Source organism: Camelus dromedarius, chromosome 1 (assembly GCF_036321535.1).
Source record: "Camelus dromedarius isolate mCamDro1 chromosome 1, mCamDro1.pat, whole genome shotgun sequence".
Classification (NCBI taxonomy): Eukaryota; Metazoa; Chordata; class Mammalia; order Artiodactyla; family Camelidae; genus Camelus; species Camelus dromedarius.
Window position 1 is genome coordinate 87,970,985 of NC_087436.1, and position 288,358 is coordinate 88,259,342.

The 288,358-nt window shown below is 37.2% G+C and overlaps 4 protein-coding genes, 1 long non-coding RNA gene, 1 other non-coding gene and 1 pseudogene across 10 annotated transcripts in view; 2 read left to right on the forward strand and 5 right to left on the reverse strand.

Moving 5' to 3' along the window:
* Nucleotides 1–34,989: 34,989 nt before the first annotated feature.
* On the reverse strand, nucleotides 34,990–42,666 carry LOC105099950 (fatty acid-binding protein 5-like; annotated as a pseudogene).
* A 42,996-nt stretch (nucleotides 42,667–85,662) lies between these two features.
* FRYL (FRY like transcription coactivator) lies at nucleotides 85,663–226,541 on the forward strand. 4 transcript variants are annotated; one of them, XM_064486813.1, is made up of 63 exons: nucleotides 85,663–86,009; nucleotides 97,307–97,506; nucleotides 103,457–103,510; nucleotides 106,541–106,680; nucleotides 107,664–107,760; nucleotides 116,734–116,813; nucleotides 117,202–117,282; nucleotides 119,960–120,128; nucleotides 120,421–120,513; nucleotides 127,373–127,471; nucleotides 128,957–129,058; nucleotides 132,219–132,263; nucleotides 134,608–134,711; nucleotides 134,909–135,017; nucleotides 137,258–137,344; nucleotides 139,548–139,719; nucleotides 140,230–140,362; nucleotides 142,539–142,646; nucleotides 145,642–145,879; nucleotides 146,782–146,967; nucleotides 147,426–147,512; nucleotides 148,935–149,203; nucleotides 151,470–151,665; nucleotides 152,297–152,421; nucleotides 153,954–154,011; nucleotides 156,241–156,332; nucleotides 158,237–158,409; nucleotides 160,065–160,225; nucleotides 160,768–160,878; nucleotides 161,725–161,879; nucleotides 162,148–162,247; nucleotides 163,402–163,570; nucleotides 166,295–166,554; nucleotides 166,909–167,049; nucleotides 170,058–170,226; nucleotides 172,210–172,294; nucleotides 172,842–172,954; nucleotides 173,914–174,064; nucleotides 174,736–174,839; nucleotides 176,432–176,617; nucleotides 177,966–178,167; nucleotides 179,336–179,457; nucleotides 180,410–180,600; nucleotides 181,896–181,990; nucleotides 183,072–183,679; nucleotides 183,973–184,070; nucleotides 188,079–188,249; nucleotides 190,124–190,264; nucleotides 192,830–193,027; nucleotides 195,713–195,874; nucleotides 195,985–196,059; nucleotides 196,382–196,558; nucleotides 200,160–200,363; nucleotides 202,444–202,611; nucleotides 208,416–208,666; nucleotides 210,906–211,113; nucleotides 212,820–212,969; nucleotides 213,663–213,761; nucleotides 219,061–219,129; nucleotides 221,950–221,967; nucleotides 222,769–222,879; nucleotides 223,867–224,057; nucleotides 224,384–226,541. In XM_064486813.1, exons 1-63 carry the CDS (start codon nucleotides 85,970–85,972, stop codon nucleotides 224,640–224,642), a joined length of 9,210 nt encoding a protein of 3,069 aa, XP_064342883.1. In that variant the 5' UTR covers nucleotides 85,663–85,969; the 3' UTR covers nucleotides 224,643–226,541. The 4 variants fall into 4 exon arrangements, with proteins under 4 accessions (XP_064342883.1, XP_064342887.1, XP_064342891.1 ...); XM_064486817.1 differs by lacking the exon at nucleotides 132,219–132,263 and having other exon boundaries at nucleotides 85,804–86,009; nucleotides 177,963–178,167; XM_064486821.1 differs by lacking the exons at nucleotides 132,219–132,263; nucleotides 221,950–221,967 and having other exon boundaries at nucleotides 85,805–86,009.
* A 3,147-nt stretch (nucleotides 226,542–229,688) lies between these two features.
* On the reverse strand, nucleotides 229,689–233,779 carry ZAR1 (zygote arrest 1). The gene is made up of 4 exons (XM_031463361.2): nucleotides 232,916–233,779; nucleotides 231,376–231,468; nucleotides 231,217–231,291; nucleotides 229,689–229,993 (listed from the first exon to the last, which is right to left on the reverse strand). The coding sequence occupies exons 1-4, from the start codon at nucleotides 233,777–233,779 to the stop codon at nucleotides 229,850–229,852; spliced, it is 1,176 nt and encodes a 391-aa protein (XP_031319221.2). The 3' UTR covers nucleotides 229,689–229,849.
* Nucleotides 233,780–234,627: 848 nt separating this feature from the next.
* SLC10A4 (solute carrier family 10 member 4) lies at nucleotides 234,628–240,257 on the reverse strand. Its single transcript, XM_010992855.3, has 3 exons — nucleotides 239,590–240,257; nucleotides 238,639–238,849; nucleotides 234,628–235,625 (listed from the first exon to the last, which is right to left on the reverse strand). The coding sequence occupies exons 1-3, from the start codon at nucleotides 240,183–240,185 to the stop codon at nucleotides 235,113–235,115; spliced, it is 1,320 nt and encodes a 439-aa protein (XP_010991157.2). The 5' UTR covers nucleotides 240,186–240,257; the 3' UTR covers nucleotides 234,628–235,112.
* A 12,850-nt stretch (nucleotides 240,258–253,107) lies between these two features.
* LOC116149015 (small nucleolar RNA SNORA27) lies at nucleotides 253,108–253,234 on the forward strand. Its single transcript, XR_004132658.1, has one exon. It is a non-coding gene; the product is annotated as a small nucleolar RNA SNORA27 (small nucleolar RNA).
* A 4,888-nt stretch (nucleotides 253,235–258,122) lies between these two features.
* On the reverse strand, nucleotides 258,123–262,183 carry LOC135322172 (uncharacterized). The gene is made up of 3 exons (XR_010382539.1): nucleotides 261,804–262,183; nucleotides 258,484–258,541; nucleotides 258,123–258,156 (listed from the first exon to the last, which is right to left on the reverse strand). It is a non-coding gene; the product is annotated as an uncharacterized LOC135322172 (long non-coding RNA).
* A 23,510-nt stretch (nucleotides 262,184–285,693) lies between these two features.
* SLAIN2 (SLAIN motif family member 2) overlaps nucleotides 285,694–288,358 on the reverse strand; it is a 60,728-nt gene continuing 58,063 nt past the window's right edge. For both annotated transcript variants that reach the window (XM_031435020.2, XM_010992856.3), the window contains 2 exons: nucleotides 287,818–288,136; nucleotides 285,694–286,208 (listed from right to left, as the gene is read on the reverse strand). In XM_031435020.2, coding sequence (XP_031290880.1) covers nucleotides 286,142–286,208; nucleotides 287,818–288,136 — 386 coding nt within the window. In that variant the 3' untranslated portion in view covers nucleotides 285,694–286,141. The remainder of the gene's footprint in view (nucleotides 286,209–287,817; nucleotides 288,137–288,358) is intronic.

Here is a 288,358-nt window from a genome sequence, read left to right on the forward strand (position 1 = left end):
CTTGGGGCCCGAGGGCGGGGACCGGCGGCGCCTGAGGAGCGAGGCAGCTGCACTTGGACTGGGGACGGGTAGGTGTTGCCTGGGGAAAGGCGCTTCATTTCACTTTTTCTTCCAGCCCTAGAGGCAGGCGCCGGGATGCCCGCCGACCGGCGGCCGCAGCCCTGGCGGGAGAAGAGGTCGCCGGCCCTCGCCCGGCTGCCCTTCCTGATGGGAGCCGAGGGGGAGGCGGGCTAGAATGGCTGGCAAGCTGCGCCGCCCGGGCCAAGACTCATAACGGACACCAAACCGTGGCGCAGCCCCCGCCTCAACCGAAAACCCGCTGGAGCGGCAGTGGGTCCTCGGGGAGCGCCGCGCGCCCCGCTCCCCCGCGCGCCCGGCTCTCCGCGCGCGCGCTGCTTCCTTGCGCGCCCCCTTCCTCTCGCGCGCCCCATTCTGCTCGCGCACGCCGCGTCCTCGCGGACCCGCGGGAGCCGCCCCGCGGGTAGGAAGACGGCGGCGGGGCGGAGGGAGGTCCGCGGCCACTGCTTCGCCGCCCGCGTCGTGAAGGGAGGGCTGAAGAGCAAACTTAGCGCCGCAGCTGGCGGCCCCAGGGTGGGAAGGGGCGCTGGGGACCCGCAGAGCGGGCGGAGTCACCAGCCTGGCCCAGCATTGTCCGTCTTTTCCTTTACTCTCGTCTCTCCGCCCACTGCTCGCGGTCGTGGGGAGGGGTGCGGACGCGGGCACCGTGCCCGCACCGCTCCGGGCCGGCCGCGCACCCCCAGACCCCAAAGCGTGCCGGAGCCGGCCCCACGGACGCGGTAGCCGCCGCCCGCGGGCCGTCGGGGCCTGTGAATGCCTTTGCTGCTCTCAGTCTCTGCACCGGCGCAGGCTGCCTGTGTGCTGAGCTCTTCCTTGCAACTTTTCTTTGCCGATTGATGGAAGTTGTGGCTTCCGGGCGGCAGGTTCTTTGGGCATAACCTCGTTTCCTGAGTTCTGGAGAGAGTGATTTCTAGGGCGGAATGGTTCTTGATCGCTATCGGTCTTTTCCTCCCATCCCAGTTTTCCTCGGCGCCTAAAATCGCTTCGCTCATGGATTTGCGATTGTAGGGGAGCATTAACCTCTCTTAGGTCAGGATACTTTAAAAATGAAAAAAGAAGGGAGGGGTACTGATGAGCAAGAGCTCTACGTAGAACCGAATTTGCCTTAACCTTTGAACTGTGGAAAGTATTACTTCGAGTTGACTGGCAGAGCTTCTTTTGAAAGGAAAAACAATTGCAAAACAAAACAAAAAGCCCCAGGTTGCTAAGTTCTATAGGATTAGGGGGGGAAAAGATTTTTGATAGAAATAAATTTAGTGTTGTAATTGTTCTTCCCAGCCGATTCCATGAAGTTAATTTCTGCTACCTAACCCATAGGTATTATAATTAGTAACAGCAACTTTTACTATTGATAAAACAAATGGTTTTTTTCATCTTGAGCATTATAGCTATGCTATACCTGTCAATACTTGCTAAAGAAAATATATTTAGAAACAGCAGAGCCTTGTTAGAGACCTTACTTAGGAAAGGAATGTTTTCATGAGCATTCATTTTTGACAGTTTCTTCTTGTGCAATACTTTGTAGAGTACTTGCGTGTGCAGGTTACAACCCTATAAACAAAGTAGCAGTGGGTGTGTTATTCTGTAGTCTTTTTTTTTGGCTACTCATTATCAAAGAGAGCATTCCACCCGGTCTTTTCTTCCATTCTGAGTTATTTTGTAAAATTATTTCTCTAGGATAGTGAATTTTGTTGGAACCTCTGGCCCAGTGGTTTTTGTTTTGTTTTCAGTAAAGCAGTACTAACAACTTCCCAAAATGTTCATTGATTAACTGTTTAGTAACTTTATGAGTTATGTGGAGCATTATAACAAGTTTACAGGCTCAGCAATAACAGAGGAGGAATTATACTTGGGAGACGAAAAGTCAATTTCACATAATAATGTTTGGGAGACACTTTACTTTTCCCACAGAGTTTAGGAAGTGTAGACACACAAAAACATGATCTTTTGTAATCTTGATGGTATCTGGTGTTGTTACACCTAATACTGCCCTTCCTCCTCCTCTCTTTGATCCTGATCTTTGATAAGGATGTCAGGCAAGCTTGTAGGCATAACTTCCTCTCCATCTCATAATAGAAAGTAGAAGATTAAAACAAGTTTCCAAGGTTCATTCTTTCTCTCTCTCTCTTTCTTTCTTTCTTTCTTTCTCTCTCTCTCTCTCTCTCTCTCTTTCTTTCTTTCTTTCTTTCTTTCTTTCTTTCTTTCTTTCTTTCTTTCTTTCTTTCTCTTTGTTTCTTCCTTTCTTTCCTTCTTTTTACTTACCACTTATTTAAACAATAGAGCAGAGAATTCCTGAACCTTTAAAAAATCACATATAAAGAAAACATTCAGAAAGAATTATCTTTGAAATATCTAGGCTTTGTTTCCTGGAAAACATTTTTTTTTTCCTGTGTGCTTTTCAATTGTTTTAAACACATTGTCTTAAATATACACATTGCCCAGGCATTTCTTGAATTGTGAACTGTCCCTTGAGATCTCTGGGAACTAGGACTGCCCTCTATTTTGGTGCAAATTCACTGCATCACCTAGTACATTTCTAGTGCCCAATAAATGTGTTGACTTAGGTCTTTGTGACAGAAAAAGACAATGTTCTATAGAGGCCACTTGAGAGGCTTATTTATTTATTTTTAAAATAAACCCTTTCTGAACAAGTTACACCAAAGAATAGCAGTTGGTTCAGCATCTGGAGAAAGATATACTAATCTATGTGCTTTTTGTTCTGTGTACAAAAATGTGATCTAATTATTTATAATATCTTTTCCACAGACATCTTTTGTGGTAGTGATTGCTTGTTGTCCCAGTTATTAGAGCTAGGTTTAATCTGTCAGCATCATCTTTACTTAAAGAAGATTATGGGAATATACAGTAGAAAAGGATGACAATCATTGCTGTCAAAGTTATGGAGTGTAATGGGAAGATGCAAAATCATCATTCATAGAGAAAAGATAATGTGGATCTCAGTGCAGTAACAGGTGCAAGGTAACAGTGACACAGGATTCATGCCAAAATGGTAAAGGAATAATGGAATGCTAGCAGAAACTTAGGTGATGTGGGGAAGTTCTCCTTTATATAGCAACTGTTGTATTTTTTTAAAAATTAAAAAATAAAGTATGTTTGGGGTGTATGTTCTCCACTTGAACTATTTTTATCTATAAAATATAGGGGGCGGGGGGTGGGGGTGCAGAGCATGTACTCTAAATTTCAACTGTTGTTACCTCACCAGAGGGATCACCATCTAACCCAGCTCAAATCTCACCTTGTCTGCAAGCTCTCCTGATCCTAAATCATGGCTATTTTCTGTTGCTCCAGTAAAGTCCTTATATAGCACAAGCCATGCTCTGACTTACACTATAGTTATGTGTGTATTTCTTCATTGGATTGTGGATTTTGGTAAAAAAATCATTAACAAAAGTTTTGCCCCCCCCCCCCCCCTTCTTTTTTACTGCTGCGTAAAGTACTTGATCGGTCTTATTAGCCTGCTAGTATTCTGTAAAACCATCAACTGTAAAGTTCAAATTGTTTTATTTGGGGACGATGTGTATGTGTTTTTAAAGGAAAAATCATTTTTTTCCCCTTATCAACAGTTTTACATGCTCATTGTAAAATACTGATATGAAAGAAGTGTATAATTTAGAAATTAAAAGTCCCTCATAACACTGCCTTTATCATAACTATTGGTAGTTGTTTGACTTTTTCTTCCAGTTCCCCCCTCCCTGCCCTTTTTTTTTTTTAAATTACCTTCAGATACTACTGACTTAAGCTATCATATTTGAAAATTTTAATTAGTAAGTTGTGTTTACTGTGAATGGAGAGAGGTAATTAATTTTTATATATTCATTTGTTTGTTTTTTACTCTTTTAACAAATATATTATTAACTGTAAGCACAATATTGTACAGCAGGTCTCTAGAGCTCTTCCACCTTGCATGACTGAAGCTCTATGCCCATTGAACAGCATCTCCCCCATTTCCACTTCCCATGAGCCCCTGGCAACCATGAATTTGACTGTTTTAAATGCCTCATATATGAGTGGAATTATGCAGTATTTATTCTTCTGTGAGTGGCTTATTTCACTTAGCATAATGTTCTCCAGGTACATCCATGTTGTTGCAAATGGCAGGATTTCCTTTTTTATGGCTGAATAATATTCCGTTGTATGTATATACCACATTGTCCTTATCCATTTCTCCTTCAGTGAACAGTTGGGTTGTTTCCATCTGTTGGTTACTGTGGAATATACTTATTTATTTATTATTAATTTCTCCAGTAATTTCTGAGTAATTATGGCTCTTTTACCTTTTCTTGCGATGCAAGGCTCCCACCAGTAGTTTTGCATTCAAGATGTAGTCTATAATCATTAGAATCATAATCATTTTAAAAATTGGTCAAAACCAGTGTCCCTGAACATTTTAGGTATCTCTAGCCAAAAATGTTTTTGGAGTATATACTGTAAGCTTAATCTCTTCTCATTTCTTGATTCTTCTCATCTCTAGAGAGCATTAAAAATTGCTTTGAGACTGCCAACAGGCACTGTTCATAATAGTTGCCCCAAGAGGAATGTAGGAAGATGTCTGTTCCTGATCAGTTCACATGTAGAGGTTTCCCTCCACCCATCTGCTGCTCATTATAAAAAGGGAGCTACAATGTAGGCTGATGAAATAGGTGAAAAGATTCTGTTGTTCTAGGTGCATCTTTAAGCCAGCCCAGAGGGGGGAAAAGGTTTCTCACAGGTTTCTAAGTAGAAAACCCAGCTGCAAGTAGCCAGTAAGCCTAATGAGGCGTGAAATCTCCATTTATTCAGCAAGTTTTTATTGAGAACTGCACCTAAATTGCGCACCATGTAGTCACTGAGGATAAGATGGTGAAGCCTGTCTGTACCACAAACAATGAGCTCCTTTGAGTAGGGTCTTTACTTCAAGAGACAGAGTGGTCCATACGGATTAAAGGTAGTGTACACAAAGTGCACTCTTGAGTGACTTATTATTCACTCTTGTTTATTATTATTTGCAGCTTCATTTGAGGTATCCTAGCAAACAAAGCTGGCTTCCATAGGAGGTGGGTTGGAGTCCATGGTGCCTTTTAAAGGAAATCTGTGAGTGCTAGAATTTTTTTTTCCTCTAAATTTCAAACACTGCTATTCCTATGGGCAGAATTTTTCTGAAATTCTGCAAATGTTGATGTGTCTTTCCTTATACCATAATGGGATTGTCCATTTCAAAGACCACCATTATTACACTACATTTGTGTCCTAGTAGGAAATTCATATTTTGCTGATGGAATAGTAACACATTCTTTTAAACTCAATGCTATAATTAATAGAGACCTTTATCAGGATTTTTTATGTTATAAAACTAATTGCTTTGAAAAATCATTTGTATTAAAATACAGTGTAAAGTATTCCTAAGTTTTACAAGATGAACCACCACCACCACCATCCCCGCCCCAGCCCTCCCAAGCCTGTTGCTCCATCTTTGTATTGTGGGGCAAGAATCAGCTTGTTAAGAAAGAGGCCTTGTAGGACTGTCAGTGATGGAGTCGACCAGGCCAGGAAGAATATCTGATCAAGGATACAGCCTATGGGGTTTGACCATAATGCAGCAGTTGTGATTTATCAAGTTTTGTGAAGAGTTAAAAATTTAAAATAACAGTTTTGGAGAGATACAATTTCCATACCATACAGTTTACTTTTTTAAAGTGTACAATTCAATGTTCTTAGTATATTATAGTGTTGTACGCCTCATCATAGCCAGTTTTAGAACTTTTTCATCTCCTCATCACCTTCCCTACCTCCCTCCTAAGCCCTGCACTCCATCTCTATACATTTGCCTACTCTGGATATTTCATGTAAATGGAGCATAGCATTTTAATAAAAGTGCTCTCCTGTATAAATCCATCCCTCTAATGTGCATAAATCCTAGGAGTACAGAGAGGGTCCTTTTGTGATGTTTGTCACTCCAAGTTTAGAAAGATTTTCCTTAAGAGGGAATTTATCTAAATCCGTGTTCTACTTAAGCCTGGAGAGAAATGGGAAAAGAGATTTTTTTTTTCCCTCCCTGTAAATCATAAGACTCATTTTGGTGACACTTTTTAATATTAATTTAATCATTTGATGACTGTACAAGTAAATAATTTATGTCTCAAATTCTGCATACTGGGCTTAAATAAAGGCCAGTACTTTGAAAGAAGTTGAAAGTACTTGGTAAGTTCTAATCATTGCTGAGTGTATAGTCATGTTTACCTTATTGGTTAAAAATGGTGAGCTTGTATTGTGCAACTTGTCATTTATTTGATAAGAAATAGTGCTGCATACATAGATTGATTTTGAGGCACTCATATTGCCCTGCATAGTGCTCGAGAGCTTGCAGGCACTTAAGTGTTTATTGGTTGCCTGACCACTATAATCCTAGATATTTTCATCAGCTCTACTGGTCTTCATTTTCCATCTTGTAATAATAATTGTAGCTAAGTTTATTGAATGTTTACTAAGTAATGTGATAAGTACTTTACTTTTAAAATGACAAGATCTTTTAAAATAAAAGGATGCAATTTTTTGTGTGTGTTTGGAGAATTTTCTGTAACTATCTCCATTGATTACAGTTTTACAGGCTTCTGATCATTTCTTTGTTTTTGTTTTTAAGATTGTTTTGAGTGACCATTTTTGATCAAACCTAAGATATTTTGATGCTAGCATTGTTGCATTCTTGATCTTTCCAGGAAATGTCAACATAAAGTTTTTACCAACTAAATCCTGCTGTTGGATGACAGCAGTTGTAACCTACATCTCTCTTCTAGAACAGCCATACTTCAGAGAGGTTAAAGTGTTGTTGATTTTTTTTTTTTTTTTAAGGGCATCTGGGAATTGAAGAAGGGGTCATTAGTTTGTTCACTTACCTCAGTGCTGCCTTATTTTTTAGGTTGTAAAATATTCACATGTATGCCTTGCTGCCTGAATTGATTTCAGCTTCTCAGGATTTCTTGTTCTGTTTTGTTCTCTTTTGTTTTTTGGTTTGTCTGTATTTCATGGTAACATTCAGATGTGATGCAATTTAATTCAGTACTAAAGAATACTGGAAAGATAATTTAAATGCAGCTTTCAGTTTTTTTCCTCCATTAAACAATTTAAGATGGATAATACTGTCTATAATACTAGTTAAAAAAATAGTACTTTGGTGGTTCTATTCATGTGTCTTGGATGTCAGTGAACTCATAACAATGTATTTGCAGAGCGTCCAGCCATTAGTCTCCTCAGTAAGCAATACACAGAGCACCATATTTTGTTCTTTTGTTGGTGGAACTGTTCCTTTCTAGATCATGTCTGGTTTGGGGGGGTTGATTTGCTTATTAGTTTACTGTTAGCTGTGTCTTTGTTGCTGTCATTACACCCACCTGTAGTGGTTTCCTCACCTTTCAGATTTGTTATTTTCCATGTGATATGAGAATAGAACCCATAACCGTGCTTGTTGAATGGTGGATAAAAATGATAGAAAGTTCTGGGTGAGAGACCAAAGAACTTCCTGTGCATGGAGTGTTATTGCTAGGACCTTGTTACGTTGGTTTTTACTGCTTAGAGGACTCTTGCTTCTTTCCTAGTTTTGGGCCGTTTCAGGTAGGTGATGTTTCTGGATAGCAGAAGGTGGTGTAGCGGGGTGGTATAATTACTTTGTAGATATTTAACTTCCCTTGAATAATGGATCTCTTAAAGTTCTGTCTTATTAAGTCTAACTCAGGTGGATGGAGAATAATTAACTAAGTGGATGGAAATAATTCTTTTTTGGATGTCTTGATAGTCTACTTGCGAGAACCCAACACCCAAGCTTGTACCCCAGGATACTTGTATACATTGGTATTTTGTTTGCTGCAAATTCAGCAACCTAATTCTATGAGCAGAAATTAGAGGCTTTACAGAACTGTGAGGCTGTATGTAAAATAGCCACACCTGCCTGTTATCTAGATATTTTTATTTAAACCAGATCTTCTGGTAATTATTTTCTTGGAGCTAAAATTATCTTAGTAGATGCCCTTTTCTGGTTTTGTGCTGATGATAACTTAGCCTGTGTCTTGTAGTTACTATTCCTGGCAATATTGAACCCATAGTATACTTTCGGTAAATACTGGTTAGGGTTTAGTCATACATTTCTTTATGGTTGTTTCACTTTTTCCTGCTGTAAAACTCATATAGAGTCATAATGTTTTCAGAGCTGGACTGTCCTTGGGAATGATCCAATAGAACGCCTTCATTTTGTAGACAAGAATGAGATTGTGACTTCTTTAACCTATGGATAGAATTGAATTCTTTTTGATAATCTAGTGTTTTCCCTCTTCCAGCATATGCTTCCCCAAGTAAAAAATTTAAAAGATAGCATCTTAGATTATTGTGGCCTCTGTAACAGGTCTGCAGAAATTTTATGTCACACTCCAGCAGTAGAAGAAAATGTATCTGAACCCACAATATGTGTATGTTTGTTGTAAACTGTATACTATATTATATACATAATAAGACATTAACAAAAATAAGGAGCTAAAGACGAAAAATATTTTAGAACAGTTTAAAGTTATTTTTATGTTTTTGATTCTACTTAAAATATTAATTTAAAAAATAAGATAAGCATGGTTGAATGTCATCACTTAAACTTTTTTTTTTTTTGAAATAATTATAAACTCATGAGATATTGCAAAAATAGTACAGGGAGTCCGATGTAACCTTCATTGTGTTCCCCGGTTGTAGTATCTTACATAACACATGTATTTATAACAACATTAAACCAGGAAACTGACATTAATGCAGTACTGTTAAGTAGCCATAGTCAGATTTCATGGTTTTTAATGCACTCATTCATGTGTGTGTGTGTGTATAGTTCTATGCAATTTGATAACATTTTGTGCCTAGATTCATTTAACCAGCTCCACAATCAAGATACAGTACTATTCCATCCCTGCCAAGAAACGCCTTCATGCAGCTCAAGGTTTCCTCCTTCCTCACCCTCCCCATCTCTGTTTACTGGCAACCAGTAATTTGTTCTCCATCTCTATAATTGCATCATTTCGAGAATGTAACATAAATGGAATCATGCTGCATGTAACCTTTTGAGATCAACTTCTTTTCATCCAGCCCAATTCCTTGGCGAACCATCCACATTGTCGTATGTATCAGTACAGTGGTTCATTTCTTTTTATTGCTGAGTTGCGTTCAGTGTATGGATATATCACAGTGCACAGTTTGTTCATTCACTTGTTGAAGGGCGGATGAGTTGTCTCCAGGTTTTGGCTGTTACAAATAAAGCTGCTGTGCACCTTTGTGTATAGGTTTTTTGTGTGAACATAAGTTTTCATTTCTCTGGTGTAAATGTAAATGTCCAAGAGTGTAATTGCTGGGTTGTATTATAAGTGATGTTTAGTTTTACAAGAAACTGCCAGACTGTTTTTCAGGGTGGCTGTTTTTTCCCAACAGCAATGTATGAAAGCTCTAGCTTCTCCATATGCTTGCCAGAATTTGATTATTTTCACTATTTAAAAAAAATTAGTCATTTTTGTGTAGTGATATCTCATTGTGGTTTTAATTTGCCTTTACCTAGTGGACAAATTAACTGTTTCCCTAATGAGCAAATTGAATTTTTTTTTTCATTGTTGAGTTTTGAGGGTTCTTTATGTATTGTCAGTGTAAGTCTTTTACTAGATAAGTGGTTGGCACAGTTTTTCTTCCCATCAGTAACTTGTCTTCATCCTCTTAACAGGGTCTTTTACAGAGCAAAAAAGTTTTAAATTTTCAGGTAGTGTATTTAATCGTTGTTTTTTTCTTTTCTGATTGTACTTTTGGTGTCATGTCTCTGGACTCTTCACCTGGCCCTAGGTGTCAAAGATTTTTTTTTCCTGTGTTTTCTTCTAAAAGTTTTATAGTGTATGTTTTACAAGATAAGCACATCTTTACCTTAACAGGTTTTGATAAAGCACTGGTATTGGTAACAGGCAGTTGTTAGCTCGACCATTTTCTTATCGCTTGCTTGTATCTTGCTGTATTAACATTATGCTTAATCTGCATTTCTTTGCAAAAATCTTAAAAATCCATTCGCGAGTGGTATCATACTTCTCAAGAGATCTGCAGATCTGCTTACTTGGGTCCATGCGGGCCACAGCATGTTGTGATCTGCTGCAAGTGAACAGGTGAGGACATCACAAACAACCCCTCTAGGGTGGGAAACAGCTACCTTTCCCTTCAGGGATTTTTTACCCCCTGCGATACTGTGTGGGGAGTCAGAGTCACAAACAGAAACCCTTCTGATTATTTTAAGCTAGAAGAGGTTTAATACAATGCATTAGGTGCTTACAGAGTTGTTAGAAGGGCCTAACAGCGGGTTTTAGGGCAGTAGTTCAGAGGCAACCCACCAGGGCACCTCACAGGGCACTCCAGGACCTAAGCTGGAGTCTGGACCTTGTGCCACCCCTGTTGCTGCTGCATTCACCTCCAGACACTCTGGAAACCACAGGACAGCCCCCTAGCTGCCATCCAGGATTAAGAAGTCAGATCAAGACGCCTCTGCTGCTGCTGCTTCTGGTCACCCAGGAAGCTGGGGGATGGATGCTGGAATGACGCTGTGGAGAAATCTCATATTTCCACAGCTGTGCTCGCCCCCCTGACTTAAAAGGCGCCTTTCTAATTGTCTGTGGGTAGACGAAAGTCAAGTGAGCTGAGTAGTGTATGCAGCAGACTCCACGTAAATGCCACAAGACCAAAGCAGCCTGACCAAGACCAAGAGAGGGTGATGGTGTCAGTCTCACACAGTGAATATTAGTAAAGCTGAAATTCAGATGTGAGATAACACATATATACAATCTTCCTGGTATTTTCTTCTTACTTTATTGGCTTGATCTCCTTTCCTTCGAGGAGTGCATGTACTCCACTTTGAACTTAATACATTTTGCATGTCTAAGTAGTAGGAACATCCCAGGCCTGGTGGTTTTTCCCTAAATATTTAAATTTATCTTAGTATCTTCTAATTTATGATACCACATCCTTCCTTTTTTATAAGTACATACAAGTAGAAAATGTTACTGCTTTGGGAAACACTCATTAAATTCAGTCAACGTTGTTCTTCCTTGACTGTCGGCACCTGAGATCTCTCTCTCTCACACCTGTGTTTCCCCGGCTCTCTCTGGAGGACACTGTAAAAGGGGTGGGTTTTCTCTTGAAATTGTGCTTTGGTATCAGAGGCACCACAGCCAGCAGCCAGCAGCACTCTGTATCTGTTTGTTGAAAATAATTAAAATTTGGTTTGTTTTATTGCATACTTTGGATTTTGTTCCTGGGTGTAACAAAACTTGGCACAAAACTGAAAATGAGACATACAATATCTTTGCATAGACTGGTTTCATATGGTCTCTAATGGCAGTCAATTTAAAATGCAATAAAATAAGTTGTATGAAAAATTTTGAGTATGTGTTCATGTGCATTTTTCTAGTGAGAGGTCCGCAGATTCTCAAAACAGAGGCCATGACCCAGGAAAGATTAAAAATGGGTGCATTAGAGGTAAAAGTTCAGTCAAGACCTTTGATAACCATTTGACACTGAGGCTTCTGCCATCAGTCACAGATCCCTTCCCTGATCTCCATCCTGTATTTGCAGATTATTTTCAGGATATAAAAAGAAAATTATTGTTAACCAGGTGTTTAGGGAAGGGTCAGGGAATGTCATAAGAGTTCATTATTAGATGAGAAGGGACACCTGGAAGTCAATTATCAAGATACGTTCCCATATGGCTGATGGTACCCTGAAAAATAATGGGTTATTTGTGTCAAGACATATTAAACTGTTGATAATGTGTAATCCAATATATTACACCTTGGGAGATTTATCTGAATGCTTGAAGTAGTTACAAAAATAATTTATATGTTCAAATCAAGACCCTAAAGAGGGGTGGGTATAGCTCAAGTCGTAGAGTGCATGCGCATGCACAAGGTCCTGGATTCAAATTCCAGTACTTCCTCTAAAAGTAAATAAATAAATAAACCTAATCCTCTCCCCCACACCAAGAGCACACCCCACCCCAAATTAAAAGAAATCTGGACCCTAGAATTGTACAATTTTGGAAGGAATCGACAAATTTAAACTATGATATTCATTTAAAATAGGTAAGAGGTGATTCAGGTATACATAAATGTGTTGGATTTTCACATCTGACATGTCACCTTTTCACATAATTTTAGCCTTGTTTCTTAACTTTTGACATCATATACCAAGGCCTAAATGGAATGTAGCATGGTGTATAGAGATTTAAAAACCTTTTCTTTCTTTTTTTTTTAAACAAAATCATACACAGAGATCTCAAATATAAAGTGATGAGAGATGGTTTTGGTGAAAGTAGGGGGCAAGAAAAACCTTTCTTTTTGTACATTCCTCTTCACTCCCAAACACACACAGAGACACACATGCACACACGCACACACAGAAAGAGAGTTAGTGAGAGCTTTAGAAACAGGCCACTGTAGGCCGTGATATCTGAATCCTGATTCTCCTGGTTGAGTTCCACAAACATTTCTAAAAGTATCTCCAGTACGCCTGGCAGTTTGGGTTAAGTTATTTAAAATCTCTAAAAGTGCCATGGGTAACTTCATATTCCTCATGTATAAAATGAATAGAAGGGGATTTCCCTCATAGAGTTGTTGTAGGGATTAAGTAAAAAGATAAAAATTAAACACACAGCATAGTGCTCGTGGTGGGCAGAAATAATGGCCTCCCCAAAGATGTCCACATCGTAATCCTTGGAACCTGTGAATGTTGTGTTACGGGGCAGAAGGGAATTTAGGTTTCAGATGAATTAAGTTTGCTAATCAGCTAATTTTAAAATAGGGAGAGTATCCTAGGTTACCAGGTAGGCCTAATGTAATCACAAGGGTCTTTAAGAGCAGAAGCAGGAGGCGGAAGAGTCAGAACCAGAGAGATGGCATCGTGAGAGGGAACTGAGCAGCCGTTGCTGGCTTTGAAGATAGAAAGGGGGGGAGTTGGGGCAGCTTCTAGAAACTGATAAAGGCAAGAAGTTGGATTCTCCTGAGAGCTTCTGGACAGGAATGCAGCTTGCTGACACTTTGATTTTAGCCCCTTGAGACCTATTTTGGATACGTCTGTTACCACCACAACAATAGGAAACTGGTACAGTGCTTACTTAATACATATTAGGAGTTAAATAAATATTCCTTCTCTCTTAACACAACCTACTGAATTTTACTCATGTCATTTTCAACATCTCTTTCTCTGTACCTAGTTTTCCCTTTTTAGAAAGGGAAAAACCAGAGGATTCCAAGATGTCTTCAGATTTATCAGACAATTTCACTTTAATTCTTTATAGGTTTATAATATGCAATATAAATGAAAAGAATTTGAGTGCTTACCTTTTCTATGTCAGTTGTGATGACGTTAGAAAAGAATGTGTCAGGATCATCTTATAGATAATATTTATCAGTTAACAATAACTACCAAGCATCAGATGACTGAGTGGTGAAGTGAGTGGTAGAGATAGTGGTAGGCATCATGAAAGGGCAGAGAGAGGCTGTTTTAGACTGGAACCATCTCTGAAGGCTTTGTAAAAGATTTTTGAGCTAGGAATGTGCTCTTAAAAGAACTGGGGAAATTGGTTTCAATAAAATAATCTATGTTATTAGAAACACAAAATTTAAGGTTTACTAGTTTATTATCTTATTACTTATTATTTTTTGTGAGCATGTTGAAAAGATATATTTTTTTCCCTCTTGACCTTTTTATGGTTGAGGAGAGACTCTTGTAGAATTTTAAAGACAAAAATGTAAATTACAGTAAGTTGACAACATATTTGTCTTGATAATGTGAAGTATAACACATGAGATGTCTTTATTCCCTGGATTGCCTTAAGTGATACATATTGCTTTTTCATTGTATTATATTTTAATGTGTTAAATCTCAAAATATGAATGGAAACCTAGTATGATCTAATTTGAGTTCATTGTGTTATAAGTACTAAACACACTGACCATGATCATATTTTTAAAGGAAGATATTACATGGGTTTTGTAAGGACAATTATGTTAGACTAAGCTTACTTCTTTTTAGATAGGATTATTTGACTGTGGGTCGAGAGAATACAGTATAATTGGATTTTAGCAAGCCATTTTATAACATTTCTCTCTGTTGACATGGGGAGACTGGGCTGGTGACCATAAAATTAGGTGGAAATGTGATTGGGTAGCACCTCTAAAAATTAATAAATGAATTGATGACACCTGGAGAAAAATTTCTGGTGACATGCTGAAGGTCACTGCCCATGTTTTTATAATGATGTGAGTGAAAACATTGATACCATGCCTACCAAGTTTTTGGATGAAATGAAATTTTTAGGGTTCACTTTTGAAAATTGTATTTCTGAGTGAAACAGTGGGCCGCATTTGGCATGATATCTTAATGGAGCTTGATGTAAAGCCCTGGATATGTGCTCAGAAAACAGCTGCATAATTGTAGGCATGAAGGAGTTGTAGTTGATTACAAACAACTTAGATATTTTAATTACTATTAATGAACATGGTATGGATATAAAATGTACTCTGACTACAAGAAAGGATTCAAAGAATCATCATCAGGACTGCTGGGGGAGGAGAGTCAGAAGAGGAAAGATGTTAGTCTTGCTTCATTCTGTACTGTCCGGACTACGTGTGGCGTATTGTGCTGAGTTCTGGATGTGACATTAGAAAATGAGTCAGAAAACAGAAAAGAATTAAGTGTTGACGAGGATGTGGAGAAATTGGAACACTTGTTCATTGTTGGTAGGAGTTTAGAATGGTACAGCTACTGTGGAAAACAGTTTGACTCAAACAATTAAACCTAAATTTATGACCGAGATATTCCATTCCTGTGTATATACCTCCCAAAATTGAAAACAGGTATTCAAAGAAATACTTGTACATGAATGTTCATAGTGGTACTTACATAGCAGTTTACATTAGCTAAAAGGTAGGTAGAAACAACCAAATATAATCAATTGATGAATGGATAACCAAAGTTTGGTATATGTGTACAGTGGAATATTATTCAGCCATAAAATGAAGTACTGATAAGTGCTTCAAAGTGCAGGAACCTCAAACATTATGCTTAGTGAATGAAGTTGGACACAAAAGATCACATATTTTATGATTCCATTGATATGAACTCTCCAGGACAAGTAAGTCCATAGAGACATAAATCAGTTTCGTGGTTACCAGGGGCATGGGGAATGTGGAGTGACTGCCTAATGGGTATGGGTTTCCTCTTGGGGTGGTGAAAATACTTCGGAACTAGATAGAGGTGTTGTTGCTTGCAAAACATTGTGAATGTATTAAATGCCATTGAAGTGTCCACTTTAAATGGCTAATTTTGTATTATGTAGCTTTTACCTTAATTTAAAAAAATGTCAGTACTTATAAATCAATTGAATAGTATTGAGAGTTCAGAAATAAACTCTATGATCAGCTAATATTTTTTATTTGATAAAGGTACCAAGACAATTCAACAGGTAATGCATAGCCTTTTCAGCAAATGGTGCTGAGGCATCTGGAGCTCCACATGCAAAAGAAGTAGTTTAAACCTCTTCCTCACACCATACACAAAAATTAACTAAAAATGCATTATAGACCTAAATGTAATGGCTAAAATTACAACATTCTTAGGAGAAAATATGAATTAATCTTAGTGATCTTAGGTCTGGCAAAACCTTCTTACATATAACACTAAAAGCACAATCAACAAAAGATAAAGTAAGAAAGTTGGACTTCATCAAAATTAAGAACTTTTTTTTTTTTGAGGGGAGAGGTAATTAGGTTTATTCATTTATTTATATTTAGAGGAGGTACTGGGGATTGAACCCAGGACCTCGTGCATGCTAAGCATGCAGTCTACCCCTTGAGCTATACCCTCCCCCCAAAATTAAAAACTTTTGTTCCTCAAAGGATACCATCAAGAAAGTGAAGAGACAACCTACAAAATGGGAGAAAATATTTGCAAGTCGTATCTAGTAAGGGACTTGTATCAAGGTTGCATAAAGAACTCTTACAGTTCAGTAAAGACAAAGATCCTAATTAAAAGTGAATAAATTGGTGAATTTTATGGTATGTGAACTATCTCAATAAAAAGCTGGAAAAAATGAGTCAAGTGGAATATGTTTAGAGATTTCTAGCCTTATGGGATTCAAAATTGAAATTGTGCTTTTTTACTGCTTCTTTTGCCCTCTCCCACTCCATCTCCCCACTTCCATCAGCTGTACCTTTTATACTGACAAGGTTGAAAATATTTATATTCTGTGCTGTAACATTAATGAGATCTTTGTGCTTTGTTTTTATGTTGGTCCTACCGCTTTTAATTAAAATGCAAATATTAATTGCAGAGCGAAGAGGGAGTCATGGTTACATTTCTTTTTCTCCAGGCCAGTGTCGTGACCCCATGCCAATGGAAGGTTGATGTTCCTAGAGTCAAAGATAAATGCGTTCTCTTTTCCTCTAATCTATCAGTTCCTCAAAATCGTGTCATATGTATGTGTTTTTACACTTGAATTATTACTTCCTTGAATAGCTTTTTTGTTTTTCCTGGTGTGTCATTTTGGTTGTTTTTGGCAGCATTTGACAGAGTATCCGACCACAGGTGGCATATCTGATGGTCCTGCCCCTTCTCTCGCTGCCAGTGGCTGCTGTGTATCTTTTTTTCACTTACTAAAAGACAGGAGAAAGGGGATAGGATGGGTGCTTCTTTTGGATCTTCTCCCCTTTTAAAATGTATTTTTGAAAAATTTTAAAACAAAACAGTTGGGAGACTAGTAATATGAACTGTCTTAACTTTCACCTGGATTCATCAGTTACAAACATTTACCTATATTTGCCTTTATCTTTGTCTTTGTCTCTATAGATCTAGATCCAGTTGTTTTTATTTTGGTGAATCTTTTGAGAGAAACTTGCAGAGATCATGATTCTTTACCCTAAAATGTTTTACCGCATATTGCCTAAGGAGAGGTACGATCACGTAACAATGATTGAATTCAGGAAATTTAATTGTCACGGGTTGAGGTCTCTGGGAAGCAGATGCTGAGCCAGAATTAGTACTGCACAGAAGTAAACACGGGACTGGGATTGGGCAGGTGGAGCTGTCAGGTGTGATGACACCCTGTCTGGCAGCACAAGGAGCAGATCTGGGGTCAAGACTGTCCACTAGGTGAGTTCCCTGTTGGGCAGAGATTGCTTGTCCTGTACCTTGCCTTGCTCAGTTATGGGCTGAGAACCATCTGTTGAACAGCGAGACCTTCTTGAAGGCTGAAGCCCACTCTGATAAAGCTAACCGCTTAACCACACTTCTCACACCTGGTAGTGAGTCTTTTGGATGTGAGTGGTGTATTTCCATGCCTATCATGATATACTACTATTATCGAATATACAGTCCATATTCAAATTCACCAGTTGCTCAATAATGCTCTTCATAGCAAATATCCTCCCCTCCCCCTATCAGATCTCTCTTTATCTTGGAGGAAAGCCTTTCTGAGAAGCTCCCCAGGTGACTTTCCTGTAAGTCTCATTGGCCTAAACTGAGTTATTTGTTCACCTCAATTGCTCTGGCCAATTGCTGGCAGAGGAGAATGGGATTTCCAGGGCTAGTTTAGACCTGAAGTGATTCATCCCATGGGTCTGGGGGCAGGGCTACCTTTCCTAATCCTGTGCTTCTCACCTGCTGTCTTAAAAAAAAAAAAAATAAAGACAAAATTATGTTCCTTTAGCAAGGAATGAGGGAGGAAAAGCTGTGGGTAGACAGCTTGGAATTTTCTGTTGCTTATCTTTTTTTTTTTTTTTCTTCTGTTGAGAAAAGAAACACATTCCTGTCATTAAGCCAGCTTCTTAGTTATTCTGTCTTTTGAACAGAATCCATTCCTCTTTCCCTTCATGGAGTTCACTAATTTTCTGTCTTAATAGGATGAATTATTGTCTAGTTGTGCTGCACAGCTGCCATTCTGGGATTTCTTTTTCAATTCACTTTTGGATCATTTCCACTGTTTCTTGCGTTCTCATGTCTACTTTATTGGTTATCTTTCTTGTTTGCTAGAGAATACCCTCAATGTCCTTACCTGTCTGAAAATGTCTTTATTCTGCCCTCTCACTTGATCATTTGGACGTAAAAGTCTAGGTCAAAATTATTTCACTCTGAAAGTTTTCCAGACATTGCTCTGTCTTCTACAGTTGAGAGTTTGATTTTAGTCGGATTCTTAATTCTTGGTTTTCCCTCAAATCATTTAGAATAATTTCTTGGTTATGAAGTTTCTCCGGATTTGTCTGGATGTCTTTCTTATGGAACAGAGGGTAGGTCACTTCTTTTATTCATTCATCACCTTGCTCCCTGTTTTACTTTGTACCTATACTTTATTGCTGATCTTCTTTTATTCTGGGTAATCTTAACATCAATGTGGGTGGTTCATTCAAAACCCTTGATGATATCTTTGACAGACACTGCACCTATTATTCATTCTTCTCTTTCCTTGCTGAAAGAAGCCCAGTTTTACTCATTTGCTTCATGGGCTCCCCTCCAACCCTGAGGGGCAGTTTGTAAATGTTGCTCAGCCTAAAGTCAATCGTGTTAGTTTCCTTCTCCCAGCCACTGATTGGCTTAGGCATGGTGACATATAATGGAAGTCCTCTGGGAGTCAGGTTTCCTTTAGTTTATGAAGGCACACCCCTTCTGGATGTGGTTATGTGAGCTCATGATATGTGGAGCTGCTGCAGCCATTTGGGGTCATTGAGAAGAAAGTGAGATGATGAATGACCCTCAACTCAAAATTAACTTGTCTAAAATTGAACTCCTGTTCTCCAGTCCTCCCTCCCCAAGATTTTTCACTTCATCTTTCTAGTTGCTTGCCATTATCCCTAACTTTATTCTTTCTCACACATCCCTCACTTTATTCATTAGAAGATCCTATAAGCTCTCCCTTCAAGTTATATATCCAATCTTACTATTTTTTCCTAATTATTCCACTACCATCGTGGTCCAAGTCACTGCCTTTCTTGCCTGGGTTACTGCAACAGAGCAATGCCTGTCCAGGGAATTGTCTTAGACTCAGACAGATGTATGGATTGCCATAGGCCACATTGGACAACAGATTCACTTAATAGGATATGGAACAGGAAACACAGCTTACCAGCAGTGAAGCATCAGATATTCTCTTTGGTAGGAGTCCTTGTAGCAATCCACAGAACAGCCAGAACCATTCTCTGTGCCTCTCCCCTCTTCCACGTGAAGCTTAGGTATGTAACTAACTTTGCTTAGGAGCCCCATGTTCCCTAAGAGCCATTATCTTTTGTAACAACCCATAAGCATCGCTTCCAGGGTCCCTACAAGGTATGTGCCCAATTACAGGAGCCATCGCACTAAGAGAAGTCCAAAGTTACAGCTGCTCACCTGGTATTTATAGTTCTTCCATCGCAAGCAATTTACCAATGGTCATCAATGTTGCCTAGCAACACAGCTGACATTCTGCCTGTATGGTTTCCAGGGGAACAGAGCTAGAAGGTGAACTGAAATCCAGGAGCAACTTCTCCTGCTGAAAGACAAGAGTTTTGCTAACACTTCAGTCACAAATAGCCTCCCACTGAGAGTTCCCCTGCGTCAGTGCTTCTCCCCTGTCCTCTGTTCTCAGCACAGTAGCCAGAATGATCCTTTTAAATGTATGACAATCGTGTTCCTCTTCTGCAAATCCTGCTGTGGCTCCCCAGAGCACAGCTGCCTGCAGCCCTACCTAAGCTGGTCCCTCGTTAACCTCTCTCATCTTTTTTTTTCCTTGGGACTCTTTCCCTCACCCATTTGCTCTAATCATCCTTGTTCTTACTCTAATGTGCCAGGCATGTTCCCACTTCAGGGCCTTTGTGATGACTCTTCCCATGGCTGGAACATGCTTATTCCTGATATCTACCTGGCTGAGTCTGCAGATCTTTGTTCACATGTCACCTTTTTAACAAGAAGTGTTCTCACTGTTCAAAAATTGCAACCTCTGCCACCCCCGGCACTTGCCTTCGCTCTGCGATTCTTCTCTACTTTTTCTTCCGTAGCTTCTCTCACCTTTTCATGCCCCATAATTTACCTATTTTATCTACTGTTCCTTGTTAGCATATAAGCTATGAGAAGGGCAGGAATCTTCTCTTTTGTTCATTGATGTAACCTAACTGCCTAGGACAGTGCCTGACACATAATTAATGCTTAGTGTGTTTAAGTGAGCTTACAGAGGGCTGCTTGTGTGCTGAGTGTTTTAACATATTTAATCTTTATGAAACACTCTTGAAATAGGCACTTTTATTATCCCTTTTAAAAATAAGTGTGGAAACAGGTTGAGTGACTTGCCTCACGTTGCACAGCTCATGAGTCAATCCTAGCAGGCTGGCTCTGGAGCCTGTGTTCCTAACTGTGCAGTGAAGCATCCTTCTGCATATATATGTATTTTAGACCTGCTTTTGGAGTATTTCTTTTTGGTAAATGTCCCTTTATTGAGTTAAAAGCTGTGGACATTTTAATGTCCTGACACATGGACCCTGAATTATTTTCCAGGATTCCATCAACCATATGTGAATGTATCCTTTTAAAAAAAAAAGAAAAAGATTACTGGGGTGATTTAATTGACTTCCTATTGTCGTCTTTCATCTAATAATGGATTCTTATGGTATTCTCTAGTACTTCCCTAAGTACTTGGATGACAATAAATTATTTTCTTTTTATGTCTTTGGAAAGGAGAACAGATATAGGATGGAGGTCAGATAGGGTTTCATGATTAATCATAGTGGAAGCCTCAGTGTTGAATAGTGGGTGAATGTCTTGATTTAACTGAGACCTAAAAACTTGCCATTCTCAGTCTTATCTGAGTGATGGCCCCTTTTGAGAATCTAATGAAAACTACGGATTTCTCACTTTAAAAATGCCTATACACACACCCTTAAAAATTTCTACACAACTTGTCATATTGTAAATTGGTTTTCATCACAGACCACATAAAAGCAGTCTCTGCAAAGATTTCTGTAAGTTTCATTTTCATGTAAAATTATTTGCTGCACCCAGGAATAAAATCCAAATATTTGCTAAAACAAAATGAACTTTATAATTATTTTCAAAAATTAATTTTCAAAAATTAATTTTAATGGAAAGACTGGTCTATAATAAGTCAAAATTGTGGTATTGTCTTTGGTACAGCAATACATGTCATTTAAAACTTTCCAAATAATTTTTATTTTAGTGGCAACCAAAGCTGAAAATCTGACTTTTAAGAAAAGTAGAAATAATTGGAATTAGAGCCAGATCACAGAAGGCAAGGTTTTCTTTTTTTTATTTAAAAAAACCTAATAGACTTTATTTTTTATTTTTTTAAGAGAGCAGTTTTAGTTTCAGAGCCAAATTGAGAGGAATTAGGCTGTGATTTCCCATACACTCCTTCTCCCATTCATGCATAGACTCTCCAACATCCCCCATTAGGACGGTGTATTCATTACAGTTGATGAACCTGTATTATTGACATCATTAATCACCCAGAGTCCCTAGTTTACATTGTGACTCACTCTTGGTGTTGTACATTGTATTTAGTCAGATGTGTAATGACATATATCCGCCATTATAATATCATACAGAATGTTTTCCCTGCCCTAAAAGTCATCTGTGCTCTGCCTGTTCATCCCACCCCCCCACCCCACCCCTTGCTGGCTGGCAATCACTGATCTTTTTACTGTCACCATAGTTTTGTCTTTTCCTGAATGTCATATATTTGGAATCATACAGTATGTAACTTTTTCAGATTGGCTTTCCTTAACATTATGCATTTAAGATTCCTCCATGTTTTCTCTTGGCTTGATAGCTCATTTCTTTTTAGTGTTGAGTAATTTTCCATTGTTTGGTTGTACCACAGTTTATCCATTCACCTGCTGAAGAACATCTTGGTTGGCAGTTATGAATAAAGCTGCTAAAAACAAACATCCATGTGCAGGTTTTTGCATAGACATGTTTTCAACTTGGGTGAATACCAAAGAACACAACTGCTGAGTTGTACGGTAAAAGCGTGTTTAGTTTTGTAAGAAACTGCCAAACTGTTTTCCAAAGTGGCTGTGCCACTTTGCATTTTCACCAGCAACATATGAGAGTTCCTGTTTCTTTACATCCTGTCCAGTATTTGGTATCATCATTGTTCTGAAATTGGCCATTCTAATAGGTATGCAGTAGTATCTCATTGTTGTTTAAATTTGCATTTATCTAATGACATATGTGGTGGAACATTTTTTCTATGCTTATTTTCTATCTGAATACCTGTTTTGGTGAGATGTCTGTTAAGGTCTTTGGCCCATTTTTTGATTGGGTTGTTTGTTTTCTCTTTGTTGAGTTTTAAGAGTTCTTTGTATTTTTTTTTTTTTTTAGAACAACCCTTTATTAGATGTGTATTTTGCAAATATTTCCTCCCAGTCTGTAGCTTGTCTTCTTATTCTCTTGATACTGTCTTTTGCAGAGCAGAAGTTTTTAATTTTACTGATGTCCAGCTTATCAATATCCTTATCTATTTCTTTCATGGATTGTGCTTTTGGTGCTACATTCAAAACATCATTGCCATTCCCAAGGTCATCTAGGTTTTCTACTGTTTTATCTATTAAGAGTTTTATAGTTTTTCATTTCACATTTAGGTCTATGATACATTTTAAGTTAATTTTTGTGAAGGGCCTGGTGCTTTCTGTTTTGGAATGTTGATTATTGTTTCAATTTCTTTAATAGGTATAAGCCTAGTCAGATTGTCTATTTCTTCCTGTGTGAGTTCTTGCAGATTATGTCTTTCAAAGTATTGATCCATTTCCACTAGGTTATCAAATTCGTGAATATAGGGTTGTTTGCAGTATTCCTTCGTCCTTTTAAATATTCACGGAATCTGTAGTGATGTCCCTTTTTCATTTCTGATATTAGTGATTTGTGTCTTTTCTCTTTTTTCCTTAATTAGCCTGGCTAGTGGTTTATTGATTTTACCGATTTTTGTGTTTTCAAAGAACCAGCTTTTGGTTTAGTTGATTTTCTCCATTAATTTCACGTTTTCAATTTCATTAATTTCTGCCCTAATTATTATTATTTCTTTTCTTCTCGTTACTTTGCATTCATTACTCTTATTAGTATTTTTTAAAGTGAAACTTAGCTTATTGATTTTAGATCTCTTCTTCTAAAATAAAACTTCCCTTCTAAGGATTACTTTTGCTGTGTCCCACAAATTTTACTAATTATGTTTTCATTTTCATTTAGGCAAAATATTTTAAAACTTCTCTTGAGATTTCTTCTTTGACCCATGTGTTATTTAGAAGTATGTTGTTTAATCTCCATGTATTTTAGGATTTTCTAATTATCTTTTTGCCATTGATTTCTAGTTTAATTTCATTGTAGTTTGTTGTGTAATTTCTGTTCTTTTAAATTTGGTGACTAATCTATGTGAGCTCTTAGAATGTGTATTCTGCTGTTGTTGAATGAACTGGTCTATAGATGTCAATTATATCCAGTTGACTGATGGTATTGTTGAGTTCAGCTATGTCCTTACTGATTTTCTGATTGCTGTACCTGTCCATTTCTGAAGGAGGGGTGTTGAGTTCTCCAACTGTAATAGTGGATTCATCTGTTTCTCCTTGTAGTTTTATCAATTTTTGCTTCATGTACTTTGATGCTCTCATGTTAGGTAGATATACATTGAAGATTGTTATGCCTTCTTGGAGAATTGACCCCTTTATCATTCTGTGATGCCTTTCTTTATCCCTCATAACTTTCTTTGCTTTTAAATCTGCTCCGTATGAAATTAGAATAAATACTCTGTCTTTCCTTTTATTAGTGTTAGGATGGCATATCTTTCTTCATCCATTACTTTTGATCTGTGTGTCTTTATATTTAAAGTGGGTTTCTGGAATGTATAGTTGGTCTTGGTTTTCAATCCACTTTGACAATCTCTGTTTTTTTAATTTATTCATTTAGACCATTGATGTTCAAAGTGATTATTGATACAGTTGAATTAATTTCTATCATATTTGTTTCCCTTGTTTTTGTTTCTTTTTTTCCCTGCTTTTTATGGTTTTGAGTATTTTATCTAATTGTTTTTTCTTTTTTTAGCATATCAATTACACTTCTTTTTAAACTGTTTTTAATCATTTCCCTATAGTTTCCAATATACATTTACAACTAATCCAAGTCTACTTTCAAATAATACTACCGTGCTTCGTGAGTAGAGTGAGTACCTAATAATAAAATAATTCTAATTCTTTCTCCTTTCCTCTTTATATCAGTGCTGTCCTTCATTTCACTTACAAGCATACATAACTGAATACATTGTCACTGTTATTTTGAACAAATTGTTTTCTGTTAGATCAATTAAGAATAAGAACAGTAAAAGTTTATATTTTACCTTCTTTTATTCTTTCTTCAATGGTCTTCCTTTCTTTATGTAGATCTGAGTTTCTGATCTATATTATTTTTCTTTTCTCTAAAGATCTTTTAACATTTCTTGCAAGGCAGGTCTACTGACAACAAATTCTCTCAACTTTTGTTTGAAGTGGTCTTTATTCTGTTTCACTTTTGAAAGACAATTTCACTGGGTACAAAATTCTAGGTGTTTTTTTTTTTTTCCTGTCAATGTTTGAAATATTTCATTCCACTCTCTTCTTGCCTGCATGGTTTCTCAGAAGAAGGTGGCTGAAATTCTTATCTTTGTTCCTCTATAGGTAAGGTTTTTTTTTCCTCCCCTCTGGCTTTGTTCAGGATTTTTTATTTCCCTTTGATTTTGAATATGATATCCTGGGTATGTGTGTATATATATATATTTTGCATTTATGCCACTTGGTGTTTTCTGACCTTCCTGGGCCTGTGGTTTTGGTATCTGATATTAATTTGGGGAAATTCTGAGTCATTTTTGTTTCAAATAATACTTGTACTTCTTCTGTTTCTTTTTCTCTTCTCCTATTCTCATTACATGTATGTTAGATCATTTGTAGTTGTCCCACAGTTCTTAGATATTGTTTTTTTGTTTGTTTGTTTTCTTAGTCTTTTTTTCTCTTTGCTTTCAGTATTCTATTTTATTTCTTTTCAAGTTTCCATTGATATATCCTCAAGCTCAGATATTCTTTCCTTAGCCCGTCAGTGGCTCTCTTTAATTCAGTTACAGTGTTTTTTTGATCACTAGTGTTTCTTTTTGATTCTTAGAGTTTCCGTCTGTCTGCTGACATTGCCCATCTTTTCTTGCATGCTTTCTACTTTATCCATTAGAACTCTTAGCTTATTACTCCTGGTTGCTTTGGATTCCCAGTCTGGTAACTCCAGCATCCTGCCATATCTGAGTTTGGCTCTCATGCTTGTGCTGTCTCTTCAACTGCTTCCGTTTTTGTTTTGTTTTGTTTTTTGCCTTTTAGTATGCCTTGTAATATTTTCTTGGTAGTTGAACATGGACTACAGTACCAAGTAAAAGAGCTTGATTTAAGTAGGCCTTCAGGAATGTGGTGAGGGTCGGGGAAGATGTGTGGGGGGAGAGCAGGCATTCTATAACCCCATGATTAGACTGCAGTCTTTTATTAGTCAGCCTGTGCCTCCAGGCTGAATTTCACAAGTGCTTCTCAGTTTTTCCCCCACCTCAGGTGGAACAGAATAACCAGAGAGCACTGGAGTTGGGTATTTCCCTTTTCTTAGGTCAGTTAGGCTCAGGTTAAATAGTGTCTTAGTTTGTCTTGAGGGCAGACTTTGTTAAGAATGCTTTGGAGTATTTCAAAATGTTTTTGTCCTCTCCCTGCCAGAATCCTGAGGGGATTTTTCTTTGATCTTGACTGTGAGCACCTGGTGAAACTCTTGGAGATAAAATTACAAAAGTATGGGGTTTCCTCTATTACTGGCCCCCTTGGAGTTTTTAATTCTCAGAGTTGTCCACACTAAGCCTCTAGCAATTTGTCAAAGTGCAGGTTTTCTTATCCTGGCACTGGTTCCCACGGAAGTGTTTGCTCATGGGTTTCTGTTCCCGAAAGTTGTGATTTTCTGCATCTGCCTGTCTCCAATTTTGGGAGTAGTGGTTTGCCCTGTGACCTCACTTCTCTTATGGGTCTAAGAAGTTGTTGCTTTTTCAGTTTGCTTGTCTTTTTACTTTTTTTTTTTTTTTTAAAGACCTAGTGGTGTCTTTAATGACAGACTGAAAATTGGAAGTCTCTCCTCACTTTTTCTATTACTATACAGTTTCCTTTCTTGGAGGCAACCAGTATTAGTAGTTTCTTATGCATCCTTTCAGAGATAGCCTACTATTCTTTAAAATAATTTAATTAAGATGAAATTACTGATTTTTGAAGGGATATTACATTAATCCTCTATTTCTGTGGTTACAAATCATTCCTCATTATGAGATCATTTTTATGGTTTTCTATCTACCTCTGAAATGTCTTTCCCCTTGTCTAATTTTCTGGATTTGGCAAACTTTAATTAATTTTATTGGAATTTTAAAATAATCAAATTAGGTTAGCTTATCCTCTAATAAAAACAATCCTCAAATTACCAGTGCTTAAAACACAAAAATTTATTTCTCATTCATCCTAAGTCTGTGCCTTCTAGACAAGCTGTCTTCTCTCTACAGGTTTGGCATTGCAATTCCATATTAACACCTGCCAACGTGATTACAGAGACAGTGGGAGGAGAAGTACAAAGCCCAGTGCCAACAGTTAAATGCTTCCATTGGAAGTTTACGTCTCAATTCTACTCACATTTCATCGGCCAACACAAGTCACATGACTATGCCTGACTTCAGAAGGGGAAGGAAAGTACAATCCTCCTTTAAGCCTAGGAGAGGGAAAGTGGATAATGTTGTTAATATCCTCTATATTATTATTATTATTATTATTATTATTATTATTATTATTATTATTATTATTATTATATTTTACTGATTGATTTGTTTTTTGAGGGAAGGTACTCCTCAAGTCCCTAATCCTGATTATAGACAATCTCTTGGTAACCCTGACAATCACTCCATCCCCACCGAAGAGTAAGTATCTGAGAAAAGCCAGTGGTTTTGCCTCCCACCCCTTCGTTTAGAATTCTGCCAGGATCATTATCCTCAGAATTCAGAAAATTTTGATCAGTCCTGTCTCTGCCAGTTCTCTTCTGTAGACCTGTGATGTTTTTCATACACACACTATTCCGTGTTGAATAGTCACAGCCTACATGAGATTTCATTCTCTCTTCTCTTAAAGGATAGTCAGTGTTTTGAAGGCTGCAGTTAGTATTTAGCCCAGTGAGTCTGATGGAGGGCGATATCGCACATTTTCTCCTGAGGTGCACCCCAGTGGAGTAGACTTGCAAGCCGGCTGTCAGAGCACAGCGCTAATGGCTACTGTAAGGGCAGGTTGCTTCTCCTTCCCCATTGTTTTTACCTTAAAATAGCAACATTTCAGGGGTGGGGTGCTACCCCTTTCAAATTTCTAACATTGCTTGAGCTCCCCCCTTTGTATGTTGATTAGGTTATCTCAGGGAATATTGGAACAAGGAGCTAGTCGAATATGTATCCTGGGTTATCACCTGAGTTTTGTTCCTCCTTTTAAGCTAACTGTTTGCATACAGGTTGGTTCAGCTGTTTAACAAGAAGAAAGGAAAACAGCTCAAAACCTGCTATTTTCTGGAAGCATTACGTTACATCTCAAAATGCATGTAAGATAGGGTGTGCAAATACATTGGATTTGTGTGTTGAAAACAAGAAGGTCACCTCTTCCTCTGTCATTCTGTGCTACTCATCTCCTCTTAAAGGCTGTAAAATGGAAACGTACTGTGTTCATTAAATTGTTTGAAAGTCTATGTATTGTTTTTTTGGGTTTTTTTGTGTGTGTGGTGCATATCATGTGTTATCTTTCACATCCTTTATTTAATCCACAGATGTTTATTTCATACCTGTGACTTGAAAGATGGTGCTGGGGATTATAAATGCAAACAAGGCAGTCTCTGCCCTCCTGGAGCTTGGTTTTTGGTCGGGCAGGCAAATAGTAAACAAATATTAGGTGATAAACTCTGTGATGAAAAATTATTTGGCTAGAGTTTGATGGGTATCAGTTATTTCAGATAAGGTGGTGGGGAAGGCCTCTTTGGGGGAGGTAGCATTTGCGGCCATCTGGTGGAAGGGAGGGGGCAAGTCATACTCACAGGAAAGAACTTTCCAGGCGGGGGGATTAGCTAGTGCATAGGCCCTGATGTGGAAATAAGCTTCTTGAACTTCAGGACTAGCAGGAAAGCTAGTGTAGCTAAAATAGAGGAAAGGAAATGTGAGGCAGACCATGGGTATTTTTCTGCATTTGATGGGAAACCAGTGAAGGATTTTTGAGCAAAAGTAGAGTGAATAAATTCTTGTTCTAAAAAGATCACTCTGGTGACTGGGGAATTAGGAGGTGAATTAGGGGAGAATTAGGGGGTGATGCAGAAATATCAATTAAGAGGCTGCTTGAAATTGTTTGGGGGCAGAGATGATGACGGCTCTGACTAGGTTGGTAGCAGTGGATGGGAGACATGGTCAGATTTAGGATACATAGTATTTTGCAAGTAGAGCTGGCAGAACTTGTTAATGGATTAGATGTGAAGGTGTGAAGTAAAGAAAGGAATAAAAGTTACTGAGCGACTGGAAGAAAGGTGGTACTATTTACTGCAGTGCAGTGCTGGGAGTAGGCGAAGTTTAGGGGGCTGTATTAAGAGTTGTGTTTGACATCCCTTTAGATGTGCAGACAGGTGTTTGAATTTGCAAGGTTAGTGCCAGTAGAGAGAGGTCTGGGCTAGAGACACCATCCATGTGCTGACAAATTCCAGATTTGAATGTGAGGCCTTTAGGCCCCGAGGTGAGTGTCGGTGGAGAAGAGGGCCAAGGACTGACCCTGGGCTCTCCAACAACGTCTTGAGTAGGGAAAGAGGCAGAGGAAAAGCAGTTCTTGAGGAAGAGGAGGAGCACAGTGTGTGGCATCTTGCCATCCTTGTGACAAAAGTGTTTCAAAAAGGAGGGAGAGGATGCAGCTCTGGAATCACTGAGATGAGGGCTGATGATTGACCTGAATTTCACAAGGTGTGGAGGTCATCCGTGACCCCAACCCGTGGTCCTGGGCAGCAGTGGAGGTGGAGAGCCCCTGAGTAGACAGAGAGAGAGGAGAGAATGAGGCGAAGAAGGGAAGCTAGTGAAATACTGAATAGAGACAATCGTGTGGAGGACTTTTGTTATAAAGGGGAGCAGAGAAACGGGGCAGTTGTGACTGGGGTTTTGTGGTCGGGGGGGCTCCCCACTTTTTTCTCTTTAAGGTGAGTGATCATTATGGTATGTTTGTATCCTGATGAGGCATGATCCCTTAGGAATGGAGGAAAAAAGACGTGATATTTTTGTCACCTTGAAATTGATATTCTCAGCTTTAAGAAGTCGTATGGGAATGGTTGGTGTTGGGTTGAAAGTTTTCTCGACCCCACCCTTTTAAAGGGAGCCTTTGTAATTTTCTTCTGTTTTTCTCCTTTTGGCTTGCTTAGCCTTACTGTGTATCTTGATATAGATTTTTATCTTTCTTGTTTCTGGTAAATGCTGATTATTAGGAAGTCAAACCAATTGTGTGTAAAAAAAAATAATGTGAAAGACATTTAACAGGGAATGTTTCCCAAGGCCCATTGTTTACCACAAAAAGGAAACCACTGACTTGTTGTTACACCAGTGAAGATAAAATTATTTTATGATTACAGTACTCGTTTTGTGAGTAACATTTTTCATACTGAGATCAAAAGAAATTATTTTATGAAAACAAGCTAATGGGAAATGTAGACTTTTGTTACAAGTGGGGATTTATTTAGTGGAAGCCCTTTTTTATTTCTCTTCAGAACATTTAAAATTCTTCTAATTGTGGACCTATTTGTTGTTTAAATTATGAAAAAAATAGAGCTTAAGCAATTTAGAAGTTGGGTATATAGTTCTTAATTTCTTGAGATGTAATACAAAGTTTTAACTGATTTTAAGGGAGAAGATGTGACAATACAGGGTAGTGGGAATATTGTCACTCTGAAGCAGAAGAAAATCCATTGTACTGTAAATATAGCTAATATTATAGTAAGAACATATTCAAGGAGTAAGTAAACCATCTAACACAACCTAATATCTTCCTTCCCGGTGTAAATTCATGCTTAGTAGAGAAGTCCTCAGATGCAGTTTGATTTAAAATAACAAAATGCATAGAAGATAAGGATGTTATAATAGTAGATCTGGGCTTACTGGAGACCAGCGTTCTTGAACCTTTGTACTTTTCAGTTGGAATTTATCCCCTACCCCTGCACTCCAGTGCCCCCTGCCTCCCATCCTTGCTTCAAAATAGAAACAAAAACAAAAACCTCTAAATATATATTTGGCAGTAATAAAGTCTCCTAATTTCTGAGTATCTAAGAAATGCATCCATGGATGAACATAAAAGCTAGAGACTATAAAATGTTCAGATTCTAAGCTATGTTGTGTTATAGATACAGCTTTGTTGAATAAGTGATTCTCAAACATTTTTTTGGTCTACATATGATTTGCACATGCAGAAATAAATGTATATAATTATATGTATGTCCGGTAGTGATAAATTCTATGATGAAAACAAAATGGAAATAGACATTAGAAATAGTGACATGGGAGGTCCTCTGAACTTCCTTTTTCTCATTTACCGGCTGGGAATAATAATAACCTACCTCTTTAGAGCTGTGTGGACTTAATTGTGTGTGAAATGCACCTAGTGTGATACCTGGTATCATGCCAAATTACTGAGTACATGTGATTCTACTTTCCCTTTCTTTCTGTAATTTGAGTCCTCCAAATCTGCCACCTAGTGCCATATAATATAGACTGTGTTAAAATCATAAGTTTAAACTAGAGTACTTTTCAACCATGTCCTTGGTGTGGTTTTGAAGTTCTTGTTGAAAAAGTCAATGGTAACACAAAGGACCCTTGAGGGGCATCATGTTTAATGAAATAAGCCAGTCACAAATGGACAGATGCTGTATGATTCCACTTAAATAAGGTACCTAGAGTAGTCAAACTCATAGAAACAGAGAATAGAATGCTTGTTGCCAGGGACAGGGAGGAGGAGGGGTGGGGGAATGGGGAGTTACTGTTTAGTGAGGACAGAGTTTCAGTTTTGCAAGATGAAAAGAGTTCTGGAGATGGATGGTGATGATGTTTGTACAACAACGTGAATGTAGTTGTGCCACTAAACTGTACACTTAAAAATAGTTAAGATGGCGAATTAAATATTGTGTGTATTTTACCACAGTTTAAAAAAAAGTAAATGATGAAACTATTTTGGTAAATCTTGCCCTCCCTGCCCTTTTTTGGTAGATATTAGTGAATTAAGGTTTTTATTTTTCTTTCCGTTTTACTGAGATATAATTGACCTGCAGCACTGCAAAAGTTGAAGGTGTACAACATGATGACTTGACTTATGTATATTGTGAAGTGATCATAAATTGTTATTCTTGACTAAATCATGAAATGGAGGGTTGCTGTTCTTATGTCATAAATCTGTGTGAGAGTCCCATAAACTGAAAGCTATTGCTTATCAGAAATTTTCATCATCTTAACTCTCAGAGATGTCAGGCCTTAAACTGTTGCTTTTAGAGCAAAGAGTATAGTATGGCTGGAAAAGAATTTTTTGTTTTGTTTTGTTTTGCCTGTCAGTTTAAAAAATATTGAGCCCTCATTGTGCTGAATGAACAACAGTAACAGCATTTGTTGAGTAATAGCTGCTGGCTATTGTTCTAAGTTTACACTTAATAATACTTATAATACTTCTAACATTTTATGATCATTATAAAAAGCCCTTGAAGGTCCTATAGTTGAGAAACCCAAAGCTTTGAAAGAAAAAGTGATTTTCTAGGGGAAGTTATAGATCAGTGGTAGAGTGAATGTTTAGCATGCACAAGGTCCTGGGTTCAAACCCTCGTACCTCTATTAAAAAAAAAATTTAAAAAACCTAATCACTTCCTTTCCGCCCCAGCCCCCCCCCAAAAAAAAACAGGAAAAAAAGGAATTTAATGCATAGAAACAAAGGGAGGGCATTATAGATGGAAGAAAGATCTGGGCGTAGGAATGAATGGGACGTGTTTGCACAGAGCAGGGTTCAACCTGACTAGTCTAGAGAACATTAGAGAGATGGGCTACCAGTTTATTCTCTTCCATTAGTTCCTTGACTCCAAGTTTAAGGAATTCTTGGACTTTATTCTGTAGACATTGGGAGTAGCACTGAATTACCAAGGCAGGGAGTTTTGTGATCAGAGTTGTGCATCAGAGTAGTGAGAGGAGAGGTGAGAGACCACTGAGAATTCTTTTGATGGAAGAGTATTTTAGTATTGCAGTGGTTGGGGTCAGAGTGCAAATGATAAGAGATGAGAAAGTAGAGGCCCAAATGTATGGTAAGAGGAAATAAAAAAGGAGTTTATGATGTGTGAGTGTAAGATATATGTATATATATTTAGCTTAATGGTCGTCTGAATATACAGGTCACATGTAGATTTGGCTTTGAAAAGAGAGGTTTTGAAGATCCCAATAGCACAGGAAGACTGACTGTAGCAGTCTTGAACTGGATTTGAAGAGTTTACACGGGGCATCCTTTTCAGTTTGAGATGAGGGTTTCTGAAGAGATTACAGGACTGTGGTGGGACTAGGAACTTGAAGGGTAGAAAGATTTCAGTCTCTTTAAGAGGCAACTCAGCAGGGTCAACCATCACTCTTTAGACCATGAGATAGAGTAATAGTAATAGTGTACTTCTGTTAGTGTTTCATACAAATAACTTACATAGAGTAGAATCTCTTATACAATATTGATTGTATAGTCAACCAGTAGTCGGGATGGTTAAACAAACATTGTTTAAAATGAAGAATCATAAGTAAGTTACATGCCTTAAATATTTTATAATTGGTTAAGGATATAAATGCTTGTATATCATCAATCTTTTGATGTATAGCTGAGGCCTTCTTTTTAGGATATTTTAGGTGACTTGCCTTTTTCAAATCATACAGCTTAGTTTTCAGAGACAAAGCACTTTCTTTTTGTACTCATATTTTTGATACAATATTTAACTAAATATATAATTATAGTAAATACAACTGGTATAAACAGATTTTGGAACAATTCTTGGTAGGTCTGCAACTCAATTGTTGGGAGAAAAATGAGAATGGGCACCAGAGAGGATTCCCCACTCCCACAAAAGGAAACTGAAACCTGCAGATTGTGGTTTGTCCATGGTTTCAGGATTGGCAACAGCCTGATTTTATCTTGAATCCAATGATGAGAATATTATGTGAAATATTGGTTAGTGCTGAAGAAATCTTTTATATATATAAGATTAATGTCATAGCTTTATTGAGATATAATTCACATACCATACAAATCACCAATAAAGAAAAGTGTACAATTTGAGGTTTTTGCCTATTGACAGAGATATGCAACCATCACCACAATCGATTTTAGAATATTTTCATCATCCCCAAAAGAAACCCCATATCCATTTAGCCCCCTATCTCCTCCCTCCGGCACAAGTCAGCTGCTAATCTATTTTCTCTCTCTGTAGATTTGTCTATTCATATTAATGGAATCATGTGATATGTAGCCTTTTGTGACTGGCTTCTTTCACTTAGCATAACAAGCTTCAGATTCATCTGTGTTGTAGGATGTATGAATATTTTTTATGGCAGAATTCGTTCGGTGGATGTACCACAGTTTATTTATCCATTCATCAGTTGATGACATTTGTATTTTTTTTGCCCTTTGGCTATTACAAAAATGCTATATATATATGTATATATAGCATTTAATATATATATATGTATATATATATATATATACACACACACACACATATATATATATATATATATATATACACATATATACACACACATATATATATATATAGAACATTTGTACACATATTTTTACCTGGATGTATTTTTTCATTTCTCTTGGTATATACCTGTACCAAGGGAGAGGAATTGTTGGGTCATGTTTAACTTTTGAGAAACTGCCAGACTGTTTTCCAAAGTGGCTGCACCATTTTATATTCCTACCAGCAGTGTGTGAGGGTTCCAACCATATACTTGTCAACACTTGTTATTATCTGTCTTTTTGATTATAGCCATCCTAGTGGGTACATGTATGTTTTTAAAGTGATTTTATTTTTCTGACTATAACAGTAATAGCTCTTTGTAGATATTTTGGAAAATATAGAAAAGCATAAAAGAAAAAAGTCACTTATTTTAAATCACTGTTTAGGAATAATATTGAGTGGGTTTTTTGCCCTGTGTTTTAATGTAATTTTAAAAGTATGACTGAAATTATGTACAATTTTTGAGTCCTGCCTTTTATTGTTATTTAACGCATTTCCCCACGTTTTTTGAAATTGTATTTTAATTTTATCCTATCAAGAAAGAATACCTCTTCTGTTCTCTCTGGCTTTTGTGTTCTTATTTTTTATTTAATTTTTCAAATTGTACAATTATTTCAGAGGACCCCAGGGATGGAGTGGGAAAAAATATTTGTGGTTAATATACCATATTTAACTAGAAATTACTTCCAGATTAACTGCAGCATAATATTCCATCTGCTGAGTAAATTCTGTGTGCTCAGTAAATATTCCAATCTGCTGAGTTAGTCAACTGTTTCCCTACTTTGGACATTTATATTTCTTACAATTTTTCTTCATACATAATGTAAAAAATTTATATATGAAATTCTGTCTGCATTTTGAGTTCTCAGGAATGTAACAGTTGCTAGGTCAATAGCTAAGAACGTATTAAAGCTTCTCATTACATATTGACACAGTGTTTTTCAGAATGTTTGTCAAATTTACATTTCATCTAGCAATGTATATTTATGCTTTTCTTTTTTTTTAATAGCACAAACAGATTTATTTACTAACGAAAGGGATAATCCCAATTAAACCAACACTGTGAAATAGTTGAAGTAAAATGTTTGTGATAAAGATAATTGAACACCGTAAAGCAGCATGGAGCTTTGCTCATTGGACTGAGCTCGTTCATCCTCGCAGCTAATTCCTGTCCAAAACGATGATGGCATTTTCACTCTGCTTTTTCATAGACCCGTGTACTAGTGACATTGTTCAGGACTCATTCCACCACTAATTTCCCATCTTGCAATCTTCTTGTTACTGTGCTTTCCTTCCCATACCGTTCCTGAGGTTGAACCCATGTGCTGTATGTAAAGTTGCAGGCAGTCTGAGATGTTCTGCCATTGGCTGTAGTCTCTTCAGACTTCTCTCTCAGGTTACAGGAGAACTGTGTTTTCGAAGTGCTCTCAGTTTTTACGGTGAGATTTTTGGTGTCAGAAGTGATGATACCATCTGATTTGGCCATTGCACCACTTTTTGCAGAGCATTCCCACTCCTACTTCCTTCATGTGTTTGTCAAGGCCTTTGCTCTCCACCAGGCACCCTCTTCCTGCCAGCAGCCGACCGGAGGCCACGGTGGGCGCCTTTATGCCTTTCTTACTCTGCCTTCACCAGCAATCAGTAAAAGGGTAACAACTGAGTTTAAGGTCACTCGAGCAGGGATTTTCTGATTTTGTTCACGGATATGTGTAGTGCTAGCAGATAGGAGGCACTGAATATATGTTGAATTGCTATCAGTAGAAAGAGAAGGGTTTTTCTGAAGGACAAGAAAATAATTTGCCATTTGATTTTCCAGGAAAGTAACCATATTATACTGATCATATAACAGCTCATGTTTTTATGAAAAAGGGATGAAAGAATAAAAAATTAAGCTTATTTGGGCAGCTTGTTTTAAATTTAATTTTGTTGGAACATTTACATGTTTTGGAAGTCAAAGTGACACACTGAGAAGTCTTCACTCCCATCCCTGTTTTCTTACTGTCCTTTATAATTAACCCGTTTTTGCCAATTTCTTATGTATCTTACAGTACTTCATAATAAATATTAACAAATAAGAATAGATGATCTTACTTCCCTCTTTCCCTCCCCTTTTGGAAAGCAGAATATAACAACATATATATACCATACCTTGCTTTTCTGTACCTTGTTTATTTAACTTATTCTGGTGATGTTTGCATAGAACTGCACAGAGTGCTTCTTTATTCATTTCTACAGCTGCATTATATTCCTTCTTATGGATGTGTCATAAATGATTTTACCAGTTCTCTTAGGTTTTCAGTGTGTTTCAGTTTTACAAAAAATCCCACAATAGTCTTCTGTATACTTTATTTTGTGAATGTGCAGTTATACCTATAGGAGAATGCCCCAGAAGGAGGGTTGTTGAATAAATGCATTCTTAATTTTGTAGATATTGACACTACCACCAGCAGTAGAGAGTACTCATTTCTTGGGATGCCTGAGGGTACCTTTTGGAAAAAGGTAGTTCTAAGGTCATTACCCCAAGTCCCATAGTGTATGTATTCTCCAGTACTATGGAAAAACTCTTACAGTGATGTACCTTGTGTCACCAAGAAACAGATAATTATGTTTAGATGGTGAGGAAATTCATAATATACTTGAGAAAGATGGTATGGGTGGTGAAAAAAAATTTAAATTAGAACCTTTAAAAGACAAATTGTCATTTTCTTGTTTTTTTCTCTCCAGATAGAGTCTTTTCCTATATAGCTGAGATTTCTTTCTTCCTTCCTTTCTTTTTAAGGTTTATTTATTTATTTTTAGTGGAGATACTGGAGATTGAACCCACGAACTCTTGTATGCTAAGCACGTGCTGTGCCACTGAGCTATACCCTCCCCCCAGTTGAGATTTCTTTATAAGTAAGTTCTTCTTGGCCAAATTCTCAATTATAAAAACTAATTTCAGTGATGATATGTTACATAAAAACTGCTAAAATGTTACAACTTTTGTTTCAAAGGTGGCTGTTACTAATAACCAACCATGTTTCTTTTCTCTCTGTCTTTTTTTGTCTTCCAGCCTTTAACACTCCATATTCTGCTTTGTACATGGTGTGAGTCACTACTGCTTTGCCCCAGTGTGCCCACTTGCGTGCCTATAAAGTACAAGCTCCAGATTGAAAGAGCTTTTAGATGGATCCTTTCCAAATTTGGTGTCTTTTCTACAAACTCTGTGCCTCAACAACTCTTTCTAAGTGGTAAGTGATACGTACTTTTTAAAAAGAATGATAGAAATTTGGAAGACAATTTGTATTTGGATTGCCTTCCCCCCTTTTTTTGTACTGCCTTCTCTTTTTACAAGGAAGTAATACCTACTCTTTTTTTTTTTTTTTTTGGTGGTAATTTAAAAAAATACATCCAAGAATAGCAGTAACATCATGTTTTTGGAGGCTTCAAAACATTTTTCCATATTATATTCTGGGTATAGCATAATATATAATATTTATAAAGAATAAATATAAAAATGTGTAAACACCTTTATGTGTGTGTACTTTATGTGCTCTGTATTCTATATTCATACTTTACAAATAATTTCATTTTCATTTTGAATGAGATACAGGTGGCCTTTATTGATGTCACAAGATTATAGTTCATATTTATTTCATAATTAGAGATTTTTTTACTCTAAATTTTCTAATAATGATTTAAAGATGTGTATTTATTTACTGCTATAGGTGATTACCACTTTGGTGGTTATTACAGTAAGTGAACTTATAAAATTGGGCTTACTGAAAGTGGTTTGACTTGAGAAGAAAACTGTTTTGTGGAATGATAAAATTTTGGATTTAAAAAAATTTTGGATTTAAGAAATGAAAGAGCTATGAAAATAAATATAGAAGAGTAATTTCACTGCTAAATAAACCTTGCATGGTAACTGAGTTGTAAATGTTAGTATTTTATGATTTGTTATTGGGTCTGTTTTCGTCTTGCCAGAGGCACAGTTTCCAACGTTAGGTCTGTAGTCTAGAATCCCTTATTGTGAGGCTGAGACAGTTTATTCTGATACTGTCTTTTCCTACCTGTTTAGGTATTTTGAGTCCATTGGGTCAAGAGCATCTTCTTCCTAGCAAGTGTAAATTATGTGCACACTTAGGGAGTTGATAAGAGAGGTGTGTAATGCCAGCTCTTCTTTTTGATAGCACAGCACTTTTCATATTCTAACATTTTTTTGGAAGCATAGGTGCCAGTTAGCCAACACATTTTTTGAACATCTCTGAGGTTTACTCAGAACACATTTTTTTGGAAGGGTGCAGAGGAGTAATGTTGAGCAGAACAAGTTGCTGAAATGGGAAACCTTTACAATAAAACTATTGAAATAAAATATTGAAGACTCATTTTGAGTGTCAGTCAACAAATAGTTACCAAATGCCTGCTATTTATGAATGAGAATATATAAGGACATTTAGCATCATAAAGAAGTAAGTCACCAAATGGAAACCATGGCGTTAGATGAGGATACAAGACAGGGAGGCCAGGTGACCATGGAATACGTTTTAGCTCTAATCCTTAATTGCATAGTGTTCTTAAGCACAAGTTAATTAGTCTTAGTAGACCTTGGTTTTCTCATCTATGAAATGAGTGAACTGACTAAATGATTTATAGGGTTTTTTGGTGCTTTCATACAGCTAACACTTTATGACCATAGTGAATAAATTGATAGATTCTTGTTTTTTTGAGGATACTTTTTTTCCCCCTAACCTATCTGATAGAGATATTTCTAGACTACTTTCTTTGAATTGTGGCGTTAGACTAAGGTCCTCACTATCAGAATATTTTTCAGTTAATCATTTTTCTTTTGAAGGTAATATCTTTCTTTTATTCATTTCCCTTCATTTATTCTTACCCTTCTCTTGACCCTAGGATTGCCCTTCATTTGACTCAGATGTTCCCTTTTTGTCTTTTATATCTTATTAGTGTCTCTCATCATGTTTCCTTGACCTGTCTAGCATCCATTGTAGTAATATTCCAGGGTCACTATATCTTAGACCAGTGATTCTAATCACTGGGACACTTATTAAAAAATACAGATTCTAAAATGAACTTGGGAGAATGGCATGCTTGTTTGGCAGGTAGCTGAAACCAACTAGTCAACCAGCATTATTAGTTCTCCAGGACTGGAGCCTCCAAGTTTCACACCCCATCATGTCTTGCCTTATACCTCATCATCACTTAGAAAAGTTACATTTCTGAGGACTTGGAAAGTCTCTTCTCATGACTGTACATGTCACACTTTTTGAATCTGTTCTTTGTCTTTATTATGACTTGTAGTTTCTTGGCATTTTCTTGTTTTTATAATTAAGTTAGCTTTTTCCTAGCTTCATTGGCTTTCTACTCACCCAAACCCCATGATCATATTTGCAGCAGTATCTTATGTTCTGTTGCCTTTTTAACATTCTGAGGAACCTGCCCAAATCTCAAGCCTAAGTTAATTTGCCATGTATATATATACTTCCTAGTTCTAGCTGCTTGGTGCAGTTGGAAAAGGTCACGTAACTAAGATTGGATCTACTAAGTAGTCATTTACTTGATCTCTAAACTGGTTCTTCCCTTTTTTTTTTTTTTTTAAATAACATTGCCATATTCTCTCATTTCTAGGCCTTTGCTCTAGAATTTCTTTTTCTTTCACTTACCTAAATCTTACTCATTCATTTTTTTTAAATGAACATTTCATTCTCTCTCTCTCTCTCTCTCTTTTAATGGAAGTACTAGGGGTTGAACCTAGGACCTCATGCATGTTAATTTAAGCATGCACTCTACTTCAGTTAAAAAAGAAAAGAAAAAAGCATGCAGTCTACCACTGAGTTACTACCCACCCCCCTAAACTGGTTCTTTTCAAAGTTGGCTTCTTACCCTTCCTTTGGAAGACTTTGTGACAGTCAACTTGCCTTTTTGGGGACTCCCTAACATACTCCCTGACCTATTCTTCTTCAGATTTTTTCTGTGTCTGAAGAAGAAATGTTGTACCTTATTTTAAAATTTTTATGGTGGAAAATTTAAGACATATACAAAAGTAAACAGACTAGTGTAATGAATCCTCTTCTGTTCATCACTCAGGTTCAGTATTTATCATGTCATGGCCAAATTGTTTATCTCCCACTGACCTCCTTCCCAGTCCAGTATTATTTTAAAGAAAATCCTAGACATCATATAATTTATTTGTATTTCAATATGTACCCTTAAGTATAAGACCCTTTAAAAAATAAAATCACAATACCTTTATTTGCCTCAAGAAAACAATTCCAGTATAATCAACTCTCCAGTCAGTGTTAATTCTAATTCTCTCATGCATTTTAAAAACAGCTGACTTCATTAGATCAGGATCTAAATAAGCCCTACCCTCGTTGCAATAGGCTGATTTTTTTTTTCCTCTCTTAAAATTTCGACCTCCCCTCCCTTTTTTGTCCTTGAAATTTATTTGTTGAACAAATTGGGTCTTTGTCTTGTAGATGCAGATGTTCCTAATTACATCCCTGTGAAGTGATTAAACATACTCTTTTGACCGTTGTATTTCCTGTTCATTGGTAGTTGGATCCAGAGACTTGTTCAGATTCAGGTTCAAATTCTCTTGGCAAGTCTTTGTCTTTTGGCAAGTGTCCGTCTGGTGCACACGATGCCTAGTTGTCTATCTGCTGATTAGTTGCTGTTTGTGCTTAATGCTTTAGATCAGGGGTTGGTGAAATTTTTCCTGTAAGGAGGCTGGTGTTGTATGTTTTAGGCCTTGTGGGCCATCTGATAGCCTCTGCTGCAACTGCTAAACACTGCTGTTCTCATGGGAAAGCTGCCATAGACAAAATGTAGATTAATGGCCATGTCTGTGTTCCAGTAAAACTTTATTTACAAAAGTTGGTGATGGACACCCTATTTGAGGTCTGTTAAATCGTTATGGTTTGCAAAATGGTGATATTTTAATATTATAGCTTTACTGTTCATTTATTAGGTGGAATGCTCTATGAAGAGAAGCTGTCCTCGTGCACTGTTTGTTATGTCGCAGTACAGTTATAGGGAAGGTTGGACAAAAGCTTGATCGTTTCCCTTGGCTTACCAGTTTCAAAATAATGACTTGATTATATTAGCTTTCTCTGACAGTGCTAATTAGGGTCTTGCCTTCTCCAGATTCATTATAGACTCTTAGATTTTAACACGTTGGATTAAAAAAAAAATCATTATGGTAATTATCCTCATTGATGCTTAGATTATGTAATCTTTGGCCAGTGGGAGACTTTTAAAGTTGCTTCCTGAGTTATTTTGACAAGACTCTGGCACTTTTTGATAGTGTCTTGATTATCTAGTGTGACAGGAGTTCCAGGCTCATCATATACTTTGCCTCCCCACACCTCATGCCAGCGGATTCTCCAAGGAGCCCTGATTCCTTTATAGGGGAATGGAATTTCAAGACCACAGTTTGGGCCCTAGGGGCTCTCATTGCTGGTGGACTGACCATTGTTTCTAGGCCTTTTCAGTAGTCAGAACTTGGGAAAAAAACTTTTTTTAGAGAGAGCACCTCATGAATTCTTATTGATACTTCCAACTCAGTTTAAATACTATAAGATTTTTGCTTAATCTTTTTTATCTTACATCTGTATCTTTGGCTCACCTGAGAGTCCTGGTGCTCAGTGATACTAAGAATAATACAATGAGAATATTTCATGCATACTCATTTACAGTACCCCCGTTATATACGACAGTCTCAGAAGAGCGATACTAGTGTTAAAGTTTTATTTCTGCCTTCTTTTGCCTCACATTATGTCTCTGAGATTTGTCCATGTTGTTGTATGAAACAGTAGTCCCCGCTGCCCCCCACTGCTGTGTAGTAAGTATTCCATTGTGTGAAATACCACAGTTTATTTATTTTTTCTCCAGTTAATGGATAGTTGAGTTGCTTCTAGTTTGGGGCTATTGGGAATCAAGTTGCTATGAACACTCTTTTAAGTGTCTTTTGGTCAGCATATGCACTTTTTTTCTCTTGGCTGTCTACCCAAAGATGGAATTGGCAATTCTTTTTTGGACTTAGGGCACATTTCCCTAGGAATGTTTATTCAAAGTTCTGTATGTATGAGTTATATATTGCTGTGTTATAAATCACCCCAAAACTCAGTGGCTTAAATAACAAATATTATTATCTCATTTATTGTCACTGTCTGTGGGGGGCAGCTTAACTGGGTGCCTCTAGCTCAAGGTCCCTCCTAAAGCTGCAGTCAAGTATTAGCTGGGGCCGTATACATCCCAAGGCTCAACTGGAGACTTACACCAGTAGCACACCACCCTCCCTGCCAACTCCATCCCCTTTTGGCCTCAGACTAAGAGTTATACCATCAGCTCCCCTGGCTGTCAGGCCTTTAGCCTCATACTGAATTTTATCACTGGTTTTCCTGGTTCTCCAGCTTGCAGATGGCATGTCGTGGGACTTCGCAGCCTCTGTAACTGTGTGAACCAATTCCCATAGTAAATCTTATATATCTATTTTTATCCAATTGGTTTTGTTTTTCTGTAGTTGTTGAACCCTCACACACTCCCTCATTGTAGAAAAATGAAAACCCACCTGAAATTGAAGCCTTTATCATTTTCTTTAAGCTTCAAGGTCTGCTCCTGTGACACTGTTTTTCTTTCGGCAGCCAAAACTGATACTTCTCCACCTCTTTTCTTTAACTCATCTTCATCTTCTGTCATGACATCTCTGCCTCTTGAACACTTTCTCCCTCTCTTTTTTTTCCCTTTTCCCTAAATTCTCCATTCAAATCCTAACTATTCTCCTAATCTTCTTAAATACCGTCAGTCAGATTGACTTTTAATCTTTGCTTCTGTTTTTTTTTAAATGGAGGTACTGGTGATTGAAACTGAATGCTTAGCATGTATTCTGCCACTGAGCCATACCCTCCCCACCACCTAACCTTTGTCGATCTGTCAGTTCTGAGATTCATCATAGTCTGCGTTGTATTAGAAATATTCTTGTATTTATTTGGAGTGCAAAGAATTGTGTATATTTCATTTTTGTAACTGACAAGAACTCAACAGATGTTTATTGAATTGAATTGTATGAGATTAAGGAGCATTCCATATGCTAGATCCCTCACCGAAATCTTTTGTAAAGGAGACAGGTCTCAAGTACAAGTTTATTAATATCTTGTGTTGAACCTTCAGGGAGAGACCTCATTCAGAGACAGTAAAATCTGACTTGCCTTTTGAAACAGTCTTTATTTTACAGTTCAGTGAACATTAGATGATACTTAAGCTTTCTACACTAGTTTGACAAAAATATGCTTATATGACAATATCAAGAGAGTTCTTAGGACTTACTGGGGATAGTGGCATATTTGGAGCATTAATATTCAATTTCCATGGTGGCAGAGAGTGGCCAATAAAATCATGACTATGTAGCATATCTAAATGTACCTCTGCTTTTACCTGTGTTATCTTGCGGACTAATTGTCCACTTGGCCGTCTTCTGACCGGATATCTGGCTAGGTTAAAGGTAGTGGTCTGCATGTTGACTAAGTTTAATATACTTGATCCTCATATGTGATTCTCTTTGTGTATTGGGCCAGCCAGCATGTTTCTTTTGTGAAGAGAAGGATACTATCATTACTGCCTATACACTTGCAAAATGATTTTTATGTACTCCATCTTTTAAAATTCTAACAGGTTTTCTTCTCTCTTCTCTAATTTTCTCCCTCCTTCCCTTGCTCCCTTTCTTCTATAAATGAAGTTAAGTCACTTTGACTAAGTTAATATAGCTTAGTATTGTGTACCTGTACTGCATACATTGTGCTGCCTTCTTAAATCAGGTCATTTCTCTGAAATTATCATGGAAATGGGGTTTATACAGATTTGTCTTACATGTGACTTTTTGGATATTAATCTAACTGTTAAGTCTCTTTGGATCACCTCTTGAATCAAATGACTCTTTTTTGTCTTCTAATACATATTGAGGCAATAAAAGGGTTGGAAGATTATACTAATTTTGGTTCCATACTAAATGGGATTCAATTTTGTCATTGGAAATGCAGTAGAAACTAAATCTTTTAAACCTATTTTTAAATTAAATTTCCTAAAGTCACATTTCAAATTTTTGGTGTTTCAGCAATATTAACTAATGAGAAGTATTTTGGTTGTATTATTTTAAGGTAAAAATATCTTAATGGAAATTTTAAATGAGCTTGCTTAAGATTGAATTAGGACATTAAGCCTTAGTTTCTGGAATATGATATTTTTTGAAATCACTTTGAACTATTAACTAGGGCAGGTGCTTATAGATAAGAATCAAATGATCATTTTGGTACTGTGATCTTCAATCATAATGCATTTAGTTCTATGTGATAAAAGCTTTTATTTTTAAAACTGAGTACCTATAAAACAAAAAATGTTTCATGTAGCTCATGGTTTGACAGGTTTATGAAAGGCTTGAAAGACAAAATTGTCCTAAGTGAAATATTGCATTCCATGTAGGATTTATGTAACTAGTAAGTGAGGGTGAAAAACCTGATGAGGTGGGAGAAATGACTCAATTCCTTACTTTGCATTCTCCACATCTTATTTCCTCTCGTTTTAAATCCTACACGAATATTACAGCTTTAAATATAATCACATCATTAATTCAAAATTCTGATATATTAAAAGATAAGATTGTTTTGCGATAGATCCATTTGTACATATTGGAACTTTATAGAAAACTGTCCCCTGTGACAGTTTAGGGATGGCCCAAGTGCTGGATGAGTCACATCACACTACAGATTCCATAAGGTTTATGTCTTATTCAGTGTTTGTGTCCGTCACTACCTAGTTTGATATACAGGTGGGCTCAGTGAAGGTGGTAGAATTACGTCTGTTTTCATATATTATACTGTATCTGGTGTTAGGTTTCTAGAAAGGTTAAATTTTTTTTTCTTTTTTGCCTGTTTGCTTTACTCTGATACATCTTCTAGTTAGTATTTACATCTAGCCTTAATATGGTTTTAACATATATCAAAATTCTTAATAATAAGAACATAACCTGAATTGGGAAGTTGGTCTAGAGTTCACTTTCAAAAGGCACAATTCCAATGACCCTGAGTCTACTAAACTGAGCCAGGGATCAAAAATTTTCTCAACATAAAGCAAGAATAAAGGAAAAGAGGCATGCAGAGATCCAGGAGAAAAGGAATGATTTAAGTGGAATGGAGGAAAGTTTCAATTAAACCACGGATATGGCAACTGATACTTGCATACTTGGTCAGATTTTTCCCCATATTGTAAAAACTGCAGTCACAGAATTTTGCAGCTGATTGAATTATCACTGTTTAAACTGAGAGCATGCATCTTTGGGAAACATATTTTAGATGAAAGATTAAGAATTCTAGCTGAAATGGGGGAATATCACTTTATAAAATTGTTCTTGGACTTTTAACAGTGAGAACAGAAGAGGATTGAATTAGTCTAAAATAAGCATCTTTATGATTTGTTAGCCATAATATGATTTTTCTTTTTTCCCTCCTATTTTTTTACTTTTGATAAGGCAAATTTATCCTTTCTTCACGAAATACTTAAGTTGTGCGTTAATTATGCTTAGTTACCCTTTTTTGAGAGGTCTCTTGCTTTTGTTCTGAGGTTCAAAATCAATATAAAAACATTAAAATCATAATTGCATTTTAATTTGAGAACTTTATCTTGTAACTCTGTATAACAGCTTACTCTTTTAAAATATAAAAATCCAGATGTGTAGTATTTCTCAGTTTATTTACTAGCCTTGTCAGTTTCCACAGCTGCAAAGTTGAACACTTACAGAAATTATGGTTGGTTTGGGTTAAAATGAAGTCACGTGTGTAAAGCACCTAACCTAGTTTTTCACACATAGTAGGCCCTCAGTACTTAGTAGTGGTTGTTTTTATTCTTATTGGGCACTTAATTTGGATTTCTAGGGCCCCATTTCGTAGGGTGCAATGAATCAGTTCTGAATTCTACCCTCCCATATTTGTACTTTGTTTAGACTGACTTAGCCATTGTGAAGAATAAAGCCTGTTGGTGGGGTGGGGCTTTTTGACTTTTGTGTGCGAGTCCTTTTAGAATTACTGGATGTACTGGAATGTGAAGGATTAAGCTTTGTGGCATGTTCTATATGGTCATCCATTGTGACCAAACTGATTTGGAATGTTGTTTTGTTACTAACTTTGAAATGTGTTATTTTCTTTACAGAGAATGTTGATCTGAATAAATTGCTGATTCTTGATAAATATCTAGAGTGAGAGGAACTGTCAATCAGTGTAAACCTTATCCCACACAATACGTTCTTTCATAAACATGGGGAGGAGGCGATCACAGGATAACCACTTGCGGGCTAAAGCCAGGCGCTGCTGTGCAATTAAGAGGGTCTGTGATAGCATCCAACTTTGGAGCCTGTCACAATGAGGAGTCATGGCCCAGAGGTCTGCAGTGAAACCATCATATTTTCTGAGCCTTAATATGTTACTTAAATGGGTCTTTTATCAACAGCGAGCCAGCTCCTCAAAGAAAGGCAAAAGCCATTCATGTAGTTGTGGGTTATAGAGCCAGTTAGTCCCTGGCAATGGAGGCTAAGAGCACAGCTTCTTTGGAGAGGTCTTTCCTATCCCTTCCTCCCTTGTACTCACTCAGTTGTAGCTTGAACGTATTAAGGTAACTTCCCTCAAAGTATCTAAAAAAGGGTTGTCCCATGTGTCTTTCTTGCAGCTGGTCTATAAGCTCCTGGTTGGTGGTGTTAATGCCACTTTGTACGGATTCCGGGAGTTCAGGGTTGATTCTCAGTCCGTGTTAAGTGTGTGTCTCCCTGTGGCTTGTGAAGGCTCCTCAACATTAGCTGGCCCAGTTGTATTGTTCCGACGTCATCGCTAATTCTTTTCCTGGAAAACCTGTAGGGAGGCTAATTCTACCCTGAATTCTGTATTCCTAGTCTTATTTCTTTCTCCTCTGCCAATGCAAATTCTCAATTTCCTTTATTTCTTTCAAGGAACAATTCAAGTCCTTTTCCATGAAGCTTTTTAAAGTCATGTTTAATTTTAGTTAGTAGTTAAAATTCAGAAATCCAAGAAAAAGTGAGAAATGTCAACTAAAACTGGAAATTTGGAATTTGCTTGTTAAAATACATTATTCTTTAACAAAAACTTATTTGTAAACATTTTTCTCTTGAAAATCAGAAGTTATGTTAATTTGGGTAAAATTTTAGATTTTTTTCCAGATTTAATTAAAAACCTCAGAGAAATAGGAATTTTGGGTAAAGCTTATGGAAAGAGACTTGTGTTATAATTTTCAGGGTGTCGTGAGAATGATGTATTTTATTGCATCATATGGCATCGTATAACATTACATAAACGGTAGAAGGATTGACCTTACTGTTCTTGTTTATAAAAGGTTTTATTGTGGTTGAAAATTGGGAGTCTTTTACATAGACTCTTTTTTCATCTTCTTCCCACTTCAGTTAAACTGTAATCGTTTATTGAAAACTAATGTATATAGGAAAAATCTTCAATATAATTGAATTTTTTTTTTTTTTTGGAGAAAACTATTCCTTCAAGGCAAAAGCAAAGAAGACTGAGCCAAGAACTAATAGACTTTAGAGTACTAAAAATCATGGTTGAGTTATGGAAGTTTTACATTGTTATTGTTATTTTTCTTTTATACTGGGCCCATATTTTGCTCATTTCTTTGCTCAGTAATACTGTCATTAAGCAAATAGGAAAAAAAGGTATTATTGAGACAAAGTAATTTAATTTATGAGCTTTAATTTTAAGTGAATTGTTTTTATGCTTTTTGTGCACAAAACTAACATGAAAAGTACTTGTTTTGTGACACATATTAATATATATACAGGTATATACATATAAGATACATATATATTTTAACATTTTTATGTATATGAATTTTCAAATAATATACAATAGCATTGATTTTACATTTAATAGAGTGTGAAAAACATACATTTAAAGGACAGAAACCTTTACACTTGTGCTTATTTTGCATATTATTAGTTGAATTTAATCTTTATTTAGTGTCTTATTATTTTTGTGAAAGCCAGCTTGCTAGACACTGTAAGAGATGTAACAATGAATTTCTTGCTTCCTAGGGACTCATAATCTTAGAACTAACTCTTGGATCCACAGAATTTTAGAACAGGAGGAGACTGAAGAGGTCCTCCTCTGTTAGGGGGTATGCGTGTGTGTTTAAGCAGCAGTGCTTTGATTCCTACCCACTTCAGTGTCTCCTGTCCCCTGCTCCCCATCCTCCCAGACATGTTATAATGTCATTTTCTATGCAGGGGAGAGAGGAATTCATCTCATTTGTTTGGTAAGCAGGAGGAAATCGAGGCCATTTTTTCCCCCAGGCCAATTTCTTAGTTCAGGTATTTAAAACTTATGAAGTCAAGAAATCATGTTAGTGGATAGTGACTAGAATATAACACTTTTTAAAAATAGGTTGGAAACTATCAAAGTGTACTGAAGATTATTTCAAATGTATCATGTGGGTGTAGATATACCAGGTTGTTACATAAGTTGTATTATAAGTTCATTTCTATAAAATGCATTTTTTTTAGTGCAGTGACCAGAGTTTAGAAAACATGTCTCCAATCTTTCCATTTCCTCCTTGCTTTAAACCTGGGGAACAGCCATTAATCCCTTTATCTCTAGATATATTACTTATTCTTTTTGTTATGCTCTCTTGTCATCATGACCTGACTCCAAGGTAAAGTGTTTTCTACAGTTAGAAATATACATGGGTGATATTTTCTCACAGTACATAAAGATGTGCAGCGAGGTAGAATTTCCGTTACACTGTTCTTGCTTGCATGCCTCTGGGTACAAATAAACACTTTGGTGGAGCTAACTGTTAATCTGTAAGTATTGTTTATGATGTGCCTAACTTGGTACCAAGATGTGATTTAAGCACCAAGAAAATTTGGATTATTTAATACTAGTGCATAACAAAACTACTTATCAAATATTCATGTGGGCACATACAGAGGCATAATTGTCTTCTTGTAATGCACAATATAAATACTAATATTGTTTTGGAGAATCAGCATGGTATGCTGAAGCCATGGTTTGGAGAAAGGCATTGTAGTATGTTTTTATCTGTGGGAATTACTGGCAAGTGTAACTGAGAGATTATAAATACTGTAGTTGTTTTGAATTTGGCTTAAATAGTTTTGGTCTTTTTTTTTATAACCATTGAATTATTATGGTAGAAGTTTAATAATTATTTTGTGGATTTTAATAATTGTATCTTTTAAAGATTTATTTTAAGAATTTTCCCCCCACTAAAGAATTTAACATTTATATTTAATATTTAAATATTTATAGAGAAATACATTCATATGAACATATGTATAGATTACATTTATATTATACATTTATATAAATATTAAGTATTTAAATTCAGTACTTAAATATTTGACAATAAATATTTAAACAGAATAGTAGAATGAATGTTCATGTACTCATTCCTCAGCTTCAACATTGATCAACTCTTTGTTATCTCTGCCCATTCCGTTCGCCAGTTCCCACTTATTTTGATACAGTTCCTCTGTCATAACACATCATCTATAAATATTTCAGGATGTATTTCTGAAAGAGAAGGACTTCTATTTTTAGATATACAAAATAGAATCTTAAGAATCTTTTTGAGGGATATAGCGAAGTTATGAATGGTCAGATTGTGTTTGGGATGTTAGAATGGTATAAGGGGAAAGTGAGCTCCTTTAAATAGAATAAATGGAAAAAGAGAAATACCTGATAAGCAGTTGCACCAAAAAACAATAGAAAAGTTCCAATGAAAAAGCCATTTAATAGCTTATAAGTACCCATGGAGAAAGGGGAGGAACTGGCATTATGGACAACTGAGTATGTGTCTACAGTCTGTACAGGTCAGTAGGGGAGTCAGGCCAAGTGCATTTCATACCATTTGAGATAGAAATTCTGTTTCTAGACGTTTTCTTGAGGGAAAAATCAAAGATGTGTACAGAGACCTCCAATCAACATATTCACTGCAATATTATTTAGAGTGAAGAACTGAGTCTAATGTTCAATAATAGTGATGATGAAATCTGCACGATATATTTCTAAAATACTGCAATGTTTTGTAACTGGTAGAAATGGTAAAACATGATACCAATTGTATAAAATGTTGAATGCATATTAAAAGACCTGAAAGAAAACAACATTAATTAATAATGGTTATCTTTAGTTATTAGAATCATGAGTGATTTTTATTTCTTCATTTCTTATTTTTTGAAAGTGTTGCAAATTTTGTCTATCAGCATATATGATATGAGTTAATAAATAATAATAAACATTTGAGTACGTACTATGTGTCAAGCACTGTTCAAGCACTTTTCATCTTTTACACTTAATTCTCATAGTAGCCCTGAGAGGTTCTATTATCCTTATTTTACAGACGAGGAAATGGGCATAGAGAGATTGAATACCTTAACAATTTGAGTCTATCCTTCTAAGTTTATTCTTTGCTTCGAAATGTAGTTTTATCTCAATAATTGGGAAGATACTATAAATATTGCTTTGTTTTTCTACTTTTACTTAAAAATATGGTGAATATTATGGCATATTAACAAAAAATATGATTTTTTAATTGAAGGGTAACATTTCATCTAATGAATATACCATGATTATTTTTCAACTGGTCCTTTGTTTTTGTTCTGTGCCTCCCTGCAGTATTCTGCTCATAGGAATAATGGTACAATGATATTTTTATAAATAAATCTGTATGTGTGTTTCTGATGATTTTCTTAGAAAAAGCTCTTAGAAGGGGAATTACTGGTTCAGAGTGTAAACATTTGAAAGGCTTTTGATTCAGCTTATGAGACTGCAGGTAACAAATGATCATTCTTCCTTAAACTTAGAGAAATTGTTTTGGTGCTATAAATTTGAGAGAAATAGGTCATCTAAACATCAGTGGGAATTTGTGCTTTCATAGTTGCTCTTAGAAAAGTGAGGCTTCTCTAAACTTGCTGGAGACGATAAACTCAAAGGAAAAGAGAAAAGAGAAACTTTGGAGGTTAAATTGTGGCCATTTACTTGCTTTGTGACCTTGCACAGCTACTTCTTCATTTTTCTGATTAACTTAAAATTTGGATTAACCCCAAAACCTTTTTATCACAAACTGTTTTATAGAAACATATAAAATATGCATATCAAATTTTCATGACTTTTCTTTGATGTTTGATCGTATAAGACCTTAGGATCATAATTAGGTAGAGCAATTTCCAATGTATAATTTTTTTAAATTATAGGTATAAAAGACTTAAGACATTAATTAGAGACAGTAATAACCCTAAAAGTATTTTAGAAGTTGTATTTTTAAATAAAAAAGCTTTTAATAAGGGGTCACTTACACTTGTTTTGTGAAAAGCAAGAACAAAAATTTGGGGACAATTGATACTTCTGTTAAGGTTAGGGAGTTTCCCTAGGAAGCTACCGAAGAGGTTAGGATCAATATTTTTCTGGAAAGACCAAGATTAATAAAGGGTAATCTGATAGTCTAGAAATTTGTGAGAGGTACAGATAGAATAAATAGAAAACATTCCGTTGAAATTTGAAGGCTTTAAGTATTTTAATGAAAAAAAAAATTACAGTCAGCCCTTTGTATCTGAGGCTTCTTCATCCATAGAGTCAACCAACCTCGGCTCGAAAATATTAATGAAAAAAATTCCAGAAAGTTCCAAAAGCAAAACTTGAATTTGCTGCTCACCATAGCATTAACATTGTATTTACAACTATTATGTAACATTTGCATTGTATTAGGTATTATAAGTAATCTAGAGAGGATTTAAAGTGTGTGGGAAAATTTGTGAATCCTGTGCAATTTTGTATGAGGGACTTGAGCACCAGATGATTTTGGTTTCCACAAGGGGTCCTAGAACCAAGACCCCCTAGTTACTGAGAGATGACTGTACTGCATCCTTATACCATGAATAGTAAGATTATGAAACTGTCAACTATCAACGGTAGTAATAGAAAATAAGCACAAGGAGGATTTTTATCAGGGGTTCTTAATCTGTAGTTAATGATTGGGTTGTGAAGGTTCATAACCCTGTAAAATTAGGTATATGTGCATGTTGGAAGGAGAGCCTTCCAACACTTTTTTTAGATTCTCGAAGGAATGGCTCCAAAAAACTCCAGCTCCTACTAGAATGTAAGCTCCACGAGGCTAGGGATTTTTTTGTCTTTTCTCGTCACTCCTCTGTCCCTGGCTCTTGGTACATAGTTCTGCTCAGTAAATATTTGTTGAAAGTATGGTTTTTGTAAATTTATGTATGGCAGGGTTAACAGTACTGGATTTTTAGAAGTTAGGGATGGGAGTACATTCCAGATTTCGTGAGATTGTTGTCTTACTGAGCTGTTTCTACATTTGACCAAAATGTTTCTCTTGTTAAGTCTAGATGAATACATAGAGCATTTCTATGATAATTTTGGGGTTGAATTCCTTTTTTTTTTCTTCTGTGCCAGTAGAAATGCTGTAGAATGGGTTAGAAATGCTGTAGAAATGTAATAGGAAAATGATTCTAAACAATGCATATTCATTCATCAGTCTATTAGAAAATGTGCTTTGGTGCTATTTTCATTTGATTCAATGAATGAAAGTGTTATAGAAAACTTTCCTGAAATTTGTGAATGGAAAATTTTGCTAATTGTTTTCATTAGACCAAATAGTAGTATGGCAGCAACTGCTATTGTGGCTAAAAATGTAAAATCAACAAAATGTTCATAAATTTACCTGCAGAGAACATTGCATTATCAGCAGGAGGTTTAGGTTTTTGCAATGAAGTCCAGTTATTCTAGCTCAGTACCATTACACAGCATTTTTAGCAGGTGATATAGTGTAATCTGTGATTACGTTAGTCAGCATAAGTTTCCATACTCCTTAAAGTTAAAATTTGGTAGAAGGTTAAAAAGAATGACAGAAAATTAAAATGCAGGTCTGTTTTAAAAATTGTAAAAATTTCATTTCTAAAATAAGAGAAAAAGTGAATTTCTAAAAATTGAACTGTGATAGAACCAGTGTTTATTTTATATATTTTTTCTTTCTTAAAGGGATGACTGTAAATTCTTCATTTTAATGTTTTTTGCCAGCCAGACAGAAAAGATATTTGAATAATTATTTGCTGCCAAGTAGATTTTTCTCATTTTACATAATCTTTGGTAGATTAACAAGTTACTGCATTGTGTATTTTCCACACTTATTTTGCCACTACAGATAGGAGCTATGGTTATTCTAATTTATTTGAAAGCCATTGCATCCTTACTCTAAAAGGCTGTCAGAACATTTGCATCATTTTTGTCTTTTGAATCATTTTAAGAGGCCTTGCAATATTCCCAGAATGATTGTAATATAAGGGCAGAAATTTTCCCTTACAGATTTCATATCTTACAATGTGGTTTCTTTAAAGTATGATTGAATCTTTAGGTCACAGCACATTCCAGTATAAGTACAAAATACATTTTGAAGTGAAATTCAGAGTTGCAAGTTGGAATCTTTGAAGTAATTCAGCCTAATCCTTTACCCAGTGGGGTAACCCTTCCTATAGCATTTCTAACAATCTTTGCCTATAAACTCAGTGAGCAGGAACTCCATTTCTTTATGAAGCACCTTTTAAATTAATTACATAATGAGTAAGTTATTCTTTTTTTAATTATGTTGAATTTAAATCTACCTTGTGCTAGGCACCCTAACTTCCTTGTCCTCTTTTTCGAATTATGAAGTATTCCAAGTCTAGAGGTATTGAGAATACTTACAGTGATCATCACTGAGATTCATTTATTCTTAATGTTTGCCCTATTTGCTCAAGATTATTGTTTTCTGAATCAGTGTATATCAGACACTTATATGTCAGGTATCTTACTATAATTAAGATACATTAAATTTGTGGCATTTCTGTTCTTTATTATTCGAGTAATTCTATTCAGAAAGGAAATGAGGTTAATATGTTATCTGAGCAACCATTCAACTTTCTCTTTTACTTTCTAAACTGAAATGAAGCAAGGTTGTCCCTGAAGGACCTCATTTGATCTGAGAATCCTCTCAAGTACCATAGCAGGGCCACTGTTCTCTTTGTTTATTACACATAGAAGCTTCCACATCATTAGTCTTGCTGCAGGTTTAAAGCCTCGGCCCTTTACAGCTTGTGCTATTTTACTACTTACAGTCTTCTCTTCAGTGTTGTCAAATGCCAACTGACCTCCTCAAGTCACTGGTTTTTATGACCTTTTTCTTTTAAAGTAAGAAACAACAGCCATGGTCATCTGTATACCATGGCCATCTCAAAAGCAGTAGTATAAAAGTAGTAATAAAGATTACTCTTCTTGGAGAGAAAATATTCTCAAGTTAATCAAATGAAATGAAAATAAAAATGAGTTCCACGTTAGATAATATGTACGGAGACAAGACGAAAATGTAGTGGATGTGCAGGGAAAAAAACCCAAACCACACCTAAACGAAACAAAACAAAAAGCAAAAAAACTCATCCCTGATTATAACCTGTAAAGAAAGCCAGAGAAGTATATACCAAATATTTTCCAGGGTAACTAAAGACATATGTTTGTTTATTTTATCAAAAGAGAAAGTGGAAAATACAGAAGTTGTATCTCTACTGGAGAGGTACTGAAAATTCTGGACAAACATTGGGAAGTCTTAAAATGCCACAGTGCTCTGACAGCATGGTCACAGGAAAAGAAAACACATATGAAAAGCATGGCATTGGCTCTTGCTGTGTCTGAACAGAAAAAATATTTAAAAATGAAGCAAAACAAAAGACCTAGACATGGTGGTACAAATCAATCCTAGATGAAATTTTTGCAGTATTTCTAAAACTGCTTTGTCCTCCAGGAGTACTTGGTTTGTGATCTGTCCTAGAAGACAAAGTGAAAAACAGTTTAAGTTTCATTAAATATAGACCAGTAAATGACTGTGTCCTGCCCACTATCTACAAGAAATGGTAGGTCATTTGTCACATAAGCCTTAGACTCATTGAGGGAGGAATGATTCCACGAACCTGAGATAAAGTATCAAAAATTGTGGCAGAATTGTAGATATCATGTTGTTAATAGATTCAGAAATATTTAGTGGGGCAGTCAAAAATTCCGTTAAGTCTGAATGATATTGATTACGAACAGGTGCTTCTGAATTCGTATTTTGTTCATATTTACCAGTTTTGGGGCTTTAAGATTTGATTTCAGTCATGATTTTGTTGATTATGCCTATGAATAAATGAAATATTGTATTTTTCTAACTTGGCTAAAGGAATTTCAAATTAAGAAGTTTAAGTACAAAATTAATATTTCAGATAGTAGTTCTTTCTGTTGGATTGGGGATTAAATTCATTAAACAGAAAAAATAGTAAGAAACTAGTTATAATTTACAATGTAGTTGATTAGAATTTCAATTACAAATTAAAAATGTGACTATTTAACTGTTGAAAAATGTGCAGACCTTTCGTAGTAATAAAAACACGAATGTGCCTGATTACATGTGAGGCCTTATATATGGGAAAAGAAAGGATAATGACCCTATGGTCATTTGTTTCATTCTTAGTAGCCATCCAATTATTACATATAAGGTATAGTAATTCACAGTCCATGACCCCCTCAAAAGTGTTATCATAGGTTTTTGAAAAATATGCATCCTAAACATTGTCCGTAGATGGGATAAATGTTAGGCCTAGTGGATACATGAACTGCTTTGCAAATCTGATTATTTTAGTGAATAAAATACAAATGGATTCAATATATTATTGAACAGTTAAGGTATTGATGAATTCATTCAATCATTGGCTAGTAAAAGCATTGCTTGTCACTGCAGAGAGAAGAGAGGAAGGGAAAAAGCTATCAATTAAAAGGGATTTAGGAGACAAACAACAATTGCCTGTATGGATTTTGTTTAGATCTGGATTAGAACAAACTGATCTAAAAAAAACACTTAAGAAACAGTTGGGGAAATTGGAGCACTGATTGGTAGTTGATGTTATGAAGAAATTATTATGAATTTATTGTAGATATTATAATTATATTGCCTTATGTTTAAAAAAGAAATTTTTGTCTTAGATACATGCAGAATTATCTATAGGTGAAGTGACTTAATGCCTGGAATTTGCCTCAGAATAAGCCAGAGTGGTGGGACAGGGGCTGGGGGTGGGTGGAGATAAGAATGCAACATGATTTGTTGTGAGTTAATAATGGTGGATTCATTATACTAGTCTCAATAATTCTGCATTAGTTTGAAATTGTTCATAATAAAAACTTAGGAAAAATGTAATGCAACATTAATTGAAAAAGGATAACTAGCGCCACGTGACACTGCAATATAATATATTCAGAAGTAAAGGTGGATATGAGTCACACACAGATGTGCTTATTAAAAACATATCTAATGTGTCAATCTCATATTTTGTTTTTCTTCAGAGCTGAAGTCATTTATTTGAATCTCGGATGATTAACACCTAAATGCTTAATTCTCAAAACTACTCAAGAGTCCCAATAGCCAGGATTAGATGAAACAACTTACCACCAAGAAATTATTCTCTTGAAATTCTACGGTAAGATTAAAATAAATATTCTAATGGCTAAATAGTGACTGTGAGGACTAAAAAAGATTTTTAAATTCTGTCTTTGAGTGACCAGCCTCTGTTACAATTTCTTAATCCTATTTATACCGGGAGTTCAAGGTTGTAATAATCAACCAAAGATCTTAGAATCAGCATGCAAACAAGGCTTTATGGCATTTCCCCATCATCGATTCAGCTAGTAATGGATAGCTTTGTCACTGGAATGTCATGCTTTCCCCTTTGCTGTATGTCGCGGGGTGAGTCCTCCACAAGTAGATGCTGTAAAGGAGTTTGGCTTCCAGGATGTTTATTAGAGATCAACACCCATATAAAGAGGGTTATTAGAGGAAATGAAGTGTAATGTAGGGTCAGCAATGCCTTGGCCAACCAAGACGGGGGTCTTGTGGTTGAGATTTTTTCCCCTTCATAAATAGTAAGTTTCTTGAGGGTAGGCGTATATCTTTACTGCTTTTGTATCGTGCACAGGCCATGAAAGAAGCTGCTCAGTGAGTATTTGTTGAATGAAGGAAATCTGAGAAAAATCTTGTGGTCTCTCCCACAGCATCTAATCCCCGCCCTTCCTTTCCCCAGTTGAAAGTGCAGTTTAGAACAGTGAGGTTAGCAGTGACACAGGTGGTAGGACTGTGCTTCTGGGCTCCACAGATAAGGAAGACCTGCAGGGGGACCTGAGGAAGGCCACACACACACAAGTTTTAAAGAACACGAGATCTTATCCATAAAGAGGAAACAAAGGGAAAAAACAACATAGACCTAGAGGGTAGTATACTAAGTGAAGTAAGTCAGAGAAAGACAAATACCGTATGATTTCACTTATATGTGGAATTTAAAAAACAAAACAAAGAAACACACATACAGGAACAGACTCATAGATACAGGGAACAAACGGGTGCTTGTCAGAGGGCGGGGAATGGGGGTGTGGGTAAGATAGGTGAGGGAGATTAAGAAGTACAGACTTTCAGTTATGAAATAAATAAGTTATGAGGTTGTGATGTACAGCATAGAGAATATACTCAATAATATCGTAACAACTTTGTATGGTAACTAGACTCATCATGGTGATCTTTTCATAATGTATAAAAACTGACTCACTATGTTGTACACCTGAAACTAATATAATGTTGTAAGTCAGTTATACTTCAATTTTTAAAAAATGAATGAATGAAGTTAAGATGGAAAAAACAGAAACCAAAAACCCTGGAAGACACAGTGATAACTTCTAGGCTATTAAGGGATATAGATTATGGTTCTAGCCTGTTGTTTTTTCTGTGTGTAGAGAATAGGTTGTTCAGATATGAATTTTTATCCTTTTATGCTCCAGGGTTAAGAGAGAATCTAGCTTCTGAGAAGGATTTTTTAAAAGTCAATTTTTTTTTTTTTCCCTAATTGGTACAGACTTGCTTTAGGGCAAAAAATGTAAGTCCTTTACCTGACTTCCTTGTTTTTTCCCCTTTTTACTGTAGGACTCCCTCAGACAGAATTTGCATTAATAAATCCTCTAAATTTTCTCTGAACCTTCATACCATATTAATGCTTTCCATGTAGAGGACCATCACGTTAACATCTTTTAAATGAGTGAAATAAAGAATAATTGACTTCTTTATTAATGTGGCAGAAGAATAAGGATTAAAAACTCAGCAATTCAGACCAGAATTTACTTGTTTTTACATTACAACAGTTTCCCCTGATGTCTGTATAGACAATTAGGTGCGTCATCTTTTAAAATATGTAAATCACTTTCTTTGAGTATTGGAAGAATGAGATTATGTTTGTGTTTCACTAAGTGAATCGGATTTTTTAAATCATTAAAATGTATATCCGTCAAAGTTATCAGTTTGATTACTTAGGAAAATTGATGCCTTATCCATTCCTTTATTTTGTTTTTTCCATGTCTGTCTTGGTCACTTTGTACCCCCACCAGAGGGCAGGCAAAGGAAAGGAGAGAAGATATTAATTTCAGCTCATAAAGTGTTATGTGGGCATCTTTGACTGGCCTATTTTGTCATGCTTCTGGGTTATATTAAGGCAGTAGGATCAGCTACTTTTGCTACTTTAAAATATTTAATAGAATATTCAGTTATTTGGAAATAAACTATGTAAGGCTAATTACTGGGTTTTCTGAATTAAATATTTACACTTTAAATTCTTCAACTTTTTTTTTAGATTAATTTATTTTAAATTACCAGTTTTAGGGGGGTAATTCATGCCAAGGTTTCTATTGCTACTGTTAATACTTACGATTGATTATAATGAGTTTTTGTGTGTGTGTGTGTCTAAAAGTACATTGAGCTGTTCATAATACAGAATATTTTAAATTATTCCATTTCATGTCTTATAAAACTTGATCTTTCTGAGGTCTGTTACTGAGTTTTCAGATGATAGGAATTATCTTTTGAATACAAGTTACTATTTCATACTTAAGCTGTTAAGTGTATTTAAAAGTAAGACACACCTCCGACCAAAGTAAATTTGTTTTAGCATTATCACAGTGTAGGTTTTCAAAGTCTAAATGTGAAACTAGATGGATACATTTTATAGTCTCCATATTGCTGTTAACACCCACTGTACATGTACATGTGTATGAATACGTGAAGTACACTTCCACCGTCTGTAGCTGTTTGGCTCGTTATCAGTATGAACAGCAAATGTCTTAAAAATCAGCTTCAAAACAGCTGGCAGTCAACCCATGATTAGCACCACCTAAATCTACATGACGTTTCTTTGCTCTTTGACACGAATAGTTGTACCTTACCTTCCCACCAAAGAAGTTGGTACAGGCACCTTCCTGTGCGCTCATGGGTCTAATAATGTAGAAGAACCTTAAAATGGATTTTTTGAAGAGAGTTGTTCCTCCCGTTCTTTCGGGGGATGTGGTCTTGGACACTGGAGACAGCTTTCAGGAAAGGTTTCCAAGATTACTGAAGATGAAACGTCTTAGTTTGCTCTCATCAGAGAAGACTGTAGACCAGGAAGGCGGAATCAATTTCTATCACAGTCATTATGACAAACACCAACATCAACAACTAGGTAAAGTAAAATGTATTTTCAATCCTTTAAAAAGTATTTTAGGAAAGTAAAATTATTTTTACAAATATGAATTCTAGTGAGCATAGATCTTTATTTTGAAAATCAAGTTTAAATATTTAAATGTTTAATACAGTAAAAATATAATTGGCCTAAATTGTTTTAGTATCAAAATTTTTGCTTTGAGTTTGGATGGAGAAATATGGATTGCTATAAATCAAGATAAAGACATTAATAAAAGTTAACAGTTTGGTGATCTTGGTGAAAATATTTTTGTGATGAAGGGTTATATTTATTGGAAAAAATGTTACTGCTGCAACCTATAGGGTATGTAAGTGAAAAATAAGATAGTGAGTTTTATCTATCACCATAGAAATCACTTAAACTAAAAAAAAAAGTCCCATTCTTTTTTTCTAAAGATAGTGGATATATGGGGTGAAATATAAGAAAGTCACATTTTTTTAATGTAATGATTATTTTTGTGTACTAGTACCTTTATTTCATATAATCCTGCAAAGTTGAATATAATGTCTTTTAAAGTTTGAAAAGGTGATATTCATTATGTGTTCAGAGGAAAATTAGGTTTGCATATAGTAACTAGCAAATGTTAAAAGAAAAGAAAATCCTTTAGGAAGAAGATGGAAGAATGCCTAAGTTTAAAAATTTTGACTAAAGCACTTTAAAATGTTCTGTACAATAATGAATTTTTTTTATTTTGGGGAATATATAACTGCTCACATAAATTAATACAATATTTAGTAGAAAGAAGAGATTTTCTATAAACCCTCTGAATCTGATATACATTTCTGTGAATATCTTAATATGTTCATAAACATTTTTATTTATAGAATTTTAAAGTGAGACTTACTATCTGATACTTTTTCGTTTAGCACATCATAAACATCTTTCTGTCTTATTTAAAAAGCATTCCATTGTCTGGATGTAATAATTTATTCAATCACTCCCTTCTCGATGAATATTTAGAGTGACTTTAATCTTTAGTTATTAAAATAATTATGTAATTATACTCATTTATATATTAGTTTATACCTTTGTGTGATTGCTTCTTAGTATAAATTTCTATGTTCACTTAAAATTTTGATAGACAATGTTAAGTTACCTTTCAAAAACTTCTCAATTTAAGCTCCCCAGGGCTACGTGTGAGTACCTCTATTTCTTTGTATTCTCCCTAATACTATTTCTTGTCTGTTTAAAGAATAGGGTTATATTTAGGAGAAACCATACTTTCTGTTTTAAAAAATTATGTAAAAGAGAGAAGAAGGCACTTTTAAGTTTTAAAAAGAAATATATATTGATATCTAGAATATACTAGTATTAGAAGTCATTTTTTATACTCTTATTTGGATGGATGAAGTGGAGATGAGGCCATTGATGGATTAGTGCTTCTTAATTTCAGTTAAAAATCTCTAAATCATTTAGTGTTTCATTTTGTGTTTAACAGTGTATATATACATAAGTGAAAAATATGAATATATTAATACATGCAGTTATTTGTTATTAAAAATTTACTTTCTTTAACTTTCAGTCTTGAACCATTTGATTGTTTTCTTCACTATACCACAGCATATATAAGCGGACCTGGTGTTTAAATGTAATATGCTATGCCCATTAGTTTAATATGACTCTCTTTTTTTTTGACTATCTTACACATTTTAACACAGCATATATGTTATAAAGTGTAATAAGATTTTGTAACTTATATTAATTTGCAAATAAGCACTCAGTTTAATGATTAAGGATTTTCTACACTGTATATCTTTTTACCAATCACAGTCAAAATAAAGAAAAATCATAGAATACTGAAGAACCTGTTGTTTGAAATTTCAGCAGCTATGTCCTCTGGAATAGCTCTCTTCAGTTTTTCTCTTCAAACATAAAATTTAACTTTAGGGGATGACTATTAAAATTAACTTAAAGGACTTCTTTGGGAATATCTGTAGAGAGATTTGTTTTCTTAAATTTCAATCTGCTGATAAGGCCCTTTTCTTGAGTCTCAAGATTTGATACTAAATTTGTAGTCTACATAAGAAAAAAACCCACATGGTTTGCAACAGTCTGTACATAGGTTACTTGCGACTGAGCATGAATGAATTTTACTTCCTGTTTACTGGTGGTTCTGGAATAGTTATAATGCAGTAGTTTATCCAGAAATCATACAAAGAACTGGCACAGCTCTCCTAAGGGGTATTACAGTTTTGCTCATTTAATGAGAAATCAAGAGTATGAAGAGATTTCATATCAATAATGCAAAGAAGGAAGTATTCTTTTAGAGAAAAACTGGTATATAATCTCATAGCTTTATACTTGTTACCAACTTCTTTCATTATTAATTCAAAAATTTAAAAGTTATTTCTAAGAGATGTTAGACAAGATTGTAATATGGATTGATAATTACACTTTGTGAGAGGATCAATTGAGAATAAGTTAGTTTGCAATATATATAAATTTTCCTGCTACTTTTAGCTCCAGAAATATTTATAGATGCTTATGGTTTCTTTAACAAAAATTCTTTAGTTAAAAGAATATAGTTATTTTTATAACACTGGTTAGATAAGCTGATTAAGTGAATAGCTGTTTCACATGATTTTTACAAAAACAATTAAGACTCACATTAAGATACTGTTTTCATTCTATTACCCAGTGTTAATGACTCCATGGGACATAAACATTTAAATAGTATACTAGTATACCTCTCTTGAGATATTCAGCACAATTCACTACTAGGGACAAACCAAAACGTAGCATTTGTTATGTAAAATTCCAAATGCCTTTTAATTGAGTTTTAAAGGCTGCTATCTGTATTTGACTAGCGAAGAAGGGGGGATGCTAACTATTACTAACTGGATTTCCTTAATATGTGATCTTTTCAGTTTAATTTTTGCAGAACCATTGCTCTCAGTGGTTAGATTTTGTATCTCCAAAACAGCTCATTTTTGTTTGATACATACATCCCGTATTGGGTAGAGAAATAACAGGGCAGGCTAGTTTCTTTTTAGAAAGGAATGAGATGAGTAGAGAATGATTTTGTATGTGTGTCTATGTTATTTATTTTTTAAATTGAAGTATAATTGATTTACAATGTTATATTAGTTTCTGGTGTACAACAAAGTGAGATACACACACACACACACACACACACACATATTATGTGTTCTTTTTCATATGCTTTTCCATTAGTTTATTTCAGGATATTGAATATAGTTCCCTGTGCTATAGGGTAGGACCTTGTTCATTATCTATTTCATATATAGTAGTTTGTATCTGCTAATCCCAAACTCCTAATTTATCCCTCCCCAAGCCCCTTTCCCCTTTGGTAACCATAAGTTTATTTTCTATGTAAGTCTGTTTCTGTTTTGCAAATAAGTTCATTTGCCTCATTTTTTTAGATTCTACATATAAGTGATATGTGATATTTGTCCTTCTCTGACTCACTTCGCTTAATATGATAATCTTAAGGTCCATCCATGTTGCTGCAAATGACATTATTTTATTCTTTCTATAGCTGAGTGGTATTTCACTGTATATATATTTACACATACACACATACACACATCACATCTTCTTTATCCAGTCATCTGTTGATGGACATTTAGGTTGCTTCCATGTCTTGGTTGTTGTAAATAGTGCTGCTGTGAACATTAGGGTGCATGTATCTTTTTGAATTAGAGTTTTCTCCAGATAAATGCCCAGGAGTGGGATTGCTGGATCATATGGCAACTCTATTTTTAGTTTTTAAGGAATCTCCATAGTGTTTTCCACAGTGGCGGCACCAATTTACATTTCCACAACAGTGTAGGATGGTTCCCTTTTCTCTACACCCTCTCCAACATTTGTTATTTGTAGACTTTTTGATGATGACCATTCTAACTGGTGTGAGGTGGTACCTCATTGTAGTTTTGATTTGCATTTCTCTAATAATTAGCGATGTTGAGCATCGAGTAAAGAATAACTTAAGTGTTTAGAGACTGGACTATTAATAGGGAGTTTAGAGAAGGTCCTGGGAGAAAATTGAGATGAGGTTTTCTTCTGTCACTTCAAATGCTTATACTGATTACAGACTAAAGGAGATAAAATAATCATTTGGAATTAAAAGTTTGCTGGGTAGGGCAATGTCATGGAAGAACTTGAGCTCCAAATAATAATCCGTCTGCTATGGAATTTCTGGCTTGACCTTGTTCTCATTGTGTAAGTATGTGAAGGAGTTCAGGAATTCTTGCTTATACAAATGGGATTTGGAAGTGTTGGGCTTTGCTTTCATAGTGTCTGAAATCAAGTAAGATCTCTTACTTAAGAGAACCTTTGGAGTACTTTTCAAGCTGAACTCATGGGAGGATATAGGAGAAGCCTTATGGGTGATTATTATATTCATGCCTTGTCTGAGTCTGTAAGAATTTTCATGATAGAGGAAAAATATTGGGAAGACCTACAGGCACGATGAGTGCGAGGCAATGAAGTATTGAGAACGGAGTGGAGTGAGGCCTTGATCCAAACTGACCTGAGCTCCACTGGTGACTGGCTGTGTGTCCTTGAAGAGGTTACTTAACCTCTCTAGGCCAGTTGACCTCACTTATCAATTGGAATGATACCTTTTTTGTACCATTGTTTTCAAGACTACCAAAAATGGCAATAAAATTCATACATGGTTCAATTCATGGTGGTTATTATTATTTTCAAAAACTTTTGGATTTTTGACTTGGAGGTAGAATTTAACTTAGAATTTGTCTTTGGAGCGTTCTATCATAGAAAACATTCTAGGAATTTGGATCTAGGTCTTTCATTGTGTCTAATTCCAAACCATTTTAGCATGTGATTTATAGCTACATGACAGTTCATGGGAGCTTGAGTTGCAACACTTTCTCCCCTGCTTTCCTTCTTTTTCCCAGTATGTGCTTTTCCAAATACCTACTGCCAAATGATTGTGTGATTCAGATACAAAGGCTTTTAGAAGTGAGTGCAACAGTATTGCTTCTCTAATAGTTTCTCTAGGCTGTTCTTAAAGTTAGCCTAACACTTCTTAAGAAGGGTCATTTTAGACTGTCTCCTAAGTTACATGGTTGTATATTTTAAATAACTGGGGCAGTTAAGTATGGCTAGAATTAGGGTCAGGGTCTTCTTCCATGGCTTTTAGAGTGGACTTGCAAGAAACTTAACTGAAATAAAGTTGCATCTGTCTCCTTTTTTAAGAGGCCTGGAATAGCTTCCTCTCTATCCCGCTTACTCTGCTGTTTCCTCATCACAAAACTGCTATTTATCCAGTCTGTACTGGTTTGGTGATACTGGTAAAATATTTTGGTTTCTCATATCTGTTGATCTGTAGCTCCTGCTACATCCCTTCCACAAGTGCTTGGGCTGCTTTAGCCATCCTGCCCTACCCCAGGACCCTCTTTGACCGCTCCAGGTTTCATCAACTAAAGGGTGAGTCCTAGGCACACCAGGGCCCTCAGGCCACACCTCTACTCTGAGGCTGGGTTTGTAAACTGTCACTTACCATACTTTCCTAGTGGCTGACTATTTTGATGATCACCCTTCCTTATTCTCACTTAGAGAAGCAAAAGGAAGGAGGTATTATGTCTAAGATAAAGCAATTGAAACAAAAGGGGGATAAGAAAAATATAAAATATTAGGCAAAAATACTGAAATAATGTGTACAAAGATGCATAAAAATGTTAAAAAAAACAGTATCAATATCAGAAGATTCTAAAAAAATAACAGGTTAAAAAAATGCACAGTAAAATAGGTTAAGATGACTAAGGCTCAATGTGAATTTAAAATGTAACTAAAAGACTATACCAGAAAGGTTAAACAAAAATAAAGTGTGCTATAAAAGGAAGTCAGGAAGCAACTGTACAGTCCAAAGGTTAACTCCATCCACCTACAAATAGTGGCCTTTGGGTTGAGGCAACTATACATAGTTATAAGCTTCCAATCCTGGTTACTTCCTGAAACTGGAACTCCGCAGGGGGGATAGAAGGCTCTGTGTGACTGTCCTTGGGGTTGAATAGTTTCCCTCACCCCCAACCTCAGTTACTTATTCTCTGTCATTGTAGCCTCTATTATTACATTTAATACACAAGGATTCTTTCTTTCACCAGATAGTGAGTTCTTTGAGAACTGAGTTGGTCTTATTAATGTGGGTACCCCAGAGCTTAGCCCAATGGCAGGCAACTTGGTAAGCGGTTATTAAATGTTTGTTGAGTGTTAGTCTTCTGGCTTTTGGTTCTTGTCCTTTATGTTCTAGAGCAAGTTTTTACTTGTTACCGAGAGCTGCTGTCAGTTGCCATATTTAGCCCACTGACTTTTTCCTTCAAAACCATCTAGCACATTGCTCAGTGGGCAGTAGTTCCTAAGGCAAAACCTGCCTTCCATTAGTTTGAAAATGAAAAGAGAGAGAGAGAGAGAGAGGAAAAAAACACCCTTCAAAGCAAGCAAAAGATAATCTAGAAGAGAGATTGGCAAACTTTTTCTGTAAAGGGCCAGACAGTAAATATTTTAGGATTTACAGGCCATATGTCTCTGTCACAAGTACTCAGCTCTGACTTCATAGAGCAAAAAGAGTCAGATGAAATGTGAATGAATATGTGTGGCTATGTCCCAGTATACCTCTATTTACAAAAACAGGTGATGAACCAGATTTGGCCTGTGGGGCAAAGTGTTCCAGCCCCTAAGCTAGGATATGGAAAGGCTATTGCTACCATCAGAGAGCTACATGCGGATAATTTACCTGGGAAATAGAGAATGGAACCTTTGAAGAAGGGATCCACTATTATACTTATTTCCTTGGAGTAGTGTTTTATCTGTAGTAGGTGTTCAGTAAATACTTACTAATTTGATTTGGGATCCAACTATGCCACTTGTCCTCCCTGGGCTTCCATTGTCTCATCTGAAGTTTAAGGGATTATGCTACGTGATCTTTAAGGCTCTCCAGTTAAAAAAAATCTGTGATTCTTTGACTGTTTGAGAAAGGCCAGGTGGTTTATTCTTTAAAGATAACAATTGTTGGCTTAACACACTTCCTTTATGGCCTTAGTATCCTGATGTGGAGTTCTGAAATCGTTGCTTTTTATTAGTCATTTTGTTTTATGGTCCTTTCCACAATGGAACTCATTGTCCACTTGGCTATACCTGTACCTTCCACCCACTTCTGTCACCCCATACTGCCACATACATGGATAGAGTACACACTTTGTATAAGCTGGTATATATTTCTAGTTTGCATGATGTGGAAACTTAAAAAAAAAAAAACTCTGAAAAATTCTTCATAAGGAATGCAGAAAAATTATCTTTATTAGTTCTTAGGATTCTGAATTTTCCCAGTCTCTATTTTTAAACAAGTATAGATGTGTGCTAAAAATGACATAAGCAAGATAATGATGTTTTTATATTAGTATAATTTAAAGTAGCTCTTCTTAAGCTTTGATGTGCTTAAGAATGACCTAGGGGATCTTATAAAGAAGTAGGTTCTGATTTACCAGGTTTAGAGAGATTTTAAAGAATGTTAAGATTATACAGGTAGGTTCTTCCAAATCAGTGTTAATATAGTGCATAATGAATAAGCTTGACCACGCATAAACATTTTCCTGTGTTTTGAGCTTGCCCATTTAATTGCACTGGACAATCTCTTCATCCTTTCTTCCTCATACTGCTGCTACTCCCCTTCCTAAGTGTAATTATTTTCTTCATATGTGGTTGACTCTGCAGTTTGACACTTCTTTTCCTTTCCTCATTCTGACTCTTCTTCTTATACCTTATTACAGCTTTGCCAACTCACCCCTTTGTTTCAAAACTAAGAGTGATATAAAAGGTGGCCCTAACAATAAAACCCTCTAATTGATTGAAAACTTATTATGCTACTGACAATGTAGGAAAAATTCAGAAAGACAAGTGTTGGCAGGAAGTAGTGAGCCTTTACTTTGCAATAGTGCTTCATGGGTAAGGTGACCATTGATCTCCATTGACCTTGGACAGTTAATTGTTGACATCTCTATTCTGGCATGTTGTTAATAGTTAGTGCCTATTTTCATACTCAAAAAAGTTCTGCTTTGGACAATACATTTTATGTTCAGCCTTATTCATGGTTCATAGAATTTTACCTATTCTTTCCCAGTAGGAGGGACCAATTGTAACACATATACTCTTTTCTTCTCAATACATCTGTATACCATATAATGAAAGTTTCTTAGTATTCATACTTCTAGTTTCTTTTGGGGCAGTGAATATACACTGTGTGTGTTGTAAAAATAGATATCCAGTAACTAGCCATTTTAAAAAAATCATTTGCTATTTTTTTTTAAGTTGTTTTTTTCCTTTTAGGGGGTGGGGAGGTAATTCAGTTTTTAAAATTTATTTATTTATTTATTTATTTATTTATTTGGAGCTACTGGGGATTGAACCCAAAACCTCTTGCACACTAAGCATGCACTCTACCACTTGAGCTGTACCCTCCCACCCCAGTAACTAGCCTTTTGAATAGAAAATTTATATCTGGTTTTTTATTACCAGTATCTTCAAAAATTATTACAGGCAATTAAAAATAATTTCTGATGTCTAGAGTTCTTAAGATTTCAAGGATCAATTTTAAGTATATTCAGAAATAGATTTTTTTCATTCAAGAAATAATAATATCTTAGCCCTGGGCCAAATGATAGCAAATTGGTATGGTTTGTGAGGGCAGAGAAGGAAGTATGATTACAGGGTCTGGACTGCTTCATTTTAAGCAGAGGAAGCAATTTTTTTGTTTTACGTGTGAAATATATAAAAAGAACTTAAATCAAAAGCTAGGAATAAGTTGGCTATTAATAAATTATCCTGTGTCAAGAAGGTAACAGTAATGGTATCTTATGGCATACCCAAGTAATATAATTGCTGCGTAGGTAACCACTCCCCAGATTACTGAGCTCAGTTAACATGTTTCTTCATTGGTTTTATGTTGCTAATTTGTGAATATACTGATGCATTAATCCAATCTATGACATTTGTATAAAACTTATTTTTGTTAGACACTCTTTTATAGCTATTACCATTAATTTAGAAACTTGATTTATACTTTTAAAATAAGCAGTTAATTTGGACATGACCCAAAACCTTTCTCTCCAGAAATCTAGATGGAATTCTGGTCCTTGTGTGTCAGGAACAAAATTCCCCTCATTATTTACTTGATTATTCCATTTGCTCTTTCACAGTGCTGTATTTGAATCATTGTTCTTTTTTGTTTGTTTGCTTTTATTTTCCATTTCAGCTGAATTCATTAATTCGCAGTTATTGTTGGCTAGCATGTACTTGAAAATAATGAATTCAGTACCCACCCCTCTTCCATAAATGGAGAAGACGTTGGAGAGCTTGTGGGATTAGCTGTCTGTTTTCCTCTTCCGTCTCTGTGTTCTCCTGACATCCCTTTTGTCCTTTAGACTTATGTTGCCAAAACCCTTCTTGATGTGACCTACCTGGCTACTCTGTTTAGTACCACTGTCTACCCATTCACCTAAGCCTAGGTGTCACTTTTGAGTATTTCAGCTTTACTTTTTTTTAAAAAAACACTATCAGTCACCAAATATATCAAGAAGTATCTATTCCGGGAAAACATGGAATCTGTCTTTTTATTCCCATCTTTATTGCTCTTTTCTCAATTATTCTCAGTATGTATACTATTTATCGTTTTAGTCCTTATCTCTCACCTCCACAATTTAGATAGCCCACTGACTTTCACTGTGTCCCCCTCAAGCCCTTTCTCCACCCAACCTGTCAGGTTGGTCTGTCTGACTTTGTTCCTGCTCAGAACTTATCTATAGTATCCGATTATTGACCTCAGTATTTCTTGGAGCCCTATGGGTATTTCAGGGATTCTGTGAGAGTCTCCTCAGGCAAGTGGGTAGGACTCTGGTGCTCTAACCTGGGTCAGCCAGAGTTTAATTTTAATCTGTTTTCCTTTTGGGAGTTAGGCATATTCATTCTTCAGAAGAAGTACCACTGCTGAACAGATTTAAGATTTGATACTTTCCCTCAGAGTGGCCATCTCTGATCATGCTATCCCAGCAGGTCCTCCTCTGTTTTCCCTTTATTGCCTTCATAGCAACTTTATCACAACTATTTATTTTATATTTGGATCTGTGTATGTGGGGACACATACCCACACATAGCACACACTGTCTCCACCATTGGATCCTAATCTTCCCAAGGGCACAAAAATTTATTTTATTTACTAAGCTATCCTTTTAGCATCTGGCATGATGCTTCCACACAGTGTTTAGATCATTTATATTTAATGTAATTAGTGACAGGGTTGGGTTTAAATCTGTTTTGCTTTTGTTTCCTATTTGTCCCATCTGTTATGTTTTCTTTTTTCCTCTCCTCCCTTGCCTTCTTCTGGATTAACTGTATATTTTTTAGTATTCTAATTTATTCTACTGTTGGGTTATTATCTCTCTTTTTTAAAAAAATTAGTTGCTGTGAGGCTTACAAAAGGAATTTCAACATACAGTCTACTTTCAAATAATAGCATAACATTTTATGTAGAATGTAAGACTTGAAACTTATACTTCTTTTTCTCCCCTCCATCCTTTGGGCTGTTGTAGTCAAATATTTTATTTCTATATATATTATAAACCTGATAGTATGTTGTTAACCACTTTTGCTTTAAGCAGTCAATTAACATAAAGAAATTTAAGGGGAGAAGAGAATAGCTCAGTGGTGGAGCACATGCTTAGCATGTACAAGGTTCTGGGTTCAATCCTCAGTACCTCCATTTAAAAACATTAATTAAAAAAATTTTTTAAAGGAGAAATAAAAAGTTATCTCCTTATCTGTAAATGTACCATTTTTAACACTTTTCATCATTTGTTTTCAACAATATTGTTTGGATGCAGGTTTCATCCTCTATAATTTTATTTCTGCCTTAAGAACTTTAACATTTTTTTGTTTGCAGATCTGTTGGTGACAAATTCTTTCAGTTCTTGTCTGTCTTAGAAAAGTTTTTGCTTGATCTTTGCAAGATTTTTCACTGAATATAGAATTGTAGGTCATTAGTTTTATGCTTTCAACTTTTCGGTTATATCATTCCAACTTCTGCTTTGTATACTTTCAGATTAAACATTTGTGTTCATTTTTATCTTTGTTCCTCTGTATGTAATTTATCATTTTCTTCAACTGCTTTAAAGATTTTCTTTTTCATTGGTTTTCAGCAGTTTGCTTATTGTGTACCTTGGCGTGTGTTTTTGGTATGTGTATTTATTCTTGCTTGAAGTTTGATGAGAGTTTTGGATTTGAAAGTTTATAGTCTTCATCAATTTTAGAAAGTGTTTTATCATTATTTCTTCAAATAGTGTTTCCTCTTTACTCCTCTGAAATTCCAACTACACATATGTTAGACTATTTGATGTTGTTCCAAAAGTCACTGAGGCTTTGTTCTTTTTTTTTTTTTTCTCTTATTTTGTTATCTGGGCTTCACCTTGGAGAGTTATTTCCATTTCTCCAAGTTTACTGATCTTTCTTACATAGAATCTAATTTTCTCTTGGTCTCACCCATTCAATTTATTGTTTTAGATATTGCACATTTTATCTCTCAAAGTCCTCTTTGTGTCTATTTTTAGATCTTCTATTTTCTCATTGTGTTTATTTTTCCTTTAAGTCTTTAAGCTGTTTGTTATGGCTTTTTAAAAAGTCCATATGCAAACTTTATCATTTCTATTGACTGATTTTATGGGCCTCATTTTTTTTTATCTCTTGACACATTATTTTCTACTTCTTGACAGATAATTTGGACATTGTAAATGTGACATTGTTGAGAGCTGGATTTTGTAACATTCTTTTAAAGAGTATTGTTCTTTGTCTGGAAGGCAGTTACTTGCAGGTAGCTCAATACTTTTAGGCTTGTTTTGGATCTGTTGAAGCTATGTTAAGGAGGGTTTAAAGTATCCATTAGCCCCATTAGTAAGGCCATGACCCTTCTGGAGTATCTACAGAATGCCCTGGGTTTCTCAGCTTTTCTTTGTTTTTGATGACATTGATAATGTTGAAGAGTATTAGTTAGGTGTTTTGTAGACTGTTCAATTCAGGTTTATTTGATGTTTTTTCATGGTTAGACTAGGATTATGGGTTTTGGGGGGGAAGAACATGAGGTAAAGTGCCATCTCCATCATATCATATCAAGAATGTGTACTCTTGACTTTATCACTGATGATTGAACCCTTTGGAAGGAAGTCACTAAGTATAGCCCACACTTTTAAGGGTTGGGGAGTAATTCTCCTTGAGGGTGACATATCTATATAAATTATTTGGAATTTATGAACATGCGTTAGAGGTCCCCAAGACCATCTCAGATTTAATGACCTGCTGGAAGGACTCAGAACACAGAATATAGTTGTACTCACAGCTATGATTTATTATACCATAAGGATACTAAGCAAAGTCAGCAAAATGAAAAGGTACATGGGCTGAAATCCAGGGGACCCAGGCACAGGCTTCTAGAGAATCTCCCAGTAGCATCGTAGAGTTGGCAACTGATTCCCTAGAATTGAGCTGCAACACCACAGGTGGACTTCCCAATCAGGAAAACTCTGCCCAGGACTTTTATTGGAGCTGATTACATGGCACATACCCAATTTTAGACTCCCTGAAGGAAGAAGTTGTTCAGCATAAACTATATTGTTTGTATCAATAATTTAGGCATAATGAGCCAGTCTTATCAGTTCTGGGAATGGTGGGCCCGTCTTAAAATTTAAGTTCTTTGATGCTAGCCAAGGGCCAATTTTGTAAGCAGGCCTTTCAGAGAATATCAGTCAAGCCTGTTAGGTTAACTCTTCTGTACAATGTGAGATTTGTCTTTTCTTCTTTATTTATTTCATCCTTTATTTATTTAAGTATAGACTCTTGGATATTTACTTTATACTTTGGGGTATATTCCAAAACTATGTTGTTTATTTTGTTGCTGAAAGTGTTAGCTTTGTCTCTTGGCAGCTCTTTCAGTTGGCTCCCATATCTCTTTGACATACCCACATTATCCTGTTTTGAGCCCTTTCCTATTTTCTGGCCTTACAAGATGTTCCAGGCTCTAGCCCTAGAATTAGCCATTTCTCCCAAGGAGCTCTGCTTTCTTTTTGTTAATGAAGTTTTAAAATTTTTAAACAGATTCATTGTGGAAAATTTGGGAAATACAGAGAGACGAAAGTAGAAGTAAATGCACTAAAAAGTAAATATTAACTACTGATATAATTATAGATATTTACTGTTAATGTTTTGTTGTATTGTTTGATGAGGTTTCAAAGCAAAATATGAAGTGATCTTTACAGCCTTTTTTGTTTTTTCTTTTTTACATTTCATGTGTGATGCTAATTATCTAGTAGACCTTAGAGTATCTTTCCTTCCATAGCTAAAGCTGTCTTTTCTCTTTTCAATGAGGCTGAAATCTGTGGGGGCTCTAGAAGGCTCTAGGAGCCATAGGATATTTGACATTTTACATAGAATAACTTGCCAAGTTTCTATTCTTTCCATACTATGGTTGTTTTGTATACCAGTTTAATTATCTCTGAGATATTTTAAAAGGTGTTAATATAAGAAATAATCCATATGTTTTCACTTTTCCTAAGAATGTTGGTAATTGAAGATGTCTATTTCCTTTTGGGTAGGTGGAACATTAAATTCTGTGGAATTGTATGATATTTTCAGTTAAATCCAAATTTCATTATTTATTGAGGAACATTTTGTTTGGATTCTAAATCCAAATGGGAATATTTTTGTAGGATTTACTGAGAATTTTTCGTAGTACACGTTCTTTTGGTTTATTAGGAGGTACCTTTATCTACCTTCTGCTTAGAAATGTGAAGCAAGTAACCAATTCCATGAATCATTAAAATGCCAGTGAAAAGGGCATAGCATCAAATGGTTGATTAAAAGAAAGACACCTACTTTCTAATTTCCTTGGGAACAAAAGAACTGGCACAGTCATCTTTTGTACCCAGTGCTTTACAGTATCTGGCCCATGCCAAGGGGACCTCAGCAAAGGCTGATAATATTGAAATTGTGAGTATCTTTTAAATGTTCTAAAGCTTATCATTTACAAAGCATTCTTTAATATCATAATCTAAAAGGCAGAGAGGAGTTGTTGAAGGAAATTATCCAAAATAGATTTTTCTGCTTTGCCAAGGATGTGCCATCGAGAAATGATTTCTGCGTCTATCTTTTTATGGTGATGAGACAAAAAAAATATGTATGTATGATACACCTTGGAAAATCCTGAATTTATAGGAAGAATAAAATAGAGGACTGACATTTTGACTGGTCTTTTGTCAAGCTTGCAATAAGCTTTTGGCTGTGTGTGTGTTTCCGTGATTGATAGGTTGAGGATAGAAAATTCAGTTGAAGAATGATAGGAGTATTACTATTTGTATAATTTAAAAATTTGATTAGTACTTGAGGAATTGAGAAAGCATATGGAATACATTGGGACTCTACCCTAGTCTTCTAAAAGGATTGTTGAGCGCATACATATTTCTACTGGTTAATACTTCAGCGATTTGGGTAATGAATGTTTGGGAAGGATTAGGAAGGAGATACTTAATCCATAATGTTTGCTGAAGTTGTGATTAACAGTTGGAATAATTAACACTACTTATTTATTTTTCACACTTCAGAATAAAGCTCAGAACCCAGGGTCTGCCCACATGCGCCTGTTGAATTATTCTCCCTGTGAATGTCAAGTGCACATTTTCACTCACCCTCTGTCTACAAAGAAGTCCTAGTGTAAAGTGGAACTTCCAAAATAAGCCCTGAAATTAATTTTTATGCATCTGTGTTTCAGAGAAACTGTTGATTTGCTTTGGCTGTATATACATAGTAACAGATTGACTAGATATAATATATAATATAATATATATATAATATAACTTCAGGTTCTGATTTATTGTTTTAGATCCATGTACACAAAACTTAAGCAGAAGAAAATCCTTTTTTTAAAGATTGTGAAAAAAATCACCTACTATTTAACCCCCACCCCCTAAAAAAGTTATCCTGCTCTGACATTCTGTATGACAGTTTTGCTTGTTTATACAGTTTTACTAAGAATGAACCCTGATTACTTTGGTGGGATATTATAGTCAAATAGTATTAAGTAGCTTTTAAGATTTCTGTGAGACTAATAGGCTTAGCAAAAATAAGGTAAGATATCTGTGTGTGTGTCTCCTAACTTGTCTGCTTTCTGACATGGTTCGGTTCTGAGTCTTGGCGTTTACTGATGTAGTTTGGGTCTAGATCAGCATAGTCCATGAATCTGTTAGCAGCTGTTTGATGAAAAGAGGATGGTATTGTCAAATCACTTTGGGGAATACTTTAATTAAAAACAAAAATTAAACCAGTTTGTGTATAACCAAGAGCCTTTTGTTTGTTGACAGAAATTGTTGATGTACAAGAATGGGTATAGAAGACGTTGTTTTTGGACCATGGAATATCCTTTATTCAGGCAACCCCTTGAGGCAGTTTTATGCCATTGGAGCAGGGGAAAACTTGCTCTTGTCTGATCCTGAGATGTCACTGATCAAGAAGGTGTGCCCAAACAATAGTATTGTGGTACTGAAGTTCTGTGTGGTTAGCCTTTGTAGCTGTGGTTTGAATTTAGATTTTGGACCTGTTCAGGAGTGGGAATGGACCCAATCTTATTCTAAATTTCTTGGACTACTCTGAAGAAATACAAGCTTTAAATGACACTCTCATTTAAATACTCTCATTAAATACTGTTGCCACTGAATATGTCTTAATGAATATGATTATTTTTTCCCTTAGTCTATGATACTTGTGCATAGAAGGGTATTCTCCTAGCTTTTAATACAGTGCCTAGCCATTTAGCTATGAATAAATCTATTCCATTATGGCTTTGATCACTGATTTTACTTATTCTTTGTGGTATTTAAAGGATACAATAATACAGATGAATCACTACAAATGTATTGCCACCTATGGAAAAACACATGCCCCACCACCACCCCGCCACTGACCTTCAGAGTCACAGTAAATTAATTGTGAGGTCAAGACATTTTTCTTCTAGTATTAACAAAGTATTGTTTGTCAGGTTTGATTGTGGAATATTTCTACTCTTTTGAAGAGTAGTCAGCCTTGTAATAGTGTCAGTTTTCCATTTTAAAATAGCTTCTGTAGAAAATAAAGTTTTTAAAATGTGCATTTTATTTGACCAGAGGATTTCCCTCTATTCATGGATATTCTAACTATAAGATTTTCAGGGGGATTATGTACTATATTAAGAATGGTAGACCCTATGTTTTAAAATAATCCCATTATTACAATGGAGTTCTCTCTTTTGAATAAGTTGCCTGCAGGAGAGGAAACTTTGTCCTGAGCTGAGCAGTTTTAGAGGGATGATCGCAGCTCAGCCACGGTGTTCATTACATCATCCTTTCATGCCGATAGCCGGCGTTCTCTCCGGTGGGTTAAGTGAGGCAGTGGACTCTGCATCATCAAAGCGTGCTGAGAAAGTCACTGCTTGCTGCCTGCGTATGTGTAGGGGAGTGGAGAGAATTTACTACTCAAATCACTTAGAGAAAACTGATATTGGAGTAAGATAAATACCACCGATTTTGGGGGCAAGGAGGAAGGTCAGCTATTACAGGAAGAGACTTAAAGATCTTATGTTAGATCTGAATTCATTTTTATCTCTAAGGCTCTCAGCTAGTGAGAAAAGTTGGTATCCAAGGGCAGAGCTCTACCCTTGCCTGTTTACCAGCAGTAGTGACTACCCTGAAAGCAGCTGGAGACACAGCTCATCCAAACTGATAACAGGGGCATAAACAGAGACGAGCATTGCGGCCACGTGTATATCCACAGAAAGAAAGGTGAGGGTGTCCTTCAGGGCACTCGCGATGAACTTGTAAGCTTTCATTCGACTGGATAGTTCATCTGCATTCAGCAGCGTTTCCACTATAGTTGTGCGTCACTGCGAGACTGCATGGTAATGAAGCCGAGGCACTGTGGGCCAAAACTCCGCTGCCTGTGAGAGGAGAAGGGACAGCGGCTTGGAGAGAGAGAGATCAACACATCCGCTGCCGCTGCCGCTGCCGCCGCCGCTGCTGCTGCTGCTGCTGCTGCTGCTGCTACTGCTGCTACTGCTGCTACTGCTGCTGCTGCTGCAGCCAGTTGGGGCACAATGTTGAGTCTACAGGATTCTGTGTTTTTCGAAATTAGCATAAAGTCTTTGTTAAAGTCCTGGAGCAGCAGCTGTAAGTATATTTGCCTTAACAGGAGAAATGCTGAGGTATGATCATTGCCATTCCTTGCATGCTAATAATTCCTTAGACCAATCCAAATAGAATTAAAGCTGTTGAAAATAACATAAAGAATATTTTCTCAAACGATGATCAGCAAGATAGATGGAAAATCTAGACATGCACACTCTGGGCAATTGTAATATTGGTAGTTAAATGTTCTTTGAGCAGCTTTGGTTTTTCTTGTTAATTTGTGTTATTCTGGCAAAGTTTCTCTCCACTGGTCAAAAATGGGGGAACAAGATGACAAATCGACTCTGCTCTCTGTCTGCAGGGTTATCAGATACCAGTACTATTCCATGGTTCTGTTAGCACAAAATATTTGTTTGAAGCAACATCAGCTATCTTAAGGCATTAAACATAATACAATGATCGTACCTTTCCCTTAGTCCTGTAATTGAAGTTACATTGAGTAATTTTTATATGTAGTAAAATTTCTGATAAAGAACATTCAGGGAGGTATATTTGTATTTCAAAGTTCAGGTAAGTCAATAAAACTAATGCCACTGAGCTCTTATTTTAACTCCTTTTCTCATAGTGATTTTGTTCAGTCTTTCCAGTAATTTCCAATGACACTTTTCTCTGAAGATCTCAAAGCACTTCTGGAAATTATTTATCACTAAAGTCTGTTTTTCTTTTCTTTCTTTCTTTCTTTCTTCTTCTTCTTTTTTTTTTTTTGTAAAAATTATCTTAATAAAATGATACCAGACTAATGAAGTAAGCAAGCAAAGATTCTGCTACGAAGTGTGTTTTACCCCAAGAAAATTGAAGTGTAGAAAAACTATGACTTTTCCAAGGTCATATGGTGGTAAAGAACTGGAATTAGAACCCAGTAGTTCTTACTCCCAACGGTGCTGCCGGGGTCTGAGTGAACTAATGAATAAAATATGAGAGACTAAATTTATTTTTTTTCCAGTTAACTCTCTAACCAAAATATTTAGTGTAGTCTTGTTTTGTAATCAAATAATATAAAAGAGCAAGTGTTGATATGGGGGGACCTCTTAAGATAAAACCTTACAGGATATAATTTGAGGAGATTTGTATTGTGCCAAGTATACTGCATTTACAATCTCTGTATTTCTTTTATTTTTGATCTGTAAGTAATGCTTCCATATGGAGATATTGTTGTGCCAGATGGCAGAAAATTATCTTAGTATGAGGAAAGTTTCTGAGTGAATATACACAGTTAAAATATTGAGAGAATTACAATTACTGACTAATTTAAATTAAATACTTTTACTACTTAAAAGGGTACTATAGAATACATTTTTACTAAAATAAACTAGACTCTGGTTTCTAATTATTTTTTCCCCTCTCTCTTTCCCTCTCCCTTCTTCCCTATCCTCACCATGTACTTTTTTAAAAATAGTAAGACAGTTTTATAGTGAGAATGAAGCTATAAATGGGTTCTTATAGAGGAACAGTGTATTCGATTATATCACAGCAGTTTGGCCTGTAAAAACCTAGTTTGCTTAGATACTTGGGAACTAGCTGGTGATTTTGTTTTGTGACCATTTCAGCAGTTCTACATGTCATTGCCTGAACCCTGTAACCAGCCACAGCCAAATCTCATGCAGTCATATTCCCTGAATCCAAGAGGGAACCAAAAACAGATGTTTGTAAAGCCTTTGTTGTTAGCTGTTAGTAATATAGTGATTCAGTTTGTCGGCATCCCATTGCCCTTGGGCATTCATAGTACAAATCTCTTGAAGGTGTTTTTACAGTTGTAAAGCAGTAGGGTAATATGGAAAAGAAATGACAAGTCTTAACTATTCAATAAGGCCCTAAACATGTCTGCCCTAGCTCTGGGAAGTGGGAGAATGTTTTTATTTCATCAGCATCTGTGGATGTCTTTTTTTGGTCTTCCCTTAGCCCTATTGTATTTAAAAAGAGAGAGAGGACTAGAAGATTTTTAAGATGCTAGAAAAGGACAGTAGTTATCTGACTCTTCCTAGGGATGTTTTCATAATACCAACACTTGAATCAGTCAGTGTTTATTGAGCATATACTGCTCTGTAACAAATAGATGTGATGTTTGATCATAAGGAACTTCTAGTTTAATCAGAGAGAGTACATATACATGAAAAGTTCACAGAAAGGAAGTTAAATGAAGATGTTGCATATGCATTATGACTTACCAAATACCTGTTATGCACGACAGGAACAAGGAGTGCAGGGTTGGAGGAATCATACTGACCCACAGGGGACAGAGAAGACTTAGCAGAAAGGGAGTTTACTGGAGTTTAGTTTTGAATGATAGGATGTTCTGCACAGTGGTAGGCAGTACAGCCATCCACGGTCTCCCTGAGCCATAAACCAGGGGTGAGTCAACACCCCTCCCTCACTCCTTTCAGTTATTCACCAAGACCTGTCATTCTACCTTCTAAAATGTCCTCAGTCTCTCCTGCCTTCTGTTGCTATAGCCACTTAACCTGCCTTAGTTCAGGCCTCTGTCTTCTTTATCACCTGGATTATTGCCCCAGCTTCCTTTTTGTTCTCTCTGCATGCTCCATGTTGCTGCCAAGGGTTCCTTTTAAATGTCTGCTCCTAGAGTCTCTCCCCTCCTTCCTCCACAGTCTTCCCACCCAACCCATGTCACAAAGCCTTCTGTCTTCTAGCCCTCCTCATTTCATTGGTCTCCTCTCTGGCTGTATTTACCCACTTCCTGGAGCACGCCGTGCCTTCATATTTGCAGCCACCTTTGCCTAGAATGCACTCCAGCACCTTACCACTTGGTCTGCGAGTTCTTATTCATGTTTGAAGACCGATCCTTTCTTAAGTCAGCCAGATAGTAAATGCTTCATCTGTTCTGCATTACACTTACCACGCTGTTCATGTCTTTCACTGCTACTTGAGTGTAAGCTCCTGGAGGACATAGATTGATTGTGGTTTTGTTCTTCTTTTTACACTGAATGCTTAGTTAACTTCTGGTAAATGTGTAGGCAACTAAAGAGAAATCTTAGAAAGTAATTTTGGTTGGACTGGATAATTAATAGGAAAGAAGGTAGGAGGATAAATATACAAACTCTCTTCTGTAATCATTATTTTACTAGTGATGTCTCTCAGGGGAACAATTCCTCAAGTAGGAATGCATAATACAATACCGTAGTGATTAAAAAAATTAACATTTTAATATATTCTATTTAGTGAATTTCTTGGGGAAAATGAGAAAAACTATTAATAGCCTTTAGAAAGAAAAAAAACATAGAAAATAATTTTTCCATTAAATAAATTATATATTTCAAATATTGCCCCATCCTCCCAAAGAAAAAAGGAAAAAGAAAAATCTGATTTTTGTCATTGAGCATAACTCAATAGCAGTCTATAATTCTTTATCATTAAGTATAATAGTTTCCTGTTTATAAGATGCATTTGCCATGATTTGTTTTAATGTTAAATACTACATTTTGTATTGTTAGAGGCCCTCTGATTTTGAGGCCTGCTTAGCTGGCAGAATGCTGATGCCATGCTGCTGAAGTTTGATTATAGTTGAGCTTATTTCTTTCAGTAACAACAATGAAGTGACATTCATATGGCCTAAATTCAGGATTTTGTCTTTGTGCCAACAGTTTTAGGCATTATTTCTTTTAAAAACTGAATCAGGAACATTCTGTTAAATCAGCTGTGTAGTGAGGATGTTATCATTTTAAAGATTGGTTTAGTTCCCTAAAATTGATAAGACAAGGTAATAAGATTCAGTACCGAGATCTGCCTAGTTACATATCTGCCACGTAAGGTCACAGATGCATTTATGATCAATATACTACCTCTCGTAAATATATTAATTTCAGAATTTATTTTGCATACATTATTTTATGACAGCTAGTATTTCAAAGAATTCAGTTTTTATCATAGGCATAGAAGAAATAAATTGACTTATTTTAACTACAATTTTATAAAATAAAATGTGAATCAGATATGATGTGTTAAGAAACTAAATTTGCATAATTTACTTGGATTTTTGCACAGTGAAAAGAAATTCATAAAGAGAGTTTTTAATGCTCAGATGTTTTTCCTGGATTGCAAAAATAGTAAAAGCCAAACCCCAAAAGCACAATTATGCATTCATCTAAATTTCAGTTAAAATCTGTATTATTTGCTTAAAATAATACTTACCATTTAATGAAGTACTTATGGGTGTGGTATTGTGTTAAGTACGTATTGTAAATGTATATATATGTATATATGTATATATGTATACAATCACATATGTACATAGTTTTATTAAATCTCATATAATACTGATAATCTGAAAAGAACTGTTACTATTGCTGTTTAAAAAAATAACAGCTTTAATGTGACATAATTCACACACCATAAAATTAGTTCTTTTAAAGTGTATCATTCAGTAGTTTTTAGTGCATTCACAGAGTTGTACAACCATCACTACTTTCTAATTGTCAAACATTTTCATCACCTTAAAAGGAAACCTTATACCCATAATCTAACTTCTTTTTCTATGGATTTGCCTCTTCTGGACATTTCATATAAATGGAATCATACTACAGGTGTTCTTTTGTGACTGTCTTCTTTCACTTACTGTATTTCCAGGGTTCATCCTTTTGTAGCATGTGTTGGTACTTCATTACTTTTTGTGGCTGAATGATACTCCGTTGTATGGATATACCACATTTGGTTTATCCATTCATCAGTTGATAAATTGCCATTTTTATAGAAAAGTAAATTGGGGCTCAGATAAGTTAAAGTGCACTAAGAGTGCCCCCCCCAAAAAAAAACCCCACATACCCATACACATACCCAAACTTATCTAACTTGTTTTAATCCTTCATATTTCAATTTAAAGATTTCCCTGATCTCGTGAGACTTTAGCAAAAGGTGGAGGAAGAAATAGTTAACAGTTTGAGGGAAGAGTGGGTAGGCAGAAAGGGTAGAATTTGCTAGAAATGGGAGAAAATATGGCCAGTTTGGCTGGAGCAGAGAGGTCTCGGGTGTGATGGGAATTAACTGGAAAGGTAGGCAGGGACTAGACCACATGGAATCTTGAGGACCTTATTATAGATTTTGGTCTTAAACCTAAAACAAGAGGGTTGCCATTGATGGACTTTGTGACAGTGTTAGGGTGATTTTATTAGACTTCCATTTTTCATCAGATGGGGACAGAAAATTGGGTGGAAAGAGGGGTGCAGCATGTGTAGGGAGATGCGTTAGGATGCAGTAGACCAGATGTGAGATGAAGGTTGAACAAATGAACAAATGTTATTTCTTTATTTAGCAAACGTGTATATAGTGCCTAACACATGGGTGGGTGGGTACTCTTCTAAGTGCTTTACAAGATACTAACTCATTTAATCATGGATGTGGAACTATTTAAAAGGTAGGAACAATATGTCTTGGGTTAGATATGGAAGGTAAAGGAGATTTTTAACTAAGCTTTTATAAAATGAACTTGGTAGGGTAATTTATGTTCTCATTGACATTAACTTCAGTGATGTATCCATTGAGAGTTAATGTTGGTGCTAGTGGAGAAGAATCACCTATTGCTTATTGCCCAAATACTTCTCATCCCTCGCAGAAATCTGTCTTCTTTTAAAAATGAAGCCTAGAAAAGGAATCCAACTCATTTGCTGTTAAGGAAACAGTGTGAACTCTGTGATGGTCCCTGAATTTGGAGTTCCTAGCTACAGATATCATTGAATTTAGGAATCATAAGCCTGCTTTCTTCAATTTTATTTTAAATATTCTAACTCTTTAAGCTAGGTTTATTTCATTTGACAAAGGAGAATTTTTATCTTCAAGACTAAACTTTTGTGTTGTGAGAAGTGCACCTGATTATCTGACTCATTAAGTATTTGGTTTCATGATTTGTTTTGAATCTTTTCATTGGTAAATATTAGAATAAAAGATACATAGTCTAATAATTACATAGAAAATTTGAAATCAAGAAACTCTAACACAGATGGTCACAGTATTCATAGGTATCTGAGAGGATTTGTAAAGGTCAGTGTATTGTCTATGGTAAGTTTCAGGCCCACTATTCCATAAACCTTGATGTCACAACCTTTCTTCCTTTGTATCTTCTGTTGTAGTCACATGTAGACTCTATCTTATGTAAGGTCCTGGCTCCAATCCTATGCTACAGTCGGGAGTTAGTTTGGGAGAACCCTAGCTCACTAGTCTTTACAACTCAGTGTCGGTCTAATCTCACTAAGTGAGTATGGGCCTGATTTTTTTTTCCATCAGTTCCAGTGTCTGGGCTGCTACCCATCCTTGTATCAAAGCCTCCACATTTAATAATTGGTGTATCTTCCTTCCTGAGCCTTGCCTTGTCAAACTCTTTGGTATTCCATTCTCTCCAAATACAGGACCCTGCTTTGCCCTCCAAGACAATGAAGTTCTCATCCAAAAATAAAAACAACAAGAATCAAGTTCTGCTAATAGAACCTTTTAATGATTAAACCCACCTCTCCAGGTGCATGGCTGCATATTTCTTGTTCTTAGACTTTGCATTATCCACCTGTTTGCTACCATATCAGATGTTCTTTCTTGGACCTCCCTGGTGCGTTTCACCTGTTATCAAACTTGAGATACCACATTCTGCCCCAGTGCTGATACTTAGCTATCATGCATCCTTATGGCTGTACTGGTATTTACAGCTAGAAGCTGTCCTGACTGTCCCTCTGAACTGATTGCTAAATATTTTAAATACGACATCTCATAGGTATCTGGCCTGTTACAGTGTTTAGATCCCAGATCATTTGGTTCTGGGCTGTTCCACTACTGGCCAATGTCTTAGACTTCTTTTCTGGAGGTAACCATGTTTTCACTCCTATTACCACATTGAAAAGACACAGTTTGCTAACCTTTTGCAGGATGGAATGGGCTGTGTTCTCTTGATTATTCCTCCTCCTAATCTGTTAATGCAGGATGTCACAGGACACTGCCTGTTCAGTGGAATTTCTGACAATTTTATTTTGTGTCTACTAGCTGGTTTTTATTAAGCACGCTATTTCCCAGTTTTCAAAAAGTTTGCTAAAATGAGTGAAGTTTTAAGGGTTTTTACAAAAAGAGAACCCCCTTTCAATGGAGAAGGCTATGGAAACCAAATTCCAAATTCTCAGACCCATTTCTACTAGAAGATAATGAATTTTAAATATGATGGTAGTTCACAGCAGAATATCATCTGAATTGTTTTAAGAGCTATTTTTCTAGTTATATTTATTGAACCATGTGATACAGAAAGTAGTTAGCAAAGGCATTCATTAAAAATGAAGAATGAATTAATATCCATTTACATGCAGTATAGTAGCAATGTAACATAATCAAATACAGATTACATTAGATGCATTAAATGGATCTTTTTTGTTTAAAATAAGTTTCACTGGTGTTTATAGAGCTTTAGTCATAATTGCCAAAACTTGGAAGCAACCAAGATGTCCTTCAGTAGGTAAATGGACAAATAAACTGTGATACATCCAGACAATGGAATATTATCCAGTCCTAAAATGAAATGAGTTATCAGATCATGAAAAGACATGGAAGAAACTTAATTGCCTATTACTAAGTGAAACAAGCCAGTCTGAAAAGGTTACATGCTGTATGATTCCAATCATATGACTTTCTGGAAAGGGAAAACTATGGAGACAGTAAAAAGATGAGTGATTGCTGGGGGTTGGGGAGGAGGAGGGATGAATAGCTGGAGCATAGAGGATTTTTAGGGCAGGGAAACTACCCTGTATAATACTATAGTAATGAATACATTTGTTCAGACCTATAGAATTTACAACACAAAGAGTGAACCCTAATGTAAACTGCGGACATTGGGTGATAAAGATGTGTTGCTGTGGATTGATGAATTGTAACAGATATACTAGGGGATGTTAATAATGGAAGAGGCTATGCATGTGTGGGAGCAGGAGGTATTTGGGAAATCTCGGTACCTTCCTCTCAATTTGGCTGTGAGCCTAAAATTGCTCTTAAAGTGTTTTGCAAAAAAAGATGAAAAAAATTCACATAAAATTTTGGAGCAGTATATGAATGAGTCATTCTTATTGCAGGGAGACTGTGGAAGAAAAGAAAATGATGGTTCCAATAAAATGGCCTTAGTGTAATATTCTTGAAGATAAGTATAGTGATGCTTTTTTATGCAGATTACAGAGGCAGTGGATTGCCATGGTTTGATATATAGGTCCTCGAATGGTTCATGGATAAAGTATTCCATTGGCTGCTTGTGAAGTCGGTATTTCATCTGCTAAGAGGCAGGGATAACTGGAAGGAAGATTTTTTAGGAGTCTACATAGACTGCTTTTAGGACCTGAACTTAAAATTTAGCTATGCAGAAAAAGGAAGTGAGGGTAACTTCTAGTAGTGATGGGTTTTGATGGCTAGACTAGATATGGAATATAGAGCAGAGGAAGGAATCGATAGCTCTAAAGTTTAGATCATTGAAATTTCACCCTTTGAAATCACTGATGATGAAAGGCAGAGAATTGATAGGGCACCAAGATATGTGGTTTGGGTCATGGACAGTGAGTAAAGTGAAGTGGCTGAAACCCTGAGAGAGAAATAGCTCATCAAGATATCTAATATGAATTGGGAGAACTATATATGACTTTTTAAAAATTAGGCTTTTGAATTATCTTATTGATCCTTCACTCTGCTTCCTAGAGCTTTGTACCTGACACTCATTTAACTCTCTCTGAATTGCTTGATGGATATTACTTGTGGTATTAAATAAATAGGTTTTCTTGTTTATGGTGTTTTTGAAACTTTTTAATCATCAAAATTAGGTTTAAGTAAAATCATTGTGTAGAACCAACTGTTATGCTTTAGAAGAATAGTGGAAGTCAGCAGTGCTCCACCCTAGCTGCACAACAGAGTCACGTTGGGGAGTTTTCAAAGACATACAGATGCTCGGGCCTCCCTCCAAAGATTTTGATTCTGATTTAAGAAATTGCCAGAGAAGGCCAGCAAAGACCAACATCAAGTCAGAAAACTTGACTTTGCCAGAATACTGAGAGTGGATATGAAATCTTTTTCAGGGGATGGAATCATAAACAGTCTGACAGAGACAAGTTTTTATGTTTGCCAATTTACTACTTTACGGTGAGAAATAACGCCAAGTGAATGAACGTTAATGCTGGAGCTGGCAGACCATTCTTTGCTCTCCTTGTGGGGTAGGTCATACAAAGCTAAATTGTAATCAGGAAGTTGTATGGAGATCAAAAAATTTTATATTTGTGATGCTCTGCTATAGGGGCTAGAACATTCATCCTTTTGCCCACCCTACTGAACTTTACATACATGGACATTACATTTCCATCAGTAATGTGTTAAGTGTCAGTTTCCCTATACCTTGCCAGCAAGATCCAATTATTCTTTTTAATATTTGCCACAATTTAATATTTGTGTATAGAATGAAAGTTCACTGCTAGTTTAATTTGCATTTTCTGGGCATTACAAACTTTTAGTATTTTTTTCACATGTTTCTTGTCTTTTTAGATTGGTTCTTGTGTGAATTGTCTAATTATATCTTTTGCCAATTTTTCTCTGTTTTTTTTTTTTTGTTAACTTATAAGAGCTCTTTGAATATTTTATATTTTTGTTATCTACATTTTATTCTTTCCCTCCGACTTTGTCCTTTCTTATTTATGGTATCATTTGCCTTATAAATATTTAAAATTTTTATATGGTTGAATGCATTCGCCTTTTTTTTATAACTTTGGGCTTTCTGTCTTAGCTAAAGGTCTCCTCTCCTGGATTATACATGTTGACTTTGAATTTTTTTCTAAAACTTTAAAAACATTTTAACTTCATATCCATCTGTAATTTGTTTTTTGATATATTATATTTATTTTCCTCTAGGTGATTAGTGACATATTTCAGCATTATTACTAAATAAATCATCCCTTTCCTATGTTGAATTCTTATTCTTGGATTTTGGGGGGGTTCTCTAATTTTTTACATTAATCTTACATTCACTGAGTTGATTACTTTTACATTATGTTCTGATATAGTCATTTTATATTTTATATATATATTTTAACCCATTTTACTAAGAGTTTTTTTTTAATTGATGTATAGTTGATGTACAATATTATATAAGCTACAGGTATACAATATAGTGATTCACAATTTTTAAAGGTTATGCTCCATTTATAGTTATTATAGACTACTGGATATATTCCCTGTATTGTACAATATATCCTTGTAGCTTATTTTATACATAATAGTTTGCACCTCTTAATTTCCTACCCCTATATTGTCCCTTCCTCTTCTTTCTCCCCACTGGTTACCACTGCTTTGTTCTCGGTATATCTGTGAGTCTTTTTTATTATATTCACTGGTTTCTTTTATTTTTTAGATTCCACATATAAGTGATATCATATAATATTTATCTTTCTCTGCCTGACTTATTTTTAGCCTAATACCCTCCAAGTCTGTCCATGTTGTTGCAAATGGCAAAATTTCATTTTTAATGGCTGAGTAGTATTCCATTGTATATATGTATACCACATCTTCTTTATCCACTCATCTGTTGATTGACACTTAGGTTACTTCCATATCTTGGCAATTGTAAATAATGCTGCTATGAACATTGGGGTGTATGTGTCTTTTCAAATTAGTGTTTTTGTTTTTGTTTTTGTTTTGGATATATACCCAGGGGTGGAATTTCTGGGTCATATGGTAGTTCTATTTTTAGTTTTTTTGAGAAACCTCTGTACTGTTTTTCACAGTAGCTATACCAGTTTACATCCCACCAAGAGTTTACAAGAGTTCCCTTTTTTCCACATCCTCCCCAGCATAAGTTATTTTTGTTTGATGATAATCATTCCAACAGGTTTGAAGTGATACCTCATTGTGGTTTTGATTTGCATTTCCCTGATGATTAGCAATATTGAGCATTTTATATTACATTTTTATGTAATGTTTTGATTATAATTATAATCTGTTCTGATTATAATTCTCTTCTGATTTAGAAAATATTATTTCTATTCTTTTTAAATAATTCTTTGAGCTGTTCTTGTATATTTATTCCTCCAAGTATACTCTAAGATAATTTTATCCAATACAACCTAAAAAAATAGTATTGAAGTCTTGATTAGAATTATACTAATATATTAATTTTTTGAAAACTGACACTTGACAACAAGTGCCTCTTTTCTACAAATGTGTTCTTCTCTTTGTTCTGATCTTTTTTTATGTTCTTTAAAAAGTTCTTGTAGTTTCTTCTATATAAGTTCTATGCTTTTTAATTAAATTTATCTCAACCAATTTTATATTTGGGAATAGATTTTTATCCATTTTCATTTCTATGTGGTAAATCCTAGTTAGCATGGAAATTTCATGTCATCTTTTTCAATATTTGTAACAATGATCTCATTTTCTTGTATTATTGTATTTACTTATATTACCCCATAACCTTGACGGTGTGGAATGATAAGCAAGAATCAGCATCTTCATTTAGTTTCTGTTTTAATTGAAATAGGTTTGATGTTTTGAAACCTATAAAATTTTTGCTGCTGGTGTTTGGTAAGTATTTTACTTGTTTCCTTTGTCTCTGGCTGCTGGATACCAGTAGATGTGCAGTTACATTTCTTTGTTGACTAATTGTGGGCCATACAATACTACTTTAAAATGTAGTCCCACGTGTGATGGAAGAGAAAGCAGTCTGAGTCGCTGTAAGCCTCTCTTAATTAGCGACCAGTTAAGAAATTAAGAGGAAACCCCTTTGTTCTTGGTCTTCTCATATTGTCTCAGCCTAAGAGGTGTGGGGGACTCAGCCCACCTATTTTTAGACTCTGCTCGCCTTCTTAGCAGCCAAAGAAAAATGACCACATAACCATATGCACCTGTTACCTCCGCCAGATGCTGGGTCTAGGTATGTTTGATGGATGAAACAACTGGGTATGTTTGCTGGAGGATTCTAGTGTTCATGTGTTCACTTTAGGGCTATCCTGTGCTGATACCCTGGCTCAAGTCTGGCCAGAGGAGAAGTTTGCCACAATAGATTTTTCATTGGCAGTGAATTTTTTATGGGCGGAAGAGTGGGGAATGAAAAAGAAAACAACTTTTTTATTGCTTCTGATACCATACGCATGGTTGAGATATAACTCAACTTGTTTATTTTCTGGAGAGGAAGCAAAAGTTTAGAGAGGTTATATAATTTAACTAAGATTATAATGATACCAAGTAGCCAAGTCAAGTCAAGGCCTCTTCTGACTCCTAGGTCCATGCATATTTTAAAAATACCACATTATTTTGAAATTTTTAGAATAGTTTCTCAGCTGAACTTCTGAAGGTTCAAAAGAGTACAGGAAAATAATAATCTCAGGGAGACTCTGGCTGAGTGAATGATGGATTATTTAAATGATGGGTCATTTTTCTTCAGCTTTATAATAAGTGGTATTTCTGTAGCAGATTTTAAGTAAAAGACATTGGAAATATGCCAAATAGGTCATAGGACTTCTATGTTTAGAAACTCTTTTCAATGGGAATAATTTAGACTAGGATAAATAAACATTTTAAGGGCAGCTGTACAAAGAACAAGCAACTCTTAAGTTTTCTGTCCATTGAAATTCATCCAGAAGCAAAAAGTTGGACTGAGTAGTGAGGAAGGTGATTTCATTCACACAGAATAGACACTTAAAGTATTTAGGAATAGAATTAATAAGAATTAGGTAAATTCTTCTAGAAAGAAATGATATGTTTTTCTTTGGGTACGTGAAAGAAGACAAACTGGTGAGGGAATGCCAGGTTCTAGATGAGAAGTCTTAATTAAGATGTCAGTTTTCTTCTAATTATTTTGTGAAGGTATGCATAAGCTTGGAAGTATAAGTGAATGACAATAGATGAGAAATTATTGAAGATAATGAGTAAACCAGGAGTATTTGTGCCAGCAGATAATAAAGCGTATTACCAAGCTACAATAATTTAAAGAGTGGTGCTGATACAGAAACTGATTGTTAATGAGCAGGATAGAAAGCATATTTGAGTATGAATTTAGTTTGTGATAGTGAATAAAATCAGTGACAAAATTAAACTAAAGGTACCCAGAAGAATTGATTAAATAGTGGGGAAAAATAATGAAGTCTTTATTGTGTAACACCTGCAATAAATCCTAGTTGGACAGATTTAAGTGAAATAAATAAAACTAACTTAAAGAGTTATAAGAAAATATAAGTAAATATATACGTGATCAAAATGGGGAAGCCTTTTCTTTTTAGCCCATTTTATGTAAATGAATTTGAAGATGCAACCAAAATATTCTATTTGGGAAATAGTTATTCTCAGCAAAGAGTATGTTTAATAATATAGAGTTTTAAGAAGGAAAAAAACAAAAGGATATGTCTGGCATAAAAGAATAATATCTGGCAGTTCTGGAGGAAACAGTCACTGATCTGAAAGTTCTTAAACTGAGGACCAGAGTTCACATTCCATTCAAATGTGACAACTGACTTTAATTAGAAGTCAATTTCCTTATCATAAATGAACAATAACTTGAAGTAGTGTTTTGGATCTAGTTCCTGCCAGGAATTTTACCAGCTGGTTGTTAAATTATTGGTGACTTGAAATCAGCCATGATGGGAGATTTCCACAATGGAAATTAGCAAGTGGTGCAAACCAAGGACACTTTTTAATTTCTTTTTTTTTAAAGAGAGCCATTTACCAGCTTGTCAGTTGCAATAAGATTTGATTTGTTAGTATAAAAATATGCAAAATACCTTAATAAGTATTAAGTAATGCTTTGATTCCATCAGAAGTAAACAGTATCTGGTAAGAGATTCCTTCATTTTTGAAGGAATTTTGAGGTATACCTTGCCTTATACAGCAAATTGTGTTTGTGCACTGAGGCCATCAAATGATGCTTTCATATTGTACCTCTCAACACGTACAACACACACATTACTTACATTTTCTTTATTCCTCTTAAGAAATAGTTGCTTTCAGATGCACAGTTTTCCTTTTGGTAGTTGAAAGGTACACCCATCCAACTGGCCTCCCCAGAAGTTGAAGTTTTCTATTATTCCCGAATACTGATTTTGCTATCTTTATTTTTACTTTGAATTTGTCTACTGTATAACCTGATTTGTGTTTTTGACATTTTCTTTCTCTGAGGTTGAGCCAAGTACATTATTGTTTTAAGCTTTAGCTTGAGCTGTTGTTTATTGTGACTCTTCCTTTTGGTTCTGGCTGATAAGAATAGAATAGACTTTTCTTTCTTTTTAAAAAAATTAATAGACTTTTGTAAAGAGCAGTGTCAAGTTTACAGAAGTTTGAGAAGGAAGTGCAGAGACTTCCCATGTACTCCCTTCTCCTGTCCTCCCTGAACCCCCCACCTCCCACCCTGGCTCCTGCTCCCCTACTGTTGACATTTTACATTAGTGTCGAACATTGGTTACAATTGATGAATGTACATAAATACAACATAATCACCCCAATCCATAATTTACAACATGGTCACTTTTGATGTGCATTCTATGGGTTTTAGCAAATATAAAATAACATATATCCATCATTACAATATCATTCTGAGTACCATCATGCCCCTAAAAATCCTCTTTGCTCCACCTATTTCTCCTTCCTTTCCTTCAAACCCTGGCAATCACTGATCTTTCTTTTTTTTTTGAATGGAGGTACTGTGGACTGAACTCAGGACCTGGACGATGCTAAGCACGCACTCTACCACAGAGCTACACCTACACCCCTATACACTCATCTTTTTATTGTCTCCATAGTTTTGCCTTTTCTAGAATGTCAGACAGTTGGAATCATACAGTATATGACTTTTTCAGACTGGCTTCTTTCACTTAGTAATATGCAATTAGGTTTCCTTCAAGTCTTTTCATGGCTAGATAATTCATTTCATTTTAGCACTGAATAATATTTCAGTGTCTGGATGTACCACAGTTTGTTTATCCATTCACCTACTGAAGGACATGTTAGTTGCTTCCAAGTTTTGGCAATTATGAATAAAGCTGCTGTAAACATCTGTGTGCAGGTTTTTGTGTGGATGTTTTCATTTCCTTTGGATAAATACCAAAGAGCACAGTTGCTGTCTTGTGTGGTAAGAATATATTTAGTTTTGTAAGAAACCTTCAAACTGTCTTCCCTTTTACATACCCACCAGTGATGACTAAGAATTCCTGTTGTTCCACGTTCTCACCAGCACTTATTGTTGTCAGTGTTATGGGTTTTGGTTGTTCTAATAGCTGTAATGGTATTTTATTGTTGTCTTAATTTGCATTTTTCTGTAGACATATGATGTGGAGCATCTTTTCATATGCGTATTTGTCACCAATATGCCTTCTTTGGTGAAGAATGTAGTCAAATATTTTGCCCATTTTAAAATTAGATTGTTTATTTGCTTATTGAGTTTTAAGAATTATTTATATATATTGGATAACAGTTCTTTATCATATATGTGTTTTGGAAAGATTTTCTCCCAGTCCGTCTTTTCATGCTCTTAACTGTCTTTTGCAGAGCTGAAGTTACTAAATTTTTTTGTTTTTACTTTATTTATTTTTTTATTGACGTATAGTCAGTTACAATGTGTAAATTTCTGGTGTACTGTGCAATGTCCTGGTCATGCATATACATACATATGTATTCATTTTCATATTCTTTTTCATTAAAGGTTATTATAAGGTACTGAATATAGTTCCCTGTGCTATGCAGAAGAAATTTGTTTTTTCAAATATGTTTTAATATATAGTGGCTAACATGTACAAATCTGAAGTTATTAATTTTAATAAAGCTCAGTTTATCAATTTTTCTTTCATGGATTTTGATTTTGGTGTTGGATCTATAAAGTCCTTGGCAAACCCAAGAACTCTTTGATTTTCTCCTTCTTATAGTGTGGAAATTTGTAGTTTTGCATTTTACATTTAGATCTATTGATTTATTTTGAGTTAGTTTTTATAAAAGATGTAAGCTCTGTGCCTAGATTCTTATTTATTTGTGAGTTAATTTATGATTTATTTTGAATTAGTTTTTGTAAAAGGTATAGGTTGTTTCTAGATTTTTTTTTTTTTTTTTGCAATCATTTTTTTTCAGTCATTCCAGCACTGTTTTTTGAAAAGTCTCCTTTTTCTATGGATTGCCTTTGCTCCCCCGTCACAGATCATTTTCAGTTGACTGCATTTGTGCGGGTCTATTCCTGGGTTCTCTGTTCTGTTCCACTGATCTATTTATGGATTCTTTAACCAGTACCACACTGTCTTGATTACTGTAGCTTTAAAGTAAGTCTTGAAGTTGGGTAGTGTAAGTCCTCCAACTTTGTTCTCCTCCTTCAATGTTGTGTTGGCTATTCCAGGTCATTTGCCTCTTCACATAAACTTCAGAAGCAGTTTGTTGATAGCCACAAGTAACTTGCTAGGATAGGCTTGCTTTTTAAACTAAGAATTTTGCTTTTGCTTTTAAAATTCAGAGATATTTTTGACTTTTTTTCTTATTCAAAGACCATTTACCTTATACCTTTTCTTTCCTAGGTCATCATCAACATGTTTATTATTAGCCAATATAAGTAATAGTTATTATAATAGTAAGCAATTGTGTGGTATTTTGTTACCTTTCTGTATTATATAAATCTCTACATAAATGTGTGTGTGTAATACGCATGTCCATATATAAAGTTGTGACTACAGTGTAGTAACTTTTATCCCTAAAGACCTGTCCTTGGGGGTGAGGGTGCTGCAGGCAGCTTTCACAGACTCCACTGGGGTCTTTTTAAACTACATCCACCCACCCTTATCCTTCCCATCCATCATCTGAAACACCTCGGTCATTGAGAGTCACTGTGTATTTTGAGGGATGTTATGTTTAGAGTGTGGTGTGTAAGAATATAGTAGAGGCAGAAAAAGCTGAGACATATTGCTATAAAGTAGTGAAACCAAACATAAATCAGTTTAGGGGTTCTGTGTCTCTTCTCACTTGTCTGCTCCCTTTGATTGAATTTAAATTTATCCTGTAAGGGTGTAAGAGTCTTACAAGCATGAAAAAGATCATTGTTTTATGAAATATGCTAAGTATAGTACTATAGAGAGAGTCAGCCGTCTAAAAATAACTTATTTATTTTTCATTTGCATCTTATCGAAGAGAAAGAGTAGACATGCTCACTTTTAATTTTTTAATTTTATTTTAATTTTATATGTTGTTTGTTCAGGTCTTGATTTACTCTTTTTATTATCAGTTAGAGTTTAATAGATTTATATTCCAAGGATGTTTACTATGACACTGGTTTTTCTACAAGTTGTAATTCAGTGCCTGAATTGTGTTCTTAAGAATTACACTCAACAACTATGTCTTTATTCTGTCATGGGCTTACATAAAATTTTCAAAAGATTTTAATAGCGTGTAGAGAAATAGTAATACTTAACCTGATAAAATATTTAACTCAAGCAGTCAAGTGACATCAAGTTAATCTAGTTATGTGGAAACTAGCCTTCTCACCTTGCTTAGAGTAACCATTCCTTTTTCTTAACTATTAGCAGAATATGAGAAAAATTCACATATCTTTACCAAAGGCGAACATTATAGTGAAATATATAATTGGAGGAAACTGCTTTGATAAGTGAAAATGTTATCTAATTTTTATTTATTTTTAAAATGTTAGTAAGGTTAAATATTATTTTCATAGTTATTGGCTTCTTCTGTTTTATCTTTTGTAGCTTGTTTCTTCATGTCCTATGTCCAGTTTTCAGTTTGGGGGTGTGGGTCTTTTTCTAATGGATTTTATTAGAGCTTTGTGGATGGAGGTAAAAGAGATTAACTCTGAAAAAGTAACTTTCATAAAAATTTGATGTTTTTAAACTTGAAGTATTTTTATTTTGGAAGACAATATAGATTATTTGGAAGATAAATCTTCATTTGGAAGATGAGTACAGATTTCCCTAAAACTTTGGGCTTTATTGGCAAATTTCTTAAAATACGCAATTTTGATACCTAGGAATATTTGTTTATGCTTAATTTATGTTTATGCTTTTTAGGAAGTAGAAGACAGTAAGGGTGAGTTATTTGAGAGATCGTTTGAACTAAAATTTCTTCCTTTCTTTATTTCTTTGAGGAGACTTTAAAGGCTAAAATGTCATTAAGTTTATACCTCATCAAAGTCTAGAATTCAAGTACCAAGGTCTAATATAGGCTTCTTGTTTAAAACATTTATTGTAAAGTTAAAGCCAAAGAAACTTTGTAACTCTCTTATGATCTTATGAAACTTAATTAAAGGAAAAGATATGTTTTGTATCTACCATGACAAATCAAAATCTTAAAAATGTTTCATCTTCATTTTTGTCTCTAAAATGTAAATTAAAATTCTAGAAACTATCTGAGTAGCTTTTTTTTTTTTTTTTTTTTTACTGTTTTATGATTCCTTAGGGTTATCCAACATGATGTGGATATAAAATATAGAGTATTCTTAATGATCCAAAATAAATTTTTTAAATTTAAGATCTGCTTTTCCCACAATGACATTTGTTAACACATTCTCTCCTTTATAATACACAATGTTGGATCATGAAACAGAGTAAACAAACAAGTCATTGTTTAAAATAAATAGTGTGTACTGTGTTCAAAGGACTGTGAATTTTTGTTTTGAATTGTTCTTATATAATTTTCATTCTAGAATACAATACATACTGTATTTTAATTTTATGGGATACAAAGATTTATTTTAGATGCAATATTAACAGTTTATAATTTTCTTTATTATTGCTTTAAATATATAAGCATCACATGTGACTAATTTTTAATCTTAACCTTGGAGGAAAATATTCTGTGCAAAAATAAGTAAATAAACGAAGATAATGAGTAGGACATGAAAGGAAGCCATTCTTTGGTATTTGGAAGTTCTGTCTTTCAAAGATATTTATTTTTTTTAATTTGTAGATTATTTTTCTGAAGTGACTGCTATAACGTGACTTTGTATTACTTTCTAGAATTTTCTTTTGGAGTTACCACAGTCACCTTTAGATATCTTGACATATACTATGTTTGGTATGTAGGCTTTTTTATTACTGTGGTTGTTGATAGAACAATTCCTTATATGTGAGAATGTTTGAGAATGTGTTTATTTAGAATAAATTTCTTGTCCTATGGTTACATACACACATGCACATGGACAGAAATTTCAGTGTTTGAAAAATTGTGTTCTGCTTCCTGTTTCAAGGAGGGCGTTGTTGATAGGACAGCGTATTGGAAGGACAGTGTCTGGAGTTGATGTTGAGGAAGAGAAGTACATTCTGGAGGGTTCTCTGTGAATATTCTAGGCCAAAGGGGATGTTAAAAGTTGAAGTTAAAGAATGGGAAGTTCTGTATTATACAACAGCCTGGAGGATCGGGTGACTGGACTAAACTATAGATAAAACCCAGGCAGTCAAGAGAACAGAGCAGGTGAAGATAAACAGCAAGCACTGATGTGAGTTCTTTTTGGGCCACACTTGGTGCAATGTACTGTTTGCCAGGCTCAAAGTCATCCCTGTCTCTCCTTAGAGTGATTCCAAGAAAAGCCATATGAGTCATCATAAATTCCTTCCCCTCACCTCAATGTCAGGTCCACTAACATCTGACAAATCTCGAGTCCTCCTCCTCTGCTGTGCAGATTCCATTCTCTTAGCCCAAGCTGGGACCATCTCCCCTGGGTTCCCTCATGCTTCCCCAATTCTGCATTTGCCCCCTTCCAGTCCATTCTCCAGAGCAGCCAAGAGGGTCTTTTAAAGAGAAGCCACATCCTGTCCCTCTCCAAGTTAATACTTATCATGAATTTTAATTACATTGAGAATAGAATCTGATTTCCTTACAAACTTCTGAAACTTTGATCCTCACTAAGAGTTCTGACCTCATGTCACATTGCTCTCACCCCTGCTCCCTCTCTTGAGCTCTGGCTGCATGGGTCCTCCTTTTGTTTCTCATTCACACTCAACTTTGCACTTTCTTTGCCGGTGCTTTGCCTTGTTTCCTCTTTCTTCATCATTTAAATCTGAGTTCAAATGCAGTTTCTTCAGAGGAAGCCTTTCCTGAGCCTCTCCAGAGTAGTGTATTTCAACCTCTTAACTCCATTTGTGTTTCATTTATTCACGTTTTATTTCCTTCCTTGCACAGAACTTTGTTTAGAATTCATCCATTCAGTATCTGTTTTTTGTACGCCTAGTATATGCCAGGCATTGTTCTAGGCACTTGGGATTCATCAGTGAACAAAATAGACAAGAGAGAACCTCTATTCTTAAAGAATTCACAATAGTAGGGTAAAGAGAAAAACAGCACGTAATAAACATAGTATGTAACTAAATAATAGTTATGTTGGGCAGTGTGTTAGAAGGCAGTAAGTGTAGTAGAAAAAAAAAACAGAGTATGGTAATACAGATTGGGAAATCTGGATGGGGTTTAGGGGCAAGATGCACATTAAATAGGGTGGTTATGGTTGGCTTTAACTGAGCTGATTTTTGAAGTAGACTTCTTTTGTTTCTTTTACTTTTAGCTTCAGCACCAGTCAGCAAAGTGAGTAAGTACTGTGCTTCTTCCAACTTTCATTCCACTTTGGGGAAAAAGAATATCATCATGTCAAGCATTACGATTGACCCAGATGTCAAGCCTGGTGAATATGTCATCAAAAGCCTCTTTGCAGAATTTGCTGTTCAAGCTGAAAAGAAAATTGAAGTTGTAATGGCCGAACCCTTGGTGAGTAGAGCTGACCTATAAATCTGAAATATTTTCTTGACTTGTGTTAACCAATATAATACAAGTTTTCCAAAGGAAATAATATACTTGAAAAAAATATTAAAGGAAGCCAATCTAAAAAAGCTACATAATGTATAATTCCAACTATATGACATTCTGGAAAAGGCAAAACTATGGAGACAGTGAAAGATCAGTGGTTGCTAGGGGTTGGGTGGGAGTAGAGGTGGGGTGAATAGGCAGACACAGAAGATTTTTAAGGCAGTGGAAATATCCTGTATGATACTACAGTGATGGATACATGTCATTATACATCTGTCCAAATCCATGGAATATACAAGGCCAGTTGTGAATCACAGTGCAGTCTGTAGACCGGGAGATTAGGATGTGTCAGTGTAGGTTCAGCAGTTACAACAAATGCACCCCTCTGGTGCAGAATGTTAATAATGGGGGACACTGTGCATGTGTGGGCACAGGGGTATATGGCAAGTCTGCCTTCTGCTCATTTTTGCCATGAACCTAAAACTGTTCCAAAAAATAATCTTAAAAAAAGTAAGGGCTAGACCAGTAGTAAAGTTGTGATCTAAAAAAGCTGTAATGACTCTGGAATTTGATAAGTTACTGCAGGTCACCAAAGAACAAAAATGGATTTCACCAATGGGAATTGTTGAGTCAGATAAAACATAATAGAAAATAAAGAAAAATCTAGAATATTCTGTGAGTAGATGGTATGACAGTGGCCAAATTTATAATAAACAAGTAAACAGCTTTGAACTTGTAGTACATGGGGATACTTAAGGAATGTGGGTGCTCTATGTGATTTGAGCTTATGGCAAGGAAGAAGGAAGAGGAATACTGAAAACAAATGTTTGGGTTAGATTGGGTTAGAACAAATGATCGGGTTAGAAGTGTGAAGGCTATTAGGATAGATTATACAGTGGTTGAACAGTAAGAGGGAGAACAGATTAAAGGCAGAGACTTTAGCTATTGTATATAATTCAGGCTGGAATGGAAAGAGTCTCAAACTAGGGCATTAATGGTGCAAGTGGCTGCAGAAAAAATGAGATAAATAACAGAAACAAAATAAGTAGAAGCTGACACAAAGTTAAATAGGAGCAGGTGTTTTGAGTGAAAGTGAAGGGTTAAAGATTTACCACTAGAAAAGATGGTAGTGTGTTCATTTAGGTAAAGAACACAGAGATACTACTGGGGTAGTAAAGGTGAGTAAGATAATTTTTCCTTTGTGTATGTTAAGCTGGAGCTACTACTGATCTAAACCCTGTGGAAATATTTGATTGGTAGCTGGGGATTCTTTTTGGGAACTCACAAGAGATGGTAAACAGAAATAGAGATTTTTACATCATGTACATGAGGGCGATAATTAAAGTCAAAAGAGCAGACAGTGATATCAAGGGAAAGAGAATAGTATTATGATTGTCCTATAATAGAGAAAGGCAGAGTACAGTGAACTGAGGAAAGGAGATTAATCAGCCTGAGAACAGTTTTAGCAGGATGATATAACTTCAGGGAGTAACTCTTTGGATTTGAAGGGAATGGATATGTGATTTACCAAGATCACATTGTAGGTTAGAAGTGGGATGATAATAGTGAAGGTAGAAGTCGAGGATGTAACAGCTGAAGCTTATTTATTCCTTAACACAACTAGGCCATTTTGAGCCTCAAAGGGTTTGTTACTTATCTGAAGCCAAAAGCCAAGAAGTGACAGAAATGAAGCATTAGGCTCACTCAGCCTGCTGTCCTTCCTCAGAAAGAAGGGAGGAAAGGAACAGAGGAGAGAATAATGATGACCTAAGAAAGGAGGGAAGTCGAAGTATTATTATGTGTTCTTAATTTTCTTAGCAGCGTAGAATTTAACATTGCTAATGTGATGGTGTGTAAGTGGGTACATGCATGCCTGTGAGTTTCTTTCTGATCATTAAAGGAAACTACTCTGAGAAAAGCATCTATGAAATAATGTATCTGAGGTTTAATAAATAGTAACAGGTAAACAATCACTAGCCAAAATGTGTATTTCAAAACTGTGCATCTTAACGATATTCAATTTAAATTATTTCACGATTGCTTTCTGCATATCAAATTAATGGGGTTTTTTAAAAAAAAAACTTTTTTTTCCTTTATTACATTTTGCAGTGAGGAGGTAATTAGGTTTTTTTACTTTTTAATGGTGGCACTGGGGATTGAACCCAGGACCTTGTGCATGCTAAGCACACACTGTACCCCTGAGCTATACGCCTCCCCCTAATGTTTGTTTTTATACCAGTGTATGTATATTCTATAGCATGCATATAAGATAAAGGTCTGCTTTAGAATTCAGGATTACAAGAGCTTGTAGATATGAATTAATGACTATAAGGTTTAGTTGGAAATGTAGTTAATCTATAAAATGTTATTTTCTTCATCAGGGTCTGTGAATTACATAATAGATTGCTAGCATGCAGGTCTCATGGTCAAGTGGACAGTAGGTTACATAAAAACCTAGACGCACAAATATGAATGGCTTTTGCTAAAAGAATTTAATCTACCACAAAAATGAGGGAACTGGCCTTTTCATTCTCATATTAGAAGCCATAATTAAAGAAGATTAAGGAAGCCAAAAGATTTGAAGATCAGCTGAGCTTGACTTCAGCCTCAATTTCATTTTCATCTTAGAAGGAAGTTTCAAGAAGGAAGGGCAACCATTGATTAAAATTGCAGCTTGCAAACTATGCAATCCAATACCTTAGGTTTCTTTCTTCCTAAAAGGAGGCTGATCAGTCCTGGATAATGATACAGGCACATCCAAGCTTACCTGTTAATCTTATCTTTAGATTGCCAGTGACCAGAAGAGAAGATAGGAAAAAAGACTAACCAATCATCTACCGGCCTAGACTTTATGTATTTTGGTTAGGCCCAGCATTTTCACAACTCTGCAGTGTCCACTACTTTTTCATATTAAATATTACATATGTATGTAGTTTTAAAAGAGTTTCCTCCAAATTGCATTTTCTATTAGCTTCTCCTTCTCCTCACATGTTTATTATAACTTGTTATATATTATTTATTATGATTGAGGCACTAGACAGCTGATTGGAAGCCCAGTGTACATGCTTTTTTTTCAGATGTAATCATCTGAACCATCAATGTCAGATCTTTTGCTGGGGGCTGGTTAGTCTCCTGAGGGGGTTCCTTCAGCAGCCCACACGGAAAGGTCTGAGCTTGGCTGCTAGCATCCTGAGATCTAGAGGCAGGAGGTAACTGGGGTTTTTGGTATCTGGTATGTACATTTTCACCTAAGCTCCCTGTTGAAGACATGATACCTTCAGTATGATACCTCGTCTTCAACTGTAGTACCCCCCAGTCGGCATGTCTGGGTTTTGCCCATTCCCAGGAAGGGCAGTTCCTTTGTAAGTAGGGTGAAGGGAATGAGAAGGAAGGTCTACACCTTTCCTAAACAATCATTCAGCCCACCCTCTTACTTTTAACTTCACCTTCACCCACACTTTCGTAGCACTGAAGTTCTCTGATTCCTCAGCCCTTTGGGAGTGCCAGGGTACTGACTGGATTATCTTTCCTTCAGTCTGCGTAGCAAGCTTATTCACTTCCCTCTGATTGTGACTCAAATGTCATCTTCCCCATGGTCAATATAAAATCTTGAGGTTGCTCTGTTGCAACTTCCTATCCTAAAGTCAGTGTAAGGTGTAGTATGTATTTTCTTTGCTCTGCCATTAGACTTTTAGCTCTGTGAGGACAAGGATTGTTTAGGAGAGAATGCCATCTGCAGTTGCAAATTATTGAAATATTTCAGCATCATTGTTATGCCATCAGAATCTTCAATAAACTCCCTTGCTTTTGCTGGAAGCTCCATGCTGCTATTAGTGCCTCCATACATAGATACTACTTAAAAAATCAAATTAGAATATAAAGGATTATTAGCTTTAGAATCATTATTAATCTAATGACATTATAAAAAGTAGAAATAGTTTTAAAGGTTATATAATAAAAACAATGACCCTTGCTTCCATTCTGGATCAAATCACGGTCCATACTTTTTCATCTGCCATTTTTCATGTCTACTATTTATCAATCTCTGTAGCAGCTTCCACCTTTTTTGGGAGGGGAACACAAATGAGAGGTTTTATATGTATATTTTTTCTGTAACTATTTTTATTTTAACAATGTAAATCAGAGAATGTTCTATTATCAGCCCATATAAATTTGTTTCATCCTTTCAAACAGTTGAATATTATTTCAATAAAAGAAAGAACTATAAACTTTTTTTTTTTTAACCTGTCTCTGTGGATAGACAATCTGGGACTTACACCAATTTGGGGCTGTTATGAAAAAAATGCTACAGTAAATATTCTTGTACCTATGTCTTTGCATTCATCTTTATATGAATATAGACAATAATCTGTATTCTTTTTTAGTTGTTGTGATTGTGGGTTACATTTACTATAAACATATTTTTAAGTGGTTTATCTTTTCAAAATCTCATATTGCAAGTACATCTGTTTGACAATGATTGGGTCATCCTCAACCGTAGGTTAATTTAAAGTCCTTGATGAGGTGCTTTTATTTAGTGCAGTACTCTTATTTCACGTCTTTGTATGTATGGTAATGTGAGTGTTCTTCTGCATTCAAAAATCATTTCTGAGTTTTTATTATGGAAAAAATAGCTCACCCCCACTGTTTGGTTTAGGGAAAGCTCCTTGAAGATGTCAAATCTTCAGAAATCTTTGAGGAAGCATGAGTTTGTTGAGAAATGACAAGTGTTAAATATAGGAAAACAGCATAAGTGTTTCTGAAAAGGTTACTGCTCTCTTCTGTTCTTCTTGGCCATTACTTTACTATATAAACACGGTATATGAATAATAAACTACTTAGAACAACCTTCCTCAAAGCATGACTGAAGACCTGTAAATTTAATATTATAGTGGAAAGGGGGCATCAAGAGGAGGGGATCAAGTAAGTCAGATAAGTTGGGAAGAAACTGCTTATCATCTCCCCTAGCACTACCCCCCGCCCAGGTTTTAAATACACAATTCACATTAGGATAGCTCAGTATTTTTCAAACTTTTAGGTACTCTTAGAAACAATGTTCTGTTGGACTTACGATGAGATGTCCCGTTCTACTTAAATTTTGGAGCTAGTTACTTGGGTGTACATGTTATTGGACAGGATCATTATTGTGTTGGGTGTCGATAGGGTATAATAGTTGCTTTTAGAGGTAGAAGACCTGTCTATGAGATCATTGCCAAAGTGTGCTTAGCCTAGCAGGGCTCAAGTGCCAAGGACGTGCCAAAAACCTGTCCTTATCAAGAAAGTCAAGTGCCATGAAGTTCAGGCATTTTACTGACCCCAGTTAAATTAGTTTAAAACACAATTCTCTGATAGTTGGATAAAGAATTTTACAGTTCAGAGGCAAGTACATTTGTGAGCATATTTTCATGGAGATTAGTCATAAATGAGAGAAGGAAATTGGGACTCTATTGGATAGACAAACTTTAAAATATGTGTATTTCTGAATTCTAGTTTTTCTCATAGAATGGCATTTGTTTTTTCTGTGATACATATTTCAGATAAAAATTCAATATAAAAGCATAATGTGGAAAGTTTAGAAAATAATCTTAAAAAATCTCAACAAAAGAATCAGTCACCATATATTTGAACATAATCTGAAACATCTCTTATATTCATTCATAAGAGATGATTATATGTGGGGTAGCCAGCAAGGCAAGTGTGTAGACTCACAAAAGGGGTCACACTACGTATGCTATTCTAAGTTAAACTAATTACATTAAATGTTTTTGAATTAGCAGATTGGAACCTTTTAAAAAAAGATTCTAATTACAAATGAAAACAAAAATGAACCCAGCTCACAAATCTCAATTGTTTATCGTATGTAAGATTTCTGATATTTTGTATATATTCTTTTTTTTTTTTTTAATTGTAGGAGAAGCCATTGTCTAGATCTCTTCAGAGGGGTGAAGATCTTCAGTTTGACCAGGTATGCCAATGTGGGGAAATACTTTTTCCTGAAAGGAAAATATTTATCCTAACAGTCTGGTTCAAATATATCCAGTATTAAGAAACCCCTTTATTTTGTTTAGTGGTCCTGTATGTCTTTATACACTAGATTCAGTCTGGAAATGGTTGTTTTTTAACAAGACAAGTAGAATGAGCTAACTTTGAACTTTATAGTTCATAGAATGAGCTGTGAACTTTATTGATTTCTGTACATTAATAAGCATTTTAAAACTTTTTGCTTTTCATTGGCACTCGTTTTATACTGTGCCCTTTGAAAATTTCTCAGAGTGTTTCTAATTATGTCCCTCAGTCTTTCCTTGTTTACAGTTTTTACATGACAGTATTTCACCTTTTAACATTTATTTTTTTCCTGCTGGGGCTGTCAAAACCTTTATATTAAAAGCTCCCAGCCCAGCTCTCCCCTCTACACCCCATCCTAAAAGCAGAGCCAGAGACAAGAACTGGGTCCTGGAACGAGATCCTAGGGAGCAGACTTGAGAGTGAAGCTGGGAGGAGGAAAGACTGATAGAAATGTGCATCGTAGAGAGCACTGCTCTGGGCACTGGCGGGTTCATTCCATTCTGAGAATTATACAGAGTGTCACCTGTCATGGTATGCCTGAAGAATGGGGGTGAGGGGCTGGAATATTTATCTGCAGCCCCTATCCCCAGTAGTTGAGGGTTGCCCTAAGAGGCATTAACTACATCCCATGCTCACGCCTGTCCTTCCAGCTGTGCTTGTGCAAAGGCGAAGCAGACTATGTTAGAAAGCTAGAGAAACTCGAAAAGAAGATACACAATGGCCAAAAAAAAAGAACCCACCAAAACGAAACCAGACCAAACCAAACCAAACCAAACCCCAAACCCTTTATATAGAATACTAGTATCTAAAATTTAGCAGTGGTCCTCTAATATTAATTCCTCTTGCTGAGATTGAATGTTTGAACAAGTGTTATTTTTATCATAGTTATGTTTGCTCAAGAATTATTTTATTCCATGTTGATTGTTTGCAAAACCCCATAACCCAGATTAGCTTTGTATAGCCCTCAGTATTCCTGAGCTACTTTTCTCATAATTAATCTTTCTAGGAAATGGAAGTTAATATTCATATTAGTCTACTTGATTATAGAGAGATGACCAGTCAGAATTACTTGTTGGAGGCTTACCAAAAAAGACTGTGTTTCTGGATCCCAGTCCAGTTCTGCTGACTCAATCACCAAGGGTGGTGCTCTGGCACCTGTATTGAACAGCAGCGCCCTAGGTGATTCCGATTCATGCACTTAGTAAATAGCCACTGGTCTAGGAAGAAACCATAATTGAGAAGGCTAGCCTTCTGTTATGGTGATAAGATCACCTTATGTAACCCTTTTCAAATCTTTCAAAGTACTAGTGATTACTAGCTATTAATTAATTATTAATGTATTAATATATTACTGTAATGATATCTAGATTATTCGCATCTTGCATCCACTTTACTAATGAATGAAAAATCAGAATTTGAAATCTTATTAAACAACATTTTAAGGAAAATTTCCATTTCTTTTCTTACATAAATGATTAATTAAACTATAAATGATCATGCTTCATAACTTGATTTCTTTTTCACAATAAAAAGCTATGTTGGGGTAAACTGCTCTAATATATATTTATAGTAGCAGATGGCATTTTGTTGTTTCTTCTCTAGATATTTAAAGGGATTTCCTTTGAGTGATGCTGTTCACTGTTAATATAAATTTTCAAAAATAGTTGAATAAAATTAGAACCTTATTTTTACTTTAATTCTCTATATCAGAAACTATTTGCCTGTTACATTATGATAATTTATAAATAAATGTATTATTAAAGGGAGACAGATTTAATGAAGAAAGGAAGAATAGCATATACAATCAAATAAACTGTTTCATTGTTTTCTATTTTCCTGGATAAAATACATTTGGAAGTTATAAAGAATATAAAATATTAGGAAAGTTAAATGTTTAATTCCTAGAGGTATCAATTTATCTTCATGAACTGATACTTCCTATAGCATGGAACTGAACAAGACCTTAAATATTCCTGCAACCCATAGTTTTTTAGTTAAGAAAAACAAAATGAAGCATGTTTTACTATATGCTAATTTAAAAATACTAATTTTACGAGCAGTGGGTTGGATCAGGTACAGAATTTTTTATGAAGAGGGAGTTCTTTTTCTCTGGATCCTTGAGATGAAGAGAGACCTTCGGGACTGCTAATGGTAGCCAGTGGACCTCTTACCGCCGCTACCGCCATGTTGGATTCATTCGTGAAATGAATCTGATAATTCACCTACAATTCAGGCAATTTGAGGGACGGTTCAAATTGAGTAGCATTTGTTCATCCCACTCCATTTACCTTTGTGCTGTCCATTTATATATCCTAAGCTTTAAAAGCATCTATTACAGCACATTTCTATTAAGTTTATTTGTGATTCTCACAGATTGCTTATGTTATTATAATTCTCTGTTCTGTGTCAATAGCAGTAAAGAGTAAACTGGAGCTTTCCCCACAGTTCTAACACAGTGTAGTCTTCTTTGGTTCTGTATCTCTTCATCTCTTCAGTGGCAACATTTTAGAACATTTCATCCATATCAGCAGAGAGGAACTAGCCAGGGGTAGGAAGTAGGTGTGGTTGTTTGATGGTATGCTTAGCAGCTCACCCAGAGGTATGGTGTATAATCAGGGATGTTACTGGTGGTCGTGTTTTTATACATGTGAGTAGCAAATGGAGTCAGGAAAAAGGTGGAGAGCCACTGAGCTAACCTGAATGGTTCTGGTTAAAGTTTAGTAGTTAGTGAAACTTAGCTCACTTTACTTTATTACTTGGCTAAACCCTTAGTCCTTACTTTTATTTTAAAACCCTTGTTTTTGAGTTACTGTGTTTATTCTGTCTTTAATCTAGAAATGTTACTCATTTCTAAGTGATTGCTAGTGGAACTAGAAATGTGGTACTTAGATGTTGTATGTTACCTTCTGGTAATATCTTGTGTTTTCAGTTGATAAGCTCTATGAGCTCAGTAGCAGAGCACTGTCTCCCTTCCTTACTTCGCACCTTGTTTGACTGGTACAGACGCCAGAATGGAACTGAAGATGAATCTTACGAATATAGGCCTCGATCTAGCACAAAATCTAAGGGGTAAGTGGAACGTTTTCTACTGTTCTACCTGGGATCGAAACACTCCCAATGAAGGGGGTACTAGTGTTACCAACTGAAGATATTGTTATTGTTTGGTTTCTAAGCAAAAACATCAATTACTTTTGTTATGAAGTGGTAACAAGGGGAAAAGATAGTCCACGCTTAAACTGTAAATCAAAGGAAGGTATCAGTTAAGGTAGGTGCAGCCCTGCAGGAGTCATCACTGGAACCAGTCATGCAAAACTGAATTCAGGAGTGCCTTTCAGTAGTTCAGTGAGGAGCTTTAACAGTCATACAAGAAGTTAAGAAAATATTCAAAGAAAGACTTATTCAGGTGGTTTGTGATGGAAAGCAATTGTTGTGATGCAGGAAAACTGCCAAAATTCTATATTCTTTTTTTTTTCTTTTAATGGAGATACTAGTGATTGAACCCAAGACCTCGTGCATGCTAAGCATGCGCTTTACCACTGAGCTATATCCATCCGCAACTATGGCCAAAACCCTGTATTCTTATACCGTGAGACTCTTCTTGGTGTTCAAATCCTAGAACTTGTCTTCTTCTCTTTCCAGTTTCCCAGGGAGATTGTGGTTTTAAATAAAACATCTATTTGTGTTCAGGTGATGGTCTTTAGTTTAGAATTGGACTTCAGTAGACGCCATCTGTGATTTTTCAACTTGGATTTATGAGAAAGTTATCTGGCACTGTATTTTCATATTTTTCTTCCTCTTACTAATTCTTTAGGTTAGGTTTAATTTCTGACAGATGTAACAGTGAGAGGTATGTACAAGCTCCTAATGTACAAAAAGAGAAAGATTGTGAATATATATAATACATACATGGGGTTATTACAAAAACTTGTGCTAACAATTGCTGTGGGACACCATTCGTACTAGGCACTCAGTAAATAACATGAACTACTAACCAAGAGCTGTTTTCAGATTGACAGTCTTAATGCAATCCTAATTTGGGGTTCTTGTTTCAGGGATGAACAGCAACGTGAAAGAGATTATCTTCTTGAAAGGAGAGACTTAGCAGTAGATTTCATTTTTTGTTTAGTTTTAGTTGAAGTTCTAAAGCAGGTAAGCTCTTTTATTTCTGCAAAGTCTGTATTATTTTTTGCTTATTTTGCCTTCATGTTTCAGTTACTTTATTTAGGACGTTATATCTAAAATTACGGCCCACAGAAACAAAATTCTCGTCATTTAATTTTACTTCTTTCTGTTGCCTCAGGCTCTCGTGTCCTGTACCTCTCACTCCCCATTCTTTTTACCTTCGTTTGCCATCCAAGACATGAAATCATGTTAGCAAAATGGAGCTGAACAGAAACTGTGTTAAATATAGGCTTTTAGCTGGAAATATAGTCTGCCTGTCATTCACCTACTTCAATCTTGTTTTACCTCCACTTTCAAAGAAATTCTCTTCCAAAGCCCTCAAGCCTGCATTTCAACGTGTAATAATTGTGCAGTGATAGTTGAGGAATGGAGGTGATTTGACTTGGATAAGACTGAATTGTCAAGTGCAAGTGATTTGCAGACTAGCGAGGACATCTCAGGATAATAAATTATTTATGTTTATTCATTCAGTGAGTATTTGAATACCTGTTGTTCATTGGCATTGTTCTAGGCACTGCACTCATGAGCTCAGCATCTGAATGACATAGATAGTAAAGACATAAATATGTAGCATAGTGTAAGAATCATCACATGTATTTTTTACTATTCAAGATGAGTACAAGTGTATGTATAGACACCTGTACTGATTTGAAAGGGTTTTTTTGTGTGTGTGTGTGACTTTTAGTCTTTAAAAAGTTATATAACATTTAAAGATGATCCATATATTTCCAGCCATACACACCGTAATGTTTTGGGAAAAAGTCAGGCCACCTAAAAGAAAAAAAAAATTATATTTTGCATATGACATGTTTGGACAGGGAGTTTTGCTTTTGTTGTATAAAATGGAATAGAATATATGATATGACAGGAAACAGCAAGTGTAAGAAATAAAAGTTAATTGATAGTCTTTTTTGACATAGGCAATATAAAAATATTTCAATTATATAATCTTTATTCTTTGCTTTTGTTTTTACAATGTACATGAGAAGACACGTCTGAATATCTGAGGTCTTCAAATAAAAATAGTTTTATTTTGATTTTTTGTTTTTCTTTTGTTTTAAAAAATAATTTTGAATGTGAAATAGATAAATGCGTTAATCAAAGGTAAAGTCACTTTAATTTGTACCTCTCATAATGGTTTATTTAGTAGATGTGGAAAACAGATTTCCTCTGAAAGTTGTGTTTTCTAAAAGCCAGATGTGCTTTCTGTGATCTCTCAGTTCAGCTGGGATCCTGAGACCCTCAGGCTGAAGTAAGTAGGGATGGAGAAGGAGCTGAGGACCAGAAACGCCATACCATGAATGAGCTTGGACTTGGGCTCATTGTGGTTGGTCCCTAGCATCTCTTCTGAGCAAAATGTAGGTCTTGTGAGTGGTTTGGTGATCAGCGTTTGCGCTTCTTTACTCAGTTAATTCGCAGGTGGATTTCTTCTTCCAGCAAAAAGAAGTATAGACTCCCTGCACTGACATTCAGGGCCCTTCCCAATCTGGCTCTGTTGTGCCCTTTTGCCTTTGTTTCCCATGACATTCTTCCACTCAACAATCAGTCTCTCTTCTCATCTAAAAGTCCCCCGTAATTGCACTGGCTTCAGAACTTAAGGCACAGACAACCCCTTGGAGGTTTTTCTTTCTCCTCTTCCCCTTCCTCCTCTCCTCTCCTTTCCCCCTCCCCATTGTCATTGTCTTCATTCTCCTTCTCCTTGTCTTCCTTTAAAAAAAATAATAGTCCAGCTATCTCTTCTAGTAGAAAAAAAAATATCGGGATCTGTAAACCTAAGAACATCCTTTCAGCAGGCTCATTTTTCGAATCCCCTGCACAAAATCCTTTCAGATCCATGGTTCACATGGACTCAAAGCGTTAAAAAAAAAGGCCATACAGTGGTTCGGATAGTTCACCTGTGTTTTCAGTTCTACTACCACATTGTTCTAACATACAGTTCCCTTTCCACTTACCCTTTCTCTCTTTTACCGTTACCTTCATACTTTCATTCAAATGCAGCCATCAAAGAATAAAATATATCACCAAGAACATAGATACATGTTATTTAAAATCCTATATGGGTTTTTTTTTCCTTTCCTAGTAAAAGGCAAGCCTTTTTATCCTCTTCAAGACTAATAAAACTACAGAAAATGAAGTAAAAATCAATGGAACTTTCTGAAATACCATGACAAACTAACCCAATTTTCATCCGTGTCAAAATGATGTAGGGTTTAATAGATCCAGAGATTAACCAATGTAATATATCTTGACTTTAATAGGGCTTTTACTTTTGTCCCATGTAATATACATATATTAAAATGTGATTCAGTTTTATTTTGGTGAGATGTGGAGTCCCAGGAGTATTGAAATACCGATAAATGGTTGGTTCAGCCTTAAAGAGGAGTAAATACTCTTTATGGGTTAGTCCTTTACCTCATATATTATAAATTATTTGTTTCTTGAATAACTTGTCATGTCCTTATCATAAATAATAATAATAATAATAATAATAATAATAATAATAAGTGATAATCACACATATTTAGAACTCTTCAAAATACATAAAGAACTCTAGATCTGTTGTATAATAAGTTTTGGGAGACAGCCATAGCAAGTGTTTTTATCCCAGCTGTGTCATTTACTTGCTGTGTAACTTGGGCAAGTTATTACCCACAAATTCTTTCCTCCTCTGTAAAAGAGGAATGATAATAGTATCATTTTATAGAATCATGAAAATTAAATACGGTAATGCCTGGGACATGGAAAGTGTCCAGTTACTGCTGTCTGTTGTTTTTATCTCATAGATTAAACAAATGTTCTTAGTTACAGTGACTTGCTGCAAATTATAAAGCTAGTGCTCTTTTTTCAGTAAAATTATTCTTACTGGTAAAATCAGTGATACAAAATTAGGTGAAATGGCCAACATCTTGTAAAATTAAAGTTTAAATCATAACAAGTTAGACAGAGAATTGAGTTTACATAAATGTGATGAAATTACTATGATTCACCATGGGAACAAAATTAATTCAAGATGATAAAGGACTAATTTTATTTTTCCAAGAAAGTTGGAAGAATAATTTTGGGGTCATGGCCAACTACAGATATTAGTGTATTAGTACCAGAGGCTTTAGAATCCATGGTAAAAGCATGTTTAAAAAGCACTATAGCATTTAGGATGTTTGAAGCAATTTTCTTTTTATAGTGAACTTTAACCATACATTTATTCAGTGAAATAAGTAAGATTGGGAAACCAGGCTTATGAGCTACTTCTAGCTCTTGGCTTAGTTTTATTGGTGCTTATTGTGAAGTATCAGCAGGTGGAGTAGATCCTTAGTATTTTCAGACCTAACGTTGGCATTTTGGGTGTTGGTGAACAGCCATGAAGGTTATGGGGTTAGTTATTTGTGATTTTGCTGAGGCAGGAATTTGTTCACTCTCCTTTGCATTGAGGGCTGGCTGGTCATTTACATAATGAATGAACCTTGCTGACTCCCCAGTGCCCATATCTGAACTTGGTTTTGTTGTTTTCCACTTTCATGATGTGCTAAAAGCATTAGCTTTTGGGACGTGGTGGTAGGAGTAGCCTTGGAATAAAGCTTGGGTATGCTTTAGAGTCTTCTAGATATATCCTTCTTGAATGTTCAAGTAGAATTAGAGCTGCTACTAAAATCACACAAAGGATAAGATCTGAAAATTCTTGATACTATAGATGGGAACATTATTCCATAAAAGTAAGACTTTTTTTTCTATAAACTGAAGTGGGGTTCTCCCTCTCCCCCTTTTTTGGAGATTCAGTTTCGGAGTATTTTTTTATTATTGAAAATAAGGGGAGAAGTAGGGATGAGCATTCTGATAATATTCATTTTTAAAATAAAATTTTTAGAGGTTGTACTTTTTTTTCTTCCAGAAATTAAAGATGAGATATATTTCTTCTCACTTCTGCTCCTGTCTTTTCTAGTTGTACTATAATAAAACTGAAAGTTTTCTTTCCTCATTTGTTTCATTTATTAAATGCATTTTCATATATCAGAAACTGGGCACACAGTATATTCTAGAGAAGTATGCATCAACTTCTAAACTTCAGTTCCCTCATCTGTAAAAATGGGGGTAAATCCTACCATGTAAGGCTGTTCTAAGTGTTATAAATAATGCATGTAAAATGCCTAAGTAATATCTTGCACAAAGACAAGTGAAAAGTGTTGGTGGTAGCAATATTAAGGTCGTAATAAAGAGCATACAGCATGGCTAAATGATGTCCCTAGCTGTCATTGACTTCTGGTGACTACTTAGGAGAAATCACAGGTTTAAGTTGTGTTTCCTATCTCTGGCCTCGAGCACACTAAGCATCTGTGTAAGGAACTCAAGATAGTAAAACCACAACACAGCACAGTAAGTGGGGCAAAAAAATTAAATCATGTAAAATGTGGTGTTGCATTATTGCAAGGTCACTGAAATGTCGGGGGTCAGCCTGCGTAATTAGCGCTATGAGTTCTGCATTGAGTTCTGGGAGTCAGCCATAGCCCACTCCTGACTAACATTTGGCATCACCTAGTGGTAGAGATGTACTTTGTTTTAACTATCAATGGATAATCGCAGGATGTATACGACAACACCCATGACTTCAGTAACCTTTTTGTTATCTTGGGGCCTGTTTTGTTTGGCCCAACTTGGGGAAAGTCAGGCTAGGAGAATGCATCTGCCCTGCTGCTTCCCTCACGGGCTCTGGTTTACTGCCTCCCCCCCCCCCCCCCCGACCACACCTTGTCCTCAGTATCTCCATCCCATGTTCTAGATCCTTCATCTGCCCTACATTCCTAGGAGGTAAGAATTTTGTCCTGGCCCCTTTTAGAGAAGGGTGGAAAAAGTGAGAGGACAAGAATCAATCCCCAATTATGATATACCCAGTTTTGCAGTCTCTCAGGGCTAGTAATTATGGGGTTCTAATCTGTTATCTGCAATTTATAGGTGAGGAAGTGGAAACTTCATCCAGGTTATGTAACCAGTGAAAAGAGAAGCTAAGCATGGCTTTTCTTCATTACAATGATTAAAGTATAGAAAGACCCTATGGTGTTTTTTATTTATTGTATAATGATTTGCTTATAGTTTACCTATAATAAGTTGAACAGCTTGGTGTGAATTTAAGGGAGCCCTTTGCAGGTACTGGTTTTAGTTTCTTCTTAATATGAGAGGAATAGCGTGATCCCAAGAAGAGATGTGCAGGGTACCCCATAAAAGATTGCCATGCTATGAGCATAGTTAATTTATCAGCCAATATTCTGAAATTCCTGTATCAATAAGATATGGTCGTTATAGTTTTATAATGATGGGATATGTTTGCCTATAAAAGATTGAAAAGCTTCTTGTAATTATGTAGTCAATTATAAAATTCCTAGTTAAAGTATCCCTAATTGCTAGAGAAATTCTAGGTTTAAAATTTCAGTTTACCAATGGGGGAACAAAGGTTAAGACTATCCTAGAGTCTCTGAATTCTCAAACTTTACCATATAGAGTAAATTCAGGTTCTGCCCTGTTATTAACATGGGATTTAAAAATCTCAGCTTCTGCAAACAGATGTATAAACTTCATTTCTTTCCTGTATCATCAGATTATTTTTGAAAGGTTATCTGAGATGTAGGAAGAGAGAGTTTGGATTACAGCTGCTTCCCCACTTAATCCCTGTTTGATTTTTGAGAGGGTAGTATAGGAATCTCCTTCATAGTGCATTTTCTTCTTCTTCTTTTTTTAAATTTTTTTAATATTTGGGTTATTTTTTAATTTTTTAAATTTTTTAAACATTTTTATTGATTTATAATCATTTTACAATGTTGTGTCAAATTCCAGTGTAGAGCACAATTTTTCAGTTATACATGAACATATGCGTTTTCTTCTTAACTGAATTTCAGGTACACGCCTTTAGGATAGTCTCAATTTTTAGGAAATCTGAGATGAATGTTCTTTCTGATTTCCTCTGATCAACAATAAATTCTGAGCCATTTAGCCAAGGTGAGGCTACAGCCGTCAATCCTGGAGTAAAGGTTTGCCATGAGCCTTTTAAAGCTGTGCCTCCCTCTGCTTGAGACAGTGCTGTGAAGGTGGTGCCGTACTCTCCTTGGTGTTGTGTGAGTGCAGTCACCCTCTCACTGAGACGAATAAAGGAAAACGAACAGTTCCTTATTGGGTTTCTTGCCCCTCATTGCAATTTAATTACCATTACTCTTATCTAATATCTCTTTCACATTCACTAGTTTTGAACTAGTTCCTGATCATTATTAAGGTCTAAATTCAGCCCGCTTCTAAAAAGCTCCTGATTAATCTTTGTAAGAAACATGTATCTTCATTTTAAATAAAAATCTCTCCTTCATCAAATTCTCAAGAAGCATTCTGCCCTTCTCTGAGTACTTATAATTCTCTATTTTTTCCCTACTCTAGTTTGTGGCTTTCTTGGTTATATTTAATTTTTTTATTACAATTTCATCCTATTGATGTGGTATTCTGTAAAATACATTGTTAACAGTTTTAAGCAGACATAAAATTCCTGTGTGCTTTGTTTTAATTGGACCCCAGGCACGCAGAATTGGATAAAATCATGATCCTTGTCCAAGACACTTTTGCTACTGATGGATCCCTGTTTCACTGCCTGTGTATTTGTTAATTTACAGTATTACAGTTACCTATGAGCCTACCACCTGAGACTCTGAAAATTTAAGCCTAATTATGTAAAGCTCTTCTAGTTTTCTCCCTGGCTACTTCTTTACTATTACACTGATTTTTATGTTAATGATACCCTTAACTTGAAAAAAATGTTTTTGAGCTTTTTAAAAAATTGGATCATACTGTTTATTGTCCTCTGGGGCTTATTTTTTCACTCAACAATATGTTACTAAGATTAACCTATGAAACATGTAGCTGTTCATCATTATTTTCTTAGGTGTGTTATTGCCAATCTAGTGGCCCCTGCTCTCTTAGGTTTAGTGGCTGGGGCCCTGCAAATGAAACTGACAGCAGATTAACAGAAGAAAAAGTTGATTACATACACATTGGAGGCCTTCACAGAAAAGTAGTGAAGACCCAAAGGAAGGTTAGACCTGAGGACCTATTTTAACAAAGAGCAGTACTTTATGAAGAAGTGACAGAGGAAAAGGGTTTGGGCTCCCAGAGGTGGTAAATGGTGGGAAGGTAAATATATGGGGAAACTAATGGAAGATAAGGGCAATTTAGTGAGGTTTCTTTGTGCAGATCCATCTCAGTGCCAACTCCCTGTTTCTAGTGATAATGGTTGTTCTCTTCTTGATATGGGAAAGGGGAGGGGAGGCTGCTGTTAGGCAGAAAGGAGGGTAGAGAGCTTTTCCTGCATCTCCTGTTTCTCAGTGGCTGTCAGCTCAAAATAATTCTTACACCAAAGTGCCATGCTTGGTGGTGGCATACTCTGACCTTCACTAGATTGTGGGTGATATAAAAAAATGATTTAAACTTCTACCAGCAATGTGTATGAAGCCTCATTCATTTATATTATCTCCACTATTTGGTATTGTCAGATTTAATTTTTTCCCCATCAAATACGTATAAAATAACATCCTGTATATTTTCATTCTCCTTATTACTGATGAAATCAAGCATCTCTCCATATGTTTATTGTCTTAGGAATAAGCATAACAAAGGACAGAACTAGAAAATTATAAAACTTGCCTGAAAGCATTTAAAGAAGTGGGAAGATATTTCATATGAATATGTAAAAATACAATTACTCCCAAATTGATCTATAGATTTATTATAACTCCAATAAAAATCCTAACAGTTTTTATGGAACTTGAAAAGATGACTCTGAATTGAATATAGAAGAACAATGGCCCAAGAAGAGCCAAGTTATCTCTGAAGAAAAATCAAGGAGTTCTTGCAATACCAGACACCAGAACTTATTAGTAATCTCTAATAATTAAGGCAGCATGATTTTAGTGTAGATGTATATAAATTGATGAAATAGCTCAAAAACAGACCCACACATATATAGAATTAGAATCTATATCAATGGTGATTTGTATAATCTTTCACCCATCAGACTTTCTCCTTTTGGACTCTTTCCCGTGGAACTCTACAAGTAAAGAATGTTAAATGCACAAAATGTTTATTGTATAACATTATAAATTTTGAATATTGAAATCTGGGATGAAATGTTCATTAATAGGGAGCTCATTAAATAAATCATAAATTATAATAAATTATAATGAGTATCACATGGCTGTCAAATAGTCTAAGGAGAAGCTCTAAGTACTGACATGGAAAGAAGCATCATTCTGTTAAGTGAAAATAAGGTGTGTGGGTGAGTGTGTGTAGGAAAAAGCCTGGAAGTAGATACATACCAAGTTGTCAATGGTAATTTTATATATATATATATGGGGAAGAGGAGGGATTTTACTTTCTGGTTTAAATGTTTTGGTGTGTTTTACATATTAGGAACTAGCATATAATTTTTAAAGAAATAAACAAAACAAACATTTATATGACAAATTTCTAATACTAATAAAGCCAAATAATTTTAAATTGTTGGAAAAGTTGGTGTTCCTTTTGGATACTGTTACGAGAGAAAGTCAAGACTGTCTGGAATATGGAGCTGGCTCAGTCAAAAGCTGCTTTCCTCTAGGTGCTGCAGAGCTACATGAGTTTGTTTTTAACTTTCTGACAGTAACAATTGTACTAACAACAACAATGACAATTTTTTTCATCTGCATAGTCCATAGTTCAGTGATTTGTGATTATGAAGCGAGTATTTTTTAATTTAGAGCTTGTTAAGTTAGATGTTCAACCAACTTCTTAGAGAAAAATAGTAGCTTTCTTAGAAAAGGAGATTGACAGATTTGTAGTAGATCCTATCATGAAAATTAAAATTGATTATTGATTGGTTAATTGAAATCCTGAGAAGACTTATAACCTGTTTAGCACACACTTGATTTTTTTTTCCCGTAGATTCCTGTTCATCCTGTGCCCGATCCCTTAGTTCACGAAGTTCTAAACTTAGCTTTTAAGCACTTTAAACATAAGGAAGGGTAAGTAAAGTACTTACGGGATTGTTGCTTTTCTCTGCGGTCCAGGTTTAGTTTGTTAATTTGGACTCTCATGGATTATTTGTTTTTGGAGTTCAAAGCAATTATCTTCCTCTTTTTTTTTTTTTTAAATCCACACAAGATACTTATGGGAAAGATTTTGTCAAAATAATTCTTAAAACCATTGATTGGATTTATAAGAATCATGTTTAATTTCCTGGCAAATAAAAATCCAGAGATAGAAGAAAATTCATATGGTTTTTAGCATCCTACAAATGAATCTTCAGAGAAAATTTATACAACACTGATAAGGAATTTTTCAGATTTATTAAGAAAGAGAGTTTGTAGGAAAATTTAATGAAATAATACATTTGTTCTTTTGTTATTTTAGATATTCAGGAACCAACACTGGGAATGTGCATATTATTGCAGATTTATATGCAGAAGTGATAGGCGTTCTTGCCCAATCAAAGTAAGTTTTCTAAATCACTGATTGTGATTTGCTTTGCGTTTCAGAATTCATTACTAATGAATAGAATAGACTGACAGTTTTAGATCTACTTTTTTTTCCACAGAGTTATTGTAAAGTCCGCTCCATCTTTTTCTTCTTTTTTTAATATATTTTTATTGAACTATAGTCAGTTTATAATGTTATGTCAATTTTTGGTGTATAGCACAATGCTTCAGTCATACATGGACATACATATATTCGTTTTCATATTCTTTTTAACGATAAGTTACTACAAGATATTGAATATAGTTCCCTGTGCTGTACAGTATGAACTTGTTGTTTTGCTCCATCTTTTTTTATTTCACAGATCTTTTCCTTAGAGAATTTTTAAGTGACACTCATACCTCAATTCCACAACTTGTTTTCATTTATTCGGGCTTTTCCGTAAAACCTGAATTGAGGAAGTCAGAAATTGCCAAGAAAAGTTAGGACATTACCTTATTCCCTATTTTTCACAGTTCTGTGAGAAGTCTTTTTAAAAATCTTTCTTTTAAAACTCTTTCCATAGCTAATAATTACTTTTAATACTTTCTAGTTAGTACTTTTATTTCTGAGATAGCAATGCAGAGTCTTCCTTCTAACCATCTTATTTGTTTTAATACCGAACCGAGTTTTGAATAGGTAGAAGACATACCAAAAGGAAAGATAAATGATACTAGATTACTCCATAAAAAGGGTATTCCTTAGGAGTTACACTCATTGAATTGTGTTGAACAGTCATTACAGTAAACAGTAAAAAAGATGTTTGTCTTTAGTATCTTGTGATTGCTCTAAAGACTATGGGAGATTTTGAATTTCCTTTATTACTACTGGGAAATTTATAAGGAAAAATGTATCAATTCAGATTTTCTTGGGAGCCATATAAAGAGTCTTTGGCCTTGAAATTGTCATATAACAACCATTTTAAATTCTAAGAAAGCAAATACAATTATTGTTAATGTTTAGTACTTTGGATTTGAATGTTAAGTAATGTATTTTATTTGGTATTTTTTTAATTTAGTATTTATCTCTTGTAATACACCAGGGACCCTTGTATACCCAGTGTGATGGAACTTAGAACATAGTTGCTGTATTTGAAATGACTTGGACAATAATATTTCAATATTGCATTTATATTTAATCAACAATGAATCCCTGTCTCAGGAATATAGATACAAAAACATGAGCAATGATATATTTCTTTTTATGACATAGTAGTTCATGATACTTTAATTTTTATTGAAAATGATTTTCTGTCAGGAATGTAGGTGAGAAATTCTAAATAATACATTAGCAAGTTGGATCCAGAAGAACACTCCATCACAGCCAAGATAAATCTAGGATGGTAAGGGTAGTAAGTCTAAGTGGCCAGTAAATCTGTGAAGTGATGCTCAGCCTCACTGGACTAGTTGTAGGAGAAATGCCACTCAAGCAATACTGAGGTCCTTTCCACCCACATATACAATGAGCATGGGAAAAATGTGGATGGACCCACACTAGATTAGGCTGATGGCACCGACTTTAGAGAGGGCAGGTGGTGAGGTGGGAAGGGGAGAAAGAGAAAGGCTGGGGGCGTATTAGAATCTTGTCTAGGCATTTGCTTTGATTATAGTAACTAGTAATTATTATGAGAAATTTAATAAAAGAAAAACCCCTTAGATTCTAATGTTATTACAATGGGAAGATTTTTACCCACTTTATATTTTCTTTATAAAATGCAAAATAGTTCTTTCGTGGAAAATGGTGTTGTATTCTCCAAGACTGGAATGGAAATAAGTCGTACTTCCTATCGTGTACCCATATTTCATTTATATCTAATTACATATCCATATGTAATTAACATTAATCTGTCCTCAGTGACCATTGGGAAGTATATTTCATTTGTCATTTTAACTTTCAAGAGTTGGTTTCCCCAAGTAACACTAGCAGTAAAATCATTAGTTGTTTTATAATGCATAGAGGAGAAAAAATGAAGTATTATTAAACCATAAGATATTAAATTATTAAACTATCAGATATCTTCTTCCAATGTAAGCAAAGAAAAACTTAGTAGCCTTAACAGTTGTGGTCATTCGAATCCAGGATGGTGCTCACATTTCAAAAGCAGTTTGAGTCTTTAGCTTATTCATATTGTGAGACTAGCGTCCTCTCACTCGTCTTCAGTTTTTCTAAGTACAAGGAAATATTAATTTCAAGTGATCATTAGTAGTCTGCAATTGATTGGTTTATCTCTTTGAACAAATGTGCAATCTCCAGTCTGCTCTCCATGTAACTCAAATTGCAAACTTTATCAAAAGGAGCCTTAAAAATTAGAGACACTCTGATTTACATGTGGATGTTTTATGGGTGGGTTATTAGATCTTATGTTTATGATGATGATTAACTATGAAATGGTAATGGTGCTGTGTTGATGGTATTATAGGAAGAAGAAACTCTGTTATTTCTCCTTAGGGAATTTCTGGTTTGACAAATACATGTAACAGCACATTTAGAATAACAAATAATTCTGTTTTCTTCTGTACATTTTTCTGGTAACTTTGATGAGGGCAGGGAAAGGAGGTGATGTTTAGATAAAATACTTTTGGTTTCAGCCTTAAATATCATGTGAGGAATGAGTGTTTTTAATTCACATCAAATTGTGTATCCCTGTACATTAAAGGTTTCAGGCTGTGAGGAAGAAGTTTGTGACAGAGTTAAAAGAGCTGCGACAAAAGGAACAGAGTCCACATGTAGTTCAAAGCGTCATCAGCTTAATAATGGGGATGAAGTTTTTCCGCGTGAAAATGTATCCCGTAGAAGATTTTGAGGCATCATTTCAGTTCATGCAGGTGACCTGTCTTCTCAGTTGTAGTGTCTAGACTTAGCCTAACAGTGATTGTTTCTGCATTTCATGACTCTTTAAAGACACAAAGTAAATATAAATGAATGACATGGTTATTAATTCCTTATCCCAAGTTTTAAATTGTCACAAGTGTGAATTAACTTTCTTTTCAAATTTGAGCATGATTTGAACCTAGCTTTCTGGTAAAATTGCAGAGTGTTTACAAAATTATTGGGATAGTAAAATTACTTTAATCTTCCTCTTTTGTTAATCTAACATACTTTTCTTCCCCTCTCAAGGAATGTGCTCAGTATTTCTTAGAAGTCAAAGATAAAGATATAAAACACGCACTTGCTGGTTTATTTGTGGAGATTCTTATCCCTGTAGCTGCTGTAAGTATATTTTAATTTTTATGTTATGCTTTAAAAGTACCTTTTCGTTGAAGAAGTTGACACACGAAATAGTCTTACTTTCTGGTCATGTCATAGACAGTTAAGTGGAACTCTGAATGTCATGTGGGTGTGGGGAAATGGTTATTAGGCAAATAGCAGAATAGCATGGATCAGTCTTTTAATTAAAAGAACAAGCCCAGGCCCTTAAGACGTAGAGGCTGTTAGGAAGGCAGAGAGGATTTGTAACCTGAAAGTAATGGTTATCTCAAGTAGCTCAGTCTAACACCCTGCATTTACTCATGGTGTTTGCTGCTTGCAAAATGGCAGCCACTTTAATGCCTCTGAAGATTTCAAAAGTACTGTGACGCATATCCTGGAGTTTACAGGACTGTCTTGATTTTAAATGTTCATTTCTCTGTAGTTGCTGTGATGTTCATCATACCTGTCAGAATATGTATTCTAAATTGTTTAGAAAATTTGATTGCTGTAAATATGATTGCAGTAACTTCTAGGGAGGCAGATTCATAGAAGCTTTTCTTGATGTAAATTCATTGTGTTATTCAAAAAATAGTTTTGCAGTTACTAGTAACATAGAGGGCTACAAATAACATTCAGGGATTTTAGGATACTTAGACATGCTAGATTTTTTTATTTCCTGAGTCTCCCCCACCACCCCCTACTCAGTTTTGCCTATGGTATATCATATGCTGCTCACTTTCAGTATTCTACTGTGCTGTATAATGATATTTTTTATATATATTATGTATTTTTTTATATATTATATATATTATATATATATATTCTTTCACTTTAAAACAGACTTATGGAGGTAAAATTGACATAAAATAAACTACACATACTTGAAGTATATAGTTAGACATACGTATGTGCCTGTGAAACCTTCACCACAATGAAGGTAACATACATATCTATCACACTCTAAAAGTTTCCTCGTGCTTCTTTTTAATCCCCTTCCACTCACCCCACGTTGTTCTTGGATAATCATTGATCTTCTTTCTAGTCCTCTATGTTAGTTTTGTGTTTCCTAGAATTTTCTACAAGTGGAATCTTAAAGTACAGACTCTGTTTTCTAGTTTCTTTCAGTCTGCATGATTATTTTGAGTTCCAACTATGTTACAGAACATATCAGTAATGTAGTAATTATTGACTAGTATTTCATTGTACGAATATATCACAATTTGGTTATATGTTTACCTGGTTTTAGACATTTGGGTTGTCTCTGGTTTTTGACTGTTACAAATAAAGCTGCTATGAACATTCACGCACAGGTCTGTGTATGGACATGTGCTTTTATTTCCTTTGGGTGAATGTCTAGGAGTGGAATAGCTGGACCAAATGGTAGGTATATGTTTTAACTCTTAAAGTAATTGCGAGTGTTCCAAAGTGGTTGTACCGTTTTGCATTCCCACCAGCAGTACCTCCTGCCACATCCTCACCAACTCAGGCTTTGGCTGGTCTTTTTACTTTTAGCCAGTCTGATAGGTGTGTCATGTATCTCTTTTAATTTTCATTTCCCTGATGACTAATGATTTTGAGCAGCTTTTCCTGTCCTTATTTGCTGTCCGTATATTTTCTTTGGCAAAATGTCTGTTAAAATTGTTTTTCCCATTTTTAAAATGGAGTATTCATTTTATGATTGAGTTTTGAAAGATATACTTTTATTTTTTATTTTTGTATATTCTGGGTCCAAGTTTTTTGTCAGATATATACTTTAGGAATAGTTTCTCCTAGTCCATGATTTGTCTTTTCATTTTCTTAAATTATGTCTTTGGAACAGAAGATGTTTTTAATTTTGATGAAGTCTGATTTATCAATTTGTTCTTTTATAAATTGTGCTTTTAGTATCATATCTATGAAGTCTTTGCCTAATCCAAGGTAACAAAGGTTTTCTGTATTTCAGTTTTAGGGTTTACTTCTAGGTCAGTGATCCATTTTGAGTTAATTTCATATACGGTATGAGGTATGGATTGAAGTTTTGTTTTTGCATATGACATCCAGTTGTTCCTGTGTACCATTTGACCATTTGTCGTCAAGACAGCTCTTTCCAAGCACATTGGTTCCTTTGTCTAAAAATCAATGAACTCTATTTGTGTAGGTCTATTCCTGACTCTGTTCTATTCCAATAATCCGTGTGTATATTCCCACAACAGTGGTACACTGTCTTAATAACTGTAGTAAGTTAAAAGGCAGTTAGTATACATCTTCCCACTTTATGTTTTTTTCAAAAAAATTTTGACTCTTCTAGGTCTGTTGCATTTCCCTGTAAATTCTTGAATCACCTAGCCAGTTAAAAATCTGGTGGGATTTGATTGGGATTTTATTAATGGCATTTTTTTAAGTTTCATTTTCCAGGTGTTCCAAAATATTTTTCATTATGTGTGTTTTATTTTATTTTTGCCTTATTGCACTGGCTAGGACTCTCAGTACAATGATAAATAGAAGTGATGGGAGCAGACTTACTTGCCTCCTTTCACATTTTAGGACTGAAGTTGTCAGTCTTTTACCAAGAAGTGTGATGTGACCTGTAGGTTTTTCATAGAGGCCTTTTATCGTAATGAGGAAATTTATTTCTGTTCCTAGTTCGTTAAGAGTTTTTTTTTCAGTAATGAATTTTGGATCTTGTGAAATGCTTTTTTCTTCCCCATCTACTGAAATAATCATACCATTTTTGCTTTTTGTTAATATGGTGAATTACATTCATTACTTTTTCAAATATTGGGTCAACCTTCCATTCCTGGGGTTAAGCTCTTGACCATGATAAGATTTTTTAAGATACTATTTCTAAGATTTTTTGTTTTGCAGATTTTTGCATCTGTCTATGTTCATGGGGCTATTGGTCTGTAGTTTTCTTTTCCTGTAATGCCTTTGTTTGGTTTTAGTGACAAGGCAATGTCAGAAATGTTTGTGCAGGATTGGCTTTATGTCTAGAATTCACCGGTAAAGCCTTATGGCCTGGGATTTTCCTTGTGGGAAGCTTTTTAACTGCAGATGATTTTCTTCAAAAGACATAGGGCTGCTCAGCTGTTTCTTCTTGAGTAAGCTTTCATGTCTTTCTAAGGAGTTTGTCCATTTTGTGTGAATTTTCCAACTTATTGGTGTAAAGTTGTTCATAATATTCCCTTATTTTCTTCAAATACCTGTAACATCTGTGGTGACCTCCTTCATTCCAAATATTAGTAGTTTGTGACTTTTCTCCTTTTTTCCTGATCTTTCTGGCTAGAAGTTTATTGATTCTGTTGATCTTCTTGAAGAACTAGTTTTTTACTTTATTGATGTTCTCTGTTTTTCAGTTTTCTATTTCATTGATTTCTGCTTGGATTTTTAACTATTCTTTCTTCTACTGACTTTGGTTTTAATTTGCTCTTTTTTTCCGCCTAGTTTCTTAAGGTGGAAGCTGAGGTCATTGAGACCTTTCCTCTTTTCTAATATAAGCATTTATGCTTTATGTTTTCCTCTAACTAGTTCTACAGTGACAGCTTACAAATTCTGACATGTTGTGTTTTCATTTTCATAAAGCTCAAAATACTTTCTACTCTCCTTTTTGAAATCCATGGGTTATTTTTTTCTCCAAAGATCTTCAGATTATTCATTTTTAATTTGTGGTTAGAGAACATACTTACTTGCTTGAATCTGATTAGATGCATTGACATTTGGTTTGGGAGCTAGAATATTATTTATTTTGATGACTGTTCCGTGTACACTTAAAAGACTGTGTATACTGCTGTTGGAGAGAGTGTTCTATCAATATCAATTAGGGCAAATGGGTTGATAGTGTTCTTCAACTTTGTGATAACCTTGCTGATTTTCTATCTACTTGTTCTATCAATTTTTGAGAGAGGAGTGTTGAAATCTCTGACTAACTGAAGATTTGTCTGTTTGTCTTTATAGTTCTGTCAGTTTTTCCTTTGTGTAAGTTTAAGCTCTAGTATGAGGCACATATTTGTTTAGGATTGTTATATCCTCTTGATTTGACACCATTATCATCTTGAAATAACCTTCCTTATCCCTGCTAATAATATTCTTTCCTCTGAAATCTACTTTGTCTGATACTAATTTAGCCACTCCTCCTTTCTTTTGATCATGTAAGGATAGTATATCCTTTTCCATTTTTTAACTTTTAATCTACTTGCGTTTTTATATTTAAAGTACTTTTTTTTTTTTTTGTAGGCAGGGTCTTGCTTTTTTATCCAGTCTGACAGTCTCTGCCTTTTAACTGGGGACTACATACACTTAATATGATTTTCGATAATGTTATTTTAAATCTGTCATCTTCTGATTATATTTTTTATTTCTGCATCTGTTCTTTGTTCCCTTTTTCTTCTGCTTTTTTTGGGGGGGAATTAATTGAATAATTTTGTGATTCTTTCATCTCCTTTTTGGCTTATTAGCTATATCTCATTGTTTTATCATTATATTGTTCATGGTCTACATCTTTAACTTATTGTTGTCTACCTCAAGTAATATTGTTGAGTAAATAATACCACTTATTTGTAAAAACTTTGCACAATGGTATACTTCTGTTTGCTCCCTGAAAACTCTCACACAGCAGTAAGCTGGTGGCCATTAAAGGGCTTCCCTTATTTAATTTCCATTCCTCAGGGGTTACTTTCTTTTGTTGACTGATGTATAATGTTTTGCATGTCACTTCATATATTTCGTTCATTTTTTGGTTGTTTCAGATCGTAGGGTTAACTAGCCCCCCTTTTTACCATCCTGGCTAGAAATGCAAGTTGGTAACATTCACTTTATCCAGGTTTTATTCTATTTTAAAAATTTAATAGTGAAGAAATTTATTTTCATATTGAGAGTCTAATTTAACTGTTTTGCTTTCATTTTTAAACATCGAATTAATAATTTATAATTTATGTATTCATATGGATTGGTCTGTGGTATTCAGGTTCTATCTTTAGACCATGTTTAGAAAAGATGAACAGAGAATTGTAAGAAAAATTAAGAAGTTAAAATATTGATGATAGCTATCATATCAGTTAGCATGATTTTTTTTACCTGGTTTGAATATTTGCTTATAATTAAATATTTGATGGGTTTTTTAATGAGTATAAATAGAAGTCATTAATTATAAGTTTGTAAGTAGTTTGAGTCAGATAGCTCCCCATCCCCACTCCTACCTCAGTTTTTAACCATGTGAATAGGTTCACTTTACCAAAAAGAAAATGATCATTTATAAAACCATATCAGCTTAGTCTATTACCATGCACTTCAATTTCTTTTCCTAGAAATGATTTGAATTACTGCTTATCCATCCCAGATTGTTTGTGCTTCCTCCTTGTCTGAAAATCTGTTTTTGCCAGCTATCTGAGATTATGTTTTTAAGGTAATTCATCAAAAGGAGCAGATTGTAGGAAGACCTTTGACTATGCTCCATTCTTATATGTTGCCTAATTCTTCTTTTATGCCATATTTGCTTTTATGATCTCTTTGTTCATTAGGGCTGCCCTAACAAAGTACCACAAAGCAGGTGGCTTAAACAACAAAAATTTATTGTCTCACAGTTATGGAAGCTAGATGTCTGAGATCAAGGTGTTGGCAGGTTGATTTTCTGAGTGCTGTGAGGAAGATCTGTTCTAGGCCTCTTGCCTAGCTTCTGGAAGTTTACTGAAAATCTCTGACATTCCTTGCCTCATGGAAGTATCACCCTGATCTCTGCCTTCATCTTCATACAGTGTTCTCTTCATGTGCATGTCTTTGTCCAAAATTTCTCCCCCCTTTTAAGGATACCAGTCATGCTGGAGTAGCTCCCACCCCCAATCCAGTATAACCTCATCCTAACTAATTATATCTGCAATGACCTATTTTCATGTAAGGTCACATTATGAAGTATGTGGGGTTAGGACTTTAATCTCTGAACTTTGGGACAGTTGAGCCTATATCACCAGCCTCTGCGCAAAGAGCTCCTTCTGTCTGAAACATTCTTGCCTCTCTAATAACCCCCAGCCTCCTTTTCTTGTTGGACTCTACTTAATTTATTCATTATATTGAGGGCTTTCTATGTGATAGGACATCTTTTATACACAGGGAGTACAACAATGAGCAAGATAGAAAAGACTCTCTGCTCTTACAGAGTTTAAGTCTAGTGCAGAAAACTCAAGCGAGTATGTAAAATATGCAGTATGATGGATGTGAAAATGGGGAGCATGAAACACATGGTGGGGACCTAAAAATGGCCGAAGAGGGTGGGTAAGGGAGTTAAAACTTTAAGTAGAGTGATTAGGAAGGACCACCACCTTGAAAGAGATGGTGACAATTGAGCAGAAACTAAAGGAATGAGGGAGTAAGGCATTGCTGTATTGGGAGTAAGAGCTTCTTAGGCAGAAGGAACCAGTGCAGACATCCTGAGACAAGAGCATATTTGACGTGTTCTTGGAACAGCAAGGAAGCTAGTGTGGCTGGATCCCAGTGCAAGGGGCCAGAGCAGTGGGAATAAGGCCAGAGAGCTTAAGTGGGAGGCTATTTCAATATTTTAGGTAAAGAAATCCTGGATTCAGCTTAGATGTTACTTCGTTGTGCAGTTTTTCCACAGGGGCCCCTTCTGGGTTCTCTGAGAGCACTGAGAATTTCCTCTTACAGCTCCTGTTAGACTGCATCCTCATTGCCTGTTCACTTGCCTCTTTCTCTGCTTGTTCGCTCAGGGCAGGGACCAGGTTTAATCTTATTTACTTAACATTTGGTCGTTTGGCACATTATGGTACTTGCATCAGATACTCAGTGAATTATTAACTGTAATTTCATACCTTACAGAAACGTCTCGTAATCCTGGTATAGTTTAGTCTAACGCGTATAACCATTCTCTTTGTTTTTGTATTATCTTCTTACCTAGGCTGTTAAAAACGAAGTGAATGTTCCCTGCTTGAAAAATTTTGTGGAGATGCTTTATCAGACTACCTTTGAGCTGAGTTCCAGAAAGAAGCATTCATTGGTATTGAGAAACATTTCAAACCTTTACATACTTAATTAGGAGTTTTAGTAATTGATTTATGAATTTAGTAGAGTTTTCAGAGAATTGTAAAAATTGAAATTGGAAAAGATCCAAAGCGCAACAGAAGGGCAAATTTTTTTATATCTATTTCCTCCTTTTTTTTTTTTAAACAACTTTCTGTTCTTGATTTTACTAGCTCTGTGTTTGATAGGTCATTCAGACTTCATTCTAGGTATTTACCTGTGTTGACAGATGCTTTAAATTATATATTGTAATACAGGAAAAGTTGGGTGTAGTCTTACATTAAACCATAAACTCATTTATTTTACATTAGTGATGAATTGTATTCTGAAGCATATGACTATTTAGGAGCTGTTGTCTGTCTAATTACATCTTTTCTATTCAGAGATTTAAGGCGTTTTATCCCCCGTTTAACTGTCCAGTAACTTTGAGGGGTTATTCTGTGAATTTTTATGCAGCTTGGAGAAAGCTTGGAGAATTGGACAGATACTTGGCCACTTAAGATAGAGGTATAATAATAATAAACATTGTGCCAGGCATTGAGCTAAGTGCTTTGCATTCTTTATCTTATTTTAAACCTCACAACTCTATAGGATATGATTCTCAACTTTACATGTTAGGAAAGTGAGGCTTCAAGCATTTTGGCGTATCCTCCCTGAAGTCACACACCTTACAAATAGAAAGCTGAAACATTAATGCCCATCTGTCCTCTGATCCCAGGGTGACTGTACTGGTTGAGGGAGCAGTGGGTCTAGGGAGAAATAATAGCATATTTCTAACCTGGGGAGATGTGATAGATCAAGAAATTGTTCTTATAGAAAATTTGCCCTTTGTCATTCTTAGTTAGATTACTCCACAAGATCGTATTTCTTTTTTTTTTTTAATTTCAATTTTTTCATTTTTCAGTTTTATTAGGTAGAATTGTTATAATTAAACTGCCCATATACAATATAGCGCATGTAAATACATATATACATCTCATATATTTTTAAAATTTATATATATGTACTGTTCATTGTTTCTAAGAACATTTAGAGCTTTAGCTTTTTAAACTAACATAGTTATCAAAGGGATAGAGCCAACGACAAAATAAGCATTAATTCAAAAAGATACATACATTTGCTATTAATGGCAACATTATTTATAATTGCCAAAATATGGAAGCATCCTAAATGCATATCAATAGATGAATGGATAAAGAAGATGCAGCATATATATGTAATGGAATACAACTCACCCATAAAAAAGAAGGATATTTTGCCATTTGCGGTCCTTCATTCACTTTTTTTTTTTCACTTCAAAAACCAGAATTTTTTAACTGGTATAATAAACAGGGATTGTATTTCTTGTTACAAATGGGAAAACTGCTACAGAATTTCTTTGTTTATGAAAGTGATTGAAATATAATTTACATATCCAGTGCTTTTTCATGGAAAAATGTTCATTCTCTTCTTTCTCCTGTAGGCTCTGTATCCATTAATTACCTGCCTTTTGTGTGTCAGTCAGAAGCAGTTTTTTTTAAATAATTGGCATATTTTCCTACAGAACTGTTTGTCACATTTAAAGGTAAGACAATCTCATTTCTGACCTGTAAATACTGACTACAGTATATTCACTTCTGCATATACACTGAACAGTATATAATAAAATTTTTAATACTACAGTTCATTTGAATAGTAATACTGTACCACATTCTTTTTCTTATATATACTTCATTTCTTCTACCGGGAATCATGCATAGACATGAATAAACTTTTTATTAAAAATTTAGTTGGTCTGAATGAATGCAAAATTATGTATTTTTAGTAATTGTTTTTATTATCTTAGATCTAGCAATATTTGTTAATAAATAAACTCCTTTAGAATTTCAGAGAATTAATCTTACAGAACTCCCTAGATCCTTATTTTGTGTTTTCTTTTGAGAAAATTCAGTAATGTTGGCTCGAACCTGAATAATATGAAAAAAGCCTTGATAATAAAATATCACTAAAAGCACATTTAATGAAGTATGCCCAGCCAGATCTAACAGAAAGATGCTGAATCCACATGGATGTGAAATTTCCTGAAATGATTCTGACTTGAATCAAGGGATAATTGTTCCTGACACTATTTGACACTATTTGGTCCAGGTCCAGTCTCTTAACAGAAAACAAAACAATGAGATATAAGGATCATTATCTTCCCCGGATACTCTGCTCGCAGGATCTAAATAGGATCTTCTTTTCTTCTATGGACAGGAGTACAGTTAATATCTGACACACAACTTGGGGATATTCCTCATCTGCATGTCATGTGAATGCTTGATTTGAATACCGTTTTGACGCATATGTGAATATATTTGCATTTTGCTTATGTGTTATAGAAACATGGCAGACATGATATTTTATTTCCTGTTATTCTTCTAAGTTAGGGTTACGACTGGAAACCTTATACTTTGAACCTTATACTTATACAATGAAATTGAGGCACAGAGATACTAAATGACTTGTCTCTGGCCCTACAGTTCATCGTGATACTGTGAGAAATAGGGCTGCCTCTTCTTTCTCACTTCGGAAATGATCCACTGGACATTATCCTAGATTTTTTTTTTATGATTTTGTTTATCATTTTGAAAAATATCTTGATTTCCTAGTAAGGTATACAGAAAGTAGAAGTCTTTGAAAAACAATCAAGCTGGTTAAATTCTTAATGTCATGCAACACGAAAAAATGTTTTATCTAATTAAGTACATCATATTGTTTTCTGTCCTGATTTTGATAATTTGTATAGACTTAGATACTGAAAGTAAATTAATTGATCATTTGCTGGGTAGTATGATTCTTCAAACTTTTAATAAAATATTTTAAGACACGCATTTAAGTGTTTCTGGAAGGTTGCTTTTGTTTCATGACAATTCACACTTTTCTGTTGCTTGTTGGAATGTTTTTATATATATATACACATATATATATACATTTCCACCTAACATATTTGCAGTTCTTTCGCAGTACCTTAACTGTTTTTTTTGTCTTAAGGCTTTCATTTAAAATGCTCTATTTTCTTTGAACCCTTACCTTCTGTTAAATATTTCTGGCGTATTGTCCATTTGCATTAATGGCTGTGTTAATCTGCCAGGCCAAGATAAGAGCCACTTAGCATGAATATTTGGAACATAGTTGTCTTGACCATTAACCCTTAACTTACATTAAGGCTCTATTCAGCAGAAATTTCATGAATTGGTTCCTGTTTGTTAAGTTTTAGATACTGTGGCTATGCTGCATAGTTGAGGTAAGGAGTTGAGCATTCAGGGGAAAGCTATGCTAGTGATCTGTTGTAACAGGTGTAACTTACTTGTTTTGTGTATAGGAAAAAATGGTCCAAGATAAAGGTCTTAACCTAAATTGATTTTGTTTTGAGATTCAAGTAATCTCTCTTTTTTTTAGAAGTTGTGTGACCTTTTTATTAAATATTCAAACACTATATAAGCATATGAAGCAAAAAGTGACAATCTCCCACATAATCCTTAACCCCAAGGAGAGCTGTTGTTAATGTGTTATCTATGGAACATACAAGTAAATGTAAGGATATGTAGATACGTACCGAAATATAGACCACATACGTTGTTCTATATACTATTTAAAAATATTTTGTCATTACCTCTATTCTTTGCCATTACTTACGGCTCTACCTCATGCTTTTCAAAGATGATAGCTATTATTCAAGTAATCTCTTGATTTAAAAAAAAAATCTATGACACTTTTCCATTCCCTAAATCAACTACTTCTTAAAATAAAAATGAATTTTTATTAATATTTACTACAGGCTAGAGTCTCTAAGTAAAATTCCTCATTTAATTCTTACTGTAACTGTGGCTGAAAGAAGATAAATAAGTAACCCAAGGTTAGGGAGCCAAAACGTGTTAGAGATAGGATTTGCATTTAAATCCATCCAGTGCCATAACTTTTGATCTTTCTGGCCTACCACGTTACCTTTCAATGTACTAATGTACTATAAGGAGCGTTGCTGTACTGAATACTTTTTAAAATATTTGGGCTGTAGTTCTGGGGTATTAAAAAGGCATTATTCCCTGTAGTCATAAGAATAAATATGACACATTTTCAAGACACTTTAAGATATTACACAATGTTTAAAAAATTACCCTGCAATTTTTCAAGTTGGTGACCGTGAAAAATGAGCATTAGTCTGTAGGTCCAAAAATACCATGAGAGATTATCAGTTTATTTTCACTGAAAGTGTTGAATCTATGATTTTCGCCCCATACGTAATTTGGTAGTTTCCTCTTCTCCTGTCTTTATGTCAGTTGAGGTCATTAGGTGAAAAATGATTCTAAAGTTTCTGAAGAATAATTGAGAGAGAGGGAGAGAGAGAAGTAAGAGTAGATGCCATATAAAAATGATCTGAAGATTTTTTTTCTACAGTATATGCTTATTTCCTTTTGGAAATTGAAACTTGCCTGATATCAAATGCAGTGTTTTCAGAGGAAAAATTAGATAGTTAAAAATTTACCTATTCTCTCTCTGTTTAAGTGTTGTAGATGTATCCCATGAAGCCCAAATTATAGAAAAAAAATTTTCCCTCAGTGTTTCTAGCCACTGTCTTGGAAATTTCAAATTTCTTCTAAATAGAGACCTTGGTGAAGAGCTGTCTTGTTTTGTGCTTATTTTCATCTAACATGCATGTGCTGCATCTCATGTTTATGTTTGCTGTCTCACATTGCTTTATTTAGATGCCATCTAACAACAGTATCAGAAAACAAATAGAAACACTCCAGGTGAGTCGTGTTGATGTTACAAAGTAAAATATTGCTTTATCTCCTTTAAGTGTGGCTTTTCCCCCCCGCATTTACCCATTGCTGCATTGCATGTCCCACGTATTTATTCAAACCTGCTTCTCATATTGCAGAAGAAGAGTAGTGCACAGCAGGAGCATTCTCCCAAAGGTTTAATATTAATGTGGCCCTGGGAAGATAAATTTTAAGAGGTAGCAGTGATACCAAACGTTGATTTTTTAACCTAATCTTCAATTTTAAAATATTCTGTTGAATTTATAGCTGTTATAAATGATACTTTAAAAAACATTTTCCCATGAAATTAAGGAGACAGTAACCCAGATTTTGAATATGATTTTAAAAAACTTTGATCTTACTGTTTTGAGTTTTAAACAAATCTTTTTTTGTTGTTCAGTAGGAAAAAAAGGAGGAAACATTAAAATGATTGCTGCCAAAGAGCATATTTGACTGACATCAAAACATTATTATGTTAATACTACTGGATTTTATTAATGTAATCTGATTATTCAAATTAGACCAAAATTGTAACTAGGGATGTTTTTATTATTCAGATATGTATAGTAGCTTTGTAGTGACCAAATAAACCATCAGTTATCAATTTTGTCACTTTTTTGTTTTGTTCATAAAATAAGTCTGCTTTGTAAAACACAGCAGTCCATATTGAAAAGTTTGAAAATCAAATTTTATTTCTTGCCAACTACCTCAGCACATAAGATGACCCAAATACTTTGTTAACAATTTATATGAGAAGAATTTTATGTGAAATTGGACTTTTAATATTTTTAATACATAATTTATATTATTTTTAGTATTCATATTTTGAAAATATAATTTTAACAACATGAAAGCATTATTTGGAATGCACATAAAACTAATTGAACTCTGAGATCTTGCATTTAAGTGATGGAAATGAAAGTTACATGATAGAAAAGAAAGTACTGCAAAAAGCTTGGTTTTTAATATTAGTGACATACTTTGTAGTATTAGTATCAAGTTAATAGAAAGCTGCTCAGGGAATGTATTTGAAAGTTGGAATCACTGATTTGTCAGTAGAGGGAGGGATTCCATGTTGAGACTCTGACAAGCTGAGTAGTTGATATCCTCTTCAGAATTTAAATATCAAATCTTCATACACATAGATGTGCAAAATTATATTTTCTAGTGGTTGTCCTTTTTTTTTTAAAAATCCGCAGTGGTAATCTTTTTTCATTGCTTTTAGTCATACGTAGTAGATGTCTATTATTCTATAATTTGAGAAAACATAAAATAGAAGTAGCTAAAATACTTAGAATTTTAAAACTCCCTTTTGTCCATGGCTATATATAAAATACTTGTTTAACAACAAGAAATCCCTCAAACCAAATTAAATAAATGCTCATTTATACCACTAAATGTATCCTAGAACTGATAGACACATAGTTTTTCCTACTAAAGGTGATTATTAGCTACATTTTCAAAATTTATAATTAAATCTCATTCTGTAACTCTTGTCATTTGAGAACTTCACTTTTTATCATAGCTAGTATGAAGAAAAGGGTTGCTGATCAAATTGTGATTGAAGTGGAATACTTTTCTAATTTTAAATAATTATGTTCTAATTCTAAATAAAAAATGAAAGGTAAACCCCTGGCACTTAGTGAGCATTAACAGATACCAGGCCAGTGTTCTCACTGTTTTTCATACTTCCTTAGTCTGTGAGATAGGTACCATGTTATCTCCATGTTAGAGATGCAAAAATTGTGTCACCAAGCAGTATAACAGTGTCCAAGGATGGGGTTTGGCCAGTCATTCCTGATTTCAGAGTACATGCTCTTAACCCACCATTCTGTAGTCCTTCTTTTAAGGATAATCACTCAATAATGTTTTGCATTATTTCATAAGTGCAAATATCTGTAACAACATTTGGTGTCCTAAATTTTAACTGTAAATGGGCTGCAGTGAATTATGGTGAAGATGAATAATCCTTTCACCATTATGTCAGTATTGTTTTGTGACCTATTTACCATCAGGTAAGTTGAAGTGTGTATAATTTTCAAATTCTTAGAAATAGTAATATAATTCTAGTATTTTACTATTTTGTTTTGAGAATATAAAGAATGACTCAGAGTTGCCTTATTTATGGTTGCTTTTGAGCTATCTGTACTTACCATATACCAAATATATACTTACTGTATGAAAATATATATACTTACAAATTAAACCTGTTTTAGAGTGAATGAGAAAGGGAAGGGAGAAGGCTTTTAGCTGTTGACAAAGAATATAATTGATCTTAAATTATTGTGTGTAATAAATAAGCTTATTTTTATTCTCTTTTGTTTCTAAACAGAATAAAGATCCTAAAATGTCTCGAGTTGCACTGGAATCTTTGTATAGATTGTTGTGGGTCTATGTAATTAGAATAAAATGTGAAAGCAACACTGTAACTCAAAGGTGAGTGCCTTTGTTTTGAAGTGTATTTAAAATAACATCTTGGTAAAAAATCACTCTATGGAATTTTAGTTAACATTATAAATACCTTGAGAAGGAATATGAATTCTCTTGACATGTTATAAAGAATTGGAAGGATATTTTGCTACTGTTTTGTTAATTTCGTTATCTTATTATGACTAAATCTTTTTTCCCTCTAGTCGTCTTATGAGCATAGTGTCAGCACTTTTTCCAAAAGGTTCACGTAGCGTGGTTCCCCGTGATACACCTCTCAATATATTTGTGAAGATCATTCAGTTCATTGCTCAGGTGAGTACCTCACTTCATAGTATATATATCTGTGTAAGTTGTAAGAATAACCCAGAGTCATAAAATTTGTTACATACCTAAAAGCATGATAACAAAACATTTATTAATATTGAATAGTGAAAAATAAAAATATGCTTAAAAAAGTAAAAACTAAATGATGCTAATGGTTTTTGTGTGTATGCAAAATAAAATTTAAATCACTGAGCTACACACTTGGAGAAGGAAAGGACACCCACGAGTGGAAGCACTTAATTTAGGAAAGGTTGAGAAAGTGTCTCATAGTCCTGTTAGTCCATTTACTAATTAGTTCTTGCGTATCTTGAAAGATTTTGGAACATAGTTCTCATAATCTGCATTAATCTAGGTTCTCAGGTACAGACACTAGAATCCATTCTGGCTGGTTGAGCCCAAAGAGATCTTTTAAGGAATCTAGAGAGTTCACAGAATGACTAACAGGACTGAAGAAACTGGTTCTGGAATAAATAGAAAACCAGAGGAAACTATAGCATTGGGCCACCAAGGAAGCTGCTGCCTCTGCCACAGTCGAAAAGCTGCCAAATTAGGAAGCCTAACTGAATTAGACAAGCTAGAAGCATGCTGCTCCCGCCATCCCACCCAGTGAAATACATCCCTTCCTGCCTGTGCTCCTCCCCACCCCCTCATACCCCGGTTCCCAGAGACTCACATGAGTGTATCACATGGCTGGGTCTAAGCCCCATCCTGAAGTTCACAGGCATCCTAAGAAATACTTTTAGCTTTCTAGCCTCTGCAGTAATGGAAGGTTTATTTGAAGGGGATCAGCTGTGGCCTGAGGAAGCAAATCCATGGTTTTGGTCACATTCTCTTTTGGGTCATCAGCCCTGGATAAGCATAGGTAGAGTTACCTTCTCAGTTTAGGAAAAAACACTTTGGTTCCAGAATATTCATAGAGCTCTCTTTGAACTAAAACCATGACGATATCAATGACCCATAATTGTTTCTGACAGTGAAGAAATAAGGATTATTTAAATTAAATGAATATATTTCTGTTTACAGGAGCACAGGACTGATGATAATTAGACAAGTATAAATGTGTCAATAAGATGAATGAAAGCAGATTATGCTTTCGAGCTGTTGTTCAGAAAACTTTCGCCATTTGGTTGCATCACTTCCCCTGGGATCGTACCCACTCCCTTGCGTTAGTCAGCACATAGCAACACTCCACCAGAATGATAAAGCTCCTCGCAAAGATCGTTGCTCTTACTAGTTAACTGCATTTCTTGGAGAGCACCTTCCTGGAGCCCTGTTCTCTCAGTCCCAGTATGATCTCCCTGCTCTCCAGGCCTGCCGCATGGCCAGCTGTCATCATCAGGCTTCCTTTCATCATTATTTTGAGACTTCCTTCACTTAAATCTTGAATCTGTTTTTGGCAAATGAGTGTTTAAACTTCTATCCTGCTGGTTTGAGTATTAAACGGATCATTTGAAAATTAATATATCTATAATCATATTTTTTAACATTAATTCATAAGTATTTTTCTTTTGTCCGACTAGATTCAACACCTTGCGGGCATAGACCTGTGCTGCCATTATTTGTATAATTCTTTTTATATTTGTATTTTTAAAAAAATTTTTATTGAAGTAGAGTCAGTTTACAATGTTATGTTAATTTCTAGTGTACAGCATAATGCTTTAGTCATACATATACATACATATATTCCTCTTCAGATTTTTTTCATTATTGATTACCACAAGATATTGACTATAGTTCCCTGTGCTATACAGTAGAAACTTGTTGTTTGTCTATTTTATACATAGTAGTTATTATCTGCAAATCTCAAACTCCCAATTTATCCCTTCCCACTCCTCTCCCCCCATTTGTGTAATTCTTAACATGATACCTGATATATACAGGCAGACCTTATGTTATTGCACGTGGCTTTATTGTGCTTCTCAGATACTGCATTTTTTTTACAAATTAAAAACAAGGTGGCGACCCTGGGTTGTCAGATGATGGTTAGCATTTTTTAAGCAATAAAGTACTTTTTTTTAGTTAAGGTTGTACATTGTTTTCTTAGGCATAATGCTATTAGACAGTTAATAGACTGCAATATAGTGTGTACATAACTTTTATATGCACTGGGAAACCAGAAAATTTGTGTGACTTGCTTTATTGTGGTCTGGAACCAAACCTGCAATATCTCTAAGGTGTGCCCATAGTAGTAGAAAATTATAAGGATTTAATTGATTTTTTTTTTCTAGGAACGTTTGGATTTTGCAATGAAAGAAATAATATTTGATCTTCTCAGTGTTGGAAAATCTGCTAAAACTTTCACCATTAATCCAGAGGTAAAAAAAATTATAATGTAGTAATATACTATCATATATAATTTAAAAAAAAACTGTTTTAGGGCACAATTTCTGAAGTCAGAATTCCTAGGCTCATATTCCTAGTTAAAAGACAAATTAAAATAAATGTTATTTCCTACTTCTTTGGCCCTGTTATTCACTAGTAAACTCCTACTCACCCTTTAGACATTAAATTTTCAGATTTTTAAAAAATATTTTGCAAATGAATTACCCATCAGACTAATGACACTGGAGGATACAAAAAGGAGAAATAGGTGTTATATTTCCTTTCATTTCTTTAAATTACTATGCTAGTCCTTGACATAATCAAACCATTAGATATATATATATATGTAGTTAACAAATGAGTTGGAAAGTTATTGAAGTTTTTCATTTGTAGAATTTCTAAGATAGGTTAATAATTATTTCCAGATTTTTAAAGTGAGCAGAGGTGAGTGTTTTTATAGATGATGTACTTAGCATGGTTTTCAGCAACAAAAATCCCGTAATGAAAGACATTTTCTTAAATACCATTTTTAAAAGTATTCTCTCCATTGAACAAGTTCATTTCTGAAATTAAGTTTTTTCCTCACTGGAACTCTCATACTGAAAGTAGAAAAAATGTCAGTGATGCTATTTTGTTGTTGTCATCTTCTACAGGCTTACTTTATTAGAATTATCTTCAATCTGTATTTCTTTTCAGGAATCTTTTTAACTTTGAAAGCTAGTTTAGTTAAAGCTAGATAAAGTCATCCATTAATCCACTTAATCAAATCATGCAAATTGCCATCTACTGAAAGACTGAATATGTGGGGACACCTCTGGGAACCCCAGTACATTGTAGAACTTTCCCACTCCCATCAAGATGTCTTCTGTGACTGTGTGAAGTGGCCACCTGATACTTAGACTAAGGGAGGGTGCCAGCATTATGTCATAAAAAAAAAGGAGTAAAGCTTAAAACTTTAATCTTATTTACATAACAAAAGTAGAAATTAAAGTTTTATTTTTTCCCTGTATTTCAGTGAACTATCTTACACACCCACTGGGATGCATATACTCATTTTAGGGACCACTGGTGTCGTAAATAATGACAGCTTGGGCTGAGATGGTGTGATACAGATGGAGAGAAGATCATTTGCTGAGAAAAGAAACACTAAACATATCAAGTTTGAGGGGAAAAGTGTATTTGGTTTGAACATGGCAAATCGGAGGCATCTTTTTAACATCCAAGGAGAAGTGTCAAACTTAGACTGAGGGTCTAAGTTCAGAGAAGTGAAGCTTCATATTAGTGGATGATGTGGTCTCAGTGGTAACTGAAGCCATGTGAATACATGAAATTGCTTTGGGAGAGAATACATAGTGATAAGAAAAGGCAGGCTAGGAATTTGCCCTGAAGTAGTCTAACATTTGATATGCAGGTAAAGGACGGTAGATCTGAAATGCGGGCAGAGATGACACAGCCAACAGTGGCACAGATGTATGCAAGAAAGGGAGTGTTTTGGGGAAGAAGGAATATCTGACAGTGTCCCATGCTGCTGAAAAGTCAAAATAGGATGCAAGAAAAATGCCCACTGTTCTGAGCATTGTGGTCACTGATGAGTGAGAGGGAAGTATTATGGGGAGGGCTTATTCCACTAAGATATTTGAGTATAGTTAATGGGAATCAGATATTCAGTTAGAAGGGAAATGTTGCAGATGCAAGAAAAAGAAGGGATAATTGATAGTGTACTTTCCCGATAACGCAAGAGCAGGCAGGCTTCTAACAGATAGAACACCAGCACCCCCTCAGCTGTAACAAGTGCAAAGGAGAGGAAGAAGAGGTGCAGATATAGATAGATCAGTGGGTTTTGTAGTGAGAGATTCAGGAAAGTTGACGTGAAGTGGGAGACAAATCATCTGCCTAGAGAGGGGTACATGGTATCAGGGTAGGAGAGTTGAGGACGGGACAGAAGGGGTTTGAAATAAGCTTCATAGAAAATAGGACAGCCAGTTGATCTCAGAAGTGAATGGGTGGCACTTGGAAATTTGGTATTAAAGCGAGCTCCAATGCCTGGACTAGTTTTAAAAATGTCAGACAGAAAGATTTTCTTCTGTCTTCCTTCCTCCCATGCCCCAGTGTTATTTCATGAGGTGTTTTTTTGCATGAAAAAAGGCAATTTTCTGACACTCTGACTTCTTTATTTTGAAACTTTTTTCTCTGAAGAGAATGAACATAGGCCTCAGAGTCTTCCTTGTGATAGCGGACAGTTTGCAGCAGAAAGATGGGGAGCCGCCAATGCCAACAACAGGAGTTATCCTTCCCTCAGGAAACACTCTGCGTGTAAAGAAAATTTTTCTCAATAAAACCTTGACAGATGAAGAAGCAAAAGTCATAGGTTAGTGTTAACTGGAATAAATAAATCGTTTTGTGATACAGTTTGATATTCATTTATGAAAATTTATGATCAAATCTAAAAGGTATATATTTCCATATATAAATACATAAATGCACGTATTTGCCTATGAATGTATATATTTGCCTGGTTATTCCAGTGCACAGAGTGATAGAAAAATGAATACCTTTTTTTTTTTTTTAACAATATCTGTACGTTTTCAGGTTAAAAGTCTTCTGGGTTAAATATTTTCTCACATGATACTATTCACTGCATTTGTCTTCCCTTCAAATTGATTTCAGTTGTGCACATAATTTTTACACATTTTCTCCAGTATGCTGAAGCTAAGCACCAGGGAGAAGAGTATGTTGAAATCAGAGCTCCTTCTTTTACAGCAACAATACATTAGTGTCATTTAAAGGTTGATGGGCTTTTATTTTTATACAGAAGGTAACTGTAACTATTCTTTATCTAATTTTTGCCATTTTGTAACTGTGAGGTTTTTTCCCCTAGGAATGTCAGTTTACTATCCTCAAGTGAGAAAAGCGTTAGATAGCATTCTCAGACATTTGGACAAAGAAGTTGGGAGACCAATGTGCATGACTAGTGTGCAGATGTCTAACAAGGAGCCAGAAGATATGATTACGTACGTAGTCAGTTTTTTCTCTTCATTGCTATTTCAGTTTTCATAAATATAGAGGGTTGATTCTTGCTCGTTTCCTTATTTTCTCTTCTGGAGTTCGCCCGTTACCATGTCCTGTAGTTCTTAATGCAATGATTCCTTCCACATGCTCAGTTTTACCCTTTAAAGTGCTGCGGAACCAGTAGAGATAACAAAAGTCATCCTGGATCCATCTAGTTTGTTGTCAGTGATGAGGCCTTATGCTTATTCTACGAGTGATAGATAAATCCTAGTTACCCCAGATGTGTGTGGATGTGATTGGTTTATGAAGTTAGGCAAATGCTCTTTTTTCCAGAGTCTGGTTCAACAAAAAAGAAAACCTGCAAATCTCTTGGGAACTGAGGGCACGGAGGGGAATAATGTATGAGTAGCTTTTCTGAAACGGTCCCTCGTCTCACCCCCGTGTCACCCCCAGCACTGCTTGTAACCCACATTTTTCCCCTTATTGTTGGGGACTTCCTTCCAAGAGGATGGATGTATTTTATGGCAACCTTCTTTCATTTGCAAGGAAGTATCTACATGTTTTTTATAAGAGGACTTTTTTTTAGATGTTAGTATCTGCATTATAGGTCTTCGATGACCAAATTGGATATTCTCTCTCAATTAATATATAGTTACTATATACGAATATATGCAAATATCTCTGAGAGTTTTTTTTTCCTGCATTACTTCCTCTGGGAGGTCTTCATCCTTTTTATCACAAACACTTTCCTCATTTATGCCCATAAGTTTGCCCTCCCTGAGTTCCTCTGGCTGCATGTTTGGATTCTTCAGGGACAGCAGTGTCAGCATTCCCGGGTCAGCTGTTTCTCCTGTAACTCCATTCATGTTTGATTCCAATTTCACGTCCAGTATTCACTTTTTCTTTCTTTGTTGTCCTTTCACCTGTGTTGGCCAGTTTCCTCTTTTGATTATCCATTTTTGTAGAATGTCACCTGAGTTTATCCCTGGAGACAAGGAAGCAACATAGCCACACACTTTGCCATGTACATGTGAACTAAATAACAGAAAAAAGTGATGTGATTGAGTCACTGGTTATGATACACATCTGCTATTTACATCATGATTTGTAGACTGAAGAGCTAACAGGGAAGCTTGGCTGGACAATTACTTACAGTTAATATGTAGTAACTGAAAAGTGAACCACATTGTTGGGGACTAGTATTACTTAACTAAATTGTGGTAACTGAAATTCATGCATATTGGAACCAAGCAACGAGAAGACTGACTGTATATAAAATCTCTAAAAGTAAGTAATAAATCCATTGCCACTATAATGAATACTGACTACCCCCCCAAACTCTTAAAACATCCAAATTCTTTTCTATGTAAGAATTATTTTGTTGGACCAACTGAAGAACAATTTGGGTAAAATAAATTAACTAACAGCTTCACTTTGAAATACAGACCAAAATAAATACCAGTGTATAAAAGGTTAGATATTTTAAATAAATAAATAAAATCATTGAATAACTAGGGGAAAATACATTAGAATTAAATTGTATCAAGCCTCTGTAGGAACCAGGATTTTCGAAACTTCACACATTTTATTATAGAAAAATTTTAAACGTTTATCTGTGTGTGTATGTGCATCCTGAAGTAGCATAAAAAGCTGGGAACAAGCAAAACCAACTGTGGTATATGAAAATGTCTGTTTTCTAAGACTCTTGTTAGTATATGATATTAAATGAAAGAAAATTTTTTGTTAATTTTATAGGCCTCCCCAAATAACTAATACTTGGTTATTTAATAATGTCAATATTATTTATTATTTTCAATAATTAAATATTATCAATGGTTAAATATTTTAAATTATGTATATTTCATTTTATTTGAAACAATTATAAATAATTTACTTAAATAATGTTTATTAGTTAGGTGGTTGTTATGCTTGTTTTCTAACTACGGAGAACCTTTACTGCTTGCTAGCTGTGTTTTTTTCCTGAATCATCTGCATATTCTTTTCTCCATTTATAAACTGATAATTATTTACTGGATTTGTATGTGCTCTTTTTATATTAAATATGTTAACTTTGGGTGATGGACTCCTATTTTCTGTAATAATTTTTCCAAGTTTGCTTTTATCGTCTGATGTATGTAATATACTTCTTCTTAAGTCCTCTTGTGATCTGTTTTTCAGAGGGGAAAGAAAACCCAAAATTGATTTGTTCAGAACTTGTATTGCTGCTATTCCAAGGTTGATTCCTGATGGTATGAGCAGAACTGACCTCATTGAACTGTTAGCAAGGTAAATGAGAATTACTGTTTGCTACATTAATTTTTATCTCTTTCAGTCTCTTTAAATTTCTAATCCACCCTTGTTACCACTATCACTAAAAAAGTAGTAACAAAGACATTTTAATCCTTTATTTGATTACTGTCTGAACTCCCATTTTGTCTTTTATGTTTTGTTAAACACGTTCTCCCCACTCATGTTTTAACTTTTAAAGTTCTTCTCGATTTCCCTACAAATCCTATTTTTAAATTCCTTGCCTTTCCATCTAGTAATATTTCTTGGACTTAATATAACACATTATCCCTTAACCTATGGCAATATTAGTGTCTGATGACACCCACTAGGCAGTTAATCATAGTGTTAACTCCTACAGTCATTTCTTTCGCACCTAAAGTGGTGACCAGGTCCCATTTTCACTTTTTTTTCTTATTGCAGAGCCCGTAATGTTCAGATTTTTCTCTTTTTCCTCTGTTAGGCTCTAAAATGAATCAATAACATGACAACCAAACTTAAGTACTAGCTCCCAAAGGTAATTCTAAGTTGAGACAATGGCCTTTTGAAAAACTGCTTTTTTGATATGGTTGGCGATTCTCTTTAGAGAGGGGGTCGGCAAACTTTTTTTTTAAGGACCAGCTAGTAAATATTTTCAGATTTGTGAGCCATGTGGTCTGTGTCACAACTGCTCATCTCTGCCACTGTAGGGCACACGCAGCCAAGGCAACGGATGAAGAAGTGGGAATGACTGTTCCCATAGGCTCCCGGCTGGACTTGGCCCTTGAGCCCTAGTTTGCTGGCCCCCTGCCCTAAATGGAAAACCAAGTACAGAGACCATCACAGAGCAGTAATACTTGACCATATTGAAAGATGTTTACTGGTTGCTGGTCACTCATCACTCAGTCCTACGTTCATGATGAGTAAACAGTCATTAGATCATTCTAGCAACCCTTTCTACCTCCTTGAAAACCGCTAGCGTCTCACACACCCTCACACTACCAAGCCTCAACTGTTGCAGGTTGCAGTGAAAGACTGAATGGTATTGGTCTCTTTTAGGATTGTGAGAAGAAGAGGGTTATTTTGAAACTTTGCACCATGAGATAAAGTCATCCCTTCCCAGTCTGTCTCTTGCTGTGAATTAGATTGCACAGTTACAAAGTTCTGTCAGCACTAGGCAGGAAAAAGAAACTTAATTTTTTATAAAGCTGTTCCTTGGGAAAGCCATAAAAACTCTCTCATTCAATTCTGCTCTATGTCCTCCCACCTCAGTTTAATTCACCTACATCTCTGTGGATGGCAGCCCATACCCACTATCCAAATGAAGTTGCATCTACAAGGGGCAGGGATAGGGGAGCCTAGTAAAGGAGCAAACATCTGAACAGTGTTGACAATTTGCTTTGCTATTTACTTTGCTTCTTTCCCCTGTAATGTTCACTTACTAATTAATTTATTTCAGCAGAAAGAAAGATTCTAAAGTCTGCTTATTTTGTCCCCTACTCCTAGCATTTGGAATTGTAATGTCTACATCTTATTTACTTAGAAATAAAGCAAGCAAACAAAGCAAAGATACACTGTAAATCTGCAGACCTGTCTGCTGTCTCTGAGGAAGGTTAATTAGTTCCCCTGCCTTAAATTAGCCAGGCCACATCATTCTCTTCGTGCACGTATCCCCCAAGTCACACAGATAGATGTAAATCCATGGGTTTAAGGGATGTTGAAATAACCTTTAACGTCAGCAGCGTGGAGTCAGTCAAGCTTCTTCTGCACAGTATCTCCTTTGGTGCCACCATCAGGGACAGAATACTGGGCTAGAGACCCCTGATCTGACCCCGTGGGTGTTTCTGATGTGCTGTTGCAGCTGCTGCTGCTTCATGGCTTACTCCCAAGTCTGTCGAGCTGTAATACATTTTCTTCTCAGTCTCACTGTCAGTTGAAGGTTGGCTTAGTGACGACCAGAACTGAGTTCAGCAGGGTAAAGACTGTGATACCTCCTTTCACCCAAATCACACAGCTTTCCTCCTCTGTCACTGAGGACAATTCCATCTTACCAGCTGCCCAAGCGTGTATTTATGGCATATTTTTAATATTACCTACTTATCTTTATTTATTCAGGCTGTTTCTATCTCTGACACACACGTCTTGATGGTCAATCACAGAAATAATCCTGTTCAGCCCCAAACAAAAACTCTTATTAATAGAACTTTGTACCTTCACTACTGCAGCCATCTTTCATGATTTCCTTATTTATCATTCATTGCTTTAAGTTCTGTCAAAATTCTTTAACTAATACTACATTCATGTCCTCATATAGTTTTGATATCTTTAAACGGTAATTATATACAGCCTCTCCTATGATTTATTTGGACTTAAACTCTCTTTTAAGGCCTTATGTGTTAGTTTGACACGTTTTTTTCTAGACACACCTCATTTATGAAGTTATTCCTAAATTTAATCTAATTCTCGCTTTCAAGAATTATTTCTGTTAAACTGATTCCATCTTGATTCGTTGTGTTTCTTTCTTCACAGTCGTCTTATGTGTAACTGTAACCTCAGCAGCATGAAAGGAATGATAGAGCTAAATCATGTCCTTTCCCATGATAGCAAAGGACTAAATAAACATGAGATAGTGCTAAGGTGTTACGTGATTGGACATAGGTTTTGATTGATTGTAGAATAACACATGGCATTTTAAAAATTAAAGAATTTTTTTAAATGTAATTCTGATGTCAATCTATGTTTTCTTAAGTACAGCATTTGAATTACGATCAAACTTATTCTGAATTGTAGTAAAAATACCAACTGATGTTAATAGATTGATATGTGAATTTAAACAAGCGAACATAGACCAGCATAAGGATGAATACAGCACAAAAAGTGAACCTTGGTTCCTGTCTTCATATTTCCTACAAACCAATTGAGAGGAAGTATTTTTTAAGTTCTGAGTTTTAAGTTTTAGATGATAAAACCGTTTGGCAGGTTTTGAGGTTTGCTAATGGAATTTTGTTCTTGGTAGGCTCACAGTTCATATGGATGAAGAACTGCGTGCTCTGGCTTTCAACACTCTGCAGGCACTAATGCTTGATTTTCCAGATTGGCGGGAGGATGTTCTTTCAGGATTTGTTTATTTTATTGTTCGCGAAGTGACTGATGTCCATCCCACCCTTCTTGATAATGCTGTAAAGATGTTGGTACAGTTAATAAATCAGTGGAAACAAGCAACTCAAATGCACAACAAAAACCAGGACTCGCAGGTACCAAATGCTCTTCTAGTGTCCCTCTGTTTGTGGTCAGTGGTAAGTGACCAATAATGATGTCAAGATGTATTGACTTTCTCAAGAGCTTAAAGTTTTATTAGTTTTACTCCTTTTCAAAGTGTTCATAATCCCTCAGACTGAACTTTCCTATAGTCTGTATGCTAAAGATATAACATTTGTGTGTCTAACCTTTTCAACCTTCTTCTTTTGGTAGTAGTTTTGAATGACCACAGAAAATACAGGCAATTCTAGCTAACATTTAAGTTGTTTCCAATATATTTAAAGCTGATAAAATAAAAAAAAATTTTTTTGGTAGATTTCCATAGAGTTATTTGATTGTTTTATTAAAGGGACCGGTCCCTGTTTCACATGAACAGTATGTGTGCTTCTTAACAATAAAAGGTGCTCAAGTGATTAATGTATGATAATATGTAAGTCATAGAGCCTTGGAATATTAGAGCTGCATTATCTAAGCCAACCCAGCTTCTCAACCTTTAATGAGCCTACAAATCCCCAGAAGACCTGAGAATCTCTCTTTTTAACAAGCTGCTGGGTGATGCCGTGCTGCTGGTCCACACTTTGTGTACAAAGGATACAATCCAGTCCCCTCATTTTCCACATAGAAATGTTAGACCAGTAGTGATTAAATGTCAGCTCTAAGGCTTTTACAAAGTAGCCAGAGAATGATAGAACTTAGGTACAGATTTCATGTTTAGACTGCCAATTAAGTGCATTTTTCACTATGTAACTACATTTTTATAAATTAAACATTACTTAAATTGCTTGAGCTGAGGCAGACGTGTAGCCATAATGTTTATGATTTGCTTACACTTGATTAATTGTTTTACTGGAATGTCTGTACACACACATATTTTTTAAACGTCTGTTTACTTTTCAAGCATGGTGTGGTTAATGGAGCTTCTCATCCCCCTCCTCTGGAAAGGAGCCCGTATTCCAGTGTATTCCATGTGGTCGAAGGGTTTGCACTTGTCACGCTCTGCAGCAGCCGACCTGCCACAAGGAGATTGGCCGTCAGTGTACTTAGAGAAATACGGGCTTTATTTGCACTTTTGGAAATACCTAAGGTAAGATTTAGGTATTTCATTCAGCTGTCTAATGAAAGTATTTAAAAAACATCCTTCTGACCATCCTTATTCTATCTCTGTCTTCACCATGCAGGTGTAACTCACTTTATCACAAGATCTTTTTGACAGGGTCTAAAGGTTACCCTCGATTTCATTTGTAGTAAATAGTGCTAAAGTGAGTTTTTAATGCTTACTTAGATTTGGCTGGTTTTCTTAAACATTCCTAATTTTTTTTGATGTGTTATGTCTTTTTTTTTTTAATTGAAGTATAGTTGATTTACAATGTTGTGTTTAGTTTCTGCTGTACATCATAGTGATTCAGTCATACACATATATATATTCACATATTCTTTTTCAAATTTTTTTTCACTATAGATTATTACAAGTTACTGAATATAGTTCTCTGTGCTATACAGTAGGATCTTGTTGTTTATCTGTTGTCATGTCTTTATTTATAGGGTGATGATGAATTAGCCATAGATGTGATGGACAGGCTGAGCCCATCCATTCTTGAGAGCTTCATCCACCTCACAGGGGCCGATCAGGTAACTGTAATGATTTCATTCTATTCATACTCGTTTTAAAACTTAAGACATACATGAATTTCTTTTACAAATACCGTGTAGTAGAAAGTATTTTTGAAAATGGTAAAGTGCTTTAAAAATAAAAAAATACATTTTAAAAAGTGGTATACATAACCATTCTATGCTGTGGTTAGTAGTCTTCCCCACAGAAATAAAAATATATTATCTTTAAAATTCTGATCTTTCCAATTGAAGAAGTTCCTCTTAAATCTGATATTGCCATTGACCACTGTTTGCTGTTTATTATGGCATATAATATTTTTGACCTACCTATATACGCTGGTTAAAAGGAAAAAATGGAAAAAATGCTTTTCTTGAAATTCAAAGCAAAAAATTGCACTTGCATCTTCAATAAGTGTATGTATTTGCTTTGTTTATGCCTGAGTCATTAAAATGAAGAAGAACACTTTGTCAGCACATATATTACTAGGAAAGTTTACGCGAACTTTCTTAGTTTGGTTTGGGGGAAGAAAGGTCATATACGAAGATTTCACAACTGACGAAGAGCAACTATCAAATTTTCCTACTTGAAATTGCTGTCTTCCTATTTTGGAATAGCTGGAGAAGAGATTTCTGTGCTTCCCATGTGACACTTGGCTCTTGCAACTCACAAGTTATGTGTACCCAAGAGAGATAGTAATAAAATCTTATAAACTTAAGAGGTGGTTATAAATCTGTGCAATTTAAAAAATTCTGTTTGATTATTGACCATGAATTAGCCAATAAGAGAGAAATGGACGACTCTCTTCTGGTGTCTAAAGCAGTGCCTGACTCATCATGGGTGTTTTATAAATATCTGTGGAATGAGCCAGTGAACTGGGCCTCTGTTCAGTTTGACTCCATTTTTTGTTGTTGTTTTGTTGTCGTTGTTGTTTGAAGCATAAATAATTTGCTCTGAAGGTAAGTCTTTGTCTCTTCAGTATAGGAGCCTAGAATATGATTGAGCAAATATCTGAGAATAGGTACCTCTGGAGAGGAGCCCATTCTCCAGTCTGTTCCACTTGCCCATGTAGAGGGCATGTCAGCACGAAAGTTAACGGTTCGCTTTTGAATTCTCTAGTAGCTTTAGTGCACCCGTGAAAGTTGCACAGTTGTGTATGAATTACATAAGGAGTTGTTCTTAACCTTTTTGGCTTATAGATCTTTTTGAGACTGATAAAAACCATAGACTCTCTCTGCCAAAAATTGCGTGTACACATGTGCCCAGAAAACCTGATATGCAATTTCCAGAATTCTCTCCTCCCTTAAATGCACCCTGGACCTCATGTCACCCCCTGGAAACTACCAGTAGGCCACTCATAGTTTAAAGCAATTCATGTGGCAAAACTTTGAAAGTTGTTGAAATGTGCAATAATCAGTTTTTCTTTTTTTTCCTCTGCATAGACTACTTTGCTGTATTGCCCTAGCTCGATAGACTTACAGACATTAGCAGAATGGAACTCTTCTCCCATTAGCCACCAGTTTGATGTGATCAGTCCGTCACACATATGGATATTTGCACATGTGACACAAGGCCAAGACCCATGGATTATAAGTCTCTCCAGTTTTCTAAAGCAAGAAAACCTTCCAAAACACTGCCCTACTGCTGTGAGCTATGCTTGGATGTTTGCATACACAAGACTTCAGTTGCTATCCCCACAAGTTGATATAAAGTAAGTTATTTTCCTAGCGTACATCTTAAAATGTATAGACTGTCAGCCTTCATAATATATGCATTTGAAAAGTCCTGCAAATTGGAAATCCCAGAAATAACAAGCCATACGGTACTGGTGTGTTAAGGAGGGGGACGAAAGTTGTAAAGGATATAGACTTATAATCCTTTCATTCTTTTCGTATAATTTGGTCTCACCAAATTGTAATTGTTAATTTACTTCATAACGCACTGCTCAGTACGTGGTTTGTGTTTAATGAATCTGTATTGAATGAAAGAATTAATGAGGAAAGGGTCTGATAATAAACACTGATGTGGACATAGATTAGTTTGTAGATAAAGGGTGAGAAGTAAAGGGAAACCAAGCTCACTGACCTTACTTTGCCTGACAATGTTGAAAGGAAGGCCATCTGCTGATAGGGATGAGTGATAATGGCATTGAACTGTGGTTCTGAGGATAAAGGTAAAGCAGTAGAGTCACTGATGATGTGATGGAGAGTTGCTTTATAAACTGCAGTTTTGTCTGGCTCTTAATTTTAGAAGAGAGTTTGTGAACCTGAGTTTGAGTTGCTGATTTCACCTTATCCAACATGCCACTGATCAGATTACATGGAATGAGCCCTCTTAACATCTAACTTGCCCGTATAAACCCAACACCTGGATAAACATAACACCTTGGGCTCTCGTTAGAGGCTCCACAAGCCTGGCTCCTCCAGTCTGTACTTTTTCCCTTACTTTCTATCAATGCTATCTGTGTACTCTGTATTGGGACCAAAATGCATGTCTCAAAGTTCACTAAATGTGGTCTGCAGTGTCCCTTCCATGAGCTTTTGTTCACATGGACCTAGAATACCTTTTGTTTTCTCTGTCCTCTGCATGCCCATATCTGACACATCACAAATTCCACCTTATTTTTAAAGCCTTCTTTTATATCTCCAACCCAGAATTCCTTCTTTTGGATTTGAATATATATATATAATTTGTTTTTGTTTTTGCTGTTTATATATATGTTAATTATAAAGCTACGTGGAATCTCAGGTTTTGTATATCGGATGCTATTTATTTAAGTGATGATTGACACTTGCCACCTTGCACAACGTTTATGAACTTATTTAGTCTCCCTTAATTACCGTATTTAAAATTATAGGTCCCTCTCCTACTATCATGCCTTGTATCCCTTCTGTGCTCTATTTTTCTTCATCAAACTTAGTACCATCTAACATTGTTTTATTTCTATACTGTATATCTCCCCCAGCACATAGGATGGCAGTGATTTTTTCTTTTACAGGTTTTTTTGTGTTTGTTTTTTACTGCTGTCACAGTAGTTTTGAATATACTAAGAAACTGTTGATGGATTAATGAAGTGATATATATTATTAATCCTAATATGTTATAAATCTATTGAAGGCAAAGACTGTAATTTAGTCTTCTTCCTAATTTTGTTTTGCTCTCATTCCTTGATCCCAGTGGAATTTTGGTGTTTGGAAAGATTTGTGGAATTGTTCCAAAATACTTTATTGGTCTAATCTTTCAAGACAGAAATTTGACAGAAGCCTTAAAATTGTAGATTTTTTTTAACTCTGCAATTCCATTTTCAGAAATTTACCCAAGAAAATAATCAAACTTTTATTATAATTAAGCACATATTCAAATGTATAGTGTTGTGTGTAATAGGGGAAATTTTTAATTAACTAAAATATCCAACAGTGAAAGTTAGACTGTGTAAATCATGATAATCTTTATCATATAGCATACAGTCATCAAAATGATGTCATGGAGTATATAATTTACATGGAAGATGTTTAAAATATACTTATATATTAAGTATAAAAAGCAGGTACAAAATAAACCGTATTTTATTTTTATAAGTTAAAAGATCTATATTCATGCCTTTATATACATGTATTTGAATTGAAGATGTGTAGAAGAATATTCAGTGCTTATTTTGGTGTAGGATGAAAGGTGATTTTCATTTTGTCTTCACTTTTTTTCCCTACACTGAGTGTTTATAATATGTAATAAAATATGGCCTGATAAAATATTAACTGTGGTCCCAGAAGTAATAATGTTAAAATGACCCTGTAATATATTATAATTTTCAGTGTAATATTTTATTTGTTATATCTTATTCCACAAAGATTTAGCAGTAGTAATAAATACTTTATGCTAGCCATCTCTTCTAAATTGATAGAAATTTAGCATTAGTTAAAAAAAAACTTTTCAAAACATGTTGTATTGTTTGCCTGTTTTTCTTCTTCTTTGTTTAGTAGCCCCATCAATGCTAAGAAAGTAAGTACCACCACAAGCAGTGACTCGTACGTGGGCCTGTGGAGGAACTACCTGCTTCTCTGCTGCAGTGCAGCCACATCCACGGCATCCTCAACATCTGCAGGTTCTGTGAGGTGCTCTCCTCCCGAGACACTGGCGTCCACCCCCGACAGTGGCTACAGCATCGATTCTAAAGTAAGTTTTCCAGACCTGCCACTGAATCTGAAGAGCAGCATGAAAGTACTGTTTAAAATTTCTTCTTCAGGACAATAAAGTAGTTTGACTGAAAAGTGTATTAGTTACTCAGACCAGTACTAAAAATAGTTCAAGAAATCCCATTGCTATTTTTAGGGATTCTTAGTTATAATCAAAAATATATAAAGTTTTTCTTCTAGAATTTCCCTAAATTATGTAGTGGTACAAATAACTTGATAAGATCAGTCATATATTCTTCATGGCACGACACCCAGTATCATCAGGTGGTTGAAGGAAACTGACAAATCTTAACACCTACGTGTCTAACTTTAACACTGATGACTCTTTTAGAAGCAATTTTTTTTACTCATTTTTATGGATCAAAAGAAATGGGCTGTTGGAGAGAGTCTGCCTAGTATATTATGGTGAGTATCAGTAAGAAATAAAGAGACCCATAGATCCCATTTCTGTTAACAAACTTGCAGTGAGCCATTGGGTGAATTTTGAAGCTCCCTTCATTCTAAAATGTCATCTATCCATTATTCTTGACCAAATATTGTTGAAATGTCAGATTATTTAGTTGGAGGTATTATCATTAGTGGCTGCTATAAATACAATATTTTTTTTCCAGATTATTGGCATCCCATCCCCTTCATCCTTGTTTAAGCACATAGTTCCAATGATGCGCTCTGAGAGCATGGAAATCACAGAATCCCTTGTTCTAGGTCTTGGCAGGACCAACCCAGGAGCTTTTAGGTAATTACCTTTATATGTTTTCTCTAGGCACTAAAATTAAATGTGTTTACTTGGAGAGAAACTGAGGTAGAGTATTTGTTTTTGTTTGTTTGTTTGTTTTTTGAGGGAGGGGTAATTGAGTATTTATTATCAGGATAGTTGCATGTCAATCCTGACATTTACTGGTTAACTAGTCATGTAACATTTAACAAGTCATTTAATTTATTTGAGCCTTTATGTTCTCATTTTGATTGAGTAAATAAGATTTACCTTATTTTCTTCAAATAATGATTATGAAAATCAAATATATATTATATATAAATATGTTCTAGAAAATATGAAATGCCATGTAAAGCTTTAATATTTTCTTACCTGACTTATTTACATAGTGATTTTATTAATTTATTATCTTGATCTATTGCTTAAAACTATAGTTTTCTTCTCCTCCTTGTTCAAGAGAATGCCTATTCTTAAAAGAATTATTTATGTACATACTTTATATCATTCTTGATGTTTTTGATAGTCATAAAGCAAATTCTTCACTTTTGCCTGAGAATCTGCTTTGTTACTGTTTGCTGGACCCTGAATTTATTCTTTTGAGGCTGTCCTCTATTGATATGAGATGATGTTCGATGTTTTGTCTCCAAGATACTGTGTACAACAGAGAACAGCTTATTAAATTGTAGTACATGTGTAGGTATGGAATAGCATTCATTATAAAGGAAGTTTTGGAAGATTATTTTATGACAAATAAATACCCTAGTGTGCTAAGAGAAAAAAATGGGATATAAAAGTGATCTCAATTTCTTAAAAAACAAATCCCCATAAATGGAAACAATTCTGAGGTAGATACTTTAAATGTCTGCAGTAGTTTCTATAAATGATGTTGTGGATAGACTTTATTTTCTTCTTTTTTCTTATATTTTCCCATCTTCTACAATGAGTACATTTGAATTTAAAATCAGAATAAAAGCAAAAAAAAGAGATTATTTTCATGAAGTTCATATCCTTTGACCATTAATTTCATTTATAAAAAGGGATAGTCAGAAATGAGGTCAAAGATTAATGTACGAGGATATTCACTGGGTAGCATTTATGATAAAAAAATTAAAATTTAATGAATCAATAATAACTAAAAATTGTTAGGAAAATTTTCATGTCCAGCCCAATACTAGAGTATTATGAATTAATTAATGACATGTGAAAGTGATTATGCTAGTGTTAAAAAAAAAAAGGATGCTATCTTATATGTGTTAGGGTTTCAACTATGTAAAATATATGTAGGCTGCAAAATGATTGATCAGAAATCTTGATAGTATTTATCTCTACAAATTAAAATAAATGGCCTACACCATTTTTTCTGTCTTTCAAATGTTCTACAGAGTGCATGTGTCATTTCACAACCAAAACAAAGTGATACAAATTGTGTTTGAAAAGTAGGATTAAGGTTAACACTTGTCAGTTTACATCATGTTAATATTTATATATTTCCCCATGTCGGATTATATCTGTTTAGCTATTCATTAAAAGAGTGTATATAATGTTTCTTCTAGGGAACTAATAGAGGAATTACATCCCATAATTAAAGAAGCCCTTGAAAGAAGGCCAGAGGTAAGCTGTGTAGTTTTCTATCATTAAATATTTATTTGGCAAACACTTAAAATTGGCTTCTATATTCTATATAGTATAACAAAAAGTTAGACATCCAGAGGTAAATAGTAAATAAGTCTAGTGCAGTTTTCAGCATTTTTAAAATATGTAGACCTCTTTTTCCCCCCACAAGAGGTCTCACAGAAACTCATTCTGTAATACAGATGTTAAATTGCTATATCTGCAGTGAGGAAGGTCAGAGCCCAGATGGGGTCAGCTAACCTTCTCTGTCAGTAATCAGATAGTATTTCCAGCATTGCAGACCATCCTGTCTCTGTTGCAACTACTCAGTTTTGCTGCATAGACAGCTAAACAAGGGGGTGTGGCTACATTCCAACAAAACTCTTATTTACAGTTTCAGGGAGCCATGGGCAGATCTGGCCTAAGGGCTGTATTTTGCCAACCTCAGATCTAGATCTCCAAATCTACATATCAGGTTCTGAGCAACTTTCAGAAAAGACAGGTCCAGAATTATAACAATGGATCACGCACTCAAATAAAGTCCTAGGTAAAGGACTGTGTCAGCTACGGAGAAGAAAGTTTCTGAGTCGGCCTGTGGGGTAAGAGGAGGCTTTATAGTTGAAGCACTGACATGTGGGGTGAATTTTTGAAGCACATTCCCCAGGGGACAAACAAGGGAAAGACATTCCAGGCAGAGGAACAGCATTTGCAAACTTTATTTAAAAATTTGGACATTGCAAACTTTTCTTTGTGATTATGTTATGAGGAAACTGATTGAATGTTAGGCTGGAAAGCAGGAAAGGAACTGTATCATGAAAGGCAGCTGGTTCCAGCATTACCCAGCAGACCAGTGGTCCCCGTATGGCAGTGGAATCTGAGAAATTACCTGGAGAGCTTGTTAAATAAAAATCACAGATTCCTGGGCCTATTGAGTGAGAATCCCTGGAGCAGAGCCAAGAAATCTATTTTTCAAGCACCTTAGATGAGTCTGATGGAAGCATTGAATGAGAATCACTGCTATGAACGTTGGAGACCTGCTGAGGAATTTTAGCGGGAGGGGGAGATGACAACAGCTACTCTTTTTAGAGACCTTAAAACAGCCTCTCTAATTCTTCACTCCTTTTTTCTAATTCAGCCCTGTGGGGTAGTAATAATATCTCCATTTTGTAATTGATTAGATTTCAGAATGATCGTGTTAGTTACAGTGCAAAATGATTTATTAGAGCGAAGTAGAGTTGCAAATAAAATTAAGTAGCAGTATTTATACTTAGGAATTTCAGGGGAAAAAGTCATCATAGCAAGTGAATAGATACATACAGTATATTCTGAGAGCATTAGATTCACAATCATTCTATGGAGACAAAATGAAAACAGGTTTACTAAAACTTTGCAGAAGTCCTGAAAGACTGTTAGGAAACCATTTCATTCAAAATGAATTGCAGTAAACTTCATGAGCTAAAAGAGGCCATAAATTTAATAAATTGGTTGTCCACAAATTGGCCTGCTTTTGGAAGGCAAAAAACTGGATTGTGGACATGGAAGTGAGAGATTAATTTTTAATTGCTCTGTTACTGTGAAAATTACATCATAAATGAAATAATGAGACATAGAAGAAAGTGGTAGATTTGTGTGTCACCAGTATATGAGTTCCTGCTAGAAGCAGAATCGAGTTGAAATGTTACAGCTATTATTCTAGGTGTTAATACTTGGGCCCTAGTAAGACAGACATATTTATTCATACCATAATGATCAAAGAAATTTGTTTTCATTTGTATTTTTGTGTGTCAGAATTAATTGTTAAGTGAGAAACTATGGCATGAGCAAAATCTGCAGTATTTTCCCTGACATATTACTGGAAGGATCTTAGGGATTCTTTATCACTCAAAGGGAATAGTTTACTAACTGCTTCAGTTCCTCTAAGGTTGTCAGATTAGCAAATCTGACCTAAAAGTACCTGTAAAGTAACTGTAGAATTTTATTTTCTCCCCTCATAAGGGTTGTCACTGCGTAAAATGTCATGTGATTTTATTTGGCATGTTACTTTCAAATTCTCTACACATACCTTCTGATGCAGTAGCCACCAGACTGCTCGAAATCTACATTGTGCAAGCGAAATAATGAGCCCCAAAGTCTAAGATATTCACATTATTCTTTCCAAGTTACACAGCAAGTTCTCTGTCAACTTCCCTGAAGGGTTTTTAATTACTATCTCTACTGTCTTTGGAATAGAACATGAAACGACGCAGGCGTCGAGATATTTTACGAGTGCAGCTGGTACGAATATTTGAACTGCTGGCAGATGCTGGCGTCATTAGTCACAGGTCAGTATTGGATTTTGACTTTTTAAAATCTTGGAATGATTAGGGAACATAATATTTTTTGTCTTATGAAATACATAAAAAACAAAAAATCACCTTTGCAACAACAACAAAAAACTCTGCACCACTATAAACATTTCCCAAAGATGCTCTGGTCCATTAACCCATGGCTGAAAAATGTATTGAAGATCTGCCCCTGGTACAGACTGCTTCAGGCAAAAATGGGGTATAATGTTCCTATGATTGTGATATTTATTGGGATCTAGTAATCTAAGCAAGTAGATAGCAGCTTTTTCGTTGTTGTTGTTGTTTTGGTTACTGATTTAACTGTGTCTTACCTTGTTCTTAAGATCTATTTCTTCTCGAGTTGTAAAAATCATATGTTTAAAGGCTAAACTTCATAAGGTTTATAAATTTATTTCAATAAACTGTTAATCTATCATGCTGGGAAAAAATATGAAATCCAAAACCATAATTCCTGTTTCCACTCTTCACAAATAAAATTGTAAAATCTGAAGTTATTGGTAAAGTAAAGGCATCTTGACACTGAGACCACCCTCTCAGGGAAAATTCTATCAGATTTGTGTTGAGAAATAACTATTTCCTTAGGTGGGTAGAGGTGTTGCCTGACCATTGAAGAAAGAGAGGGGAAAAAAAAAAAAAGAATCTGACCATTTCCAAAAGAGGTAATGGTCTTTTGCGCAGCGGATAGCGCATTGGACTTCCAAAAGAGGTAACAGAAAAGAGATCCTGAGGGGAAAAAAAATTAATAATAAAAGAAGTGTAGTATTGTTACTTTACCATTTGTCCTAATCATTTATTTCTTACTGTGCCTTACACCTTTCATATTTAGCATCAAATGCTTTTGACAAGTGCTTGCAAAACACAAGTTAATCAAACAGAATTTAAGCCATTGATTTACTTTTCTTTTACAGTAAATGAAAAGCAAATGAAAATAAAGAAAAAAGAAACATAGCTTTTTTTTTTTGTCCTCCGCAAAAATTAAACAGTGAAAGATAGCCAAAGTGACTTTAACACTTGCTGAGCTTAATGAAAAAAAAAAATTAAGCTGATACACATCTGAATCTCTTTTTTTTTTCTTTTTTGATTGCTTTTAATGTAATGTTAGTGAATGAGGAATCTTTGAATGTTGTTGTTTTGGAGAACTGCAAGATGTTGGCATATTTAAAATTGAACCACAAAAGCTGTACTCACTTTTGAGCAGTAATGGTTTTGAACACAGTTGCGTGTTTTGTTTTTGGATTTCTTTTCTTTCTTTTTTTTTTTTTTTAAAGAGAAATCAGTGTAAAATTATCAATATTATGGACTTTTAATTTTCTTAATTAAGGAAAAAAAGTTGAATTCTCAATGGCAAGAAAGCACAGAGATCTTTTTTTGTTCACCCAGTCAATCCTAGGGGCCTGATGCGTAGTAGATACTCAGTGAGTCTTTTGTTACATGAATGACCGTTTTATTCTGGGCCAGGTGACAATCTACCAAGTTGGTTTCCCAGCCACTAAGAAGTCATACTCAGATTTTTAAAACATCGTTTTAAGGAATGAAGGGAAAAATTTCATCATGAATTCATTCAACATATTTTTATTGTTGTGGACTGATATTTTTAATATACTGCAGTACCATTGTGATTCCTCTTACTTTCATGTTTTAGGGCATTTATTAAAAAACTATTCACAGCTGTTTAAAAATTTTTTACTTTTAAAATGATACATTTTAGAGGTCCTTTTCAAATATAACAAGGAAAACTTAACCAAATTACTAAAATGCTTTGAATTGCTTACCATGACTCTGCAAAGTTTAATATATAGTATCCTGATTTATATTATTAGGAATTTATTTGGACGTAAATTATAATTTTCTTTACTGTCTATTTTCTCCAATACTTTCAGTGCAAGTGGTGGCCTTGATAGTGAAACACATTTCCTCAACAACACTTTATTGGAATATGTAGATTTAACTAGACAACTCCTAGAAGCAGAAAACGAAAAAGACTCTGACACACTGAAGGATATACGATGCCATTTTAGTGCCTTAGTGGCGAATATCATCCAGAATGTTCCAGGTATGATTTTCAGTTCCTCAAATTGTTAATGAATATTAAGGGGCCATCATATTTTTTTCTCCTTCTGAGGTTTTGTAATCTAAGTGGACAGGCACCTTGTGAACATCTCAAAAATATGTCAGCATAACATGGATGGCAAGAGTTTGTTTTACCTTTGAGTTAGTGTCATTGACAAAAATTAAAAAGCAACCCAAAATAGATTTTCAGTGATAACCAAGACTAACAAAAATTTGAAGAAATCAGTAGGATAAGCGTTTTGGACAAATTTGTTCCAGACAGAATGGACAATGAACATAATGTTCCAAGTTGTAATTGAGAGTAGAATTAACAAGATATTTTTAAATAATAGGAGAAAGGTGTAGGCATAGATGTAGAGTGTAATAAGGATACAGTGTGACTCATTGATTCCTCTAACAGGTATATGCCTGTTATTGTGCACATACTATATGCCAGGAACTGGTTTAGGCAGTAAGAAGATTAACATTTGCAATTTGCATTTTTAAAATTTTTTTGATAATTAGGTTTATTTATTTATTCATTTATTTTTGGAGGAGGTACTGGGGATTGAAGCCAGGACCTCATGCATGCCAAGCATGCGCTCTACCACTTGAGCTATACCCTCCCCCTGCACTTGCATTTTTAAAAGCCTAAAATTCTTTACAAGTGTAAAAATGTGGTTATAGCCTTTGCTATACAGTGTAAATACAAATATTTCTTTTTCTTTCTGGGAAAGAATTAAAGTTATTTTGTTACCTTAAAAGTTATATGCCAGTGAAAAAAAGTATATGCAAATAGTTGACTTTTCAAGATAAGAGCATGGGTTGTATTTTATAGAAGGGTCCTGTAAGCACCTCTTAGGCACTTTAATTTCAAGTGCAGGAACCCTGTTTTGAACTTTAGGGATAAATGGTGCTATGTAGTGGAAAAGGGCGTTTTTTCCTCTAAATTTTCTGATCTGAAGCTTACTAATGTTAAGATATAATTGTCTACAGCTTCTACTTTGGCTCATTACGATACTGTTGAGTTTCTTCAACAAGGATTGATGCAGAGAACTTGCAGAGTAGATTTTTAAAGTGGAAAGAATCCTTAGAAATCATCTAAACCACCAGCAAAAGGCAGCAGAATGGGTTTGGACCCCTGGCCTCACACTTCACTGCAAATAGGTCAACTCCCCTGTTGTGTGTGATGTATATCAGGATTCCATGTTACAATCCTTTTATAGCTGAAAACAATTTATATAGTCCAAAGCTCTCCCTTACCACACCAAAATCCAGGGTGTGTTTGTGATAATGTTTTGGCCAAGGTTACCATGTAGTCAGCAACAGCCCAGGGAGAAGCAGGGTCCTGACTCCCAGCTCTGTGCCAGCCTCCAGGCAACGTGACTGCCATGAAATCTGCTTGTCAAGATGCTGTGTTTCACATAATGCTGCATCTCATGTAATACTGTACAACATGATGACGTAGATTGCAACTTGACATAGACTGCAACTTTGTTTCTGTGATTTACATATATGTAAATAATTTCTGTTTATGGCGTAGGTCAAAATGAAAACTTCTGCTTCCTATTTTACAATATCACATTCAACAAAAATGAGTTGACATGCATGTTAAAAAAGAAATGGAAATAACTTTTTCCACCTGTTTTGTATTTACAGTGCACCAGAGGAGGAGTATTTTTCCTCAGCAGAGCCTTCGTCACAGTCTGTTTATGTTGTTCAGTCACTGGGCGGGTCCTTTTAGCATCATGTTTACGCCCTTGGACAGATACAGTGACAGAAATATGCAAATTAACAGACACCAGTACTGTGCACTGAAGGTATTTACTTAGAAATCTTATTTCTTTTTTCTTATGTTAAGAGTAAAATTTTTTTTGTCTCTCGGTGCCTGGTGTTATAAAAAGGATAGGATTTCTTCAGACTACCTGAGAGTATTAGAATATATATTTGCCTGCTGTATTCAAACACTTATACTGTAAGTTCATTTAAGTACATAAATACAATGCAAAAAAAGTTTCAGAATCTACCGTAATTGGAAGCCATTCTCTTAAAGAATTGAGGATTGCCTCAAAGAAATACCTGTTTCTTTCCTACTTAAATACTTTCTCTTGATCTTTTTTTCCCCCTTCTCTTCAGTACTGTTCAAACTCCATATCTGATTTGGTATCATAATATTTACTTACTACTCATAGTAAATTTCTTAGTTTCAAAAATTACTATTATGCTTTTCTTTATAAAGAAAAAAATTAAAGATTTTTGTGGCTACGTAAGCATGAGTGAAATATTCTGCTGCTTCTCATTAAGCAACCAACATTTAACCTCTTAAATGTTTTAAATGTAATTCTAATATTATTGTTTGAAGGCTATGTCTGCTGTACTATGTTGTGGCCCTGTTGCAGATAATGTAGGACTTTCATCAGATGGCTATTTGTACAAATGGTTGGATAACATTTTGGACTCTCTGGACAAAAAGGTAATTATGGCAATTCCCTTAAAATTATATAATAAATCGTCACTGCATCTTTTGGCGTTATTATATGGCCCACTGAAAATGTCTTCTTAAAATAAGATAGGTTAGAATTATATGCAAAATGTATCAAATTAAATTGGATACTATAGTCTAATAAATTTCTAATTCTTAATGTAGTACTCATTTGAATAATTTTAATTTCTCTTTTATATTATGGGATTAATATAGTAGTGGGTGTATCTCCCACAGATAGGGTTCTATGTCTATAAAAAATTATTGATGTGGAATACAATGAGCTCCATGGAAGAAATATGTTATTTGCTATGTTTAATTTAATTTTTGTGGCCACTCTCCAATTAATCGTTCTTTCTTGCGCTCCCTACTTCTTGCCCACCTTACCCTCATACTGTACACATACACTATATAATTTAAAATAAGGCTTAAATTTTCCCCCCACATTTTTCCCCCTCAAAATAATTTTTCTATTGGGTTATCAAAAACAAGAATAAGGCTTGATAAAAATAACTGGAGAGGTTAATAACTCACTTTTCTGAAAGCACTTAATCACTGTTCATATTCATCAGCCACCTCCAGGGCTCCGCTGGAGGAAAGAATTGTGCCACTCAGAGTCTTACATAAAAAGCAGGAGACCAAGTATAATTTTTCCATGTCATTTTTTCTGCTGGCTGAATAAAATGAGAAAGAGTTGAACAAAAAAAAAGACTTGAGTTTTGTGATTAAATGCAATGAATATAAGCACTGTATAATTTTAATAAAAATATGGAGATATGGACAGTTAAATAATGTATCACTTTCTCTGTCCTGGGCAATCTTGTGACCTCGACTCAGGTTCATCAGTTGGGCTGTGAAGCAGTGACATTACTGCTGGAGCTGAACCCGGATCAGAGCAACCTGATGTACTGGGCAGTGGATCGATGTTACACTGGTTCCAAGAGAGTGGCAGCTGGCTGCTTTAAAGCCATAGCTAATGTATTCCAGAACAGGTACTCTAGCTTTCTTTTTTTTTTTTTTTAAAGAAAACATTTCCCTTTTGAACTCAGAAATAGTAAGACTCCAATATTTTCTTTCCTTAAGCTCTAACAGAATTTAACCAAATAAGGATAATGATCACCGTGCATCTGTTGTACCTATTGCCTTAGGGAAAAAAAACAGTCAGCTACATGCCTGCAGCCTTGCCCTTTATATCCTATTTATGAACTGGTGTGAAAAGCTCTAAGCATTGTTTACCTCACTTGTAAAATTTGTCCCTAGGGATTATCAGTGTGACACAGTGATGCTCCTCAATCTGATACTGTTTAAAGCCGCTGATTCTTCTCGAAGTATCTATGAAGTTGCTATGCAACTTTTACAGGTGTGTAAACAAATGGTAATTAAAATATTTTTTACTCAGGATTTAATGAAGCACAGCAACCTATTCTTGCCTTGAAAGTACACTGATATTCAGCTTTATTTGCTATTTTTTTTTCATTTTTTATGGAAGTGTAGTTAATTTACAATGTTAGTTTCAGGTGTACAGCAAAGTGAGTCATTTATACCTATACATACATACGTATGTTTTCTTTTCCATTATATGTTATTACAAGAAATTGAATATAGTTCCCTGTTCAGCTTTGCCTTTAATAGTGGAGTATGGTATCTATTCCTAATTATCATTAGAAATAGAAAACTAAGATCATATGGGTGATTTAAGTCTATAAATAATGTAAACTATTGAGAAGTGTATTGTAGGGGCTTATGTGTAATACCCCCTGCACTCACCTGTGTGTTGCCTCTGTGTGTGGGTATGTGAGTACTTACAAAAATTGTGTGGTGAGGGCCTTTGTGTGCATTTAACTACTTCTGTTCAGCAGGTAAGAATAGTGTGAGTCAAGTGTTTGAGAGTTAACTTACCAAGCATGGATATAAGATCATCCACTGATAGTAGGATGTAGTTCTTCACCCTCTTAACCAAGGGTTAAGACTGGGATTCAAGGAGATGCTGATTCTTCCGGAGTTTGAAGCAGTACTGGGGCTGGTAGGGACCATCTTAGGAATTATAACCTAATGTCTTAATTAAGAAGAAAGTTGAGTAGTGTAGCTCTGTGTGTAGTAATGTCAAAAGAACCTTTAGCTTATATTCCATATTTAATCTGTGATTAACCAAGATAGGTTTGAAGAACTTTTTTCATGTATACGTGTTTTTATATAGTCAGAGTTTTGAACTGGAAAAGTGGTAAATCTTCTTCAAGTAATTGTATGTTAAATTGCTGGAGTTATTTTCAGACTAGGCTACTAACCCACATCACTGGCATTCAACACAGGGAGTGTAAGGCCTTGTAAAGAGTTATAGATCTTTTATAAACATTTCTTGGAATTAGAAATTAGCATCTGAAAAACTTTGCAACATATATAGCTATATAACTTTTAAACTGGAATATTTCTTAGGAGAAGATTTTACTGTTTTAATTAGAGCTGAAATTTAGGGAACCCATAAAAATCTTAAATTGATGGATTGCATTCCTGCAGATCCTGGAACCGAAGATGTTTCGCTATGCTCACAAATTGGAGGTTCAGAGAACAGATGGAGTACTCAGCCAGCTGTCTCCTCTGCCACATCTGTATTCCGTTTCATATTATCAGTTGTCTGAGGAATTAGCACGGGCATATCCTGAGCTAACTCTCGCCATGTTCTCAGGTATGACCATTGAACTGGTTAGTAGTTTTTCTTTAACAATCATTTCTAAAAATCTACTTTTAGGAAATTTTAAATATATGAAATTTGAGGTTGAATTAATACAAAACGTGTGTATATAAGAGACTTTTTTCCCTTTAATATGAACTCTTAACACTGCTCTACCAAGATACTGAGATTTCCTGTTAAATCCTCACAGGGATTCTAACTTCAATCTCCATCCTCGGCTCCACCCCAGCGAAGGGTGGGGGAGTAGGAGGGGACTTCACAGGCAATTTTTTAAAATATTTCTGTAATAGACATAGGACTTCCTGAATCTTCTAGTATGTGGCTTATCTTATGTACTGGTCTGCCTTTAATAATAAAAATGAGAATGATTCCCTCTAATCATAGGGAAAGGTTCTTCACTGCCTTAAGTAAAACTGTCGCTAGGATCCCACGTTGCTTTTGGTCCAGTTTCCTTTCCTTGGGGCCAAAAAACATTCCTGCCAGGAGTTTCTAAAACATAGGGTCTGTGTGTCAGGCAAAATGTCCTATCTTCCTGGGTCTCCCAGGGCTCAGAGTTAGGACAATTTGGGATTCATCCAGCTTAACCTTCTGCCCAGGGAGCATTGTTGCAGATGCCCGCATAGTGCTTTATCCTTTAACTGAAAGGCTTTCATTATAACACAAAAGACACTCAGCTAGTTCTTCTGCTCTTCACCCGCAGCAAGATCTTGTTCTAGTCTGGGTACTAGAAGTGCGCCCAAACTGGCCTCCAGCGGATAACAGTGTTCCGCTGTGGATCCTTTCATCTGGGCTTGAGACATCTTTATGCGTCTTTCCACAGTGCTTATTTCAGAGGTGGAGGTAGTTTGTTTCCTATCCCTAACTGACTGAGTTGGGGAAAAAAACAACAATTCAACTAACATTCAGTGTTTAAAGCAGCGCACCTGTTTGGTCTGCCCCAGTAGATGGCAGCAATCACGCCCCCTCCTCTCCCCAACTGCCCCTGTCTTGACAACCCTTTCAAGATGGACGTGGGTGGTCATCAACACAAAGTAGTGACCACTGTGAGTGCTTATTTTGCTGCTGCTAGGCTTCTTCTGGAGGTTCCAGCACAGAAATCAGAGGGGCCCAGCTGGATCTCAGAGGTCATAGAATTGGTCAGGATGGCAGTGGGTGCTGCCTTGGCCCCAACTCCCGTGTGCATGTACTCTCCCCCGGCCAGGATCCCTTCATTCAACTGCTTTCAGAGTTCCTGGGCTAATATTTCATACTCGTGGCAATTATATCAACCTACTCAATAGAAGGGGTTCTTGTAAAAAGTTAGAATTGAGCATAAATATGTGCAAGGCACTGGCCTGAGCAGTGTGTTTAATTTGCACAATAACTATGACACAACTACTTTTGTTACTTTCTTACAGAATAAGTTGAGAATCAGAGGTTGACAGGTAGACCCTGGGTCAACCTGTATGTATGTGATAGAGCTGGGATTCAAACCCAGGTGTGTGTGATTCCAGAGCCAAGTTCCAAATCACTGCACTTCCATAGTCAGTCCTTCTAATGAGTAAATAGGTTTAAGACCTAGTGGGCAAAAGGGGGCTTGAGGAGAAAAAAAGATTTTTACTTAAAGTGGTTCATGGAAAGTAAACAATATATAAAAACTCATGGGCTTTGGAATCAACCTTGCATTTTAAGCCTCTGCCACTTGATCATTGTCTGGCATTGGGTGGGTTGTTCAGACTGTCCACCTCATAGGTTTGTCATGAGCATTAAGTGAGGTGAATGTTAAAGTAACAAGCACATCATAGACATTTCCCCTAGACAGAACCAAAATATGTGGGCTACTTCATTTAAATTAATCCATGTATAAAGGTTGCTTTTTATGTTGCATTTATTTATTACATTTATTTATTGTGGTAAAAAGCACAATTTACTGTATTAATCATTTTAACTGTACAGTTCAGTAGTGTTAAATATGAAACAGATTTCCAGAAATTTTTCATCCTACAAAACTGAAACTTTATACCCACTAAACCATAGCTCCCCTTTTCCCAAACTTCCTCCAGCCCTGGATTTGACTATGTTAGATACCTCATGGAAGTGAAATTATACAGTATTTGTGGCTTTATGACTGGCTTATTTCACTTAGCATAATGTCCTCAAAGTTCATCCATGTTGTAACAAGTAACAGGATTTCCTTCCTTTTTAAGGCTGCATTGTATTCTATCATATGTATATACCATATTATGTTTATTCATTCATCTGTCAATGGACTTTTGGATTGCTTCCATCTTTTGGCCATTGTGAATAGTGCTGCTATGAGCTTTATTGTGCAAATATCTCTTCAAGACCTTGCTTTCAGTTCTTTTGGTTATATACTCAGATGATATTTCTGTTTTTAATTTTTTGAGTAACGATTATGTTTTCCACAGCAGTCACACCATTTTACAATCCCACCGATAGTGTACAAACATTTATTTTTCTTAATCACCAAAGATATTTTATGTAAAAAGTAAGAATTTGATATGTGTTAGCTGTTATCTTTATGATGTCATTCAAGGTCAAATTTATTAAAAGGAGAAACAGTGCTCATAATTCTTAAATGTAATAAATAAAACCTGGCTTGCCATTCCTTAAGAATTAAACAATTAAATTTTAAATTTTTTAAGTTAATTTAATTACAAATCAGAGGAAACCAGAATTATATCAGTTGTTCTCTCTTTGACCTGTTTTTAATTACAGAGATAAGCCAGAGAATTCAGACAGCTCACCCTGCTGGGAGGCAAGTAATGCTGCACTATCTGTTACCGTGGATGAACAACATCGAGCTGGTAGATTTAAAACCTTTGCCCACAGCAAGGCGACATGATGAAGATGAAGATGATTCCCTAAAAGACCGAGAACTTATGGTGACCAGCAGGCGCTGGTTACGAGGAGAAGGCTGGGGATCCCCACAAGCCACCGCCATGGTTTTGAATAATCTGATGTACATGACGGCAAAGGTAAAATGGGTTTTGTATTTGCAGTTGCTGCACAGAATTACTGAGTTAGGAGGAGTAAACAGGTTAGAAATAGATGGAAGAGGTTAGATAATGCTGTAATAATCAAACAAGTGTATGTTATAAATAAATTCCTTTCTTTAAAAAACTTCTCATTGGGATATATATGTTTTGGAGGGAGGTACTAAAATCATGTGACTAATGATACTTCTGTTTAGATTTGTTGATTATTCCTCTAAAGTGTGGAAAAGATTAAAGCTGTCAGTGAAAACATTGTTTTCTAATATTTCATGATGTGACGAGTTTTGTACTGAATACAGTCGTTACTGAAGAGTGTCTTGTGTATCTTGCATCTAGTATGGTGATGAGCTGGCCTGGTCGGAGGTGGAGAACGTGTGGACCACACTTGCAGATGGCTGGCCAAAAAACCTGAAAATCATTTTGCACTTTTTGATCAGCATTTGTGGAGTGAATAGTGAACCAAGCCTCTTGCCTTATGTATGTGTTCAAGTTCATTTACTTTTTTTTTTTCTAAATATATACGTACACCCAGTGTCTTATGTCAGAGTCTGGGCAGCAGTAGACCAGCAGAGGCAAAGCAAGGGCCAGGATGAGGACAGTCAGGAACTAGCATGGATTTATTCGTTGATTCACTTAACAAGTATCATCTGGCTTTACTATAGGCCAAGTGCTCTTCTGTGTTCTGGGCATTATAATCTGATGGATGATTCAGATTTTATTCTTTGAACCTGCATCTAATTTATTTAATGAATAAGTTAGTAGGTTAATGAAGTACAGTCATGGTAAAGACCACGAAGGAAAACTGCAGAATCCTGAGAGTGAATAACCTTGGAAGCACCTCTGTCTGTGGCATTAGAGATGATAGGGAGCAGATACCACAGAATTGAGGATGTTGATAGTCTTTTTTAATCAGGAGCTGGCATTGGGATATTAGAGCAGGATGGGAGGTGAGAGCTCAGTGCCGAGGTAATCATGTCCTGAGGCTTCTGGAAGCAAGGGAAGGCATGATGAGGGATATACAGAGAAGTGTATAACAACCTTGGCCTTCAAGGGGCAAACAATACTTAAATCTGCTCGAGTTAAGGTTACAATATGAAAGTATCAACCATGAGGGTTAAATTGAATATACGCGCATGCACACAAACACACATGTGCATTTGTAGCTGTAATTATCAGTCACGTAGTAGCATCTCCATGGTAGTATTCCCAGGAGACTACCTCTGCAGTGTTGCCCTGGAAGTTCTTACAGATCCTCCTTTAAAGGAACCATTGAATAGCTTTGCTTTACACAGCATTTCCTGAGTTAACTTGATGACAGAAAGCATTGTTCTGAAGGCATGTCACAGGATTAATCTTCATTGAGAAGCATTGAGAGAAAAGTGTGTGTATGGTACAAAGCAACATGATGCCACGTGACCTCTCTGACCACATGACCTCATTTTCTCCCTCAGGCCCCCTGCCCTCCAGCCACACCATCCCCATCACTGTCCTGCTCTCACACCAGGCAGCCCCCCCGGAGGCCCCATCGCTTACTTTCTTTTCGCTCCCCAACCCGACAGCCAAGTTGCTCACTCCAGCATCGCCTTCAGGTCTTTTCCTCAAATGTCAATTCTCCTTGACACCTTTGCTGGTCGTCTTGTCTAAGGCTGCAAACGCCCGCCCCTACACTTTAGCTCTTCTTTTCTCTCCCTATTTTGTTGATTTTCCTAGCACTTATCATCAAACTGATTATATATTTTCCTTATTTGCCTCATTACTTTTGCCTCAGTAAATCCAATAAAGTGTGAGCTCCTTAACAGGAGGAATTTTTGTCTGTTTGGCTCATTCCCACCTTGCCAGAGCCTGGAATAGAGCCTGACACATGGAAGGTGCCCTTAAACTGGATGGGTGAACAAGTGAGTTGGGGCTGGCACTAGAAGCAGGCACAAAGTTATAATTCCAAGAAGCCAAGATGAAATTCAGGGAAGAGCCTTTTGCCAGAAATTTTGAAAGAGCTATTTTTAATGACAATAATAATAATTTCTCAATTGTCATTTCTTAAGCACTTGTTACAGGCCAGGCATGGTGCAAATGGTTCATCTACATTATTTAATTTTCAGAAGAAATCTGTGAGTTTGGTAAGATAACTGCAGTTTTACAGATGAATAAAATAAGACAGAGAAAAGAGTGATTCCCTCAAAGTCATACAGCCATTAGCTCTATCGCTTAACGGAGCTGAAAGTCCAACCCAGATCTGTTAGTGAAAAGTCATTGGAAGCTTCTTGGGCAGGCAGTGCAGCTGGAGTCGGGGTGGGGCTTGAAGACTTGATGGGATGAGGGTCAAGGGTGTCAACTCAGAGGTCCTCACAGAGCAAAGGCACAGAGGCAGAAATGCACTGGTGTGGTCAGAGGGGACTGAACCTCAGATCAGAAAATTAGCACATGGAGCAGGTCGTGTCGATCAAGAACTGTGTGTGGTTCAGGAATCATTAGATGACCGTTGTCAGATTTTATAAAGTATGTTTTAAGATCTGTCCAGGGGTCATCTAAAGGAGAGCTGCTCCCACGTCTGTGTGCATGTGAATCATCTGAGGATCTCGTTCTGGTTCTGATTCTGGAGGTAGGGGTGGCGCCTGAGAGTCCATATTTCTAGCAAGCTCCAGATGATGATGGCTGTTCTTCGAGGACTGCATTTTGAGTAGTAAGGATTAAAGTAGGGAGGAAAAAAGAGATCACTTACTAACCAATCAGCCTATTCCAACAATATTATTAAATTATTAAATATTACTAAAACGTACATAGAAAGTATTCTACTGAAATGTTCTCACAAATTTAACTTATACTATGTACTAGGCATTTTTAAAGTGTTTTGTATATTTTGATTTACTTAATCTCAACAACTGTATGAAGTAGGTGCTGTTGGGCTCAGTTGCAGAAGAGAAAATTGAGGGGAACTTTCCAGGTCACACAGCTAGTAAGAGTTCTGTCTACACTGCAGTCCAGGCTGTGTCGCTGGAGATCTAGTTTTGTTCTAGATCCTCACTCTTAATCACCGCTTTGTGCCACTGGTTGAATATAGAGAATGCGGAAGGCAGAATAAAAGACAAATCCAGGGTTTTAAAGATGAGTTAATAAAAATATGAGGGAAAACTTAGAATGGTATCAGTTGAAAGCTTTTCCATTGAAACAGAAACTGATTTATAGGAAGGCAAATTATCTTTTGCTCTTCAAAAAAAAAAAAAGGAAAAAGGAAGGTAGATAACTTTATGGAAACCACTGAACATATTCAGGTCACCCTAATTAGGTATAATGTTGAGGGTGAGAGGACAGAACAGTATTTATAAAACTAATTAATGTCTGATTGCTGATCAGTGTCTGTTCAAATTTAGATTGTGCTGATTCACCAACCACTTAGAGTTGAACTTACTCTGATAAAATGTGTCTCAAGACAAGTTTGTGAGATAAAATTTTGCTTTTTCTTTTCTGAACGATTTCTTTTATGACAGGTGAAGAAAGTTATTGTCTATTTAGGTAGAGACAAAACAATGCAATTGCTCGAAGAACTGGTGAGTGAGCTACAGCTGACCGATCCTGTCAGTTCTGGGGTCACTCACATGGATAACCCCCCGTATTACCGCATCACTTCCAGCTACAAAATCCCTTCTGTCACCTCAGGTGAGAAGTTGTTCACAGCTGATAACTTTGTGTCAACAGAGAAGCTTCACATAATTGTTCATTTTAGCGAGCATTTGTTTGCTTTAAACATCATCATAAAGAAAAGCTAACAGGGATCGTGTACCCAATTAACTTGGCAAAACCTTTCAAATCTTCATGTGAGCAAAGAAGTTCAACAGTGTAAGGATTCATAATATGATAGAGGGAAATATATTTATGTACTTGTTCAGAACCAGAATGTAATTTACATATTCCTATACAACAAATGCTTTTTTTAATGACTATAATTAGTATGTAAATTTAAAAATGCTCACTTATTGAAATGACTGTAATACTGTAATTATTTGGGCTAGTATTATACATAGTATCCAATCATGTGAGTGTATATTCTTCTGTGTGTACACATATAATTATTGTGGTATTCTGAGTTGAAGAAACTACATCCCTGAGGGAGTAACTTCATCTGAAAATCAGTGCAATATCTGGGCTGTTCTAGATTAAATTTCTGTGAAATTATATGTCACTCAGTTTATGTTCAATGTTTTTGTCATGTTAATAACATCTGTATAATTAGAAATCTTTTATACTATATCTTTATGATCTATTTTTGTCATCTCTTTTCACTTTTTTGTTACACTTTCTACGAGATTTCTAATAATGCTTCTATTGAATTTTTCATATCTGCTGGAATGTTTTTAATTCCAGAGTATTTTTTTAATTAGAATATTTTTAGAAGTGTCTTATTCATGTTTCATGGTTAGACTATCTTTTTCTATATTTGATAAAGTTTTCTTCTCCCAACTAAAGTTCCTATTTTCTTTTGCGTGTGTGTGTGTGTGTGTGTGTGTATCTTTTTTTTAAATTGAAATATAGTTGATTTACAATGTTGTGTTAGTTTCTGGTGTACAGTAAAGGGATTCAGTTATACATATATATTCTTCCTTATATTGTTCTTTATTATGGTTGATTATAGGATATTGATATTGAATGCAGTTCTCTGTGTTATATAGCAGGACCTTGTTATTTATCTCCCTGTTTTCTTTATGTTGCTGTTTGTTTTTGTCTTGTAAAAGCTTTCCTCAAAAGCTTACCAGTTCTAGACCTGTCTTTTCAGAAACAATGGTATGCATATTAAAAAGTTGATTGGCTGCTCTGTAGGTATATGTGGGACTGGTTGATTTTGTCCTTTGTTGTATGATGATATTATTGATGTAAGGGTCTATAGGTCTTTCTCTTGCACTAATCAGATTCCCCAGAGAAAACTCTTCTACTCATCTGCCAAGAGTAGAGGGTGTAGGGGTGTGTGTGTGTGTGTGTACAGATATAATCTGTAGATACACACACTACACAGACACAGTCTTCAAGCCTTCTGGGATAAGAAGGTTATAGGAGGGGTCCAATCTCAAATTTAAGTATGTATGTATATTTTCACTTAGTCCCTGTATTCTCAGTCAAGTACTTCCTCCTTCACTCTTGTATGGTGTGCCCTAGTCCAGAACTCTTCTGATTTAATCTCATCAAAAAAGACTTCTAGAGGTGAGGAAAGACAGCTACCCAGCTTTAGTTATAAGAGGCAGAGGGGTAGATCTTGGGGACCAGCTACTTCTGAAGTTGATTTTCAAACAATCCTACTATTGTTAGCGCCTCCTTCAACCCCTACTTCCAGAGGTACTTGATGCCACAATTCCTGAGCCTCTTGGAGTTTCAACAATACAGATATAGAGGCTCCTTGGTTTCCTTCACCGACAGCTCTGGATCCAGTCTTCTTAACACTTAAGTACTTCTTGTCCATTTGTTTTCCAGGATCCGTAATCTTGTTGCTGTTGTCTCCTTTCCCTGTTGGTCATTAAGAGTACGAATCTTTTTTAAAAATCACCTTCTTCTCATTTTAGTGAAGTTTTGACATCTGTAATTTGCAATCTTCTGTTCTTATTGAGCCACCACAGGCCTTATATTCAGATACTGTTTTATTTCTGATTGCAGGAACTACTTCTAGTAGCAATACGATGGTAGCTCCCACAGATGGCAACCTCGATAATAAGCCCATAAAAGAGAGCATTGAAGAGAAGTAAGTACTGCTCTGTTCTTCCTTAGCCTTTCAGTCTGACATGTACTGATTATCATCAGAGTAACTGATGAGTCCTGCACTGGAATGTGTATTTCCATTGTGTTAAAATTCTAGGGAAGAAATATGTATTTCTGTATTGAAAATTTCCATGTTGACCATTTTAACGTTAAAGATGCTGACATGCTAGATTTTTTAATATGCACTGGTGGATGAATAGGTGGAGCATGGTCAGTCACTTTATGTGTGGCTACATTTTTTAACTTTTCTAAATGTATATTTACTCCGCCTGTTTCGTATGAAATAGATTTCACCAGCACATTGTTACCAGAACAGTTTAAGAAAAGTCTTCACGTAGAAATAATTGACTTCAAAGCTTAAGCCTTTGAAATGTAAGGTGGAAATTAGTATATATCATAGTAAACTTTAGTTAGTATTTTGTGTGCTGTGTTCTTTTTTAAACATGTTTAAACATGTTTAAACGTAAAACATGAAGTACAGATACTATTTTACCATGAACTGTGACTAACTTCGATGATCATTCCCATAGCTATGTGCACCTAGACATCTACAGTGGACTAAACAGTCATTTAAACCGTCAACATCACAGACTAGAGTCCCGATACAGTAGCAGCTCTGGAGGATCTTATGAAGAAGAAAAAAGTAATACATTCCAAATTTTTTTTTCAATAACAACAATGGCAAGGTGTATTGTAATTATATTAATGTTAATTAACATATTCTTCCAGTAGATTGTTTTTAAGAAGAGTATTTAACTGCCACTAGTGGTGTTCCAACATAACATGAAATGTCTTAATTTAAATAAGCAACATAAGTGGGGGAATTATGTTTTAAAAGTGCAGGTTCCCTGTAGATAAATTGAAAGGAACATAAGAATTGGTTCTCAAGAAGCATCATAGAACAGACGCTTGGCAGCAGGCTGCTTTTTTGAACAGGCTGGCTCTTTCTCCACGGATTCACATTTTACTAAAATGTCCTCCCTTGCAATTGCAGAATAAATAATCTGCCCCAGTCTCGCTGTAACACTAAGGCAGGGTGGAATAGAAACAGAAGCCTTCAGACTGGGAAGGGACCCTGGATGTGATCTGGTCCCATCTTCTCACTTTGCATATGATGGAACTGAGGTCCAGAGAGGTTAAGTGACTTACCCACGTCACACAGAACTCACATTTCCTGATGGCATTTTTTACTGCACCCTGCAGCCCTGCTGTGGTGGAGCAGATTTCCTTTGAGGATGGGTTTGCATTGGCCCTATCTCAGGAAATTTAGAACTGAGTAACTTACCAGAGGCCCTTGTTGCAAGGCAGCTTTTCCTTTCATGCGGTCTCATAGCTGGGACATCAATTACGGAATCATGATGAAGTGCTCATGTAGTTTGCTTTGATAAAAGGATGGAACCTGAATTGTGATCTCTTCTTTCTCTCTGATTTGCTTACTCTGATGATATTTGTGCCCAGGTCTTCCTAGCAAACATATGTCAAAATAGTGGGAAATTCTTTTGCTCACTTTCCAATGCTATAAATAGTTGGTGTCTTACTAGAGTTTGCTTATCTTAGCAGAAAGTAGATGGTGTAGACAATGAGATCATTTTATTTTGATAGGTGATTCAATGCCACTTTATTCTAATTGGCGCCTGAAAGTGATGGAGCATAATCAAGGAGAGCCACTACCCTTCCCACCAGCTGGAGGCTGCTGGTCACCACTGGTGGATTACTTGCCTGAAACGTCATCACCTGGATTACCTCTTCACAGGTGGACCACAGCGTCATTCCTATTTCATACGAGCCAAGTCGCTGCTTAACACTTTCAGCTTTCTTTACACTATCTGACAACACAGGATACAAGCAAACTTCTCTCTTTTGATACTGCAACAAATTCGATCAGTGTGTGTAGATGTTTAAGAAATTTAAAAACTCAGAGTTAACTGTTTTTGGTGGATATTGTGAAATCTAATTCTGCTGCTGCTGCTTTTCTGGGTGTCTGGCATAGTTACTTGACCTTTCTGGGACCCAGTTACTACATCTGAAAAATATTACTTTATGGTAATAGGCCCTCTTATTTTGAATTGAGTTAAACTGATGTCTGCTTAGCAAAATCAAAATAGAACAGTTACTGCGTTCTTTCCAAATGTACTGATGTACCAAACATGTATTGAACACCTACTATGTGGCAAGCAGTGTGCTAGGTCTTAGGGTTGAAGATGAAGAAAGCATGGCCCTTGGCTTCAAGGACCCCATAGCAGATATGTTTTTTTTCTAAAACTGTCACTTAACAGTTTCTCCAGCTGTATTTCTTCTCTTCTTTTTTTCTTGGGAAATTGTATTTTTCCATAAAATACAATATTAAAGTCTGCAAGTAATTTGCATAAGATTTTCTCTAGGTTTACTCTAGTAAAGCGTTAACAACACTCTTGTCTGTCATAGGTGTAACATAGCCGTGATCCTTCTGACTGATCTGATCATTGATCATAGTGTGAAGGTGGAATGGGGAAGCTACCTCCATCTTCTTCTTCATGCAATTTTTATAGGTAATAAATATTTGGTTCTCATGTCTTCATTTCATATTTTTGTGATAATTGAAAGGCAGTATATTTGGTTTTATCAGGTCACACTTATTTTTATTTTTAATTAAATTTTTATTAAGGTATCATTGATTTACAACAGTTTCAGGTGTACAAATAGTGATTCAGAATTTTTATAGGTTCTACTCCATTTACAGTTATTATAAAATATTGACTATATTCTCTGTGCTGTATAATGTATCCTTGTAATCTATTTATTTTATACATGGTAGTTTGTACCTCTTAATGCCCTTACCCCTATCGTGCCCCTCACCCGCTTCCCCTCTCCCCACTGGTAGCCACTTATTTGTTCTCTATATCTGTGAGTCTGCTTCTGTTTTGCTACATTCACTAGTTTGTTTTGCTTTTTTTTAGATTTCACATATTAAGTGATAACATACAGTGTTTGTCTTTTTCTCTCTGACTTATTTTCACTAAGCATAACACCCTCCAGGTCCACCCGTGTTGTTGCAAATGACAACATTTCATTCTTTTTCTGGCTGAGTAGTATTCCATTGCATATATATATACCACGTCTTTATTCATCTGTTGATGGAAATTTAGGTTGCCTCCAGGACTTGGCTATTATAAATAGTGCTACTATGAACATTGGGGTGCATACATCTTTTTGAATTAGTGTTTTTGTTTTCTTTGGATATATACCCACGGGTGGAATTGCTGGATTGTACAATGGTTCTATTTTTAGTGTTTTGAGGAATCTCCATACTGTTTTCCACAGTGGGAAAGGCAATATGGCTTTAAGAGAGTTTCTACGTATTTCGGTTCCTCCTTTTTGTGGGTTATTTCCATGACACTTTTTACTGTGATTCTCATGGTCTAGAGGGGAGTTATTTCTAGCCTCTTACCCATTCCTATTCCTGTCCTGCAGCCTCTCCTGCTGCACACACAAACACATACCCTCCAGCAGGAAAAATCCTGTAACTGAAGCAAAAGTAAAGTTAATTTACCTCTGTGATTGGAAGCTTTCAGAGTAAATGGAAAACTGAAATGGGTACTAAGTGTTTCCCCAAAGAATTAGATCGTGGACAGTCTGATTACAGCTGAAACTCCATTATGCCCTCTTAACAAACATGTGGGAGCCATCGCATCAGCAGTACTGCCCGTGCTGGGAGGATTGCTTTCCTGAAGAAGTCAAAACAGCCATCTTCTCCTAAATTTCCTGATATGTGCACTTATTATACATGTATTACTTCATTCCTTCAGTAAGCAAACAGCTACTGACTTTTTATTGCGTTCTAAGCACACAAAAAATCCTTGCCTATAAAAGTTCATTTACATCTAGTGTTTTGTAACAGAGTATTAGTGTCTAAGAGATAACTAAATTTTAGACGTACACTTTGGGAACTTGCCTGGATTCTCCCTAGTCCAGGAGGACAATAGGCTATTATAAAAATGTATACAAATTCTAGGCTAATAAAAAAATTGACGTAATATGACCTTATATAATTTCTTCTTTTCTTTTTAAAATATGGGTTTGGTAGCAAGAATACTCATTATCTGTCTTTATTGATGATGACTTTTTTTATGGTTCTCTTTAGGGTTTGACCACTGCCACCCTGAGGTGTATGAGCATTGTAAACGCCTGCTTCTGCACTTACTAATAGTGATGGGATCCAACAGCAACATCCGAACTGCTGCTTCTGTCCTTCTCAGGAACAAGGAGTTTAATGAGCCCAGGGTGCTTACAGTCAAACAAATTGCACACTCAGATTATACTTTCACAGGTATTTGCTTTAAAAGTTCAGTTTGCAAGTGGAATTGTACTTCATTCATTTGGAATCCTACATTACAGAAAGTCAACTAAAGTTGAAACACTGGACAATATTTTTTTAAATGTAGTTTTATTATTTTAAGTACCATTGGTATTATTTATTAATCCATAAAGAAGGACTTAGACTTGGAATATTTGATCTGTATTGCCTTTAAGGATCTTCGTCATAAAAATTTCAAGCTCTAAACATGTAAGTTAAAGGTACAATGAAAGAGTGGCTTAATTTATTGAGCACTGGTTATGAAAAAGATGGTAAACTTGTATTAGTTTCCTCCTGATCTCAAGATCTGAAAAATTGGCCAAGGAGGACAGTAAAAAATTTTTTTTCACTTGGTTATATTGATTTCACTTAAAATGTTATACGTTTGAAGTCTAGTAAGTTCCAAATTGCATATTTTAAAGTACTAGTGAGGTCCAAATTAATGAGATTTTAATGTAAAATTTATTTCACTGCTGATGTGATTTTTTTTTTACTTTTTATTTTCTTTTTCCTAATAACCTAATATTTATTTTATTCATCAGTATCATCTGATTTATAATAAATGATCTAGAAAATAATTGTTTTTAAAAATTGAAATAAAATTACTTCTTTTTGCCAATCATTTAATGCAAGATACAGGGTTAATAAAATTTAAATTTACTTAGTTAAATCCTTGTTTTCTATTTAAAACCTTGTAGTTAATGAGAAAACAATGATTAGTAAACTTATTCACCTTTAAAACTATGATTAAAAGATGAATGAAATAAAGTTTTCTCCCTTTTTTTTATGTTGAAGCATTTCTATTCAAAATTCCTTAGTTTGTATTTGTTGTTTGTTTTTAAGGCCTCGTTTGCCATTTTGTATGAGCATTAGTAGTAACCTTTAGAATTATTTAATAATTGGCATAATGTAAATATTATATTTTTAAGTCTATAAATAGACTCTAAAATGGCCTTTGAGTAAAGTGAAGCAGAAAGCATAGAATCTTTTCCATAAGAAATTAAAAATCAGTTACACTATAGAAATATGAATGACTTAACCCACGTTATGCCAAAATATTAGGAAGCTGCCAGTTTCAACTTTGCTCAGCAGATGGCAGCAGAGGACTGTATAGTAAATCCAAAGAGTTAAGTTTGCTGTGTTTGCTCAAAACCTCACCTGATGTAATTTGGTGCTTGGGAGGCTGCAGGGGGAGGAGCACTGATCTGCATCATCCTTTATGTACTTATATAATCTATAAGGAACCAGAACTTAATTCTTTAAATACTGAGGGAGATGGTTTTACGTCTGGGTGTTCATGCGCGGCGCTCTCTTTCAGCAGGTGTTAGTGATTTTATACCTGATTACCAGCCCTCCCCCATGACTGACTCAGGGCTCAGCTCAAGTTCTACCTCCTCTAGTATCAGCTTAGGAAATAACAGCGCTGCCATTTCACATCTGCACACCACTGTCCTCAACGAGGTCGACATCTCAGTAGAGCAGGATGGAAAAGTCAAAACCCTCATGGAATTCATTACCTCAAGGTAACATCTGCACCCCCTACTGTTCCAGCAACGTATCTGCATCAAGTTGTCATTTCATTTGTCAGTTACAGCAGACCCTATTTTTGTTTTTCAAAGTGTCCTTGATTTGGAGTAGACAAGTGTGTATTGTGCAATATTTAGAAAATTTGATGACTTTCTTCTTTGGCTCATATGATTGTAGCTGAGGAAGGCCTTAATTGTGTCTAATGCTGAGTACCCGAAGAGGACACAGTGTTATCTGAGTACATATTCTGCCTTCATCAGCTACATGACCAGTCAGTATCCAATATTTATTTATGGTCTACTCTTTGCAAAGCACTCTAAGTAAAGAAGAAACATAGATGGGGAGAAAGGGGCCGGTATTCTACAGCAAAAGCAAAGTCACAGGCGTGTGAGAAAACGAAGTATGTTTGGAAATGGTGAGAATCTGGTCTGACTGTAATGCTGAGGAAAGACTTTCCAGACAAGAAATCTTAGAAGAGTTCAAACTGAAGGACCATGAAGTCTAGCCTACAGGTTATAGATCTTTCAAGAAAGGAAACTTTATTGAAAATCTTTGAGCTGAATGGGGAGGATAGGGGGATTCAATTAAATAAATATGCTATGATCGGTCTCATAGCAAAGGACATGATGAATTAGAGGTGTTAGGGACCAACAGCAGTGTGACCACATCTTTTTTCAGGGCACTCTGGGCCTGTGGTAATAAGGGGCTTAACCCTTATTCGACAAGGTGGTGGGCTCGAGAATGCAGGTATTTTAAAGAAAGAACCCACAGGACTTTATTCTGCCCTAACCTGTCCCTGTAGTTTTAGCTTATAAATTATTTTCTCTGCATCACAATCTAAATACAGTCTAGCCTCTACAAGTTATAATGTTTTGATCTGTAATACATAAGCAATAACCAGTACTCTTTCCACTTGGCAAAAAATTTGTCATCTTTTCCTCCTACCTCTGGGAGAATCTGCCTGTAATGATGGAACTTGCATCTTCCTGTACTTGCTCTAAATCATTACATGTCCAGGAACATAAATAGTAGTAGTAGCCTGTGTGACATGCTGTTTGATTTATTCAACTACTACCCTTTTTAATTGCAAAAGCACGTTTTAGGTGAGTATGAGTAAAACTTAAGGTAAAAGCCAAGGGAGTTACATCTGTTCTCTGTTTTCAGAAAAAGAGGGCCCCTTTGGAACCATGAGGATGTTTCTGCCAAGAATCCTAGCATAAAGAGTGCCGAGCAGTTAACAACATTTTTGAAACATGTGGTTTCTGTTTTTAAGCAGTCAAGCTCAGGTATCTTTTAATAAATATTTCGGATAATATTTACTTTCAAGGAGATATTTTAGGGTGATGTCAAAACTTCTGATACTGTTCAGCAAAAAGTTGACCATTGATGTGTTTCAAGTTGAGTTTTAGACAGTTTTTCCTTTTTAACTTACTAGTGATAACAGATTTGTTTTGGTTGAAAAGAAATTAAGTTACTACTTAAATTAAGAATGCTCCTTTGACAGCCTGGGGTTCTTAGTTTTGTGTAGGATGGCATAATAAAATTACAATACAGTTGTTTATTATGAAACAATTATATTTAAGGAACATAGGTAGAGATGACAAACCTTAACATAATTTTTTATACTGGTATGAGTCTCTGTGATTTTTGAACTTAACACATTCTGAAAATTATAGTAAAGTGTGTGTATCTAAAGCAGTAATTCTCAGCTGGGGGCGATTTTGCTTCTCGGGACATTTTGCAATGTCTGGAAACACTTTTGTCACAATTAAGGGGCGGGTGGCAGGAGGTCACTACTGGTGTCAGGTTGGATAAAGGCTAGGGATGCCAGTACTTAAGTACGCGGCACCGGGCAGCCCTCACAACAGTTATCTGGCCGGAGTGTCAGTAGTGCTGAGGCTGAGAAACCCTGTTCTCAGGGAGTCCTTCCCTGAGATTAGAGTGAAGAGTCATCTAAAATTCAAATGAGAGGGGCAGGATAGAGCTCAGTGGTAGAGTTCGTGTTTAGCATGCACGGAGCCCTGGGTTCAATTCGCAGTGCCTCCACTTAACAAAAATAAAAAAGCAATGGAATTTAATGAAAAGAAAAGGCATTGACTTACAAAAGTTTAGTCCATACCCAGTTTGCCAGGCACTGTGCTGACACTGGTTTAAAGTGGTTATTAGCCTCCGATCGTAACCCCATCTATATTCTGAAAAACAAGAAGCAGTTAAACTTTGTTTCCGTTGTTTTCACAGAGGGAATTCATTTGGAACATCATCTTAGCGAAGTTGCTCTGCAGACAGCACTTTCTTGTTCTTCTCGACACTATGCTGGGAGATCCTTTCAGATTTTCAGGGCCCTAAAGCAGCCTCTTTCTGCAACCACACTTTCTGATGTTCTCTCCAGACTTGTAGAAACTGTAGGGGATCCAGGAGAAGATGCACAGGTAGTTCGTTAAATCTTTTCAGCAGGTGTTGAGCAGCGCCTTGTTGTCAAGGACTTATTGCCAAATGTAAATCACTGCAGGTAGAGCAATACAAGGGCACATAGAATTATTAATGTCAGAATTTTAGATGTTGTATAAGTAATACTAGTAACATACCAATTGAATTAAATTGTTAGTGCCTGTCAGAAAAAGCTTTATACGCACACACCTGGCTATTATTCTTAGATGACCACAGGGTAAAAGAGGAAGTTAAAGTAGAACACTTGATTTCATTTTTTAAGATAAAGTGGAATATTGCAATAGGGAATGTACATACATCTGTACATGGTTTTATTAATGTTTTTAGACACCAGGGATACCATAGTAAACAAGACAACATTGCTGACATTCTGGAGCTCACGTTTCATGGGGGAAACAGGCCTTTAGTCCACCAATAATGTGTAATGCCATTTTACTTAGTGATGAATGCTGTGAAAATAATAAGACAGAGTAACAGGTTATAAAGAATGACAGGGGGAGGGGTTGTTTTGTACGTGATCATCTGAACACACATTTAAATGGAGTGAGCCCTGTGATAATCTGGGGAAGAGAGCAAAGGGAAATAGAACTAGCAAGTGCAAAGGCCCTGGGGGAGGAGCAAAAGGCTTTTTAAAGGAACATCAAGCAAACCAGTGTGGTGAGAGTGTTTTAGACAGGGACATCAACAGGCAGGTGGATGTGATGAGGAGGGTAGGTCTAGATCTTGTAAGGCCTGGAAGGTTCTGGTGAGAGGTGAGATTTTACTCTGAATTGACGGGAAACCACCCATAGGTTTTAAAAGGAGAGTGATGGATACAATTTGCTCTTTAAAAAATTCACTCTGGAGGCTAGGTGGAGTCCTCAGGAAAGCAAGAAAGGTCAGTTAAGAGGCTGTTTGTAGGAGTCCAGTCCGAAATGATGTCAGTTTGGATTAAAGGAAAGCTGTGGAGGTAGGGAAAAGAAGTTGGGTTTAGGATATATTTTTTAAGTAATATTTTTAGGACTTGGTGATGGTTTCAATTAGATGTGAGGGAAAGCAACAGGGTGGCTCCTAGATTTCTGGTCTAAGCAATTTTGGGTGAATTGTGTTGCCATTATGATCAATTTATACCATTAGTTGGATGCATTTTCGTCAATCAGCAAGATCGTGTTGCTCAAGAGTTTAATTACTTTGTAATATTAACGTGGAGTTTGTTCTATTTTAAAATCTCATCAGGAAGTGTGTTGCAATTTCTTCTTTCCAGAGCATAATTAATTAAAATCTGCCTTTCTTCTAGGGATTTGTGATTGAGCTTCTTCTCACGTTGGAATCTGCAATTGATACTTTGGCTGAAACCATGAAGCATTATGATCTTCTTTCTGCCCTTTCTCAGTAAGAGTTTAAAACTAGGCAACCAGTAGATTTGTATATAGACCTTCAATAGCTAAACATGTATAATATTGTATTGTGCTAATATTGGTGGTGAGAATAATACCCCAAAATTCAGATGGATTACCAGTGGGAAAATGAGCCCCAGATGGTGAGGACATGTGACGAGTCACGGGGCTGGGAAGTGGCAGTGCTGTCTCTCTGACATCCTGGCCAGAGCTCTTTCTGCTGGGCTGCTTGGCTTCAGCCTCAGTGACGGGCTCTGTTCCTGCCACACTCAGCATCCCATTGTGCTCCCAGCAGGCCAGGCACCTCAAAACTCACACCTTCCACATACTGTTCCTTCTCCCTGGACCAGCCTCTCTTCGAACTTTATCTTCCTTGCAAATCCCGAATTGGCTTCTCCTTTAAGTCCTGTCTCAGTATCACCTCCTAGCTAAACATTTCTGCCTGCCCCAGGGTAAGGCTAATTACTCCATCCTTTGGATTGTCACAGTGTTTTCTTTATATTTTAATGACAGCAACTAACAGGCTGTAATTTATCCATCTACATGGACTTTACCTGATATTCCTAGCATTTTACACACTGCTGGCACATGTAGAAAGAATTCTGTATTTTTTAACCAATGCTAATTGGATGTGAAGGAGAAGGAGAAATCAAAAATAAAATTTTTGAGCTTGCTTCTTCTGGAAAGAGTGTGAATTGACAGAAATAGGGACCCCAGGACCATCAGCTCTGGGGTTAAGACAAAGGAAGCCTGCTTGGGATATAATGTTTACTAAATCCCAAAGCTAAACATTATCAGTGGTAACTGTAGCAGAAATTTCACTTGAAGTCAAACCTTATCCAACCCAAAGGAAACAATTGGCCACAGTAGAAAAGATACTGTTGTACATTTCAACAGGGAGGAAAGAACTGAAATTTAATTAAGCAAAGTCCAGTATATTTAGAAGTGATTTTTTTCCTGGTAACAGTTACCCTTTTCAGCATTTTCAAGAGTACAATTAATGTAGCTAAAGAAATGATTGTGCACGGATTCATCTTTTTTCTTTCTTTCTTTCTTTCTCTTTTTTTCTTAAAAAGAACCTCATACCATGATCCTATAATGGGAAACAAGTATGCAGCTAACAGGAAAAGCACTGGACAACTCAATTTAAGCACAAGTCCCATTAATAGTAGCAGTTATTTGGGATATAACAGTAATACAAGAAGTAACTCTTTGAGATTAAGTTTAATTGGTGACCGAAGGGGTGACCGGCGGCGGAGTAACACACTGGATATAATGGACGGACGGATAAACCATAGCAGTAGTTTAGTGAGGACTAGAAGCCTTTCCTCTCTGAGAGAGAAAGCAGTGTATGATGTGCAGTCCACTACTGAGCCTGCCAACTTGATGGCCACCATTTTTTGGATAGCAGCATCTTTATTAGAGTCAGATTACGAATACGAATACCTCCTGGCTCTCAGGCTTCTCAACAAACTGCTGATCCACTTGCCTTTGGATAAATCAGAGAGTCGAGAGAAGATTGAAAACGTACAAAGCAAACTGAAGTGGAATAATTTCCCAGGCCTTCAACAGCTCTTCCTTAAGGGTTTTACCTCAGTATCCACACAAGAAATGACCGTGCACCTCCTGAGTAAACTCATTGCTGTCTCCAAACACACGCTGGTGGATCCTTCCCAGTTGTCAGGTGATGTCAATAGAATTGCACCAACTCTTTGCTTTTTAATGTAGTGAAATGTAAACTAATCATTTGTTTTGAAACCTACTAATTTCTGCTTTTCCACCAACAGTTACGGTTTTCTCAATATGTGAGATAACTTAAATTCTTTGGTAAAAGCAAAACAAAAAAATATTTTTAGAAGATCAAGTACTCCAGGAAATAAAAAGAAAATGGTTTCTGTGAGCCATTAAAAAAAGTTAATTTTTAAAATTATGTGCAATAAAATTGGTTATTGTTTGCTTTTTTTTTTTTTTTGATAGGCTTTCCTCTTAACATCCTTTGCTTATTGCCTCACTTAATCCAGCATTTTGACAGCCCAACTCAGTTTTGCAAAGAAACAGCTAGTCGAATAGCAAAGGTAAGCAAATGTTATGCTGAAAGATAACACTGGAGGGAAATTTCCCTGAAGTTTATCTTAAGGGGGGACTTTCTTAGAAATCCTTTTACTGTCACTTCCTATGTGAATTTTGCATCTAAATTTTTATTTTTTATGCATATAAAGAAGTAATATAGTAATGATGTAACTTACAAGTGCTCAAGCCACAGTGAATAAAATTATTTGTTTAGAGTAACACTCCTCTGAGTCTGAGTCTTTTTCTGCTCCGTTTCCCTACTTTACTTTCTACCTGTTTGTCAGTTTCCAAGTCATTCATTTATTTAGTACCAAGTATGTACTGAGCACTGGATCAGGTGCTGGAAATACAAAGATAAGCAAAGGAGATAGAATTTTTAGCCCTGTGGGCCTTAGAGTCGGGGTGCAGTCAAATAAGTAGACAGTCACCATCGAGTCTGGTGACTTTCCAGTGGGAGGGCAGAATATTTTAGGGACACATAAAGCAAAAGTCTGCCTGAAGGAAGTTATGACTAAGCTGACTTAAAGGCTGAATAAGACTAACCAAAAGTATGATCCCTGGATGAGAAATAAGAGCAGGGCCGAGGGTGGAAATTTCCTAGGAGAAGTCACATGTGCAAAGGCCCTGCGGAAGAAGAGGGCATAATATATTTTGTGATTCTGGGAATTCTCTCCCTTTATGTTTGCCTTTTTCCTCTTAACATTGTCTTCAACTTCTCTGTCTGCTCCCTTCACTCTCTTTCTTCCTCATTTGGCTCTTTCTCTCCCATCCTACATTTCTGAAACAGGTTTGTAGCTCTTTTTAAATCAGCTGTTAACATTTGTTTAAGAGGTTTATAGCTCCTAATCTTAATTGTAAAAGAATATGACTTTGACATTTTATATTTTTAGTAATTTCCTCTCTTAAGAACAATAAAGAAATAGCAAATATCTTGCCTTCTACTTAAAATTAATTCTTAATTAATTTCATTTTATGTATTTATTTATTTATTTTGTCAGATTGAGTCTTGTAAGAAAGACTTTTCAGGCTGAAATCATAGACAGTTGCAAGAAGGAGTTATATAAATTTACAAGTAATATACGTGCAACAGGAAATTAGGTGAACTGGAGGAGGGACTCAACAGCAGTATAAGTGAGATAACCCAGCTAAAGCACCAGGAGAAAATTCAGAGAAGTTTGCAACAGAAGGGACCAAGCGAGTAAAAGTCTCTGGAAGAGCCTTTTATATAAGCTTTTTTTTTTTTTTTCCAAACCTGAGATTCTGTTAGCAATTAGCACAGCACTAAATGGAAGAGCAAGCTTGTAGAAAGCCAGGTAAAACACCCACCTCTGCATGGCCCAAACTTCACCACTGGTAAGTGCAAGTTTATCTCTGGGTGCCGACGCAGTGAAAAAATACTGCCAACCCAATTAATCACATACACAGTAACAAGAGTAAGGACGTTTTCATTATCTGGTTAGATAATATTTAATAAATGACAAGAAAATATTTAATAAAATATGCTATTGAATCATCCCTATTTAAATTTCTAAATAGATACGGAGAGATTCTTAAGCATTTTATAAGCATGTCTTTAAAAAGAAGAGCCATTATTACAGTTAATGGAAACGCATCTCAGTTTTGATGATGGTTTACCTTAGAAAACTAAACAATGTGTATTTGCATTAATGAGGTCCAAAAGTGATTTTTAAAATAATTTATTAAAGTGACTTTTATTTTAATATTCTAATGACACACCATTAGAAAAATGTAAACAAGGATTTTATTTTTGTCTACCAGAAATCTAGGAAAGAAACTATAAGGGGAAAAAAGTATATTGACTTACTTGAGGATTTCAAGAAGATAAAAAGAAGTCCCCTAATAAGGGAAGTAGGAGCATTTAAGACTGGCAGCTGAAGTGTGGGGAGGAGCTGGCTAGGCGCTGGGACGGCTGAGGGCACAGCGTGGCCAGAGGGCTGCTGTGGAAGCCCCTTGAGCGCCAAGCCTCTGCTGTCATGACCGAGGCAAAGCACAGGAAACTCCCAACTATCTTACCTGTTTTTAAGAAATCAAATATATGGCTCTCTGTGAGTCATAAACTGTTGTTCAGTCTGTTTCTTCCTGGTGAGCAGCACACAAAGTTTCCCTTTGTGCGCTTTCAGCAACCTGCAGGATGTGAACTAAATTGATTCCTTAATTATTCTCTCACTTAAACTGCCGAGAGTAATTTTCTGCCATTATGTGCTTCCTCATTATGCAAATATTGCTGTTTTTACTGTTTGTGCCCTTGGAGAGCGCAGAATTTCAAAATGAGGGAACACTTAGGACAAATATTGTCCTTTCTTGCTATTCATTATGGCAAAAACAGTATGCTCAGGTTTGTTATAAAACATACTCTATTTGACTCGAATTTTAACCTGGTAATTCCAAAATTCCAAAATTAAATCTAAGCCATTTGCTTTATTTAAAAAATTGCACAGCATATATTCCAAAGAACTTTCCTCCTTTTTAGAAATAGTTTTTTGTAAATCATTCTTTATAAAAATATGCTTTAAGGATATAAGAATTCTATAGGAATGTCTTATTCTTCAGAATAAGATTAAAGAATTTACTTTGAACTATAAAAGTTTTTGTTGAAGAATAACAGATTGTGAAATTGAAAAATTATGCAGCTTTTAAAATAGTATGATAAATTATTATATTTTGAAATACAAGTAAGAAATACAAACCAACTTTTTCTTTTTTCTTCCTGGTGTCTGTTTTATGGATAAAAGGCTAATGCATGAAATCAGCTGCTTTTAATGATTGTATAAAGTAACTTCCAAGGTGCTGTGTTAGTCTCTGCACACCATTGCATGCCTTCATATCTTGGGCCCATCCAGTGATGATGTCCGCATGGTAAATCAAAGTAAAACTACACCAGAAATTGACACATTGTAACTGACTGTACTTCAATTAAAAAAAAATCAGTTATATTCATCTGAAATTTGAAAATATATATTTTTTAAAGGTAGTACTCTCTTTATCAAATGCTCTAGGCAGTTTGAAAAAAATATAAAACATCAATAAGATGGAAAAATAAGTGAGGAAAATGAAGAAAGGAAAACTAAGAGAAATTTCAGTGAGGCTAGCCTTTTATGATAGATGAGGGTCTGTCTTGCGTGGCCCTTTTCCAGTTCTGCCTTGTTCAGATGTCCCCTGGAAGAGGTTAAGAGACATCCTCACCAGTAAGTCAGGGAACAGACAGACTAAGAAGGTGCATTTGGTCAGTAAGATCCTCCCAAACATTTGTTGATTCAGATTCTGTAGTACTGTATCAAGTAAACTGTAGGAAGTCAGTATACTTCGTAGGAGCCTGTAAATGGTTGGCCAAGGACCTTAAGAGCTTTAGGTGATTTCCTGAGGAGCAGTTTGGGGTCCACCCTGATGACCGCCATTCATTGGAGGTACAGGATTCAAGAGTTATCAGTGCTCCGGTGAAGTCCTTAGAATACATCACACATGTTGAGGCTCCATGCAGTTGACTGCTCTAGTGAGATACTTGGAACAGCTTGACGCTATAAAGCATCTCTTCTTCAGCACAGCAGCTCTGAACCCCGCTGAGGATTCCCAGGTTGAGTCTGCCTGTTAAGTTATTGTGCAAAGAACCATACATTGATTTTACAAAACGGAACTCTTTTTACAAAAGTTACAAAATGATACATAGGGTTTACAAAAACGTTTGGATTTTTACCAAAGACACTTTTACAGAGCATGAGGCTGTTAAAAAAAAAAAAAAAAAAGCCATACTCTTTAACACCCACGGAAATGCTTGAATAATTAATCATCCTTCCGTGTTATCTAAGTTATTCTCTTAAGAATGCCTTGAGCTTTTTTCCTCTTCTGTTTAACTTCTCTACTGTAGTGAAATAAAATGCATTAACGCTTCAAGATATATCTTGAACTTATTTCATTAAACAAATACAGTTAATATAAAATCAAGTTTAAACTTAAATGCCTTTAAAGTGAATGAAATTATTGTATTTGTTTTTTAGGTTTGCGCAGAAGAAAAATGCCCAACGCTTGTCAACCTGGCTCACATGATGAGTTTGTACAGCACACACACGTACTCCAGGGACTGTTCTAACTGGATCAACGTAGTGTGTAGATACCTACATGACTCCTTCTCAGATACAACATTTAGTCTTGTGACTTACCTTGCAGAGGTACATTTACCCCCAAAAAACCAGATTTTTCAACTGCTCCATGGCAAAATTTTCAAGTAGATTTACTTCTAGAAGCAGCACTGATACTAATTAACGTTCAAATTGTCTTTGAGAGTAAAATAAATAATCCCTTTTTTTAAAGAAAAAATATATATAATATCTTTCAAGTATAAAGGAAGTTTTTATAAAGGGTTTTTTTGTTGTTGTTGTTCATTTTCAGTGTTTATTTCTTCATTCACTGTCCTTAACTGATATAAACTCAAAATAATATAAACCTTGCCTTCATTTCAAATGGAAAATGCGTTTTTATTTCCCCGTGGTCTTGATCCTAGACAATGGTTATCATTTTTGTTTCTTAGCAAAATTAATTCTTGGCTTTGAAATCCTTTCTAGAATTAAAAAATGCAGCATGCAGAGTCATTTCTACTGGGCAACTTTATTTTGATGATATATTTGCTTCCTAATCTAAACTATGATTTTGGGGGGCAAATGGAATTTTAAAATCTGTCCTAGAACAGCATAAAAAGTTAATACAGTTGACCCTTGAACGACGCAGGGCACCAACCCTCCACGCAGTCGGAAACCCATGTATAACTCACATTCAGCCCTCCACATTGGTGATTCAGCCAGCTGTGGATCATGGTGAGCAGTGGTGTTCACTGCTGAAAAAAATCCTCAGTATAAACACACCCGCACAGTTCAAACCTGTGTTGTTCAAGTGTTGACTGTGTTTTTTTCGTTGAAGAAGTGGCTTCATACCTAGGAAAGTAAATTACTCAGTAGAGAGCCACAAAGAGACTCTCAAAAGGGAGAAATTCCTAGTCAGCTTATGATTAAAGTGATACCCTCATTTTTAAAAAGTTGACCTCGTGGCTCAATAAACATTTTCAGTATTGCTCGTAGCACTGTTAAACTTAGCTAAGTCACTGATGGCAACCATCATAAAGTGCTTCAGGACTAGTGTGAATTTTTAAGATGTTGGTCTTGATAGGTTTGCTCCCATCAACTTTACACTTAAGTGAGACAACAGTGAAACTCTGCCTGGTAGCTTCCTAACCTGGATGAATCTGTCTCTGGGTTTATCTTACACCTGTACCTTTAGGACAAGAGCCAGCACAAAGCCAGCCCTAACGTTTTTAATCAGCTTTGAATTTAAGAGGCTTAGACCAGCTCACCACTAAAGTAATGCTAATTTTCCCCGAAGACCCAATCACGGGATTCTAAAGCCTGCCACTGGCACAGTACAGCCTATTGGGTACCACATACGGGCAGTGTATTTCCAGTCCGTAAAGAGAATGCTTTGCCCCAAATGTTACTCTTATTAGTGTAAGTTATCCTTGTTGTATTATTAATAATTCTCAAATTATTACTAACAACAATACTAATATTAGTTACATGTATTTAAAGCTATGCTATATAATTTAACTGTCTACAAACTCTATGAGGTATGTGGTATCACTATTTTATTCTTAAAAATCAGGCTCAGATTGGTTAAGAAACTTGGCTGAATCACATGGGTAGTTTAAGTGACTGATGTGAATGGCTTGGGGGTAGTTATTCATTCTTTGGTGATGATGGTTACAGCAGTTTTTCTCTTAACCTAAAATAAATGATGTTCAACTAAATTAGTTAAGGATATAAAAGAAAACACTGAGATTAAGATGAAAAATAATCCATCTAATTCTCCTTTCTGAAGCAAAGACAAGTAACAATAATAGACATCACCTTTTACTTTACCTTCATTATTCTCTGTATTTCTAATAATCTAACCATAAACTCAGGTTAAATCTGTTATGGTTTTCAACATCACTAATGCAAATACTGTTGAATTTTCTTTAACCTGATTAAAGTGTACTTTTTAATATTACTTTTAGCTATTAGAAAAAGGATTGTCCAGTATGCAGCAGTCATTACTACAGATCATCTATAGCCTTTTGAGTCACATTGACCTATCTGCTGCCCCAGTCAAGCAGTTTAATCTGGAGATCATAAAGATTATCGGCAAATACGTACAGGTGAGTGACCACAAGACTTCTGTGTAGAAGTATTCGTCTCAAAACAACTCATAATCATAAAAAATCAGTAAACGTCTTAAATGTTATCTAAGAGTAGCGGGAGTGGTTAGTGCATAAATCATGTTTCCAGGAAGATTTACGACATGGGAACTTATTCTCGGTGTTAGTGACAAAAAGCAGAATCGGTCTGATTCCTGATTTTGATTTTTAACGATTGCATCTACAAATACTCATTTCAGCAGTGCCTGGAAGGAAGGTGCACAGAGGGCAGCTGTCACCATCTCTGGACAGTGTGATTATGACTCTGTTCCTTTCTGTTTTTAATCAAATTCTACATAATGAACAAATACTACTTTTAGAAAAAGAGGCTCTTTGATAAGTCTGCATTTTATAGTTGCTTTCTGTGTCTGGTAAAAAGTGCCAGATATTTAGAAGGTAGAAAATCAGACGGTTTAAGTATAAATGATAAGTCAGTCTGGTCTGTACTAAATTTCACTTTTGAACTTTTTGAAGAAAGGTCATGAGGAGCAGATCAGTATTGTACCTACAGCTAATCAAAGAGAGCAAACTCTTTGGGAGCCTTAACAGATGCAAACCTTCTGTTTCTACTCGTTATTTTTGCATTCACTGAAGCAAATCTTACAAATGGAAATACTCAGCTAGCAAAGAGTTTGTGTTCTAGTCCATTTCCAATAAGTCACAAAACTATATTAAAATGTTTTTTGATATTTTGTTGGGTAATCTGGGTTATTTTTTAGATTCCCTTGAAAATCAATGATTGCAAATATTCAAAAAACATAAACTTCTTTGGTAACCCTGTTTAGTTTCTCTGTTTTATCTCTCAATGAGTATGACTCCACCAAGTGACAATTACGTATTTTTTCTAAACCACTTTTCTCTTTTTTTTTTTCTTAAGGCTTAAAGAACTTAACTCATCAAATAGTTGCCAGCACTCCCACAGAAATACATAGCATATTGAATTACTAATTTGTGAAACAGAGATACATTGCTTTTGTTCAGAACCACAGGCTTATTTATATACCCACTGGGCAAGCAAGTGACCATAGGAGGGCATGGATTCATGACGAAGTGAACTGCACTTTCCTGTCCGAAAGGAACAGCACAACTAAGCTTCCTGTAATGGTTGCGATGTTGGAGTGCAGACCTGGGGGGCCAGAACTTCTAGTTTTTATTTTCTAATTTATATAGAGAAGCTAGAAATCTGGATTTTTCTCTAAAATCTCCTCATTTTAAATGTGTTGTCTCAACTTCCTATTCAAATTTATTTTTAAATGTTGAGTGAACCAAGGTCATATTTAGCTGATAGGCCATCCCAGTTAGTGACTTCTGCTTTATTCAGACATTAAACATTCTACAGACTTGAACTCTTGACATTCTTTGACATTTAGAACCCAACTACCAATATAATTTATGGAAACATCCCTGAAGAGGTTTTAGCATTTCGCAAGGCCCAGAGGTCCTAATTATTTCTGTAAGAAAAAAAGGATGATAATTCCTACTTAGTCTTACTTTGTTAAAGGTAAACTGTTTTCTACAATGATGTGCTTAATACCTAACAAAATCATATGGACATTTTTATTATTATTAAATATTTTGTGCTTTGGGTGTCATCATCTCAAGGTGTTATTAACTAAATTGGATAACTCAGTTCTGCCAAACATTTTTTACTTCCTTTTTTTTGATAGTATTTCCCCCTGCTCAGAACTGTTAGCTGTGAAACGATATGTATAAAACAAAGTTGAGATGTGATTTTGGTACCATAGTAAGTAAAAAAGTCATTTTTGGTATGATTTTTTTCAGTAGATGGTAGAAGAAAAATATTCTAAATTCTTTATTAGACATCAATTCCTCTTCACATACACATCTTTCATATAAACTATTCCTGAAATATATTGGTAGAAATATACAAAACTAAGAAGCAGAAAAATAGCTCAAAAACAGAGCCACCGCATGTGAGAGGGAAGAGCTCACTGCGTGCAACTCAGGCGTCACGGAGACTGTCTGTTAGCACAGCACTTGGGCTTGTGACTTGGGCCTTGGGTCATTAAGAAAAATCTAAATTTTTTTAGTACTTTAATATTTTTATTTTAATATTTCCTTTTTTTTAAAAGGAAGTATGCATTAAAAAATGTTTATCTTCAAGATTTAAAACGTTTAAAGTTTAGAGTCTTAAAGCCATACACGTCATTCATCTAGAGAGTTTACATACAAAGGTAAACCCCTTTGTTTACCACTGCTGCCAGATTGCTGTATTAGACTTTATAAATTAATAATACTTATAAATCACTTATTGGGGAAAATATAAAATATTCTGAGTTGACAGCATTATTATGTGTATGATGTCTCAAATCTAACAGTACAAGTAATAACTTTCTTTCCTTTTGCAACTCAGACCCTCTGTTAAGGATCTCAAAGTAAAAATGAATGATTTATGAGAGTTTTTATAGAAATAATATTTTCATTGTCTACAGTATACACTAAATTTTTGTTCTCAATGAAATATGTATTTGTAATGTTCATGCATCTATTATTTTTTAAAACCAGAGTCCTTACTGGAAGGAAGCCCTTAACATCTTAAAGCTGGTGGTGTCCCGCTCGGCAAGTCTTGTTGTGCCCAACGACATCCCCAAGACCTATGGAGGAGATACAGGTTCTCCTGAAATATCCTTCGCGAAAATTTTTAATAATGTCTCTAAGGAGTTGCCTGGGAAGACCTTAGATTTTCATTTTGATATATCTGAGGTAAGATCCTGAGAGGTTGATACGGGTGGTCTATTAGAAATTTTCACTTGTTCATTTATTCATTCTGTCATTCAGCAGGCGTTGACTGAGCTCATACTCAGCAGTGGATGCTGTGACAGGTGCTATGAAAACAGGGGCGGGTGGGGAGAAAGCCTACTCTCGGGCACCTACAGCCTCTTAGGCAGACAGGCAAATAAGCACTGTGACAAGTGCTTTGGCTGGAAGTTGAAAGCACTATAGGAATATATAGCATGTACCTCTAACCTGATCTGAGCTGAATGTTGAAAAATAAGTGACCTTAGACAGGCATGTATGGAAGTTTGGGGAGGGGAGATTAACCCAAGAAGCAGCGGCATGTGTGAATAAAGGCTTGTAAGTGTGCACGGTGCTCTGGAAACTTCCGTTAGTATGGCATACCTTGTGCACAGAGTACAGAGGTTGGACGTAGAGTGTGATGAGAGAGGAGGCTGGAGGCATGGGGAACAGCAGGGTCATATGGACCTTATGTGACATAGTAACAAGACGGCTTTATCTTGAAGCAGTAAGAGCTCTTAAAGGATTTTTAGCTAGAATAGGAAATACTAGGATTTGCATTTTAGGAAGATCACTCTGGCAACAGGATAGGAAACAGACAGGGTGGTGGTGGGGAATCATGAAGAAATCTGTTAGAATAATTGGAGAAAAAGATAATGTTGGACTGTGTCCCTAGGCAATTGCAGAGGAAACAGAAGGCAGTGATGGTTTTCAAAGTCTGAGAAAGTAATTGAGGGGATTTAATGGGAAGGAGAGAAGGTGCTAAGTGAGGAAGAGACATCAAGGACAGTTGCTTTGACATCTTGGTGGATGTTGGTACCATTCAAAGAGAACAGAGATTCTGGGAGAACAGATCTTAGTGGGGAAGGAGGGCGCGATAAGCTCACCCTTGGGTACATTGACTTGGAAGTGACTAAGAAGCATTGACGGAGGTGCCTATTATCTGAAGAGATCTGAAGTTTTAGAGGAAAGCTTGGGCAGAAGGGGAAAAAAATTAAGGATTTTTAGTGTTGTATAGGTGGGCGGTTGAAATCATGGAAGGGAAAACAAGACTGAAATAAGCTGAGATCTGCGAAGCCCAACATTTTAGGGAGGGACCTCAAATTTTTTTTTTTCCTCCAGCACCTGAGCCCACTCTTGGTGGCTTTGGTGCCATTGAAATGGTCTTTCACAAGCCAGAGCAGTAGTTTTTCAAGATGAAAGTTTTTGATCCAGTATTGTGGGAGAGTAGAGAAAGATAACAATTGGAGAGCTACTCACATTTTAATTGATTAGAATTATATAAAATTTTAAAAATTGAGGGTGTTTAGTGTTGGTATTAGAATTTATCCAAAGCTTACTGTGAATTGTTTTTAAACAGAAAGTATGTTTATTGCTAATGTTCTAGTTAATATCACCTGAGAGTTTCTAGCATGGAGTACTCAGCATGGGAATATGATAGAGAAACTGAGCTTTGCTATTCTTCTAAGTCACATATTGATGGGGTAACAATTATTTTGTTTGAAGCAGTGCTATGGATTCTCAGAACATTTGATATATACCAAATACTTAATTTCAATTTGTTTCATCAAAAATTCCCGAGTACCTGCTCTGTGTAAGCACTGGAGATAATACTAGAGGAACAGAGATGAATCACACATGGTCCAGGGACTCTTGTGTAGCAGGGGGAGACAAATCACCATCACATGGTGAATGTCCAAGTATAATTGCCCAGGGGTGGTGGTGGTATCAGAAAAGGCGTCCTTGGAGTCTAGAGGCAGTGTTCAGGGTGATTAGGGCTTTGCTTGGTGCATATTCCATGTAAAGGAGGTGACACGTACTGACACATAGGTCCATAAAGGCACCCTATGCTTGGGGAACACGTTCGGCTTTTTTGTAGTGTGAAGTTCAGGAGGGAGTGGTGGAAGTTGAAATTGGGGAGATAAGCAGGAGCCAGGTCATAAGGGGATTTGTATGACATGCAAATGAACTTGAATCTTATATTCAAATACAAATTCAAAACACTTCACAAAGCCAAATAAATATACACCCAGTTTTGGGTCATCATGGAATTGTACTGAAATAAATTTTGGAAATATTGTACACCAGATTCACAGTAAGCACTAAACAGATCTTTATCTCTGAAGTTGTTACTTATTCTGAATATTTGCAAAAGCACTTTATTGAAGCACAGTTAACAATATACATTGAAAAAAACACTAAAATGTTAATAGACATTAATTAAATCTGGTGAGATGACAGGTGATTTTTTTAAAAATTTTTATTGAAGTATAGCTGATTTACGTTGTGTTCGTTTCTGTGACATGTGACTTTTAAAAATCATTTTTATATTTTCTGAGCTTTCAAAGAGGGCATATTTTATAATCATGAGGGAGAAGGGTGAAGTGGTGGTTTTTAAAGAAAGCAGATCTGTATTTAAAATAGAGATAAGCTTTCCAGTAGTCTCCTCAGAGACTTGTTTCCAATAACGTGAAATCTCTTGATTAAAAAAAAAAATAGACATTTGATTTTTGTAACATGTACCTTATGCCAAGTAATCTTTCTCCTTATGCTGTTTTTTGGTTGTTTGTAAAAAATGTCAGTATAGATACGCTATTGACCTGTTTATGTTGAAATAGTTGAGTCAAACATGGGCATTTTATTTCTGTGTAGACACCAATTATTGGGAATAAGTATGGTGATCAGCACAGCGCAGCTGGGAGAAATGGAAAACCGAAAGTTATTGCTGTGACTAGAAGCACTTCTTCAACTTCTTCTGGTTCCAATTCTAACGCCTTGGTGCCCGTTAGCTGGAAAAGGCCACAGTTATCACAGGTACGTGAAAGTTCCTTGAACAGAAGCATCCGTTTTATTGTACGTCTGAGAACTTGAGCATTTTCTTACTGGATCAGTAATCTTAACGCTTGAATATTCTTTCTCTCCAGAGAAGAACAAGAGAAAAGCTGATGAACGTACTTTCTCTCTGTGGTCCAGAATCTGGCCTTCCGAAGAATCCGTCGGTGAGTTATCGTGGAAGCATGTGTAAACGTTTTAAAAATCATGTTAGTCCATGAAGGAAGGGACGTTACTGTGTCTCCTTGCTTGTCTTTTCTAACTGACCTGACTTACGGTGTTGACTAAGAGTGAAAAAACTGTCACTTGTCTTTGTGGCACTTGGCAGCCATGCTCATTAAGTATTCGCCCAGTAGGTATTAGACCAAATAAAACTCCACTCACTGACAGATGAGGCCAGCGGTGGCTCTTAGGGTGCTGAGATTCCATATTCAGAATGGCGACACTGATGGGTGGCCTTTTTCACTTTTGTGTTTGGCTGGGGGCCAGGTTGTATTCTCTTCTAACGAGGATTTGGAAGTCGGTGACCAACAGACTAGCCTAATTTCTGCGACAGAGGACGTAATTCAAGAGGAGGAAGTGGCTGTGGAAGACACCAGCAGTGAACAACAGTTCGGCGTTTTTAAGGATTTTGACTTTTTAGATGTTGAGCTGGAAGATGCAGAGGTAAGGGTGTGGCCTTCTTTGATAATATTTATAGGCTAGTTACAACTGCATGTGAATCAAGGGTTTTAACCCTGGGATCTTTGCTTATTAAGGTCAGAGTAAGGTCAAAAGGTAACAATCTAAATTGGGGACTAAATATGGTTAGTACAATTAGTCAATAGCAGAAGAAGTCTGAAATAAAAGGAACATCTAATTTTTTTTTTCTTTATCTTTAAAAATATAAAGTAAAAATGGATTTCTTCAAAAGTATTTTTTTTAATGTAGAGTGTGCTTACTCTTAAATGTTTACATGAGCGATACTAATTAATGTGCAGCAGAACAGTAAAAAAATTACATTAAATTTATCAAACAGTTTTAAAGAGGGTGGCCCTGAAGCTAACTGGACGGCTGAGGGGCTTTGGCTGTCAAGAACGCTCTGCTGGGGCCGAGCCCCTGCCTGACACTGCTCACCGCTTTATTCTTTAGGATTGTGCCAGCTCCCCTACATGCCTCATTTCATTCAATACCAGGGCTTTCTCCTCCACATTGATTCAGTTTAGAGAAAATTGATAGTTGTGTCAGCTTAGATGCTTCCTGAATGGAAAATCCAACTCAAAAAGTAGATTTACCAGCTCACAAAACCGAGCAAGCCCAGAGCCAGAGCTTATGTGGATGGGCCTCCATGCTGTTTCTGGCCATTTCTCTGCAGTTCGCTAGGCTCTGCCCGTCTCTACAAGTCAGCTTGACCTCAGATGGTCTTGGTTGTGTCCCCACACAGCAGTGTTCAGAGGAAGCGAGGGTCACTTCCGAACATGCTCTCACGGAAGTGAAGGAGTACCTCTCCCAAACACCTTTAGCACACTTCTTGTCACATCTCACTGACCCAAGTTGGGGCATCTGCCAATTTCTAAAACAATCATTGTGGCAACAATAATAGGATTGCTCACTACCCTGGTTGTGTTGGGCTACTTGAGACCTATTCCTGTTGGTGATGCTGGTCCCCTAAACCACAGTTTCCTAAACCTGAAAAGTTCACGTCAAATAGATCACAAAAGTGTTCATTCTAAAATTGTTGTAAGTATCTATATTCAAGAGCCCAAAATGCCTATAATGTGTCCATAACATGCCATTGATATATCTCTCTCCCAGGACGTTAAAGTCACTCGTAGAACTCACATGCATTCATCAGCCCTCTTCAGGGGTGTTTCCTTGGGCTCAAATAGGCGAAGTGGAGAAGTGAAAGGTAATGGCCTCTGCCAGGTCACACCAACAGCTGTTGATAGGAAACCGGGTTAGGGAAGCCCTCCTGGCTGCTTCAGCCTCCCCTGCAGATATGAGGATGTGACCATAGTGCCTCAGAGTCCAGCAGATGCCGTAGACTAGCTTATGAGCAGCACAAGCTCTATGTAATAGCTCACCGTTTACATATTCCCAAACTGGGCAGGTTCATAGGAAACCAAGAACAAGTATTGTCCAGCACCTTATAGGCTTATAAACTTTTTTTTTTTTAACTGTGGCCATTGCTAATACATTTTATATCGCATCCGAGTGTATATGTACAGACACACTTTAAAATAAAAGTTTCAAGAATATGCGTCCTTACTCTATGCTATGCATTTTCTATGTATTTTCTATTTCTTTCATTTCAGTTTTTTTCTTTGAAAAGGGCAGGTCACCACCCTCTAAAATTGATATCACTCCTACAACTTGAAAACCACGTTGTAGGAAATAGGACAGACTTGCACATTCAGGCAAGGAAGTGTGGTGGGTTGAAGAGACCCACTGCTCTACTTCACAGGCATGAGCCACTTCGAAATTCTTCTGTAGATACTTGCTTTTTTCACAGCAGAATTTAGAATTTCTAAAGGCAGGCTCTTGACATTTTTGTAATGGTCAGGTTATTTCTTTTTGTTTGCTTTTTCTTTTTCCAAAGAACACTTCACATGCTTTCAAGTCCAGTACTCTCAAATGTTTGTAGTAATAAATATGGCTTTTGAAAAGAACCTTAGAATGAATTAAAGATACTTATTGTAGTTCTGTCTTTCATGTAAGTCACAGTAATTTCAGGAGAGTAGTGCTAATTTATACCTCATAATTCGGCCAAATCAAATGATAGAGATTTTCTAAAACCTAAATCATAGTTTTGCTTTGAACATGGTCACAGGAAATACTTTGCTACAAAACAAACTTAACTGCTAATGAAACTCCTGAAATAGTCCCCAACCTTGAAAGCCCACAGTGTGTATTCATTCATTCACCAAATATATGTATCTTGGGCCATTGACCTTATTATGTGTTATGCTGCATCATAATATGTGAAATGATATGTTCAAGGAAGGTGGCTTTCAAAGTCTGACCTGCAGACCTCCGAGCTTCTAGGACCCCTGAGAAACAGGGAAAGGTCCAAGGGCCAATGGGCAGAGCTCCTGGCCACCTTTTTCAACCAGAGCAGCTCTGCTTTTGTTCATCAGTTCTGCACAGTTGACTTCCACCATAAATTTCATTTGAAATTAGTATTCCTCTGCTTTATTTTAAAAGAAAAAAAAATTTGAAAAACCTCTATTCTGGACAGTTCCTCTTGGGTAAAGGAATACATGTAAATCATATTTTGCTAGCCAGTTCACTATGATTTGTCATGTCAGAGCTTAAGAAAGAGTGTAAGAATTACATCCCTTACACAAGGAGAATCAGCTTGGAATAACAGAAACATAACTTACTATATAAATCCGTAAGTGGGACTAAATTGAAATTTGTCTGATTCCCTGTTGACCTTTTGAAGTTGGCAAAGGTTATATTTTGATAGCTATGATCTTAATTTTAAACTACTTTGTAGCAAAAAAATAACCATTGGATTTAGCCAGAACCACCTGACAGTCTAAAATAATTGTGACCCTACATGTTGTCAACTGAATGTGGGTATTTTAAGTCAGTTTTGCATTGTATCCAGTATTAAATCTATGTAAATTTGGAAGGTTTTTCTTAATAAGTTTGTGTTGCCACAGTGTATCACAGAAATGTTGTTTTAAATGTCTGTCTCTGACTTTTTCACAATATATTTTGCATAAAAAAGTAATTTGAATCACATGTTGGCTTCCTGCACAAAGCTTAATCCAGAGCTTGAATCAGTCTTTGGGTTTGAGAAAGCAAAGAGTTTTCCCCAAAAGTGTAGCGTATATTTAAATGTTTGTCTTCGTTCTTTCTAATTCTGTGTGTTTTCCTTTTTGCTAACCAGGAGCTGCAGGTAAGTTGCAGCCTGGTGTTGTGAATTGTTCATCTGTTGTCACCTGTGATGTATGTGTCTTTTTTGTGGTCCCATCTGTGTTTGTGTATTAGAATAGAAATGGCCTAGGTATTAGATTTAGTTGGTCCCCAGTAGTACAAGATGGAAAGCCAAGAAAATCCTTCAGTTAAAACAGGTTATCAACCAAATATTTTGATCTCTTTAAATATAAATATTGAATGATGTTTTAAAAGTTTCAAGAAATTGAAGGGCTGATTGAAACTCTGCTTATGACAATGCATTAAGTTTTTTTCATCTTGGTGTATGTTTTCCCGGTGTATTACATTTCCTACATTTGTAAGCATGTATTGAGATCTCAGAAATGGTGTTTTGCTTTTCCAGGGTGAAAGTATGGACAATTTCAACTGGGGCGTCCGCAGGCGCTCCCTGGACAGTGTTGACCAAGGAGACACGCCGTCCCTCCAGGAGTACCAGTGCTCCAGCAGCACCCCCAGCCTGAACCTGACAAACCAGGAGGACACGGACGAGTCCTCAGAAGAAGAGGCGGCGCTCACAGCCAGCCAGATACTCTCACGCACGCAGATGGTACAGTGACCTGTTCGCCCAGCGACAATTGGTCTCTTCTTCCTCTTAACTTCCAACTTAGTAATTAGTGTTTCTCGATATTCTGATTGTCTTTTCCATGTGGGTAAAATGCTCACTGAAATGAAAATACAGAATCGTAGCAGTGATGGAGTGTTCCATTAGTCATGACAGAACTAGACATTTGATGCTGCACACCCCTTAGCTGCTGAGACACATTTTCTATTGCTTCTCCCCTGGTGACGGTGACTTGTGCTGGGCGTTCTGAGAGGCCCTCAGCTTGAATGATACATGTTTTGGTACTGGTGTGAACACCAGCCCTGCTTAATTCTCCACCTGCTTTTCTTTCTTCATTAATGGAGGACAACCTTGCTCTCTTTGCAAAATCAAGTCAGTTGTATGGAGGCTCTGAATAGTATTCCAAAGGCCAGACAGCAAAGATTCAGAGAGAGAGAGAGATAGGAAATGAAGGCTGCAAGGAGTGGTCTGTCTGTTCAGGAATGCGGGGTGAAGGGAACGCTAAACCTGCAGTGGCAGCTGAGTTGGAACTTGAAGACGGCAGAATGAGGAAAGAGAAGGCATGTGGAGCAACCATGCGGCTCATATGATGACAAACCAGCTAGTGAGGACCATATAGCAGCCAGTCACACAGCTCTTACATGGGTGCCCGTGTCAGGCCTCTAATTTAATGTCGCATCAGCTGCTCGTGAAGTGCTGGCAGTGCACTGAGTGGCGGGGCTGAACTGGCTTCAGACAACGTGCACAGTTGTCGTTTTGGGCTTGGCTTCCTGTCACCTCTCCTGTTTTGGCATCTCCTATTTCCCCAATATGACTGTCAACGAACTCCCTTTTGCGTATTAAGTGATAAGCTGTTGCTGATAACAGTAGCAGTAGTTACCGCTGGCTGAGTGTTTGAGGGGCACCAGGTCAAGGTGTTCACATGGATTAGTCACTAGGACTCTCCCTGCAGCCACGTGATTGTTACAGTGTGGTTACTGCCCATCTGCAGGTGCAGTGACTTGTCCTGGGACACATAGCTGATAAATGGGTTTGAACCAGGCGGTCTGCCTCTAGATCCAGGCCACCTATGGATTGCCCCTCCACGGACTGTGTGCATTTAAGCAAATGGGAGTTAATGGCAGGAGTGACCCACTGAATGAGGCACAGGCCCTCCCTGGGGCCAGACTGGAGGCTGGCATCCTGCCACCAACCCGCTGTGGAATTGCAGTCAAGTTACCTACTCTCTCCTTTAAAACAGGACCCCCGGGGGTGCCTGTCTCATGGGAATTTCATGGGGCGGACAGTATAGTAATTGCTTAACAAAGGTTAGCTCCCAGGAGAACCTCAGAGCAGAACGGACTTGTCTCCTCTCGAGGCCAACCCTAGTCATAGTGGTAGTGAGATTGAAAAAGAATTTGAAGTTGCTTCCCCCTCATAGGGGAAAAAAAATACATAGTTTTTGCCTTTACCTCCTCTGAATCACGAACTTGGTTTTTCTTATATTAAATTTTGACTGTGAAAAATGTATAACCCTGCTTAACAGAGAAAAAATTGTAATATTTTCTTTTTTCTAATTACGACTAGTTTTCAAAAAACGTAAACCCACTAATGCTGGCCTGCCATGACAGCAACTTCATTGTGCTAATTCTTTTTGTCTTATTACAGTTTTATGATATTGATTCTTGCTGAACTAAGTGAACAGCCAGTTCAGACTTACGTGCCTACCCTCCAGTTGAAATGAAATGAAATGACCACATGAAAACATAAGACATTACTGTAAAATATTCATTTTAGCTCAAGATGAGCATAGTCACATAGAGCTCTTCCACTTTGGTAGTTCTTCTTTAGCAAAATGTAACCATATTAATGGCTGTTTCATTTCTGCCGATGGCCTAGCTGCTTGCATTAACAGCACCAATTCTGGGATAGACTGAAATGAGGGGAACAGATAATTTTAGGAAGTCGAAGAAGCTCTTTAAAACTATGGCCCCAGATTATCTTATGACATAGAATGTTTCCTGTGGCCTTTGTGACCATTGCTGACTCAGAGATGAATTCCTCCTTTTATGATCTCTCCTTTTAGTTAAACAACGATACTGCTGTGGATGAAACTTTGCCAGACCATCCCGACTTACTTCTTCAGTCTCAAGATTCCACTGGCAGCATCTCAACAGAAGAAGTGCTGCAAATCAGAGATGAGACCCCAAGTTTGGAAGCTTCCCTAGATAATGCTAACAGCCAGCTGCCTGAGGTGGGGAGATGTGGGGGCTGGTGCGTGGCCAATCTGGGCTCCTTTTAAAGCAATCCGTTCCATCCCTTGCTTTTCTTTCGGAAGAGTTGTCATCTGATATGCTAATTATTTGATTTGTTTCCAGTATTTCTAACCTGTTGGGTTGCTTTAAGTGAAACAGTCAAATCCGATGGTTAAAAAAAAAAAAATTTGATGGATTAAGGAAATGACCTACAGGTTAAAAATAACCCTGAGTGTTTTTAATGAGCATTTTGTGCTGCAGAATGTGATTAGGTTAATGTAAGGTGCTTCTCTGGGGACGGGCAGCATCTTCTGTGGCGCTGTGCCTTCTCTGAAGGACCGCTTTTGTTTTTCCTTCCTTTGTTGCTTTGTGTTTGGGTTTTTGTGATTGGTGCTGTAATTGGGATCAAAACCTCAGGCTAGCTGTGTTAGCAGCTGGTCAAAGGAAACCTTTTAGAAAGACTTTGGAACTACTAGTTTTATGTTTTTTGGAAAGGCCTGTGAGAAGTAAGCCAGATTCCAAGCTAATGACTGATCAAAAATAAGTAAGTATTAGTTTTCTTAGTTATTTTTTTAAGATTTTTTTATATACTTTTTTAAAACTATAATTGCTATAGCTCTATTGTATGTGCTATTATGCTTTGGTGTTAGGAAAATACTACATTTTTTCAGTGTTAACCAAATTAATGTACTTATTAGATCTAGACCAGTCTAGTTAGTAATCTTATTGTCTGAGTAAGTTGAAGTCTCATGTTCTTACTGTGCCGACAGTGTATTATACATCTTGACAGTAGGCAAACCTACTTTGAAATGAAGGCATTTGGACAGTTTTTTAAATGCTCATATTGGTATGGCTGAAGTTTAGATCATTCGATTCAACAAACATTTATTGAGATGTACTGGATGCTAGGCATTCCACTAGGTACTAGAAAGATGAATAAGGCATGGCCCTGGTCTCAAGAGTGTCCATTATCTATTAAAGGAGACAGACAAGGTTAAAAAAACTACATGTCAGTATGAGAAACTCAGTAATAGACATGTTCGAGGCTCTGTAAAAACTCAGAGGAGAGATTGATGAGCTGTGCATTCGGGGTGACGGTGGCAAAGGACAGGCTTCATGGTAACTGAGACATTCCAGGCAGAGGGACTTCACGTAGGAAGACTTGTCACGTGAAGCTACATGGTGTGTTCAGGTAGCAGCAAGATGTTCGGTCTTTGAGGCTAAAACGCAGGAGGAGGAGCAGCAGCAGCAGCAGGAGAGACGGGTGGGTCTGAGACGTGCTGGGCCCCACACGCCATGCTAAAGTCAGACTTTACCTTGAGATGACAGGAGGTCGTGAATTTGCGTTCTTTCCAGAGACGCCTGTTGTGTGACAGGCCCTGTACCAGACACCTGGGTGGGAACACAGGGCACACGAGCAGCCAGGCATTTAACCAGGGCTCACTGAGCCCCCACGGCGGGCCGGGCGCTATCCCAGGCCCTGGGCGTACAGCACCGTGCGAAACGGGCAACGGCTCCTGGGTTGTGGCGCTTAATTCTAGTAGGAGGGACAGAACGAACATGGAAACAGGTAAAACATAAAGAATATATCAGAGAGTGGTCTTCTTACTGTTGATACTAAGAAAATCTAAGAGTCATGTGGACTTGGTGAGGGAGAAAGTGTGGTGGCATTTGAGGTGAAAGCTAAGTGAGGAGGAGGAGCCAGCCCTTGAGAGTGTGGAGGAAGAAAGACCGTTCCAGGCCTGGGAGAGAGGCCGGAGCAGAAAAGGCCGGGGTGCATCTGAGGAGCAGCCACGCTGGCTGGCAGTGGGGGGTGTGTGACACAGTGAACCCCAGAAAGTGGATGGGGGCAGACGCGGCCAGGGGAGGGCAAGGTGCTCTCAAGGGCATCTTAGAGGCCACATAGCAGGTGGCCACAGGAGGATTTCAAGCAGAAGGACAGGATCTGATTATGTTTATTTTTTTGAATCTCGCCTTTTTTTGGTGGAAAAAGGAAAGTCAGTTCTAGCACCTGCACCGGCCACGTGGAGCTTGCAGTCTGTCGTCAGGGAAGGTTACAGCCTGACTGGTGTTTCAAGAAAGTCTCAATGACAGAGGTGTGCTGGGAGGACAGGAGGCCGAGAGAGGGGCCTGGACAAAGCCAGAGTGTGCGGACAGGGACATGTGTATGGGCAGAGCTGACGGGGTTTAGGGCTGCACCTTAAGTGAACGATGTTCCACTCGGTGTTGGAAGACTCGTTACCTGAGCATCAGCCACCAGTTAATCTACTGTCCGGTGTAGCTGTATGTTCCAGGTCAGACTTTCTCATTAGAAACACTGGGAAACGGCAGGCTGATACAAGAAATACCTTTTTAACAAAAGCAGTATAGTTAATGGTTGTGTGATTTTAATTTTACTTAATGGGGAAATCTTTTATTTTTGATTATTAAAATAGCTGTAATCACCATGAGTAAACTACCTCTTAGAAATAATTCATATTTATTGGAAATGAATTAGAAATTCATCTATATTTCAATATACATTGGAAATTGTGTTATGTCAGATGAGACATTCATTCATCCAGCAATACTTAAGGGGCCTACTTCCAAGCCGCCATAAAGTTCCTAAGGATACTTTTTTTTAATAAAGGAAAAATACTTTAATTTTCTAGGTTTTTCCTCTTACAGTAGTATATTTCATTATCACTATAAACTTCGTGACACTGGCAGATGAGACTGAAGGAGATATTTTTGAAATATATTATTTGAATTAGAAATAGTTCCATTGTCATGAAAATTATCACCAAAAGAATGGATGTCCACAAGGGAATAATTCAAGTTTGTATCTGTTGGATATGTTGGCCTAATTTGTTTTTCCCTGATACGCCAGTGTCAAATGACCCAAAATTGCCCCTTTAAAAAAAGTATGAAAGCACTAAGATATTGAAATAAAACCGTTAAGTCTATTACATAGATATATATGGGTATATATGGTATCTATATTGTTATAAAGCAATTTCTTGAGATGAGGAATACAATTAATCTTAACAGATGAAATATTTTATGAACTAAAGAAGTCCTAGAAATGTTTATTTGAATTTTTTTCCCTTACATTATGTTAATATCAGGAAGATAAAACAGAATAGGCCAAAGCATCCGCCTCATGACAGAAACTCTGGAGCTCAGTTTGTCCGTCCCTTCTCTGTAATATATACAAATTACGCTTTGAGTTCTAGAAGGGATGGTATTCTTTACCTTTGTTTATCAGAGAGGCCTCCACAGACGGATTTCTTCTAGCATTTATAATAGTTTAGATACCAAATCATGTATGGCAGAAACTATTCCTTATAGGAAATGAATCTTTGAATTTGTGTGTGTGAGAGACTGTCATTATGTAATAAGATAAAATTCAGGAAAATTTGATTCTCACAGTCTGCATATAACAGTGGAATGCATTCCATTAGCCAAAAAGCACTCTCTTCATGAAATCTAGGTGTTATTAAAAATTTCAGCATATACTCTATAATACTAACTTTAGGTAAAACAAATTGCCCAAATTACCTATTTTCAAATTATTATTCCAGAACAAATGACAACAAAATACAGGTGTACACTAATGAGAAGTGAAGACATTAAACTAAGAAGTTTGGTGGGTTATTTCAACATGATATATTGATGTAGAAGGAAGACTTAATACCAATAAAAATTCTAGGTGTAGAAATATCTTTAGCACTACTACTTAAACTATCTCTCTGAATAACTAATGCCTACCCTTTTAATGGCCAAATCTCTAAGAAAAAGATTCAGATGGAAACCTTAAATAGAATGTACTAAATATAAGCTATTGGAATGATTAAGGAGTGATATACTCTATTATTTACAAAGTACTGCTCTGTGAAGACTCAAATAATTTGCTGCTTTCCCTGCGTAACTAACTCCAGACCAGTGTTGCCATAGTACACTTGTGTTTTCCTACCATGTTTCTATGCCTTTGATATCTTCTAAGTCCTTTTCCTTGAGATATTATCTGTCTTAGGCAGCTTGGGTTGCTATAACAAAATACAATCATCTGGGTGCCTTATCAACAACAGAAATGCATTTCTCACTGTTCTGGAGGCCAGGAAGTCACAGAGCAAGGTGCCACCCGCACTGTCTGGTGAGCCCTCTTCCTGATAGCTCTTCTTGTTCACGTGGTGGAAAAAGAACAAGCTAGCTCTCTGTCCCCTTCCTATAAGGGCACTAATCCCATTCATGAGGGTTCTACCCTCATGACCCAATCACCTCCTAAAGGACACACCTCTCACACCCCCATTGGGGGTTAGGGGTGAGAATTCTGAGGGGACCAAAACAGTCAGTCCATAACACTATTGCTACCCCACCTTAATCAAAGCCCAACATCATCTGTTTTCGCCAAAGAGACAGTCTCCGGTGCCTCACGCAGCTTGATCTTTCCCTTCTTTGAGCACCAGTAGCCCTCTGGGTATCACTTAGGGTACTTACCTTACACTTACCATGCTCTGCTGTACACTGTTGTCATTTGCACATCAGCCTAAGCCCATTACCAGTTTGCACTCGAACTGTACTTACTAATTTACCCCAGAGCACTCAACCCAGAATCTGGTCAAAATCCTTTGCTTTATACATAAACTTTACAGATGAGTAAACAAAAGCCCAGGCTGGTCCAAGGTCAGGGTCTCTGGATTTCACTTACTTTTCATAATTTGGGAGGAAAGTTCTTTTTTCACCCGTGAAAAAAAGATGAGAAACTACTGTGCAACTAAGTAGGAGCCGTAGGTCTAAGCAGTGATAGAAGTGGATCTTTATTCCTAAAACTGTGAGGCCATCAGTGCTTATTTTCAAACTGATCAATTAATGTTTATGCCAGTTAAAACTGGTGTTGATAAAGTCATGATATACACCCTGGAAGTATTTTTCTTTTTTAATAGTGGGTAGTTCATTTATTCAACCAATATCTGTCGAACTTTTGCACCATGCCAGGCACACAGCAACGACATTTCAGTGATGTTACGATGGACAGGAAGGAAATATATGAGTACACATTATAACCCACACTTCCATTATCATTTGTTTAGAGTTAGGAGAATGCAGGCATTCTTTTTGATAAGTGAGTTTGTAGTTCATTTAATTCTCAAAAGTACAACAATCTAAAATTTCCCAGTGTTTTCTGTGAAGCATCCTTAGTACTCAAACCTGAATGAGTTATTGTGGCCTTATTATTTGAGAGAAAATCTTCCATCCCAAGTACTCAGCCCACTTACACAGTAAGGCTGCCTTCCTTGTTTCCATTCAGCAGCCTCCTGATGGGTTAAGACCTGTTCTCGATTCACGGGTAGCCCCACAGGACCAGTGGGTTAACCATCCTGAACTATCTCCCCTCCTTCTGTCCATAATTCACTGGATGTAAGGTTCTAGCATGATGAAATCAATGACATTTCAAGTAAGAGAGAGTTAATAGTAACAAATTATGTAGAATTAGAATATGTATGAGAGAAGGTCTTTCACCAAAGGATGTATTTCTAAGTAAACCCCTAAATCCTATTAAAAGGAAAAAGATCTCCTTGGTGTTTCTATGTGGCATCAGGTGATACATTTTACTTTCAAAATGTTTTAAACTTGGAACTATTTAAAAAAAAAAAACAGTTTATATGATCAGAGTCCAAAAACTCCAAACATTATTAAACTGTGCAAATGAAGACTGCCTGCTAAAATAGATATATATTGGTGACAATGGTCATTTATTCTGTGCTGATGAAATTCTTTTATAGTGTTGTTAAAGTCCGTAAAAACTATGATTGTTTTACAGGATACAAGTTCAGTATTAAAGGAGGAACAGGTCCTTACAGCCTTTGAAGATGAAGGGCCGTACATTATTCAGGAGCGGCAGGACTCTCTTGTGTGTCAGGGGCTTCTCGATTTAGAGGAATCTGACGTGCCAGAGCCCCCGGCTCCCGAGAGCTACCCCGGGTCAGTCTGCGATGAAGACGTCACCTTAGCTCTGAAGGAGCTGGATGAACGATGTGAAGAGGAGGAGGCAGACTTCTCTGGGCTGTCCAGGTGAGACTCCGGCCCCTCCCAGCTATGGCCCTCTGGGCCAGCATGCTGACTTCATTTCTGTCTATGTTTGAAAGGTAAAATGAGTTAATGCAATAGGTTTATTTTCTCTTATTGACATTCACTTAAAGAAAAACAAGTAGGCCATTCTCAGAGCAAAGCGAGTGGCCTTCTACATTTAGAAGTACACCGGGCACCTGTTTTGGCAGAATGCCGAATGGCCAAGTGTTAAAGTCAATACTGGGCCATAGCCTGAGCCAGGCATCAAATCCTGGAATGAACGACTGTGATACCAGAACAAGTCTGAAATATATTCCAAAAATTATTTTGTAGTTTTATTATCAATGGTCAGATTTTTAAAGTTTGACTTACATAATGGGCAGAACTCATCGTTTATTGACCCTGTGAGATGTTAGAATATTGCTTTTAAACATTTACGTACCCTGCATTCAAAATTTATTGCCACAAGGTATGAAGAATTCTTAAATAGGACTTTTTTTTTCACTCATGGGCTGATGAAATTGAATAATCAGTTACCACACATAGTTCTTAAAGGAAATTTTTGTGGACATTTTGGTAACTTATATACCAAACAACTCTTTAATGGTTGTAATTATGATATAATCTATATCTACTATTTTGCTTTTTTATGTTAATTTTATAAATATTTGTGGCTCAAAATAGTGTTCTTTATAAAGGCATCTAATTTAATGCCCTCTCCATCAGTGTATCTATTTCCCTATTCAACAATATGAAGCTGCCTTGATAATAATTTTCATATAAAAATTAATATTTAGTAATGCAGTATATCAGCGTTGTGCTCCTACAGTAAAAGATTTTCATTTATACTTCAAGTGATAACAGAATTGTAACATACACAGCACATGAGATTTTTCACTCTATGTAGAATGCTCACCTATATTTGAAAGTGTACATTCAGATGTTAACAACAAATCTTGGTGACACACCTGGTTCATGTTACTGACTTGGAGATGACCGTAGCCTCTGCGGTCACTCACTCATTGATCATACACAAGTTCAGGTTTGCGAGAAATGCTGCAGGGGTAGATAACTCTGCTGTCTGGCTGTCTTAAAGGCTGCCGCCAAAGACTGGACTTTGGCCAGTTGCTGAAGTTGAAATAGACTAGAACATCCCTACTAAATAAAGGGGTGTATCTACTCAAGCTTAAAGGATACATTTTGTTCAAGTCAATCACCACAGTGACATTTTAAAAATTAACCTTTCTGAAGTAGAATTTCAGTTTTCACTTCAAATGTCTGCTTCGTTTTGATCTTTTCCCCCAATCTTCTCCGATCTCTCTTCCATATGAATTGCTCCATAATTTCTGTAAAACTGTGTGGAGCTGCCCTTTACTGTGAAACATACAGTTTTAAGACCTTGAGTTACACATTTCTTTAAGGAGTCTGACTCCAAACACTTCATCTTTAAGTCCCCAAATCACACATTTCTTTACAGCATGTCCAACCCAAATTATTTCCATCTTTTTTCACTGTCTCATTTTTATATGGATTATCTGACTGTTGAGATTATAAATTCCTCAAAGAAAATGGCCAGATCTTATGTTTCTTTGAGTCAAATCTGTTACTGCCATACTGCGAGGCACATAGTGTGTGTCATGGCTTTATAACACTGGGCTTGGACCCATGGTCCTGGCTTCAGATTCTGGCTCTGTCATTTCCTACTCAGTAGCAGAGGCACATCATTGAACTTTTTGTTTCCTCATTGGTAAAAAATCAGGCTAATAATAGTACTTAACTGTCACTGAGTTGCTGTGAAGACTGAATGAAGACAATCCATACAGAGCACCTACTACATAGCCCTTGACACAGAAGTACATAAGAAACACTTTTAAAGTATTCTCATTGTCAATGTGGGCCTGTTCAAATAAAAAGCCTCCAAAATTGACCATTTAAAATGAAAGCATTCTAATCTGTACTATTCACAGAAGTTACTGAAATTATTTCCATTACCCTGGCATAGTGTAGGACTTGGGTTGTTTTAAGGCGGTCGTGTGAAATGAGAGTCCTAATTCCAAAGATGATAAACAGATCAAGGATAAATAAGAAAATCTGCTTATCTGTGCTTTCTCACAAAGTGCATTTTCTAAATCAGTGTGTATATGTGAGTAAAAATAATCTGTGTTAGAGGGCTTACACTGTTGTAAGTAATCAAGTGTACTCTTCTAAGGTCGTATTATGATGGCTGTATTTGTGTTGACAGTCAAGATGAAGAGGAGCCAGATGGCTTTCCGGACGCACAGACATCCCCTCTGCCGTCGCCGTTCCTCTCTGCCATCATCGCTGCGTTCCAGCCGGTAGCGTATGACGACGAGGAAGAGGCCTGGCGCTGCCACGTCAACCAGATGCTGTCTGACTCTGACGGGTCCTGTGCCGTGTTTACTTTTCACGTTTTTTCCAGGCTGTTTCAGGTCAGTGAGGTTTCCGGGTTCTGAATTCGTATTACAGTTACCTGATAAAGTTAGGGGTTTTGCCTAAAATCAGTACCTCAGATTTTAATATGCCCATTGATTTCTTTTAAACAAATTTTTTTTCCAAAGATAGTGAAATTTATTTACTTATTTATTTAACAGACTGGAAGGGTTTTTGTAAATATTTTTTTGAATTGTGATTTGTTTGTTTATTTAGGGTTTTTGAGGGGGGGGGTAATTAGGTTTACTTCTTTATTTTTCGAAGGGGTACTGGGGGTTGAATCCAGGACCTTGTGCATGCTAAGCATGCACTCTGCCACTTGAGCTATACCCTCCCCTCTAAGATAGTGAAATTTAAATTTACACTTTGACACTGTAGTACCGCTGGCACGTTATACAATGACTAGTACAGATACCTCCCCTAAGGCAATTAGAATAAAACTTCAGAACAACTGATAAATTCTGGTGCAGGATGCTAGGCACCAGCAGGGATACCAATGAAATATAAAGCCTGGTTCCTGCCTTCAAGGAATGTACCATCAGTATCATAAGACAGTTTATCATAACGTGTTAAATTCGTTGGCACTTTCATTACTATGTGGAGACCTTAACAATTTTAGCCAAGGTTGCTTCAACCCTAAATAACATGAGCTTACATTTATTGAGTACTGTCTACATGCCAGGCACTATGCTAAATGCTTCACATTAAGTAATTCTTACAACAGACCTATATGCTTTAGCATTCTGTAGCCAGGGAAACCAAGGCAGAGAGAAATGCCATCATTTAAGTATTATTTTCTGAACCACCTGCCAGCTTTCCTCCCTAAGCAAATTTTGTCCATCTTAGAAGACCAAGCTAAGTACATACACTCACCGCAGTTTTCCCAACTTCTCCAACCTCCAGTCTCTCCCTTCTGGAAGGTTAGTGCTTGTTAACTGGAGCATCTATTTACTTAAGTCTGTAGTTTTTGCATTGCTACTTGGTTTCCTATTCACAGTCTTTTCTTTCCAGAGATACAAATTTCTTGATGCCTGAGATTGTGGCTTATGGTTTTTTGTTTTTTTTTAATTAATCACAATGACATCTAACAGTGCTACACACATACATGTAGGTACACATTAAGTATGTGTATAGTGATAGTACTATTAATACGTAGTCTAATTCATTGAGTGCTCTCTATGGGTCAGGTACTGTCTGGTTGTTTAAGGTGAATGAATATTCTTCAGTTTTGAAAAGATATTACCTGTGATGCATTTTGACTTTAATTAAAGTCAGATGGCAGCTGATAGCCAAAGAGAGTAAACTGCTTTTACTGAAAGTTTCTTCCAGGTAGAACTTAGCTTTAGAAGAGCTAATTCTTCAGATATGTGGTGACCTTATTTCCAAGGACGTACAGCATGTATTCCTTGTGTCTTTTGTAATGAAAGAAATCTCAGGAATAGGGAGATGAATGGCATGTACCATTTAGTTTCTTTTTTCAGTAATACTATTTTGTAAACCTTTGAGCATTTTTAGAAATGACCATGTTTGCTAAAGAAGTGCCTAAAAACAAGGATTTACAGATCAGTTTTTAGAATTCTATATATCACTAAAATAATAGTTTTAAAATAAAAGGTTGCTCTAATTATATATTATGCTTTTTCACTTAAAGATGAAAAATGGCTGCATATGAAATACTAACATTTTTCTTATGTTTTCTCCATAGTCAATTCAAAGAAAGTTTGGAGACATAACTAATGAGGCAGTCAGCTTTCTTGGTGAGAGTCTGCAGCGCATTGGTACCAAATTTAAAAGCTCACTGGAAGTGATGATGATGTGTTCAGAATGCCCAACAGTCTTTGTGGATGCTGAAACGGTAAGTTTTTATATGAGGGCTTATTATAAAAACTCAATTTGAATGGCATCATTCAGTAAATGATTTTTTTAAAGGTAATTCAGAATTTTAAAGTGTAAAGGTTCGTATTTTCAATTTGATTGTAACTATCTAGCAAAATACAATTCCAGTTTATTATATGTGGTGACTTGGGACTGTTTCTGATTCTGGCCTCTCGCTACCCTCTCCTGCCACAGAGTCCTAGCTGGGGAAGCTAAGAGTTGTGCTCCAGAGACATGTACTTTTCCCTGACTCCTGAATAAAGGCGGGTAGGAGAGGGCTAGACCTCCCCCCACAAAGAACCCAGAACTCCTTAGTCTTCCTCACTTGTTTCCAAGCATATTTGTAGATTATATATTAAGATATTTTAAAAATTAAGGTTTAAAAAGCCTCCAGGGTGTTACTTTTAAGGTATATACTGGTCTGACCTGTCATTTTTGGCTGATCCAGTTTTTGAAATCATTTGAAGGCATGCTTAGACTGGCAGACATCCCTGAAATCGCACTGCATTCTTCTGTTTCAGTGAAAGGTCAGCCCTGAGTTGGGGGCAGCGTGCAGTAGGGGATGCTGGCTTAAGCTGGGCTGGAAACCAACTAACCCATGACCCCAAAGTTTTCAGTCTCATGATTGTGATCAGAAATGATGACCTGGATCCCTTTGTTTCTAATTTGACAGCTGATGTCATGTGACTTGCTGGAAACACTCAAGTTCAGTGTTTTGGAGTTGCAAGAACACCTGGATACATACAACGCCAAAAGAGAAGCAGCTGAGCAGGTCAGTCCCTTCTTACCATGTAAAACAAGGAATTTGCTTGTGGCACTAGAAGTGTTAACTCGGCAGAAGAGCTGAGATGGAGAACCGGACCTGTTAGCACTTGCCTCAGAGTTACACTGAGAGTGGTGGGACCTCGGAGCTCTCTGTCCAGTAAATTCCTATCTTTAGCTTTTAGAAATTGGCCCTCTAAGAGCCTAGGAGCCCAACGGAAAACTAGCTCTATAAAAAGCATCTGTGTGGAGACTATGTCAACATTGTCAACATTGCAAGCAGAGATATAAAAGCAGTATTTCTCTGAGAAGTACTTAATGATGTCCTGGTCCAGAAAATCTGCGACCTATGACGAAGCTGTGATCGTTTTCCTGTGATGTGTACGTGTACGTGTGCAAGTGCTAAGACGTCTCCAAAGGGAGAAACAAGCATGTAGTCGATTACAGATGTTACCTGCAAAGAAATGTTTAACTCCAGTCTGGCACTGCAAAGCACAGTAGTTCTGTTCCCTGAGAGTAAATCCACTATGTTTTCAATTGACAGGGGCAGAAAAACTTAAAGAAAAAAAAAATACTTCTCCTTTTCACACAAACTGCATACAGTACAGGCATTTTTCCCCTAGACTAGGAAGTGGTCTTTTACTAATAAGTATTAAATATCTATCACATGTGAAGGCCTATGAAAAATGAAGTGTAAAAAAACCTGGTTCTTATTCTCTAAATATTCTAGATGGGAATATAAAGCACAAATACTGTGCATGAGGAATTAGTAACAAAATTAGAGTCACTTCAATTACAGCAATAATTAAAATTATTTGCGATGAAAGGCACTTCTCGAAATCATACAGACCTAACAGAGAATGGACACAGACCAAACGCTATGATTTCCAGGGAGAGGTCACTTTTGGCTAATAGGAAAACTTCATGGACTAGAGATACGACCTTAGTCCTTAAAAGATGGTCATTTTAGATTGGGAGATTATCTTTGAGACAGAATATTATATGAGAAAACACTTGTTAAGGCTTTCTCCCCTTATAAGAGGAAATCTTGTATCTGGACTGAAAGAGGAAGGACAGATTGGAGAAGAGGAAAGAGTTTTCAGCTGGTCATCTTACAAATACTATTGCTGTGCACCTTCTTATACATGTGTTTTATGTATGTCTGTTCACAGACCTCTTGAGCATCCATCCAGGAGGGGAATTCCTGGGTCAGAGCGTATACATATGTTCAACTTTGGTAGATTCTGCCAAGCAGTTTCCTAAAAGAGGTTGTATCAGTTTACAGTCCCATCAGAAGTGTGCACAGGAGTTACCATTGCTTAGTACCATTGCCACCGCTTGATATGGCCAGCTTTTAACATTTTGGTCCTTCTGGTGGGTGTGAGGTGGTTTTTCAGTGATGCTATTTTACATTCCTCTCGTGACTGAGCACCTTTTCATAGAGATATCTTTGTTTAGCTATTTTGTGAACTGTAGCTTAAGTACTTTACCCGTTTTTGTAAATGAGGTATTTGTGGTTTTCTTACTGATTTGTAGTTCTTCATTCTAAACATAAGCCTTTTGTTGGGTATATGTATTACAAATTTTTCCCTTCTCTGCAGCTAGCACTTTCACTATGTTAACAGCATTTTTTGATGAATGGAAGTTTTTAATTTAATTAGGTCCAAGTTATCAGTCTTTTCTATCATGGTTAGTACCTTTTGTGTCTTCAGAAATCTTTGCCTATCCTAGAAGCTGTGGTGGACTGCTCCGTTAATAACCCTCATGAATCACGCTCCTCTGTGTCCACATCTCTATGCAATATGACTTCGCTGTTCCTCCCAGCAAGAGATGGAGTCTGTTTTCCCACCTCTTAAGTCTAGGATGGCCTTATGACTTGTTCTGACCAGTCAAATTCAGAAGTGATACTGTGCAACTTCTGAGACTAGCACTTAAGAGGCCCTTTGCAGCTTCTACTTTTGCCATCATGCCTGTCAGAGTGTAAACTGGGACACACTCTGGAAAACTAGTCTGCTGGAGGATGAGAGGCCATATGGAGGAGAATGGAGGCATCCAGCTGACCACTAGCCCACCGGGAAACACATAAGGCCAGCTTTCAGCCTGGGAACTTCCCCAGTTAAGCCATCAGATGACTGCAGACTCATGAGAGAGCCTAGGCAAGTCCAGAAGAATCTACCAGCCAACACATAGATTTGTCTTGTTTTAGGAAGCCATTACCTTTTAGGGTGGCTGGTTATACAGCAATAGATACCACTTACAAGAGGAGAACGTCAGTTACCTACAAATAAGTCTAGCCAAAGATGTGCTAAACCTCCACACAGAAAATTTCAAATCTTACTAAGAGAAATTAAAGGCCACCTAAATAAATGGAGGGCCATACCGTGTTCGTAAGTCAGAAGACTCAACAATGTAAAGAGTCATTTTCCCCCAAAATGATCTGAAGATTTACTGCAATCTCATTCAGAATTTCAGGTGGTACACAAGTGGAAATTGACAGTCTGATTACAATCTTGAATACAGATCAGGAAACTATAGCCCTCAGGTCATATCTGGCCCCCTGCCTGTTTCTGTAAATAAAAAATTTTTGAAACTTTGCCATCCCGTTTGTTTACATTATTGGCTATGGCTATTTTTGTACTGCAACACAGAATTAAATAGTTGCAACACCTACAATATTTACTGTCTGCCGTTGACAGAAAGTCTTCCAAATCTTGTCCAAGAAGAGCAACAACAAGGTCTGAACCTACAGCCAGTAAACCTGCTAAAAATCTCAAAAGAGTGTAGTGCTGGCATAAGAACAGACAAACAGACCAGTGGAACATAACAGACCCACACATATATAATCATAATTTACAGCAAAGGCAAGCTATTGCAATGCAATGGGAAAAGAGTATTCTTTTCAGTAAATTGTGCTGAATCAATTAAATATTCACATGGGAGAGAAAAATGAACTTGATCCTTCCTGAGCTACCATCTATTTCTTGTCCCATCTAATCTGTTACTTTTCCCCTCCTTTCTTAACTTCTTTTCTATCAGCCAAGTATTTTTCACTATTCAGTTTTTCCCCTCTTAATAGTTTTTTAGTTACACATTCTTTTATTATTCCTGAGTCTTCCAAGGATCACAAGTGAAAGCCTGGGGCTTTTATCAGGACCCCACTCTCTTGGCAGGACTTGAACAATTTTTGTCTCCCCAGCACCATAAGACCAGAAATCTCTGCTTACCTCTTCAGCTTCCCAGATGCTGCTACCTGGTTTCTTAGCCTCTCCCCGTACACATGATAAAAACAGGAACAAGTGCCCCGAGGGAAGACTGCAGACAGGTAGCTCCCTTCTCTGCAGTCCCCGCTGCTCCAGGATCTTGGCCCTCAGTGTCTCACTGTCTGTGATCGCCCGTTTTCCCCACGCAGTGAAACTGCCGGCCACTAGCTTCTGTTCAGCTGGTTTGCCTGTGGACATGAAAGCACACCTCCTAGAGTAAATGCAGGGATCCACGTGGGCGCCCTTCCGTACTTCTAACTGCCTAAATCCTGGCGGATGGTATTCTGCTTCCATAGCTGTCCTTGGAGGACTGGCCTCAAACCAGCTACTCCATCACACCCAGAAGTTGAACTTCTCCAGTTAGAGTTTAACCTTTATTTGAGCCTTGAGTTAAAAAAAAAAAAAAAAGAAAAAAAAACCCATCATGACAGTAAGACTGATTACATGTGAACTGGAGCCTGTTCAATACACAGACTGTCTACTGTATCTTGTCTACACTGGCTGGGAAGGTGTGGACCTGTACTTTCCAGGCCAATGTGCAGCCACAAGACAGTAGGGTTGGGGGCTTGTCTTTTAACCGAATAAAAATCAGAAATAATTGTGTTGACTAGTAACCCCCAAATGCCATATCACTAGGCATACAGTACAAAAAATTATATTTAGTAAGAATAAGCCACTAAATAAATCAATTAAATTTTTTTTCAAATTTATCAGTATACTTGGACAGACTGGGCCAATGTGTATAAACATTTTAAGATTTTGTGTAACTAAAGCTCAGTGTACAAATTCCATGATAGATGTCAGCTGAATTTTGCTGATACAAAGAAATCTGCTGGATAGCTTTTGACAATTGCTGCAGGCAGCTGTATCTCACTAGGAAAGCTTAACATGTTTTTCTTCCGAGATGCTGTCAAGCAAAGAGCCTAAGTGCCCTTGCAGGCTGAGGGACCGGGATGAAAGGGACATAAGGTCAAAGAGATTGTTTTGAAATAACTGAGACGTCTACTTGTCATTCTTTGCATGCAGAACGTTAAGCTACAATTGAGAATTTCAAATATCTAGTATTGAAATATTTTCAAAGAGTAAGCAATGTAGCTGGTAGTTTTTCTCAAAGTCTGAATGAAAAAATGTCCTAATGATTTATTATATATTTAGACATATGTTAATTGTATTACGTTTCATCTATCACACAAAAAAAGAACTAAGGAAGTCACAATAACTGATAGTATTAATAATATCAAACTATCAAAATCTAGGAGCTTAATTTGAAGACCCCTAGCTTTTACTTCAGCTTGGAAATTCTGTGACTCCAGTGTTTTTTCCCCTTTAAACCACAATGCTATTATTTTCTTTTTATTTGACCAAGAAAAAGGTCCTTTAAATAAATATCTGTCTTTAGGACTAGCCCCTGGATAAGGAAAAACCATATTTGGCTTCTGTGTCCAATATTCTTTGGAGATAACATGTTTGTCATTCATTACTGCCCAAAAAGAAAAAAAGTAACAAAATAAGATTTAAAATGGATTTTAGTTTGTTTCATTAATTAAAACTGACACTAGTCTTCTGAGAATTACACTTCTGATAAGCAAACAGACCTGGCTGATTCTCTAAGTTGCCTTTATTAAATCGACAGAGGAAGCGCAATCTCATTTCCCCATCTTACATTAGACAAAGGTCAGGTATAGGCTGTGAAGATTTCCAATAAAATCTACAAAATGAAGAATATTCTTTACTGAAGTAGAATGTAAAGTAGAATGTTCTTTACTGAACTCAGGTCCCTGGAAGAGATGACAGCTGACTGTGTTTCTGTTAGTAAACTGTCACCACTGTGTGCATGTAGTCACACTGACAGTCTCCCTGTTTTGTTTTTTGTGTATAAATGATTCGGCTCAAATGGGGATGAAAGTCTATGTCTACAGCCAGTCCTAGAAATTCAAGTTCACTTTTAATAAGTTTGTTGTTTTATATGTGCAGGCTGTTAATAGTACCAGTTTCACTGTGCATTGTACAATTGCTGTATTAAAATTTACTGTTAACTTGTTTCTTTAGTGGTTAGACAACTGTAAGAGGACATTCGGTGCCAAAGAAGACGTGTATAGGATAAACACAGATGCACAAGTAAGTTTCTTAGTCTTTGTTTTGCTGTATTTCTGTATCAGGTAAAATAATGTGTGTGCTCAAATGACCTTATTTGATACTTCTAGAAATAAAGACTATTTGTAACACTTCATTTTTGTTATCAGAACAACCTTTGTAAAAGTTAGGTTTCATGAAATATTGGTTTAGTAATGAAAAATTCACTTTAATAAAAGTGAACAGCCAGCTTATGACTGAAGCTTAATAACATTCAATAGATAAGCTCGATGGCTATCTGGAGAGTCCAAGTTGGCTTTTAGTTGCATCTGCCTCTTTAAAAAATTTTTCATTCTGTATTAGTATTCTACAGATAAATTGTCTGGACAGGAAGGCAACCCTGAGAAATGTTACATACATTCATATTAGCCTTTCCAAAGGTGAAAATCTGATTGGATAAATTGTTTTTTGCTACTATGAAATTCAGTGAAAATAACAGTAATATATTTTCTTAGAGAAAAGTGCATGTATATGACACATACATTAAGTGAGGATAAATTAAGACGTACACATTATTCTAATAGAAGTGCAACTTCACGTGGGGAAGAGGTATTACTCAGTTAACCACCTCTGCATTTGACATCAGAATTCTAATCTTTTTCAACATCAGATTGTTAGATTTTTAGTCACTGTAAGAGTTATTGTGCTATTATAATAAGTTTGAAATTTTAAACAACTGAAATGTTTAGAAAATAATAACAATAAATGTTAACATTTGACAGGCATCGTGCTGAGCATTTCACTTTATCTCTGTCCTTACAACTCTGTCTACTAGATGCTATAATTACCCTATTATGCAGATGAGGATAAATAATAAACAACCAATAAATATTTTAAAATAAATGAGGAGAGAATGTAAGTGCAAATTTAAACTGCGGCTCAGAGAAGCTAATTTATCTAAAATCAGTAGGTAAATAGAATTAAGATTCAAACCGAGGGGGGAAAAGTCAGAACTAGGAAGGCTAACTCCAAATCCTGCTCTGTTACAAAGAAATTATCAAATCATCTGTGTAAAGAAAGAAACAAGGCAAAATAAGGAATTAACCCCAGACTAGAATTAGATCCTTTGGTTCTAATTTTGTCTTTGCCACTATGGCTTAAGCCAGTGACATAAACTGCTCTTCTCATACGTAAATTAGGTGGTTAGACTAAGTGATTTCTTCTATCCCTTCTACCTTGAAGAAAATGAGTTCCATGTCTAGAAGTCTGGGTCAATTAACACAGCTTGAGGGTTTCTACTAAGTGAAAACTAAACACTCTGTACATTTAAGACTTCCATTTATATCTTAGCTCTCCTTTCATATTTAGCTCCTTGAGAGCGGGGGTCACTTTTTACACATTATGTACTATCTTTCCCTGTATACCAGTGTAGTCATTTGCATTAGTAAGCAATAAATTTTTTTTCCCCTTAATGGAGGCACTGGGGACGGAACCCAGGACTTTGTGCAAGCACATGCTATAACTCCCCTGCCCCCGCAAAAATATTTTTAAAAATGAAAAAAAAAAATGAAAAGACTATATACAAATTAAAGTACACTTAAAAAGCAGTATTTTTAAATGTACACTGTTAGCATATTTAGCATGATTTCTGGTAACTCAGAGCTATGAAATTATGTTTGTTTTATTTCCTACAATTGTGACCATAAATTTTAACAGTAATTTCTTTTCCATTACATCCCAAAGTAGAAGCTATGGATATATACATGTAGAGTCAGTTTTTATATTAATAGAAATGGGAAGAAAGTATTTAAAAGTCAAATAGTTGTTAGTGTTCATACAAAACCTCGGGAATTTAGATATGCTAATATGGTTGACACTGGGTTGTGCTCAACTAACGTCCACAGAATGACCATCTACATAATTTATGGTAAGCAGTGCAGAGCTAAAGTTCACCTTTGCTTAGCAAATCCCTTCTAAATTGATAGGAATAAATGTTTTATAAATAGTTTTACAGAAAAAAACTATTTAGAAAGCAGGCTTCAAAAAGGACTTTTAGACTATATTTACATTACTGTGATTGCAGTTTTAATCAGAAGTCATTCTTCTCCATTAATGAGACTACGTCTAAGTTGCTGTAGAAATTTTAATGTAATAATTTTTAAATGGTACATAAACCATGTATTTTACATTATCTCGCTTGATTCAAACCTGAATTTCTGAGGTTTACTAAATTACATTTGGAATGCAATTTAAAACACACATCTGCTCTCAATATTTTACCTTCTGATTCAGCACTAATTATGGCAACTTAGGACTTAATTAGTAAAGGGTGGGAAACCTAGAATGAGTCACACCAGAGATAATCTTCTCATGGGCAAGTATTTATTATATAAAATTATAAGCCAATTCTTTTCTGAGAAGTAAGTGATTCATTTCTTATTTTCTTATTAGAGTTTTCCACTTTACTAATGGAAATTTTGTTACATTTGGCTTTTTTTTTTTTTTTTTTTTTTTTGGAAAGGCTATAAAAACCTAGGTAGAAGACCACTTTCAATGGCCAACTTTTCAACATCCCTTTAGTTTGATTTTATTCTTTGGAGCTTTTGCTCAAGAAATAAACTGTAGCCTAAATGTAATTTAGCTATTATTTGGCAAAGAGTTTTAAAAAACACCCTGGATTGTTACAGTAAATGTCTAAAAAGTTTTATTCTGGAAATAGCATCATAAATTTTTCTTTGCGGTGTAATTAAATGTTCTTCAGTTTGCCTGGGACATCTGTGACCCTAGTTAAAATGACTTCTTACACTAATTCTTGGTCTTTTTCTTCCTTTGTATTTTTTGTGACCTGATCACCTTCTTGCTTAGCAAATGGAAATTCTAGCAGTAAGTGACCTGTCTTAATTTATAGACTATTTATCCATGTCAGACAAACTGGTTTTCATTTGCCGTTTGTGACCTAGCAATGTTTTGTCATGGACTGCTTTAAAAGTAGTGTGTGCTTCAGTTCTGTGTAGCCCTAATCCATGAAATGTTTTAGTCCTACAAAGAAAATGAGGTTTTATAATTAATATGTACAACCAGCAGTTGCCTTTTTGCACATCTCTAACATATATTTTAAACTTAATTTAAAAAAATTCAATTGTATTTGTTAATTTCATTGTCTTATTTCAATGAGATTACAAAGTGGCTTTTCTTTTTAGAAAAATGAATTCATTTTTAAGAAAAATGATTCTTACTTTTTAGGTGAGAGGTTATCCAGAGTTTTATTTTTTGCTTTATCAAGTATTTGTTGATAAATGCAATGAGATGTACATCTCAAAGTGGCAAGAGAATATGCAAATTCCTTTCATCATGAATTTAAAGTTTTAAGTTCTAGTGAATCCTTTTTAAAGCATTCTCTTTCTTGCCTGATGAAAAATTCTATTTATCTAATTGAAAATGTGCTTCACACTAAGAATGAATTATGTAACTAATCTTTACATTTTTATTTTAATCCCAGTCTTCAGAGCATCTTTCATGTATCTTTCATCAACTTCACACCATATTAACTTGCTTACTGCAGAAAAATAAATGCCAGGGCCATTTTAACATAATCATTTACTTATAAATTCTTATTAGAAATATGCTATCTAGTCAAATATGGAAAATAGTACTTACATTTAACACAGTGTTATTTATTTCCAGGAACTGGAGCTCTGCCGAAGGTTATACAAATTGCATTTTCAGTTGCTGCTTCTGTTCCAAGCCTACTGTAAACTTATCAACCAAGTAAACACAATAAAAAATGAAGCAGAGGTAAATATCCAGTTGTAGTAGGTATCTGTAACTGATTCTAAAAACTTATAATATATACATATATATTCCTTATAGGAGCACTTAAGTTAAAAGTGGCTTATGGGTGAATCTTTTTTATTTTCTTCCAGCTAAGCATTATCAGTTTTTTAAATGATGTGCTATTTCAGGACCTATTAGTAAATCTGACAGCAGATATTCAGCAGTAAAAGGCTCAAGACCTTAAGGGTTAAGTAGCAGCAGTGGATCATCTGTAATCAAAAATCAAGCACATATCAATTCAATAAAGACAAAATTGTATCATGAAACCCCATGACCTCTTGTCCACATAGTATTTCTCTGGCTCTAGTAATGCACACAAGAATAAGTAAGAACACTGTGAATGTAGAAATCATGCAATGAATAGACTTGAAGATAGGGACTTTAGTCTCCCTCCCCCTTGTCAATTGCTGGTAGCAAAATTATCACTGAGGAAATCATTTCACTTTCTAAAATGGTTAAATTTATTTAAAAAAAAAATACAAACACGACTGGTTTATACAAATACCCTGGGTAAATAACCTTTTCAAATATAAAGACCCTCATTACTGTCAAAAATTTTTTTCATCATGCTCCCACATTTCCAAGCCTACTGTTACAAAAAAAAAAATGTATTTTTACTATCCAAGGTGAAATATATATCACATGTTAAAACCAATATAAACATTGGTTGCAAACTGTTGTTTTACATATTACAATGTAACATTTATCACATTTAAGACAACCTGTTTTATCAACAGTATTTAAAGACTACTATTGGGTGGCTAAAATTCTTTATCCCAACTGAATAGAGAACTTGAAATATTAACTGCCTGTAACAACTGAGCTTAACAATTGAAGATAATCTTTAAGAGAAAATACCACCATCAGATGTGTCTTCATGGCCAATTAAATGCTCTTTTTGTTAGAGTGTCCACATTCATCCTTTTAAGGCATATCTATTTGTTTTAGGTCTTCAACATGTCAGAGGAACTTGCCCAACTGGAAAGTATCCTCAAAGAAGCTGAGTCTGCCTCAGAAAACGAAGAAATTGACATTTCCAAAGCTGCGCAAACTACTATAGAAACTGCCATTCATTCTTTAATTGAAACTTTGAAAAACAAGGAATTTATATCAGCTGTAGCACAAGTCAAAGCTTTCAGGTAAAATGTGAAGGGATTTAGAGGAGATGCTTGTATCCCCAGCTGGGAGTTTACAATGATTTGGGTTTGGTTTTCAATTTGATGTTTCAATATTATATCTTCGTGAAAGGAAAACCTGACTTTATTTCATACAGTTTGATGCCAGTTTTAGATTTTGTTCATTCTCTGTGATACTTTCAGTAATATCTGCTCAAATATTAAAACGGATCCTCAGTGATTCATAAGGAAATTTTGTTGTTATTTTTATAGGTATTAACTTCAAAGTAGTTCATCTTAACCAATAATTGCTTTGAGTCTCAGGACTTAAAAATACTGTGTATTTTCAGATCTCTGTGGCCCAATGACATCTTCGGCAGTTGTGAAGATGACCCTGTCCAGACGCTGTTACACATCTATTTCCATCACCAGACGCTGGGCCAGACGGGAAGCTTTGCAGTCATCGGCTCTGACCTGGACATGTCAGAAGCCAACTACAAATTGATGGAACTTAATCTGGAAATAAGAGAGTCTCTACGCATGGTGCAATCATACCAGCTCCTAGCACAGGCCAAACCAATTGGAAATTTGGTGAGCACTGGATTCTGAGAAACTTCAGGCATTTAGGAGAGAGACTAAACTGAAGAAGATTAAGAATACTAACAAGCACCTTTTATGGACCCTTGCAATTCACTGATGACTTTTTCTGGCAGCATCCACAACCACAGTGTAACTAATGTCAAAAACAGAGATCTGAAGGGGGAAAAAAAAAACTAATTGTTTAACAGCTGCCAATACCTCCCACAATAACTGTATGAAGAAAGAATTTTTTAATTATTTTACCTACGTGAAAAGAAAAGGGCTAAAAGTGATGCGTATAAATACATTACTTTCTGGAAAAAGAAAAGAATTCTAAGAATGTTTGCAATAATGGCCTCTAATACTGAGACATTGGAAAGCAGGTGAAATGAGGCTGAAATCGAGGCTGGTTCATTTTAGCTGAAGACCTGCAAAGCCGCTTGGATGTCTGGCAGTCACAAGCATAATCCACAGTTGATGCTTAAATCATCTACATGAAGAACATCCAGTCGGATAGATAGACACAGAAAGACTTCTTTGCAAAAACCATTGATTTTTCAACATGTGGGATAAGGGCATGGGTGTTTTGTTTTTTGGTCTGTATAAGGAATTTGTGTGTGTGTGTGTGTGTGTGTGTGTGTGTGTGAGAGAGAGAGAGAGAGCTGAGGTGTGTGAATATGTGACAGTCTTATTTTCAAGGTATGGATGTTTGGTGATAACGTCTCAGAGCATGCCTAAAAGAGCACTGCAAGATTATTTTTGAAAAAATTTTATTTTATTAGATCTAACTCTTCATAGTGTGTAAATGTTAGAACATTTTAATAATATTTTAAAACTGGGCTTTCCCAGTCTTTCGAAAAGAAATAATATATCTGTTAACGTTATTGGAATGCTGCTCAGTTCTCTGATCAGTGCTTATGTTACGATTGTTGATAACTAACCAAAGTAGATGCCTGCAGAGACTTTAAAATGTAAAATAAAGATGTATGCTGCCCGCCAGCTCTTCTCATTAGAAAAGTTAACTTATTTTACTCCATAATTATTATAGAAACTGTATAGATTAAAACCAGTATTTTCTTGTACATTTGTGCAACGCACTGTTATACAAGAATAGGTGTACAAAGCTAAAGAAAACATTGTGGTCATTGATGGTAGAATATATGGCTTGCAGGCCCTGAAGTCTGCAGAATTCAAGAAGAGAGATGCACATGCATTTTTATAAGTTTATTCAGGACTCACGTGTTTCACCCTAAAGGAACCTGGGGCTCTGGGGGAAGACAAAAGGAAGCCTGAAGACAGACTACCAAAACATGCCATATCCTGAGTCACTGTCCAGGTCTGTAGCATAACATGAACTGGATTCTCTGTCCTTTTTTAAAATAGCATTTTGTAAAAGAAATGAATGTAGTCCCACAATTCCTCTGATTTGAAAGGAACAACTTGTATTTTTTATATGCATCTCTGATCCACTGTGACTCTTCTTTTAAACTGGGCTCTGGGATTCCAGAGTTTAGAATGTAGACGTGAAATGCTTAGCTTTGCCTTTTCTTGGGGGTGTGGACCCTGCCAGAAATGGAATTATGCTCAAGTGCATTACCTGAGGGCACTGGCATGCCGTGGGACTGCTGACTAGAGTTGTTACCTGTAAAACTCTGTAACTGGTCACAGCACATTCATAATCACTGTATTTTTTTGACCCTGATAAAACACACACACACACACACACACACACACACACACAATTATTTTGATGGTGTTCTGGTACTGTAAATGGTGTCCTTTAAATTATTTAATAACTTTTGGGTGCGGGGCAGGAAGAGAGGGGTGGTGTCCAGAGACACGCCACACTTTACGTCCTATCTGACCATCCCCTATTTTTCTCACCCTCCTCATATCCTTTTTGTTAAAATAAAAAGCATTGTAGCTGTTGGTTTGTGTTGTATTTTAAGAAAGGATGAATGACTATAGTGTGCATAATTAAGGAACTCCTCAAACATTGCTTTCATTATTCATAGAAAATAATTTTCCTTCAAGAAGAGAGAACAGATTAAGTTCAATTGACTAATTACCCAAAACAAACCTTCCAAACAGTTGAAATTTCCTTTTCCTATTTATATGTAACTAAGCCTATTAATAATGTAATAGAAATGAATACAGTGGCAGAAAGCAAGATGCAGATGTAGTCATTAGGATTGTCCTTTTGCAAGCGGATTTTATTAAAACGTACACCATTTTGCTCCTCGTCCTCTAGACCCAGATTCTGCATTTATTAACAAAATATATCAAATTCTTAAGTTATCTATCACCTCAGTTCAAGCAGAGCCCAGTTTTTGCTCATACAACCTTTCTCTTTTCCCCACTAAATTTATTATTTTTAAATAGTAAGTTTGTGAAATAACAGCAAGAGATCTGGCAGTTTCTCCATGCTGCTTCTAAAGTAGAAAGCCAAAGGATTTTTACTCAATTTATAACACATTTTCTACTTTTAGTGATGTAAGATGGAGGATGTGGTACCCCCCGCCCCGTTCCCCGAGTCTACCTTAAATTTAGGAAACCGTCACACGTTCGTTCGCTTGGAACAGACTCACCAAAGCTGGAGTGAGCCTCCCTCCTTTAGGTCTATGAGAACTGCTCAGACACCAGCATAACCTGCACGAAAGGAAATAAGAATCAATGTCATTATAATTGTACTTTATGGCATTCTTATTTTTAAATTTCCAAAGTAATCGATCCACTGTCAGTTAAGCAAGTGTAAGAAACACGAAGAAAACTAGAATCACGTCTCTTGACAGGCAGAGAGATCAGTACTCCAGGGTATTTCCTTCTAGCCTCTCTTGCTCAAAATCACTTTTTATAAATTTCCAATAAACAGTTTGACAGTGCCTTATTGCAAATACTGTCTTCACCATAATCCTTGAGTTTTTGTACCACTTTGTTCAATGTCTGAATGGTCATTAACTCTAAAACACACCTTGATCCTTGTTTTCCTCAACTGTAAAATAGAGTTACCTGCTCTATTAGGAAAATCAATGGCAAACAATGTTAAGTTTTAAGAGATTAGTAGCTATTCTAACAGCTGTGTTAATAACCACTGAATTTGTCTTAGGACTCATTGCAGGTATGTTTGTATTGTCCCTCATTTGTTCAGCAAATGCTCAGGGTGCATATATTATGTACCACTTGCATGCCATGTTGTCAGCTCAGTTTCCTACCCCATACACTCCCTCAGCCACGTCAGTAGTTAAGTGTTAGAGCAAAACCCACCACCTTCACCCACACCTGGAGTTATTGTCCTTCATTTCCATTTGGCCCCACCACCACCTTATCTGATCTTTGCAAGACTCCTGACTGGTTTACAGGCATCTGCTGTACTCAGTGATTACTTAAAGGTGAATCTGGGGGTGAGGCTATAGCTCAGTGGTAGCGCATGTGCTGAGCACGCGCCAGGTCCTGGGTTCAATCCCCACTACCTCCATTAAAAACTTTCTTTAATAAAGCAATAGATTATAAAGGTGAATCTGTTTGTCCCCATGCCTCACCAAAGCTTTAAAACCTTTCAGTGGATTCTCACCGGTGATACATGAAGACCAGTCCTCTGGAACAAGGCCCTAAAGTCCTCCCGACCTGGGTTTACCAGCTGTGCCTGCCATCATGCCCATCCCTGTCTTCCAGGGTTTTCTACCACTGGGCCTTTGCAAATGTTGGCTTAGTCTGGGGAAGTTCTTTCTCCTTCCCCTCTTCATCTAATTCAACTCATTTGAACTTCAGCTCAGCTGAGATGTCAGTTTTTAGGCAAGACTTCCCTGACCTCCCAAGTCAGATTTTTTTTTTTCCCTACCAAGCAGTTACTAAGTAGCTCTTCCATACCACATGGCAGAACTTTTATGCAAGAATTACATTCCCACTACATGGAATTTTATCCTGGCAGAGGCCAAATCCACGTTTCTCTGTGGTAAGTGCAAGGCTGACTCAATTGTGGTTTTCACACTCAATTCCATAAGCAACTCCTGGATGCTTATTAAATGCTTCACCTCATCCAGATAGTGATTCAGTAGGGATAGGGGCCTAAGATCTGCATTTTTATAGACATCTTTCTAGGTCCATATGGTTACACAGGCCCTTCCCCTTGCTATAAGGGTTCTAAAGACTTTTAACTCATTTTAGTTTCTTTTATTCTGTGTATTTGTCTACATACAAGCATCCAAGATGTTATCAGACTTACTACATATGGCCTAAGGGAATAAGGGTTAACTTAAGTGGGATGGTTAGAAAATTGGAAGGCGGAATAATTAGCACCTGGTTCCAATTATGTGGTTTCTGTAACCAGGAAACCAACAGCCCTCAACTCTTGATTTCATTAGAATCCTTCGTGTCACTCCCCCAGCCCCACACACCAGGAGCACTCTGGTGCAGGGCCGCAGTGTTTTCCTGGTAATCCAGTAGGAAGCTATTAGGTGCAGTTGGATGAGAATCCCCCTGTTAGATGGCACCAGATACCATTTCCACCTACAGAGCTGCAAGTCCATAACAAGTAAGACTAAAGCTGTCTCTAACTTAAAATACATTTAGGAGAATCTTTTTAAGTTAACTTCAAATGGACTTCAGCTGGCCATTTGTTAGTTAACATCTTCAAGCTGCCCTTAGCCACCCTGTTCCAATTGGCACCTGTTCCACATCTGTGACATTGTGATTAGCAAGTCACCAGCTCTCACAGCTTTTCTCCCAGAGTAGTTTGTTGCCACTAAACTGAGGTCACCTGTAAGCACCAACGCTCCCAGACACTCTGGGTTCTGACTCTGGGTTACCCTCTCCCCGCAAGGCCTGGCTCCACCGCCTCCTCCCCTAGAAGAATGCTTATTTGAATTAATGGCTTTTTAGTCAATTTCTTATAAGTATCAGCACTATAGACCCTAAGCAGTAAACCTCACATCTGTGAACCCCTCAAACTCTCAAGTGACCAACCTAGTTCAGAGCCTGGCCGCTTCCATCTGCAATGGACAATATTAAAGCAACAGGCCCAGACTGTTAACACAAGCTCTCCTAAATTTTAAGGATATTACACAATGTATCAATTACTTTGCAATGCTTTTATTTGACAGCTTTGTCAAATACAGCCTTTCATGAAGTAATTTGAGGCGGGAGAGGCAGGAAGGAGAAGGGGCATGGAAAAAAGCTCACTTGTCTGCTCCACGAGCACACGTTCAGCAGGACCAGGGTTTTGGTTTTTTCACATTCATTTAAATTATGTATTTGAAACTGAAAGTGCTGTCGCAGGATAGGCGTTTGCCTTTGCATCTCCCACACAGGTCTTGACGATGGGGCCTTTTGGGGTCCACATGGCGCAGTTTTACCGGGCAGGAGCATCTAGTCTGTTTACAATTCTGGAGAAAACAAAAAACAAAAACAAAGTGAGAAGTACATACAGAAGATAAACCCTTGGCAATGTCCTGGCACTTTCACGTTCATTTTCTAGTGCATTCAAATACTAACTGAATGCACTCCAAGCAAGGTCCTGTGCTCATCCTGTTCTGTCCACATCTCTCCCCAGCAACGACAGGGTCAGAAGGAACAGAGCATTTAACCACGCAGTCCTGCTCCCACGCTGCCTAGACTTCAATTCTGAACTGTGAAGTTTCTTTTGAAGCAGTTTAAGAGGAAATCTTTTCCTACACTCGAAGGGTGGAGAACGAGCAAGCAGGAGAGAGAGGAGTTTGACACTGAAGTGCGAGGCTAGAACTAGCAGGCCTGACATCAGTGGCTGATCTCGGGCCTCCACCTGCTGCAAAGGACCTCAAAGCTGAGGCACAAGGCAGAGCAGCAACTGCTGGGCCAAGAGCAGAGTGCTCATGGCATCTCACTTTAGAACTTACCCCAGGTCTAGCTTAGTCTAAGTTTGCCATACTTGGTTTCTCTCCACCCTACTCCGTGCAGTGGTCATGCGGCCAGCGTCCACCTTAAGTGCATCGATTAGGCTGTCTCATCTGGCAAGTCAGGCTCCACTAGCTGTGTAGCCAGTTCAATCCCTTCTTCCCCCTTCGATTCTCTAAGCCCTTTATCACAAGTGCAGTGCTTACTTAACAGAAACAAGCAACATGTTGCCAGTTAACCCCATCAAGTTGGGCAACTTAAGTTTACTTTAAAACAAAGCCCTTTCTGAACTCTCAGGCAGAAATGGAAACTTTAAAAAACCTGTGATTTTACTAAATACTCTAACTCGAGTATGTGCTTCACAAAATGCATTTGGGTAAAATGTCAACCTTTACCATCAAATGTTAGTAGAAAGGTATTCTGGTTTTCAGTTTGCTTTCTCCTACACTAGACTGAGTTGCAGGTAAAGCAAATGTTTTTCCATATTGCAAGTGAGGTAACAGCCCCTAGAGATGTTAACATGTCCAAGGTCTGCAAGGGCAGGAGGAAGCTAACACCGAAGCCCTGTTTCCCAGTTGAGCATTATTTCTACAGCTTCTACCAGAAAGCAGTCAAAACCTCAGGTCACGGGGAACCTAGGCGCTTTTAGAAAATACATTTTAAGAAACTCCCTACCCCCCCCAACCTTCTGACCACTATCCAGTTCAGACACAAAATGCAAAAACACTTGATTTACTTGACACACGATATCCTCCACTCGGTAAGGGTTATAAGACTTCTGACATGTTCTGCAGAACTGCTTGTAGTAAACCTGTGACGGAAGAGACGAAGAACTTCAAGCCAAAGCCCCGGAACCTTTCCGTCCCGACGACACCAGTTGTGTGGTGTTTCTTACCTTGTTAGTGCCTTGCACACACCACACGTAGGCACTTTCCCATCGGATGTTGCAGTCCTTGCAGTGATAGTAGCCATATTTCTGCTCTAAGAACTGAGCAAAAGGATAGCAGAGTTTCACCAACATGACGTCTGAATTATCCTTCACTTCAGAAGCCTGGGGAGACCTCTTTGATACTTAAAACTAGCAGCTCCACTCCAGATCAGAGGAAAGCAGAATCAAGTTCAAGTCAGCCTCCCCGGTGTAATAATTAGGGAAGCTAATGGCTTTATCAAGCAGAAGAGCATGGGCCCACGAGAGTCTATGAGCCAGATTAACTTGGTTCATAAAGCACATCAATGGTTTATTAGGTGGGTGTTTTCGCTCAGACAGGCGGAGGAAAGCCAAACATCCAGGGCTCCCGAACCCTGGGTTTGTCTCTGTAGGACATACACGAATGCGGAGGTTAAACAGAAGAAAGAGAATAAAACTCAGCATCCTAAAATAACCTTGGGTGAGCACCTTGAAGAAAGTTCTCTACGCTGCTAATAAAGTTTCCAGCAAACAGTGGTGTTAGGAAACTAAGCCATAATTCATACTTAATGTGAACAAAAGTAGCATCGCCTTATCCTTAAGTTTTTCTTCCCTCTCAGTAAGAAGTTATAATCAAGTCTTGGTGCGGGGGCAGGGGTTAGGCCTTTAGAATTGTTAGGAACTTTGGAGAAGACAGTGCAATTTCACAGGTGAGCAAAGTTAAGACTTAAGAGCGCACATGGTTTGGAGCAGGCACAGCTTGTGTATAAACTTCTTGACTCACTCTTCCTTTGCTTCCCCCATCCCCACTAAACAGCCCTGGGGTCCCTGGAAGAGACCCAGAAGGACTCCTCCAGACCTCTTGCTACCTCTCATGCCTTTCCAATTCCCTGGGTTACAACCCCCTCAGTGTGCTCCAGCCCTTTAGGGTTCAGGCAAGTGCCAGGGGCTCTCCAAGCCTGCCGCTCTTGGGAAGCAGCGCAAGGTAGCGCAAATGTTTCAGCCATACTCAGATTTCTGAACAGGGGTGCTTCTTAAAGAGCAAGGAAGGATCCTGACCAGGACCCCAGCAGGAGGCTGTTTCAGCTTTTAACACACTGAATTTGAAAATGTGAATGTAATCCTCGGGACTCGACTCTCCTTGCCAGTAAATTCACCTTCTAATCTTCTGAGCCGCATCCTAGATCATCCACGTGCCGGATCCACACAAGACTACTCGCCCGCGGCCAGGGCTTTATAGAGTAAATACACTCCACTCAGAATAAGAACGTCAAAAGGGCGTCTCCTTGGCCACCCCTGTGGGGCCGGTGTCTTACCATCGCAGCAACAATCAAGCTACGCTCGATTTAATTCCGTCGGAGAAAGATACCGGCAGGTGCGGAAACGCACATAGACGGGTCCCTGCCTAAGGGGGCGCGGCGCCTCCGCCAGTCGCGAGCAGCCGCAGGGCGAGAGCGGAGACGGGAGCCTGGAGAACGCACAGCCCCAGGGTTCCCCAGGCCAGTTCCCCGGCCAACTCGGAACTCACCTGGAAACGCAGGCGCTCCTTGCCTGGCTGGGGGCTCTGCGACGGCGATCTCTCGTCTGCGGCGTCCGGGGCCCTGGGCACCGGCGGGGACTGCTCCTGGCTCACCGACACTGCGGCCTGGGCCTCGTCCTCCTCCTCGGACTGCGGCCCTTGGGGCGTCTTCCTCGCTGACCCCTCGCCCTCCTCCGAGCCTCGGGGCCTGGCAGGTGGCGGCCCTCGCTCTCCCTCCGGCTCCCCAGGCCTCTGCTCACCCGCCGCGGCCTCGGCCCCTTCCAGGAGGGTGGCGAGGCGGCGGGAGGCCATGGGCGAGTACACGGCGATGGTGCGCGGGAAGCGCACGGGCCGCGGGGCGCCGCTCAGCGGGCTGCCCTGCTCCGGGTCCCGGCGGGCCGGCTGCGGGGAGGGTGGGCCGCTGCCGCCCGCTCCCGCAGCGCCCTCGGGGCCGGGGCCAGGCGGGGGGCCGGGCTCGCGGGCCCTGCGCAGCAGCGTGCGCCGCCCCAGCGAGCACTGCACCGAGACGTCGCGGCGCTGGGTCACCTGCACCGCCGCGTCCTGAACGCCGGCCCGGCCAGGCCGCGGGGCGAGACCCGGGCTCACTTGCGACAGGAGGGCCATGAGCTGCGCCGGCTGGTAGCTGTGGAAGTACTCGGCGGCCGCCAGCTGCCCGTAGACCGGGAAAGACGACGAAGACGCACCGTCAGAGGAGGAGGAAACAGAAGGGTAGCCCCGGTCCCGGTGCCGCCAGCCTCCCCCGCCCACCGCGCCCTTGCCCTTGGCGGCGGCCGGGTAGGGGCACGGGTACGAGTAGAGGGCACACGCCGGGTACACGTAACCGTCCAGCACCTCGTCCCCCAGAGCAGCCATCGGCGCACCCCTGCCGCTCCCGCCCGCCGCCCCTGCGCCCTAAATAGGCGGCCTCCCGGGGGCAGCCGGGCGCGGGCTCCACCCCCGCTAGCCTGGCTGCGCGGACCCCGCACCCTTCCCGCCACCTCTCGTGTTCCCGCGTCCCCACCGAGGGAGCCCCTCCTCGACCTTCTCAGTGGGGAAATCGGCACAAATACCCTTAGATGATCTGCAAAGAAGGCTTTCTTGTGGTGCAAGAATTGATCCGTAAGTGAACTTCCCCCAGGTGAAGAGGATTCCCCCAGGATGAGCTGAGACAGGTGGCCCCCATCCCTCGATTATTCCCGGGATCTGCGCCCCCGGGAAGCTGAGGAGAGGCTCAACCAGCCTGTGGCGTGAGCAAAAACGCGAAGGTTTGGGTCTGATACCTAGGATCTCAGATTATAGTTTATTTAATTATCTCAGAGCTGCTCTGTGAAATCTACGCATTCAACCCTTTCAGTAAGTGCAGAGGGAAAGCCCTCCAGGGCGCCCGTATCTAGGCTAATTGTTTTTTCCCTTGGAGAACGTCCTCCCTCCCCCAACCCCCACCTCAAATGGTGAGCAGGAGGTGCTGCTGAGTTCCACGAGGGACTAACGACTATGGCAATTCTCTGTGGTGGATAGTCGTTCTACAAATCATCCCTCCAAAAGATAAACTGATTTACAGTGTGTTTACATAAATGCAGAAGACCAGATCAGTCCCCAGTTGAAAAGAAAATGTTTTGTCCACTAGAAAAAATGTTGGCTGTTCATTACAAATAGGTATCAGATCAAGTAATCAAATACATTAATGTAATTTTTGATTTGATACAGGTTTGACAATAAAATACTATATTGCATTGTTTTAATTGACCTGTTTTAGGATTTTTCTGAATACAGGTCAAATTTTAACAGTGTCAAGTATTTATAAGCTGAGAGAGCACTTTTTTTTTTTACAACAATTACATTAAACTAAACTATGCTTTACAAATATAGCGTGTTTTTACTCATACGAGATAGTGCGTCAAAATTCTACATTTCCAAGACCCTGTCTTCTAAGAGTTAATACATGGTGAAAACCAAAAAGCACATTTAACTTGTTCAGGCATCACTCCAGCAGTCCCAGGTGCAAGTTACATTATGACATTGATTTGCAACTTATGAAAATGGATTTATATACCAATGCAACTTTACTGGTAGTCAGATCAAAACTGTTACATTGTATAATAATGTGAACCAATTGTTGTTCCTTAAGTAAACCATAGACACTACCACAGACCATAAATATGAAGTAATATTTCAACAAGGCAGAGGCTCCCGTGTATCTCCGTATTTAGAGTGAAGTCTGAGTGGTTTCCATCATAATTAAATTATCTGTTTTCACTGTGCCATAGGAAGTGTCTGCCATTTCCTCTTCTTTTAGTTTCTTATAAGAAATATCTGTATCTTCATCTTCATCTAGAAGATCTTGCTTGTGCAATGTTCCACTTCCATATATTTTATAAATTAAAACAAAAATCCCGGCTTCTGCAGACTGGAAAAGGGCATAAAGCAAGGGAAACATGTACATACTTCCTATGTATTGTGGTGGAAAGGCCAGTTTTAGGACGGCAGTACAGAGCTGCACGTTCTGGCTGCCTGTTTCCAGGCACACAGTCCTCTTGCAGTTGGGTGGAAGATGGAAGAGAGTGGCTAAGCCGTAGCCCGAGGCGTAGCCTGCCAAAGGCATTATAATCGCTGCTACGTAAACAGCTGCAGAAATACTTGCCAGCAGTTCAGGTCCTAACATAGTGCCAGTCAGTATGAAAAGGACCACCAGCGTCATTAGCAGAGACCACAGGGAAACCTAGTAAAAGAAAATGGGTAAACAAGCCATCAAAAATCAGATGGTTGAAGAGAAATTCAGGCAAGGGAATCCTGGGCTTTTGGATGAGAAGAGCCATCTAGTCTGGCCTCCTACACAAAATGGAGATCTTCGCCATTAAAAGCCTTTGACAGAGTCTGAAGACGGGGAGATCACCTCTTCAGGAGGCATCCAGGCCATGCCGGACAGCTCTAATTGTTTGAAGGCCTATCCTTATGTCTAGTGACAATTTGCCTTCTACAGCTGCTAGCCACTGTCTTGGACAGGCCCTTGGGAGCAGCATAGACCAGACAGACTACTCCTCCTGCAGAACAGCCTCCAAAAATTTAGAAAACAGTTATGAAAGGTAGGCTACTCTTCTCCAGGGGCAGACCGTCCTAGGCGTTCATCCTCAATCCCATAACTCCATTTTGGAATCCTGGCTGTTTAGTTTGTGAGTGTGCCTCTTTATTATGTATGTATGTATTTTATTTTTTAAACATTTTTATTGAGTTATAATCACTTTACAATGTTGTGTCAAATTGAATGTGCCTCTAATGAGTTCTGGTTTTACACGAGATAAAAAGTTATTAAATTTATGAAACTGAGTGTCATATTTTTAACCTGCAAAATACTTTATTATATCTCAGAGAATTGTTCACAATACAGAAACAATTACCAACTCTTAGATCTGGTAAGAGAAAAGAAAAAAATGTAAATATAAGATGTGAGAAATTCTTTGTAATTCCACAACTCCCTGCTTTTTCGTCTGTTCATGAGAAACCTCCCACTTGTAAGTCTCTAATGATGCTTAGGAATTATTATAGATAATAGATGGATTTTAGCTACAGAACAACTGACTGTATAAAGCACTGTGTCATCTTGATGTCTGACCAGTACATTTCACTCATGCAAGACAGGCTTGTAAATAGCAAGGTGGAAACCTAAAAATTCCTCTCCTCGTTCTCCTTCAGATTAGTAGTTAGCTTTTTTTTTTTTTTTTTTTTAATGGGAGAGGGGGTTGGATGGGTGTTTTTGAAGGAGACTACAGACCCAGAAGAGTTTAAGAATTGTTTCTGGTTCCCTAGGTATCTAGGGGGAAACCCCTTTGGAGTCTGTGGGATTGGCATACACTTTATACTCAAAAAAATTAATCAAAATTTATCTGGGCTGGTCAAAAAGTCTACCCTAAAGGATGCTAAAATAAATATTATTTAAGGGACTCATGCTACAAATATACAATTGGCAGAAACCAAACCTTTTTTTAAAAAAATTTTTGGGGGGGGTAGGTAATCAGATTTACTTATTTATTTATTTTTGGAAGAGGTGCTGGGGATTGAACCCAGGACCTTATACATGCTAAGCATGTACTCCATCACTTGAACCATATCCTCCCCCTAAAACTTTTCTTATATTTAAGTTTCAAAGTGTGTTGACATCAAAAGCTTTGACAAGAAGTCGGATTCTTTGTTGTGAAAATATTGTCTCCAATGTTTCCTTTGAACTACCTTAAATCATATGGGTAAGAACTGACACTGAAAGCTCATTTTAAAGTGTATGCAAAAGTACAGAAATGTGAAGCAGATCTTAGTGTTCTGGTTAAGGAACAGGTTTGGCTTAAACTCAAAGTTAGCCAGTCTTATTGAATTATCTGTTATTTAAATATGTTTATCTGTTTTTAGTATGGAAATAGGTTATTAGATTGATTCTCTCTTCTCTTAGAATTCCTAGGGTTTTATAGTAAATGCCATTACATTAATAGTATTACCTTAATGACAAGCTTAGTAAGTTCTTAATGATCTCAAGATGATCTATAGATATATTATGTATAACATATAACAAATATGTATATTTACATGTACATATATATTTATTACATTCAGGCATATATATTTATTATAGAGCACAATTTTTTTACTCAACGCTGGATATACGTACAGAAAAGAATGCTCCATTTTTCATATTAATAAAAGTTAGGCTCTCTGTATGATCAGATTACTTTAGAAAATAATATAAGTAAAACATAAAAGATTTTGTCTTCTTAAATCTAAATAATTAAAACACTAGAGTAACCCTTTTTCTCTTCAATGTCTGAAGGAATTTGCATGTACCTTTTACAGAAATTAGTTGTGTATTTTATTTAACTCCCTAAAACGAGAATCCTCTTCATAGTTTCCTCTTATTTACTACCATTTTTGAGTTCTCAAAGAAAGCCTGATTTACAAACATTTAACTTTTTTCTCCAATCAACTGTTACAAAATCTCTACTGCTACAAAAAGCATCTGTTTTTTTTAAAAACAATATTATAAATATTGCACAAAATAATAGAAAGCCTCATACTTTCACTAGCTTTAGAAACCATATGAAATATTGCAATAGGAAAAAAAAGACACAAATTTAATAATGGCAATATATTCTGCATTATTTATGCAGGACCTAATTTTATTTTGTGCTTTGAAGCTAAAGTTTTGTGTATTCTATTATAATCCACAGTGTAATTTTGAAATTACTTTTGGTTTTATTAGTGTAAACTTATTTTTAGAAAATTAATAAAAACATTTTAAAGGAACCTCCTATAGAATTTCTCAGAGTTCCACTTTTAAAAAATAGAGTAATGCATTTCTAAAACACTACACAAATCCTCTTAAAATGATTTCATTTCATCTGCTTTGATTTTTAGTAATACATGATTTGTTAGTGGAAAAACGTGCCATTTAATTGCACTGTCACCTGTTTCCCTTCGTGACGTTTCCTCCTATGAGTCCTGAGAGTTCTCTTACGCTGTTTTTAATGAACCTGGTGTACTTAATCAAAGCTATTATTTTTGAAATTCCAAAAGATGGAATGAAAGTAATCTTTGTGACATAAACTTTTTTTTTTTAAAGTTTATCCATGCAAGGGCTATACAGGCCTTTTCTTTCTTACCCCTTTTCCCCAAACTTCTTACCATTTCAGCCACAGGTCAGAGACCGAGGACTCTCTCTACATAGCACACAAGGGGAAGAATGACCTTACCTTCACGATGTAGTCAGCCACCCGGTTGTATTTATAGCGAATGAAGACACCCAACCCGATAGGGATGAGGGTGCTGCAGAGAGTCAGGGTCACTGTCCCTATGGGCAGCAGCTGCACCAGGGGGGTGTTGATCCAAGCCCGGCTGTATATCCACAAGCACAGGGGCATCAAGACCAGGGCCAGGAGCGTGGAGGAGATGGTCATGATGATGCTGCAGAAAAGGGAATGTACAGAAGTCAGAATGAGCTTTGAGCCAAAGAGCCTTGCTTGCATACTGGGTAGAGGAGAAAGGGAGAGACTGCAAGTCCCCCGGCTTGAAGTCAGGGGAGAACCTGCTTCATTCCAGGGAGGTACCAAGAGAGCGGCATGTCTAAGCCCAACTGAAACAAGAACTTCCGGCAGGAGAAAAAATAAAACCTCAGGACTGCTGCCCTCTGCCTTATAAAGCCTACTGAGCTGGTTACAGTCTGATGATCTTGAGGGCAAGGAACGCTTTTGTTCTCTTTTTTAATCCTCCGAAGCACCCTGTTAGACACGGTAAAGCTGCCGAATACTACTTGTTGGATTGACCTCAGTCATATTGTCTTATAGATAAGATTCCTTTCTTTACTGGAGCCAACAGTCCTATTTGGCTTCCCAGCTCCCTTTGTCTTCCATTGCCCGTTAGACCTGCCCTGACAGCCCAGCACACAGGGAGGGTGGTGAGGGAACTGTGGTTGAAACCCCTAGACCCTCAGCGCGCCTCTGTCCCTGGCTAGATCTCCCTGCAACACCACCTCTTCATGTCTGCCTGGACTTGCAAAGCCCGCGCGTCCACGTCTTCTCCAGTTTCTTCTCCCCTCTTCTGCGCCTCAGTCTAACCGCCTCGCCCTCCCTTCTTGATCTTGAATCCACGGTCGTAAACGCGGTGGACCGGGATAAGAGATGTCTAGGGGACGGCCAGCTGCGTACCTGAGGTTCATGTCGCCGTCAACCAGCAGGGACATCAGGTTGGAGAGATTCCCGCCCGGACAGCAGCCGCACAGGAGCACGGCCACGGCGGCCACCCCGTCCAGGGAGAAGACGAGCGCCAGCAGGAAGGCCAGCAGCGGCAGGAAGCCGAACTGGCAGAGCGCGGCCAGCAGCGCGCCCACCGGCCGGCGGACGTGCGCCCCGAAGTGGTTCACGTCCACCGTGCAGCCCAGGCCCAGCATGGTGATGCACAGGGCGGCGCCCACGAACACGTTCAGCCCGTGGTTCAGCGGCGTGTCCCAGAACGGAGGCTCGTGGGCGGCCTCGGGCGAAGCGAACGTGGGAGAGCCCGGCCCGGGCCCACCGTTCGCGAAGCTGCCGGCCGTCGGCGCCGGGGTCGGAGTGGGGCCGGGGCTGAAACTGACGCCGGGGCCCGGCGTGACACTGAGCCCGGGGCTGGGGCCGGCGCTGGAGGCCGGCGCGAGGGGGGCGTCCGGGCCGGGGCTCAGGCTGCTGGCGTTGGGCGACAGGGTGTAGTTGTCCGGCTGCAGAGAGGACAGGGCAAAGAGCAGGGTGGCATTGTCGGTGCCGTCCATGGCGCTGCCGGCCGGAGGCTGCGAGTCTGGCCCCTGCCCGCGCGGCGGATTTCTCTTCCCTCCTGCCGCGCGCGCCTCTCTCCGCTTTGGGTCGCCGGCCCCGCCGTCCGTCTGCCCGTCCGCAGCCGCTGAACTCGGCTGGGCTGCGAGCCTCCGCCGCGCGCCGCTGACGTCCGAGGCGGCTGCTCGGTCCTCGGCTGGGGGTCAGCCGACGCCCGCGGGCTGGCACTTAAGAAAGCGCAGCCCCCGAGGGTGAACCCAATCGCTGGGCCCCCGCGCCAGTAGGCCCCGCCCCCGCCTCCAAGTCCCCTCCTTTTCATCACCAGTAAGTGGTTCTGTTAGAGTGTAGCCAGGGGCGGAACAAAGACCTGACAAAGGACCAGAAAAAGAAAAACCCGTGCTTGGCTGCTGATCAAGTTCTCTGATGGGCTCTGCCTCTTTTATAATGAAATCTGGAGACGCAGGCACTTGAGAGAGAGAAAAGCTTTCTCTGCGCACGCACATACATCCCGCACACTGTTCAAACAGCCTGCAGCCTGCAGCATCCGGAGGGGTGCCTGTTTTAATTGGAGGGGCTCTCTAACAGCAAGACGCAATATCGGCTTTAATTTACAGAGAATTTTTAAATAACATTTTTATGTTCGGACTTAAAGTAGTAATAATACTACTGGTGAGGTTTGAGCCAGGTCTTGAGAGCAACTGCTTGTGGCTTGTGCATTATTTCCTCTGATTCTCACAGCGGAGCCGTGGGACAGAGACTGTTAGCTCGATTTTTATATATGAGGAATCTGAGGCACAGGGAAATCTCTGCTTCAAACCCACGAGTACTTGGCTGAACGTGATATGGTGTTAAGGCGTGTAAAGCGCTCTACTAAGAAAAGTCTCCATGAAAAATGTGTATTTTGGAAGTTATTGGCAGACGGGGAGAGGATATTCCAGTGGCCACAGATTTATGAAGTGTTTTAAGTATAGAACTGGGGTTAGGATTAAAGGACTGAAAGAAATAAAGTGGTGAGAGTCCCTGCTTCAAGACAGCCTTATCCCCCAACAAATCAAATGCAGAGTTTTTGGGTATGTTGACTCAACAACTTTAAATCAGTCACTAGATGCATCTACAAAGGAAAGGGACCTCTCTGCCTACCAAGGAGACAGAGCCACTGCAGAAGGCATCTGGCCGTCTGGAGTGACCATAGTCATAGCCAGTTGAGCTGTAAAAGCCAACAGTGGGAATTTCTAGGCTGAAGTCTTAGCCCAGGGTTAGTCCGTGTGGAGCCAAGATCCTAGAGTGAATTCTTCCTCCTGGAAACTTGTCCCTACCCCCTTTTGTGACACTAGAGGAGACTAGGTGACTTCCATTTCCCAATGGTGAACTGAGCTTGCATGTTTATCTTTTCTCCTCCCCAAATCTCATGAAAATGATTGAGAATATGAAGAATAGGACTAAATTCACAGCACATTGCATTCTTAATCACAAATAATTGGTATCTTCTCCACTAGACCATAAAGTCCATCAGGGCAGTGCTTCTACAAGCATTTAGGAAAATAATATGTCCTCATACTTTCCAAAACAGTAAACCCAAGAAAACAATGCAGTAATATCTGTAGAGCTTTGAAAGAAGTGGGATGTGACCAAAAATATTCCACATTTTCATTTAGGCTTATGGAACCAAAAGCAAGATATGCAGATAAACAATGGAAAAGGCTACTCAAATACTTCGGTTAAATGAGTATACCCAGGGAAGTCACGTGGAGAAACAGACGAGATAAGGAGGAGGCACTGTGGAACCTTTACATTCAGCTCAGGATGAGATAAGCCAAGAACACAAATGGCAGAGGATGAGCTGAAGCCCAACTCTGCAGGCACCACTCCGATTTGCCCCCTCCTATGTTAATGATATTAAAATCCACAATCAAATTAAATAGGCAGTAATTAGAGGCAGGCCGACTCATCCGACTCACTCCTCTTGGGGCTTTGGAAAGGATATGGGCAGCGATTGGTGCAGTGGGTGAAGAGTGAAAAGCCGAAAGAGATGGGCTTGGGCTGTAAATCAGCAGGGTCATGCTAACCTGTAGCCTCAAGGACTTCTTGGGGCTTGTACACCTGTTGTCTCTTCTGCTGGTGTGGTTATTGTTGATGTAAAGAAATCAGATGTTCTTGCCTCCCCTCTTCTTTCTGATCTCCTTGACTTTTTAGGGGAAAACCCCAGGATTAGGAAACAGAGCTCATTCTCCAGGTGTGGGGATGTTGGCAAGCTGGTGTGGGTCACTAGTCTTCCTCCATTGCCTCGCCTTTACTCTTGCTTCCACCAATGACAATTTGGCCCACCCAGAGGGGAGAAAATACATAGAAGGGAAAGACAATACAGATGGAAAATGTGCCATTTTGGGGAAAATAAATTTAGAGGCTTCTTGCACACCATACACCAAAACTAATTCCAGGTGGATTAAAGAGATGATGATGATGATGATGATGACGATGATGATGATGCAGCAGCAATAAAATACTGGAGAAAAATATTAGCTAGTATTTATCTCATCTTTGGACAGGAAAATCTTCCTAAGCAAAAAAGTAACAGAAAAAAAATCATAATGGGAAGCTCAGGAGATATGGCTACATAAACATTTTAAACTTTGGAACAGTAAAAAAGAGCATTAAAAATTAAAAGCAAATTACAAAATAAGAAAAAATATTTACAACATATATAAAACCAAGAGCTAATATCGTTAGTTTATAAAACAGTTTTACAAATTAACAAGGACAAACATGGAAAAAAAAGGCAAAAGATGTGACTAGACACACCAGATCACAAAAGAGGAATGACCAAAGAAATTAAATTGAAGCAATTAGATGTCATTTTTCCACTGTGGGAGAAGACTGAAATAAATGATGGTACAGTATGATGGCAAGGATACTATCAACTGGGCAGCCTCTCATCCTGCTCGTGGTGTAGACTTTCTAGAAGAAAACCAGGTAGTAGATGACAGTAGTCCTAAAAATGTGCTTCTCCTTTGACCCAGTAATTCTATTTCTAGCTCTTTATCCTAAGGAAACAATCAGGGAATTAAAAAAAGAGAGAGAGAGAGTGCTACATTGAGTGCTTATGTACAGGACAATCTACTAAGCTTTTAATCATGGACCATCTCATTTCACCTTTATATAGGCTTATTGAGCTTAGAAATTCACCAAGTCACCCCCAGGTAGGTTTAGAGCCAGGCTTTGAACCCAAGCTTTTGGATCCCAAAACCTGCCCTCCTAAACTGGATGTGATATAGTTAAACTAAACACGAGTGTACTAATACAAGAGACTGCTTGGCAGATGCCAACATGTTCACAATCAGAATTCCTGATGTGGAGTCCATGGATGAACCCCCTGAAATAATGTATCAACTTTTCTGTATATGTACATTTCTTCCCCTGAAATGTGACTACATGACTCTTTTCAAGTTCCTAAGAAGATCCATGACCCATTTAGAGGAATATTTAATGACAAGGGAGAAATTCTTGTGACACAATCTTAAGTGATAAAACAATTTAGAAAGCTATAAACACATATACGCATATACTTATATTCTAGTAAATATATTAAATATATTTATGTAAATTTAGAGGGAATTTCTTCAATGTGTATTATCTGAGAGGTAGTACTAAAAGTAATTTTTATTTCCTTCCTTGTGTTTTACTGTGTTTTCCAAGTTTCTGCCATAGATATATTTTATAATCAGAAAAATATAAATGTTATTTTCGTAAGTATAAAATCCAGAGGCAAAATACATTCCACAAGTATCAAAGGGTAAATCATCTAATCAATCCATAAGCCATAGGTTGATAGAAAAAAATAGACAAAAGACACACTTTACAATAAACAACTTATATTCTATTTATTAAATAGGAAAAGTTTTACTTCACTAATAGTTAAACACAAAATATGAAACTTCAAAAAAGTCAAATATAATCTCAAAGGGACAACACTTAATGGTGGAAATGCAGTAAAAGAAGCAGTCAAACACCTTCAGTGGTGGTGGGGTACTTGACACAACTTCTGAGGAAAGCAATTTGATAATACAATCTTGCTGGACACTTTTTTAAAAAATTACGATTATTGCAATCAAAGTGCCAGAAATCCTAACTCAAATTGGTTTAAGCCAAAAGGGGAGTTTAGTGACTCATGAGAATGAAAAATCTCCTGGTGTGGCTGGCTCCTGGGTTAAAATGAGGACTGGGTTTCTGTCCACTTCTCAGCTTTGCTTTCTTCTATGTCATCTTCATTTTCACGTTCACTTTCCCCCTAAGGGGGGCCAAACAAGTCCAGAAATATCCATCAGCTTAGAACCACCCATGGAAAGAGAATGCTTACTTCCCAGTAATCTTCATAAAAGTCCTGGGAAGAATCTGACCCAGGCAGGGGAACTGTGCCCATCCTCAGCCAGTCACTGTAGCCACAGGATGGAATACTCTCCCTCGAGCTTGATGGTCTTCCCTACTCAGGACCCACAGACTCAGATTTGGGCAAGGGATTCTGCAGTTACAGTGGGTGCTGTTAACAGAAGAAGGAAAAGTGGATGTCAGGCAGGTAGAAACAATTAAGGTACTCACTCTGCTGACTTGGAGAAATCACCTGAATTGCAGACAATTTATGCATGAAGCTAAAATAAGACTGTAGCAACAGAAAAAAAAAAACAGAAATAACCTAAATATCCAGCAATATGCAAGTTGAGTAAATCATGCTTTATTCATATAACGGAATAGTATACAACAATTAAAAAGCTTAATAATCTGATGTGAAGAAAATAAATTCTATAGCAGGGTGTATAGTTTGGCCCCAATTTTTTAAAAAATATTTATAGACTTTCATTCAAAAAGATTAGACCAATATGTACAAAATACATTGAATGAGGGATGATTTTTGTATTCTTGTATTTGCTTTATCTTGTATTTGCTTTATCACTCTCAACACCACCACCCCCTCAAAGAAACTGAAACTGCCAAACAAGTATATTGAGTATATAGTAATTAACTGTGTTCTAAGTAATAAAATAGGTAAGTTTTCTAAATTCATTGAAGCAACTTGAATTACAATAGTGTTTGGCCACTTTTTTTGAAAGGAATCGGGAAGACTTTTTTTTAATGGAATCAAACAGGAGAGTTGATTGGAATGTTCTTCTCAGCTGCTTTGTATCTAAAAGCAACATGGCCCGATGATTATGCCTGATTTATTTAATTAAGCCTACTTTTCAGGATAAATGTCAATTTCTAACAGCATTAATTATACTTCAGTAACTAATGACAGATGTAACCAGGGACTATCTTCTGTCCAAAACAGCGTGCCACACTTAAAATGCTGATCTGCAATAAATATTTCCCCACCTTTCCAAAGCAGAGGTTCCTATGAAACCTTTGATAAACCAAAATGGCACAAAGCAAAGAAGCAATTGCCTTAGCTCACATCTTGCTAACGGATGCACAGAAGCATCTGAGATAAAGCACAGATGCTCAGACACAGTTCAAAGCTATGGTGACTTAATGCTCAGATGCTGAGTGTAGTTCCAAGGGAAGGAGCTTGGTGGTGCCACTCTCACCGCTTGGAGAGCATGTTGCCTCTATAAGGGCTGCTGCAAAACTAATACTCTTTCCACTTTTCATCTCTTGTAAAAGTGAAAATCGCCTTTGAATTTCTTTCAGTTAGCGAAAGATACTAACATGTAGGTCTTCTGTAAAAGTGAAGTGGTGTAAAGTGAACTCTGCAAAAAATGGGGGATACCTGTATTACTATTACATTTATGTAACTGGCATGAAAGTCTGAATATTTTAAGCCTGGGAGGGCCTGCCTGGATTGTCACTCCAGGCACAATAAAACTTGCTCAGGAATGTCTGGGTAGCCTGGTGGACCCAGCAGGCAGAGGTCATGTCTGTGGAAGACTTACTGGTAGAGTTGCCAGATATACCAAATAAAAATACAGGATGCCCAGTCAAATTTGAATTTCAAATAAACAATAGTAAGGTTTTTAGGATAAAGACGTCAAATATTTCATCAGGCAACCTTAGCTGGAGAAAGAGGATGGTTAGAAAACTAAAATGGAATGGGGGCCTCTAGGGCTAAGAGCCGTTAGGAAGCAACCCCCAGATCGCAGGGAACATCCAGTTGGGTAAAGGGGAGGTGCACAAAATAAGCAGTTGTTATAAATATTAATCTATCATCAAGGTACAACCAGCTTCCCGTGCCTCGCAGTGATCTCACTGTTACTGAACAGCTAGAGCGGCTTATGACTAACCTAGCTCCTGTGCTGAAAGGATCTTGGTGTCTCAACTTTGGTTTGTGTGCAGCTGTTGCTTCCAAACCTCCTGCTACATTATTCGAGGCTTTGATTCCTTGTGTCCTTGCCTGACTTTTTCCAGCCTATACCCCTGGCTCTGATAACACGTCAGATCTCATTCAACAGTCATCTTTGTAAAAATACCATCTCATCTGCTCTCCAATCACGTGATTCGATGTGCACTTCCTGGTCCCTACAAAAGGCATCAGTTGAGATGTGATTTAATCCAGGTCCTCTTCGTGTTATCTCAAAGTCTGCACCAGAGGAGCCTTCAGCATTCCGCTCACCTCCTCAGTGATTTAACAATAAGGGTTTGCTTTGCATAAGAAGATTATTTTCTTTTTTCACTTTGGGTCTTTTTTTTTCTGGGATTGGGTAGGTACTTAGGTTTATTTATTTATTTTGATGGCAGTGCTGGGGACTGAACCCAGGACCTCGTGTTTGCTAAGCATGTGCTCTACCACTGAGCTACACCCTCCTCCACAAGAAGATTATTTTCTTCTTTTCTCTGCTAATCTCCTGTTCTTTAACAAGTCCTATCCCTGTTTTCACCTATTCTTTAACTTTCTTATCACTGTCAACTAACTTGAAAGGTGAGAAGTCTGTTGCTTTCCTGAGGTCCTAATATTTCAACGTGTTTTGGGTGCATGAAAGGCTTTCCTGGGGACTTCACATGGTGAACTTTGTACGACATAAAGGCTTGTATCTGGAGGCCCTTGTCATCTGATAAACTGAAAAGAAATAATCAATATCCAGAAAGCTCTAGCAGGATATTAAACTGAGAATTTATTTGAACTAAACATGAAAAAACTCCAGTGATATTTTTCAAGGCTCCCAACTGAAAGGTTACCTCTTGTTCAGTAACCAGACAACACAATAAATAGCAAAAGTGAGATTTTTTTTAAAGTCTTAAATACCACTACCATTAAATACCACTAATTAGTTTGAATTTGGGTTTAAAAATTTTTTTTATCATCATTCCATACAAAGTAGAAAAAACAGGAACATTTTTGAATTCAGGAAGTGTTATTTGGAAACATTCTTTGAGGCTGGATTTCTCTTGGAATAATTTAAAGTGTCTTCCCCATTGTACAAGAAGCAAATCATCAAAACATCCTCTCACTCCCTCATTTAACCTTGGTAAGTAATGATATGTGCTGGCAGATTAACAATGAACGCTGGTTTCATACGATCCTAAGAAAAGATGGAGATCTGTTAATAATTCTATATTTCATATGTTCTTTTCTTATTCTCAATACTGAATTAGTCTTCCCATCAAATAGATCTGAGAATTATCACCCATGCCTGCTGCTTTCCAGTATCTGTCATTACTTCCCCTCGCCCTACTTTGTCTAGAATATTGACTGGGGGAGAGTGGGTAAGGTCACTGCTTTCCCCACAACCACTTCTGCAAAATCGTTCTGAGAGGACTTATGGGGGCTGAGATGGGGGGGATTAAAAATTGGTACTAGTATTTTTATCATACTTGTTCAGACCTGCTCTTAACTTTGACTTTGTCAAATATAAATGAGTTTTCAAAAAATCTGATATTTGGAATATATATGACAATATATGTATATATACATGTGTATGATTTCTATATGTAAATTGTGTATACACATATATGCTTTCTTCTATGACTCTAGACCCTTTAGAGTTGTCTATAAGTAGTAGACATAGATTCCTAACATCTCAGAGTTCTTTTTGTAATGTTATATTATAACAACTCAGTTCAACAACTGTGTATTCATCTCCTAACCTTTTTCAAGATGACAGAGGTGAATACATGAGCTGCCTTATGTTCCCAAGGACCTGGCTGCTCCATCTCAGTACACAACTAACTGCAATACAAGGCACATTACGATGAACTCTATACATCCAGGTTCACATGGAGGTGGTAGTAATTAAGTCTGGTTGGGAGTCTAAGCCTCACTAACCAGCGAGTCCTAGATTTCCACGTGTGAATGAAGGCAAGGACATTCCAGAGAAGAAGAGCTTAAACAAAGTCCTGGGAGTATGCTACTTCCACCGAGGGACAGAGAGTCTATGCAAAGTGTCAAGGACAGGAAACTGGATGTGGAAAGGTGGGTAGGAGAGATAAATTATGTAGGACCTTTATGGCCAAGCAAAGATCTTGAACTTTATTTTGCAGACAGCAGAAAGTCAGATAGGTTTTCTATGCAGGGAAATGACATCCAGATTCAAGACTCAGAAAGACAATTCCAGAAGCTTAGGGTAAACGGACAGGAGCAGGCATAAAGAACAGTGAGAGAGTCAAGCCAGGAGGCTATAAGGATAACGCCAATGGAACACAATGGCAGCCTGGCCTGGAGAATAAGCAAGGACACTGAGAAAAGATACAGTTGTGGTGAAGGAGAGAGAGGACTCAAAGCAAAATTGGATTCTATTTGGAAGACTGGGTGGATGGTAATATTATTAGCTGAGCTACAGAACATAGGCATAGTAGCAAGTTTGAGAGTCAGGTTTTAGATATGTTGGGTATAGGATGTTTGGAACATCTGGGTGGAGTCTAATATGCAAGTGAACTTCCATTCTGTAGCCTAGGACAGAGAACTGGGAACAGATGTAAATTAGCAGGCAGACTACGGCAATTTTTATACCTACCTCCACTTTCTGATAATATGATTGATTCAGGAAGCTGAAAATCCTTCTTTTACAAAAAATACCCAGACATGCTGCATAAAAGATAACAAACATCTTTTTAAAGGCACAGACAAGTCCACCACAGAGTAATGGAAAACCTCCAAATACATCTAACAGGCATTCCAGAAGGGCTTAATGAGGGCTGGAGTTGAGAGTGTAAGAAGACATATTTCAAAATGCAATAAATGAACTTAACATATGATCCAGCAGTCCCACTCCTGAGCATATATCAGGAGGGAACTCTAATTTGAAAAGACACATGCACCCCAATGTTCATGGCAGCACTATTTACAATAGCCAAGACATGGAAACAACCTAAATGTCCATCGACAGATGACTGGATAAAGAAGATGTGGTACATAAATATATGATGGAATACTACTCAGCCATAAAAAAGAATAAAATAATGCCATTTGCAGCAACATGGATGGATCTGAAGATCGTCTTTCTAAGTGAAGTAAGCCAAGAAGAGAATGAGAAATAACATGTTATCACTTATATGGGCAAATCTAAAAAAAGAAAAAAGAAGACATTAATGAACTTATTTACAAAACAGAAACAGACTCACAGACATAGAAAAACTTATAGTTACTGGGGAGAAACAGAATGGGAAGGGGTAAACTGAGATTTCGAGATTTGCAAATATTAGCTACTATATATAAGATAAACAATAAGTTTCTTCTGTATGGCAAGGAACTATATTCAATATCTTGTAGTAACCTATAATAAAAAATAATATGAAAATGAATATATGTATGTATACATATGAAACAGTGTGCTGTACCCGAGAAATTGACACAACATTGTGAACTGACTATACTTCAAAAAAAAAAAAAAAAAAAGAAGAGTGTGGCTTTAGTGTAATAGCATCATCTGGTGACCACGCCCACTTCCGTTACTTTGGCTGCGGTCTGTAGTTTGGTCTGAAAGCGGAAATGCCGTGCAGGGCATACTAGCTGGTTTCCATGCTGTTTTCCGCAGCAGGGTGTTGTTGCCAATCATTGTCAGAAAGCCGTCGCAACAGCTCTGCTCCCAATGACCTGACGTAGAACTGTCTGGGCTGTGGCTGGAATATTAAATGACATTGTGTTTCTGCAGCCAGCTGAGCTGCTTGAGTCACAGCCGCAGTAAAAACGTTTTAACAAAATTAAAATCTCTGCGGGGGAGGGGAAAGCAGAGAATAAAGAAGGTTGGGCAGAATGCTGAGATGGAGGAAGGCAAGAGCGGGAGACGCTGGCATTGACTAATTTCTATATTTAGTTATAAGAGGAAAGTAGAGATGGAGGCTGAGAGGTCTACATTTGTGATTTAAAACAGTCTACAATTTGCTCCCCATGGAATTGAAAAAAAAACCATAAGAATTTTCTGGAAAATACATCTACTAAATCAAAAGGGGCCATGGGACAAAGAAATCAAAGCTATCCCCTGTGAGAGCAAATTGAAACAGATCAATTACCTCTTGTCACTTCCTATTTCCAAACTAATGAATTACTTTTTAAAAAGCCTGGTTCTGTGCACTGCTGGGTTTAGCACCAAAAAGGAAATTTCTGATGTGTATCTCTCATGCAAATGGAAAATGATTAGGATGATAAAGTACTGCTGCTGCTTTAGGGAATCAACATAAGTAATTCTTATTCATACAGAAAAACTAGAATTTGGAAAATCTTTATGTTAAGTTAGAGCCCTGAGGAGCATATTGTATTTTATTTTTACTCAAAGGAGTATGTCTAAGTGTCACCTTGAACAAAGGAAAGAAGATGGAATCTAAACTACAAGGTAACTTTCTTTCGTTTGCTTCATTTAGAAAGGAAGAAATACCCCAGTATTCACAGCATGGAGACACGGAAGTAACCTAAATGTCCATCGACAGATGACTGGGTAAAGAAGATGTGGTGTATATAAACACAACAGGATATTACTCAGCCATAAAAAAGAATGAAACAATGCTATCTGCAAACAACATGGAGGGACCTAAAGATGATCATACTAAGTACGTCAGACAGACAAAGACAAATCTCGTATGATATCACTTACATGTAGAATCTAAAAAATGATACAGATGAACTTATTTACAAAACAGAAGTAGACTCCCAGACATAGAAAACAAACTTGCGGTTACCAAAGGGGGTGTGGAGGTGTGGAGGGGGAGCGATAAATTAGGAGTTTGGGATTAACAGATACACACTATATATAAGATAGATACAACTAGGACCTACTGTAGAGCACAGGGAACTATATTCAGTATCTTGTAATAACCTATAATAGGAAAGAATCTATAAAAGAATATATACATATATGTATATGTATAACTGAATCACTTTGCTGTACACCTGTAAATAACACAATCATTGTAAATCAACTATATACTTCAATCAAAAAAAGAAAAAAGAAGGAAGTAATAACTTGTCGTCCCACTGCTTTCCAGGCCCTGAGGGTACAAAGATGAGTTAGACAATCCCTGTAATTCACAGACAAGTGTAAAAGGATGAGACGCCAGGTAAGGGTAGCAAAGAATAGCCAAGAGCTGCAAAGACCAGCAAAGAGCTCAAAGGCAGGAAGAACTGCTGGGCCCGGGAGGGACTAGAGGCAGGCACTGGACGTCAGGAATCCACTTTGCACGAGGCCTTGATTCTGTAGGCTGTGGAGGGCTGAGTTTAATGCAAAGAAGCAACATTTTTAAGGAAACTCTCTCTGGCAGCAGCATAGAGGCCAGCCCGCATCCATGACTCTCAACTCTCTTCCACCAAGACAGCCACGATGACATCTTCCCAGTTCCCCGTGTGTAACTAATATGGGGGACTTCATCTTTAAGAAAGCATCCTGAAATGCAAGTGATTTTTCACAAAGTAAATTTATCACCAACTTTGGCACTTCAACTGTTACTAAGTGATTTACAATGTGCCACACAACTGATCATGAAAGAGTTAGGATGACGAGGCTGGGCACTGCTAGAGCAAGGATGGCCATCTGTGCTCCACAGACACCTGGAGGTTCAGGGACGGTGTCCTGGGAACTGGGGGGGAGAGGTAAGGAGACAGAGCCCAAAACTGCCCCCCCGACACAAACATACAAAACACACTTCAACCACAGCAGCTGCACTTTTATCTTACTATTACAGGTCTTTCACCAAAATTTTGTTTTAATAAAGGCTCCACTGCTTTAAAAAAAAAAAGCAAAACTTATTTGCACAGATGGATAGAAGATGGGAGAGACTGACGGCAGATAAGTCAAATAGGAGATAACTGTAATAGTCTGGGTGAGAATAATAAAATTGGGTTCAGCTAAATCGAGTTGAGTGGATGACTCAAACCTCATAAACCAATATGAATTACATTGCCTAGCTATAAGGTATTTCCATGATATATATAATAGGAAACCATACTACTAATTTTGGCATGAGATGGCACACAAATGAATAATAAAATATACGAGATTAGCGCTTCTCAAACTTTAATGTGTATAGACATCACCTGGAGATCTTGTTAAAATACAGATTCTGATTCCCAGGGTGTGGGGTGGGGCCCGAGAGTCTCCATTTCTGAGAAGTTCCCAGAGATACGTTTTCCAAGGACCACACTTCGAGTAGCAAGGGTCCAGGGACTCCTCCAGAGAATTCCCAGCCCAATGCAAGGGCGTGGGCTTTGAAATCAGAGACCTTTGGACTTAAGCCCAGGATTCACCACTTACAAATTGTAGCTGACTGCTCAGTCTGTGTCTTTGTCTAATGATAGCACTCCACTAGCTGGTGAGCTGTTGTGAGGATTAAGAAAGAGAACACACGTAAGGTGTTAGCACAGTGCCTAGCTCATGGCGAACATTTAGTAACAGGTAAATGTCACTAAATGCTACTGTCACTGTTTTCTAAAAGCCAGTTTTAGAAAAGAGTGATCCACACATCCGCTGTATCAGCATCACTGGTGGTGCCAGGTTAAGATGCAGATATCTGCATCCCCTCTTCTCTTTGTCAACTGGACTTATGTCTTCATTGGTCATTCAAGTGGGGCGAAGGAAGGATCCTTTTAAAATTCAAGCAAACTGGGTGCTTGTCTTATAACTTGTCAGAGGAAACAAATTTTAAGGGAGGAAGGAAGGAAGGAAGGAAGGAAGGAAGGAAGGAAGGAAGGAAGGAAGGAAGGAAGGAAGGAAGGAAGGAAGGAAGGAAGGAAGAAGTTGTGAATTCCTGGACCCCGCTCCCCACCATTCAACCCAATGAACCGTAACATCTGAGGGAGGATTGATCGGCACTTTTAACAAACCCTTTACACACCAGAGCTGAAGGATCACGGCTGGGAGCTTCGTGCATGTGAGGCTGGACTTGGTCAGAAAACTTCCAAGGAATATTTATTTTGCCTGCAGGGTCAAAGCTTGGCTTATACCATGACCTGGCTTCCTGGAGCAGGAGAAAAGTGAAAGGCAGTGTGGTCACTGGGCCACAGAGATGAGAACATTCATAGAATGAAAGGAGAAATCTATGCTCTGCTTCCCCATGTTCCTTGTCAGGTAAGAAGCTCATGTCCCAGAGCAAAAAAGACCATCTCAAGCCCCCTTCCTTCCTCCACTTTCATGCAAGGTTTCTCACCAAGAGAAGTTAAGAGGAACGGCATCTTTTCAGACCAATTCTGGGCAAAACTGACCCTGGACTGAGTATCAAAGTTAATCCAAGTTAATTCAGAGGCCTCTCTGATTTGCTTTTTTTCCCCTTTATCCCACTGCTCAGGCATACCCTCTCTTCTCATCCTCTGATGCCATGTGCCACCTCGTTTTTCTAGATCCCCACTGCAGTGTGTTCTCCCTCAACTGCACCCTTATGCCTCCTTCCTACTGAGCACACAGACTACTTCGTGGGATAAACAGGTGGGGAGGCAGGCATTCTTTAGAAGAAATGCGTGGGCTGAACCCAAGCCACACCTCAAAGGATCAGACCTAACTCCATGACTAGAGGGACCAAAGCTGGTACTACCTACAGACAAAGCAGGACTGTACTTAGAAAACAAAATTAAATGCATAATTAAGTGACCAGCAAGGTCCCCAGAATCACAGAGCATAACAGATAACTTCAGCCTAGAAAAAGGCAGATGTTGCTAGTTGTTCACCACACACGTGGGAAAAAATCTCAAAAGCGGTCCAAAAGAAGATCCACTTTTGATTAAATAAACTGTTCAGTGAACCTGTCAGGGCCAATTCCTCATTTTCCAAAATCTCTTGCACCTGTACATATTAGGCAATTAGTCAACAAATTATTCATTGAGTATCTATTGTGTGGCCAGCATCCTTCTAGGTCCTGGGGATGCTACTGCATAGATTGCATTTAATGTGCTTATTTTTGAATACATAAATAAGTTAATTTTAGTTGATTATAGAACTATATGCTGTAATGCTTGCTACTAGGAAGAGAAAATAGGGTGCTATGACTGGGCATGCGGACATTAGCGGAGCCTTCTCTATGGAGGTGGCATCCAAGGTGAGAGCTACATGAGGGGAAGGTGGCAGCCATGTAAACATCCAGGGGAAGAGCATTCCAAACAGAAGGACAGTAATGCAAAGACCTTGAGATGAGAACAAGCTTGGCATGTTTCAGAGACCAAATGAAGGCACCCAATACGCGTTTGCATTAAATACACGGATATCTACTACTTCCCAACCAATGTGATTGGGAGCCTTGTTAGAATTTGAACTATGGCATTAACACATTATTAATTACTTTCCTTTTAATTCATTGAGTATTAATTACCCCCTAGGTGGCAGGCTCTCTGAAAGAGGTAGTTGGTAAGAGGTGCATTGGGAAGTGTATTCGTTGAGATCATAATGGGTGGTGGAGACAGATATGTGAGCACACAGACAAAGCAACCTTCCAAGTGAGTTACAGCTGGAGCAGGAGTGTCACAAGGGACCGTGGAAGCTTAGAGGAAGGTCTCCCCCTCCGGGAGAATGGGGGAAGCCTTTACATAAGAGGTGACCTTTGAATTGAGCCTGTAAAGAGGAATAGGATTTAACAAGATGAACTGTTCCAGCAATACTGTGGACTAAATATCCTGAAAAATCCTCTAGTGACAGAAGACCTAAACTGTTGAATTAAATACAATAACTATCTTTTGAAAATCAGGACTGGAGAATAGTGAACTAGTGCTGAAGCTGACCTTTTACTGAAAGCATTTGCAGAAAGTAGGAACCCGGAGCCCTGGGGGAGAGGCTGGGTAGGGAGTCAGGGGGCCAGGACCCAGGAGACAGGAGTTGGAGGTGAGACACCACATTATATCAGGGACCTTGAAGGGCCACACCGTTCTTACAAAGGTAGGAGGGAAAACTGCCCCTTAACAAAGGCAAAGCACCTAGAGATGTAAGTTGTTCATCTCAGTCCAGGTGCTAGGGAAGGAAAACAAAGGGAAAGACATGTCTCCTAAGACAGTGAGTAACTAGAGCCATCCTTCTCTCCCTCAGACCGGGGTTTGATTACACCACTCACTCGATTTACACCCCAGATTCCCCAAAGGCTCACGAATGGACAGCACTGCATACTTCAAGAAGATGGTGTGAAAGATGGGCTAAAATTAGGATCATGTAAGAAGCAGTTAGTTAGGTCCACCCTAAAAATCTGTGCATTTCTCTGTAGATTATAGCTCAATAAATTTTTTTTTTCAACAAAGAAGAAAAGGAGGACAAGTAGGATGAGGAGAAAGAGGAGAAGGAAGAGGGGGAGTTAAACGTCCAGATATGCTCCACAGTTTAGGTCTCTAGACAACCTCCCCTAGACTAGAGGGTTCCTCTCTACAGAGGGCGAAAGGCTGCCCGCAGCGGAGACGTCAGACGTAGCTGATGGCACAGATACAGTAAGCAGAAACAAGAGGCGAACATGTGCACACAAGACACTGTGACTGCCTTAGCCTTCTTTCCCCCACTTTGCTCCCAGAGCCTGGCAGCTAGGGTCAAAACATAATGACCCTGGAGTCTCCCTAATAAAATGGCCCAGATCACCCTGAAGGTAAGACAAATCCCACCCTTCTGCCCAGAGCTTCCAATAGGCTTTTTAGTCTTTCTCTCTTAAGCAGGAGCGGACAACCAAAGATTACTAGACATCCTAAAAATCCTCCACTGGGGAAGGTGGAGGCCCATACAAGCAAGCAAACAAGCCACATACAAAAATAGAAACCAAGCAGGGGAAATAAAACTTTTTAAATTTAAAAAAGATTCCTACAGACATGAATATTGCATTCACAAAATAAGAACGGGATGCTATAAAAAGGAACATTTAGAAGAAACAAAAAGAAGAGGTCTTGAAATTTAAAAACACGGAAGCAGAAATGGAACAATCCACGACAGAATTTTCTCTCTCAATTTCTGGAGGCCAGAAGTCGGAGATTAGGGTACCAACATGGTCGGGTTCTGGTGAGAGCCCTCTTTAGGGGTGCAGACTTCTTTCAATATCCTCACACGACAGAAGGTGAGCCACCTCTTTGGTCCCTTCTCATAAGGGCACTAATTCCACTCATGAGGGCTCCACCTCATGACCTAATTACCTTCTAAGGGCCCTACCTCCTGTCACATTAGATTAGATTTCAACCTATGAATTTTGGGGGACACACACATTCAGTCCATAACAGAGGGCCAGTAAATGAGGTACAGTATCTGACAGGCATTCCCAGAAGGAGAATAGTGAAGTAACTCAAGGAGATTTCTTAGAATCTAAGGATGCGACCTGCAGATTGAAAGAGCCCGCTGACAGCCCAGCACAATGACTAAAGCAGACCCACATCAAAGAACAACATTATGAAATTTTACAATACTACCATCAATTTTTTAATTCTTATTTTTTATTGAAATGTAGTTGATTTACAATGCTAGTTTCAGGTGCACAGCAAAGTGATTCAGTTATATATATGCATATACATTTTTCAGATTCTTTTCCATTACAGCTCATTATAAGAAATTGAATATAGTTCCCTGTGCTACACAGTGGGTCCTTATTGTTTATTTTATATATAGTAATGTGTATCTATTAATCTCAAACTCCTAATATATCCCTTCCCCACACCATTCCTCTCTGGGAACCACAGTTTGTTTTCTATGTCCATGAGTCTATTTCTGGTTTATAAATAAAATTTGTATCTATTTTTTTAGATTCTACACATAAGTGATATCATATGACATTTGTCTTTGTCTGATTTACTTAATATGATAATCTCTAGTCCATCCATGTTGCTGCAAATGGCATTATTTCATTCTTTTTTGTGGCTGAGTAATATTCCACTGTATTTCTTTATCCATTTATCTGTTGGTGGACATTTAGGTTGTTTCCACATCCTGGCTATTGTGAATAGCTACTAGTATCAATTTATTAGTTTACAGAGATAGCGAAAGTAAAAACAATAACAAATAACTAATCATATATAAAGGATCAGGAATCAGAATGGCTTTGGATCCCTTAACAATAATACTAGAAGCAAGAAGTCAACAGAGCATTTCTGTTTCCAGTAACAGCATGCCAGGTGACTGAGCAAATCCTTCTGCTGAAAACAGAAAAACTGGATAGTCTATTTTTGAAAATAAAGATACCTTTAAAAAAGTAAAGACAGGAAAAGACAGCTGGGAACTCTCAGGTCACTTTTCAGACTAGAGCACATACACAGAGAGGCCAGCAGAACAACAGAGCAAGAACGGCAAACCCGAGCTAGACTCGCTCTCCCTCCCCCGAGCTGCGGAAACTTGTAGAGAGGACAGCCGTGGTGCTGCCTGGGGAGCAGCAGTGAAAGACGGGGGTGCAGGGAGGAAGAGAAGGCATCCTATGGAGGTTGTACCCACAGATTGGTCCTCCGTGCAATTGTATTCAGGATACGCATAACCTGGGTGGGCCAGGAACCTCTCCAACTTGGTGAGGTCCTTCCAGATAGTGCCCGTAGGCACCTGGCAGAAACACACGCAAAGCCCTGCAGGAAGGCACATCCAGCCGAGGCCCCAGAGAACCGCCGCAAATCATTTTTCTCAGGTGATGTCCATCAAGCTGCAGAAGCACACCAGAAAACAAGACACGAACCCAAGTGAGAACCAATGTTGGAATGATTGGTCGTGAACTTTAACCTATGCTTTCCAAGTTCAAAGAACTAGACTTAAAAATATCATCAGGAAACAAGGGATTGTGAGAATGACACAGCGGTTTTGAAAAAGAACCAAAGACAATATTCAGAAATGAAAAAAAATTTAAGGTATGCCTTCATAATTCAGAAGGAAAATGATGGCTGATCTAAAATTCTTGACCTAGCTACTCTATGCATAAATTAACAGGCTACGATAAAGAAAATTTCAACAGGCAATATTTCAAAACACTTACCTCCAGGGCACTCTTTCTGATGAGGTTACTGTAGGGTTTGGTCCATCAAAATCAAACCCTAGACCAAGAAGATACAGGAAACAAAAAACAGGAGATCCAATGTACAAGAGAGGCAAAGGGAACTTCCAGGAGGATGTTGAAAGGAGGTACCAGGATGATAGCCATGGAGCAGATACAGAGGAAATCTGTCTCTATCGCAGCAACAGAATTCAAGAAACAGACACATTGAGAGCCTCCATCACTAAGATCTCTGCCATCATTCTCCTTTTTCTGTTTGTTTGTTTTTTTTTTTTAACCTGAATACAGAATGCCTGGCCAGTCTTATATGTACTCAACTTTTTTTGGACCATTGGTACAAAAATTCCTGTTCTCCCCTCCATATCTGTTGCTTGGATCTACTAAGATGCTCATTCATTCCTGGGTGATTTGACCTACTGAGAGCTGGAGGCAGGTCATCTGATCTCAGAAGCAGGAAATACAGGGCACCCCACTCCCTTTAATACTATTTTTATGAAAATCTTTAAGTTCCACCCTGCATCCCTGCCAGATGCTCTAACTGTGATCCGCCATCTATTTTCCAGAGCTCATTGTTCTCCTAAAAGTTCCCAGAACTCAATTTCCTAAAATCAAACAATAAAACACCAACATACCTACAGGTAAGTAAACCCTCATATTAGAATGTATAAGAGCTAAAACACCACTTATTTGGACTTACAATTTATGAGACTGTCACAACACTTCACTTGCGAGATCAAGCCACGTCCAAGTCTGCACATATGGCGCCCTTTTCAAACATCCTCACATCATTGTGCCATCTCCCAACTGTTTGGGGAAGTAACTTCAGACTTCACCTATGTATTATTTTGTTTAAGCTATTGGATTGGGGAACATACATAAAATTTTTTTCTCTACAACTTAAGCTGAAAAAATGTGTTGAGAGGCTGCAGTCTGTGAAACTGGAGTATTAAAAGCCAAGGGGTCATCCAGCAGGAAAACATCACCAGAGAAAGGCCCAGCCAGCTGCCCTGTGCCCTGGGAGTCCTTCCTTCGGTGACATCACCCAGAGCTAAATGCCCAGAGTCTTAGCAGGAGGGAAGGTCTAACATCAGCTTTGCTCCTGGGAATTTCCACCATCCAAAAGAAAGGCCACCTCAGTGGGGGAGCAGGGGTGCTCACTGAGAAATGCAGGATATTCATCAGTTGTGGGAAAACATATGCTGAAAGGATATTTTCCCCTCTTGTCTGATTGGTGAGTTAGAATTTGATGATCCAAGTAGTTCCAGGAAATAAGATTCATGACGTCAATTTGTGCTGACATTTTCTCAGCCACTCAATTCCCTCCTTACGGCCGGCTGCACTTAGCAGTGTTACACAGCCAGGCGGGGTCAGTTACCACATAAATTTCACTAGATACTTCTTATTTTCGGGCCCACACCATTAGAAGAAATTCTGCCAAGAAATTCTCCTGCAGTCTTAAATGAAGTCACATGACCCTGACACACAATTTATTAACCGCTGTTATGTTTCAGGTTGGAAGTTTGCAGAGAAAATAAAAATAAGGTCCTAGGTGCATCTGTTTATAGCTATATTTCAAGGGTTAAAGTGATTACATAAGCGAGTTGAATCATGATTTGCTAATTAATACAAAGCTCTTGTAAATGGCTTAAATAATTGGGTTTTTTTTTTAAGACTTTTACATTTGAAAATAAAATGTCTCATGAATGTTTTCCTTGAAGTCTTCATTAAAATTATGAAACATTCACTTTGCTGTTTAATAAATGCCTGATGATGATAATGCTTTGTTTTTAAATGAAGATTTTTTTAAGTGAGACTGTTTTTAAAGCAGGATCAGAAATTGTAAGGTAAGGATTCTGATCACCAATTCCAACAGCGGGGGCAGGGGGGTGGCGGAGGAGAGGACGTTGCCCCCCTACACCACCAAGCAATTCTTCAACACTGCCTGGGTGTCCTACAATTTAATTCAATTCCAACGCTGTTTACCTGCAGATACCACCAGATTCTACAGGTTATGGGCTCAGTCCTACAAGAATACCCCCTACTTCAGATGCCAATCAGTAGTACTGGTTGTCACCTGGGCTTCTGACCCACAGGCAGAAGACCCACAGGTAGGTGGTTCCAGAGATCCCTCTCCTCTGGTTTGATTACTTTGCTAGAGCAGCTCACGGAACCTGGAGAAACATCTTACCAGATTACTGGTTTATTTTGAAAAGATGTAACTCAGGAACAGCAAGATGGCAGAGATGCAGAGGTCAAGGTGAGGGAAAGAGCTCAGAGCTTCCACGCCCCTCTGGGTGAGCTACTCTCCCGGAACCTCCACATGTTCACTAACCTGGAAGTTCTCCAAACCCTCTCTTTCTGGGTTTTTGTGGAAGCTTTATTATATAGGCATGATTGATTAAATCATTGGCCGCTGGTGATTGATTCAACCTCCAGCTCCTCTTCCTTCCTTCCCAGGGAGAGGGGTGGGACTAAAAGTTATAACACTTCCATCACACGGTTAGTTCTCCTGGTAACCAGCTCCCAACCTTAGATGGGTCCAAAAGTTACCTCATAAACATAACAAAAGGCACCTTTCTGGCTCTCATCACTTAAGAAATCCAAGGGTTTTAGAAGTTCAGTTCCCAAAACAGGGACAAAGACCAAATCTATATTTGTTGTTAGAGATGACAATATCACATAAGGTATATAATTTAAATGATTAGCTGTGTGGTCAGAGTTTGAGCTGAAGGACATATAATTGATAAAAATCTGGTATCCTGAAGAGCAGGTGCAGTTTCTCTAAAGGCCATACGTTAGTCAGGATAGGCTGCTATAACAAACAGCCCCCAAATATCAATGGTTTAATATAGTAGACATTTATTTCTCACTCATGCAAAGTCCAATGCAGAAGTTTCTAAGCACTGAAGTAAACAGCCCCCAAGGAAGAGACTCAATACTTTAGCCTCCTTCTACCTTGCCACTTCAACCGTCTTCCTCCTGAGGCCACCAAGTTCTGCCAGAGTGAAAGGGTGAGAGTGGAGAAGGCCATCTGCAAAAAATTCCTTGCCTGTTAAGTGACACATCACTTCTGCTCTAATCCCATTGATAAGAGCTAGTCACAGTCTCAATGGTGTGCTGTAAGCAGCGGGTCCCAGCTTCTGAAAGTTGCTTAGGTGCATCCCCCCCCCCCAACTCCACATTCAATGATGTCATGTTTGTGTCTTGAAATAGGCCTTTGTGGAATTTTTACAACATGGAAATAGGCAGGTACTACAGGGGAGGCCTTTTCCCATCTGGAGAGTCAGGTGTTAAACATTTACCAGCACAGCACAGGGTTCCACCCAGCTCGATGCAAGGGGCCTGGGAAGGGGGTCTGGTTGTGTGTCTGTGAGGAATGAGTGGGCCTGGTGAGTATCCAGCCTCTCTCCGTCACTGGAAAGAAAAGCAAAATTAATTTCATTTGACTTTAGAAATGATCTCCTTACAACTGTTCTTTACAAAGGAGCATTACTCTGTTTTGGCTTTTTGTTATCCTGTCTCTGTCACTTATAAACTCTAAGCCCAGGGGAACTGTGTATGAACTGCCTAACTAAAAATACATTGCTGTTAGGGAGGTAAGATGCCACCCTGTTCGTAGGGTTTTCTTCAAGGGAAAGTTCCCCTCTTGTTCATGTGAGGTTCCTGGTCTTCTCCTCCCCACTCAAAATATTACATACTTCCTACAATGCCTTACAAATCTTCATGGGCAATTTTTTTCCCTGATTTTTTAAAATAAGTTGTGTCATGTGGATTACTCTTTTTGTAGGTAATAAATGATCAAATATCAGCAATTTCATATGGCTCAACCTATACTAAGCATAGTTGTTGTTTTCAAGTCCCATCAGGGATTTCCTATCATCTTTTGTTTTGTTTGATGCAGTTTACTGGATTACCCACAAGGTCCCCTTATTAGCAATATAAATGATCAGACGTTGAGGATTTTTTTATCCTCAGTTACTTTCTCTTGACCTGTAGGTTCAGGCTTTTCCCCAAAAGTTAGCATGGAAGATCCCACTCTCTTTTCAATTCTTTATTGTTTTTAATGTGAATTTAAATAGATTTTATCCAACATTTTTCACTTTAGGGAAAAGGCTGGTCCTTATTACGTAGCCCACCATGAATGCAAACTGATTTCCTGTGTGTATAGGAGGTCACAACACACAACCCATCTTTCGACTTACTTTTAACACTGCAGTCAGCAAGGCCGGGTGTGAAGGCTCTCAGAGCTGCTGGCTCTGGGCTTCATCAGCACTTCATCCAATAGGCAATACATTTCCTAAAATTGGCTCCTACGTGCCCAAACCCCCAGCCATTCAAATAAACTAATTCAATTGTGAGCTCATCTGAAAGCATGTTCTGGCAGGAAGATGCCAGGCAGGGCGGGGGTTCCCTGAGAGCTTCGTTCAGAGACAATGGGGAGCTTACAGAGAAATACAGAGGGCAAGGCCCAGCTAGAACCTGGACCGAGTCAGTTCCTAGCAGGTGATCCTGCTGGTGACAGAGCAATTAGAGGGGGCCCTAAATATTCGTGATTAGGGAAGTTAGCTAACTTCAGCTAGAATTGGGGAGATTGGTTTCAGTTCAAGTTAGGCTTAACAAGCAAGAGACTTGAGCGTTCTTAGAGAAGGAATAAGACTTGGCGGGAAGCACGGTGTGGGTGTGGCTACGAGAACAGAGCTGCAGGAAATTGTTGCTCCTGGCAGGGGTGGAGCACTGGGGGCCTTCTGAGGGGTGTGTTTAGCAGTCGTGCTTTCAGGAGCAGACAGCCTGGGGATGAGGGTCTGAACAGCTCAGAGGGCTTGCTGTGCTGCGCCAGAACGGTTCCCCTGTACTGCTCTCCTGCAACTTACCTTGTCTGCCAGCAGATTTTCCTCTCTGCCGTTCCTGTCTCCTGCCCCTGCAGGTCTCCTTCTCTTGGCTTACTTGAATGGTGGATACAAATAGAGGTGAATTTGATGGTAGACCCTAATAATTAGTGTGCTGTAGTGCCATGTTTCTCAAAGAATATGCAAAATTCTGCTGCGAGGTACAGAAAACCATAGGATAGGGAACGTCTTCGAGTTTTACTTCTGTTTTGAAGACATGGGAAACAAAGTTATTTCTTTATTCAAAGGAACTATTTACTTTGCAGTCTTGTACTACTCGCCTTCTTTTCTCATCCTTCTCCATATGCTTTTCCAAGAGGTCATTTCAAGACCAGGGCTTCAGTGACCACATATATGCAGTTAACTCGCCAGGTCACATTTATAGCCCTGGCATCTTTCTTGGGCTGCAGGCACTCACATACAACTTATACTTGAAGCTTTCCATGTCTACATCTCAGCACAGTGTGCTCTTCCCAAAGCGTACGTGTTCCTCCCTGCATTCATTCATTCATGCCTTCATTCACTCATTCAAATAGTTATTTGAATAATATTCTACTGCTACACTAGGCACCATAAACGAGTCATGAGCAAGATATACATGGTCCCACCTTCACAAAGCTTCTGGTTCAGTGAAGTATATTCATAAGTAAAGAAGACTTCCCAGAACTGAAGAACATGAATCTCCCAATTAAAACAACCCATGGAGGGCCCAGAACAACACATTTCTAAGATAATTCAAGAAAAAAAAATTGGGAAATACCAAAAGACTTGAAACAAAGAAAATATTTGTTTCAGAGAGAATTTTTTTCATATTCAAGGTAACAGAAATAGAGTGACACTAAGACTTTTAGCACCACCTGTAAAATTCAAAAACCATAGAAGAACACCTGCAACATTCTGAGGAATTGTTATTTTCAAGGGAGAGTACTATGTCTTTCAAACTAACAATTATGTATGAGTATATTAGCTTCTTCAGAGAAACGGAGCCAATAAAACATGGATTTATATATTTAAAGATTTATTTTAAGGAACTGGCTCATCTGATTATGGATTCTTGAAAATCCAAAATTTGTAGGGTGGGCCAGCAGGCTGGCGACCAAGGGAAGGGCCAGTTCAAGTTGGAAAGCCATCGGCTGATGGAATTCCCTCTTGCTCAGGGGAGATCAGTCTTGGTTTCATTTAGCCCTTCAACTGACTAGAAGAGGCTCACCACACTCTGGAGGACAATCTGGTTTACTCAAAGTCCACTGCAGTGTGATATCAAGCTTTTTAAAAATTGTAATGTAATGCCTGACATTATGCTTTTGATTGCCAAGACATCCATCCCAAATAAACATGTTCCCAGCTGTATGACACAGCTACTAGTAAAACAACTAGATAAGAATCCAGGCCACCCTACCCACAAAGTTCCCCTTTCAGAAAGCCTTGGGTAACCTAGATGACTGACCACTTGAATGATTCCGCTTTTCCCTTCCTGTGCCCTAACTCCCACTCATGTGTTAAATTTGCCAATAAAAAGTGAACCCTAGTCATCTCACTCTCAGACCCCAATAAGGCAGAGCCCCAGGTCTGTACCCCCTCGCTCTCTGTCTACCTTCAGCCTCACTGTGTGGCCACTGGTCATGCCGTGTACCCTCCAGGACCCATGAGTAATACATCTTGTTCTTTCAAGTTCCCTGATGGTGTTTGTTAGGTGTGTCTCCTGATCATGATAGGAACTGCAAAGGCCAGTCCAGCCACAACACTGGCTACAGTCTGGGGACGGTCAGTGGGGGCCCCACCACAAGCAGTGCGGACCAGGCGAGTGCCTCAGGCACCCTTAACCAATAGCACCACTATCCACAGGAAGAGACGGACAGAACATCCGCCTACGTCAGGATTAATCTCATCCAAATGTACTCTCGGGGAAACATCCAGAAAAATGTTGCACACATTCCTGGGCACTATGGCCCAACCAAGCTGACACATAAAATTAACCATCACAATGACGGAAGATTAGAATGTCTTCAAGAATTGAAGGCCTCCAAAAGTTAACTTCCCGGGTATCCTTTCCTATGAGCCTCTTCAGTGAAACAAGAGAGTCAACTGAGAAAGAAAAGCCATGGATCTAGGAAAAGGAACTCACACAGGCTGGTCTCAGGACAAAGCTACGCAGCCGGCAGAGGAAGCAGCCTGGGCGGACAGGAGCATCAGGACGGGAGCCAGGAGGGGGAAGGAAATGGAAGTGAGACTCTGATGTTCTCCCAGATTTTTCCTCTGAGAGTCTCTGCGGGGTGGTTAAGGGCACAGATGCTGGAGCCATACTTCCTGGGTTTAAATCCAGACTTTACTCCCTTGTAGTGGAGTGATATTCATCTCCTCGTCGTCCGTTTCTTCATATGCAAAACAGGGAAGATTATGGTATGTTTTGCTGGGAAGGATGGCGGAAAGATGGGCAGGAGGAGCTAGGCTGTGGTGCTCAATGACCCCAAATCTCAGGATCTTATAAGCACAAAGGTATTTTTCTTTCTCATGCTGTGTGTCCCATGGGTTGGCTGGGGCTCCACACTTAAGCATGCAGGCTGAGGGAGTCTCCATCACCTGGAATGACAGTGTTTTCTATGATAGGGGAAGGAAAAGTGGGGAGGGACAGACCAGCTCTTAAAGGCTCCTGTCCAGAGATGACATGTCATTTCTGCTCATGTTCCCTTGGCTGAATCCAGGAGCAGGCGGGGATGTGCAAACCCACCTTACATCCAGGTGGAGGAGAAGGATGAGAATGTTGACAAACACCCACTGATGACCACCGACCCCCAGGCTCTCCCCTCCATGGGGCAAGAATCCGGGACTTTGGACAAGAAGTAAAGCAGCAGCACCTGAGGGGAGGAGGGGAGGGACAGATGGGTCGTCGAGGAGGGAATAAGGAGAAGGCTAGAGAAGGGACAGGAGCTGTGAGTCCAGGGATGTGGGTTTGGAGTTTGAGAGAGGTGAGAAATGAAAGAATTCCTGTGAGAAGTAAAAACCTCAAGAGCCCGCGAGAGGGCTGACTAGGATTGACAGGCACCCTTGTTCGGTGGTTACAGCACACATGAGAGAGGCACTGTCTGATTGCTACTCAAGAAAACCTAACAGACTTTTGTTAGGTTTCTTTAAATGTGTCTAACCCTATTTCAGTGCATCTTCACACAGCTCATTTAACAGAGTCTTTCTTACCAACATTCATTTTGTCCTACAAATATATTTTTTAAAGTATTTTCCATGGTTCCAAAAAGAAAAAAAGAATGGAAATTAAGTTCTGGTCTCATTTTTTAAAATAAGCTTCTTTTGGATTAGTTTAGATTTACAGAACAGTTACAAAGACATTGAGTTCCCACATACATTATGTCCAGTTTCTTCGATTATTAACATCTTCCATTAGTATGGTGTATTTGTCACAATTAATGAACCAATATTGATACATTATTAGTAACTAAAGCCCATACTTTATTTAATTTATTTTTTTTAGGAGTTGTTATAAAATTGCTTTAACTCAGTTCTCTCTGCATTACAAGCCCGAGGACGGCAGTGGACTCTGCCTGCTCCCCTTACAACACTGAGCCTGCAACCACTGTTACCAAAATATACATCCGTCACCACAAAAAACCACGTGTGCTGCCCCTTGTGACTTACAACAGGTATAAAAAATTATAAATATTTACACCCTTGTTCCACCCGACATGGAAACTCAGGGCCCAGACCCCGAGGGAGGGCCGGCCAGCACAGGGCCTGTGCGCCCGAGCCCCTTGGACCCACGAGTGCAGGACAAGGCAGTTAAGACCGGAGGGCGGCTGCCCCAGATCCTGGGGTCCCAGCATCAGAGGCAGACAAAAAAAAACAGAAACAAAACTTTGGTCCAAAATCATACTTTATTCAGATTGCCTTAGTTATGTCCTTTTTCTTTTCCAGAATCTCACCCAAGATACCACATTTCATTGAGGTGTCATGTTTTCTCATTTTATTTTGAACAATATCAAAATCTCACATTGATTCACTTGTACTGAAAATAAAACAAATTGAATTCAGAGCTAGCTGACAGGGAGTTGGGATTTAAAACACTTAGAGAGAAGACAAGATCTCCCCCTAGTGTTTAGAATAGAAAATAGCATCTTGACTTTCCAACGTAGGCTAATGCAGAACAAACCTTCCTAAAAGTTTTTTTTTTTTTTTGAAATGATAATAAACATCATAGTTTAACATCATCCGTAGGAAGAGAAGACACAGTCAATTACTGGCAGAAATAACAACCTCAATAACAAAATGTCCTTGAAGAGAGAGGGAGTTTCGTTCCTGGAAGGGGTTCATGTAAAAGCTGGCAGAGTTGGCGAGCAGGTATCCCCTACAGTCCCTCCTACAGAATAGTTAACCAGGGACTGAACGAGCAGTTTTCTGGGGGTTTACATTCCTTATAGGCACTAATCAGGATGACTGAATGTAAAAGGTGCGGCATTCACTCCCTGTGCTGTCTACTTCACCAGTGAATGAGCCCTCTAGTCAGCAGCACATTTCCCTTCCCCACTCCCGTCCCCAACTACTGGACATCAGATTTCTGGCTATTCGAACATTTGAACACAGTGAAAAATCAGAAAGCCTGCCAAAGGAGGCCTGTGAAATAACTCCCAAAGACAGATAAACAGAAACTAGTCATCCATGTGGAAATAGACGTGGTTAAGAACTTAGAACTTACTGGCTACTTTTGTAAGTAATTCTAATCATTTGGATGAGTGGATTTGGATCCGTGGGAAAAAAACACAGCACCTTAGTAAGAGTGGCTTCAACACTGGCTCTCTGGCAGTAGGACTGACAGCTGGTTGCCAGAGAAGAAAAAAAATCAGTGAAGGAGGGTATAGTCAAGTGGTTAGAGTACATGTTAAGCATGCATGAGGTCCTGGGTTCAATCCCCAGTATCTCCATTAAAATAACTAACTAAATAAGTAAACCTAATTACCCCCCCCACCAACCAACCAACCAAAGAAGAAACAAATTACCCAAACACAGCATACAGTCATTGATTTTACTGATGAGCTTAAATCATTAAGAAACACATTCACATCATAAGCAGAATCTTCTGTTGATGACAGCATCAGAAAAAGATTTTCATTAAAAATGACTAAAGTTTAAAAAGGTCTTTGGAACTTAGCTAAGTATCTATTATTTAGAAAATTATTTATTTGTGGCAGACCCTGTTAGTTGCTAATCCAACATTCATTGCCCCTCTTCTTCCACTAACAATTCATTTATTTGGGAAGGCAATGTCCTCAACTAAATACTCATTTTCCCAGCTTCCTTTAGCCAGGAGTTGCTTTGTGACACAGTTTTTGGCCAATGAGATACAAGCAGAAATCTGCTGGGCCTTTTTGGGAAGCTTTTGTTTTCTTGATGAAAGGGAACAGATATCCCTGGCTCTGCCTCTTTTCCCCATACTCCTGCCTTGAGTACAGATGTGATGGCTGGATCTGCAGCAATCATGTAGAACCATGAGACAACAAGAATGAAGGCAAAATTCAACTGTTAGGATGGTGGAACATAAGGTTAGAAAGATTCTGGATCCCTGAAATTGTTGATGAATACTGAACCAACACTGCTCTTTGTGATAACCTAATTTAGACTCCTTGAATACTTTTATATGCCCCTGAAAATCAAGTTTTCTGTTACTTAAAGCCTAATATATTACATATTGATCAATTAATATGACTCCTAAATATTATTTTTAGTATTAATAATTATTATAATGTTAGTACTAAGGCCCAGGCACTCTGTGAAGCTCTTTATATGCTTTGTCTCTTGTACTCAGCACAGCAAGTTCATGATAGAGATCTTACAATCAAGCCCTCTTTTTCAGGGCTGGAGGAAGACTCTGAGTCTTAATGAAGTTAAGTGACCTGCTAAGGGTCACACAGCTGTAAGTGGTGGAACAAGGATTCAGCACAGGTCTGACCCCAGGTGCCCTTACCCACACTGCCATATACTTAATATTATTCCCAAAGCAGAGTTGAAGACCACCATTTATAACTTTTGTACACATATTTATCTTCAGAATCTAGTTTTCTATGTCTTTTTGTCTCATAGCTTCCCAAACTTTCACTAAAAAGTGAGAATTATAGCATCAGATTTTTAAAGGCCAGGCTGGTCTGACAGTTCTTGTGTTTTTCCACTGATTTCTAGGGTAAAAAAATTTTTTCATCACTCCTTTTACCATTTCCCCATCTCAGCTCATGATTTTTCATTCTGAGGATCTTGCTGTCATACAATTTTTATACTCCAGTTAGTGAGTGTGTGTATCAGCCATCGATAGCTCAGTGATGGTAGACTTGTAATCACTACTATGAAATGTTAATGAATATTTTTAACGTTGAAACTCTGGGTGATTTCACAATGTATGTAGGTCTCACAATTGTGTTGATAACTGCCTAATCAACTCTCTGTTTTGTTTTGTTTTTTAAATTCTACCTTAACATGCTGCCCCCACCCCAAGCCAACCCCTATCATCTTATTTCATCAATTCTCTGCTTGGGACTTTCAGCTATGAAGGACAAGAAGCTTGACCTCTATAAGCTAAAAACGTTTGGTAATAGAAGCAGGAAAACATAATGGTATCCATCTCACGGGGTTTTGAGATCACATGAGATGACCCACAGACATGCCCGGCACACACACGGTAGCCACTTAACATGTGGTGGCTATTGTTAGGGTTACTGAGTCCAAGCTCGTACCGGTAGCTGCACAATAGGCCAATTAACTGAGAGATGAGTTGTTGTGGCAAGGAATAGTGACTTTATTTGGAAAGCCAGCAGACCGAGAAGATGGTGGACTAGTGTCCCAAAGAATCACCTTGCCTAGGTTTGGATACTAGGTTCTTTTACAGAGCAAAAGGAGGAAGGAGGTAAGGAGGTAAAGTAAAAAAGGTGATAAGTTGTTGCAAATATTTCCCAGGTTTGGATTGGGGAAGGAGGAATATGTTCATTTCTTCCCTCCTGCAGCCATTCATAGGTGGGCCTGGTCAGGATGTTTCCTGTGGGCTTAAACAAAGGTACTTCAGCCTACAGCTCAGGCCTGGGACGCAGGGCTCCCAGAGACGGGACATGATGTATACTATCAGCTATAGGCACCATCCCTTTTGTGATTAACTTGTAGCAAAAACAGTAGAATACAAAGGTTAAAGTAAAAGAAACAGATCTAATATGGAGTCAGATTTGTTCTTCCCTACTACATGAGTGTTATCCATGCTAACTAGACATGCCGCATGCTCTCTAAAGACTTTGCTTTGCTCTCCTTTGGACAATGAAATGAAACAGCCAGATTCTGCCAAAGCGAAATGATTCAACAAATAAAAACAACTATTAAAAACCAGGCACTCTGTCTATCCCTACCAGTTCTGACAACTTGCTCATGTCTACCCTATTACCAGGTGGCTTTTGGTCCTGTAATATGTAAGAACAACTGCTCCATTATAATGGGTTTGAAAATCTGTTTGACTTATCCTGAGACAACTGAGAGTGTTCTAAACATTTAAAATAAATTTGTGAAAATGCTATTTTTTTTTGTACTTTGTACAGATTTCTTTTTCTTTCTTTTTTTTTTTTTTTGATTTATAATGTATTAGTTTCTGGTATACAGCATAGTGATTCAGTTATTTATATATATATATGTATACAAAGAATATGTATATGTGTGTGTGTATATATATATATTTTCATTACAGGTTACTACAAGCCATTGAATATAGTCCCCTGTGAAAATGCTTTATTTTTAACTTTGAGATTTTCTATTTATTTTATTGATTACTGATCAATTCATTTACTCTGACATTTAATTAGAAAGTCTATCAAATTGACAATAGGATAAAGGATACTTCACATTTCTATGAACAAGAATGCCATCTTGTTCCGAGAAGTCAGTTCAGAGAAGCTGTATTGTAAAGGCTTGAGGATATAGTTTGAGTTTTGGTGTTGTTACCTGAAGAAGTGACCCTGAGACAGGAGGGAAGGAGGCAGAGCATAACCATTAAAAGAATGACACAGTAATTAGCACCAAGATGGTGGAAGATTCAACTCCCAGTAGACCTTGAGCTTCATTGTAGGCTCATTGTAATACAGTAGCTGCTAAATGGCACTCTCCCAGGTACCATGGCAGTTCTGAAGCTGGCCATAAAAGGTCAAAAAATGGACAGTGGCCCAGTTCCTGGGAATCCCAACCCCTTCCCCAAGTAGTTGGAATAATCCTCCCACGTTAGCATATGAAATAACCAAGCTCATAAAAACTAACAACCCAGCATCTTGTGGCCTTTCCCATGCTTTTGGAGAAGGCCCACATTCTGTCTATGGAGAGTGCATCTCTCTGAATAAACCTTTGCTCAACTATGACTCACTCTTGAATTCTTTCCTGCGAGAAGCCAAGGACCTTCACTTAATGGAACATGTCCCAGGGACTTGCCTGGGACCTGGGCCATGGCCATCCTCTCACGCCCCATGTTTCCTGTATTAATCCCTTTATGTAAAACATGTCTGAAAAGTGGCTTGTTTCTCTCAGGGGAGGGAGACCATAGCTGGGATTTGCTGCTAGACAATGTGGTAGTTTAATTACAGTTAATCCCTTAGTGAGATAGTAGCATTTGAGTGTGATTGGAAAAAAAACTGAAATAACCGAGGATGTGAACTTAATTAAGAGTTCCTCACTCTACAAAAATTGCACATACCACAGATCCTGGCACATAGAAGGTGCTGAATAATAATTTGTTGAACAAATATGTATCTCTCTTCTAATTCTTTCCTGACTCTGAGATTTAGAAAATTTCAAAATCACATTCTCTCCTTCTCAAATATTAGCCACTTTTGTCTTCTCATGGAAACTCAGATTGCCTTTTGCGGTTTTATAAGAAAGAAACCTATGACTCAATGACAATTAGTTGCTGTGCTTCAGATTATAGTGGAAACATCTTGGATTTAAAAGTAAAAGTAAGAATATCCATTTATATAACATTGTAAACTGATTACAACTCAATAAAATTAAAAAAAAATCCATTTATGATAAAAACCCTCAACGAAGTGGGTATAGAAGGAACGTACCTCAACACAAGCAAGGCCATGTAGAACAAGCCCACCGCTAACGTACTCAAGAGTGGAGAGCTGAAAGCTTTTCCTCTACGCTCAGGAGCAAGACAAGGGTGCCCACTTCTGGCACTTTTATTTGACATATTATTGGAAGTCCTAGCCAGAGAAATGGGCAAGAAAAAAAGAAATAAAAGCCATTTAAATCAGAAAGGAAGAAGTAAAACTATTTGCAAATGATATGATATTACATATAGAAAACCCTAACAACCACATCAAAAAACTGTTAGAACTAATAAACGAATTCAGTAAAGTTGCAGGATACAAAATCAATACAAAGAATCTGTAGTGTTTCTATACATTAATAGCAAACTAGCAGACATAGAAATTTTGGAAAACAATTCCACTTACAATTGCTTCAAAAAGAATAAAATACCTAGGAACAAATTTAACTGAGGTGAAAAACCTGTACATTGAACACTGTAAGAACTGATGAAAGAAACTGAACAAGATACAAATAAATGGAAAGATATTCTGCACTCATGGATTAGAAGAATTAATATTGTTAAAATGCCCACACTACCAAAGCAATCTACAGATTCAAAGCAATCCCTACCAAATTTCCAATGGCATTTTTCATAGAAATAGAACAATCCTAAAACTTGCATGGAACCATAAAAGACCCGGACTAGCCAAACCAAGTTTGAGAAAGAAAAACATAGCTGGAGGCATCATATTCCCTGGTTTCAAACAATATTACAAAACTATGGTAGTCAAAACACTATAGCATTGGCATAAAAACAGACACATAGGTCAATGGCACAGAATAGAAAACTCTGAAAAAAACTCACACATATATGGTCTATTAATTTACAACAAAGTATCCAAAAATATACAATGGGGAAAGACAGTCTCTTCAATAAATACTGTTGGGAAAAGTGAACAGTCACATGCAAAAGAGTGAAACTGGATCACTATCTTACACCATATACAAGAATTAACTCAAAATAGATCAAAGATTTGAACATGACCTGAAACCATAACACTCTATAAGAAAACATACACCACAAACTCATTGACATCAGTCTTGGTGATGATTTTTTTGGATTTCACACACACACATCCAACCCTCATCAAACTAAAAAGCTTCTGCACAGCAAAAGAAGCCGCCAATAAAATGAATAGGCAACCTACCAAATGGGAGGAAATCTTTGCAAATTATGTATCTGATAATGAGTTAATATCCAAAATATAAAGAAGTCATACAACTCGATAGCAAAAAAACCAAACAATTCTATTTAAAAATGCGCAGAGGATCTAAATAGACATTTTTCCAAAGAAGACATACAGATGGACAACAGGCACATGAAAAGATACTAAAAATCAAAAATAAATAGGGAAATGCAAATCAAAACCACAGTAAGATATCACCTCCCACCTGTTAAAATGGCTATTCTCAAACAGACTAGAAATAACAAGTGTTGACAAGGATGTGGAGAGAAGGGAACCCTTGAACACTGTTGATGGGAATGTAAATTGATGCAGCCATTATGGAAAATTAAAAACAGAACTACTGTATGATCCAGTAATTTCACTTCCGGTTATTTGTCTGAATGAAACAAAAACATTAACTTGAAAAGATATCTGCAACCTCATGTTCACTGCAGCATTATTTACAATAGCCTAGCTATGGAAGCAACCTGTCCATTGCTGGATGAATAGATAAAGAAAATGTGGTACATTTAAAAAATATATGTAAAAATTAAAAAAATAAAAGTAAACTGAATATACTTCAGTAAAAATACACATATATATATAAATAAAATAAAATGTGTTATATATACACAATGGACATAAAAAGGAAGGAAATCTTGTCATTTGCAAATAGCTAGATGGACCTTGAGAGCATTATGCCAAGTGAAATAAGTCAGAGAAAGACAAATACTGCATGATCGCACTTATACATGGAATCTAAAGCAAAACAAAACAAACTCAAACAAGCAAACAAACAAATGGAGATCATGGTTACAGAGATTGCTGGTTACAGGAGGTGGGGAGGAGGGTGGATGGGGGTGTGGGAGGTGGGTGAAATGAGTGAAGGGAGTCAAAGAGTACAAACTGCCAGCTATAAAGTAAGTAAGTCATAGGGATGTAATGTACAACATGGGGACTATAGTCAATAATGCTGTACTGTATATTTGAAAGTTGCTGAGAGAGTAGATCTTAAAAGTTTTCTTCACAAGAAAAAGACTTTGCAACTATGAGACGTGATGGATGTTACCTAGACTTATTGTGATGATCACTTTGCAAAATATACAAATATCAAAAAACCATTATGTCGTAAACCTGAAATGAATATAATGTCATATGTCAGTTATATCGAAATAAAAATAAAAATAAATCAAAGAGAAAGTTAGTGTTAAAATAAAGAAGTCTTCCGGCCGCACACACCGCAGTGCACGGGGCAACCTGGTCGGCAGGCAGCACGGGGAAGCGGCGAACTAGGGCGAGCGGGCCACAGAGCGCGCGGCGCCGATGCCTACCTACCTTCAGCTGGGAGGAGATTCAGGAGCACAAGCTGCGCCCGGACAAGTGGCTCGTCATCCACCGCAAGGTCTGCAACTTCACCAAGTGGTCTAGCCGGCACCGTGGCACCGGGTCATCGCGCACTACGCAGAGGACGATGCGACTGCTAAGAGTCTGGGGTCTCTCCCGCCACTCTTCTCTGCTGCAGGCGGGAGTCAGGGCCATGGGTTCCAGAGCGCCGGACAAGACCTCCCGCGCTGAGTGGAGTTTGGGGCGTCCTGGAGGGGAGGAAAGTGTCTGCTGCGCTCACCCGCCGCCCGAAAGTCTCATCCTCCGGGTCTGCGGGGCCCACGTGCGGTGGGGGTCGGCTTTGGAGCCCGGGAGGCGGATCCGAGCGGTGGAGAAGCGTGCAGGATCTGCGGCTCGCAGTGGGACCCGTGCTTCCCCCCCTTCCTCGGGGCTCTCCGGAGCAGGGACTCCCCAAAGTGGGCGCTGAGGCCCTAGAGCTTTGGCGCCTCGGAACGAGGAAGATGGTCGTCCCCCTGCGGCGGAGAGGAGCGGGAGGAGCCGGAGACCAGCCACGTGCGGGATTCGGCGCAGTCCGCACCCTCCAGCCGGACGCGGGGGCGGGGAAGGAGAGCTCTTCCAGGCCAGGACTCGCTCCCGCTTGAATTTCAGTCTCAGAGGCTCCGCAACGGCTGCCTAGGACGCACCGCCAGGTGGCTCCTGTTCCCATGCCCTCCAAAACTACCACGACCCACCGCAAGGGTCGGCCCAGGTGGGAACTGGTGTGAAAACAAAGGCTGGAGCTTGCAAAACCCAGGTGGAGAGGGAGCTTGAGACGGGACGATTTAGCAGCACGAGGCTGGCTTGGCAACAGGCCCGGCTGCCCGCGAGGTTACTCTGGGACTTCAACTCAATGATCCTCTGTTTCTAAATTCGGCCAGGAATGCACTTCCCTCATCTTGCCCTCCTAAAGATACTGGGGCTCTGGAGTCTCCCTGGAGCCGGGACTGCCCATCTTACTCATCTTCATGCACCAAAGTTACAGCTTGGTGATGACACAGCACCCCCATCGCGCCCTCTTACCCCCCAATCCGAGATCCTTGCATTTTTTTTTAAGGTGCAGCTGGATCCCAGTGGACTCAAATGGGTGAGAGGGAAAAGAGGCAGGGAGGGACGGAAGGGGCCTTTCGGTGGCAGTGTGCTGGAAGCAGCAAGTCTGGGATGGAGAATTTGGGAAAGGTGAATGGGGGTGGGGGGTGGGAATCAGCTTCTCAGAGCTCATCCCACCTGGACGTCTGGCAGGCTGACCTGCTTGGGCTTTTGCAGTCCAAGCTGTATGGGCCCCTGTCAGCTGGTGGTACTCTTGATCCCACTACGTCTTCTGTCTCATTAGGACTGGTATAACCAAGGGGTGGGGGTTAGACCAGGCAGCTGTAATCTAAGCTGTTCCTTAGCTCCCTGCTCTGGTGAGCGAGGGGTCAGTGATGGCACCTACAGTTCTTGGCCCAATCCGTTTTATCTGCTTGTGAACAGGGCTTGAGCCCTTGGGGCTAAGATACTGATTGTTTTAAGTGGGTATAAGATTTTCAAGTACCATCAGTGTGTTATCTCACTGGGCCCTTTCCACAGCTCTGTGAGGAGGCGGGGTAAGAGTGATTCCCAAGTAAAAGACCTGACTCCTGGTTGGGGTCTTTCCACTATTCCATGTTGCTGGAGTTGTGCTAGCCTGTTCATGATTTCACAGGTAAATTCTAAAGGCTTCTGCCCTGGTTGGGCCTTCACCAAAAAGCTTCCTAGAAGGAAAAGTCAGATCCAATAGACTGATTTGATTATTCTGTAGGCTTAAACATATTTTTTATGTGACAAGGTATTTCATAAACTGTAAGCACTAGATAAATGCAGCACAGTGTTATCAGACAAGTGAGAGTAAGAATGAGGATTATGTAACAGCTAGAATGTAAAGCAAGCAGAGGAATTTGGAGGAAAAAAATTTTAATCTAGGCCAGCTGTTTGGTGTAACAAGACATAAAGACTGTCCCTATGCCCACAGCTTACTGCCTTCCAAGACAAAACTTTCCGAGCATGAAATGCACTAACTGGGGATATAGTTGAATAACAGAGGAAGCAACTGTTTAGTCTCTCTCTCTCCCTTTACTGTTAGGGACCAGGTTGGAAAAAGACCACGGGATGGGGACTTGAGAGAGGCAAGAACAGGCTAGGAATCAAGAGGCTCTTGAGCAGGTGGTTTTGCCCTTGGGGCATGGGCTTCTTCCTCAGTTTGGGGAGTGAGAGGTACTTATGGGTCAGTGAAGTTTGGGGAGGACTAATCAGCAGATAGAGATCAGATCCCCAGGGAGGACTTGAATGCACAGGTAGGAGCCACTCGCAATGCAGTGATATCCCCATCCTCGCAGGAGGCTGGAAGTCAAGGGTGCCAGATAATCCGGGGCCTCAATAGGGGATTTTCCTGTTACTGAAGGAAAGAAGACCTCAGAAGTCAGGACAGCCTCCACCACAGAAGGACTTCCTGGCGAAGGGCAAGGGCAATTTTCACTTGGTCCTTCTATAGAGGGTAGAAGTTGGCATAAAAACTTACCCAGCTCAAAAAACAAACAAACAAACAAACAAACAAACAAACAAACAAACAAACTCTGCTCTGCCTGGCTTGGTGGCCTCTACAAGGAAATAACCTACAGGTACCTCCTTTTATCTAGAAGATGTTTGATGTGTAAATACTCTAAGTAGCTGCTGGCCAAGTTACCAATTCTCAAAAATAGCTTTCCCCTCCCCCCTAACTTTGTGAAACGTGTATTAAGAGGATGTCCACACAGAAAATCAAGTTTTCTAATTAAAACTTTTTTCATGTTAGTTAAAAGGAATCAAGACAAAGAGACTTCCTATAGCAAAACTACTTGTAAGGAATTTTAACAGATTCTGCTTATACTTAGTCTTTATTATAAATCAATATATATAACTTATTTATAAAATTTTATTAGAAGTGATAATATAACTTTTTTCTCAGTCCACAGCTTAGGGCTATGCAGAATAAGTTAAACCTACAGAAGCCTTTCTGGCTCGCTGAATAGGTGGAAAATTTTAATATTTAGGTTAAAAATATAAATATGTATTTTTCACTTATGTTCACCTTACTTCTTTCTAAGAGAACAGTTATATTATAAAATAAAAATACAATCAGTGCTCCGGAAAGGAAGAGGAAGCAAATATGCCACATGAGATTTCTTCTATTTTCTTCAGCCTTATGATGTTTTCCAGTCTAATAAAAACTTGTGTTTTTGCACAGCTAAGGATACATCCACAAAACAAAAAGACAACCTACAGAATGAAAGAAAATATTTGCAAATGATGTGACTGACAAGGGACTAATTTCCAAAATATACAAACAGCTCATACACCTTAATATATAACAACAACAAAAACAAGCAAACCAATCAAAAAAAAAAGGGCAGAAGACCTAAATAGACATCTCTGCAAATATGACATACAGATGCCCAACAAGCACATGAAAAGATGCTCAACATCACTAATTACTAGAGAAATGCAAATCAAAACTACAAGGAACTACACCAAATTAAAACTACAATCACCTCACAGCAGTCAGAATGGCCATCATTAAAAAGTCTACAAATGATAAATGCTGTAGAGGGTGTGGAGAAAAAGGAACCTTCCTACACTGTTGGTGGCAATGTAGTTTGGTGCAGCCACTATGGAAGACAGTGTGAAGGTTCCTTAACAAACTAAAAATAGACTTACCGTATGATCCAGCAATCCCACTCCTGGGCATATATCTGGAGAAAAATATAATTCAAAAAGACACATGCACCCCAATGTTCACAGCAGCACTATTTACAATAGTCAAGACATGGAAACAACCCAAATGCCCATCAGTAGATGACTAGATAAAGCAGCTGTGGTATATATATATATATACACACACACACACACACATATATATACATATATGTACAGACATACACACATAATGGAATACTACTCAGCCATAAAAAAGAATAAAATAATGCCATTTGCAGCTACATGGATGGACCTGGAGATTGTCGTTTTAAGTGAAGTCAGAAAGAGAAAGAAAAATGCCAAGTATCACTCGTATGTGGTATCTTAAAAAAAGGACACACATGAACTTATCTACAAAACATCAACAGACTCACAGAGAACAAACTTATGGTTACTAGGAGGTAAAGTGGATGGGAAGGGATAAATTGGGAATCGGAAAATTGCACCTCTTGGGGAGTAATGTAAATGTTAGCTATCTTGATTGTGGTGGTGGTTTCATTGGTGTATACATCTATCAAAATTCATCAAATTGTACATCTGATATATGTGTACTTTACTGTACAGGAACCATACCATACCTAATAAAAGTGTTAAAAAATTCCTATGTTGATGTAAACAACCTTACATTTATTTTGGACCAAGTAAGGATATAAAAAAATAAATTCAGTTACTACAATTAAGCATCATATATAGATCTACATTTCTGGCAACAGGGAAAAAGTGCAAACATGATAAAGCACAAAGGTCTTGTAATCAAGAGGGGACTCATTTTTGGGGTTCTCCTTTCATAGGTTTTCCCTCAGTTTCCTCTGGTTTAACCTATCAGAGAAGCCACTATGACAGCTCTGCTGGGTGCCCTCTCTGAGCTCAGGGCCAAGGGATGAAAGAGGGGGAAAATGGAAAATTCACCCCTGTATGGGTCTCTTCTCCGTTTAACTCTCCTCCCAACCCACCTGCTTTTGTTTATTTTTCAGTGTCCTCAGGTAGTTGCCTTTTGCATCTTGTCCAAAATTTTTAGTTCTAAGTGGGAGAGAAAGGCTTTTGAGGGATTAAGCCATCTTGATTATCCCTCAAGTCGAAATCTGCATTATTTTTAAGAGACCTAAACTGGAAACAACCCAACTGTCCTTCAACATTACATGAGAATGGACAAACTGATATATTTATACAGTGGCATATAATATGGCAACAAGAGTGAACAAACTACAGTGACATCAGCAACATGGGTGTATCTCATATTATCTTTATTGTTTGTTTAGTGCCTGAGTCTGAGAGAAACACCACTTCGAGGCTTTAATCAAAATAAGATAGGGAGGAAAAAATTACAAAGTGTCTGGTTTAATGTTTAGTTTAAGCAAAACTAAATTATAATATTGGAAGGCCGGTCAGGATAGCTGTTATCTTTGAAGAGGAGGAAGGGCGTGTGGTTGGCAGGTGGCATCAGGAAAGCTCTTTGCTGTGCTCTGAACGGTAATTCTTGCCTGCATGGTGGTTACACATGTCCTCACTATAATTCACTCAGCTGAACGTTTTGTACACTTTACATATTTTATGTATCAATCTAAAAAAACACTTGAAAAATTAACCCTTCCTTCTGCAGGCACACGACAGTCTGAGCTTCTGTCAGACCTTACTGACCTATTATTAAAGGAAACTTATAAGGATACAGTTGCTTTGTGGAATTCAAGGACAGGAATGATACTGGGCTGTATGAATAATTGAGCCTAGGGCTCCAAAACTATCAGAATCTTCCCTCTCAGTACAAATGTTTTCTCCAGGAAAACATGGCTACTGACATGAAGCAAGCATTTTATACAATATGCACTGAGACTTTTGGGGCACGTACCTGTTTTGTTTGCCCAAGACTAGGTCCACTTACTGGGTGTAACACCACTTTCAGGGAAAATGGTCTTCCCTCACTCTATCCATGATTTTCAAAGCATGTACATGGTTTTACTTAACCCCAATCACCTGCCACAGTCAGTTAGCCTAGTTACAGGCACCTAACCTGTGCTGGGACCCCTATTCCCAGAATTTCCATTCTTGGGACCAGAGTTCTATTTTTAAACAGACATGCTTGGGGTAGAGTGCAGAAATTTGTTTTAGCAGCCTGTCAGGGGATTCTCTGGTCTCAGAACTCAATCTAGACTATCTTGATTCTTTAATTGGTTGTGCCTATTTCTTCAGAGGTACTTTGTTTTGAAACTATTCAACCAATACTGTCCATTCATGGCTTGGTAGACTTGGGGGAGTGCTGGTGTCAGTAAAAGATAATATATAAAGAACAGTGAGAATATAGGTTTGATAAAGTTTTAGATATCTGTATACTCTTTCTGGAGTTTTTTATTTCTTCCAGCAGACTTCATCTAAATGATGGTAGTCTTCAGTGACCTTAGAGTTAAGAAAAAGTTACACTATCAATCATGAATATGATCCCAATTTCATTAGGGGGGGAAAAAAGACAATATCCTCAAATTTAAGTGGCTGATTACCTATGGAATTAAGTGCTTTTACTTCTTTATAATTTACTCTATTTCTCTAGTTTTCTATAATAAATGTGATTTTTCATAATAAAAACTAACTGATGTTATAAAGATACAATGTACTGTTTTAAATCAAGGAGTATCTACAATCAGGAATTGAGAAATGTGCCAAGCTTTCAATAAGCAGTTAGTGTACATCTCTGTTCAAAAGCAAACTCATCTCAGCATTATAAGTGAAAAAGTATTTTCTCATCTTAAACAGAAGACTTTTTACCCTTCCACGTAATTCAGGCTTCCCTCACTACTGAAAGCAGGAGCATTCCTATGAAACTCTTCCTAAGCTGAAATAGCATAAAGTGAAGCAGCAATTATCTGAGGACATGCCTTGCTGGATGCAAAAGAGAAAAAAAAAATCAAGATAAAACACAGATGCTCACATAGTTCTAAGCTATGGTGGCTAGATGCTAAGATGCTGAGTAGTTCCCAGTGACGGACTTGACAGGGAGGTGTGCACTGCCTCTATAACGGCTCTGTGCAAAGCGAACGCTGAACGCTAATTTCTGCCTTTGCCTTTTTTCATGAAAGCGAAAATCCTCCTCAGATTTCTTCTGGTTAGTAAAAACAGGTATTAATAGATCTTTCGTAAAAGTGAAGTGGCATACAGTGAACCTCCAAAATGCAGGAAATACCTGTATTTCACAACCATGTTTAGGTCAGCATTTAAATATTTCCACAAGGTGGGATTGTGAGATCCCAAGGTGAAATGTGGGATCACTTTCCCTTTTATATTTCTTGTTTTCAGTTTTTAAAAAAGTAATGAGTCTATTATTTTCAAAATCAAAAGAAATCAAGCTTTTCCCCCTCCTCTTTTTAAAGAGAAGGCATTATGGTTACCCAGTGTAAAGAACTGGTTTGAAATTGGCATGCAGTTAACAGTTTTAACAGAGTTGTATTTAAGTAAACTCCATGAGGGAAATCTGTTCCATTTTCATACTAGTAACCAGAGGGTCCTTTAGTCTACTCAGACTTGTATTTGGGCCATTCAAAGTATGCTAGTGGTTGCAACCCTGGCTTCATGCTCATGTGAAGACACTGTTCACTACCCCTCTCCAAGTTAGCTTCGCTATCATTTATTCTGCTTTAGTAATTCAAAGCTCAACTTTGATATAGCAAATAATTCACAAGAACCACCGTACAGGTTTTCCTGTTCCAATGGGTATATGACAAGTTTAAGCAAACTTTTCATTCATTAATTTACAAGTATAATGACATTTAATTTTAAACGGTTCTTAAAAGGTTTTATGTTGGCTTGGGAGAAAGTTCAAGCATGAAAGGGTCATTTCTCTGTAACTCGTTAGTGAGACTAACTGTAACATGGAGGATAGTCAAAAACACTTTCAAAAGGGATGTGGGGAAGTAAACAGTGTGCAATTCTTGATTTTTGATTTATCCATAAGTCAAAGATGCACACAATCAACTAAATAAATATTAATATTTGGTTTGAAAATGTATTAATTTTTCCTCCTGGATATTCATATAATGAGAGTTATGAACAGGCTTTTGCTTCTTTCACATATGCTAGCTTTTTCTAACTAGGTATTAATTCACAACAGGTTAAAAAGTTCCAAGAACATACCAATTTCGAGTAAACTATAAATTTATCCCAAATAATCAGGACAGAGAGAGTACAACATGATATATTCCAACCTCACGGAGATCAAGTCTGAAAGGGCAATATGATTTGGCTTTGTGTTAAAAAAAAAATTAACTGGGAATTTATTATAATCAATTACAGTCAACTGGCAGGAAGGGGGGCAGATCTTATCATACCCAGAAATTAATAAAAACACTTGAAAAAAACAAATATAAATTTAATAATAAACATTATGGTCAGGTTGTTTATTAAGGAGGCAACCACACATACAAGTTCGGCTATAGAAATGTTTGCAAATCAAACTTCATGTGATCTAAAAGGACCATGCGTAATGTCAAAAATGGACGCCTGTACATTCAATAAAAGTTAAATATACACAGTCAAGATCATTCTATAGTTATACAAACATCTGGGGACACATGTATCTAATTTCCTTTCAGAAAAACTTTTTTTTATAAAACTGATGTATTGAGATAATAATTTTAAAAAGTATCTGACAATTATGAATGGTCCCCACTATTACAAAATGTGATTTCCAGGGTATGAAAACCAAAAAAAAAAAAAAAGAAAAGGAAAAAAAAAAAAAAAAAGCCAACCCTTCAGAGAGTGTTTTATATTATACAAACAAGTTTTGTAGAAAAATGATCCAGCAAATGCTTGAGTTAAGAATATTTATATTTTTTCCAATTCTTTACACTTTTATTAACACACTTACAAAAAATAACATTCAAACACTGAAAAAATTAAATAACTTTGGAAGCAGAGCTCATAGCTTTCTGCTTACATATAAGTGACAATTTTGGGCTGTTGGCACAAAAAAATAATCAACATTCATAAAACCCTTACTACTATATATCAAACATAAGTTAAAATCATAGGCACTAGTTTATCAAATCCATGTTTCATCTGCAAGACTAACCACAGTGAATCCTTAGATTTTCCCAAACAGAAAAATTGGCAATACACAAAGGCTTTCTAGTAAAAAGGCAATTTTTCTCTTTAGGAAACCAAAAGCCAATAGTCTGTGGTAGTACAACAGCAGGGAAAATAACACTTTACCCAACTCAGGTCCAAACACATTTTAACAAGTGATGAAATATTTTAATAAAAAAAAATAGACTTTTTTTTTCTGATGCAGCCATTTAAAAACAAAGTGAAATAACCTGAATATTCCTTTCAAAACTGATAATCTAACTTAAAAATGTAATGGGTCTTCCGTAATAGAGTTAAAATTCCTTTTTATTTTCTTAGATTGCAGCATTTTTTTTTTTTGCAATGTTGCACTGAAAACAGACCTATTTTCTGTTGCGTATACATGGTTTTAAAAAGAGACAGTGGCTAGTTCTTCGACTCACTTAGATTTTTACATGAGATACCCCCCTACCCAAAACAGATGCTTTACCTTCTTCTGAAAAGCAACATCTTTTAGTTCATCATCATGTGGAATTCTGGCGCCATCCTTTCCTGATCCATCCCCATCACCCTCAAATTCAAGGATAAAATTTCTTCCTTGTAGTATACACCAAAATACATTAGCACTGGCAGTTTAACTCTCCTGCTGCTTTGTGCTAAATGAATGACTCCCTACTGGTCAAGCTAATAAGACTACCATGGTGTCCAGTCACAGCAAAACAGGGGTCTTGGTTTTAAAAGTTTTGTCATTCTCTCAAGCTATCAACCTCAATGCTATCCTGAATATTAAGCTTCCCATTTCTCAATTTCTTTTGCCAACTTACAGATATGTCTTTGACCAACAGGAAATGAACTTACATTCAAATCTTAAAATCCTTTAGTGACCCAAGTGCCAATATTTTAGAGCTGTTCAAATTAAATATTTAAAAACAGACCTTACCATGAAAAACAAGAAGCCTGCTGCAGAAGGAAGTTTTAGTCTGCTAATAGTTGAATAAAACCAAAATAAGTGATTTCCAGGATATACATAAGGGCCATCACAGAGCAAGTATTTAACAAGTTAGATTCGTATGCAGGCGGTTTCATTTGTTACCAAAAATGCAAAAATTGATGTTAGACAAAATCTATGTCAGCAGGGACAGTATCTTCAAAGGATGTTTCGCACAGTTACTCAGTCTAAAGTGGATCAGCTTAAGTAGGATTCAGCAGGCTATAATTTCCCACCACATGGCAGACTGTTGTGTCAGTTAACAGTAACAATACAACTGTCATTACCAGAGATTTTGTAAATTAAGTGCATAGATTTTATTCCACCCGCTTCTTGTTGCATGGTTTTGTTCCAGGTTGTAGTAAGCACTGAGGTGGTGTTATTTGTATCAAGAATAAAGACACATACTACCTGCTCTTTCCCACCATGGAAACCTGCTAATAAAAACAAGATCTCTTAGTTCTGTAACAGATAACAGCATGTGAAGAAGTTGGCTTCAACAGCAAAGGCTATCTTTCCTGAGCCAGGAGCTATAAAGTTTAGAAAGATTGTACAACTGATATTAAGCCCTTTTGGCAATCAAAACAAACAAAGAAGTCTGATGTGTCAATGCAACATGATGGATGCACGCGGTCATACTATCTGGCAGTGGTGATATGGGAGCTACATCCAAAACTTAAGATTAAACAAAATGATAATTTTTCTAATGAATCTGCAAAAATAATTTATAGAATCCTCCCAAATGTAGGCATGTTTTAAATCTCTAGCCCAGGTTTCTCCCCACCCTGCCCTCTTCCATCTCAATCTAGTTTCTTGGAGGACTAGTGAAACACTAGTGAAACACTTTAGATAATTAGTCAGAATATTAGTTCTCATTAACACAAATATTTATTGATACTATTTATACAGTAAATTAGGTTGGATGTGAAGTTTTGGATAGCCTGAATTCACCATTTTCTTGTGCACAAAGGTACTCTCTCATTTACAAATGGGCATTTCTCTTTGGCATCCATTAGTTTTTTGCCCAGATATTGGCCTCTGTCAAATATTTAAAAATCAACTTAGTTTCTATTAAGCAAAACTAAAAGTGATTCCATGGAGTGATTGTATGATTACCAAACACATCTGATGTTAAATGTCATTAAAGTGCTGCTTGATCATCTCTGTCAGTTTGTGCTAATTAAGACAGAGAGAGCTGGGATTTTATAAATCCCGAGAGTCTTAGCTGAACAGTTTGCATATAAAAGTTGTCTTTTAGCCTGGTGAAGGGGTATCCATGAAGCTGTGGACCTCTGCATTCTTGTCTTTGCTGGTCAATAACAGCCATCTTTCCAACTGTCATCTTTCATGCTACCATAGGTTTTAGGAGCTGGCAAGGATCTGAAATAAAGCAATTTTATAAAGTGATTTGCAAGGCATTATGGAACATTACCATGCTATCTTCCATATATTAATTTCTTTGCAGGGCACCACGATCCAATGTTCCAGGGGACTACTAGGATCAGAGCTCTCAAACACTTTTAGCACAATGACCCCACACTCAGCATTTCCACAACTTTCAAGTTTTACTGGACATCAGGTGACTTCATTCACCTCTTTTTATGAACATAGCTACCAGAGTAAGAGGAAAATGAGCTAGATCACCAAACTTATTACTTACTTATTTATTTGAGGGGTAGTTGAGGAATGTGATATTAGAGGTGGAGTGTCACCATCACTAGAGAGGCAGCATGGGACAGTGCTTAAAACAATTCTGAAGTAAGGCACACTTGGAACACAGTTGAAGTACATGGTGAATTACTTAACCTCATTAAATTTTAACATCCTCCTCTAAACATGGGAACTGTAATGGCACCCACACATCTGGTGCTATTGTGAAAATGAGGTGCATGTTATCTAGCACAGTGCACAGCAGAAAGCTGTCGTGTTCTACTACTAATGTTACAATGCAGTATGTTCATCTTAGAAAAAAAGAAGTATGGGTAATTCAGTTTTAATGCTTATGGCACAAAAGCTTTTTCTCCCCCCATGCAAATAAATACTACAAGTTTAGTTAGATTTGACACCTAAGTTTACTGATGGTGGTAATCACATTCCTAGAAGGCAGAAGATTATAGATACATGGTTCCCAACATGGTTAGGCCCAGAATTACCTGAAGATTAAACAAACAAATAAAAAAGCATACCCACAGATTTTGGGTTTCCTACCAGATCTATTTTTTGTGGATAAAAGTTAGGCCTCTATATTTACGTAAATTCCACAGAAGATACTGAATTGTAGCAAAGCTTGAAAACTACCCTCTTGGATTATATACTCAGGCTTGGTAGCTAGAAGTTTTATTTAAATCTCACTCTAGGTTCTAATATGCTTTTAACATATTTATTATTTAATATATTTATTATATATTATTAAATATATTTATAATAGTAATATACTTGTTTGATACATTTATATCATATATAACTATTATATATAAAAATATTTTAATATATTTATATATTACTCAATATATTTAATATATTGAATATTATTATATTAAAAATGAAGAGGGGGAGGGTTTAACTCAGTGGTAGAGCATGTACTTAGCATGCACAAGGTCCTGGGTTCAATCCCAGCACCTCCATTAAAAAACAAATAAATAAACCCAATTACCCCCCAAATTAAAAAATTAAAATATATATATTCAAAATGAACAAATATCACAACCAAATGGAGTGGTTCCAACAATTTTTTTCCAGGGTTTTGCCACGATGCTTAATCATGTTATTTTTAGGCATGTGGGCAAATTTAATCTGAACCAAAGTGACATAATACCCTAATGTCCCAAGTGAGAATATTTTTAAAACAAGAAAGTAATGTTTTATTCAAACTATATTAAGACTCTAGTGGAAACCCACTAGGACTCTTTCAAATGCAGAGATGAGAGTAATTCCAGTCTACCCGCTTTCCTATGCTCCAGGATGTTGAAACAGAGCATTTACCACTTACCTGCGAACAGGCTGTGCAAGTTTGCTGCGAGGCACTGGTATACCCCCCGCAGAAGGGGCACTAGGTCTGGGCAAGCCACTTCTCATCATGGTTGTCCCTGCAGGTCTGGTTAAAGTAGTGCTGTTGATATTGCTGGGAGGATTTGCTGGGACTGTGTTCTGAACCATGGGAGGCCCAGGTGAGGAGGTGGTTTGCATAAGTTGTGTTGTTTCTTGGCTACCAGGAGAACCAGAGCCATGGTTACTAAATGCTTTTACTGGTTGCCGGAGAGCCAAAGGAGATGGTGCTGCAGGGGAGCGGAATTTGCCTGGAGAAGGTACTGTAGAATAGCAAAGAAAAATCAATGTTTTCAGTGGAAACCAAATGTAAGTGAAACCACTGCTTTCTATTACACTTGATGACTGGGCACCAGTACATCTGTATTCACAACAACTCACCCTATAGGAATGCAAGGAATAAAGAAAATATCTGGGATTAGATGATCATTGGTAGGTCTTAAATAACCAACTCCTCACTCAGAGGACTCCAACTATCCTTGACA

Coding starts and splice junctions, on each gene's coding strand:
- FRYL (XM_064486813.1), top strand. CDS start 85,970: ATGCTGGAGCTGGCAGACCATTCTTTGCTCTCCTTGTGGG. Junction 107,761..116,733: donor TAGTTGAAGTTCTAAAGCAG/GTAAGCTCTTTT, acceptor TTTTTCCCGTAG/ATTCCTGTTCATCCTGTGCC. Junction 120,514..127,372: donor TTCTTATCCCTGTAGCTGCT/GTAAGTATATTT, acceptor CTTCTTACCTAG/GCTGTTAAAAACGAAGTGAA.
- ZAR1 (XM_031463361.2), bottom strand. CDS start 233,779: ATGGCTGCTCTGGGGGACGAGGTGCTGGACGGTTACGTGTACCCGGCG. Junction 231,469..232,915: donor AGGAGCGCCTGCGTTTCCAG/GTGAGTTCCGAG, acceptor CCTTTTGCTCAG/TTCTTAGAGCAGAAATATGG. Junction 231,292..231,375: donor GTGTGCAAGGCACTAACAAG/GTAAGAAACACC, acceptor CTTCCGTCACAG/GTTTACTACAAGCAGTTCTG.
- SLC10A4 (XM_010992855.3), bottom strand. CDS start 240,185: ATGGACGGCACCGACAATGCCACCCTGCTCTTTGCCCTGTCCTCTCTG. Junction 238,850..239,589: donor GACGGCGACATGAACCTCAG/GTACGCAGCTGG, acceptor CCTTTTCTGCAG/CATCATCATGACCATCTCCT. Junction 235,626..238,638: donor TGGCTGACTACATCGTGAAG/GTAAGGTCATTC, acceptor TTCTTTTACTAG/GTTTCCCTGTGGTCTCTGCT.